At 40.5% G+C, this 223,140-nt stretch overlaps 1 protein-coding gene across 9 annotated transcripts; it reads right to left on the bottom strand.

Annotated features, from left to right (window-relative positions):
- Nucleotides 1-1,563: 1,563 nt before the first annotated feature.
- dab1a (DAB adaptor protein 1a) lies at nucleotides 1,564-222,844 on the bottom strand. Of its 9 annotated transcripts, XM_087835853.1 has the most exons (17): nucleotides 81,993-82,258; nucleotides 53,583-53,866; nucleotides 34,790-34,929; nucleotides 33,026-33,124; nucleotides 24,257-24,388; nucleotides 19,521-19,640; nucleotides 19,028-19,066; nucleotides 18,519-18,581; nucleotides 17,094-17,147; nucleotides 12,698-12,853; nucleotides 10,926-10,988; nucleotides 10,711-10,807; nucleotides 9,446-9,852; nucleotides 8,291-8,486; nucleotides 8,040-8,188; nucleotides 6,556-6,652; nucleotides 1,564-3,546 (listed from the first exon to the last, which is right to left on the bottom strand). In XM_087835853.1, the coding sequence occupies exons 2-16, from the start codon at nucleotides 53,650-53,652 to the stop codon at nucleotides 6,572-6,574; spliced, it is 1,866 nt and encodes a 621-aa protein (XP_087691979.1). In that variant the 5' UTR covers nucleotides 53,653-53,866; nucleotides 81,993-82,258; the 3' UTR covers nucleotides 1,564-3,546; nucleotides 6,556-6,571. The 9 variants fall into 9 exon arrangements, with proteins under 9 accessions (XP_087691979.1, XP_006790207.2, XP_006790209.2 ...); XM_006790144.3 differs by lacking the exons at nucleotides 17,094-17,147; nucleotides 18,519-18,581; nucleotides 81,993-82,258 and adding exons at nucleotides 93,492-93,548; nucleotides 222,494-222,844; XM_006790146.3 differs by lacking the exon at nucleotides 12,698-12,853.
- Nucleotides 222,845-223,140: the final 296 nt, after the last annotated feature.

The following is a 223,140-nucleotide window of genomic DNA, read 5'->3' as shown; positions in this document are numbered from 1 at the left end:
TAGCTTTGTGTGTTAACTATTAGTTGAACAGGTTTAATTAAAGAAGTGGTCAATGAGTGTAGATTTCAAGTTGTTTGGTGTACATAGCATGTCTTCGCTCAATCTAGTGAATAAATAATATTCTTCATTCTATAAATAACAGAATGAAGTCTTTATTTTGCGACCTTGTCCTTTGAAATGTATTATAAGTGGTGCATGTTTAAGCTGATCGTATTTGCATATTTAAATAAAACATTCCAGAAAATTTGCATTACAGAAGAATTGAATGATTGTAGGTGATCTTGTAAACTAAAAACGATTTTTGTTTTTGCAATTTTACATTGGATACCTTTTAACGCCATTTCTTTTTTTCAGGGAAAGAGCTACGTTTTTACCATCTGTATGTGGAAGGTTTTTACCGCATCCTTCATTCAAAAAACTTTGAGTATGTGATTCATGGTGCATTCTATTCCTAGAAGCATGTTGAAAATCTTATCTTATCTGTTGACAAAATTTTCTCAAGTAGAAAAAATGAGCTACTCAAAATCAGATCTGTAAAAACATTTCACACTGATCTCCTGGATGATTGAGAATGCATCAAGACATTTCACACTGATATGCAAACTTTAAACTGGCGTCATCCAGTGTACAAATTTCAAAAAGGCAAATTAGAAGATATTTAGATAGCTGATACATTTGATAGTTAAAGATAAGGCTCAAAACAGTTGTCTTGATGGTGTTCAGTTTTTTGTTTATTATTAACCTGCAGCATCTGCCTTTAAACATGTCTGCAACTTTTTGGTTTCTATGGAGAAGACTATAGCTGTGGTGCTCTCTTGAAAAATACATAAAGATGGTCAAACTGCTGCTCATCTTTCCAGCACAGTCTGCTGCTCATCTTTCCAGCACAGTCTGCTGCTCATCTTGGACAATTTGCAGATGTCAGTTTTGACAGCTTTCACAGGTGAAATGTTCTCAAAAAAGCTGCACACAGTAGGGTTTATAGATTATAGAGTACCCAGGACACTGTTTGAGGGAAGACAAAAGCTGTCAGATATAATTTTTTAATGGTTAAAGAATAACAAGAAAATTCCATTCGCCTGCATTCACAGGTTATAGGTGTCAGAAATCCTACAGATAAGCATCTCAAATACCTGTCACTTCAAATTGAAACTAATCCCACAACCAAATAGCACAGTGAGAGCATGTTTGTGTGTAAAATGGTTCATTTAAAATGTGTAAAGTTGTAGTTCAATTGAATTTACAGAACAGTGCATTAAGGGTGTACTCGTGTCTGAACCCTTTCTGTGGGTAGAAAGTGAGAAACAGAACAAGAGTAGGAAGGTTAGAGTTCTTGTTTTGCGGTTGCTTGCTAATAAAGCTTATGACAGCTTGCAATAGAGTGTAGCAGAATGTGGCAGGTCATTAAAGCAGTGTTAAATTATTGCAAAATGCTGTGGTGTGATGGTGGAGGTGGTGGCGGTGGCGGTGGGGGGGTCACCTCTGCTAGGCACACACCATTAGGCTCACTCTTTCTTGCTCGCACACAAAAGCAGAGGCATAAACACACGTATTAGTCATTTGGGATGTGTTTATTTGTAACAGTAATACATGGTGGAATACGTAAATCAAGATAGAACCAAAAAAATCATCTAAAAACCCACTGTAGAATGTCATATTCATAAAGATAAAAATAATGTGTCAATTTACATTAAGAAACTGTTAGCTGAGGTAAAGTTAAAATAGGTCTAGAAATGTTATGTACTCAAACGGCAACGTTTCCCTTTTTAATTCAACGTCTTTGCTCATCATCTAGTTCTCAAAGTTTTAAAGTTAATCAGCTTCATAGTCCAAAAGAGTTCTCGAATGATATGGGGACTCTGGCCATAAAATAGGGAGTCATTGGCATCACAGTTGATGTAGTTGTAGCAGAGGATGCTGCAGTCCACACTCAGACAGCAGCAGTTTGGCACCTGACCAACAGACAGACAGATGGGCAGAGCATCGCTGTTATCTTTGAGACTAGTCTGGGAGAATGGGATGGAGGAGAGGAGCAGTCTGGGCTACGGTGAGTGAGTGAGACCCTGACTGTTGCCTGCAACATAAAAATGATAGTCTTGTGATACAAAAGCTCAATATAGTGATTTTGGGTGGGAACTCAAGAAGACACAGCAGGGCACGGTGCAGGCTTTAGGGCTGGAACCAGAGTAATTAATGGTTCACAACATCTATGCACAAAAGAGGGGGGTGAGGCGAATGAAACGGACAACAGGAGAAAGAAAACATATGTTGGTATTGCTTGGGTTAACGTCAAGAGTTGCATAACTGAAGCCTTCCTATTTTATGGCACAGAAGTCCAGTGGACAAAATGGTTGTTATCATTATTTACAAAATGAGTTTGGCAAACCAACGATCAGATGCCTTAAAGCCATGTTGACTCTATATCTCCTATAGAGCTGACCCCAGCGGCTTGATTGACTTATAAAATAAAAATTCAAATTTTTCAATTTCTTCTTCTTTTTTTAATCAGTATTGTACAAAAGCTATAGAGAATGAACAGTTCAATCACAGAATCTGTTTAACTTGCAACACTTCCCTCTCAGTGTCTTTTCTTCAGCATGTCTGGTCCTCTGGCCTCTGTATGAGTCTGTCTGCGAGGAGAGACGTTTGGCAAATTACTGCGTGTACGCATGTCAGAGAAGGTGGACTGTGTGTATGTGTTTGCATGTGTGAGAGTATGTAAGCTGATTCCTGTGTGCAAGATGTATGTCGTTGGTGTGTGAGTAGCTCCCAGAGAGTCTGTTTCTGCATAGTGATCCAGCAGACACTCACAAGGATGGGGTTAAACTCCCCGAACCAGCCAAGCAATCAGAAGCAGTGATCCCAGTAACGGGCCATCCCTGATAGGCCCGTTAATAGTCTAGCTCCTCCTATGGGATCTCCTCGCTACAGATGCAGATTCTGTCCATTAAAACAAAAGGTGATCGTTCTAATCCCGATGAGCGTGCGTGTGTGAGGGAGTGTCAGAGACGGGGAGGCACTGCATGATTCAGTCCCTTCTTGGCAGCACAGTCTCTGGCCAGACACAGGAGGCAGAGGAAAGAGAGCAAAGGAGGAGGAAGGGAACGGGGGGGGGCAGAGAGGGGAGGAGCAGGTTCTATCTGTAAGGCTGGGTGTGAGTCGCCACAGGGAGAAGGGAGGAGAGGAGAGGAGAAGACTGCGCAGTGGCGGGAGAACTGGATCCGTCTCAGTGATTGATATCCCTTCCTGCCTGGAGTGAATGACCAAGAGGGCTCTCCCCTCTCAGGAGGAGGAAAGACTGCAGACAGGAGGAGGAGGAGGACTGTGGGAGTGTGGAAGCTCCTCCTGGGAGGTTGTTAGCTGAAGGAGAAGAAGAAGGGCTTGGCCAGGCGGGGATGTGCCAGACATGCACGCACACACGCACTCACACAAACAGAGGTTAAGGGTTCTCCTCCTGTTCTCTCAGTGCTGGTCAGGTCTGTCTTCCTGTGTGTCTCTTTATTTCTTCCCTTTGTTAATCTGGGCATAGAGAGGGTCCTTCCTCTTCTGTCGATGAAAGAAAAAAAAAAATTACCACATTTTTACTTTCCTTTGTTTTTTTTTTAAAGGCTCGCTATATCTGTAATGTCAGTGTCTGGCCTCTGTGTTTCATCTGAGTGTTACATAATAAAAAGGGAGTGCCCGGATTTATGATTCATTCTCTCAACTGACTGAACTGCAAGTATCACCAACCTGCAAGCCCTGACAAGTTAGCTCTAGTTTTGCAGTGGTTTGCAAGTTCCTATAACTAACATCACCACCAGGTGGCAGTAGCACACTGCATTGAAGGAGACCTTCGGTCACTTTTCCTCTTACCTCTTAGGCCGTTCATAGGTCCATCACTCTCAAAGCCATTTGTGTGCGCGTGCCTGCATGCGTGTTTGTGTGTTGTTATCACAGTGTCCATGTAAATGCACATTTTCTCCCACCTCAAACTCCCTCCAGGACCAGCAAGAATGAGAGGTAGTGCCTTGAAAAACCAGTTATGAGTCATCATGTCTGCATTTCTCTCCAGCTGAGCTGGAAGACAACAGTGGATGATGGAACACCCTGCAGTCAAAGCACCAACCCTGCTGCAGTCACTCACAATGGGGTCGTTATTATTGTACACATAATTATAGCCAGCCACTCAATCTGCCATGCAGACAACTTGATTGGAGGCTACTGACTTTCCTATTATATTCTGGGAGACTTCTCCAGAGCAGAGAACTCATTTAGAGTTTGGGGTCTGCCCACAGCTCCCCTATTAGACGAAGGTTTAGTTGAGCAAACTGCTCGTAGTTAGGTGTGTCTCTGTCACAGTATGACTCAACGTTGGGCTGTTCTGTTTTGGAGGCTCAGCTAGATAAAAAGAAGTCATTAAAATATGTTAAACTGGGCTCTGGAAAACCATTATGTTTTTGTTTTTTTTGAATATGCTGTTTGACATTTTATAGATAAGCAACGAATGATTGAACCTCTCACTTCTACTTGTGCTTAAACTTACATAATGCACAATCTGCAACAGCTTTCATCTAAAAAAAAAAAAGAATACTTGGGTTGATGCTGGGAGGGCTGCTTTAGTTAAGGCTTTGGTCTTTGGCATACAAAGCTGTAACTGCAGGGCTGGCCAAGGCCAGACAGTCAGCAGAAAGTAGCTGCCAGCAGCCCTGAGAAAGGTGACAAAGAGGCTGAGACAAGCAGTGACAGCAAGCACATACTGCTCAGCCAATGCACCAGAGCCACAGCCCAGCGGTGTCACCCTGCATCATCTAACAGGCACTGCCATCTGAGGCGGCTTCAGCTCCTTCATCCCCAGCCGAGAGAGCGAGTACAAGTCCTCGGTGGAGGTATGAGTGATTTGCTGGCGTGGCAGCAGCCTCGAGGCCAGAATATCCGACCTGGCTGGTACATGTGTGGACATTTATGTGCATGCGTGTGGTAGGCCCTCGGCAGGGGGAGCAATGTGAGATTGGTCGGTGAACCGTGGAAGCAGGCCATTTCATGGCTGAGACTCGGGAGCGTTCACTGGACATGATGAAATCACCCCAGAAAAAACACTTACACTCCCACTAGCCTGAACACATGTCTGTCGGAGACACGCAGTGGGAGGGGGAGGACAGGACAGGCGGTCGTGGCCAGCAGCAACACGCTCACACAAGCACGCGCAAATTTTTGGCTCCAATATGAGCACAGGTGGCGACAGTATCGATCACAGGTGTGCTTGTCCAGGGAATAGCCGGGACTACTGCACAGGTGTGTGTGTTTGGGAAGATGTCTAAAGCCGATGTGATTGAGCAAGTAAACACCATATGGGAACAGCGTAATTGGACCAGGACCAAAGCAGTCCACCTACTACAGAGGACAGACTCGAAGCTTCTGGCCATAACTGCCAGATCATAACCAGATTTCCTGCTCAGTACTCTAAAATTCGTTCTCGCACTTAAGTGCCACATCCACCTGCTGCCACGCAGCTTTCATAGCGTCTGAATGAGGAGCAAGGCCAACAGGGGAGGGAAGCTGCTTTGCCCCCCTCCTCCTCCCCCGGAGTGGGGAAGGACTTGAAGGCTCCTTGGGTTTTAATTAATGCCAATTATATCGGGGCAGTCATTAATCTTGGCGCTCCAGTATTAGCTGATGAAAACAAAACCATCACATTTTTTTTTCTGGTGTGAGTGCCAGCAGCTATCATTAAGGAGCCACAGTCGGGAATTGTGTGGGAGAGGACACCGGGTAGGGAGGCAGGGATCAAAATGGCTCTTTTTCTTGGAGTGTGTGTGTGTGTGTGTTTGTGTGTCATTGAATAGGCAAACCGCATACTGACATGCTTCTCATAGAACGTTCAAGCTTATGAAAGTTGTGAATTTCACTGTAGAACAAAGTGCAAAAAGTGTGAAAACATGCCCGTCATCACTGACTGCCTGTCTATATCGCTCAACGTTTAACATTGGTGCCTGGTGCTTAAGTGACATTGCACACTGTATATAATGCATAAAATGTGAGCGTACATCCTGATCAAATTAAGCCAAACAACTGAGATCAGCATATTGCACACAAATCCCAAAAGACATCCTGCTCACTGAAGTGCACAGTTTCTGATTGGCTGTCACACGCTATTGAATTTCCAAGTGAGACGTGTGCTATTTAGAGAACTGAGCGTGATTTAGGTGCACATCAGAATGACAGAACACAATGAGAGCACTATGGCCAAAGTGATGTTGCGTGATGAACTTGTCACACACTGTTTCCAAAAGGTCACACATGCACAACACCTTCATCATCAACAGATACTTACAAAACAAAAAAATTCCCACACATGATAAAGCATTAAAACCAAACCACACGTGTGCCATCCTTTGAACTTGTGTCAACGAGGCAATGAAAACAGGTAAAACAGTGAAAATGTAACCACTGATGCAAAAAAACCAGAAAGATGCAACACACTTATGTAAGGGAGGTGCAACAGTAAATGAGAAGAAGAGATACATGCAGAGAGTTGGAGGAGTTAAGAGGGGAAGGAGAGGTATTGATACCTACCTTGCCCTGCTGCTATCTAGCTCCCAGCCTCTGGACTGGCCTGATCTGGGCTGGGCTCTGCTGTCTCGCTGGGGCAGGGCGACCCAGAACCACACGCCTAAAGAGTGGAAGACGGAAAGGAAGGAAGAGGAAAGGGTGGAAAGGAAGGTCCATGGAAGAGTATAAGAAGGAAATAAAGGGAAAACAGACAGAGAAGAATAAATCTGAAGGACAGAAGGCTTGATTGATAAACTACAAGAACAGAGCAAACAGGAAGCAAAGAGTAAAGCTGTTAATGCTCTAAAGGAGAAACACAGACACTTAGAGTAGAAAACCACAGCCCATCACAGCTTTTCTTTTTATAGAAACTTCTTTGCAAATACACACAAACAGTAAACATGCACTCATTTACAGTGGTGTGTTATAAAAACCTTTGTGGAGTTACTTCTATTGATCCACTGCTTTTTTCCCTAAAACACTTCTGCTTTTTGCACCTCAACCCACAAAAGGGTGGCAGGTTGTTTTTCTGCGTTTGCTCCATCTTTCCAGTCCTCTCGCTTTTTTTTTTTGTGTAACCTTTTCGCCGCACTCACTCAGTGCCGCCACCAATGCACATGTCTTTGGGTTGGTCAAAGCTTCTGTGTGTTATTCAGGGCTGGTGACATTTTCAGCAGTGTGAAAGTCCTCTATTTTTTCAATAATAGCTGGATTGGAGGCATAAAACTAATGTTTCACGCCTGGGGAGTGAAGGACGAGAGGGAGGAGAGAAGCAAGCTTGAAAGAAACAAAAAAGAGTAATTGGAAGACAGGAAGAAAATGGCAGGGAAAGAACTGGAAAAGTCTTGCTTCTTAGAAGGTCACAGATTCTACAAGGACTTTGGTCAAAGGCACTCCCTAAGAATCTGACGTTCTATCCTTCCGTTCCCCATTTTCTTTCGTTTTATCTTTCTATTTTCTCTCCATCTTTTCACTCCTCCTTAATTTCACCCATTTTTCTGCCCCAGATTAAGGTGCTACAGGTAAAATAAATATTAATTGCCCCTGGAAGAAGAATTGGGGCACTACGCTTCCTATATCTCACCACAGATGAGTCTGTCCACATAGAAGTAGTGATGTATGGATGCTACCTTGCTGGTATTAATAACAGCTTAATGATGTCTCTGACAATTTCACCAGCTAATTTAACGCTGTGTTGACCATGCACACACTCAACCCAATACTCATGCATGCTACTGCTCATTTTTAACCCACACTGGACGTGCACATTTTCATATGCACTGACACAAACACCAACACACACTCTCACACTAAAGGACACAACAGCGTCGGCCCCCTAATCAGCGAGAGTGATTACCTGGCCCGCCAACACGGCCACAAAGGCTATTTATCAGCAGATCTCAACAAGCTGTGCAGCTTATTGCAGCATAAGAAGTGACTTATTAAAAAGGCGCACACACTTGGCTTACTCCAAAAATTTCTCACACACCAAACCACACCACACTTACAGCATCTTCCTCTCCACTGCGACTGGGACTGCCCTCCGCCTCGCCAAATGAGTCGTCCGTGGGGGGGTCTGTGGCGTCGGTGGGGGGGTCACTGGCGTGAGAAGCTGAGGATTTTGAGGGAGAGCTCTGCCTGGGAGCTGGGGTGGGTGCTGCAGAGGAGGACAGAACAATTAAGGCGTAACTACACGCTGGATGGCGATAAGAGAAAAAGCGTGTTACACAGCACAGGCAGACACGGAGAGAGCACTCACGGGAGTTGGTGGATGGTGTTGTGGAGGTGACCGGTGTCAGATTCATCTGAGAAATGTCAAAGTCGTCACAGTCATCTGTGTCCTGGGCAGTGCCCACACGGTTGAAGTAAGTGCTGAACGCCTCTGAGGTTCCTGTTAAACTGGGCTGATCAGCCTTCTTCGAAGGCATGGCCGGAGGCTTCGCCAGCTGGAAATCCTAAAGGAAGACAGAGACTGGTCAGCAAGGTTAACATTGAAAGTGTGGACAATCAATTAGTGACCTTTGTTTCAGGTTACTGTACAAATCACTGCCTGTTTTGCAGCCTTTTTATTGATGAAAACACCACCAGACTGGGGAAATACGTTCTCATAGACAAGATTTTACAAGTGAAAAATTCTGATATGAATATGTATGTATTTACACTACAGATTAGTTGAATCCTAAACCTAATGAAAAAGAGCATTTTTGATGTGTTTGTATGTGGCCTAACTATGTGAACCAAAATGTATTTCCAAAAATGTAATTTTTTGGAAGCCTTTAAAGCAGCAGTCCCCAACCCCTGGGCCTCGGACCGGTACCGGTCCGTGAGTCGTTTGGTACCGGGCCGCGAGAGTTGAGGCTCAGGTGTGAAATGTATAATTTTCAGGGTTTTTATCGGTTTTCAGCGTTATTTTGTTATCGTTTTGATCGTTAACTCGTTTTTTTCTGGGTCTTTTCACGTGTGTTATGAATAAATCTTCTTTTTTTCGGTACCGGTACTAGTTTTATTTTGTTGTATTTATCCGCGAAATTAAAGGCCGGTCCGTGAAAATATTGTCGGGCATAAACCGGTCCGTGGCGCAAAAAAGGTTGGAGACCGCTGCTTTAAAGGGTTAAATGAGACTAATTTGCTCAACATAGCTAAAATGATCAAATACAACCCAAATATGTATGACTGTCCATTTGTACTTACATGTCCCACTTTTATGACTCTTTGCACCCTAAGGCTTGTTTCAGACTTACCCAAGCAATTAAAAACTGGTCCCAGATATAGTGCAACTCTAACAAAATACTTAAATTAGAAAATTAACTGTGATTAATTATTCAAGGAGCAAAAACTAATATTTAGTTTTTATTTTGAATGGGTCTATGAAGACTATTTGTAAAAATCTTCTCTGTGTTCATCAGTTCCTCACCTTGAACATCTCCTTTCCCATCTTCTTTCCTCTCTCCCCATGCTGTGGACTCGAAGATGCTGAAGGGGAAGGAGCTGAAGCGCTGGCTCCGGTGCTCGAATGGCTCTCGCCGGCTGGAGTCACAGTCGTGACGGGGGTGAGAGTCTGGAACATGGCGGCGGGCAGGGTGCCCACAGGCTGGGCTGGGAGGTAGGCTGTGGGGGGGAAGGCTCCTGCTGCCATGGCTGCCCACTGCTGCTGGGTGGCAGGGAAGATGTTGGCCTGGCCCCAGATGAGAGGCTGGCCACCTGGCAGCACCTGGGCTACCGGGCCTAGAGGAGATTGGACCCCGAAGGCCAGCGGAGTCTGGGCAGCAAAAGCCTGCTGGGACCAGTGGCCAGGAGGTACTGCTCCCATCGTCACATAACCTGGTTGTGAGTGGATTGAGACAAGTTATTTCATTTTTTTTTTCTGCGCCATTTTAAAAGAGTAAGAAAAGAAGACAAAAGAGAAAGTGATTAGAATATCCACAGTGCATAGCCTGCTTTTCCACACACAAACCTGCACATGCATCACCAGAGAGTGCTGCCCTACTTTTGCCCGCGGCTAATGCAGTGTCTCTTAATGGTCATGGTGAACTATTATAATTACCTCCAGAATGAGCCAGAGTCATTATGAAAAGGTAGAACTCAACACACTCATTAAAATCACTCAGACTCATCAGTAAAAGCTGTTTCGTATTTCACACTCACTAGTCTCCTGGTTCTAGTCTCGGCTTGCTAACTACAGCGGGGAAAGTTGACATTTAACCTTGGCCGCTCTGACACATGCACAGAGAACGGAAAAGAGGAGGCAAGCAGAGGTGATGAGGGGAGTGAATAAAGAGATGCAAAACCTTTATACCAATTTCTAAATACACAGTAGCTCTGTGCACAAAGAAGTCTTCACTACAATCATCGCGGCATGTTTTATTACTTCCCCCCGTCTGACGCAGTTGGCTCAGCCACAAGTAAATCAGCAGCATCTGAGGCAGCGGGATAATAATGCTTTTCATATTCAACACACAACCAATGCCCCCTTTTCTCCTCTTTCTCTCGTCTACATTTCGCTTCTACTCCATTGCTCTATATTTATTTCAGCACAACCCCTTTTCTTCTCTTCTTCAGATGCCCCCTGCATCTGAATCTTCTTAGTCTCCAGTTTGCCTTCATGTCTCTCCCGCTGAGCTTGTTACCCACTGGCTTTTGGCAGCCTTGTATTTAAGCAGAACGTAAACAAGGTCTTACCTGAGGGCACAGACGCAGGATTGAAGGGAGCAAACAGTTCCGTGGGAGGCTGCAAGCCCTGTGAGGGGTCCAGGGTGTTGGCTGGAGAGGCGGGAGTCTGTGCGGGTTGTGGTCGGAGGTCAGGCGGACAACGAAAAGGAGACAACTCAGTGGAGATGCCGGTATTATTTTAAAAGATGTAAATCACAGACTGTGTATGTATAACGGCTACTCACAGATGGAGAGGTGATGTCAGGAGGCGTAGACATGTCTCCAAAAATCTCTAATTGGTTGATATTCTGAGAATTAGAGAAAGCGCATAATAGCAGTCAGGCACAATCGCGGGAATATTAGACTACATGCAATTTCTGAATCGCTCTACATTCCAGTGCAACGTGCATCATACACCGCATGCAACGCGACATTAGCTCGGTATGTTAGAGTTACCTACCTGAGGACTTTGGCAGCAACAGAAGAGGTAAAAGAGGGGTGTGGAGAGATGGGATAATGAGATGAAATGATTGATTATGATGGCATACCTACCAGGAGTTATCACAATCTTTGACATCTGCTTCAGATAAAGATTCTTTCCATCAGTGGATCTAAAAGCAGACTACCACACCCTCTAGCATCATTATTGTAGCAGCGTCGTCTTTTGGATATGTCATTAATGTTTCCTTCTTGTGGAAGATATGTGGTATGTCCCAGAGGGAATAACTATCTGAGACAGCAGCCTTTGTATTCAATCCGGATTGGTTCTGTACCGCTCTGTTTCCTTTCACAGTTTCACATGATCCTTCGCTTTAGTATCTGCCTCTTTTTTTTGCACATTATTAATATCTTTAGGCTGGTGGCAAGTGAAGGATAGTCTATTTTTAGTTGATAAAGGAATTTAAGCCTTGAACACATGGTCAGAGATTAGCATAAATCATGGATGCAGATAAATTCTTTAGAGATAATGAATGTTCTTAGAATATCTTCCCCTTTGTTCACTCTCCTGGGTCACGCATAGACCACAAAGTTCTTTTTACACGTATCAGAAAATGGATCTGTGAGCATGGTGTTTTACATTATGAGTCTAGAAGGCTTTTTTTTTTACTAAGAGGGATAGGAAGTTGTAATATACACTACTGCTGCAGCAGAGTTCAGACAAAATGGAATCAACAAGATAAGCCAGATATCCAAGATAGACAAAGTAGTGCATTCACAGGCACTGATAAACGGATTTCCACTCACAGAACACATTTTAAGAGTTTTTCTAACTTTACAATAAATTTCCTCTGGCGTTCATCAATGAATCATTCGTCAATGACAGAGCCCGTGCTGATGTTCTTTAATGTGAAACCACATGCACGGGGAAAATGTGCTGCAGAGAGCGTTCAAACAGCACAAGAAGTTGAATATTTATAGACCTTCTGTCCAGTTTCCATTCGCTCAATATTCTTTACGTGTCCGGCGGCGGGTTGGTGAGGTCAGGTTGCTGTGATTATCATAGTGTTATGAATGCTTTATTAATGTGCTCGGAGCCGCGATGACCGCTGCTGTCGGCTAACCCCGCTGACCCCCACACCAGTTCTCTGACAGACACTCTGACCTTTACGTCTACTCCGCCCTTAAAGGACCTCCGCTCTGAGCTAAGTGAGAGTTTTTCTCTCTATTACATTGGCTTGTCCTCTTTCACACATGGACACCACGGCGGCGTGGATGCATGGGTGCACCCGTGCGGCTCTTGACTTTACTCCTGCCTGAACCTGGTTACTATGGCAACAACAAGGTTGCATGTTTTATTCATAAATGACAGAGGTTAAGAGTTGGGGTCACTTATGACTACAGAAGAACAGAGTTGGAGGTACAGACGAGGATGCGAACACCAAAGATCATCTGAGGACGCGACTAAAGAGTAGTTCACGGCAACTAACGCTCAGGACAGTATGTTCCCCGTTTAGAGCTTTGAACATTGCATTAGTTTGAACTACACAGTGCATGTTAGTATACTGTAACAACTTACCTGAGTCACCATATCCAGGTCTAAGTCTATCATGTGTGCCCCTGACTGCGACTGCTGCTGCTGTTCAGTTTGTTCTCGGTGAAAGGGTTGTTCATGAGAATGATGATGTTGATGATGGTGGTGGTGGTGGTGGCGGGGTTTTCTTTTATGTGCATTCTGCAATCACAACCCCAGAGTTAGATGGCAGGTGGGATGAAAATGTTCTCGCACACAAACATGTTAGTTATCTTTCATACACGCTGAGAGAAAGAGGAGGACAGAGGGAGGTGGAATGAGTCTCTTTAAAGAGAGGAACATGATGGATTGCAGGTGTTCTAGTGATGCACACACACATGCACGCGCGCGCACACACACACGCACACACACAGTCGCAGAACAGTGTTCTTCTTGTCTGACTTAGACCAAGTGAAGATTTAAAGAGGTTTAAAGATCATCCCTACCTTTTGTCTAAACTACAGCACTGAGCTGGGGTTTAAACCCTATTTGTGTTTCTGTAAAGCCTGCTCCCATGCGTCAGGAACCACAGTATGAGACTGACAAGCAGGCAGACATAGAAAACAGAGCTGGTTTAACTAACATGCTTCATGTGAGAGCACAGTGAGGGAGTACATAATTGGAAAAAGCCCATTTGCCATTAAAAACCTATAGCCGGGGAAAAGAAGACATGTGAAAGAGTCATACCAACACACTACTCCCATGTATTTTGCACTCCAATCTGATTGCACAAAACAACTTCCAACACTTTGTAGGCTACAGCACAGTGATGGGCTTTGCGGTTCCTTTCACCAACACTGGCACTAAAAAATGACAGATTGGTCAGACAAAGCTATAGTATTCACTGAATGACAGCAATCGTGAATGTATTATTTTCGTTGCAGGAAAGCACGAGGTATGGCCAGCATTAGTTGACAGTGAAAAGAACAATAACAGATTGCTCAATACTAACCATATTCATTTTTATTAAAAATCTAAATTTTAATCCATCTGATGTTTTTTGGATGGGTGGAGCATATTTTAAATCATGCAGGATCTGCTGTGTTCATCACTTAAAGCTCCACTCTGCTGCTGCCTATTTCTCTCCATCTTTCTTCCTTCACTTTCCCAGTCTGACCAACCCTCTCTCTCTTTTGCCCTGCCAATTATCCCTCTGCGCCCATTATACACTCGCGCCATCCCTTTGCCTGGCCCTTTATCTTTATCAGTACTGCCGCCACCTATCAATTAGCCGTCTCTAGGGAAACAGTAATTACCTGTGCACATGTGTTCTGCATACAATTAACGCATCCCCTTTAATTAACACCACCTTGCTGATCCCCTGCCGTGTGACTGATCACATTGGCACGCACCAAAAAAACACCCTGCTGACCTGCCACACGCAAAGCCACACACATACAACGAAACTCATAACACAACCGGACACACAATGGAGAACAATAACTAATTTTTAGAGCTCTTTTTCTCCCTTTCTGTCACACACACAAACACACACAATGTAATTTATACAGCCCGACCAATATGTATGCCAGTATCAGTTGTTTGGTGATATATAAATAAAGAAGGCAGAGAAGAAACGCCCATCAACCGTGTTATGAGTGTTGCCATTGGATAGTTTTTCCATCATCTTCCCTGTTGGGAATACTTCCAAATGCCACAAAATCAACAACAAGCTAAATATTTGTGATGATGTCACTGATCATGCTACTGAAGCCAACGCAGGAGTGCCAATATCTGCAGTTCTGCAACTTTCCAATTCAGGTTGATACCAAAGTGAGTCAATCTCCTTAAAGTCCATAAAATAAAAATAAAATAAACACATTCACAGCCTTCTACTTCGGGTTTCTATCACTCATTTCCCCCTTCATAATAACTGCAATTACCTCACAAATAATATGCCTTTCTGTGTGCTTAACATAAAAACAGCACAAAGTCTGCACTTCAGTTTTATTAAGGGCAATTTTGTGTTTTACTAATAAGTCACCAAGTAATCACTTGTTCATCTTTTATAAGCAGTCTACAGTCATATTCTATTAAGGTAGTACAGTGTTTGAGTTGGCCATGATGTGTGGTGGAAATACACTGACCTCTGCATGTGAACTCTAAGGTGTTGAGGGCTGCTGTTCATTCAACAGACTCGCTCAGGTCCCAGAGGGTCAACGGCTCAGTAGATTGGAATCGCTCTATGTGTGCGTGTGTGTGTGTGTTTTATTGATTTGCCATCATTTAAGACGGTGACAGATTAAACAAGAGAAGAGACTGCTTTAGACAGGAGGTCACATTTCAGCCGATGAGATCATTTCATCTAGGTGTACTGTGTACATCGATGTCATGTTGCGCTGTTGTCTACTGTCAGTCCCTCTGAGAGGACGGTGAATTTCTATTGTCAATAAAATAAATATTGAATCCACTACAAATAACAAACCTGCTGCTGTGTCTGGTCACTCGGCTACCAACATTTCTGCTATAGACAGCAGAATAGGAAGATTACATCCTAATATCTATGTTTACACATTATTTCAAATTTATTTTAGCAACACTGAAAACCAAGTTGTCACTTCATATAACCATAAATTTTCCCTTAAATTCCTTTCACCATAATAACTCCATATTTACCAAACTGGATCTTTAGATCCACAGGTAGAGCGCTTTTTGTGATTCCACGTACCCGTCTGAAAACTAATGAGAGCTGTAAACCTGTGGAGCAGCTTATTTCTCTCAATTTGCACCCTTAACTCTGTGGTATCCTTTAAAAAAATTATATTCAGACAGGGTCATATTGTGTGTGTTACTTGATTCAGATGTGTTCATTCTGACTGTGTTTTTAACACCTTAATGTCTTAAAAGTGCTGTATAAATAAACCTTACTTGGACATCAGGTGTGTGCATATATTTACAATATGATAAGATGGCTAGAGTTTGACTTCTGGTGTCACACTACTGACTGAAGAGCAACATGCTCGAAACATTTAATCCACAGAGAGATCAGCGCAGCAGCACTTTTTAGCCCTTTGATGCCCGGATTTTATTTTTAATTTAAATGAAAGTATCTGCAAATTACCCTACAAGTTGTCTGCCACAAAGGAAATTTAAAAAAAATTCTCTGGTCCATTTATATTTCTGTGATCTATGCTCACATACCGACTGACTGGGAAGCAGAAAAGACTTGAATCTGCTTTATTTAAGCCACAATGGACTGACTAGCCCAATTGGTTGCACAACAAGAGAGAAATATTGGATTTGTTCACGTTCAGACACCTGCCAACACGAAGGCAATCCAAATAACAGCATGTGTTGTGGGCTGGGTGAGGAGAGAACAGAAAATACTATGGTGCCTGTAAGCTTCTTACTAAATCTGGGGATAATATACAGCCAAAAAAATGCGAGACTGATTTCAAGACTACCAAAATTCAGAGTGAGATCGTCACTGCCAGTAGTGACGTTGAGGAGTCCAGTTTAGCGATCTATTACAGCAGTGGAATACACAAAGAGATTGCAGGCACTGGTGGTGAGCTCTACAAAATAATTAGAGCTAAATGGGAGTGTGTGTTCAAATAATATAAGCTCAAATACTCATAAACCAAAACACACACCAGCAGATCAACAGCTTGATTATTGTGAGTGTGAAGATTTTAGTAGATTAAATCAGGCCGCAATATAACTTCCATCTTTATGGGCAGATAAAGAGCAGCTGAGGTATAGCACAGCCTGACAGTGGTCAAGGTCATCTTTCATTATAACTACTGGCAGTGTGAACAGAGGCTTGCATGTACACACGCAAACAGGAATACAGATTTCCACTGCAAACATTCATTCAAAAGGCACAGACATGGTGAAAAACTGCTCAAGTATATTTTAAATATATGATGTCATGCACATTTACAGTCAGACGTAATAACATAATTTTTCACGAAAATATAACAGTGACAAAATACGTGATCAGTGCAGTCTGGGATAACATCATGCAAGCTTCATGACTGGCCAAACCACAGCCAAGCATGCTTCACTGAGAAAGCTGACATGACACAAACATCCAAACACACAAATTATCCCAGTTGACCATAAGGAGCAGGCACCACGGGGCACGAGGAGAACGGCACCAGCCACCATAACTACAGCACAAGCAGTACAATAGCACAGCACACTGCATGAGGCACTGGATCCCAGCAAACCTCTCAGGGGAAAATTAGACATACTGATCACTGTGTGGGAGATATATTAAAAGGAAGTAGAATAAAATGCGAAATTAGAGCTTCCACATGACCGCATGATGGGAGAGCGCTGAAGCAGAGAGGCTTTCCACGTCGAGTAACACGTGGGACGGCTGAGAGGTTTGTCTGAGAGGGGGAGGCAGGCTGAGGGGGGTGGGAGGTCGGGCACGGGCATACACACGGTCACTCACTGGGTGTCGCTTTGGGACGTCATAGACCCCTTCCTTCTGCTGACTGGTGGGAACCTATACAATCGACCAATAGATTCAGAGAACAGCCAAGAGAGCCTGTTACCTCTGGAGTAATTAAGCAATAAAACTTTACACTTCATCACTGTTCCAGCACTGCGACAAACTGGATGCCAACACAAAACCCTGTGACCTGCCTCTCCTGGAATCATATCAATCACTAGTAAAGTGTTTGTGTGTGTGCAGGGATAATCAGAATTAAAATCTTTTGAGTGAGAACTCATTTACTAGGTTAATCAGCCTGTGGCGACGGTCTCTCTCTCTCTCTAATAAAGAATGGATAAGGCAGCTTATCACATCCACAGACATGTAATAACTCACATTGTCACACACATGGAGACATGTAATATTTCTATGTCACACAGTCAGATAGATCTGAGTCTGTGTGTAATGAGAAGAAACAATGAGCAGCGATAGCAAAATGCCGATATGTATGAATCCTGAGATTCCTATGGTTTGATTTCTCCTGCAGTGGCACGAGGGTTGAAACAAAGTTTTATTCTTCCCCAGCTGGATGTGCTCTAATCAGAGTGGTAAATGAAAAAACATAAAATAGCACAGAGGAAAAATGTGGATATCTATCTAGCACAGCCTGTCCCATTCTTTCTCCTCCTTTCAATGCCTTGTTTACTTCTTTCACATGTTTATTTCCAGAAGCTGCCATCTTTATTCATACATTAGTTCCTCTGTGGCTGGAGGCTGGCTGAGCCGCACGTTTTTTACGCATGATGTGTGTGTGTGTGGGGGGGTTTGTTTGTACGTGTATTTGTTTGCGTACGATTGTGCACGCGCCAGCGCTCCCTCTATTTCAATCCATTTTATTTAAAGATCAAACGAGAGGCTGGTGATTAATCTTTCTTTCCCCCGCTTTCTTTCATCTTCTTGGGAAAAGAGGGAGGGGAGGCGAGAAAAAGAGGAGGGGTCTTCCTTCCACACACACAACAGGAATAACCTCCACATCCCCTCCGCGCGCACCCAACCCTCCCCCTCTTTATCCCTCGGAGGTCTACCCACATCTCTGAGGAGTGCACCCAGAGAAAGCCTCATCTCCAAGGAGTAGCTGGCTTTAGCTATCAGGGCCCTCTGGAGAGTGTTGGCTGGTTGTTTGCCTCAGATTCTTAAAGTCTTTATTTCCTGTATCTACAATTGCTGTTTTCATGTGTAAAAACGGCAATTAATTCTATGAGCAGGCCACAGTATATTTATCCCATTAAAGAGTAATGCAGCTTGTACCGATTGGACAGTAAATAGGTGATTAAATCTCTGTAGCTTAAACGCTTTTAGGAACTCCCTGTCAGCAGATTAACCACAGTAACTGTAGTTTAAAGCTACATAAGACACAAGCAAACAAGATGAGCTTGTGGGTACCTGATAAATGCTCTCTTCTGATTGGTCACGGATGGGCTCGTGTCCCGCCTCAAACACAATGTACTACAACGTCAGCAGCACGGGAAAGAGAGGGGGAAAAAAGAAGCAGGAAGGAAATTGGAAGATAAAGAAACTGAGAGAAAACTGCAGAGGTGATTAGTCAAACAGCATTGTCAATAGGTTCTCATTAAAAAGCAGTTGAAGAAGAGATCCCAGTGACACACGGAGGAGGCTTTAAGCAGTAATAAATACCCAGAGCAACTGAGAAAACAAACACATCTCTCAGCTAATCATGCACGCACAGCTACAAACTCATGAACACACAGATATGAGTGTTTCCTACTGGCTCTTTGTATACATCGGCAAACCCCTAAACAGCGTGTGTTGTGCTTATTACGAAGATCTACCCAAACAGGAGCTGTCTCCCCACAGTGCACACACAGAGGAGCAAGCTGACTGGCTAGAAATGCAGCAGGTGACAGCAGCAATGGCATTGGTCAAGAAGTTACCTGGTAGACAGGGTCCTCCAGATCCTCCTCCAGTATTGTCTGCGGATGAGCGGCGGCAGCAGGAAAGAGAGGGAGAGATCAAACGGGGAGGAGAGAGGAGCAGGGGTGAGAAGACAGAAGAGAGGGAAGAGGCGGAGAGTTAAGCCGGTGAAGTAGAGAGAGTAGGCGGAAAGCACAGCGAGACATAGCGGCTTCCCAGCATTCAGATAATCATTTGGCAATCATCAGAGAGAGCGAGACAGAGAGATAAAGAGAAAATTAAACAGGAGACGTACAGAAGACAGAACAGAGGAAGGTGAAATAAGCACAATGGGCAGATGGTACCACTGATGAAACCTGAAAGTGGTTGCTCCGTATGTTACTCTTTGATGTTTTTTTAAGTCTTACCTGACTCATCTGTCAAGAGTCTCTCACATGAACCTCATCATACTTATGGCAGATGATTAAGGAAATTGTTTAAAAGAAAAAAATACCAGAGAGTTGAGAAGAGTACCTGGTACACCGCCTGCTCACACTGCTTGTCTTTTTGGGCCTTCTTCTCCTTCTCCTCTCTCTGCTTTATGTCATAGATGAGCTGGAACAAGTCCCGCAGGTCCAGAATCACAGGTTCAGCCTAGAACGAGGACACATTATCCAACCATTAACACAGGCACACGCATTAACAGGAGCACAACACCGATCAGAACTCAAGAACTGCATGTTCATTCTGGTTATGTGGTGATTAATTTCCCTGCCCAACTTCACGGCAGGAGTTTAAGGCCATGATCAGACTGACATGAACAGTGCGGAAAAAGATACCACCTCATTCACTTTAATGATGCAGAGGCCTCAGGCCAAAACATTTAATCTGCCCCATCTCACTGTCACTTTATCGCACACCCTGCTTTAAATTCTAACAAGTGCACATTTCTCTTCAACTTTTTTAGTAAATTCTGACTTTTAAGACAAGTAAAGGTGATTCTGATCATTACCCTTGCAAGTTTTTCAGATTTGCATTTGCAATTTGACAAACATGCACAGAGAAGAGGCCTGTTCTGTGTCTCTACTGAGCTTTCTTTTTGAGTTATGAAGCTTTCCGTGAAGATGTGAGTGAGTTTGACATAACCCATTAAGAGAGCTTGATCGCTGACTCTGACCCAAACACAGAACAGCTGTTTCTGGAGTAAAAGGTGGAAGAAAGCACATCAGTCAGGAGTGTGACCAAGAGCAGGTTCTGCTTTTTACCTTCACAGGGTTGTGCACTCTGAAGTAATCCTCCAGAGTGAGGCTCTACTGTAATGTCTTGAACCATGTGAGGGACAACACTCACCGGAAACACCTGAATTGTGGTGCCAACTAATTAGATGTGGTTCCCCAACACTTATCAAAGGGCCACCACTTCTAGACACTAGAGGACATCCAGTATGCATTGCAGGAAAACAAGCACAACTGATTAGAACATGACCATAGAGTGATTTAACTTAAAAGGAGAAGTCATCTAGGATAAAAAAATCAGGTTTCTTTGCATTTTACAGACAGAGTCGTGCAACATTTTAAATGCTCCTTGTAGATTTAACTTGTAATTCTGTAGATACATAGTAGAGATAAAAAAGAAAAAAAAAGAATAGGCATTAGAAACTGCTGTACAGGATCTGACAAGTTTTCATTCTCAAAGATGTATTACACAAAGTGCTCTTCTTTGATTATACTTCAACTTCTGCCTACAGAAAGCTGATCCAGCAGAATACACCCTCATAATTTAAATTGCCCAAATAAAATTGCAACAGAAGAAAGACAAATTCTCTAGCTTTTCAGGAATCTATTCACAGTATAAAAATAAGAAAAAATGTAATGCAATTTTGTTCATCACAACATCAGTCACTAGTGCTGTTTTGTGCAGATTTTAGTATCGACCCGATACCAAGTAAACCAAGTGCTGATACCAGTACCGATACTTTTAACCTGTAAAGGCAGCTTATGTTCGGGAGACATTGTGTGATGACTTAAGAGACGGCTCATCACCACTAACTCACTCGGATTTTTACGTTCTATAATACTTAGCTATCACAACAAAACACATCTTCCAACTTCTCTAAAGCGTTTTGGGTCAAATTCTGTTGTTTGACATGTTTCATAGTGCGCGTTTGAGGTGTATTGTTTAATTCCCCCCAAATCTATAATTTAACACAATTCAGTGGGCTACTTACTGAAACAAAGTATCGATCCTATTTGGCTAGTATCGATCCGATACCAATACCAGAGTTGGTATCGACACTATCGATATTTGGATTGTTCCGCCCACCTCTAACAGTCGCCTCAAGGCGCTTTATATTGTAAGGTGGACCCTACAATAATACAACAGAGGAAACCTCAACAATCATATGAACCGCTATGAGCAAGTGCTTTGGCGACAGTGGGAAGGATGCCAAAAAAAAGTCTTTTTTTCTGTGCCACTTCAAGTAATTAAACACTGACCTTGAGGCGTAAGTGACGTAACTCAGAACACGTAAGTATGTTTAAGACATTGCTGTCTGCACACTTTCATGGAAACGGGCAGTAGGTGAAGTCACAGTCACTGCATGATCTATTGCTTCACGCAGCAAAAATTGTAGCCTTGTGTTACCTTTGTACCTCTTTCCTCGAATGAACAAAAGTGGTGACAACAAACCAGCGAGAGGACTCACAACCTATAACTACTGTCACAGCGCAATAACAAAGAGTCTTATAGCGCAACGGTCTTTCAAAGCCAATCAATTATTGACTGGAGCTATGCGAAGTGCAGCCAGAGTTCATAGACTGAATGTTGTGCAAAATGTAGTTCTATTTTAGTGTTGGCGTTCTGCAAGATATCCTGAGCCGAATAAGGCACATGACATACACGCTGGGGTAAACTTCTCTCCTGCTGAGCCAACACTGAAACGTACTGTCACTCTTTTAAATTCAGATCCGTTTTACATTTGACAATACTTGCTCTGATCCTCACTTTCTCTTGTGATTTCTCTCCCATTCTTTTTTGCTTTTCCTCAATCAAAACCTCAAGGTATGAAAAGAGAGTGAGCAGAGAAAATCACTGAATTCTAAAAGTGCTCATGCAGAAAACTTTGAGGAGGAGTGGCCTGCTCATAGGACCAGAGAGATGAGATAACCTCAGTTCAGCACAGATGACTAATTCATAGCCTACGGCAAACCTGATAAATGATTCCAACAAAAAGTAACGATAAAGACTTTTACTGCAGACACAGTTCTAATAAAATCTGCCCGGATCAGGATTTTAGAGCAGAAGATGAGTCTCCAATTCTACTAAATATTAATGCAAGAGATTCACTCTCATTGCCCAAATTAAATTCTGCTGTTGGTTGTTAGCGGAATATCTTGAGGATATTCCTCAACGTATTTCTTGGTGCACTGATTTTTTTTTTTAAACCTGTCTTGTCTCAGTTCAATTCAATTAGCGATTTCTTACATTTCTGTCGTATGAAATTCAGAAAATCGTTAAATCTGGAAGTCATGTTGAAAACCTTTAGGAGAATTTACATGAGGAAGCATGTGCATTAGAAAAATGATCAGAAAAATAAAAATGAGGATGTGTAAAAGTGGACTACTTGGAGAAAAAGACTCATGTTGTTAACTTTAGTATATAAAGGATTTACTGGCTAAATCTGTTACTGTGTCATAAATAATGTAATACATTAAACTACATTTGAACTCTCTGTAGCCTCTCTACAAATTGAAACCTAGGTTTTGAAACAACAAAGCGAGTCATGCTAATTACAGCTGCAACTTTTTTAGAAAAGTTATAACAATGACTGACAATCCTTTATTCACAATTAGAGTCTTGCTATCTTCACTAAAACTGGCTAAATAAAACATGTCTTTCTTGACCTGAGACTTTGATTTGAGTGGTAAGCCAATTACTTTTGAACGCGACCTTAAATTGGCCTGTTCGGAACATCTTTAAGTCTTAGTCTTCATGACAACAGAGACACTTTGTTAATTCACATCAAAGCAGTTACTTTCCAATTACAGCCTCGGCCATGAGCTCTGTGCCTCCATCCCTCTTATTGTCTGCTCCACAACTAATAGTCTGAGCGTTAGTGATGGCTGGTTCAAATCCTGAAAATGGAAGTAAAATATAATTATGACCTTTCCTCAGGCACACATCAGGCAAAAGGCAGCGTAGCTGACGGATGAGAACTTACCGTTGTGCTTCACTGTTACGCAGGGTAACATTTTCTGAACAACTGTTTTTTAATGGAAATGCGGCTGCTGTATTTGTGAGTGCAGACTGGCGCATATCTGTCTCAGTCAAAGAGCCACGGTTCATGGCCCTAGGAGGATGGATATGCCATTAGAGCTGGTGACACACACTCAAACCCTCATCGACTCACTATGGGAAATCAATATGGCTACAGAGAGAGCCAGCTGAATCCAGACGAAACAAGCCAGGCGCATACAACAACAGCAGCAACAATCATAAAAGGTCTGAAAGAAGTACTCAATATTATATAGAGTATGCCAACGCAGAACTGAAGCTGCGCTGTTCTGGACACACAAAACCTAAAGCTGCAGATCTACTCGGTAAACAGTTTGTTTGATGAACAGCACAAAGCGACATGAGCTGGTATTCAAGGGTCCTTATCTAAATGTCAAGAGGTTCATGTTACTGAGCAAAGAGCCTGATGAATCATAAATTAACCTAAACACAAAGAGAGCTGGGCTACACAACGTGTTTTTGTGTCGTTGGATGAAAAATCCATAAAATACCATATTGTTATTCATGCGGGGTGAGAGGAAACAATACTGAACATCCTCTGGGCTCTGTTTTCAGTTTTAGAAAATCTAAATCATGACGTTAGACGTGACCAACAGTTCAGAAGCGCCAAAGACTTCAAGCTATAACAGTGGAGTAGGACTGTAACATGAGCACTGGCCAGCATCACTTATTTACTATGTTTAGATTAGTGCTGTCAGCGTTAATCTAAAAATGACATTAACGCCATAACTGCATTAACGCGGCAAATCTCTGTTAGCGACTTAGTGCTGATCGCCCCATGCATTAGCGTGGTTAGCTCGCTAACGCGTTAGCGCTGTCCAGCCCCATTCACGTCATTTTAACGAGAGTAACGCTGACAGCACTAGTTTAGATATTTCCAAATGTAAATGTCGGAAGAGCTTGGAAAATGGTGAAGGTAAAAGGTGGGATTTGGGTTCATTTTCCGCTTATTGGACTGAATGTACATAAATACTAACCGACTGCGCGGTTTTGATAGCCACAAAGCGGTGGTTCCCTTCTTTTCCGCAGACATAGCCAAAGGCTCGGTGGTCCGTGATGTCCTTGGCAATGTAAGAGATCTCATGGACAGCATGGTGGTGTTGGAGGACCTGTAGCAGGGAATGACATAATTCAGTTCAGTTCAGTTCAGTTCATTTTTATTTCAAACATTTCAAACATGAGCCTTCACAATCATTACAATATATTATTCCATTATTTGTTTGAAAAGGAGTAGGTAGAAGTATTCACTTATTTGTCCCTACCCCCTCAAGTTTTACCTCTCATTCATAAATTTTCTTAAATTAAAACAAACAACATATGAAACAAAAGCAAAGCAAAACAAAACAAAACATACATAAATCAAAAACAAGAAATTAGCAATCCCCACCAGGGTATAGTTTCTTTCATATGAAAAAAAAAACAGAAGGTTTATATTTGCAGATGCACAAATTATGGAAAAACAAACAACCAAAACAAAACAAAACAAAACAAAAAAAACCCCAAAAAAGAACCACAACACCATTACCAGCAACATTACCGTCCTGGGTTAACCCCGTTTTCTTCATTGTTATACTTATTTAAAATCAGGTTTTTATATTTTACTTTAAACTGTTTTATGTTTTTACTTTCTTTTATTTCTTCTGTTAGACTGTTCCATAATTTAACTCCTGCAATTGAGATAGACATAGTTCTTAAAGTTGTTCTAGCACTTTGTATTTTTAAATTCCATTTCCCTCTTAAGTTATACCCACCTTCTCTTTCTATGAACAATTTACAGATTTCTTTTGGAAGCAATTTATTTCTTACTTTATACATTATTTGCGCTGTTTTAAGCTTCACCAAGTCTTGGAATTTAATAGCTTGCATTTTGACAAAGAGTGCATTTGTATGGTCCCTGTACCCCACATTATTTATTAATCTAATAAATTTATTTAAATTTTAAATTTATAGAATGATTTATAATGCTGATTGAAAATCTAATCTTTTAGCACACAACCTTTTTGTCTTAATGATACAGATGAGCTTTAAACTGTAAAGATGCAAACAAAAAGCCTTGTATTTACATATATATATGTTTCAAAAACACATAAGAAGCAAACTGACTCTACGTCTTTATAAAAAGCAAATTTATTTATTCTTTGTTAATAATTAAACTGTCTGCTCCAAACCAGTAACTTGAAAAAACTTATACCAGAAAGTTAGGATGCACTCATCTATACTTCCAAAAACATGTGGGAAGCATAATCATCTCATGTAAACCCCCTTAAGTATATACTCACAAAAACACACAGTCACACAGAAACCTTGTATCCTACATTAAATTGTTTCTAGCTCCCCTGCCCTCTCTAGTTTAGTCTGGGTGGGGAGTGCCAAGCTGGCATTGCCTGTGCCCCGTGGCAGATGGCACTGTTTTTCCCGAGGACAGAGGGGGGGATCAGTGACAATCACAGCTCGGCAAGCTGTCGACTTGATCGCTTCATCTGTGCCCTCACTCACAACACGCGCAAACACAAACACACGCTCACAATTCACAGCATAATATGCAATAGCCCCTCTGTTAGTCACACTAAATGTCTGCTTTGTTGTTATTGTCTATGCCAGATGCATGCTGGGAGCAGAGACACAGAGTCAACATAATAACCCAGTAGCCCTTGAGTGCATGCTAGGGGTTGGAGCCTTATACATCAGAGGCTAAACACACACATCTGCTCTCTCTGAAGCTACTCCAGAAGTGCAACATGGCAGAGTAGAGTGACACTATTATAACATGGGACCTATGACACACAAACACACACAGAGAGACACCAACCACCTCAGCAGAAACAGATAATCATTCTGTGAGTCATGTCTTCTAAATGTAATAATTGGAGTAATGATTATTATTATCACCTCTGATTGACCTGAAATTGGCAGCTAAGGATGTACATGTGCACACACACGCACGCGCGCACACACACGCACACAGCTCATTTGCAGAGGTTATTGAATTATCTCTGGGTGGGTGGTGAGGTGACAAAGAGGGACTGATTCAAAGAGAGCAGAGAATTAAATGACTGCATAAATTCAATTGCTTCACTTTGTCTTGGTAGCAAGTAGAGCTTAGACAGTAGAAAAATACAAATAATCAATACCAGCTTTTTTAACAAAAAGCTGAAAATGTTCACAGAAGCTTTGGTCTAATTAACGTCACTTTTTTAGCATTAGAAACACATTACTGACCTCCCTTTCTGGTTTTAGGTTCTCGGCATGCTTGACATCTAAGACGAGTACAAAGGTGAAAGTGCCACCTTTCAGAAGAAATTTTAGTGCAATGGGAAGATTCATTCCCATGTCTTTGGACGGCTTCCTCCCACTGTCCAAATGGACGGATGGATGGAAGGGAAGATTCAATAAGTTATGATGAAGTAGCGGACCTCGGTTCTATCTGACATATCTGCCAAACTCTAATTAGAGTAAAAAAATAAAATCAAAAGTCTACTCACAAAGGTAAAACAAGTTAAGATGCTGGTCGTGGAAGGAAATGACAAAAATAAAAGTTGTGGGATTTGTTACAAATTGAACTTTGCACATATAATTTTAAATTTTGTCAAAACACCACTGAAGCTCCAAAACTAGTGATGGAAATATTCAACACTTGACTTCACTTCATGAGACATTTATGCTAACAAGACTGTTACTACCATTTTTATGGTGGTTTGAATGTTTTTGTAGTGTCATGCTAGAGAAAAAGGTAGAAAAAACAATGTGACAATGCTGTTTAAAAGCATTGTTTTCTTATCACAGGTAGTCGTGGATTACTTTGTCCAATCTGCCTGACTCTGCATGGATAAGCTGGATCTGTCCATAACTGTCCTCTGGTGGATAAATTACATAATGTGTGTTTCTCCCATTTCTTTAATTTTTCATTTTTATTTATCGGCTTATATACTGGCTGATGTCATCTGATGTTTTGGACACGGCCTGCTTTAGTTGGATATAGATGCTCAAACACTGCGTAAAAACAGGTGGATTCAAAGAGTTGACACTGGGTCTGAGGTCTGCTTTTCTCTCTGTTGATGTGCTGTACCAGTCTCACAATCTTTCACACACAGCGTCGGTGTCTCTGAGGGACTGTGGACAGCATGCCCTTCAGCAGTTGCTGGCCACTGAACCAAGATATTCCTTGTTATTCTGGGAGTGAAGAGGGGAAACAGCAGGATACCGTCTCTCTAATATCTCCGATCGTCACATCTCTCTCTCCTGGAGGGGAGACATCATCAAAGGGCCTGTGGAGGCCATCCAGCCTTAAGCCAGTAGGAACAACATGATGGGAGATTAGCAGTTAAACTTAAAGATTTAATTAGCTTTTTTTTTTTATCAGATTCAGATCAGGTCTGGTTATTTAACCCAGGTTTCCTTATTTCTTGCTTTTATTCTGTAATATACGTGTATGAAACAATATTTGAACTGAATTAAACATGGAAATAACTCCATTAGCTTGTCTATATAGAATAAAGTAGCACACTTTCTACTTTTTGAGCGTATTTTTTGAGAAAGGCCATTTTTTTTCTTTTGTTAGACATTAATCACGGTGAGCTGACTTAGGTTAGCATGGTCTGAGAGGCACGCATGCTGGGTTAACTGGTTAGTCTTAATGTGCGTGGATCTTTGCGTGTGAGTGATTGTCTCTCTATGCTAGTCCTGTGATGGACAGGAGTTCTACATCTCACCCTGTAACAGCTTGGGATAGACTTCAGCTATTCCACAACCATCAAGTTGGACAAGTAAATAAATTGGATGCATATAAATCATGTAACTTTTATTTATGTATTATTTTGTAAAATTCAAGTACATTCTGAAGATCTGGCGCCATGTTATCTGGCCGTAGCCATGCCCCTGCACAACTCTGTTCATAATAGAATAAAGGCTGAAGCTACAGCAGGAGATTGAAACGATCAGAGCACTTGTGGCCTCTCTGTAGGTGTGTTTAAAAAGTGCTGGCGGCTAATATTAATAAACCACAGCACAGAGTGTAGCAAACTTTCATTCGCAATCACTGGTTTAAGGTCACTACATCAGAAAACTGTATGAATATAGAATCAAAGAAAGAAGCATGATACTAATTTTAATACTATATACGCACAGTTCGTCATGTATTGGCTGAAAATAATGGATCATGTAAGTGAAAATAAAAAGACACAATACTGAGGTGTTTTTTTCCCTCAACTAAAGGCACTAAAGATGTGACTATAACCATATTTTATGAAACAGATTTTGAACTACTGTGGCCAAGCTGGGCATAAAAGTAAAACTAATTTGGTTAAGATATGCTCTGACAGACATAACCCCTCTAATATGCTAAAATCAGGCAAGCTATGAATTAACACTGGTGTGTGATTTGTGATGTGTACCCACCCCTGGTGTCAATCAGATCACATATAATCCTTAATGTGTGTAAGGATTTCCTTTTTTTCTCACCTTTTCCTAAAGTACTTTTTAAGATTAAAGCATAAACCTACGTGTCTTTTTCTATTTTTTGCATTTGATTAGAAAATGAAAAGCAGCGTCCTGTGCCCACCTCTACACTGTGGATCAAGAGAGTCCACTGCTTTAAATAAAAAGAGTTTCCGTCAGATGAAAAATAATTGCATACTTGGAATTTCAGAAATTTTGATTATCACTGGTTGTTTATGTTTCTTTTAAATATTTGTTTTTAATCAGCTACATTTATTATGGAAACTTCATATTAAATATTAAATTGATTTAACATCTGCGGCGATTCTTTAAAGTTTTGGAAAAGCATCTGAACATCAAACATAAAATAAATGTATTTAAATTTTAATTGCAGAAGGAAAAGAGGGATGATGATGATATAACAAATGTGATTTTCTGTCTGAATGCTTGTTTTGAATAGATTCATTGTGACATTTATAAATAGGAGCCCACTCGTAGAATATATTATTATGTAAATGTAGTATATGTTTAGCACAAATGTAGGGTATTTGTGCCAAACACAAAGATAAATCAGTACAGAAGGATGGTGGATGCGTGATATAGCTGGTGGCATATCAATGACAGCTTAAAGCATGAGTCCAGTTTATTTTCAACCCGGCTTATTTTCCATTGTGGCTCCTGCTGAGTCTTGCTAACTTTGCATTTGTGTACAACGAATGCATGAGTGAGGATAACATGCACTCTTGTTTGGCCTCATTCTTAATGGTGAATTAGTTTGTAGTTACGTTTTGACCACCTGGCTTCTCTCCAACAAGAAGTCAAGGACCATTTACGCAGACAATGTTCAACTTCCACGTGAAAGAGTCTGGATGTGAAAAGGCTGAGTTGTGTTTGACAAACAGATGCCAGAGCTGTTGGAAAATAGAGTTCAGGGACACAGAAATTGCTTTATCAGACCTGTTCGCTCTTTAACCACACTGACAAGGTTTTAAGGCAACAGTGAGGAAAGATGGTTGCATACCAAGATGTTCGTGATAAACATCAGAGCAACAGATCTGTTTGATTTCTTAGGCACAGGCTGACCTATAACTTGTTCCAACCCTCTGCCTTCCAATGTAAAATGGGCCAAGTTCGTTTGTGCAGAATTCCAATTGGTGCTCACAACCTTCCTGGTGTTTTGCCTATGGAGCAGTTTTCTTACCGCATGCTTAAAAATGATCGAATACCAGCTTAAGTTTGGTAACATTACAAGGCTATAGGTCTATTTTTGTATTAAAACCTAAAAAGAAGTGACCTGTCAAGGGAGCACCCCACCTCTCACCTCCAGCTTCACCATGACCCTGTTGACGCCATTGCCACTTGGGCTACATCTGAATGAAATAAAACAGTCTTTGTCATATCAAATAAATTATGTGTAAAACTGTTACCACAGTTGCGATGATGGTTGGATTTGTCACACATCAGTCAACACATGTTCATAGATAGTTGGGGTTTAATGCAAATTTTGATAATAATAATAATGGATTGCATTTATATGGCGCTTTTCGGGACCCCTCAAAGCGCTTTACAATTCCACTATTCATTCACTCTCACATTCATACACTGGTGAAGGCAAGCTACAGTTGTAGCCACAGCTGCCCTGGGGCAGACTGACAGAAGCGAGGCTGCCATATTGCGCCATCGGCCCCTCTGGCCAACACCAGTAGGCGGTAGGTGAAGTGTCTTGCCCAAGGAATGTCAAAATCACATTCCTGTATCCCCTATTTGGCACCTTTTCTCATCCTTAGTGTAAAACGATTAATGATGAAACTTGTTCATTGAAAACAAGCACTGCTTAATTCACAGCCACCCCCCACCCCAAGGCTCATCCTATGGCCTTCTCTAATTTCAGCCCCTTTCATTCCTCTAGCCCCACCAACCAAATAATACTATAAATTGGGTAGGTCCTTGTCTGCATTCAGTGACAATATATCTGATAAGGCCCAAATGAAATGTATTGAATTGTCTGGACACCAGTTGTTTATGGTCTTTTCTACTGGCAGAAAAGTTGATCTTTCTGATCTCTCTGAGGAGCAGCGAGCAAACTAACCATTTCAGCAATTCACTCAGGCTAGTTTTTCATCTGCCTTGGTATTGTCCCCTTTCTGAGACTTGGCCAAAGGGGTTGAAGAGGGTAGTAATGCACAAGTGTCTCTATGTATATGCACATGCGTGTGTTTTAAGTGAGAGGCTGACAGGAAGAGAGGCATGCTGGCCTGCCCTCTGTTAGATTAATGTCTCCCCTCTTATTCTCCTCCATCTCAAGCACCACCTCCCTCCATCCTGCACGACCTTCCCTACTCCAAGAGAGAGGCCATCCATCCATTCGTTCACCCATACATCCATCCACCCATCTGGCTGACTGATGCGCAGGAGGGGAATGAGACTGTCAAGATCCCTGAACCTCAGCAGAGTCATTCTCTCTTTCTTCCCCTCTCCCTCTCTCCCTCCCTCCTTTGCCATTAGGAGTGGTTGAAGGGCTGATAGTAAGGACAGCATATCTCTATAGTTAATATTAATGTGCAGAGACAGAGGACAAGGTCTCCCTGTAGAGAGCTTTACTTTGACATATGCTTACTGATTCTCCACCTATCCCTCTAACTCTGTTTCAGTCTGCTTCTGCTCCTCTATCACACGCTTCCTCTATTTATCTTTTTCACATCCTTTTTTTCCCTCCTCCTTCCCCTTGGACTTTTCTTGCTTATTCTCCTCTACAACTCTAGCTCTCTACTTCTGCATCTATCACTCACTTTTCTATTTAGCTCTTGTTATCCTTCAGTGTCTAAATTTTGAGCCATCAAGAAGAGAAATACGATAAGGATTATGAGTGTTATAAGAAGAGGTACAAAGGATTGAATGTGCTTGTATTCAACATGGCTGCCACGTGGGTGGTCGTTGTTTACTGAGTCTTGCCTGTCTAATACAAGGTACTTTTGAATCACTGCTGGGTACACACACATACAGTGTCAGCTCATTCCGTAACAGGGAAGACCGTGGCTCAGGGGGTTGGGAAGCACATCTATAACCGGAAGGTCGCCGGTTCGATCCCTGGGCTCTCTGTCCTGGTCGTTGTTAGGCAAGACGACCCTACTGCCTACTGGTGTTGGCCAGAGGGGCCGATGGCGCGATATGGCAGCCTCGCTTCTGTCAGTCTGCCCCAGGGCAGCTGCCTCCACCAGTGTGTGAATGTGAGAGTGAATGAATAGTGGCATTGTAAAGTGCTTTGGGTGCCTTGAAAAGCTCTATATAAATCCAATCCATTATTATTATTAGACACAGAAAACAGGGGGAAAAGGCCACTTTAGTCACCAGAGGACCCATATTCTTGGAAAGGTAGATATTATAGTTCTTGATTAAGGATACAATGACAGGTACCACAGGTTTGAGCCTAAATAACACCAATCAAATAATCCTAAACAAACCTGGCCATTTTCCCTGATTTACAATCATATTTACTCTGCAATGGCATTTAAAGAACCCTGTGTAGGTTATAGGCATTACCTATTACCATAGATGGAATATGGTAGTCATAATTATAATTTAATTATAACAACCTGCAACTATGTTTTTGTATGCACTTCCAAGGAATCCGTTATGTGCAACGTTAAGTAGATTTGAGCTGGGAAGCAAGAGGAAGGAAGGTCCATTAAATTTGTTCCAATGCAAACCTCCACTAGAAGCCACTAAATCCTACACACTGGCCTTTCTATAACTACATTAATCTTCTTCTCCACTTGCGTCTGCTCCAAATATATCTACGGGTTGTGGGTACTTGCCAGTAAATTCAATATTACACTTCTTGTTTTATTGCTTTTTTGCATGGATTTAAGTAAGTCTTAGATCTTATCAGCCACTGGGAAAAACAGCTAGCAAATTAAGTGATAGAGGGAGAGTCAGGGTCAGTTAACAGACAGTAAACAGAGCTAAAAAATAAACCAGGGGATTGATTGAAAACGGTCGATGAAGTCTGGACAGATCATATCAGTTAGCCAAAAAAGCAGCCATGTAAGATGGAAAATGCCTAATCCTGGGGCATAATATAAAACCAGTGTAGTTGCTGTTTGCACACAGGAAGACAATGGGACGGCCATGTTCTCTCATCTACTGAGGCCTTGTTCTCAGGGTTTCAATTAGGGCCTCCTGATTTCCCCGGGGGCCCCTCCCTCTTATGGAGATGCCTCATTAATAGATGAAACACAAGTGCACGAACACACAAACACACACACAAACACAGACCCACAAGTAAAGAGAATCAAATTTGCTTCAGAACTTACCCCTGACTTCTCATCAAAGATTTTGATCCCTCCAAAGGAAACGGTCAGGAACACCTTCTGTTTGTGTTCTCCTTTAGACCGCGCTGCTGCAGCTATTCCCTGAGGATGCACACACACAGACACACACAGAAACACAATCCATACAACCATGTCAGAAGCAGTATAGAAATGTACATGCAGTTGCCAACGGCTGTCAATAAAGGTAATAACTATGTCTTTAAAAAAAATCAGCAATGAGTTTCATATACTGGCATCAACTTCTAATTAAATTATTTGTGGCAGGTTTCTCATTTATTCTCATCCATATCTATATTGTGTACCAGGACACCATGCATTCTTTCTACAAAAAGACTAGGGATGATGTGAAAGGAGATCGATATCAATTACTAGTTTATTGAGAATGTCAGAAATGTTACGATAGTTTTTCTTTAATAATAAAAAGTTGCTTTGCTTAAAAATAGCTTGCTGCGGAATTGAACAACTTAATTTATATAACTTGTTTAAAAGGTTTGGGAACGTGCTTTTAACACAGTACAACTGCTACGATGCACTCAGCATACAGTCAAACGACATACTGATTATTTATAGCTGTAAGTATATGTAAAGGTTTAAGTTTCTCTCCATTTTCACCTCGTCACCATTTGCATAGGCGAGTCACAAAAAGAAGACAGGAGCGAAGCAGGATCACAAAAACGACAGATTCCGGATAGAAAAGGGAGGAGCAGTATGAAAGAAAAGGTGGAGAGATCAGAGAAAAGGAGTTGATGGATTTTCTGTCTGAATAAATGAGGAGGAGGGAAGCTGTTTGATCAATGAGCTGTCGGTCCTCTTCTCACCCTTACGGGTCTCCGCTGGATAGAGTTTTCACTACACGTAAACAAAGCGTAAATGTAATTTTCTCAATTCAAATATCTCCTGCAATATGATTTAAAGGGAAATTAATAATGAATGAGGCACTCTTCACTCCGACAGCGTTTTCAAACTCTTTCAGCATACATTTGTAGAGACAAGATGCAAAATCTAGGTTTTGTTTAAAGATGCGACTTCTTGGGGGAAAATTTCAACACTTTTTATGTAACAGAATTTCAAAGCCTGTTTTTCATAATTCTGCAATCAATTATTTCAGAAAACAAGGTCGTTCATTAGGCCTGAATAGAAAATGGCCTATTTTTCTTCATCTTCATCCTCACTCATGTCTCTTTTTCACCTATCATCCAAATGATTCCCCTCCTATATGCCATCTCCTCGCTGCTAACTGCCCCATCTGTCTACCCCTCCCTCTAATTGTTTCCGTCCTTGCAAATGAGACATTCATCCCAATCCCCTTCTCATCCATATGGCTAACCTCCTTTACTTCCTCTTGCACTGATCATCGTCATCCCTATAAATGATAACAACCCCATTTTCTACCCTTCCTATTCGACTTCTCGCTTATAGCAATTTGCATAGAAAGACGGCAACAAACTCTATATGCATGCGCACACCGTCAAAAGCGCAGTAATGCTACGATGAACAAAACATGCATATTTAAATGTTGAACTTCAGAATATGCATGAAGCTGGCAACTGATGTCTTTTGTGGGTCACAGAACTTCATGCAGCTGCAGGCTGTAATATAACATTAATTCTGGGTGTTGACGTCTTCTAGTTTTTTTTTTAATTGCTCGCAACTACCGTGGAAAGTTTGTTTTAACGGCGAGTTTAAAATGGTGCAATTAATTTGTAATTTGAGACGGATCAAGAGGAGGAGAAAGACTCTTCTTACCTTGAGCTTCATCATCGAGTCCTGGCAGAGTTTGTCTCCACGGGCGGCGGTAACCTCGTCCAGGCCAATGAGCTTGGCCTTGTAGCGGACGCCATCGCCCTTAAAACGCCTGATGAGAGCTGTCTCGCTGCGATCCTGCCCTGCAGACACACACACACACACTCACTTTGCAGTCTACAGTACATCTTCAAGTCAAGGACCTCAATCTACCTCGGACCAGTGCTATTACCTCAGGATCATCAATCACACAAACCCCAGAATACTTCAACAGTAAAAAAAAAAATAGCCCAACTATGGTATAGTTCAAAGCCACTAATGTCCAAAACTAACTCAGATCACATGCACTGAACTGTGGCATCATATGAATGATAATGGGCAGTACACTCATTGACGCTCAGTGTTTGGCAGGATTAGACGAAACTCTGACTGTTCACATCTTTGGCCATTTTCTCATACAAAATAATGGCGTGACATTTCCTCCTTATCTCCCCAGTCTCCAGCAGTCCCTCGTCTCTTCTCACTTGCTACTGTGTACCAGATTGCCAGCACTGTGCGCATGTATTAGTAAGTGTCAGCGATGGCGTGCATGTGTTGACCTTGCTCTTGTCCAGGAAGTCTCTGTGTTATCTCCTCCAAACCTCTTTACACACAATACAGAGCACAGAGAGAGGGCGAGAGAACAGTTACTCATAAGGACAAACTCTTTTGTGTCATACTCTCTCGTTCTTTCTTCCTCTCAGTTTCTATTTCTCTGACCTGCAGCGTGCACGCACGCACCGAAAGTTGCACAGACAAACGCCAGAGCATCTCTGCATGTCTCCGTGTTCTGTTTTTGAGTGTGTATATGCGAGACTTCGAGAGTGATCGTGAGAGAGAGAGGCATAATGATAATGCAGCATATTCAGATAATATATTGAGGCATTAGTTCTGTACTCTATAAGAGCGTGACTCTTGGAAGGTCACAGCCGGAGTGATGGAGAGGTCCCACTCCTCTTTTTGTCTTTCTTTCACACTCCCTCCATTCACACTGAGTCCCTACAGCATTGCAGCATAAGAGAAATGTGCCCTTTTAAGACCATCACGTTACGTGCAGCTATTGAATCATTTTTGTGCTACGCAAACCTCCCACGACTTCGTTTGTGTGCCCTCACGCGAAAACAAGCAAACACGAGTATTATTTGAAATCTGCATTTGAATCAATAAATCAAATTATTTAACAAGTTGGAAAGTATTTAAGGACAATTCAATATAAGGCCTCGTTGTCACACGATGGTCGGTTAGCCTTTGTATTAATAACCCTGCTTTGTTAAAACCTCAAATAGAAACGTCCAAGGCTGCCACAGATTATTTTGTGAATATTAATTTGTCTAAGAAGCCTCATCCTATGGGAAGAAAACTTGACAAACTACAAGGAAAAAAAAAACACTTACACCCTATTTTCCATTGATAAAAAAATAACATACACATACAGAGAGACACACTCAAAGACTGCAGATGAACTCATACCTCTGAATCATTGAACAGACACACTCAGTCACACTGCTACTTGGAGTAAATCACGACTGTCTGTCTCAAAGTCCTAAGAGACAAAAGAGCCGAAGAATATCAGTCCTTATTTTGGGGAGAGGAAGAGAGAGCAGCTCTCTCTATTGTGTCACGTCTCAGCATATCTGACATCAAAGTAAGTGACTAAACCTCTGCAGGACTGTGTTGTTCAACAAGGAGATGTTCATTTTGAAGACATTCATTAAATATGAAACGATGCTGTAAAATGAGCGCGCGCACACACACACACACACTCATATAAGTATGTTGACAATAATACTCTGGTAGTGTGATGGCAACCCCCAGATTTCCACAACCACTAGTTCCACATCATCTCTTCTCACTGTGACAATGACATGAAACATACTGCATGAGCTGTCTGTCAGGAAACATTCACAAAAAAAAAAATCGCTCCAGATCTCAAAAAGTGTCAAAAACCTTTCTTCACTGTGCAACAAACTAACAACTCTCTGAAGCTGAGGTTTGATTAATACAATTATTTTTTTTAGAGGGGAAAAATAACAAAGAGTGAAATAAAACAAATTCTTTTTACTACAGGACTAATTACTTGATCACAACTGCCCCATGAACAAACAATTTTTACAGACTGACATGCTCTAACAAGGCCCGACACCCTTGTACTTGTTTGTGTCGTGATTCTGGTCACAGTTTCAGATTTGTAACACCTCTAATCCAAACCTTCAATTCCAGTAAGCAAAAGCGTTTACACTGGTAGGAAACCAAGTACACCAGGCTGAATGTGAAATCCGTAAAGCGCAATTTAGAAAACATCCACAATATTCCCACTTCATGGCATGTTCACAAAAATCACTGAATACTAAAAAAATGTAGCATGTGTGTTTCCTGACAGAGAAAGTGGGGTCAAGTTCAAGAAGATAAATCACTTATCAAAGAAAAAGGTGGCACTGCAGCAAAAGCTCGAGTTTAAGTATTCCTCAATGTAATCTCTAAGTAGATTTAATGAAGAGCCGGAACAAGCTCATAGTGAATATTAAGATGATTTAGCCAATTTTAAAGCCCTTAAAGGAAAAATAAAAAGGGATTCAGATGAGTTTTATATCATACAATTAGAGCAACTTTATTCATTTAATTATAAACCAAATAAACTTGATTTTAATGTTTCAGTGAGAGGATTTAGTGAAAAACACAATTTGGTATTTTATCTTAATTTAGACTGTTTTGTCAGATACTGTATAATTTGATTTTACTTTTTATGCCCTTCTGAGGATCCATTTGTTCATTGTTATAGCAGTCCACACTGTGTAGGACTTCATCTGTGTGTATTTATATGTACGAGAGTTAAATAACACTGGTTGTGTCCACATGACTCTCTCACTGGAACAGTGATTTTCATTTGAGTTTGACATTTAAGACATGCTTGCTCCATCTGCATCCATCACCATTACTGCTGCTATACTTAGCTCACAATGAAAGGACGAGTGAGAGAGTGAGATAGACAGAGAGCGAGAGAGAGAGAGAGAGAAGTTGAAATAAAGTCAAGATGGGAAAAAAAGAAAGGAAAAGGTAGAGAGGGTCCAGGGTTACCACTCCTGCTGAGTGGTTTATAATATTACCTTTTGGGAGCATGTTCCGTGAAAGACCTCCCTCTGTGTGTGTGTGCGTGCCTGTCTGTGTGTGTGTGTGTGTGTGTGTCAGTCAGTGGGGGAAGCATTCAGTCTGCTGTAATTAAATGTCCGCTGTTTCTGTGACCCTGCTGAGCTTCAAACACAACTAATGAAAGAATCTTCCATTTCATCTGTCACGGCTGCTCCACAGACACACAAACGCAAACTTGTGTGCCTGCCTCACACTCGCACACAAAGCACTTACAGACTCACGCTCACACACATCCCACCTACCATACCATAACACTAATGAAAGAATCTTTTGGAACATCAATCACGGCTGCTCCACAGGTCAACAAACACACAAAAACATGCAATCTTTTCTCCGATCTGTGCAAACTACGCTGCAGTGCTACGCTGCTATCGCAATATCTGGAATTCAAGTTTTTACGCTACAGTCAAGCCCTGCGTATCGAGTGTACGTGTGCGTTCGCGGTAGCACTTGGTATGCAGGGTTTGTTCATAACTGTCTGTCTGAAGCAACAAGCAGAGAGGGAGGGAAGGACATAAAGCGAAGAGCAAAGGATGGAAAAACGTGATGGATGGATGAATGAGCGAAGCCTCCATTGGATAAATGTCAGTCAGGATTAGAGCGATATGACAGGCAGAACCTCCCTGACTCACACACACACACAAACTTTCACATGTGATAGATGGCAGGTGACTGCTGGTACAGTGCGTCTAGCCCTTCAGGAAAGCCCCTAGCATCGCCCCTGGCAACTGTAACCTTTCGCCTCCTGTGCGCCCGTCCTTCCCCGTCTTCCCCCTTTTCACCTCTTCTCCCAACCCTTCTTAGTCTCTGCGTAATTCCACCTCTTTACATGGGCGACATATTGAAATCTTATTTACTTAAATATTTGCCAACGTCTTTCTTCCTGGCAAATCAGGTTATTACTGATTTTTTTGTAGTTTTGGCTGTCACTCATTTCAATTATGATGACATTTTACTTACCAGAGCGACTGTCTGGATTTAGAAATCATAGCTAGAATGAAGTCTGACAGGTCCAAGACAACACGGATCATCTACTGTAATAACAACACCATATAAACCCAATGCAATGCACCAAAATCATAATACTGAATCCTCATCAGACAAACTGTGTGCAATCAAAGCTTCTTAAGTGCACACGGTCTAAGTGGACCACAGCCAGATTACCTGTGGGTTTGTTTACAAGTTTCCTAACTGTCTGTCTTCTAGGTACTTCTCACTTTATCAAGCTGTATCAAATGTATGTTAGACTTACAGATTGATGCAGATTAGGGCTGCCACGATTAGTCGACTAGTCACGATTACGTCGACTATCAAAATCGTCGACGACTGATTTAAAACGCCTAGTTTGAAGCTTTGTAAGATCCCAAAAGACGCAGGAATAAGTAGTAGGATTTAAGAGTGTAATAACAGACTGAAACAGAAGATGGCAGCACTGCATTTACAAGGATGCCAGCTGCCGTTAAACCCCGAAGAAGAAGAAGTAACTCTGTCTCAGAATTCATAGCGCAACCTTGTCACTACCCGATCCGTACCGGAAACCCGATCGGTACCCCGCATGCGCGAAAGGTGTCTACTTCCGGTCGAAGCGTTTTACGATAGTTACGGGTCAGAGTATCTGTTAAGATGTTAAGAATAATAAGTATATCTTAAAATGTTTGCAATAATGAAGCATTTCAGTACAATGTAGACAAAAACGAAAAATAAAAAGATAGTTACGGATCGGGACTCCCCGATCCTTACTGCGCATGTGCAAAGTCGGACCGTACAAATCGGGTCTACCCGATCCGTACCGCGCATGTGCAGGGGTTTTCTTCTTCTTCTGTTCGTTTAATGGCAGTTTACTCCCCAGTGTACGAGGATACTGCCACCTGCTGACCGAGCGAATGAACCCTATTGTAAACTGAATTGGCGTCATTACAAACGTGTGTTAAATTTGATTTAGTGATAGTCGAGTGTGTTTATGCTTGTCTGTGTGGAGAGGATTGACTGGAATAGTGATGATGATGTCTGCTATCACTGTCAATTGTCAGTAAACACTTAATCGGGTAGTGGCAGTCACTACCCGATCCGTACCGGAAACCCGATCGGTACCCCGCATGCGCAAATCTTACGTCACTTCCTCTATTTGCCAACATTGCGACATTCAATATATTTGAATGATACGGTTAGCGCCCAGTTAGCTCCTAGCATTTCTCACCAGCTCTGCCTCCTTTTCGACTGCCCGGGACATTTAAACAATGGATAATCCGTATACAAACAAAGTCATGCTTTTCTCCTCAACAGAGAGCGTTCCCCGATTGAAAAACAGCGCCGTACAATAAGAAGAATGGTGCCTAATTACAGACTTAATAATATTGATTTAGCAATGTGTCACGTGAAGATTCATCAGCCAGATTAAGTGTTTACTGACAATTGACAGTGATAGCGGACATCATCATCACTATTCCAGTCAATCCTCTCCTCACAGACAAGCATAAACGCACTCGACTATCACTAAATCAAATTTAACACACGTTTGTAATGACGCCATTCATTCATTTTACAATTGGGTTCATTCGCTCGGTCAGCAGGTGGCAGTATCCTCGTACACTGCCATTAAATGAACAGAAGAAGAAGAAAACATCTGCACATGCGCGGTACGGATCGGGTAGATCCGATTTGTACGGTCCGACTTTGCACATGTGCAGTAAGGATCGGGGAGTCCCGATCCGCAACTATCTTTTTATTTTTCGTTTTTGTCTACATTGTACTGAAATGCTTCATTATTGCAAACATTTTAAGATATACTTATTATTCTTAACATCTTAACCGATACTCTGACCCATAACTATCGTAAAACGCTACGACCGGAAGTAGACACCTTTCGCGCATGCGGGGTACCGATCGGGTTTCCGGTACGGATCGGGTAGTGACAACCCTGCTCAGTTTCCAACAATGGCAGCAGCTAGTTTGTTTTAATATTACTCTTATTATTCTTTCTGGGTCACAAAATAAACGTTTAACATATTTTCAGGCGAGAATGTAGCTGTGTAAACCTCAAATATCTGCTCAGTTTATCAAGACACCACATATTTTCAAAAGCGCTCTGACGTTTTCGGAGATGTCTGTTACCCACTAGCTCGATAGCTAGCCAGGGGCAAGGCTCAGTAGAGCCCGTGAGAACACCGGACTCCCGGCAAATCGTTTTCAAACTCACCGCCGTCTTTCGCTACTCGGGTTAACCATATATAAGTCACTTAGATAACTTAAAAATGTTATCGTTTGGCTTTTTTTAGTATTTTATTTGTTCCTGAGTAAATCGGTTTGGCTGAGATTAAAGTTATAGTTTTTACACAGCTGAATAAACGTCAAGCAGACAACTGATTATCAGTGTGAGATGCTCGAGAATGTACTCCGGTGTCCTGTTATATTTTAGATAGCAAGGAGTTTATTAAACTTCACCGAAATAATCTGCAAATTTCATTAAAATTTAATAAACTATCATCTTGTCTTTATTTTTAGTTAGCACATACCTTAAACACTTAGAGCTGTAAGCTAATGATAGTTATATAAGAGCAAATGCATGCTGGTGCAATAAGCTGTACGTTTTATGTCCAATGGATGCATGATCTGATTAGTCGACTAATTGCAAAAATAATCGGTGACTAGTCGACTATCAAAATAATCGTTTGTGGCAGCCCTAATGCAGATACATTCTCATGTATCCAGGCCTGTCACAGATGTATGCAGGGCTCTCCTCAGCAGTGCAGATTTTCATTCAAAAACATTCTGATCATCCAGGCTTAAGACTGACAATGGGTGGAAAGGTTTTAAGTGTAAGGCCAATAAGGCATAACTGTCTAGTTCATTAATTTCATTAGACGTTAGAGACAGAGGCTATTAGTTTGAGACCACTGAGTAAGAATATGGGAGAGATGCAGCACCTCAATAGCAAAGAAAAGTGAACTCAAGACTTTATTTGATTTCTTGCTGTAAGAGGAAGTTTTTTGGGCATCATGTCATCTGATATTGCTCGGAAATTAATTAGCTACACAAATGTTGTTGCCACTATCACCCATTTACTTTTATAAGGCCAGCATTGTTTGCAGTGGCTGGTAAAGTGTGGAGCTTGATTCACTGTGCTCCAGATGAAGAAGCACCCAGAGGCTCTTAACTGCAGCTGGGATGGTTCCCAACAAACACTCAACAGCACATGAGGGAACCCAGCAGTTACTCTCCAATTAATCCTGCTTCTAAACCCTGCCGCTGAATGTCTGTGTGCGTTTGTGTCAACACGTGTGGGGTTTTGTGCTTTCCTTACCTATCAGAGACTTGTTCAGATGAAGCGCTCACTCATACCCAATCTCAGACAGACTCTTTTAAATCCACAAAACAGTATGTGCCAAGAAAACAACAAGTTTCCCCTTCAGCTCCATGCTTAATTTTGGCAGATTGATTTGGCACACAAAAGCTCACACTTGACTGAGTGTGCACATAAGCGCACGCTACAAAAACACAACCATAGTAGCTGAAGTGAAGTAGCAGCTGTAAAATGAGATGATGAAGCACTGCGGCCACTCAATCAAATAAACGAGCGCTGCGCTTTTGCTCATGTACATTTTTCGGTCCTATTTCCAACACGACTGCGACTGTGTCTGCCAAATGAAGTTGCTTCTTTGAACCGTTCGTGTTGCGAATGATCTTGATAAGACTGATTTGTGTAATCAGTGTGACTAACTTAGCATCCATACTTGAAGAGAGCTGCTGCTCACCTGTTGACTATGAACCACAATCATGAAAGGAGATTTCAGAGGGAGCAAATAAGATTAAACAGGTAGAGCGGTGTCTTTCCCCCCCTTTTATCTGAATTCCTTTTTTCAAGGTCTGTTTTGTGCTTCCTTTCCCCCACTCTCACCTCTCTCCCACCCACCTGGATGACAGGGACAGTCAGAGACCTGAGCTCCCTGCGCATGTGTGTTGCTGCACATGTGTCCTGAGGCATCCAGCCATCCTCGCTGGCAGAAAACACAAAACAAATTAGAGCTGAAAAATAAGTTAGGGACAGACGGAGCACATTGCCCATTACCATCTCACAGGCACTCACACAGTCAGACAATCACACCTTCTGTCAAGGTGACTGTTGGAAAAGCAAACAGAAAAAAGTTTTGACTCGATTGTATGGTGACAGTTGGGAAAGACACATGAGACCTTCTTCAGATAAAATCTTATTTTTATGGCACACTTTATAGACACATTTATGGTAGGTTTACTTATTTAATTTTTGAAGATCATTTAAATCTGCTGTATTTACTTCTGTAGGGGTTGGTATAATGAGGTAATCTCATATTTCCCCTATCATCATTTCTATAACATGAAAGCATATTGCTGAATTTATCAAATTTATTAGACCACAAATTGGTTTTTTTTAGAAATCTATCAAAAGCAGCTAAATTGAACTCAATTGAATTTATATTTTATCTATATTTGAACCAAGACACTGGACTTCTCTCAGAAGTCTAGTAGAACATTCAGCCGCATAAGTTTCAGTTTTTCTATTTAAGAATTCAAGTAAATTACTGCAATTTTGCATCTTATTAAAAACAAATAATGATGTGCTTTGCAGTAAATTTGAAATAACATAGATAAAAAACAAAAACTATATTGATGGCAGCTTTGACATAAGCATTTCATTGGTAGTGTCTAATGACTAGTGTCTTTTGACTGCTTGCTGTTGCTATAAATAAAAAAAGGATTATTTATTGACTAGAAAATACTTCTGTAAAATATTATTTGGTAACCATAGTTCTTAATTCTATCACACAGTGTTTGGGTTGTTAAGAAGTGTTTTCTTTTATTTGAACGCACCGTCCTTGGACTAAAATATTACTTCTTTTTTATTTGCTTGCTTTTTAGACCATTGAGCTTTTTATAAAGCCACATTGTAAATGCATCTACCTGACTACAGTTAATTTCACTCAAGATGATATAATCAACATAAGACTGTTACTTCCCACAGAATGAGAGAGACGTGGAAGGAAGAGTTGAGTTGCATACAGGAGTATCAACTATTAGCCGTGATGTCCTTCAAATCTCTTCTAAAAAAATATTTTGCTCTCATGTGATGTCTCTTGTTTTTGTCCTTCTCCATGTTACTCTGTTTTTGTCATCTCTTATTGTTTTCTAATTAACGGTGTATTATTTATTCTCTTTTCTTGAGAAATTCTTTTTGTGACAATTTGTGTTTTCGATTTTTCAGGACAATGTTTTTTGGTTTTTTTTACGTATTAACTTCTTTAACATTACTCAGTTTTAATTCTGTTTATTATCTCTTACTTTCTGTTTGAATGTAGCAATGTGTCAAAGCACTTTGTAAACCCGGTTTCAAAAGGTGTTATATAAATATTTTATTTTACTTTATTAGAAATACTATCTGGACATTATATGATCAGGAAAAATGGACAGGCCCTGACATCACCTCATCTACTGGGACTGTCCCAGCTTGACTTTGTTTCCTACTGGAAACTATGGTATGCTCAGTTTTTACACTCGCTTGCTACTAAAGCAAAAATCCAGGAAAGCAATCTCCTGCAATCTCATCCTAACAATCTTGTCAGGATGATTGCATGCTTACTGACAAACCTGTGTTTTAGGTTCTTTGTAATCCTAAAAAAGCATTCAACTCTATGTACTTACTATGCTGATGAAAAGTTCTCAAAGATCTTCCTTACCGTTCATTTTCACCTCAACCTTCTCTATTTTCTCCCTGTTATGAATTATAATGATACCTAAACTAACATGAGGCTATGAGTCTTTTTCCTTCCCATATCTCAATCTCTTTTCCCAACTATCCAAGCAGTCCTGTGTATATCTAGAAATCTTGGTAGTCAAGCTCTTTTCTCTCTCTGGCAGTAATTAGAAGGTAATTATTCTCGCAAGCAAAGGGGAACATGGGGAACCTGCAAATGTGCATGAGTGTGTGTGTGTATGTAACTGTGTCTGTGAACGTGCATGTGATATCTGATTCTGTGTATCAGGGGTTGGTGTGTGTAAACATGCAGCTAGCATCCTGTCATGTGAGATGTTGAAGCTGTTCCACCCACAGTGTGCTTTAACGAATGCACCTCAGCAGCCGCTAATACACACGCAGTCGATTCCACGAGTGCAGAAATGTTCCCATCCTGCTGCAGAAGAACAGGTAGCTCTCCAAAGTCCTGCACTATGAGCCTCCACAAAATACCTCCTGTTATCAGAAGAAATAGAGAAGGCACCACTTACTTTTTTGTCATTGTTGTTCTCCTTGTCCCTTTCGTGAAAACACACACACAGACACGCACACACAGGTCAGTGAGTTCAAGCACTAAAAGACAAATCTGAGTGAAAACTACTTGTTTCTTAACCCTTTAAGACCATAGAACCAAGTCCGCCAGAGCTTATATTATATTTTTACATGTTGTAGTGCCATTTCTGGGAGCATTTCAAGTTGATATACATCAATACAACCATTATAGCCCAAATTTAAATAATATGTATGCATTAAATTCTGTATTCTGTTTGAACAGGAGGCATGTTTGTAGGAGGATTGTGAACATCTGTGTGTGTGTGTGTGACTGTCGCTACTGCTTTCAAAGCATTAGGAAACACAGGTAACTCCTCAAAACACAGCAGTCTTCCTTTCATGCCAAAACGAGGGTGCTAGAACAAAGCCTTCTCTCCTCCCTGTGATATATCCGCCAAAATATGGAATCACTTGAAGTTGCTGTCCTTCCCCTCTCTACTTTTCTGTGTTGCATCTTGCTTAATGAACCCTCTCCTTTAATTCTCTCAGCCAGGGTCCTGGAAGAGAGGATGGAGTAAAAGAAGACTGGCAAACATTATTCAGCCTGAAAAAGGAGAGGAAGTTCTCCCATCTGTTAGATTGTTTCTATTACCGTGTGTAATCTCCTCACGTTGTCGTCAACTCTTTTAAGTAAAAGAAAATTTCTTCTCTTTTTTTAAAAACTAAATGACATGTTTTTCCAGCTAAAACAGTAGAAACAGTAGAAAATTTAAATTTTCTATTTTTTGTCAGATACATTAACAACATAGAAACATGTAAGGAGAGATCTAAAAAAAAAATGCAGCGACTGTGTAGTTAGAAAGTATGCATCTGCTAGCATTAAACTTCACATGTATCAGATCATCTGATCACACAAATTTCAGTCTCTTCTGTGACAAGATATTAAATTTGCATGCTTCGTGTACACTGGGATTTAAATGTTTCAATTGCACTTCGTATTATCCAGGAGTATATACTTAATGAAATTGCAAACAGTAAGAGACTAGTAGTGATGTGGCACCAGAGAGCATTGAATGTTGAAATCTAGCTACCTGTAGAGACAGGAGTAAAAACTGCTCGTAATATAAAGCTGGTGGGTAACAAAGTATCAAATGCCAACTCTGAGGTGAATATGCAATTAAAGCAATAACCAATGGGAATGTAGGATACAACTAACACACATATAATGGAGCAGGAAATGTATAAACAGGATTACCTGCACAACCACAGCCAGGAAAGTCTACTAGGAAACTGTTGTAGGAAACTACAAAGGAATGTGCTTCAAAAGAAACATTAAAGGAATGAAAAGTGCACAAATTGATAAATTATGTGAAAAAACAATGCATAGTTCCCCCAAGCTATTTAGCTGTAAAAAACTTAAAAACCTACCCAGCTCGACCAGTTTAGATGATATCACTGTAACTAAAACATCTTAACCAGCAGAAGTGAATACACTACCAAACTGGTACACCAGACAACCTGCAATCAAGTTGAGCTGAAGAGAGATTTCAGCCATATCTCCGAGGTTGTTTTGTCTTTCAGTACAAATCAAAATGAAAATAATAAATGTGACAACACTTGTTCTCTTAAATTTCCTTTAGAGACACAAAATGACATACAGTGTTAGCAGAAACACACTGTAAGAGGATTACATGTACATGCACCTTCTTAAAATAAAATTTGCAATGCAGATTTTTCAAACCCATATTCTTTACATCTGCTTGTCTTCAACCCTGTGTTAGCTGCTGATGTGGTGCGTGTCTTGCCGTATACCACCACCAGTTGATCAGTGGAATAATGCGAAATTACTCTCAGGATAGTCAATTATGTAGTTTGATGGAGTGTGCAGAAAGTCAAAGACAAACAACACGGGGACACAAACATGCTGCTGTGCAACAATAAAAGGTCAAAAACTCCATAGCAAACCTTCAGCTCACTTATAACCCCTACAAGAGAATGAAGTGATTGAGTTTTTCAAACAAAGTAATAATTTACAGCATAGATTGTGCTATATTTTACAGCATGTCTCTTAAATGAGCCTTAAACACACTGCGTTATGAAAATGGAAATAGAAAACAGCAGCCTACCAAACCTTTCAGCACACAGTCCTTAAACCAGCACAGCAGGGTGAGACTATCGGCCTCTATTAGAGCCTGTGCGACATTGGGACATTTTCCTTTTGTGCAAATTATGAGCAGGGAGCAAACTGTTGCTATGGAGACAGTAGTTAGTGATGCGGTGAGCAAAGCCACACCAACTTGTGTGGAGGAGAGGACTAAGCTGAACATACTGTGAGGATCACAAGCTCCTGCAGCCACACACACACACACACACACACACAGTCCAAGCAAATAAAAGGCTTTTACCGATATGTAATTTTCTTTCTGAGTCAGGCATTCTGAATGCTAATTTGGTGTGGTCACATCTTAAACCTTGGATGAAGCTTTTTGAACACTCAGGAATAAGGGCAGAAGAGCGTATCATTGAAGCTGCTGCACAGTTAGAGGATGTGGCTTTGCTGAGAGGAATGAGACACCTGCTTGGGGAAAAAACAGATAACATCTCACCACCCTTAGTGCCCCTCTTAAGTTATTATAGGGAAGAAAAAAGTGGATGGATAAATAGAGCACACGTTTTCCAGGGATAAAATGATGAGGGGGGATGACAGGAGAGGAGATAGAAGAGGCAATTACCTCTAAATATAGTTTTAGTGCAAACTGAGAGAAAGGCCATGTTTGCGAAGTGTGTGTCACTATGTGAAAGTGAGTGTTGTTTTATTTGTCTTATATCCCCAAGTATTCACTATTGGCCTCCAATGACAACCACAACAGCAGACAGCCAATTCAATTCAATCTCTGTCTGATTGGAGGGAACAGATCTGATTACCTCTCATAGAAGGCACACACACACACACACACACACTCAAAATGCCGTTGTTTGTGCTCTAAGATTCCCCAGGGAAAGATGTTAGAGTAAATGGCTGCGGTGATTGTGCCAGATAGACTGGATGTGTGCATAATATCCACACGAAGAAGATAATGTGTTTGCTAATCGCACACCAGAGACAAGCAAACACACACCCACACAATCCACACACACTAACACAAAGGCTAACAGCTGCACAGCTATAACCCTTAACCACTCTTTTCATGCCGATGGCTGCCAGCTACACTGTAGAAACACCCTCCCACACATCCAGCCACATCCCATTGTGGGAGAATCGTGATTTTTCAAAGTTGCGATGCCTGCGAGTGTTGACAGCAGCGGAAGTTATTATAACTTGTATTCATATTTGATGTCGCATTAGGAAAGACAGACGTGCACTAGTCGATGTTTTATTTGAGCATTTGATAACGTTATGAATGCAATACCGCAAAGGAAAATGACAAAACTCTGTGTAAGTATAAAAGTCAGTTTTGTAATGTTTACATGTAGCGGTTAGGAAACGAAGCACAATCAAATCATCCAAATGATTGATGGTTACCTGCCAATGCGACTGCTTTTGAAAGAATGACAGTAACAATTTAGCAACATTTTACAAGCCGCAAACGTTCATTCACGAATCCGACAATGACCACACTTGTTGGAACAACAATACGGGCACAACGCCAGCTTCAAAGAAAACCAGAGGGGTTTTTAAGATTTTAAGTTTTTCTTCCATTTACTTTTATCAAAAGGCAGGAGGCAACATGAAAATTTATGCTCCACCAACTGTGAATAAACGATGCAGACAATTTGTTTTTTTCAATGCTATACGAGTGACTCAACCTACTCTTGTTTTGACAAGAAACTTTAGATCCTCTGGTGGGTGAACCAAAAGCATAGCATGCATTCGGTACCCATTTACTAACAGCTTAAATCTATTCAGTAATTATTTTAACTGCACTGCGTTTTTCACAACCGCATCGTTGTTGAAAGGCTACAGCGATGTAATGTCAGAATGATTTGCGGTAAAAGGCGAAAATGCAATTCAAAGATTCTCCAGAGTAAGGCAATGGTACATCACACTTCATTAGCAGGTGGGCGCTGAAATGTAAAAGTTTAAAGTGGAGACAAAACTGTCTGCAGCTGTTGGCTCTTCACAAATGTCAAATTGGCTTGCTGTTCTAATTTGACATTCACATAAAAGTGTTTGTACTGGCAGACTGTCAACTCCATCTTTTATTAATAATGAAGAATATCAAAATGAGTTTCTTTAAAAAAAAAAAAACGTTGGCATACTACTGGAGTCTGCTCATCCCCTTAACGTCAAGGTTGGAATCAGCAGAGAGGGAAATAAACAGCGTGCAAAAATGTGATACAAACAGAAGAGGAGGGAGGCGATAGGAAAAAGAAATCAGAGGGGAATAGCGAGGTGGAAAGATCCAATCTCTCTGGATTTATTAGGGCTTAATAAAGACAATTATGTCTACTTCAGGGATCAAGTCTGACCAATACTGACTAATTTACTGTTAGAGTATCACAACTTGGCAATTATTTCACTACGGTCATGTAAATGCTAAATATCAAAGGTTATCTCTACCCTGTCATAGTAATTCAATAAAACCTTCTGCTAGGGAAGAAAAGAGCTCTTAGAAAAGTGACCCCTGAGCTAACAATGGAAGCACAACTGCATTTGTACAAAAAACACATGCGCACAGACCCACACACCGATCACACAACATCTGTGATAAATGTATGACACATAGCAGTCTCACAGTCTTTTTCATTACATTCTTCTCCGAAGAACTCGGAAACAAAGGCCCGAGATTAAACGGCTCTCATTCGCAATGACTCATTAGTCTCACTCACTCCTCACTCTCTTCATGATCAGTCTCTGCTCTGTGTCTCACTTATACAGGACAAGGTCATTTAGGAGTCTGTGGAGTGGGAGAAAGAACGATGAGAACGGGAGAGGAAGGACATTAGAGGAGTGAGGAACTATCCTTCGGGGATTTTCACTACAACAAAACCACTATTTACACCCTAATGACAACCATCTATTCTGTGGATCTATTTTCATTCAAATTCAGCCACTCCAGAGGGACAGAAACCAGAGGACTGGACAAAAACATGTATAGGTTCTGCATAAACACAGGTCTTACACATGAAGCACATTAAGGTTTCCTATTCCAAAATCACGCCCGTTGCTTGTGTGTGGTATATGATTGCATTTGACTTTCATCACCCTGCTGAGAGTGTGTGTGTGTGTGTGTGTTCATGTCTGTTTGTGTAGATTGGGTGTGCTTGTGTCTGCCTGTTTAGAAGAAAGACCCAGATCAGAAGAGAGATGAATTAACCAATGCATGCGAGCCAATCTCAACAGGTCTGTGGCTGAGCAAATTCTACATCCCATTTGTAAGAGAGACATACGGATAGAGACGAGTTATAAGGTGAGATATATGTACAACTGTGTGTATGTGTGTGCGTGTGTGCGAGAGAGAGGGAGAGAGAGAAAGAAAGTGAAAACCCTTAAGTCTCAATGCTGAAGGCAAACCATTCATCTTCCCTCTCATATGCTCTTCTGGGCTTCAATCCCAGTCCCAGTGTGTGTGTTTTTGTGTGTGTGTGTCCGCATCTTCCAAATATGGAGAGCAGTCTGAATGATGAACATGATCTCCATTGCAGCAGAACAATACTATTTCTAAATAGGACATGAGAGGCATTCAGTGTTCCCTCATACACTGTGTATGGGGGAACCAATGCTTGTTTGCAGGGGCTCAGGCGCACCATGTGCAATGAGGCATCTGCTGCAGGTGATAGCGAGTGTGTGTTTCTGTGCAGTTGCGTGCATCCATTAAGTGTCATTCCCAACGGCCTCCAAAGTTTTTGCTACATCAATCAGATGCTTATTCAGAGAATGCTGGGCGTCACTCTTACAGTCGGGCAGGTGGCACCGAGCAGCTGGGTGATGGCTGCCAGCCTGGCCCCTGGCATCACCTCTGCTCTGAGACCGCCCAGGCTTGCTCTCATACACCTGCTAGCTACCTGCCTCTGGAGCTTTTCACACCTGGATATTTTTGCTTCTCACCAAACACAACATCCCCGCACCTGTTTAGTGGAAGCCTACTGTGCTACACCACCTGTTAATTAACTATGAACGGCAGCAGCCCTGCATTCTGTATCCTAATCCACAAAGACACAATTAATAAAGAGAAAAAAAAGTAGCTCACAAAGCTGTGTTTGCATGTATATGAGTGTGTGTATAACAATCATTTCTAGTCAGGGCCGCAGGTACTACCTTAAAAAGTAGTGACTTATTAAATTCAGAGTAGTCTTGCCTTCATGATCTGATACAGTAATGTGAGATTAAAAGGTCACCTTTTTTCAATTCTAACATTTTACATATCAGGGCATAATAAAATGAATCATCTGTTCCTTCCCAGGTCTTACATTTTTTTTAAATGTAACCTCAGATGAAAAACAGCACATAACAAAATTGCATCATGTCATTATTTATGTCACAGAAATGAATCCAAAATGCAGAAGCCACATGTGGAAAAACTAAGTACACTCTTTACTTTTTCTTGTCTGTTGATTCCTGTGGAAACAGAAAGTACTGCTAACCAACTGCACCTCATTAACTGATAATCAGCAAGTGTGATCCTCTCCATAAAAACAGAGGCTTTGGCAATTTGCTGGTCTGGAGTATTCAGATGTATGTTAACACAACACAAAAAGAAGGAATGACATCAGTAATGACCTTAGTGAAGCAATTTCATCACCACATCAATCTGTGAAGGGTAATAAGGCCATTTCCAAACAATGTGAAGTTCACAATTCTACAGCGAGAAAGATAATTCACAACTGGAAAACATTCAAGACAGCTGCCAGTCTTCCCAGGAGTGGACGTCCCAGCAAATTTATTCCCAGGTCAGACATGCAATGTTCACAGAAACTGCAAAAACCCAAGAGCTACATCTCAGACTAAACATGCCTCAGTGAGCATATTAAATATTAAAGTTCATGAGAGTACAATTAGAAAAAGACTGAATGAGTATGGCTTGTTTGGAAGTGTTGTCAGGAAAAGGCTCTTATCTCTAAAAGAGCATGGCAGCATGGTTTAGATTGGAAAAGCTGCGTCTGAATGGACTCAGGAACAATGTCCTTTGAACTGAGGTAGTGATCTCTTGCCATAATCCACAGCACCACTTTTTATTAAACCTGAAGCATACCAGCACAAATGCCTACTGTCAAGCACTGTGGTGGAGAAGGAAAGATCTGGGCTTGTTTTACAGCCATATGACCCAGGCACCTTAGAGTCAGAGTAAACCATAAACTTCTCTTTATATCAAATTATTCTAAAGTCAAGTGTGACGAAATCTGTCTGGCGGCTCAAATTTGGCAGCAAGACAATGAACACAAGCACACCAGCAAATCTATAACAAAATGGCTAAAAAAAAAAAAAAAAAAATTTAAAATAAAACACCAAAAATCAATGTGTTGTAGTGGCCAAAGTCCAGATCTCAACCCTGTGATGTTACATTTGTTTAAAAAATGGACGGGATGTACTTAACTTTTCACACACTTCTTCTGCATTCTAGCTTAGTTTTTGTTTAAAAAACAAAAAATAAAACTTCAACATATTACAGCTATTAACTGTACATAAATCATGGACCAGTCACCATACTGGGACACATTGAGGTCATACACTGTTTTTTTGTGGATTCCTGTTTTTAAATCTCAAGTTCAGCATTTGAAAACAGACAGGTGGCAGATCTGATCCAAACACTCCGGAACAACAGAATTTTAGCAACAATCAGTCACTAGATAGCCATTCTTTATGCCATACCCAGCTTTACCACATTTTACTTTAAATAGGACCAGAACACATATTATGGTGTATTGGATAAAACTCAAAACTACCAGCTAAGATCAGAAACTCACTAAGTAAATGCCTACTGAGGTATTAAATCAAACCCAAAAGAGAAAAAAACATCCTACACTGTCTGACTTCTTTTTATAACCAGAGAAGTCACCCACTGCTGATGATTAGAGAGAAAGCAGACTGAAAGCACCTCCGCAACGGTCTTACTTTTCAGAACCTCGGGCTATGTCTATTTTTCATATACAGTCTGTGGTTACTTGGCTGCCAGTACTGTGCATGCTGAATCACTTCCATTGTGCTTTTTTGACTTTATTGTCAAAATGCTGCTATGATGAGGGATTTCTCTTGTGATGCGAAACTACTTTCATGTCACAGGAGAAAAAGATTTTTTCTCTCCTTGCAGAGTAATCAGTGAATTAACCAAATTACCCTTTCAGTTACTCATCAGCTAAATGACGAGTAAACAGTAATATCTTGAAAGTTGTTCCTGACTTCGATGCTGCACTAACCTTTCCTCTTGGAGTCCCGTCTTACGCTGCTGGGCCTGACCGCTGGTTGTAGCTCTGTCTCTGTTGACATCCTCAGGCTCCAACTGGTTTAGACTCCGCTCCGCTTGGCTCGGCTGGGATCGGCTGGGCTCCGAGGGTCCAGTTCACAGCGTCAGTGCCGGCTGTGCGTGCGTGGCCGCCGGGTGTGTGCGTGGAGGCGCCAGGTGTGTGTGTGGGCACACAGGCTCATGGGAGAGGGATGGGCTTTAGCCCTGACACAACATCCTACACACACCCACAGAGAGCTGGAGGAGAAAAGACAGGGAGAAAAGAGGTTGACGTCGGTGAGGTTGCGCTTACTCTTGGCAGGTGAGACCTAGAAAGAGTTCTCAGCAGGCATTAGAATGACTTCGTCTCTGATCTGCTTTGAGAAGATGTTGCCAATGGTAACAGACTACAGAGACCTGCACTACACTTTCTGCTTTCTATCAATAATGTGCCTCAGCAAGAAATTTTCTTGAGAAAATGTTCTTCCTCTTGAAGCCAGGTAACCAGGAGTCAGATTTAAAAGTACTAATAATGCATTCAAACGTTTACACATGACATAATCTGTTAGATCATTATTATGTTGGTTTTATCTTCTTATACTCCCCAAATGTTTGGCTATGACATGGGAAGTCACTAACCTAATCTCAGACAGGGTAAGAAACACAAGTGTTTTCAACAAGCAGGTGGAACCAGCAAAGTAGTATCGACAGAATATCTAAACCGCTTTATTTGCAGGTAAAGCCAAGCATGAGTTCTCCTCCAACATGTTGCAACAATCTCTTATTGCACAGGAAAACTGTGTGTGCACAAACTAAAGGTTTCAGGAAGAAAAATTGTTAGACCCGGTGCCTGTGATAGCAACATCTACCTGCCATACCACATGCCGCAAAGATAGAGCAGTAGAGCAGCATTGGCGCTGCTCTCGCTACTTCTATGACAATGACACAATGCTGCTGGTGAGAGGAAAGAAAAAGACTCACTGGGGATTTTATTTCTCACTTTGAGTCTGAACCAAAAGTAACAGGAAATAACAGCAGGGGAACACGGTTAACCTTGTTTACAGCTATGAACGATTTAATGACCATAAGCGGACCCATGCTTGCTGAACAACAAAAGATAAAACAATTATAACCCACAACATTTGCTTTACTTCTTCATAGTTCTGCTAAAGCTTCCAAAGTGTTTTTATTAGCTTGAAATTAATATGCTCGGGTTGAAACATTGCTACAGCACCCTACAGTAATTCAGAGCTGAACCAGGAAGTCGAAACAGTGATAGAGAATTATGACAGACAATTTGCTCACTTTATCTTTTCTAACAGGTCAATTTTTTTTTTAATATTTATGCATTTTGTATCCTGACAGCAATTATCTGATATCTTAGCAATTAACTTGAGGGTTCCAGTGTTGTTATTATGAGCACGAACAGAAGCTTAAACTAACAAGACCAAGGTTGTATTAATTTCTTTTTAATGCTAATTCCAGCTGCCCTTCTTAGGACTGACAGGCCCCTCTGGCCCCAGCATTTTGTATTTTTCCTGCCCATCTGCTGCTACTTATTCCTAAGTGTTGACTGGCAGTGACTACCATAACTTAGCAGCCAAAAACACTCAGATTCACACTTTAATGCTGTTGTGTGAATGCATGAAAGCACGCTCATTTACATGTGCACACAAATCCAGAATAGCTTTTTTTCTTACTTGGAAATGGTAAAGCACAAAGACGGGCAGCTGCAAGCTGACATGCTACATAATGAATCTGACTACCTTCTGAGCTGCTCTTCCAATCTTCTTAGAATATAAGTCTTGACCTCTCTTTCCTTCTCCGTCTCCATCTAACAGTGGCCGAGTGCCGATTTAAACAAAACCAAAAGACTTGTGCTTCTTGGGGAAGAGGGAAATCTCTCTTATTCTATTCCTCCCCCTCTCCACGGTGTTTTTGTGTGAATAGGAGGCCCCTGTAAGCCTTGGGCGAGAACAGATGAATTGAGAGGCTTTTAATTTGCTGCAGACAGAACAGAACAGAGTCCATTTAATTCTGCCAGCAGAGGCCATGTCGGCAAAATGCTGACAATATTCTTTATCTGGTCCAAACACACTGGAAAAGTGTGAGTCACTCCAATTACAGGCATTATCAGCAGCACTGTTCCACCAAATGGATGGAGAGAGAGTGAGTATGAAGAGAGAAGGGTTAGAGGGAAGAGAAACGAACAGAGTGGAAAGAAAGTGAGGGGTGAGGGAACATAGAGCGGGTGAGAAAGACAATGAGCGAGGGGTAAAAGGGGAGAGAAAAAAGCCCAAGGAAGTAAAATCAGAAAAGAAAGGATGGGGTCTGAGCAGCTTCAGCTTCAACCCTGAACATGTCCCCTGTCCGTCTCTTCTCCTTCCTTTTTTTGTTCTCTGAATTTGTTCTCCTCCTTCTAGCTGTGAAGTCTTTCATGAAGCATCTGGAGCTTGTGTTTAAAAAAAAAAGAAGAAGAAGCTGTCTGTTAATCCTCAAACTGGACCAGAGACAGCAGTCCAACAATTCTCACCGCACACGCACAATCTACAACCAAACGCACACACAAATAAGACCTCGTAGTTTCTGTAGTGCAACTTTGATTTCACAAACAAATTTAGACCAACTTTAAACTGTGAAATGGGTTCACAGTTTACATCCTGTCTGCAAAATTACTCCTGTAAGAGAACAACTCACTTATTTAAAGATGTTCTACCCATCCAAGCATTACAAGCAAAACAGCCACTACTTCACTGGTGAAAATGAGCAAGAAACAAGATTGTGAGACTGAAAATGAAAAATCTGCTGCAGCACAGCTCTCCAGACATATGGTTGTTTCTCTAGAGACTCGGCGAAGACTTCTACATCTTAAGCTACCGTCCCTGGAGAGGAGAACAAGCTAATCTCTCAAAACGCAGTCCATGTCTAGCTTCAGCTGTACAAATTCCCTGCCTTGAACGCACGCGCAGATAAAGTGAAGGAAAGAGCGGCACCATCAAAAGCCATCGTGAACGCTGTAGTGGTGGTTTGACCTGGAATCAGCGCGCGAGCTAAATGTAGCAGCAGAGCAGGATGTGAACATGGCTTAGTGTGTCTGGATTTAGACAGCAATCTGAAGCCACGCCAGAGGAGAGGCATAGCGGAGGCAAGGAGGAGAAGGGAATGAGCAGTAAATTGGACGTCCGTAAATGGGGCGCTGCCAACAGGCGCTAGCGGGAGATGTGACGATCTGCATGTGTGTGTGCGCTTCACTGTACTGTATGTGTGTATGACTTCATAAACAGGATGCTGCCAACAGGAGCTTAATGCCCAGAAATCATCTGCAGCTACAGGAAAGTATGCCAAGTGAGTGGAAAGAAAAAAAGAGAGGAAGAGAGAGAGAAAGGGCGTGCTCTCTCTATCCACCTCGCCTTTCTCCCACCTCTCACTCTTACAGGGTAATTGTGTTCCGTCCGTCAGGCTCAGAGTTAGATTGCTGGCTCCACTCATTCGGCTCTCCTGCCATCTCAATAATGAATAATCATAAAGACCCCCTCTACACTACTCGCACACGCTGTTCTCAATACTTGTGCTCTGTCCAGCCTACGCGCACACTCACACTTTACCAGTGCTACCTTTGTGTCCTGACACCATTGCACCGAGTCCTTATCAGCAGCACGCTTCTCCTCTGAGGTGTATTCGTTGATGAATAACAATGTTGGTACTAAAGGTCAATCCAAGTTACATTCTGCTAGGTTTCAGATGTTTTTTATGTTTTATATGGTTTTTTAACCATATAAAACAAACAAAATCACATGTAGTTATAAAGACCCAAACGGCTACATACACCCTTTTAAATGTCAACTGACAGAGCACACCATCAAGCCGAAGAGAGAAATAAATGTCAATAAATTTCTGTTCTGTCCAGAAAAAGAATAAAACTTAAGGATATAAAACCTACCACTTCATGAGCCTTAGCAGATAAAAATATATAGTGTCCACTCAACTTCGGTAGTCCAAAAAGCTCAGGAAGACGAGGTGAGGAACAAAACAGAGGAGCAGAAATGAAGGAAATGAAGAGAAGGAAGGGTAAAAGATCAACTAATAGAGGTTAGAAGAGAAGGCGTGCCTATTGGTGTATGATATAAAAGGTTGTTTGCACTTCTGTAAAAAGACTGGGAGAGTGTGGGATTAAAAAAAAAGAGCAAAAAACATGAGGTCTGGACTAAAGTCCAATGCTATGCAAAGATGCTGCACTTTGTCCAGCATATAACAATAAAAGAAGTGTACTTTCCAGAATCTAATCTCCTTTTTGATGAGGGATTTGTGCAGACAGATATAAAGCAATGATGAAAAGAAATGCAATTTCCTGATAAATTTTGCATCAGGGTAACTTCATAGATGATAATCAATAAATCATTAAATGCTTTGGACATGTAAAAGTTCATTTGGCAATGCAGACGTAATGCCAGTGAAGTGGTTGCAGGGATAGTTGCAGAGGCATACTGCATTGTGAAATCATCTGTGAACTCATCAGTGATCAAATTCTTATCATTAAACAACTTTGGCACTAGGATGTTTTATCAGCATGATGACATTTTTATTGATCTAAAACAAGACTGTAACCTTTAGCTGATTAATCAGTAAAAGCGTTTGCCGTTTTTGTACTTAGTTTTTAAAGCGTTATCCAGTGATGGATTTTCACATCATTAAAATGTTCCTTTTATGTCTCATGTAGTAGAAACCAAAAATATTTTGGACTGTTGGTTTGGCAACATCACCACCTTGATACTTTGAACTATTGAAAATATGGTGAGGATATTCAATATTTTCTGCCATTTTATAGGCCAACCAGAAATTCATAAATATGATGGAAATACTCTTGAGCGACAGCCTCGATCCAAAATTACCCCAATATCATCAAAAGATGTAGATTTTTAATTGCTTTTTTAAAAATTAAAGCTCACTCTAGCTACTTGTGCAGCCACATATTGCACTTGTTAGCATTATCCATCTCAGGTAGAAGACATTAGATCTTAGCAGTAGAATGGCATCATGGGTCAACGCAGTTATCACACGTTGAGAAGCAACTGTCAAAATGCATGTGATCACAGCTCACCATGCCATAACGAAGCTAAAGTATTATATAGCAGCTGCGTGGTAAAAGGGCATTTTTGACATTGATCTAAATAGCCAGTCCACCCACGCTGCACATTAGCCTAGCTGAATTTCTGAGAATTCCTTTTGGGGCTGGGGGAAGAAAAAGAAAAATTGCAATTCCAACAGCGGTTACATGACAAAAAAGAAGGCCTCAAAATTGTTACTGCAGCTGTCTAGTGGCTGAAACACCAGCCTGGAGTCCTATAAGAACAAGTGTGCCTCTAGTTCAGCAGGCAGTAAGCCAGGCCACCATTCAGCACAACAACACATTGCAAGAGACACGGGTTCTGAGCTGCTCTAGGTGCTCCACATGGCTCCCTGCCTGCATGAATGACTAGAAGGAACATTCAGTGGGGGTCTCATCGGGAAAAGGTAAACATACGCACATGCACACAATCACACACACACACTTTCCCACCCACAACCTCTTGCCAAAAATAGAATACCCCACAAGATGACAGGCTCACTTGCACGTGCAGATCACAATTTAACACAAACTATACACATACGGATACAAACACGCACATCATCTTAACCTAACCTATTTACAGACACAGGGCTGTAGATATCAAAGCGTTGGGCTTTCTTTTGGGATTTCCTCCTTTCTCATGTTTTAAGGGGAAATAGATGAAAACGAATCCCGTTCTCCTTGCACCTCCCCTGTGTCTGTGAGTGTGAGTGTCTCCTCTGACTTGTTAATGTGCTAAATGTTAAATTGGTCCTGCTAAGCAATGTGTGTAAGACTGTCTTTTTCATGCAAAGAGGAACCAGCAGCTTTTCTGACAGACTGTGGATATGCCTTTATCACCAAACCTGCACTCTGATTCCACCTCTGTGTCTGCATGTCTGACTGACTGATCCTCTCACTGCCTCCTTCATCTCTACTCCCTTGTTCTACTACAGCAACCCACATCATTCTCGGCTTCTCTATTTACACATGCCCAAACTATTTGCTGATGTGTAAGGTTGGATTTACGGTGTGACATCGTTTAGTAATGCATCCTTTTATTTGGTTGTGCTGTGGCCTTTCTCCTATTCGTCTCTGAAGCGGTATGACTTCGGATGGCCTTCACACAGGCAGACCTGCTGGACGTTATTTCCCATTCCCAACACTAAGCAACATGTGGAAGTGGAATTGTAGCTTCATCCCTCACAGGAATGATTCAGTGACTTATGGTTGTTTGTAGTGAAAAGAAACAGGCAATTGTCAGCAATATGGAAATGGATTTTCACGAATGACGGAGCACAGTGCAAACATACACCATACCCCGTGATTACCATTTCCCTGACCCCTCAGATACAAAAAAATATATAACTTTTATTCATTTTCATGGGGTCTTTACCTATTTAATTTTATGCCTCAGTGGTGGGTGAATGAATAAATAAATTGTGTACACGGAATGACAGAAGGCACCACAAAGAAGTGCATAGGAGGTTTTGCGATGGAGGTAGAGAAATGAACCATGCTTGGCTAAATACTGGCATAATTTAGAGTTTGGCCCGTTGCAGTCAGAATATCCCCAGCAGCTCTAAAGCCAGAGGTCACTCTTTTTTTTCTACAAAACCATCATCGCTGCATTCTGGTGCTGGCCTGGTAAAAGTGTCTACTCAATATGATTTAGATCCCTTACAGCCCCTCTGGACGCCCATCAGCAGAGCCTAAAGTGAGTGATGGATTTGCTACATATGTGGAGTGGAAGAGAAGAGAGGAGGATTCTGGTGCATAAAAATAGAGCCAGAGCCTGCTGGTGCACAAGAGTAAGACTTAATGAGGGATGCAATCATCAATTATTCAAAACACTTAATCATGGTGTCACACGGTGCTGTTGCACAAACACATGTGCACACACACACGCACGCACACGGACATACCACAGGCTTGTCAAACTGTGCCTCTGAAGGCAGACATTGAGAGAGAGAGATTGATGGATGTAAAGGGGAATACAGACATGGGATTACTGCTGCTTTATTGTGTATCTGGACATTTTCTCCTACAAATATTACACAATAAAAAAAATAAGATGAAACCTCTCCCACTGCTTATATACAAGTTTTATTATAATGATAATTATCTCTTTAGATATAATCAATAAATTGGTCTTAGTACTGTAATTGATTCGATATATTAGTTATAATGTATTAGATGAATGAAAGCTACTAAAAATCTGCTGTAGTACCAGTAAGTGCCAGTAGCTGGAGACTCTTACTCTGCCATGAAAAGAAGAAACTTATCTGACTGCACTCCAGTTGAGCTATTTGAAGGAATACGTCTATAATGCTAATAGAAGCCATAGCTGAATATATAAGTTGCAGATGTCTATGGGGGATTATTTTGCAGATGCCCACGCAGAGTCAGTCAGACCAGTTGGACCAGTGGATACCTGCTGATGTGTAAACTGTAACAATCCTGTCAGAAAACTGAGAGCTTATGATGCAAATGTTCACATCAACTTTGCCTTAATTTCACCCATTTCCAACACTTACCATTACCAGCACAATAATGTGATGAACTACCAGAGACATTGGCCCGCTTTGTCTATGAATACATTTCAGTGGAATACTGGAAAAACTGACTGACAAAGGTTGTGCGATATTATTTGTGGACATCTGTTGGATCTGAACAGCTGTCTCCAGCAGCTGTACTGACATTAACTATGATAAACAAAGCACGAGCCCATCTTGCAGATACCGTATGCACATTTTATATTAACAGTTAAAACTATTTGATGTGAAGCCATGAGGAGAATACAACTTGAGCACTTCATCACCAATAATAGATTAAAAATGGTTCTGACTGTAATTGTTAGATATGCCCAACAAATCTAGTGAGATCTAATTTATATCCTCCACTAAAGCCATAAAGTTGTGTAGCCATTTGATTTGATGTCATTTTTTTCTTGTTCAAACTATGGAAATTGTAAACATTTTGCATACTCTGTCCAGAGGCACCTGCCAGCTGGTTGATTTAACATTAACCTAGCTTACCCTTGCTACATGCTGCTCATCTCTCTAGGTATTTCAATCGAGTTGACTGAAGTACAGTAAGAGATTTTTAAGTTTGATTTATGCATCCATAGCCACTTTACAGGTTCCAACAAACCCATCTTTTCAATAACATCAACAACACACAGACTCCTGACAGATTAAACAGTAAGTAAATGATTGCTATTATAGTGTTAGATACTTGAGAAATTAGCACATGTAAAGAAGTAATTTTGATACATTTTCAACAGTGCTCCTGGTTGGCATTGGTCTGATCCATGATGCTACAATATGCAACTTAAAGGAGTAACTAATCTGCTAGTAAGTATCCAAGTATCGATTGTTTTTTAATAACCCAACAGGAAGCTGGAGCTACTGCGATGGCCTGCAAAGAACCAAAAACACATCGGGCATGCTCATAATTAATGTGGATCATTACAGTATTTTCATAAGCCCAGTGGTGGTACTCTTTGTAGCATCTCACGAGGATGTTTTAGTTCTTGTAGATGTAAAATCCCAAAGTTCTGCCTAATCTCTCTACTTGCTTTTGAGTCGGAAAGGAAAGACAGGATACAGAGAAGGGAAAGAACGAGATGTTAGCAGAGCAGAGAAAGTAGAGACTAAAAGAAGCTAAGAATGCTTCAGGCTAGACCTTCAAAAGTGACATCCCAAAACTTCTTCAACTGCAAGCCGCTGGCGAGCCTTAACTCAACAGCTCACTGCCTGCAATTGGTACCAAGACACACATCTGGAGAATTCTACGAATGTCTATGTCAGTCAATCTGTCAGAGCAGAGCAGCAGGAACAGATTCTCCACCTCTGGCCTCTGGGGCCAGTTAGTGCGCTGAGGGAATGCCTAGGTTGAACCGCAGGCAGAAATTCCCAAGGGAGTAGAAACGCATCTCCCACCTAGCACTCCCCTGTGCTACCTTGTACCGCTAATGGCCATCAGTCAGTTACAGCTCCTGCCTGCTGCCCGTGTGTCTAATCGCCCACGCACACTGTCACAGTCGCCTGCCCTTCCAGTTAATACAGACAGCCAAACAAAATCAATCTTAACTGAGCGTCCGTGTTTGATAAGGCCTTGTTGTTTTTTATGGACTCTGACAACATGATCCGCTCCCACCCACTTCACATGGGAGTAACAACTCCAAATCTAGCACAGCAGGTTGGCTATTTAACACTTTCATATCTTACAGTTGTTATGTACTTTCTGGAGATCCATCCATCTTTCTTTCACAAAGACAGACATGCACATGGCACACCAAGCCCAGATAAAGAATACAGCATCCACTGATGTCATCAGCCTGAAAGTGAATCACAGCAGGATTGTCATAGTCAGGACACGATTTGCATAATTTCCTTCTTTGAATTCCCAACTCTTTTGAACTTGTGGGCAACCATTTCCAGCCAAACACACACAAGTACACAAACTATGACAACGTGCAAAAATCTCTGTGTAAGTTTCCTGGAGGTGAAAACTTTCTGCCAGCTCTTGAAATAGCCCCTTTTAGCACCCCGTGGTCTATTGGACTGCTGGGCTGTCTGAACACTCACAGAGCGGAGGGGCTATTGGCATTCACTTCCCCACGGGGCTCGGAGTCGATACAAAGCTCTTAAAACTCAGAAAATGCTGTGTGTGTTTCTGAGAGTGAGTGTTTGTATATGTGTATATGAGATCGAAAACAGAAGAAAGAAGGAAGGGATGTTAACATTCATGTAAAAGTCATGCAAAAGAAGCCGTGCAATAGTTAAAGACAGATGTTCAGCTACACACACACAGACAGTATCGGTGCGAAACATCCATGCTTGCGTCTGTATGTGCAACCATTTTCACACAAACACTTTGATGTCCTTTTTCACTTGAAGCACGCAACAAGAGACAGTCTACTTCTGATGAATTCTCACTATCTACAAGACTCCATTCAGTTTAGATGATGGTGCTACCTGGGTAGCAGGTCGAAGCGAATAGAGGAAGCAGTACACATGACACCCACCGAGTGATTTCACAGCTGTTCTCATACTGGTGGAACTGGGCATAATCTGATATCACACAGGCTTTATACCAATATAGCTGACAGGCTAAGAGACGACTGATGTCCGATCCAAATGCATCGGGCGTTTGCATTCTCACACGTTTCTCTGTCACGTCTTAGGTAAACATCTAGAAAAGTTCAGGTTTGCAAGTGCACGTGTGAAAATGGCTTGTGTGTATGTGGCACAGGTAATGATTGTGTGCTTAAACAGAGCTCCACCCCACTGGGCCTCAGCCTCTTAGTGTCATCCATCATGGTGATGCTGCTAATGATACCAATACATACACCAGCACAGAGGGAAGAGGTGGAAGGAAAGCAAAAGGAGGGACAGGGAGAAAAGAAGAGGGAAAATGGTGATGCAAAAGGTAAAGGAACAACAAGAATTTTAATATTATTATTTTAATGTCAGTTGGGTTACATAAAGATCATTGTCACGCAAATAAAGCGAATTTTAATTTACATTTGCATTTGAGAGGGAAGGCTGAAGAGGAGGAGGAGGAGGAGGGAGAGGAGAGAGACAGTGCTGGTAGAGAAGAGGCAACCAGCATGAAGAGGGAAGGAAATGTGCTGTCACAGGCTGAGAAGTGGAAGATAATCTGTGTGACTGGAATAGGCAATCTGATTCTCCCTTTCCTCCTCCTTGCTCTCTTTCTCTCTGAAACACACACTAAAACACAAACACACACAGTGTATACACAACACTGCCCGCTGCCAAACTCACAGAAAAGCTGAGGCTGACTGTGTGCCCTGCATGAGCTCCATTGCATCTGTGTGGATTAATATCACAGCCGGTAGATTCCACTTCAGGAATATGACACATAAAATTAATTGTAGAATTTGCTTCTATTAAGAGAGAATAAAATTTGAATGGAAACGTGAAGAAGAAATATTCTTATTTTTAGGATGTTTGCAAGAGATTCCAGCTACACCCTGAGAATACTACCAGTGCTAGATTGGACTTTTTTAATGTCTCACTGAATTTATGTGGTTAAACAGGAAAGAACACCTACATTCATAAATGTCTCAAAATGTCACATTTAAGTCTTACAACGGCAAAGCTACTGAACAAGAAATTAATGTTGGAGTAGTGCATTTGAAAGAACAAAAAGATAACAGCTCAAGGATTTCTTTGACTTGCTGGAATACAAATGTGATTATTTGATCAGTTAAAAGGCTTTTTTTTCTTTGTTTAATTCTACTACATTCTCAAAAAGGTCTCTCAAATCATCACAAATGTTTACATATTAAAAATTATATAAGCATGATAATACTAAACATTTGGTTTTACAGTATTTAAATAAATACATTCATCTATTGTGCATGGAAATCCCCTCCATAGCATCATAAAAGTGTATTTTTTAGGTCAGTTTTGATTGAAAATTTGTATTTTCCAACACACCTCGACTACCTCACTCAGAATTCAGCTAGATTAGTCATGAGAGAGGCTGTGAGGAAAAAGGCTGGAGTATTTCTTTCTTCCTTCTCATCTCACTCCCAAGACACGTTGTCCTCTTCACTTCCAGGAGCAGGATGAAGGCCAGCGGGGGTTTTAAATTAGCCTATCAGATGCCTCCACCAGCTAAAGGAGAATTCTGAATATACTAATAGACAGGAGATTAAGATATGTAGCTTGGGGCACAGCCACATCTCCACACACATTTATATTTTACTGACACACACACACACACACACACATTCATATACTCACAGACATAGACTAAAACCGTTTTATTCAATGATTACAGAGGACAAAATGATCATTTCAGATCTCAAGAGCAGAGGCAGCTTTTCAGAATGTTACAGTGTCTTTGATAAGGATATGGGTAATGACGAGGATTATTTCTTATGTGAAGCTGGACGAGAAAAAGAGATAAAAAAGATGCAGATGTGACTATGTATAATGATATACAGAGAGCATAGAGAGAGGCTCACTAGATTACACAGTACTATCTGCTCCAGGCAGAAAGCACAGGTGAGGAAATCCCTTCTTTTCTCGCTCCTTCCTCTTATGTTCTCCATCTTTCCCTCAGCCCTATTCCCGTTATCGCAGCTGTACACAAACAGGTACAGCTCCCCTGACCTGGCAACACCCCCTAAATCTCCCTGTCCTCGATCTGCTTTAACAATCTACCCATGAAAAATACCATTCCTCCCTCTTCTTTGTCTTCTCCTCTGTGTTTCCCTGTGTGTCTGATTGCTCATCTTTCTTCATTGCTCTGCCTGCCTCTCTCCCAGGGCTTGCCATCTGTACAGTAACAGGTGTGCTGTGTATGTGACTGATGTGTTTGTTACCTGTAGCACTGCCTGCAGCCACAGCCTGCATGGAGAATAGCTGCTTCTATCTGACCTACTAGGTAATGCTCTGCTCTCTTTTCACTAATCCTCCTCCCGTGACTCCTTCGGATGGCGACAGAGTACAGAGAAGAGTAGGAGACGAGTGCGTAATGAGTTAAAGAAGCAACGGCAAGCTGTTGTGTATTTGCATACGCATTTCAATGAGGCTTACCAGTTGTGCTGTGGCAGTGTGTTCGCCGTAGTAGAGTTTGGGTAATTAGTCCCACCAGTCTGTGGGTGTGCATGTACATGTGAGCACATATGGGTGTGTTTGTGTGGTGTGGTCTCATTAGTCACACAGGTGAGTGATTAAATGCTCTGCAACACCTGGAATTGTTCCTCGTTTCTTCCTTCCCTCCCTTTTCTGCTGTTGTCTTAATTTACAGCAACACCCTTGAGAATCTTCCTGACTCAGTCACAAAGCACACTTGAGAATGGCTCCACAAACTTAATGACAAACACGTTAATGCTTAAGCCATCCGATGAGGTGTGGCTGTTTCAGTATGAGGTGTTTCAATAATTGCCACAGTCTGAATCGTCCATAAAGAAATCATCCATTTATATAGTCCAGATCACAACTTGAAAAATGGCAAAAAAAAAAAATCATATTTTGAATGTTTGGAACTTAACAAGGTTCCAAGTAGAGCTTCAACATGCAACAAGAAGAAATGGGAGTGAGACAAAACATTTTTTGAGCAGTTTTTTGAGCAGTTTTGCAGTTTATTGAAAATAATACTTAACCTCCTGAACTCTTCCACGGCATGCATTTTTAATTTCTCTTTGATATTTGGGCATATTGGGGCCCGATGAATGTAAAATAGAAAAAAATAAGAGCCACATATGAGGATATTCGTTTAAAATTTTGATAGAACAGTAGCAGTATAATGTTCTCGTAAGTGGATATCAGGCCCTTGTAGAGCAAAATTGAGTATTTTGGTCTAAATAACCCAAAATGTGATGTCCACATATGTGGACGCCAGGTCCTAGGAGGTTAAATTGCCTGTTTTACAGCTGATCAAAAGTTTGGGACCACATGCCTTTAAAAGGCCAAATCTGTGCAAAAATGTGGACACATTGTCATTTCCTGTCATGACGATTTGATGGCAAAGGTAAAAAAGCTTTCTCATTCTAAATGTGGTTGGGTTGTTGAACTGAATAAGCAGGGTGTCTACAGTAAGACAGTTTTTTGGAATTTCTTAAATGATCATAAGGGTTTTGGAACAAAAAAGTCAAGTGGAAGACCCAAAAAAATTTCACTAGCACTGAGCCGGAGGATCCAATTGACTGTCTGTCAAGACACTGGACGATCCTCGACCCAAATTAAGGCTGACTGCAGCCCCATAACAATCAGACGCCATCTGAGACTGAAGGGCTTCCAAAAAAAAAAAAAAAAAAGTCGTCAAAGCCCTCGTCCCTTTGAAAGCCACAGAACTGACGGTTTGGACTTTCTTCCAGCTTTTAATGTCCCATGTTTGGTGCTCTTTTGCAAAGTTTTATTCTCTGATGAGAAAAGAATTTAACATTGATGAACCTGATGGTTTCCAACGTTACTGACATGACAAGGAAATCCCACATGAGATGTTTTCTATGCGCCACAGTGGTCTTTTTCCTTCAGTGGAACAATGGAGCTTCAAGAGGTGCGGAGGCATCAAACAGCCGCTGGCTATGTCCACAGGTTGCAGAGAGCATCCCTCATGACTGAGGGCCCTTGTCTGTGTGGTAATGATTGGTGATCTAAATCCATTTGAGAACGTTTGGGGATGGATGGCAAGGAAAGTTTACAAAAATGGACAACCAGAGAGTAGATGTCCTTTGTGCCGTCTTCACCACTTGTTCCCACTCACCGCATGGAAATGCTTACATCAAGCATGACGCAACAAATTATTGAAGTGATCAACAATAAAGGTGGAGCTACTCATTCGAGCTACTCGTTGTTTTCAATAAATTGCAGGCTCAATGCTCAAAAAAATGTTTTGTCTCACTCCCATTTCTTTTTGTTGCCTGTTGAAGCTCTACTTGGAACCTTGTTAAGATCCAACCATGCAAAATTAATTTTTTGCCTTTTTTTTAAGTTTGGTACTTTAAAATGATACTCTACAGGGACAGTTTTGGAGCCAACTTCATGTGGCCATTTGCAGAAAATTTCACTTTTACATTGGCTTTATAGATTTACATGGATATTCACGCTTGCTTCTTGATGTAAGACAGTGTAAAACGTGGACATAGCTACCGCGATATCACCCGCTGATTTCTGAAGGGTTGAAATAAATGTTTCAACTATTGCTATCTATAAAAGCAGCAGTGATAACGAAGGATGGCTCTGACTGTGAGGTTATCCAACACCGAAGTTGTTTTGTTACTGTTTGTGCTTCTTCACTGCAACATTGTACTCAAATCGCTTTAGTGTTTAGCTCAGTAATTTGCTGAACTTCAGCTGTTTCAACCCCCCCCCCCCAAAAAAAATAAATAAATAAAAAAAGAAGAAGTGCTTTCACTTTTCTTTTAGGCTGCTGGAGTGATGTAATATAAACTTAGTTTGCAGCGGAAGCTTTAATTAATGCCCATGGTGAGCTCAAGGGTTCTCTAATAAATGTTCTCATCACTTCCATAATTTATTAGCTGCCTATTTTATACAGTCCAGCAACGCTCAATAAGTGTGGCTCTGATTCAGTTTCTATTTGCAACACATGTGAACTCTTTTGTAATTTGTATCATAATCAAATGACAAATAACTATGGCAACAGTGTATGATTATTTTTTTTAATGACTGTGTCTGTGAGAACATTTTTACATGTGATATAAGAAGCTCCTCAGAACTTAAAACTGGGTCATCCTAGTTATTTCTTGGTTCATTAGCCCTGTGTTACCACAGCCTTTAAAGTAATGTGATAGTATTTAAGACTTAATCCAAGCTGAAGGTGTTACAGATTACTGTATGCCTTTTATGAAAAACAGGCTTTGGGCTATTCATGCATGAAATCAACATATTAAAATATCACTGCGTTAGATGATCTGTGGAAGGTTTTAAGAAGCAGCATACAGGAAAAATTGGGTAAAAGCAGCTGTGATTGGAGAGAAGGTGAAGGATCAGGAAGGAGTCCTTCAGGATATTGATGGGGTTATGGATACTGGATCATACTGTCAGCCTTATGTCCCGAAATTGTATTGGAGCACCAGAGAGCCAGAGCACACAATCAGTTCTACACCTAAGCTTTATTCTCATATGAACTTTGGAGAATTATGGGATATATTGTTTACGTGACTGAGTTCCCCGAGTAACCGTCAAAATGGAAGGACACATTCACTTCAATTTTATACAGCGCCAAATCACAACAACAGTCGCCCCAAGGTGCTTTATATTGTAAGGTAGACCCTAAAATAATGAACTGATTCTTATATAGCGCTTTTCTACTCTCCCAGAGTACTCAAAGTGCTCTATACAACATGCCACATTCACCCAATCACACAAGCACTGTTTTCTAAAGTTCTTAGTGCTTCTTAACTACCATTCATACACATTCATACTCCGATGGACGCATCAGAGAGCAATTTGGGGTTAGTATCTTGCCCAAGGATACTTGGGATGCAAACTGGAGGAGCCAGGGATCGAATCACTAACCTTCCAATCAGTAGATGACCTGCTCTACCTCCTGAGCTACAGCCACCACCAAGAATACATACAGAGAAAAACCCAACAATCATGTGGCCCTCTATGAGCAAGCACTTTGGCGACAGTGGGAAGGAAAAACTCTCCTTTAACATGAAGAAACCTCCGGCAGAAACAGGCTCAGGGAGGGGTGGCCATCTGCTGCGACCGGTTGGGATGAAAAAAAATGATGCTACTTTACTAGGAGTGAATGTACCAGACCTTTACCTGTCTCTTAGACACTGGCACAAGACCTAACACAGACCTTGTACTGGGGAGCGGGCAGATTACAGACCTGTTCATCTCTGAAGATCTGTGTTTTTGAACCACTGTTGGGTGACGCCTAGAAAAGTTCCGGATTACGCACACGTGTGAATACAGCTTAAGTCGATGTAGGATGAAACATGTTGAACGGAAGATCACAAAAGGAGAAACCACACAGACAGTCATTTAATATACCATGCAGAGATCCACAGCAGCATGAAAAGAAGTCACATGGCCAGTTGTATGTGGCTGCTCTGATATTATTATTGCACAAGTGTCCCTGAGGGCTGAGGTGTGATAGATGTCAGCGGTGTAGGTAATAAATTGCAGGGGTCAATCCACTCTGGTGAAGAGGTCCGCACTCATGGAAGGCCACCTGATAGACAATACAGGTTTCAAATATTCCCTTCAGAATACATTTCCATTCATTCCTCTGGCCTGTGCTCATCAGACAAGGGATCATTAAATTGTTCTCTCAAGAGAGCTGTCATCCAAGGCAATGTGAGGGGATCACAGTAAGAACTCATTTGAAGGGTGATTTACACCAAAGGCCAAGGTAAGCGTCTGTTTTCTCTAGGTGACCACCTAGAGGTGTCTCCAGAGAGAAGGGAAAGAGAAGAGACTGTAGACTAATCACCGACTCTAAAACCCATGTTGTGCTTTATGAAGTATGAAGCAGTAAAATAGCCCTTGCATTCTTGGTCTGCCACCTTACATTTATAACATGGGACAAGAAAGTATAAGAAAGAAAGATAAATGCAGAAATCTGTTTATAAGTACAATCTATTCTACAGTACCAGTGCTATTACCAGCTGGCACAGAAGACTGGGGCAATGTGAAGCTGCCAAGTGCAGGAAAAATCATGTGTGCTTCTGTTAATGACAGAAAACCACACACCAAATATGGTGGCACACTCATTCTCGAACAAATTAACAACTTCCAAATGAGTCGCTGTCAAATATTCCTGTCAGGTCCCACCACGGCTGGCGTGGCTGTGTGATTGAAACCATCACCTTTATGGTGTGAGTTTTATGAGCTCACGTGTGCATACAAATACACACAGTCACACACTGTGAACTTGACCTCACGGCTGAATGGGTGGTCTTTTAACATCCTCATTACCAAAAATTACTTATCATACTCACCAGCCATCAGCTTCTATTGACAGAGAAGTTATTATCTATAAGCATATCCAGCTAATTGAAGGCTTCCTATCTAAATGCTCATACTGAGAATGGATGCAGGGGGGGGAGTATGTGTAAAAATGAGCGGGAGAGTGAGATAGATGGAAAGAAGGGTCATGGCCTAGGGGTAAGGGAGCCATGAAATGCACCATTATATATATATATATATATATATATATATGGGTGTGTCTGTGTGTATGTGTCCACCAGTCCAGTCAAGTGTGTCTCTCTGATAGATGCTCAGTCCAATTCGATCAAGAAGCACAAATGACCTGTGAGCAGGTGATTGAATCCTCCATTCGTCCTTAAAGAGGGTCCCTGACACAGGCGTGCGCACACACACGCGCACACACACACATACACACACACGATTGCAGCATCACTAAATCTGCTAAATTCACTTTCAGTGCATATTTACTGCTAATACTTATTCACTGGATCTTACATCAATCAAGTCCAATGCCTGGTTCGTTTGCCGAAGACACTTTTTAAATTGACAGAGGATATGCTGAGTATCTGTTAGATAAACAGATTGGCAGTCCCACTAATTCCCCTGAAAGTAAACACCTAAATCTGTAGTTCTATACACCTTTAAGCAACTTTTGCTTTACCGATTTGATTTACTGGTCACACACATAAAAACTATGCCAGTTCATATAAAGCACTACCAACCCACTAGTTCACACAAGATGTTCTTTTCCTGAGTTCAGTGTGAAATTGAATAGCCAAAGGACAAATTGCTGGAGAGCAAAGCCAATACCCAGCCAAGGAAATACTTGTTTTTCTCAGCAGACCAGTAAATACTGGACTTAAATTGCACAGGTGGAGAGGAGACTCAAATGGGGTGCCCATAGTGCTCTGTTTCTGTTGGAAAAGAAGGCAACTGTTTGCTGACTGCCAGTGGCTTGGCCATAAGAAGTTGATATAATATCAAAGCTCCTCCCGTCAGACTTTTTTTAGGGTCTCCTGGCTTGCAGTTTTTTAAAAACTGCTTTATGGAGAATTAAATTCTTTTAGCTTTCATAAATTAAGACTGCACCTTTGTTTTCATTTATTGCAAATGCTTGTAATGAATTTGCACACAGTCACTAATACTAAACCACAGCTTATTCAAAAGCACAAAGCCATACTAACTGGCTATAAGCTGATTTGAGCTGTAAATTTCAGCAGTCAAGTGAGGACTGCGTCATTTCATCTCTAATGTGTATTTATGTGTCTGTGGGTCAAATCCTCTTACACGAATGCCTGTAAACAACATTTAAAAGTGGATAAAGTGCAAATTGTGGTATTGGAGGGATAATGTTTAGTCATTAGAAAGGGGGCTGATGTTCCACGTACAAGGGAATTAGCAGCTTTATAGATCATAATAAAAGTAATAAATCTTATGTACAGGATACTTTTTGGGGTACTTAAAGACACAAATAAAGATAAAGGTGTAAACATGCATTACTGCATTGTTTGTGAACTATAAATTATACCTAATGAACATAATATAATAGTGACAATGTGCAACTATAAAAAGTATACTCTACTGAATTTCTTTTTTTGTGTGTGTGTGCCAATACTGTCTGACAATATCACTGTTCGCTCTAGTTAAAGTTTATAGCCGTGCTGTGATTGGGGATATATTTACATGTAAAGTGATCACTCACAGAGATGGAACAAAACATCTCTTACTTATTTCTCTCCTACAGATTACAGTCTGGGTGCTGCTTGCTGGTCTGACCAGTCAACATTAAATCTGCTTTGATACAGTGGTGTAAAGCAAAGGTGATATACTTGAATACAATAACATAGTATGGCTCAGATCCAGACACTGACCAGTCTTTAACATTCTTAGCTTTCTACACTACAGTTTCATAAACTGTGTGTTTTAAATGGTAAATGGCCTGTATTTATATAGTGCTTTACTAGTCCCTAAAGCGCTTTACATATCCAGTCATCCACCCATTCACACACACATTCACACACTGTGACTCCCTCACACTCCCTCAAAATATGTACATGAGGTTCAAATTTGTGCCTTTTTTTCTTGAGCTATTACATTTTTTTTATTACAACAGTACTTAAGATCTGCATACTGTTAAAAGTTCAACTTCCAGTTCAATTTAAATCTTCGTACAGATGAGGATCATCCCCTGAAAAGCTCTTTTTGTTTACTGTTATTGTGGCAAATCGAATCTCTCTTTTATTTATCTGGTTAAAGTACGTTATTCCCAAAGACCCGGTCTTTCATAAATGTTCCACGTCAGTTTGACGACAAGCTGTTCTTTTTAGGACAGCAAGGGCTTTTTTATTGCACGCCAGCCCTGCGGGTCAAATTTTATGTAATTCAATTGCAAATTAGGGGTGAGAAACTGTCAAAAAGACTGTATGAAAATCTTTTGGGATAGAGGACAGATGTAATTGTGTCACAACTACTCAAGCCTTTGCTTAGCGTTTGTTAAGTACGAAAGTTTAGTCTTGTTTACATGAGGCAGGACTGTAAGGTTACCCATCCTTACTGCAAATCCATGTATTTTGATACCAACAACTGTAATATTTACAGTCAGTCAACAAAACTGCACTACTAAATCTGCCAAACTTCCTTACAAGGGAATGGTTTCTTCCAAATATGTTGGAGATCTTTAGATCTTAGCATAATAACACTACACACACCACACATCCTTGACCTCTGATCTGGATTCCTTATGATTTAGATTTGAAGGTGCAAAAACTGCACAGGTGAACTTATTTTTCCAAATGTATGAAATGTCATTTTTAGTTACTTAAATAATTCAAATCAATTCAAAATGTCTATTTTTAAACATCATTTGTTTGATCAGATGAAATGTTTGCTTGTCTATGTATATGATCTGTCTAAAATAAAGATTTCCACTTACTATTTTTACATGACTGCTCAATTTTTTTCCATCTTTCTGGAACATTTGATCTATTTGGATTTACATTTAAACTGAAGAAATTCTGACTGAGCGGCAAAGAAGAACTGATTAATTAGCACCACTGGGTTAGCGTCCGTGGGTGGTGCCAAGTGTGATATCTCAAAAAAATAAAAGATTTCTACATTATCGAGCTCCGCTTTCTTTTTGCAATAAAATATAAACTGCCTTTTACAGCCTCAGTGATATGCATGCTGCAAATCTCCAAAACCTGAAGCCACCAAGACAATCCTAATGACGTGGCAAACCTTAAAGGCCTAAGAGTAGCCACACGCTATGATTCTGTCACATGATGCCCTATTTCAGTTCAAGTCATTATAATGAACTACAGTAGTATGCAAAGATCAACACAAGAAAAAGCAGCATAAAACATGCAGTGATTCTTTGCGATCATTATTGGCACAATATACCCTCTACTGACACCAGTATTGTTTTAAATTTACCCTACTTCTTTAGTTATACTCTGGTTTCGCCCCCACTCTGTATGCGTGTATGCCTGGTTGATGAGCAAAAAGAAAAGCAGCATGCATGGATTAAATTGGGATTTGTAATGGTGAAGTGGGGGCTTAGTGGGTTCAGTTTTGGAACTGGTGCATGCGTGCACAGGAATCAAGGCAAAAATATTTCTAAAAAAAAGAAAGAAGCCGTACATTTAAATCAGATCTAATTAATAGATGTTAAAGAGCAGGCCTCTGATAGAAATCAGCCGCTGCATGGTCTGATCTGCTCTGAATGTGGCAATGAGTATAAGAGACGGCTGATTATAAAATCTTTCTATAAGTTCACTCTCCCGTGAGGCTCCCAGTTAGCTTAATCTAACAGTCTGTCTCAAAATAGGCCACATTTTGTTAAATGTTTATAGCCAATGTTACAAAAATAAGCATTTTACATCTTACAGACAGTTATTAACCCTTTTACTCATAGTGGTCACTACAGTGGACAGCTGTTTTCTTGTATTTGTGTCAGTGTTGATGGTATACTTGCACACAGACCACTACATTGGACACTGATGTGTCACTCCATACCCTGTCACCCACTGGTCAGCCAGTGTTGTCCACTTAAGTAGACATGTAAAAAACTCTTTGAAAAATACATGTTTGAAAAATGAATTTCGTGCATAGAGATGGATAAAAATCCTGATTGAGGTTGTCATAATTCATGCATGAAAGGGTTAAATGCAAACATATTTTTAAGTCACATTCTGACCTACCTTTCCATCCATCCGCTCTGTTCAACTGACACAAAACAGGCAGAACTAGCTTTTAGAGAAACCACCTGAGAGCACGAAGGCAAATCCTGCAAAATATCCCATAACTGCAACATTTTCCCTCTACATTTGCAATTAACCTAAGGTTGTTTGCACAGGACTTCATTTTATTTTTGTACACATTGTCAACACTGCAAACCCCTCAAACAACTTTTTTTCATTACAAAATGAAAAAGTAGCCGATAGCAGTGTATATCCACATTTTCTACCAGTCTGTTCTTAGATGTACAAGTTGTTGATGAGTCAGCACAGAGGATAAACCGTTAAAGCTCTGCAATTAAATGACCACTCACAGCTCTGCAGAATCATTTACACTAGTAAGCTTCACCTTAACCTCCTCTGAGCTTCTTTCCTTTGATGCTTCAGTTAATTTTTTTCCATGAATAAACATTTTGTCTGTTATCATGATTTTTTTTATGAGTTTTCCTATTGAGTAGTATCTACGAACTGAAACGATTTTTGCAAAAGATTGGCTATAAGTACAACACGTAAGTGAGAAAAAGACATAAAAAAAAAACAATGGAGCAGTTTTCCTGCTGTGAAATTAATACTGTATGCAAAATCCAAATCCAATTTTGATCATTTTTATGCCTCCACCTGAAATGAAACTGAACCTGGTTTATGGGTTGAGCAGATTTCATGATCCATGAAACTAGATAAGACTCCATTCAGTGTTTACAAATGTGTTTTTGTGAAGCTGAAGTGCTGAGCTCCATGAGCTGAAGCAGGAGGTGCATGTGTGGCACGCATGAGTATATGCTAGTGTGGCAGCATACTTCAGTTTTAGCTCTGCGGGCTGAACGCAGGAGCATCTGGGCACCCACCCACCCTCTCCTCTAAACCCAGCAAGCACTATATGAGCCAGGCACCAGGTGCTCCAGGGAAGCAGCCAGTGCTACGGTTCCAACCCAGAAACAACTCTTCTGTCCTAGACACAGATGCCAGACTCTACCTCCCATTTCATCTACTTAGAACAGATGTTTAGCACACAAAGCAATCCTAACATGTCCTAAGAGGAATTTAATTAGGTTACCAGCACTTTGTCTTTCAGACAGGGTCAGACAGGATATAGCACCTTTACATGCTACTACACAGCTTCCTGCTTTAGTAAGTAAACATGCTATGAAACATCACTGTGAATTTCATGGAGGAGACGGTGTATGATGATGGATATTGAATTACGCCTAATCTTTACAAACACCAACACTAAGAGAGAGACAAAGGGGAGAATCATGGGACGGTTAAAAATTCATTAGTGAGCAGCAACAGAAAAGCGCAGATGGAGAGAAATCATGAGAAGGGAAAAGAGAGAAAGAAATAGGAGGAGAAATACAAAGAGGCAATCCTCTGAGGAAAACATCTTTCCACTCCTGTCTTTGTCTATTTCTTTCTCTAACTTTGTTGCAGTCTCCCAGTGAGTGTGGAAGTCAGTGGAGCCGATCCACAGGGAAGAGTCAGTTGCAACCCCCCTCAGCAAATCTAAGGGCCCACTCCCATGCTCCCTTCACACCATAGACGCATTCATTATCTATTGTATTATTTGAATAAAGAATATTGTACAAAACGAAGCATCTCTGCTCCTTTGTATATGCCTGAATAAAAGGCAAAGCATCGCAAATTAAAATGTAATTTGCGATACTTTGTTTGTTGTGCTCTCTCCAGCACCTAAAATGTCATAAGGCGCATGTAATACGGCTGGGGTCTGCTGAGGCATAGAGCACCGTACATCACTGCTGTGACTGTGTGTGTGTGTGTGTGTGTGTGTGGTTTGAGGGAAGGGGGTGGTCAGGGATCTTGACTTCTGTGGAAATTAGAATGTAAGGCGCTGAATTAATTGAAGTGTTAATGTGCTGTGACTTCAGTCTGTGTGTGTGCCCGCGCCCCCATGTGTATGTGTGTCTTCACCTCCTGAAAATGCCTCCTATAAAGTGCTTTTGTTTGCTGTTAAAACTCATTAACAACGTGAACACCTTTGTGATTTTACCCCAAAGTGGCACTCGCTGGAAAAAGAAAAGGAGGACCGATGTGTAAATCAAGGATTGGGGGGGGGGGGGGAGATTCAATGTGATAATGATGCTGAGAAATGCTAATGTTGATGTGAATGTGAGCAGGGAAAAAAGAGGAACTGAAGAGCCTTAGTTCCATAATCAGCATCTTATCTGAAACAAGAGGATCCCTGAAGCTATGCTACAGAAAGAGAATGATGGAGGGAGAGAGAGGGAAGGAGAAATAATGAAATACAGACAGAGATAGGGTAGACCCTGAAAAGGGCAGGGATGCAAAATCAAAAACAGATTGAGAAAGGACGAAGTAATAATAAAGAAGGGTTGAAAAGGACTTGATAAGATTCACCAAAAAAGGTTAATAGAATGGTTGTTCAGTTTTTTTTTAAAGCAGAATATGTTTTGTTGGTCTGTAGGAGTGAGTCCTCTGTGGTTCATCCCGGACTACAAACTTTCCTTGTGCACTTTAAAACAGGTCAGTTTTACAAAGAAAATGTGTCTTTATTTCCCCACAGCAAGCTATTGGTGTGAAAAAAATTCTAAGCCTACAGATATGCATTATGCCAACTGACCTGTAACAGGTACAATCCAACCCATACAAGTAAAAAGCAGAAATAACAGACAGCATTCTTTTTTCCTACTGATCCCATTTCAGAGCAAAGCAGAGGATGCTAAACCCATAAAGCAGTCTTTTTGTGGTCAAATATAAGGACAGTGAAAGTGCATTGTTGTCTCTGCAGATGCTAATCCCAGTGCTGTGGACAGATTGCGAGTGTTTTAAGAAGATTACAGACTGCAGAGGCAGATTAGTTGGCAGCTTGATCTGAACCTCTGGATGGACTGCCCTGCTCACTCACAGGCACTCTGTGAGGGTGTGCATGCGTGTAATGTGCTTTAGTGTGGCTGTTTGCGTTCAAAAGGTAGTCATGATTGGTGGTAATGACAGCTTTGTGCACATACGGCTTAAAAATGTGTTTGTCTGGGTGGATATTGATTTGCCAGACACAAACACACTCTCAGTTTTCTTCATAGCTAATAAATGGCAAGAAATAGGGTACATACGTACACATAGAGTCCCAGTGGGCTGTAAAGATATTCTCAATGCTAATTATATGAGACTGCGATCACACACACACACACACATGCAGAAAGTGGATCAATGAGAAGGGCACCCAGCCAAGAGCCACTCAATTCTCCCCCCTCCCTCCATGTGAAACAGTGGGAGCCCTACTGAAAAAATACCCTTACTTAACATGTTGCCACCTGTTTAATATACCACAGAAAAGTAAACATAAGAATGAGCAGGGTTTTATTTTATTTAAGATTATACCTTTGACAGCGGTTTAAATCGAAGAAAAAGGGAGGAGTTCGTCTTAAAGTTCTTTCAAACATAATATTAGAAGCTCATAGTGTAAGGAAATCAAACCTGGCTTTCTGCACTGAGATACTCCGATGGACTTGACTTAATTTACAGTTCTACGGGCGGAAAAGCTCCAGTGACCGTAATGCATTAATTGCAAGGCAGTGGCTTCCTAAGAGAGAGACTGTGGCTTCAAGTCCCATCTGGGGTGTTTTAGAGAGTCTATAAGCTATCAAGGGAAAACTGTTTGCTTTGGCAATAGACAAAAAGACTTGAAGAAGAGCTGTGTGTAAAAGCTGCCATTGCTTTGGGAAAGGTCAAACACAAATTTCATTTCCACAATTTCACCTTTGAACTGAATAATATATTTGTTTTGGGGATATCTGCCTAGGAAGCAGACCAAACTAGTACATGCATATTAATTTTACTTCTACACAATCTTAAATTCTAATGAAACTGTCCCTTTTTAAACATACTGGTTCAAAATAGACCCAAGACTAACTAAACCTGAGTATGAACTAGTCCTAAAGACGATATAGAATTGGGAATTATTTTGTGTTGTGACATAAGATATAAAGCTGGGGGGGAAAAGACACTCCCCTCAAGTTTCCAGGTCAAACAGAAAAAGAAAATAATGAAGGCAGGGAACTTGATGAATGTTAGTTATCTACATGCACAAGTATAATTCCACTGCAGCTGCCATCTCATTGTTTTCGCCACAGCTAATTTAACGAAATGCCACTGAGGCACACACAGCCTCTGTCACATCCAGCAGGTAACTTGAATAGGCTGTCACTTTATTGTGATGTTGAATTGTATCCATAGCAACAAGTGTCACTGGGGTGCCTCGGCAAAAAAGGCAACAATGTGAATTATAAGTCAAACTCTGTTCATTACAAAGAACAAATGGACTAACATGCTGTATGCTATATTACCTTTACTCCTTTCACCTCTCGTGATGGTGCTTCAGTATAATAATGTGAAACATAACTAATTAAAAAATACCTCACTATGTATTATTCTTTGGCCAACACAAAAAGTTTGTGGTCTACACGCCTGCAGCTAAAAGCAAATTAAGTTGTATTTGAACTAAAGCTCAGTGATCAGCAAACAGCCAGGTCTTCACAAAGGCCTCAACATTTCTCTGTGATAGCAGTCATACCATTTAAACTTCACACGATGCACAGTTAAAGCAAAACCTTGAGCTCATTGCAATCCTTTTTAGATGGTGCTTCATTTTCCGACAGTTTGTGATTTTATGCAGGGATTTACATGGTGTCGCTAGAGTTTCTGTAGATCACAAAACAATGGGGTGAAAAGAAGGTTTTCCAACTGAGATACAAAATCAGCTACAAGCCAGCTTTTACAAAGGCAGTGAGACGCTTTAGGAACAGAACAGTAAGCTCCAGCTTCCAAAGATTTCATGACTTCAAGACTACATAAACTTAGAGAACCCTTTTCTCTTTAAGATTTAGTCCAACATTCATTCAGGAGCGTTGTCTACAGTTATCGAGTACACATAAAAACTAAAATTGCAGGAGGCAGCCTGGGTTCTGAAAAGTGACTGAGAATAGGCAAAAGGGAGGCTGTACATGGGACAGACGGAGCTGAGAATTGAAAGAGGAAGAAAGAGAGCCTTCAACAGTGTTTTCTTTGAGTTTCCTCACAATACTCTGAGGGTTTCTATGACAACCTGGAGTCGCCAGCTGGGTCTATACAGGCAGAAGTAGGAGGTCTGTTTGGCAGAAGAGGAAAAAGTATCCAAATACTTTACTCAAATCGAGTAACTCCAGTAAAATAGTCTGTCACTCAAACGTTTAGAGCTAAAAGTAGCATGGCGCAAGTTTTATTTAAAAATTGGCACTGGTCTGGTGTGGGCATTTTATCTGTGAGTACTGTAGAACTAACAACAGGTATCAGGAGTGGCATAATAGGTGAAGTGTTTCCATCTGAAATGCAGTACAACAGAGCACCATAAATTCAAAATACTCAAGTAAACTGACAGCACCTGACAATAAAAGAGCAGTTGTTGGGTAAACACATATACACGGAGATGTGCTTGGGTTGGACCAACCATGACGCACTGATGTTACCATATCCCCAATGACTGTATCGCAAGAAAAATATAATCTGAAACATGGGTATAAAACAAGTATTCACAATGGCATAAACCAGTTACACGAGCTACATCTAAGCAATACACTACGATGTATATAAAGCTGATGCGGCTTGTGCGCCAGACAGGGAGAGAGAAGAGAGTGAGGGTCTGCAGAGCGCCACGGCTTCATGATTAATGCGGCTTTTAGCTGCAGCGGATCCTGGGCCCCCCCAAAGCAACCTGACCGGGTTGGCCATTCAACTCTCCTCCCCTGGATCTGTCGCCCTCTCTCTTACCCTATCAACCAAAACCTAGTGATTGAGGACCATCTGTAGCTCACACACCATTACATAGATTTCTACACTTTCACTTCAACAGAATCTCATCATGTTTTGCGTTTCAGTACATTTTATACCCCTCCTATTGTGAGACAGCCCTGTAAAACCTCGGACAAACGCCAATACATCAGAAACATCAGAAGAGAATTAAAAAGTTTTTTTTTTATATAAACTTGTTTATTTAAAAAAAAAAGAAGAAAAAAAGTCAATCACAGTAAGGTCACAAGAGACACGTAAAAAAGCTATCTTCAAGAAAAATCCCATAAAGTATAATACGGTAACTATAAAGTCAGGGCACTCCTATGTCAAATTTTGCCCCAGTGGGGTAGGAAACACGTGTGTTTCAGAGAGAGAAAGGAATAAAACTTATGGTTTCGACACTTTATAGTCGTTAAGCGCGTAAATCTGTTGCGGAATCTCCGAGTGTGGGGACGCCCCGTAAAACTACACACGCCAAATGCACCAAACCGCTGTCTTCCCTCCCGCCTTACAGCACACACACAGCCTCCCTCTACTATTTCTCTGAGAGGGTCACTCCCCCCACAAGCCTCAATCCACACACACACAAACACACACATACATACATGCGCTAAAATCCCGATGCACCAGCAGCAGCAATAGATAATTCATTGCAGTGTCAGTGGCAGAGCACACAGAATCCACAGGCTTCTGATCACATTCAACTATCACACAGCGATCTAAAAAGTACACGCTGGCAGGACCTTACGCACAGGACGAAATTTGCCACTTGTTCTGTTCATTTCCATTCGGGCTGTTTGCGTTGACGCACTTACCTTTGCACTACTGCGAAAAAGAGCACAGTTAGTTCCCATTTTCAGAAAAGGCTTTAGTCTCCATTCATTCCCGTGAATCCCCTCCTGGTTTATTCAGACATCCACAGTGTGTTTCAGCAGGGAGAGTAATCCAGTTTTCCATGCCGGAGAGAGCGCGTGCGAGCTTCGTTACATCTTTTCCCACAATCCTCACAAAACTATGCCAGGCTTCTTTCAGCGCTTTTTTTTTTCTCCGCTCCTCGGTCCTATGCCCCCCTCTTCTTTCCTCTCCCTCTCTCTCTCTCTGAGGTTGCCTGGTTACCTCTATCTGTAGGCTGGTTCAGACCGCCGGCCTGCAGCCAATCACAAGGCTGGGTTCATCTTAACCCCTCCGCTGCTGAACTGTCCTGATTTCCAGCTTTCAAGGAGTAAGGGGAGATTGGAGGTAGGAGTGAAGAGGAGAAAAGGAGAAGCACTGGGTGATGGTGAAGGATTTAAAAATGCCTATTACAGAACTATAATGACCACAAAAAAAGAAAGAAAAAAGTGGATGAGTGTGGAGGAGGAGCTTACTGGTGGATTTAGGTTTAAAATGAAGACACGTGGAAACAAAGTCCTTGTGAATGGAGAGGCTGCATCGCTGTTGGGACAGACAGCACTGGATGTAGCTTAGAGGCAAGTTTTAAGATGACTGTACTGTCCAAAATTCACCATCATCACACATCAACTCTTTTTCTGCACACCAAGTATTGCTGGCATACAAAACCCACTCACCGAAACATGAATGCACCAGCCAGTCATCACCCAGTCATTCAGCACAGACTATTGATTGGTTAACCACCCACAGTTAAGTCATGCAGCCCAAATCATTTCTGAGTCATGCACTTGGCAGATTCACCATGGTGTCTAACCTTCCTGCTCAGAGAGTGGGACCACACACTTAAAGTTTTCAAGTTCAAGTTCAAAGTTTTGAAGAAATGAAAGAAAAGTGTCCTAAAGACAGAAAATACATCTTCCTTAATGTTGTTGATTAATTAGTATAAGACTGATAAAAAAATGTAATTATAAAAGTGATGCAACTATACTGAGCTGACTGAATCATATTTTTCAGTTGCATGATTTTCCTCCAGTCTCCCATAAGCCTTAATCTTGTGCAGCCTGTCCTCATTTAATCCTTCCCTTTTACTTTTTTATTCCTGCACCTCATCTTCTCTCTTTCTCCCCCAGTCTCTGGCCTTAAATCATCCCCTACTCTCAAATGTGTTGCGCTTCTGTGGGGAGTTTAGGAGCTTCAGCACGGACACGATTCCTCTGATCTCTGCAAACACTGGAAGACACTCGGCACTCCTCCATTTAAAATCTCTTCCGTGTTCAAACAAAGATAGAGGTCTTTATTTTAATGTAAGAGTATGACACAAGCATAGTGTGGATTATGTTAAAAATACTACTTAGGAATAAACAAAAAGGTATAAAAGTATTTTTTCCAGACATCTTAGCATTAGTTTTTGCCACTTCACACGTCATACGTAGCATGATCTTGCCATGTTTCGAAAACATTCTTGCAATACAAATAATGCTAGCTTTTATCAAAGTAACCCAGTTCAGAGAATGATCAGGGGACTGCCAGTTCCATGATACTCAGCATAAATATGAACCTACATCACATAGAAACAAAGCAAATGGCAGAGCATTCAGAATGTAATCCATCCAGTGAAGGTGAATGTTTCCAACAGCATGCTTAGACATGGACACCCATGCGACGAAGCTCACGGTGCCCAATTTCTGTGTTGATGTTAACGCTATAAGAGTTTTGGAACTCAAAAGTCATCAAAGTGTTGGCGACTTTTACGCATCGTGTGCCTCAGCAGTCAGCAGCCCTCCTCTGTAATTTTATATGTTCTATCACTTTGTGGTTGAGATGCTGTGGTTCCTAAACAATTCCACTTTGTTATAATACCACTTACAGCCACTCGAGGAATATCTGGAAGGGAAGACGTGCAGCAGTGACATCCTCTTACAGTACCACATTCAGATTCAATAAGCTCTTTTGAACAACCCAGTCACTATGGTTGTCAGAGCAGACTGCATGGCTAGGTGCTTAATTGTATACATCTGTGGCCATTGGATTGAAAGCCCCTCAACTCAAAGATTAAAAGGTGTGGACCAATATTTTTCCCACATAGTGTATCTTGCAGCATCATTGTTTCTCCTGTTAATCTCTGTAAAGAAAGCCTTCCATTGCTGCACCCTTCTGTTCCAATTCATTAACAAACTTTTCCAATTATCTACTGTCACTAGAACAGTTAAATAGGGTTTGGCCTTTGTTTCACCTCCTGAGAAGGACTTTAGCGACTGCTGCTTATCCCAGGAAATCATTACTGGGTAGTCTTCTCTTTACAGGACTTTCAAATGTGCTTTTCTATCTCTGCAAAAGGCTTATACACATGATATTGTGGGTAACTTCTGGTTTGCTTGACTGTGCTTCGGATAGAACTGGTGCAGTTTTCACAGTGGTTTTTCACCCAGACGCATACCCCTTAGAAAACTTCAGTCAGGCCAGGATCAGATGCAGAAAAAGTCCTTTTTGCTTAGAATAACAATTTAGCTTCAGACTTCTTCACTCTTCTTCCCTTAGTTCTTAATATCACTGTTCCTTTGAAAAGAGATATATACCCCACCAATGCCTACACATAGATTTACACATATACTAACACATATATTTATTCAAGTGCAATAAATTCTATATCCTTTTGGATTATTTCAAAGTTTTCTTCAAAACATGCAAATTAATGGTCTCCTCAAATAAAGAAAAATCTATTCTAATATTTTTGGATCTAACTGCGTGAGAAAGTGAAGAAATAGAGAGGACTGCTTTATCTGTTAGATCAACAAAGAACGATTGGATTACTCTCAAATTATAACTACAGCCATTACTTAAGATGTGTTCAGACTAGTGTGAGACTAGCAGAGACTAGCATTAATAATCTAAATTAGGCCACAACAAAGGTACAGATATGATGGTAACAGAAGAGTCTCCTAAAAGAAGAAAAAAACATGGATATATTAAAATGCATATAATATATATATACACAAATATAAATGTTATCACCGTCCACAGTTGTTTTTTTATAGCCACTGTACAAGTTTTAGCTTCTAAAAGGGATGTCAATCGTATTTCATCATCTCACAGAAACCTCAAGTAACACATCCCCATGAACGCGACGCCCTGTTTTGATTTCGGGGGTTTTTGTCGTTTATTTTTTGTCTCATTACTATCAATCCTTCATGTTCTTTCTATGATTACTGGTTAGATCTTCAAGCCAAGAGATACTGCCATTTGACCAGGAGTGACAATGTGATGCCGAGTGACTCAATATCGTGCAAGCTTTGTGGTTATAAAATGGGTAAAATGTTAGTAGCTCTCGTTCATAAATCTACTCCTGTGCTTCTAAACCTCATTTGAATAATAAATACTCCTTCTCCACCTCACATTTCTCCCTAAACTTTTCACCCCATCATATAACCTCATGCAGTGCCTCACCACTCTCTCCTAACATCATCCTTCCGCTCCCTGTGCTAACCGTAGTCAGCTCTCTCTATCTATGCAGAGCCCTCCTCTCTATCTCCTTCCCACACTTCAGTATCTCTGCCCGTTTTGCCGTATCATCCTCCCTTAGTATCTCTTCTCTCGCTTACCTTTCTCTGCTCTCAGTCTCTGTCCGTCTGTCTCAGCTTGGTTGAACAGATAATTCCTCATGTGGGAAGTGCTGGGAGTGTTACTTTAAAATGTATTTCAGTACATATTACAGAATATATTCATTTAAATGCTATCTTTAATGTATTGAGTCAGATTGCTCAAAGTGAACAACATATTTAACACTTTGAAATGTGTACTACACTGATGCCAAAAAACAGTTTATCTAATGGCGATGTTTTGATTAGCGTTTAGTAGCACCAAGTTCCCATAAAAGCCAGCAGACCAGATAAGAATTAAACTGAATTTATAGTTCCACAGAAAATTTTGTTTTCACTTTGTGTGTGTGTATGTGTTAGTCCCCGTAGGGAAATTGCTCCTCTGCATTTAACCCATTCACCCAGTGAAGCAGTGGGCAGCCACCAATGCAGCACCCCGGGAGCAGCGTGTAGGGACGGTACCTTGCTCAGGGGTACCTCAGGGTAGCTGTTCAGTGGAGTCGAACCCCCGACCTTCCGATCATGGGGCAACCACTCTACCTACTGAGCTATCCCTGCCCAACTTTGCTGCCTTACAAAAATTCATCTTAAAATAAATAAAAAAAATAAAAATATCAAAAGGTTACTGGCCATTGAACAGAATACAGGTTTAAGGTTCCTAATTGGCTTCACCTTTCAAACTCATCACAGCTTATATAGAAGAACAAAAGACAGCCAACACATTTTTTTTTTAAATCTGGTACAGTATATTTTGTCAAACAGTTGGAGAATAGTATTTCTTTCAGCTTGCAAAAGTCCCTGCATGTCACTAGTAGGCAGTATAAGTAGGTGCAGTAGCAATAGATAATTAGACCTGCATTCAACTAAACTATAAGTATTCTTTATGATGACAGCAGACTTTAAAAAGTAATAACTTCATGTACTCTTTTGATTGAAGAATGTAACTGTCTGTTAATTACTAGATATTTAGATTGTAACTTTGACTCATATTTTGTATTCTAAGTTCCTTTGACTTGTAGTGTACCCTGCTACAGCCAAGCACTGGATGTTGCTAAATCAGTAGATAGCTTTCTCACCTTCCACTAACACCTGTCACACACTCACGCACACACACATAACCACTCATTCCCGTGGACACATACAGCTCTTTTAGGACAATCCATGGGAATGTCCAGATGGATATGATCTGACGGTCAGCTCCAGTGTACTGTTCAAAAAGAATATTTATTTCAGAGGATTAGGATTTCTCTAATTCACACATATTCAGCAAGGGGACAAAGAAGGAGATAGGAGAGGAAAAAAGAAAACTAGGGACAGAGAGCAAAAAAAAAAAAAGGGAAAGAAAAAAATGAAGCGCAGAAAGAATGGAAATTTGTGCATATTATCAGCAAAACTGGTCAAACTCGTTAAAGGCAACAAAAGCAGCCCTCTAATTGCCTGAGCATAGTTCTGCAGAGCTGAACTGATGTAAACGCTACACAGTACAGTGGTACTATGGACAGTCAGTTCAGCAAAAGCTTGGGTAGAACCTTGAGGCCTCTAACATGTTGGACCTGCTATAATTCAGATTCAGGGTTAAACATAAGCTGTGACTGGGGAAATTTCTGCATAGAAGGTCAAACCATATCTTATCACAACTCAACAGAGATGTGATGTCAGTGGTGTCAGTTATAGATGCACTACCATCGAGATGGAATAACCCAACCCAACAGAAAAGTCGAGTCATTATTATTTATGTGTCTGCTGAACACAAGTTGTTTCACTTGTTAAAGAGCCAATTGTAGCCATGTGTTCGAAGTCTTGTACCTCTATACTGCAATCAAATATGCCCACTGTGGTCACATGACTATACAATAAAACTGTTACAATCACTTGACACCTACGAATGACACAGTCTCCTCTGACAAAGCATCAATATGTCTGGAGGTGAATTTGAGAGACCCATCTACACAAGATGGGTTTCAACAAGACAAGATTAAGTGATGAGCCAAATGTACACACAAGGATACAATGACCTATCTCATCAACTCTCTCCTGTATTTCGCCACACATCCAGAGTTGTGTGCGCGCGAGTGTGTGTGTCAGAAAGAAGGAACTAAAAAGTGAGAGGGATAGCAGAGGTTGATGGCATGGAGATATGACACTAGACCCCCTTCTGAAGATGAAATATCACAGTTCAACTGCAGCTATCAAAGCATGCCACTCTTCAATAACTCAGATGTATCAGGATATCAAACACCTGACAGATGTGAAGGGAGGAAAAGAGCATGTGGAGATGAGGAGAGATGGCTTTTTGAGATGGAAAATAGATCAGAAAGGAATATATATATTGACTGTTATAGAACTATCCTACTAATGGTTGGTAGGACCGAAAAACAGCGCAGAGGCACTAATCATGGCAGCATAGAAACAAGCTCTGAGCATGAGATCAACAGAGGATGGGGTCTACCACCTGGGGTCCACTGAAGAGACCCCAGGTGCAGGCGGTGCAAAGATACCCTTAAGATAATTCAGCACATAACAGCAAGGTGCACGATGCTAGTAGGCAAGGCATACATGGAACGCTATAATAAAGTGGCTGGTATAGTACACACGAACATCTGTGCAGAGTATCAAAATGGGAAATGCCCCCTAGAGTGGTTGAGAGAGGAGCTTGACAAGAAGTGGAAGGTGAAGTGACCGGTGGTGCCTGTGGTAATCTGAGCACTTGGGGCAGTGACCTCAAAGCTGGGTGAGTGGCTCGTATGTATTCTCATGCACTCTCAACAACAGAACAAGGTTGACTCGAGTAGTTGACTTGGGATGATTTGGTTTGTGTGTGAGCGCGTCTGTGCATGTGCACCAACCCGCAGGGGGTTAAACACAACAACGTGAGGCAGAAATGTCACACATTTATGCTTTTATCAGGATGTGTAACTTTGAGGGCTTCTGCCTCTGAAAGCTTCCATCATGTTTCATCATGTTTCATTAAAACATTTGCATATACAGACATGGGAATCTACACACATAGATGCCCTCTAGCTACCTTGAACGAGGGGGGAAAAAGGGTATCCCATCCTTCTATAATAACAGCTATGAGCCCTACCACCATCCTAAACTCACTTTACTTTCAGTCTAGACACCCTAAACCAGGTTTTCAGATTAGTTTGTTATGTTATGGATTGATACCAATTCACCAGTTTTACTTGTGGTGGTGGTGGTGGGGGGCTTTATCAATAGGAACAGCTGCAAAACATGTGAAAAGACAATTAAAAGTTAAAAATATATGTACTTCATATATTCTAAAGTTGTTAAGTGGGCCAGATTGGAGTCTTTGGCAGGCCGATTTTGGCCCCTGGGCCTTATGTTTGACACCCCTGCATTAAAGTTTTCAAAAAAAATGAGAAAATAAGCATAGAAATACACAAACCAAATGCTTAAATATTATATGAATGTATATATGTATCATAATAGGAACATAATTTGGGCCTGAGAAGTAATTAAAGAAGGTTATTAGCAGGAAAAGATTAACAGGATTTTAAGTGACAGGCGCAGTGGTGATAACATTACCAGCAACATTAGCATGAGCTGATGTGTTTTGTCCATGAATTAAGTTGTCAGTGAAGCTTTAATTTCCATCAGTTTTGTAGACTGTTTTGCAGCTCTGATTTATTTTTCTGTTTATTTGTGTTCACGAAAATTATTCAAGAAAAAGCCTTTTATTTGATTTCTGACTGAATATGGAGCAAACATATTAAGCACCTGCTAGTCAGACATTCTCCTATACCGGCAATGTGTCTACTGCTGTCTGCTATCTCAAATATTTCTAATATACACACAAAAACAAAAGCACATTTATAGATATTGTGTTTTTAATGCAGTTTCTGATAAATATAAAATACTAATTTATGGTTTTTTTTTACATTTTTTGATGCCTTTTTAAATACTGACAATGAGCAAATATATGTAAAAAAAGAGTTAAAATGCTCACTTGTTAGTGAGTATCCTATTATAACAGGTGAAGTTTGGATAGTCAAGCTGACAACAGTTTTAGTGCATGCTCAATATTGTAAATAATGCAGAATAGGCTGAGTCTCATGGATGTCGTCTTCATTCATTTTTACTGGTTCAGTTACACAGTAGTACTCAAGCTTTCTTTGCTTCCCTCTGTGCTTGATAGCTTGTCCAGTATGTCTGGACATGTGCAGATGTAGGCATGCAGGCGTGTATTTAATGTGATAAACACACCTTTTAGTTGAGGTCACAAAAAAAACAACAGGTTAATGGTTTGCTGCTAATTGCTTTTTGATTGCTGGAGTTAATTACTAGACACACACTTCAGAACAGGTTTCCTTTATAGCACTGGTATTAACCTCACAGTGTCTTTCTCACTCTTTTCTGTGTGTCAGATTCAGAAAAAATGTCAAGCGACTTTATAGATTAATATAAAATTTGCTTATACTGTTGAATTAAAAAAAAAAAATACAAATATTGTGCTTTGTGACGGTAATGAAAACACTCTTGATGGCTCTGCCAAGACTGCCTTGTCTCTTTTATTTTTTAGCATTTTCATGTTTACAAACCTAGGCAGGTTTAAAAAATTGCAGAATAGAAAATGGTATTGGTTTTTAGAATGCCTTTTCCTTTTGATGCTGTAAAGCACAATGCTGAAAGCAAGGACACAGCAGGAACTCCAGCCCTCTGTGTTTTCTGAGGCTACACACTATTGCTAACTGCATTACTTTAGTAGATATGGCCAGATACACAGCTGATGAAACTCTGTACCCTCCACCTCAACTTTAACTCAAAACACGTGTATACTTGTGTTTCAGGGAGAAATTGTGTTTCTGTGCCAGTGTGAGTCAACGTGTACTTTGGTTAGTGAGTGAGGGATGCCTGGGGCTCATTGCTCATCTCAGTGGGTATAAATAGAAAAATTGAGAGCCAGGAATATAAGGGCATCATTGTGTGTCTGAGGGGGGTGAGAGGCTGCGAGAAGAGAAAAAAAAACATCTAATCTGATAGCAGGTGGATTCAAAGCTAAAGAATCCACCTAAATCGAACGGCAAGTATAATTTGTCTGATTGAAACTATATTCAAATTGCCACCAGCTAAATAACCTGGGTCAGTATAAAGTGTAATGTGAGCATCCAGAACTAATTTTTCAAAAGCAGGCTCAGATTTTTGCAAAAGGTGCCTTCATGACACTTTTTTTCCCTTCCTCTGGGTTTTCTTGGGTCATTCATTTTTCTTTTTTCTTTTTTTGCAGAGGCAGACCTTTGGGAATTTGCCAACACCAACCCAGAAACAGCTCCTTGAAAAGAGTCCAGACATTTAAACAAAATAAAGATTTGGTTAAAAACATGAAAGGAATTGAGACATTTTTGCAGGACACTGAAAAGATATTTAGAAAAAGACATTCCTATGTGTGAAAACCTAATTTCAAAACTTCTATGCTTTGCTTCTTCTTATTAATTTTTATGCTTCCAAAAATTTTGAAACTTCTAAATTAATATGTAAAAAACAGATGCGATTTATCTATCTTTGATTATTTTTCATGAATTCTTTTCTTGAAGATGTCAAACTGTGTCTGTTCTTTGAATTATCATATTGTAGCACATTCATAAACAATTAAGTATCTGATTAAAAGCTCTATGAAAATCTAGGTTTACAAGAAACCGTCAATGGATCACATTAAACACAGCATCATCGCGTCAGATTAAAAAGCTGTCCGCATTAACATTTTGCTGGCTGACTATCCAGGTCGAACTCCTCTGCATGTGTGGAGTACTGAGGGTAGGGATGGGTATTGATAAGATTTTCACGATTCCGATTCCATTTTCGATTCTGTTTAACAATTCGATTCTTTATCGATTCTCTTATCGATTATTTTTTTTAAAAAAAAAGGAGAACACTAAGGTCAATTAGCTTAGATCTTTGTTTTATATCTTCTCTTTGAACAAGATAGAAATTTAGGAGTAACACGGCCTTACAAACCCAACAGTGAGATCTTAACAGATCCAACCTACGGCTCTTCAATGGGGTGTCACAGGGTCCCCAGGGAAAAAAATTGTGAATGTAAAATAATAAAATAAATATTCTTCTGTAGCAATTACACAAGAATATCCAATAATGTCCCTGCCTACAATTAAACACATTCACTTACCGAAAATCGGGGGCATCTGCTGTGGCAAATGGGTGCAAGCCTTTTACCACAAACTTAGTCACTGCTCGGTGACATTCGTCTATCCTGGCCTGAAAGGAGATGCTACCGGTAGACTGTAGCAAGAACTGCCAGCATCTGAGCCAGACTCTGTCTGTCTCTCTCATCATGGTCACCTAAATGCACAGTAATGGCAGGTTTTGTAATAAGGCAGATCGCGCTAACATAATATGCACTGTTAGTTGATTATTTACCTGCCGCATTAACGGGAGAGGACGTGCAAACGTTACCGCTGCTGCTGGGTTGAGATTCACGAGTCCGGAGCGGAATTAAAAACACGACATTCATTTAAGGTTATCGCGTGTTTTGTGAGCAAATGCTTTTGCATATTCGTAGTGTTTCCTCCCTTAAATGAAATATCTACTTTGCAAGTATTGCAAGTTGCCCTGTTGTCATCCGTTCTCGTAAAGTATAACCAAACTTTTTAGCGTTTGAGCCGCCATGTTTCCTGCCAGGTAAATGACGCTCCGCAACGTGGTGACATCATTCGGGGCGACTGGAATCGATAAGGGAATTCCAAGGAATTGAAACAGTGGGAACCGGTTCTCAACAAGAACCGGTTTTCAATACCCATCCCTAACTGAGGGAGGGGAATGTTTTGGGATAGGGACCACCTTCACTGTGCTGTGTTTATTTGCAGTTTCATGTATCAGAAATTGTTTGATAAACAGCATTTTTTGGTTTTAGGATTGAAAGATATTCCATTGAAGTTGAGATAAAAATGGGAAATGATGGAACGTTGTTCTTAAATACATGATTTCTTCGCCGTGTCTTTGGCTGATTTTTCACCACTGCTCCACCTAAGCATTTGGGAACAATACTTACATGTACTTTTCATATTTGGAAAAAAAGATAAGCTGCCATTAGTAATATTTGTACGTGTACCTGGAGCCGACATTGTGTGGATATCAGATCACAACAATTCACGACCAAACAAAATAAGAAACAACAACTAGTTGTGATCTGTACACATATTAAAATTTCAGTTTTGAAACAATGTTTAACCCATTTCTGAAAGCTTAGTACCATTTAGGAATCTTTCAGACCTATAATCAATGGAAAATTACTGTGTGTAAGCATGAATTTATGGTTAAAATTATAGTTCTGTTTAGGTCTCTGTCTTCACCTTTCCATTTACAGCCACATTTAAAAGCAAAGGGGCATCTTTTTAAAGACTGAGTGGCTGACCACATTTAGTCCAGACAACAACATCCATGGATGTCTGATGCTTTATTGGGGTACTAATTTGTTTATAGCATTTAGTATGAGTTTACTCTACTGTTAGCAGTAAATTGAAAATAGTCATTTTCCATAATCAATAACAAAGGGTAACAAATATAAGCTTTGCAGCAAAATGCAAAACAAAGAACTGTAAACAAGACATGGTATGTGCATCTGACATGCTTTATCATTCACTGAGGATATTTGAGTGCTTCACACAGGGTATTGTATTCACACAGACACTTAAGTGTATTACACAGTACATAGCGTTCTCTCAAAGTGTCACATTTTTGGTCAACTTTCTGAATAAAAGGTAGAACTGAACAAATAAGATGAGAGGGCAGCGCCTCTCATAACGTGTTAAAAGCACACAAGTGTGTGTGCTCTCAGAAGTGAATGCATACCTTAGCGTCACCACACCTGGTGTCCATATCACTGCTCCTCAAAGAGGGAAAATGCACCTGTAGAAGAGAGCGAGGGAGAAAAAAGGAAGGGGGGAGAGAGGGATATAACATTAAGAAAAAGCACTTGTCAGGTAACCCATTAGAGTACCATTACAATACCAATCTCTTTTCCACATCTTTCCCTTTCACAGTGTGTGTGTGTGTGTGTGTATATAATTCTCCTTGTGTGCCTCCAGTCACCAACGGGGATATGAGATCATTACCTGTGACTGCGAGGCTAATGTCATGCACAGCCTCAAAACACACATATACACACATAAGCGTACACACAAGCAGACTAAAGAGAATAATGTGACTCTGCCTCAGTAACAAAACTACGGTGACCGCAGGGCTCGTCTCCATTTGGATAAGGCACGCTGTTTTACAACCTGCTTCCAACACCGGCAGATGAGAGAAACAAGAGGATAGAGAGAAGAGGGAGAAATGATAGAAACATGAATTGAGGGGATTCTAATTGGAGACATGGTGGGAACGAATAGCTCGCTCTTTCTGATGGAGAAAAAAAAAAACAGATGAGCTGCACTAAACCGGGAAAAAGGTACAGCTGCAGACATAATGTATGCCTCAGAATACGCTCATTAGCAGTCGTGGGAATGTGAATGACAGATGCAGATGGAGATGATGGGAGGGGTGGAAATGGGTCAGAAGGTGGAGATGACTGTCCTGGCCTCTAATTAACTTTTCCATCAGCCTATGGCTCTTACTTCCTATTATCGCCGCTTGCTCCTTTACTCCTACTGCAACCATATGACAAGAGTATGTAAAGGAAAAAAGGCAGGAACATGTGTCTTTGTCTACACTAAAGAGACTATTCATTTTCATACAGAAATATGCCTTTTTTAACTCTAATATTCAACATCATTACAGGTGCAGAGCAGGGATTTGAAGCACAGGTTAATGATTCCAGTTCAGATCAAGAGTTTCCATCCAAACTTCCCTCACAAAGAGAGGCTGGGGCAACTGGTCAGCTTTTTTTTGACATGCAGGTCCAAATGCAACATGCTGACTTCATCACCATAAAATATTTCTCTGCATTAATCTGTGCAGACATTTGTATGTACCATATTTTTTGGACTATGAGGCGCACTTATTAAAATCCTTTAATTTTCTCAAAAAATCGACAGTGCGCCTTATGTATGAATTCTGGTTGTGCTTACTGACCTCGAACCGATTTTATGTGGTGCATAAATATGTTTTAGTACGACATTAGTAAGCTACGAAGCCGCATCGTCTGGTGGATTGTCGTAGCATTACAGCTACAGTAGTCAGGAGCCTCGCGGAGTAATCTGGGTCCAAAACTCTGTCCGCTTCAGGTCCCAAAGTCAAACGAACACTGTGGCATCACTGAGAGTTAAAAACTGTCTAAATCCTTTCATCTTTAATAAAATCATCAGCGTTGCTGCTTTACCAGGTGTAACAATTAAGTTTAACATCCAGCCATCCATGAAAACTGAATTTATTAAATTTAACGGAGTTAGAAGTTAGCAGGAAGTTAGCTCGCTAGTGTCCACCTAAACATGATATAGCATGTTCTGACTGAGAGATTTTTGAAAGAATTAAAACATACAGCTCTGCTACCACTTCCAACATAAATGAAGACAAAAAAAACAAACAGCAGTGACTTTTGTAGGGTTACTGAAGTTGGACTAGCTGGTCTATAATGATGTGCTACGTGATCACTAGCGACACAGCTATGTTAGCATAACATAAATAGTGAAGCTGAAGGATGAACGCTAACTTTTTTCCACTCGACAAAAGTTAACGTGAGGCTTCCCGAAGGTTAGGGACAAATGCAATTGCATGGCAGGCTGCTGTAAACGAACCAAACTTCAATCAGGAGAACAACTGAGATAATCTATCCACAAAACACGGTTAGTCATTAATATACTGCAACAACATGGGAATAGAGCAGCTGCGAGAGAATTCAAAATTAATCAATCAATGATACGGGTGAGGAGGAAGCAAGAAGAATGAGTTGAGTAAAGTTTGATTTATCTGACTGTTTTATTTTGCCTAATGCGCCTTATAATCTGGTGCGCCTTATGTATGAAAACAGAGCCCTTCATCGACAGTGCACCTTATGGTCCAAAAAATACGGTATATTCACAGAAATACAATGACTACATACACTTTCAAAGGGAGGCATGCGTGGGACTTCCATCATATAATTTTAATGTAGAATCATGAAGCTTTTTGAGAGTCTTCAATTGCTTTGTGAATCTGGCAAATTATACTATTAATACCCAATGACCTCTCAGCATGCTTATTTTAAGATTTCAATTATGAACAATAACATAATTTCAAGGGTAGTATTATTAATTTATATGAAATCTGTAACTCTCTCTCTTTATCGCTGTGTATGTATGCATTCCTGTTATTGAGGCCAAAAGAGTAATTCACATGATCTACAATACTAAACTATATAGTTTATTTTCTTGCTGATAAACTGAAAAAAATAAAGACAGGTTTATTCTATTTATTCTTGCATTGTTTAGATGCACAAACAAAAAACTGTGTCAGGACCCGTTTCCTCCCCCACACTGAACTACATATGGTAATGCTGTGATTCCCTCTCTCCTCAGAGTCTTCTTCTACTCCAGTCATCTCCTGTTCCCATTTAATTGTCTCTTTCAATCTAATTTTGTTTTCAATTTCAATTACTTAAACGTCACATTAGCAACACTGCACAGACACAAAGAGTATTAACAATGCGATTCACAGAACGTATGATTTCATTCTGTCTCCTTCACACTCTCGCTCCCTCGCCTCCCAAACATGCACACCGACTATGTGTCTCCCTCATAATCATGTTGGAATCATGAGGAAAGACATAGGAATATAAAATATTAACTGCACATTTATTCTAGGCAAGCAGAATATGAAATAAATTAATCATGGCGTACAAGGCTGTCTAGATTCTTATCCTTTATCCTTATCTGTCTTCATGTGCTGTGATGTGCGTCGCAGGAAATTAACAGTGGCCAATGACAGCGACCAGTGTGTGCACCGTATGTATATATGTGTAAGTGTGTGTGTAAAATGATCTAACCATTTCATATCTATTACTAAATGCAGCAGCGCCACTTGTTCTTCTCACATTTTATCTACGTGCAGCGATTTTTCCTGTCCCACAACCGACCCAAGCCAGTTAAATCAGTAATGCAATGCCTTCTGTGGTTTGAGTACCTTTGCAACACCTGAGAAAATTACTCTGATAACGCCATGGTGGTTTCTTCCTGTTAAAAGGAAGTTTTTCCTTCTCATTGTTGCCAAGTGCTTGTTCAAATAGGGTCGTTTGGTTGTTGATGTTGGGGGCACCTGGTTTGCGTCTTCCATGGGGTGGGTTCCATGTGATGGCGAGCTTAGGCAGTCAACATGGGGGTTGACGTAGAACATGGCCTCCAAAGCGCACACGTCGCTCAGTCACAATGTCCTGGAGGGGACGTGTGGCAGTTCGACGGTGTACTTCTTCGTTGGTGACATGGTCGCAGTAGGAGACCCCCAGGATCCGTCTTAGCCATAGCTGCTGGGCCACATTGAGTCTTTTGGCGATTCTGGCTGATGTTTTCAACGTCTCGATGGAGTTGAGCAGGCGAATCTTCGTCGCCAGATCGATATTTGAGGTTGACCAGGTCCGCCAGAGCCACTGAAAAACCGCACCTGCTTTTACAATTCGACACAACGTCATTCTCAGCATCTCCATCACTTGCCAGGATGCTGCCCAGGTAGGTGAATTGATTCACTTCCTCCAATAGCTGCAGTCCTACCGTAATAGGGTCCCTTGTCGTCACGTAACCTATCCTCATGACCTTGGTCTTGTTTCCATTGATCCGTAAGCCCACCTTGGCTGCCTCTTGCTCCAAGCATGATGTCATAGTAGTAATGTTTTTCTGGATGTCGGCCAACAAAGCGATGTCTGCGAAGTCGAGGTCATTCAGGCGTGTTGGTGGATGCCAGGGTATCCCAAAGCCATCTTGGTCCATGGCACTCCGCATAACAAAGTCGATGACAAGAAGGAAGAGGAAGGGAGAGAGGATACACCCTTGCCTCACACCGGTCTCGATGGTGAAGAAATCCGTGTAGCCCTCCTCTGTGCGAATGCAGCAACTGGAATGAAGGTATAGAGTTTGGAATATTTGGCAAGCTGCTTAGGGATGCCATATGACCGGGCAAAATTCCAGAGGGAATCTCGATGGACACTATCAAATGCCTTTGTGAAATCGACGAAAGTAATTGAGAGGCGCTGTTGGTATTCCAAACTCTGTTTGATGATGGTACGCAAGACGAAGATCTGTTCTATGCATGACCAGCCACTGCGAAATCCGGCTTGTTCTTCACAGAGTTTCTGGTCCACCGCCTTATGGAGTCTTCGGAGGAGGACACTTTGCCTGGAACAGAAAGGAGTGTGTTTCCTCGCCAGTTGTTGCAGTCTGACAGGTTGCCTTTTTTGGGGAGCTTTATAATGACTCCTTTTCGCCACTCTTCTGGCACTCGCATCGATGATCAGGATGAATTGAAAAGGTCCGTTATTTCATTGATGAGGCACTGTCCGCCGTGCTTAAGCAGTTCCGCAGACACCATGTCCAGACCTGGCACTTTGCCATTTTTGAGGAATTTGATAGCAGCTGCTGTTTCCTCGGTGGTTATGGCCCTGAATCAGTACCCACTAGCTCATTTGTCTTCAACACTCCCGACCAAGCCAACGACTTAGACATGAGGACAGACGCCATAACCACTGAGGAAACAGCAGTTGTTGTGATTTAGAGCAATATAAATAAAGCTGAATTAAATTGGAAAGAATGCCTGTGTTATTTGGTTTTAAATAAAATATTGTTTTAACTGTTAATTAGTGCAATGTTTATAAAGTTTCTCCATTTTTACAGACTTGAAATTGATCAGACAAATAACTTATTTGTTTGATTCATAGCCAGGTGTCACCTTTCTTTTTCCATTACAGATTGAGTTAAATATGCATTAAGGATCTGTTCACATTAACTCTTAATAAACCATTCCAAAAGTGTTGATGCAAAGAAAGAAGGCTAAAAATAAAGCAGATCTCTTAAAGAACCAGATGAAACTTTATTTATTTTTAAAAAGAATGAATGCACTGGGCACACCAGAAATACCAAAGGATCCTAAAGACAACAAAAGACAAGTAAAGTGAGGACCACAGAATTATGTCCTTGGTGGGGAAAAAGTCATGAACATTCTAAGGGAAGCAGGGCTATTAATAATTTACTACAGGTAACACTCAAGACCGAGAAAGGCTAGATTCCTCGAAACATCTAGAATAAGAGTCTTTGGACAGACATAACTAAGACTAATTTGTACCAGAATGAAGAAGAGAAGGGTGCAGAGAAGCAAAAGATGTGCTCATGATCCAGTGAACCAAATAGTTTGCCAAACCCAGAGGCAATGGGCAAGAAAGGCTGCGAGTGGAACCCAGCTGCTGGTGATTTTTGGCAGGTATACACTCATAAAACTAGAAGGATGAAGTGTACAAGGGGTGGCTGTAGCTCAGGAGATGGAGTAGGTCATCTACTAATCAGAAGGTTGGTTATTTGATACCTGGCTGCTCCACACTTGGGGAAGATACTAACCCTAACTTGCTCTTCGATACATTAATTGTAGTGTTTCATAGAAACTTTGGGCAGCTTCTAGTGACTAAAAGAGTTGCAAGGATTTTTTCAGTAACCCTTTGCGATCATTTTCATTTTCTCAACAACTGCAGTTTTCCCTAGCAACCACTGGTTATCAGGGGGTCCAGGGGGTTGATGACCAGTCTCTAGTGCTGCATGACTGGGGCTTTAGCAATTGATTTCACTGCAAATGCCAGCGACCAATTGCAATACTCATTTTTCCCTCATGACTGTCGTCATCAACTAGTTTGTCTGGCTGGGGTTTTAATTCTTATTTATCCTCATGCCGCAGTCCCCAAGTTTATTCATTGACTAAAAGAAGTCCTTTTAGTTTGTCTTCCTTTAACCCTTTAAAACCGGTCGGAGCGGGCACACTCTGTTTTGCGTAACTATTTTTAAATCTCAGTAACACTGCAACCACGCAAGCTAGCGCAATAATTTTTTTTTGCATATGAAACCGGAGGAGTTGTACTTACATCTTATGTCATCAGCTTGTCCTAGGTCACAGTTTCCTTCCACATATAGCTTTGCAAAAACTGCATAAAAAGCGCTTGCAGCAACAAAAACATAATATTCCAGAAACACGCTTTGCCGATCCGATCAGCTGTTGATAACACTTCCTACGTTGGAATAGACGTCAGCGCGAACTTTTGCACGTCCGCCATGACCTGCCCAAAACCGGAAGTGACGTCATTTTCGCGGGGTTTTTTACCATCAGGGCCTCATGAGCCTAGACTGGTGTTTTTAAAAGTTATCTTTTACTTTATGACTTTCTGTGTCGTTTCTGGAATGCTTAGAACTCAAATTGCACTGCTGGAAATAGTTTATTTTGATGCAAAAAAACAAAAACAATTTTCAGTTTTGTTTTGTAGTTTATTGCACTTTTTTGCAATTTATGTAATTTCTATGCATTTAATGCATACATATTATTAAAATATGGGCTATAATGGTTGTATTGATGTATAGCAACTTGAAATGCTCCCAAAAATGGCACTACAGCATGTCAAAATATAATATAAGCTCTGGCGGACTTGGTTCTATGGTAGGTCTTAAAGGGTTAAAGGCCATTCCCACTTTAATAATTTCTGAATGACTGCTAAGTGTAAACAAAAGACTTAAACAGATGGAGGGTGGGTCTGGTCTGGTCTCAGTGACATCATACAGAGTACAGGGTATCTTGGTCTTCTTTCTTCACTGAAAATAATTGAAAATGTTTGTGTACAGAAGCAAAATTAAAACTGTATCATCCAACTACTTAAGTCCTGACCATAAATCTAACTTTATTCATTGTCTTCCCCAAAACACAGTATTCATACCAACAAAAGTTTGTCCAAAATGACAAAAAGTATCCCAAGGAGCAGGAAGCTACTTCATCGTAGCTAAAGTTCCGTTCCAGCAATAGTTTGCTTTAGAAATTATTCACTTTTAACCATTTTCTCTGTTTTCATTTCTTTGCTGCCTCTATCTCTCTATCTCTCACGCTTGATGGCCCCCCTGCATGCTCCTAATAACCCATGATGAGTCCTCCACACTTGAGCACCCTCCCATCAGACACCCGCTGAGACACACACAGACACACACACTCTACCCCTGTGTGTCGGACTTAGAGGGGTGTGGATGATGACAGCCATCAGCGGGGCAATTAATGGCCCCATTCCCTGGTTACAATACAAACAAAAAAAACAACATTAACCAGTATGGCTTGATCCTAACGGAATAATTATCCAAACATGCTGCTCTCCACTTGGACCTGGAAACTCAAAAGCCCAGCCTGCAGACCAAGACTATGGTGATACAAACAGACAAAGAAGTGTAGAGAGATATAAAACAGTGAGGGAGTAGAAGAAGATACACACAATTTATAAATAAGAAGGTTGAAAATTGCAAAAAAGATGAATACGCAGCAGTTGGGCTAGCTAAAACGATTGATCTGATTGTTTTACACTTAGAGAAGGAGCAACCAGGAACAGAGAGAATACTAGAGCCCAGTTTGCATGGAGAAAGTGGTGCAGGTAAGATGTAAAACCGAGAAGGAGGTGTAAAAGAGAGATGGACGAAGGGAGGGAGAACAGAGAGGTGTAGACACCGGATCATGCCTGTAGCATACTGATGCTGCTTTAAGGCATGCAGTCAGCGTGGCCTTGGCTAAGCAACCAAGCATGTGCTGCAGAGGTCTGAGCTGCCTTATAACTGTGTATGCACTTTTGTGTATTGTTGATTATCGTGTGTGTGAAATAATATAGGAGGAAAATTCACCAGTGCTTCTGACCTTGTATGTACGTGTACATGGGTGTAAATGAGTGTATGTGCACCGTGTGCTGCAGTGGTGGTGGGTTGTTCATTATGCTGTGCATGTCTCCTCCTGCAAAGCCTCTGTTATCACAACAAGGGGCCAAAGCAGCTTTGTTACGATACCAGAGTCCCATAGGAACTGCTATGGCATATTCTGCTCCCCAAGCATTCTGGAGCTCCAACAGAAACACAGACCACCATAAACATCTCACACAGCTTCACGCAGGAGCTCCAGCTGAACAACATACAAAGACATAGAAATTTCTCTGTTATTGTTTGTATTTTTATAAATGTTAATTAGCAAGAATCTTAGGACTGCTTTAATATATTGTTTATTTTACTCAAAGCTTAATAATAACTGACTGCATATACTTAGGAGGAAACAAAACATGGGCAATAGTTTGCAATATATACATTCTGATAACTGGAAATACCCCATAGGGTTTAGGTGAGGAGACATACCTGGGGAGTGTTTGCAGGAGGACTTGGACAATAATCTGCTCTATTCACACATGAGTACAATCACACATTACATCAGTTTTGTGTAAGACAGTTGGTAGGGTATAATATTTGAATATCCTATCTCAGAGTTGCAGTGCATATGTGAATCGAGCAGCAAGACAAAAATGGGTATTGGGATGGGTTGGTTGTGGGGGTGAATCGCATGTATCTATGTCATTCCACGTGCTAACATCAATTTGAATTTGAAATTATCTGTAAAATGGGAGGAACTCATATCATACTGACTGCTCCCCACTGGAAAGCATAGCCAGAAGGCTGTGTGTTTGGCTCTGTCCGGGAGAAAACGGGAGGCCTGTTCCTTTGTGTCTCACTCAATCCCTCAGCTTCACCCATCTCTCAGAAAGTGATCCAGAAATGGATTTAATTCATTAGCCGACACGATAGCAGCTTGCAGGGGGCAAAAAAGTGTATTTTTTCCATTTCTAAAAGTGTGCCACATTTTGGAAAAATAGAAGGAAACTATAAAAGAAAAGAGAAAATGCACAGCAATGTTCTCCTCTATGTTTAATGAAAGAGAATGAGAGGAGCTGTCGCTCTATGGCTCCCACCGCTCCTCCACAACCTGATTACTGTCTGATGATGATGGCACTACTTCCTGACATCTAATTGAAATAATTGTGTGTAATCACTTTAAAAGACTGGCAGGAGACATGCAAGCAATGAGAAGTAGTTAAGAAAGGCAACGGCATTTTAATTGAATCTTCCCAGATGCATCTGATTACATCAAACAAGTGTAAAGCCACCAGGAGAAAGCCAGAGACACAGCAGTGGCACAGTTCAATTGAGAGATGAATAGTGGAGTAATGGGTTTAGAGGCTGAAAGAGAGCAGGGTTTAGGTGGATATGCTTCAGCCATTCTTTGGTACTCGCACACTTTATCCCACATAATCTGTAAGACATCTTCAGAGTACCGCACTGTATCCAGGTTGACTTTCCCGGAAACTGATCTTTAATACAGTATTTCACATAAACACCAACGTGAGGGGGATTCTAAAAAAAGAAAAAGAAAATTCTCTGAGAGCACCCAAAAGCCAGTAGCTTGTGATGACAATTTACAGATGCTTGGGATGCAACTAAAACGCAAAGTCCAGACTTATACGTGGAGTCTTCACTGCTTTGTGGGCATGTGCACCATGGGGCCACTCTGTGGATTTCTCTGGGCCCATAACACACCAAGAGCCCAGGCTGGGGAGAGCCTGTCCACAGCCATTTCCCTACTCTTTAATCTCAGCAGCAGACTGGAGAGAGCAGCGCTGCACATTCCATTAATGTAAAGTGGGGCTTGAAGGCCCGTAATTTATTGGCTCTGCAGACTCGCCTCCCTTCATCTCACTCATACTGGCTCCCAGCCACCAAATACTCCCCCTGATACCCGCCAACATGCAGCACCCTGTGCTCAGCGTTTTACGCTATTTCACTTTCTTTCTCCCCTTACCTCTCTCTCTATAGCCATTTTCCCTTCACCTCTTTATCTGTCTCTTTCACTCTTCTTACACCTTTTGCCTTAGTATTTCTCAATGGCTCTCTTGCTTTACATATCACCATACATTATACATGTACAGTAGAGATTTGCTCTGGAGAACCTTAGTCAAGTTTTAAAACTGTCATTCTACACTTGCTCCAAAAGATTTTTCTGTGAAAGGGAGCCACGGATAAGTCCTTTATCTAGATCTGCATCAGTCATTCAGACGGTTAGTTTAATTACCAACAGTCGAATCACAGAGATATCTGCAGAACAGAAGAACCCTCTACTGTGAGAAATTAAGTGTGAGAAAAAGAAATGTGAAAAAAACCAAAAAGACAAGAATCAAAAAATAAAAATGTTCCCGCTCATTGATTTTCCTCTTATTCAGCCCCACAACCCCGCTCCCTTCCCTATTTGTCACGATCTGTGCTGCTAGAACAAGGATGTCCTCCTGACCATTAAACTTTCAGAATGTAACAGAGCAGCAGACTCTGCCAGCGGAGACAGATAGGTCGAAATCGGGGACAGGCACTTGAGTGAGGGGATAAAGAAGAGTTGAATAGCAGCCTAACTTTCTGAAAATGATGTGACAGGTTTTTCTCAGTGAATTAAGAGCTGAACATGATTTATGCAACTGCTGTGCTGACACTCGCACACAATAAGAGAGAAGGAGACAAAGAAACAGAAGCCATTTTCAGATATTGGTAACATTGCTGGTTTCTTTATTCTTCCTTACAGCTTTATTTAGATATGCCCATCACATCAATATCATGCATTATGGGCAAAATGTGGCAGTACAAGCTTTCTTACCTTGTTCCCAATAGTTTAATAGTTTTTTTTTGATAATTAAACAAGTTAGATTTTATATAGCTATGGCTATGGTGTGTCCACACACACTTTGTACACTTTTGAAAAGAAATCAGGTAAACTGTAACTCCACCCTTCAGCCATCTCATCTGTCCAAAAGAAGGATTGCAGTATTATTTGCAGCTAGAGCCTCTCTTCATTTTGTGGCAAATTCTTTAAAGGTATATAGGTAATTATAATTATAGTTCCTGCTTTATAATTACATATTTACCAAATGGATCTTGCCATTGTCCGATGCAACAGTTAGGTAATTAACTCAGGAGAAAGACTAAACAGCTGGAAGAAACAAACAAAGTTAGATGCCAATAACATTAACGTACGCTAGCGCAATAATGTTTTTTGCATATGAAACCGGAGGAGTTGTACTTACATCTTATGCCATCAGCTTGGTCTAGGTCACAGTTTCCTTCCACATATAGCTTTGCAAAAACTGCATAAAAAGCGCAGCAACAAAAATATAATATTCCAGAAACACACTTTGCCGATCCGATCAGCTGTTCATAACACTTCCTACGTTGGAATAGACGTCAGCGCGAACTTTTGCACGTCCGCCATTACCTGCCCGAAACCGCAAGTGACGTCATTTTCGCAGAAATGTAGTTTTTTTTACCATCAGGGCCTCGTGAGCCTATACTGGTGTTTTTAAAAGTTATCTTTGACTTTATGACTTTCTGTGTCGTTTCTGGGATTCTTAGGACTCATATTGCACTGCTGGAAATAGTTTATTTTGATGCACATGCTGCTTTTTTGCAAATTTGCACTATAATATTTATTTTCGTTTTTCCTACAGTATATAAAAATTGGTGTATCTCAAAAATAAAACTATGAAGACACTCAAAATAAATTTCCTGTGGTAGGAAACTATTTTGTGCAACTTTTTTGTATTTACAGTTTTGAGGAATAAGCCTCTTAAATTTCTCTAACTAGAAATATATGTTAAAAAAGCAAAAACGATTTTCAATTTTTTTGTAGTTTATTGCACTTTTTTTAAATTTATGTAATTACTATGCACTTACTGCATACATATTATTAAAATCTGGGCTATAATGGTTGTATTGATGTATATCAACTTGAAATGCTCCCAAAAATGGCACTACAGCATGTAAAAATATAATATAAGCTCTCACGGACTTGGTTCTACGGTAGGTCTTAAAGGGTTAAAGTAGTATTTTAATTTGTTTATTTAGGTCTGTAATACATTGTGAGTGAGTAAAAACTTATAAAAAAAAATTATATGCAATGTTTTAGTAACAGAGGAAACTACAGTGTTTTTGCTTTTGCTAATTGTGTTTGGTCATTTATCTTTAATTAAAATCAATCTAAAATTTATTATTTCAACATTAAGCAAGCTGGTTCTTTGCTAAACTAAAAGTTGTCATTATCTACAAGTAGTTTAGGGTAGCCCTAAACTGTAGTTTACACATTCTGGGTGCCTTTGTGGTGGTGCTTTTGGCTTCACTGAGCCCTCCATCAGACCTTTGATGAGCTAATCTGTTAATTCTGAAGCTCTGATGAACAGTTTATTTCTAAACAAACAGGGAACACTGCACTATTAAACTTTAACTGCCAACTATCCATCTGCTGATTTCATGCACACACTTCTATGAGATGAAGCAATGGATTATGGAGGTAAATTCATTATGGACTATTTGAATTGATTTCTAAGTTAAACTAATTGTTTTGCATTTTGTGTGTTGAATGTAAAAAGTCTCCGGTGTCTTATTATATCACTTAAAAGTTTAGTGTCAATTTGGGAAATGTACCGTCTAATTAAAAAGCCAACTTTTATGTATGAAGAAAATCAATATGTTGATAGTGAGTTAAAGAACTTTGGCAAGCTATTTAATGAAGGAATTGCAGCAGTGCTGTTTGTAGATGCGTGTTTATTTTACTATAAGAGATTTGTATTTACATCAGCCAATATAACATCACAGTTAGGTTACCTTTTGTCATGTTTGGGGTCATTTTATATATCCTAAAAGTGCAATGCAATAAGTGTGTGCACATAATATTAACTGGTTTTTTTACTCTCTTGTAAGAGTCCAAAGAACAAAATGCTTTCAATCTTTAGTCTTTGTTTTTTGTGAAAACATAGCTGAATTTGTCTAACATTTATATGCTTCTACAATGGGTGATACACACAATAAACATAAAAATGTGTAAACATAAGGTCATTGTGCAAGTAATCCCTGCAAGTCAAAAGACAGCTCTAAACACTACCTTTCTGCCAGTGTTTTCTACTTTTGGCTCTTCAGAATATCAGATGACATATCGGAAGACCATCACAGCTCTGGCTGTAGCTTGTTTCAGACAGTGGATGCACTGAGGTGCTGCATCATGAAAAAAAAGTCCTTTTAAGCAGTGAATCATGCAAACAATCTCATGGAATCCAAGAATAAAAAATGACACTGGAAACAATGAAAATCACTGTGGAAAGCACTGTCCACATATAAAGCAAATCACTTATTGTGTTGTCTCTTCCTCGGAGGAGATACAAATCCCTCGTGGTTGCGTCAGAAAGGGCATCCAACATAAAAATCTGCCAAATCCAATACGCAGAGTTACCTGCTGTGGCGGCCCCTTGAGAATAAGAGAGCAGCCAAAAGTAGCTTTATTTTTTGGCCATTGTAAACTCATATTTGGTTGCTAGTGGCCATTTCAGGCTCTGATTACATAGGTAATCCTCTTGTACATTTCTGTTCTCATCATAGGGTCATCGGTGATGCTCCCAAATGCATTGTATTGCTACCAATTACTTCTAATCATTACAGTTTGCCGGATTTCATTGGCATTCAGCGGTCTCTGGTCGGCACATCGCTGCTAGTCTTCCTAATCTGTCTGCAGCTCCCTTTAAAGTGGACCTCTTGTGTTTTTCCCCATTTCCTTTGATGTTGATATTAAGCATGGAATGTTTACCACAGAATGTGAGCACAGAAGCTCCAGCCACCTGCTGTTCAAACCTATTTGTGAGGTGCAGCCAATCAAAAGAACGTTCAATTAAAGCGAGGGTTAAATAGCTTATTTGAGATAGCGGATGAACTGTGCAGCTGCACCAAAATGAAGTATAATATGTATAAACATTACTCTGAACTCTAAATCATGCAATGCCATTCCTGTCCACGAATGAAAAACTACAGAGCTGGAAATAAGCACTAGCTATTGTTAGAATAAGTCATTCTAAGTCAAAAATTATAAAAGTCAAACTCATGGTGCTTAATTAGAGCTTCAGTGGTTTAAATATATGCATTTTCTGCCATTTCAACTGTTCGAATGCATGTGAAAAAGTATCTCTACTCTCTGTCTTAACACCACACTTTGTGAACTCACTAAGTGGTAGTTAAATGAAAACAAAAATGAATACATGAATGAATTAGTGACACTATCAAGTAAGCAAGCAATGCAATATTTATGAGCTGATTAAACTGTGTACGTGGTCAGAGGGGCTATGAGAGAGGTGCAATAGGCCAGTAGGCTGCCTCTTACTTATTCATGCTAGGGGCTAGACGTCTCTACCCGTAAATTATTTAGACCTTCTCTTTGTGTGTCTGTGCGCGTGTGTGTGTTTGAAAGCAGTGTGTGAGTGAATTACTGAGGTTATGTTTATACAGCCATGGCAGGGATCTTTTAAAAGGGGTCACTGGGCATGCCGTTGAGATAACATTGTTATATTGCCTGTGTGTGTGTGTGTGTGTGTGTGTGTGTGTGTGTGTAATTCCATCAGTGAGGGGTTTTCCATTTAGTGAAAGGATCCTTGGGGACACATTGTGGACAAAGAGGCCGAACTGATACAGAGATAAGGACTACATGATGCTGAAATGGAAGGGCCATAGAGGAAAAAAAGGTAAATGAAACAGGAAGAGAAATGGGAAACTGAATTTCTGTGCAGTTTCTTACATGCTGTGTATTTATGACACACAATTCCCTTTCACATATCCCTGTTCGCTTTACAGTATTTCCACCTCAGAGGGAATGATTGCATGGGTGCATTGTCAGGTCTGACTGTAGGGGTCCTGAGAGAGGTGCTGGATGGGTTAACATGTGAAATAGCTGTGCTAATCGCTATGCTAATTGCATTTCTGAACGCATGTTAGCACACTGTGAGCTATTTCACAGCAAACAGTGATGGGCTAAGCTGTGAATAATGACCACTTCAGCTTCTGCAAGGATATGTAAGCACTGGGCTCCTGATAGAAAATGTAAGTGGGCGGTTTAGAGAGAGAAGGGAATGAACGGTGATAAGGAAAGAGGAGAGGGGGTGGGGAGAAAAAGAGAAGGATGGACGGATGGATAGAAGGTATGACGGCTTTCTTCATAATTTCTCACATCTGTCTCGCCACACTCAAACCCTGAGCAATATTCATCTGACAGAGGAGACAGCTCTTACTCAAAATACATGTCTTGTGGCTGCACATCATGGATGATTTACTCAACTGCCTGCTGAAAAAGCCCTGTCTCTTCAACAACAGATTCCTGTTATGTTTCTTTTAACAGTGGTACAAAATGATGCATCGGAAAAAGCCCACGTTCTTTAATTTTGAAGTACTCGCACATTCAGTAAAGCTGACATGAAACAGTGTTTCTGATAGTTAAAGAGTTTTTCTCCCATTAATCTCCTTTAGCCTTGCTTTAAAGCTGCGGTGGGACTGACAGTAGCATTACATCAATAAAACACCCTCCACATTCATTAAAACAGGCCCCGGTTTTTGGTGCAGGGAACTCCATGTGCTCTAAATGGAGTAACCGTGCAGAAAAGTTAGAATATCATACACTGATATAACATTAAAAAATGCACCACTGTACAGAGTAATGGTTTCTGATTGTGTGGCTATTTTCACTGTTTTAATTCAATAGAGAACATAACTCAAGACCAAAAAGACAACAGCAAAAACGATATACAGAGCTGTCAAGATCTACCAGCCACACGGAAAATAAAAGAAGGTCATAAGTATTGTAGCTGAATGTATGAAAGTATTTTGTGTGACACATTTAATGTGCTTTAATGTGTGAATGTGCTAAGACCTTTTTTAAAATCACATTAATTAAAGCGCTCCTGAATCCATAGGCAAGAGTGCAGCTGGGCATAAATGAAAAGCAGTTGGGTGAAAAATCTACCATGTGTGACTGCATAAAGAAGACTTGTACAAAGGTTTCCAGTAAATCCTCTGAGGTCTTTTGTCATGAGTGGAAAACTATCCTGAACCCTCTTTTGTAGAAAAGTCAATGATAATTTTCTTTCTTGCCTGATTGTCAAGATTGATAACAATTTATTAAAACAAAAATGAAATATTCTGATTGCTCTGGGTTACAGTTGGGATTAGGTACTTAGACCTTAAACAGTTAACTAACAAATATTTGCAGTTATGGATGAGGCTTGCAATAAAACATCAATTTGCTTGAGGGTGAAGAAAGTACACAGAGACTTCAACAGTTTGTATTTGTAGCTAAAAATGAAATCTGCAAGCACAAATCAATCCTACAAATGCAAAGATTTTTTGCATCACTTCCTTCTTTTAGGTTTTTAGCAAACATGCAGTGACAACCGTAGTTTTAGCATCTCATCAAACCCGAATGACACAGCAATGTGTTGTCAAAATTTATATTAAAATTATATTAGCATACTGATTATATTCTTGTAGTGAGAAAAGTAAAAGCTATACTAAACCTATACCTTTTATATTATATATAAAAGCTATACCACTTCATGCATAATGGACCTTCCATGACCTTCCAAGCTATATAGTTTATGTCTTCCATATTTCCAACTATATCCATAATCACATACTGTGTATGCTACCATTGTATATAGTGTATTATCTTACTTTTTTTCATTGATTGTACTTATTTGTATTTTTGTATTTCCTTCATATATCTGTACCTGAGCTGAGGTGACGCAAAAATTTCCCCGTTGTGGGATGAATAAAGTCTTATCTTATCTTATCTTAAACAATTGTTGTTAACCAGAGAATATACAAAAACACCAATATGGGTTTTCAATGGCTGAATTTTATAGTTGTAGTCCTGTTTATTGTTGTTGGGTGGTGACCGATTTATTAGTAGGAGAAGGGGGTAGAAAATGGGTGGAGGAAAGGCTTGGATATTGCTGAACATATCTATTTTTTCATCTTGCTGCTATATGGTCTCCATGGTGATCATTATGGATGGGAGTTGGACCCTTTGCTCCTGCACCACCTTAGCAGAGGTTTCCTCTTGTCACACTCTGGTCTCCTTTATATATCAGTCCCGACTGGCTATACTCTCCCCAGAGAAGACCTCATCTCAATAATGACATATACCCCATCTCTCCCTCTTGCTATTCTCATACATTTTCCATTTTTCTACTTCTTCTGGCCCCACCTCCCCGAAGATCGCCAACCCTACCGGTATTCCTATTTGCTCTTTTTCCTCTCTGCATTCTGGCCAAGGAGTGATATTAAAGACTGCAGAGAGTGTCCTACACCTGGAGGAAACATGTCCAGATGCTGTCTTCATATTAATACCCAAGTCAGGATTCCTCATGGGCACAGACATGTGAATTCACCCAAGGGTGTCTACAGTCTAACATATTCTGAGGAAAGATTTTTCTCCCACAATTTTAAAGCAGAGCAGCTAAAGCAAACACTTACATATGTAGAGGTACTGCTAAAGCGCTATTAAGGAAAGCTGTGTCACTGCACACACAAACAGCCAATGTAAACAGACTAATGTTAATGAAAAGGGGCAAACTCACTTCTTATGGGTACCGTTTAGCCTAGCATTTAGCCTCGTACTGAGGTAACAGCCACTGTCACGGGAATGCTAATGAAGCCAAGGAAAACAAAGCCTGGCTAATGAGAGCTTAGAGATAAGAGAGCAGAGGCTAGGACACACATGTACACAGATACACACACGGCTCATACCCTTCTCCTTCGACACTAATTAGACAGGAAGGACTATATGGCGAGGAAGAGCTAACTAACCGTCCACATCAATACTGCATCCTGCAAGCCTGTCTTGGCCATTGGCCTCAAAGACCAGGAGAGAGGCTGAGACATAGAGGGGGAGGAGAAGAGAGACAAATTAAAGACAGGGCAAGACATGGAGGGCAGAAAGAAATGAATCTGCAGGAATGAAAACAAATTCATGCCAACATCTGTTTAGATGTGAGCTACACACAGTTAATGCTTTTTTAACTACTCAGACATGAGACTGAAAATGTCAGTAATGGCAAGGAAGGAGCACCTATGGTGGAAGTGGGTTACAAAGTGGCTTGCAGTTGTGTAGCAACTGCAATTGGGGTAAAGCAGCTTAAATGGTGAGATTTACCAGTTAGATGTGTAGGAGGGTGTCAGCTGAGCCATCAGCTAATGTGGGGTGGGAATGAGATCAGCTAATCTCCTGAGATTGCACTGAGCTTAACTTCATGGCTTGCCTGAGGCAAGACGATGCTCAATATATCGTTCAGCATTACTGGGGACTTTACAGGTGTCCAAATGATCTATGTCACGTGCAGAGATGTACATTATCACAGATGCTGTCTTTTTAAAGTTGTAATTCTAACAAGCTGAATGGCCCTGCTTCGCTTTACCCTGTAGGACACAGCACCAGTGATTCCCAAAGAATTTTGAGAGTTTGCTTTGTCAATCCACAAAATTTCCACATAGTCTCAATATATCACCAATGAATTTTGGCCCAGCATCACTACACAGCACCGCTGCACTCTGGCCATGTGGCATATGGTCACGTTAGAAATTTAACTTTCATTTGTGTATAGTATTTAGGAGGAGGGACAGCAGTCTCAAAAACAGTGTAGGGATGCGATAGAGGCAGGTATAATTAATATGGTAAGAGAATAGATGGAGGGACATAATTAGGAATCAAGGATTCAGTAAAAAATGAATGGCTACTTTGACCTATTATTCCATTTTCCATTTCTGCATGTATTACTCAGATTTACTATTGCTTTAAGGAATTGCACAAATTTAAAAAATTGCACAAACATGTGCACATATTTAACTGGACCATCTGCATTGTTTTGGATGATCATAGTGGACCGCCTGATCCAAAAAGGCATGGGTCAAATTTTTGTCCCAATCCAGACCTGCCCAAGAGAAATGTTGCTAGTATGGCTAAAAGGTCAGCAATTTTTTGGACCTGACAATATTAAAACCTAAAGTAACAGTTTCTTCTTTACCCGTTGTGGGTACCACAAATACACTGAGCAGGAAGGGTGATTTAAAAAAAGTTGTAAGGCTTTACTGAGATGCACTGTGTTATTTCCTCCAAACAGAGCAACTTGACTTGACACCAAAAATCAAAAAAGTGCGCCCTTAATTTTTTGAGAAGTATACACAGACGTATCCTCCAGACATCCTTTCCCTACCCCCACCAAGCACCCTCTCACCTCCATCTCCTTCCAGACCCTGTGGCTTTAACACTAAGGGAATGCTAACCACTGGGCTTTTTTCCTCCCCAGGCTTGACCTGATATTGCTGCCACTCCTCTTCCATAAGCCTGAGGCAATGGCTGAACTTAAATTAGGTTACAGATGGAAATGGGAAAAGGTGCAGTAACAGTAACACAAGACATACAGAACGTAGAGAAGTGTACACTTAATAACCATCAACCTAAGATCTGGGAAGTGGCTAGCACTCTATCTCCCTCTTGTCTGAATCTTTCTCTCAAGCTATCCATCGATCACATCTCCATCGTCCATTTTCTTCCCCTCTGTTACATTCCCTCCCCCTCTTTTGCAATCTATGTCCCTTTTTTTTTTTTTATCTCTGTCTCCCTCTAATATCTCTACCTATTTTGCACTCTCTTATTCTCCATTTTTCAAGCTCTCTCATACAATCAATCAGTTCTGAATTACTCATTTACTCAGTGCTACATATTCTCTCTGCCACCTAGGACTCCGTTAATTTTCTTCCCTCCTCCTCCCTCTCTCTTCTCTCTACTCTGCTTGATAGAATCAGATGCTATTTGTCTATTAAGGGGCCACGGGGATATTTAATAAAGGGCCTGTAATAACTGTGTGTGGTTTCATATGTGTGTGTGCAGTAGTGTGCATTTTTGACCGGGCAGGCGAATATCCTTCCATTCTACACCTTGATGAGGAAATTAACGTATCCGATATGGGGGCTGATGAAAAGTCATCTCGACGCCAATGGTGAATGTCGCAGTTAATTTTCTATTTAGCTACAGTAACCCTAACCAACTCTAATTGATTAGGTGATCAAAAGTAATTGGAATTAGGCCACAGCTATGGATTCATTTGTCTTTTATGAATACTAATTGACCCCAGACTGCCCCTTTGTCCACACCTCCTCTATTCTCCGGTTGTACTCCTTTCCACTGCGACACTTACAAGTCGTTCTACATTCTTCACATCTTCTGTATGTGCGTGGATACACTGTGTGGCTGCCTCAGCCTGCATGTGTGATTAAGTGTGCCGCAACCTTCTATGTCACTTGATGTGCACCTCCAGAGAAATGTAAATGCACGTCGGGTCCATACCACAACAACTGTCGTGGAAGGTTGCGGTGTGGAGACTGAAGGAGTTTCCAGTTACTGACAGCCATTATGTGTAACTTTGTGTTTCTGTGCTCGCTGTGTCGAGCACTCGTACAAACCAATAAGTCCATTTATGAAGCAAATTGTCCAAGTGAACAATGCATGTCTTTGGAAATTACAGTTAAACATGTAACCACAAGTCAACACACACACACGCACACAGGAACATACACATGCAGGTAAGCAGGGTGGGCTCACTGGGTTAGAGAGCAGTAACACATTAATGAGAGAAGCAACTTCAAAAAAAAAAAAAGCAAATTGCTACTTTAACCTGATCAGAAAGATATATTGATGGTAAATGACTAAATGCTGAACAGGCTAATTTTGCCATTTCTCCACCAATTAGTTATTGATCGAGCTGAGAAAATTTGCAAGAGATTTTTTTAACTTGGCCTTATTACCTGTCACACACGCAGATAAGAACATTAGCACAGGCACACAACTAAACTGGAACCTTATCACTGCTTATTTGGTTTCTCTAGCAATGTGTTTATGGTAGAAACACAGAAATGGAAGTAAGAAAAAATAAACACACAAACCTCTGGCAGCCCTGCAGTGGCTGAGGCTATAAGGCTGTCATGGCAACCATTCTGAAGAGGTGTGACTGGTCAAGGGAACCAAATGCAGAGAAAATACTTGCAGAGAAGTGATACGTAAATTTGCAACATGAACATGACATGAACATGTAGTTCAAACAGGGTGTACACATACGCACACATTTTCTCATAAGAAGGCCAGTAGTACTACAAGTTTTCTCAAGAGACAGAAAAGATCCAGCCATCCGAAATATGGTATTCCACGTGTCCTTTTCCCCAGCACAATTTTCCCATTTTTACTGGGTGATTTGTAGGCAGTTCTAGGCCAGAGCAGATATAGCCTACTATTGAAAATAAACAGATTTTTTAAAAAATGGAAGAATTAATAGTCTTATAGGGATGGAGTAAGAGATGCAAGTGCCAAAGTAACCCAATTTGGGCCTAAATATCTTTGATATCTGGGTTAAACTCCTTTTGCTTGGGGCAGCAACTCTCTCTCAGAAGTGCCAACTCTCCCAGAAACACATGTTCTAAGTAAGTGTACCATAAATAATGAGTAAATGGACAAACACAAACTGACAAGCCAAAGCAAATATTAATTAGTTATAGCCAAGGACTCCAGGAAGTGACAAGCTGGTGTAGATTATCAAAAAATAAATAAACAGAGTAGAAGAAAAACCACACTGAGATATTTAATTAAAAATATGCAAATGTACTCACAGTTTGGAGGTTATCAAATTCAGATTAACAGAAATATCTCTTCTGACTACATTTCAAATACTGTCTCGCTGCACATTTGTCACCAGCTCCACTGAAACAGAGGGGAGGGTTTGAAATTGGAGAGCTAACACAAGGTTCATCTTTGACTAAATGACAATTGCTCTGGCTCTAGTAGTACAAAGACAAGAATTAACATCAACGTTATTAATTATAATTAAATTGATCCAACTTCTTAAGCTGACTAATGAGAAAATGATAACTGACAAATGCTTTTTTTCCTCATAGATCAAAACTGGTGTTTTTTGATATCGTATACTTATTATTGAAAAGAAATACCATACATCATCTGTGTGTGTATTTTTTATAATTGTGTATTATATATGTCCAAGAAGGCACATAGATGTGCTGGATGTTTTGCTGCCACAACACAAGAGCAGTGTGATCATATCACAAGCCCCTTCGAACCCAGCAGGTCCCCTGCGTCCAATTAGAGAGGAGAGAAAATCAAACCGGTCAGAGGTTGGAAAAATGATCCATCACACTGACCCCATGTGTGTAACATACTCTATATGTAACATGTCAGGCTATAAGCTGAGCTAATACATCAGCTAACACATTTGTTGACCCAGAAATTCCTCAACAATCCCACTGTGACTGGAACATTTGAGCTGTGAATTGTTTCGCAGATTAGGAATGACAAACCTGTCAGTGTAAAGTGCACTAATGCTAATTTTTATATTGATGATTTTATTTTATTTCTTTCTTCTGTGGAGACAGTCATTAATTCAAAGTGGACACTGTACTGTTTGGCTTCATTTATACCGGTGAGATGAGGTTAAGATCTATGCAAATCTGCGAAAGTCATTTGGTATCCACAAGGAAAAGGCGGCACTCTGAATCCCCCTGCATTACCCTAATTAATCATTCATTCTTCACATCTGCATATTCTAATTAGCTGAGCCATAGCCACAGCACGTGAGGGAGAAAGTGGAAGTTACTGAAAAGAAGAAATGTTAAAAGAAGTGGGAAAAAAAGAAACTGAAAAACAGCCATCTATGTGACTTCTTAAAGAAAAAACCCAACACACTTTTGTTCCAGAGACTTGAATTCTTCTTTGGTCTCTTGACGCATCCAAATAGCATTGCCGCTAGCAGTTAGCCTGTGACCGTTCAGTGCCATCTGAATTAGCACTTTAGTCTTCTGGTTACTCAGAAGAAGCAGTATGCTGTCAGAGGCACAGCACCCAAGACTTTATGGCCACAGCTGACAGATTCCAACCTCTGCCCTATTAGTGAACTGGGAGTCTCTGTGCTCTCTTCTTTCTGTCTCTGTGTGCCTTATGTGAGAGCCTTGATTAGGGCTTCAGGGAACCAGGAGACAGAGAGCACAGTGACAGACAGAGGGGGAAAAGGACAAAAGGAAAGAAGAGCACAAAATAAGTGGTAATATCAGAGGGAGAAGAATATCAAGATATTCCAACATTTTTTTGCAGTATAAGTAGATATGGGCTTGAGCTTTAGATACATTTATATATATCTTATATACAATGTGGGACTTAAACAGAAACATGAGACAGAATTAAACTTTCAGAATATTGGCAGGGACAGAAGAAATAAAGGGAGATGAAAGCTGACATACAGGTGTAGGTGAAGAAGTACATGAAAAGCATATATTGAGAGGCAATGTAGCACATGGTGAGAGTGGCATTCTGTATGGTTGGTGGTGCAGATCAACCCCTTCTTCTATCATCTGCTGGAATTCCCTGGTGTAAAACCATAGGAGCAGCAGGAAGAGTAAGGGACTAGGGAGTTAGAGGTGGGGTCACTAGACCTGTCAATTCAGTTCCAATGACCAGAAACTGAACTGACTGAAAATCTGAAAACATGCTGTTCATAGCTGTTATCACAGTCACATGACAGTTTGCATTTTCACATTTAAGTATTTCTACTGCAGATATGCAGATATGTATAACACTTCTGAATGTGTGGAAATTCTAAAATATTTCTTGATGTAATTTGTCTTTATTATGTTACAGAATCTATGTGAAACAATTCAGTTACTTTTTTTTCTAGTTAATGGGTAAATTACTTTGGTTATGGAACAGAAAATTATAGAAAAAGGAGTGTATGCCTTTTATTACTTTATTATTGAAATTCACAAAATAATTCATTTACCATTGAAATCGGTGATGTACAAGACCCAAATGCAGGACGTAATAGGCACAATTAAGGACCAAAAAGCATGATTTAATATCTATTTTTAATTCAAATAACAAAATTCAAGGGGTGAAAAAAAAAGACTAAACACAAGGTGTTCTTCTGTGTCTCCACAGAAAACTAAGAGACACAGAAGAACACAAATGCAGCACATCGTTAGGAATAAACAGATAACTTGATAAAGACCCAGGACCATACACAGCATATCCTAGAGGACTAACTGGGAATGACAAACCAGAGGGACATGAGATGCAGATGAAAGTAATTAACAGGTATATCCAGAGGAAGACCAAGACAGGAAGTAAAATCGATGCTTGTTTTATGTTTGAGTGTGGGTAACACGATGGCAGTCCTCGGACAGTGGAGAGTGTTTGTTGTGAGTGGAGGCATTCTACACAATATGTGGTACAACCGGTCTGTTGGCTACTGTTGTTTGTGCTATTTTGGTCTGTCAGCTAGCCGTGGAGAAGAAAGAACAGCTAACATACAAACAGTTAAAGTGGGAACCGAATATTAAAAACAATGAAGAGTGTCAACTGCAGCCAATGTCTGTGCTTTTCATACAATATTTTTAATCTTTCATTTTTTTCATGCTTCTCCTGTTCCTGATTAACTCTGCTTTTGCTCCCCTCCCTATTCTGGCCCACTTGTCAACCAATCAGCATTCAACTAATTCACTGGTCATCTGCATCCAGCAACGTGCAGTTGGGATTTTAAAGGACTGCATGGGAGCATGTTTATGGTACGTGAAAACCCCTTTGTATTCTCTGTCCAAACAAAAATGCATACACAGACCCTAAATTGCACTTAACACAGGACATGAAAGTAAAAAGGAAATTTCCAAGTTAAACAGGAAAAACCAAATGAGACAGCACAAACATGAAACTAAGCTTTTGGGTTGATTATACTGCATGTAGTGCCTATTACATAGTGTATGCAAACAGACTATGTTTTCAGTATTTATATTTTTGCGTTGTGCTACTACATTGTGTTCTTTCTTCAACTTGATCTACTTTCTGTGACTTGATTTAAAAACAGTGGCAGAAATAGTAGTAACCGGAAATGCAAAGGCATATCATACAACGACTGTACTTAACAGGTTACCCCCTGTCATTGTGGGTTCTGTCAATTTGCAGACTTCATTAGTATTTACACTAGTTATTATACTATGGAGTAGTCCTGTTCTATAGACCAGGAAATCTGACAATGAAATCTGCAGCCCAGTGTCGTGGTATTTACTGGCAATTTACTGTATTGTATTGTTTAGGTATAAGGAAGTGATGACAACAACATTTTTAACTGCAGGCTGTGTGTCTGGTCTACAGCCTCTCCCTACACGGTGAGCGACATCCCAAAGATTAACTAGAAACTTGGTGAGGGGACTAGCGGCAGGGAATGTGTTAAGTGGGAGTAGGGGTAGGAGAAGCTGGCTTGGTTGATGACTGGGTGGGCTGGCTGGCTGATGAGCGGAAAGGCTGGCTGTCAGTGTGAGCCTGTAATTGAGGGTGGGTGTGAGGTTCCCCCCATGGATTCCCTATATGGTCTGACAGCTGTAGAACAGTACATGCTGCTCACACGAAGCCCTAGTAATCATCATCTGCTCCTACAGACCTCAGTCCTGTACATCTCTCTATCAGTCCAACTGCAAAGACACAAAGTTGTGCATTTACAGGTAAAACTACAGAACAAGAGAACACGAGATCCAAAACTTCCGTGCATTTTGCTCTATTATGTACAATTCAGAACTGAATGTATCAACAGTGTCTGTCTGTCTGACGTAAGGTGAAGTTGACAGCCAGTTTAACAGACTATTTTCTCTGAGTAGATGTAGATGACCTATACAAGTCACAAAAAAAGACACACAAAGAGCCAAAAAAAAAATCCTTCGCCTTCTATTTCGATCCATAGCTGAGTGGTGTGTTTGGTAAAGTGTAGTTCCCCAGAGAGTCTGGGCCTGTGATCCGGCGGTGCTGCAGGTTGAAAGGAAACTCACATCAGCCAGTGCATCAAATCAACCGCATCCGCATCAATAAACTACACTTAAGTGTATTTCAGTTCGCACCAGCATCAAAAGTCTTTACAGATGTCTCTTGCTTTCTGTCCCCGTTTCTCTACCATCATCTATCATGTTTTCTTTGCTAACAAGGGTGCCAAGGCGAGAAACTTCTATATAACTGTCATTCTCTTTCTTTTATTGTCTTGCGCTTCATGCCCTCTAAAAGTGAAGGGATTTGTGGTTCGCCCTTGATGTATTAGCTTCAGTTTACTTTGGGTGCCACGTTTTGTCTGGTCGATTGAAAAGCCAGGGTGTCCCCTCGCACACAAACACACACACATATCACTGCAGTGGCTTTCCATGTAACTCACTTTGAAAGTCTCAGAACAAATCTTCTGCATGGTGGGTCACCGAAGCCCCGAGGACCCCCTCACACTTGACATAGCTGCCCGCAATTGTGCCTTGCATGTAACCGTACTGTATGGTGGCAATGCAGGCTTTCTGTGGGGAGCACAGGAGTAGCAGCGAGGTCAGGTTTGGACAGAACCCGAGACATGCTCCACTGAACCAGATAGATGAGCTGCTGTCACTCTAATTGGTTGCGGAGCAGAAATGAAAACCCAATACACTACACACATATTAATGCCAGCTTTAAGGACAATAGGGGGCTGAAGGACCACAACAGCAAGTAGACAAGAATTAATGATAGCCATTATGGCTGCCAGCGACCACAAACTGTTAATTTCAAACCAGGTTTTTACAAGATGGGTAATTAATGTACACCAGGCTGCATCTTCTGGCATGTAATATTTCTGCTTTTAGTGTAACACATCTGACTGAGCTTATTTTTTAGATCTCAGCTCCCACCTCTAATCTGTCTTGACTATAGCTTTGGGCTTTTTGGCAAAAACATTTATGTTCTTTTGGTTTAATGCCTTAAATTAGCCCACATCATGCTGCTCTTAGTCTGACCTGTTTAATGCATCTTGACACCGGCAATTCTCTAACAAGCGTCTGAGTGTGCAAAGACACGGACTGTTTGATTCCTCTACGCTTCTCTACTCCAACAGGGGAGTTCAAAGACTCGTATTTTGGTGAGGATATAAAAAGGAGTGAGGGAGCCCGGGAAAGGGAGATAGAGGAGAAAGAGAATGTTTTTATGCTGATAGTGAAAGGATTTTAAGTAGTCTGTGTAAAGAGGTGATGTTAATTGCCACCGATTCCTCTTCTTCTACCTTTCTCTCACTCAGTTTTCCCTTGTATGTTGTCTGGCAAACAAATTTACACCAGCAGCACAAGGAATTTCTATGTGCAATTAGATAATATGCAGCAGAGCCACAAAGACTGAGCTCTGAGTCAAGATAATGGCTAGAAAAAAGGGAAAATTGCATCGGCTGGCTTCTTCTTCTCACCTGCAAGGAAATCAGAAACGCAAACCAGCAGATGAACAACAAAGACAATCATGTATATGTATGTTTGCATATATTTATGAAGAAGAAGAAAAAACACAGGAAGAGGAGACATATTTACAAAGGCAGAAATTTACAAAGGAAAAGAAGAAAAGAAGTCCCGAAGACGTGATTTTGACAAGTGTACGACATTCACCCACTCTGACAGCTGACTTGGTGAGAATGACGTTGGTGATAGAAGAGGAATGAATAAACTCCTTCTGACACAGTGATGAGCCCTGACCTTTCAGGATGAGAGGAGGAGGAGGAGGATGTAGAGAAGGGAATCTCACTGTTGAGGGGGTGGCTGGATGACACAGACACTGGGTGCCCTTGTACACATTTGTGTTTATGCATGTGTGTCTGTGCCTCAATGCACTAGGGTGCACATTCCCACGCTTTCAGGTATAGTATTTAAGTGTTTGTGCCAAAAGCTACAGCTGCTTCAAAAATATGACATGGATATGGTGAGACAGACGGAGAGGAAGAGCAAAGGAATATTTAACCCTGCTCAGGCATTGTTTTTTGTGTTACCAATGCCACATAGTACCCCAACAAAAGTGCTTCAATTTGAAAACAGTAACTAAATACAAGTAAACACGATCAAAACTATGGATCTGCTTAAATGTGTATAAAATAGAGGGAAAAAGTTAAGGGTAAAGAATCTTTTAATGAAAAATTCTGTCTTTTTAGGTAAAATCTGTTCAGCTCCTAGGCTGCCTCTTTGCTTCCATCTCTGTTTCTCACTGTCGCTTTCCTTCTTCTCCTCTGTCTCCTCTTCTGTCCTTCCGGCTGGGAGAGACATAACAGCTAGTGACAGAAGTTAAGTGATTCCCAAACCCGCAGTTTGCACAAAAAACCAGAAGCAAAACACTGTCTTGCACATGGATACTCATCTACACACACACACACACACACACACACACACACACACACACACACACACACAGAAATAGAGGAGGAAGAGAGGAACACACATCAGATTATGAGACTGCTATGCAGTTTAAACTGTTCAGTCCTCCAATGTATGTAGTACATCTACATGTATCTAAATTAATTTAATATGGTTTGTTTTGTTTGCATATGCATCCATTCTCGTTTTCCCAGCAACACATTTAAAAAAAAAAAAACCTTCTATAACCTCTACGTTGAATGTTGATTCTTCCTCTCTCCATCTCTTGCTCTCTTCCAGTCTATTTTAATCTAGATATCAACCTCAAACTTCCACTCACCACAGAGCGAGGTGTAGGAGTAAACGTCTAGACTAGCCAGCCAGAATCCTTATGAGTCAAAGTAAAAACCTCCCTGTCAGCAGTAGATGTCATACTTTTAACATAATCACATGCTTACATGCAAATTCATACATGCACATACACACACCATCCAACTCAGGCTGTCTGCAAATAGGAGGTGAGGAACGATCAGAAATAGCAAAACGGGCATACAGTCTCTTTATAAATGTCAATTTTGTGTTGACTTGGCAACCCTGCTGCCATGATCAAAGACAGGTGAATAACTAGCTGAAAGTACCTGACAGCTCAACTTGTGCACGTCACAGATGGGAGAAACTGCTCAGGGAAATAAAGTACAGATGGAGTAGAACTCTGTTCCTTGAGACATTTTGCAAAAAACGTAGAAATATTTACAAATCAGTTGCCTCATTTTTAAATAACAACCTTCCAGTTTATCACATTACTCATGTTTGGTGAGCCCAGTCGTTTAGCGTCATTTTTCAACATGACATGTAGTCCAACAGAGGTATTACGAGCCCCTCAAGGTAAAGGTGTGCTGCTGCTCACTGTCACAGGACGCACAACTGGGGTAAGCAAGGAAATGGCAGAGAAGCTCAATAGCTGAAAAATTAAGCTAACATCTATGTCCCAGAAACTGCAGTTCTACTGGATATTACAGGGTGCACTTTGCAATAGAAATAATGCTTATAGTCTGATAGCAGACAAATGTGTTGCTACACCTAATAATGCTAATAGCAGAAGTGACACTATTTCACAACTACTAGTTTTCCTGTGAGGTACAGCCTACCCCCCTACCCCCATGGTCATTTTTTATTGCAAAAATGGCAGAAGCCAACATCTTCTACATCCATCTTTTACGTACAGTCTATGGTTTTAATGTCTGTTTAATAACTGAAAACCTTTTCCCCCCCATTAGCCTAAACAGTCAATGCTGCTAATGGTTAACTCAAATCAAAAGACTGACAGAAGTCAAAAACCGAAAAACATATGAAAATGTAATCTTACATATGTGAAAATGTAAGATAAGAGTACACGTGTGCTCACTGAGCAATAAATACGAGGGAATATGACACACAGAATGCTGACAACAAAGCCCAAATACTATAAAGTGTCTGGTTTTATCCACTGACCTCACTATGCATCCACTGTGCTAAGTAATACACAAGTAGGAGCATTTTAAGCAATTAATCAGGCTTTTACAAGCACAGTCCAAGCTTTAAAAAGGTTATTTGCCTAATAGATAAAAGTGTGTAGGGAATTAGTCAATGAGCTGAGGTCTGTACCCCTGTTAAGAGCTTTGCTCCTCCTAGTAAAACCCGTAACATTACTGATCATCAGCTCCCAGCACTTAGCAAAAAAAAAAAAGACCAAAAATCCACAAACAAACAAAAATTAACTACTTTATGACAAGTCAGTGACAGCAGAGTTATATGAGACCAACAGCAGCAATATATGAGAGTCAGAGAGAGAAAAAAAAGAAAAACATTTATTGGTTGCTTTCATGTTTGAAGATGTGGAAGCAAAAGAGAAATGTTCCAATATTAGCTACAGATATATACAAAAATTCTCATATGTTTATCTGTAAACTGTGTGGGAGAAAAAGAAAGATTACTGAGCAAAGATGAAAATGTACTCTTCATTAGCGTTTTATTAAAACACAGCCTTAAAAATTATTGTGCAAGGTTTTTGAATTTTAATGGCCCCTCACTGTGATCTGGATTGCAATCTGGTTGTGAACATTAAACAGAAGAAGAGATGAAACGTAAGAAGCGAGTAGAAAGGCAAACTGAGAAAAGAAAAAAGAGATGGAGGAGGAAAACAAAGAAGAAGAAAAAAGAGAAGGAGAAGGAGGAGAAAAAGGAAGAAAAACAAAATGGCAGATGGTGAAAACAAAGGATTAAAAAAAAAGTTGGACAGGGCATCCCCCAAATTAGTCTTTTAATGATGGGCTGATGTGATGAAAAGGGGAATGATGACATAGCCGCAAAGATCTGAATACACGTTTGAGCAACAGAACCAGACTGGGATGCTTCAGATGAAAGAGGGAAGAAAGAGCATGTCAGGTTAAAAGGAGTAGCCTCTGTATATCTGTCTATTTAAGTGTCTACAGAGTATCTACCCTCTGCACCTCTCCTCCGCCGATTCTTCTGTCTGCATTTCTCTGCCTTCAAGTATGTCAGACAGCAGACTCCCAGTTGCTGCTGTAAAGTGTCACACTGATGTCTGTCACATTCTGATGCCATATCCCTGTTGTGATCTTAATGTCTGAATGACAGCTGCTTGTCTTTGACACACAAACACCTACATATGCACAAACACACATCTGTGGTGTCTACCCTGAGTTGAAGTGCTGGGCAGACTTGGCCCATACTGATAAATACAGCTAACAATCTTTATTATTATTATATATTATTATTATTTTTTATTCACAATAGGGATGCTGAGTAACTCCTCCATAGATAAACAGGGTCACTTCAGAAGTAGGATCCAGTGACTGCCGTGGCCAATAACAAAATTATAATACACATTACTATGTATTGTAATGGCACATGTTAGTGAAAGATGATAACTGCTGATGAACCATATACTGCGTATAAAAGATGGACATAGTCACTTTGATGTAACAACCATGGCGGTGTTTAAAGAAATCTGTAGAAGTCTTGAGGTGAGTGTTTTTGACCCTGCTGTCTTGCCGTTTTGAATCCAGACATGATGTGTGAGAGTAGATGTGACTGAGAACCCGAGGAACACTGCACGCTCTTTGGGTATCAGCTTGTCAGTCTCAGTATGCCAGCGTTAAAGTGTAACCTGCTTTATCCTTCTAGACATAAAAGGGCCAAAACTCACAAAATGAAATTATTTTTGTTAATAAATACTAAAACTATTGATTGAAATCTTAAAACCATCATGAAACTTTTTACTGAGGCCACAAAGGAAAGGCAGTTTTCACATAGACTACAATCAGACTTCTGAAAAGCCCTGCATTTCTATACTGCCTTTATTTTTCAAACCTCATCTGGTGACTGATGACTCTGCTGTAAATATTGTTGTGTGCTTATTGGAGATATAAAAGTTGAAATATATATATAATTGCTGACAGCATTTTCCAGATCCCAAGAGTCCAAAAGGTCACATTGTGCAGCTATAAACATTTTGAGATTCTCAGTTCAGATAACTTTGCTGGTAAATGTCTTTGTAATACACCGTGTAAAGACACCTATATTTTTCTTGTCAACAAATTTTGACAAGAAAAATGTAAGTAGAGAAAACAATTTGTTTGATCTGCTAATTTTACAGGATTTCTTAAACTCTTGAAAAAAAATCCCAAGAGAGAAGCATGAAAATTAAAGGTTTACAACAGTCTTTACTCATTTTATTATAACTCTCAGGGGAAAGACACATAACAAAACCATGTATGCACACGTACAAAGGAAAAATAGTGAATAAATGACAGGAAAACATTTGGCCTCATAAACTCCTGAATGGCAGTAATTGTGTTTTGGAGCAGAGTGACTGACAGGGTTTGAGTGGCAGAAATGAGTACAGTGGAAAGGTCGTTTAGCTCGTTATGAATAGCAGGTAGCGGTGGTCTGGATGCGTCAGTTGTGATTGGACCATTGAGTTGCAGCCTTCTTGATTCCTCTATTGTTTCTAATGTAGGCCTACACTGAGGGATTTTGACAGTTTCACGCACAGAACCACTTGTGTGCGTGTGTGCATGTGTGTGCTGACAACCTCCGGATGTCGTGAGTCAGTGTTTCAGAAGGCTCATTGCCGTTTGACGCCCACATCTCTGGGTAAACGGGTTTGCTTTTCAAATGTCAGATCTTGGTGGGAGAGCGAGGCGGCCCTCTGACGAGACTATGATTGTTTTTCAAGAAAAATGGAATGAAGGGAAAGAAAGAAGGAAGAGTGCAAAGGGAGATGATGACTGCTTTCCATTATTAGCCTGACTCATTCTACTGACAGAGGAAATAGGGAGGCTCTCCCGTTCTGCTGATCGATCCCTCTTTTCTGGGAAGATAGCCAACACAATAGGCTCTCTATCTCTCCATCTATCTATTGCTTTCTCTGTATTTTCTTCCCGTGTTTTTCATCTGTCCATCTGTCATTTGGTTTCTGTTATGTTTTCTCAGATAATTGCTTTTCACTGACAATAATTCTTGAGGTGAATTCCTTCGCCAATGAACAAATTGTCATAAAAAGTTATAAGTTCCTATATTACAGCGCCTTTGGAATGGAATCCAGAGTTCAATTCATGGTATGTGATAAAAGCAAAATACGAGTGGGAGTCGCACAAGTTGAAGGGTGAGGGTGTGTGTCATTTTGATGGTGGTGCATGCCCACCGAAAGCCAGTGGCTGATTATACATACTTTAAGGTCACAGCCGTAAAAGCCAAGAAAGCACTGATGAAATATGATTTGAGTCAAACATATTTATTACTAGATTTGCTGTAACTTACCACGAGCACTGACATTTAATTGAAATTGCTAAGCATGCGCATCTCAACAGCAGTACATCTCTTTGTATTTAATGTGCTTTTGCAGTATAGACAAAAGAAAAAACCTGCAATATATTGGACTGGACAAAAGCCATCATTGCTCACTGATAAAATAAAATAGTTGCACTGCTGAGCTCATAATGGCACTTTTAACTTCACAAGACATTTGAAAAGTAAAAAAAGAATCTTTACAGCAGCAATGCCCTTTTGTATTTTTTTCTGCGTGGTCGTTAAAGGTTTTTTTTTTATAGAGTAATTATGGACATTATTTCCTAGCAGAAAAAAGGTTAGCATTGACTAAATAAATCTCGAGAGGTGCTTAAGTACCCAACCAATCGGCAGCACTGATATTTGTACCATCTCTTAAAATGTCCTCAGCTGCAACAACTTGAAATCGCAATCAAAGTATAGAAAGGTATATAGATTAGATGACATTAGGGCTGTTCGATATAACAATATATATCGGATGACGATATAAAAATGTCTATCGTTTCATTTTACGCTATCGTTTGTTTCGTGGTGTCGCAAAATAAACTGTTTACGACAATATTTTTTCATCGTTCTGATGGTCACTGTAGTGGCTATATTAATTTCTTAAAGTTCTCTCTTTCTCTTATATGTAATATAACCACACTACGGACGGACAAGCGCCTGTTTTTATGCGTTGTCGTTACCAACAGCGACGGTAACACCTTCGCAGTGTCCGCTTGTTTATGTTCCACATAAACCTTTCACAATAAAGCTCAAGATCCTGTTGAGACTTTTCAAAATAAACTGAATCACGTGAAAGAGCAGATTATTTACGGATGAGAAGTAAAAAAGAGCAGCCAGGTGCTAAAAAATAAACCTTAGACTCGTTAGAGTCTAAGGTTAGAACAGGCAACCCGCAGCACGCCTTGTAATAAATACAAAGAAAACGGCGGCCGTTACAACTTATTTTTAAATGCATCGGTTAAAACACTCGACTCCGGGTAAAGGACGCGCAGCTGGAAACACTTCACGCAAATCGAGCTGCCGGAGATTCACAGAATTTACAGAAAATGTTACATTTTTGTAATTTTATCGTTATCGGGATGATAGATGTCTTATATCGGGATTGTGAGATTTTGGTCATATCGCACAGCCCTAGATGACATTATGATATTATGGACAAATAACACTGGTTGATTGAAAACCTCCAAGGGTTCACAGAAAAATTAAATAGACCTTTAAAAGAATAAATTGGTCTTTAAAGACATAAATAAGCTAAAAGTAAGTTTAAAAATAATAATAATGGATTGCATTTATATAGCGCTTTTCGGGACCCCTCAAAGCGCTTTACAATTCCACTATTCATTCACTCTCACATTCATACACTGGTGAAGGCAAGCTACAGTTGTAGCCACAGCTGCCCTGGGGCAGACTGACAGAAGCGAGGCTGCCATATTGTGCCATCGGCCCCTCTGGCCATCACCAGTAGGCAGTAGGTGAAGTGTCTTGCCCAAGGACACAACGACCGAGACTGTCCGAGCCGGGGCTCTAACCGGCAACCTTCCGATTACAAGACAAACACACAACTCTTAAGCCACGATTGCCCCAGTATAATGGAAGTATAGACTTGTCAGCTACCTTATTCGGTCGACCTTGTTGCCCCGCTACTTTCCTTCAGAATGGCTATAATTCTTCCAGCGACAACAAGATGCTGGAAACATTCCTAGGAGATTTTGGTACACATTTTGATACATGCATGATAGCATCACACAGTGCACTGCGTGATGCACATTCATAATGGGAATCTACTGCTTCATTGCATCCCAAAGATGCTCTACTAGATTGAGAGCTGGTGACTGTACAAGCCATTTGATCACAGAGAACTCATTGCTGTGTTCAAGAAACCAGTTTGAGATGATTTGGTCCTTTTTTCTTTTTAAATATATATCTTTTTAGACTTTTATCCATTATTTGATAGAAAAGACAAGAAAGCTGGAAGAAGACATACAGTAAATAGCCTCAAGGCAGATTCAAACCCTGACCTCTCTATTAACCTTGTAGCATTTGGTTTAAGGAGCTTGGAAAGAAAAGCGTCTGGACTTCTTTGAGTTGCTTGAAGACGTTTCACCTCTCATCCGAGAAGCTTCTTCAGTTCTAAGGGTCAAATGGTGGAGAGGCCCAGATTTAAACCCAGGGGGAGTTTCCCCCCAAAGGGGGACAAAGGACCCCCTGATGATCCTCTACCTAATCACATGAGCCACTGATATATGTAGTATATGTACGTAGCCTCGTTCTTGAATTATTGCATTCACAAACTTATAATAATAATAATAATAATGGATTGCATTTATATAGCGCTTTTCGGGGCCCTCAAAGCGCTGTACAATTCCACTATTCATTCACTGTGGAATGTGACTGTTATACGCAAACAGTCACATTGCGACGGGTGCATCTGGGTGCAATTTGGAGGTCAGTATCTTGTCCAAAGACATTTCAACATGCGAACTGAAGTGTCAAGCTGGCAACAGTCTAAGTGGTGAACCACTCTACCTTCTGAGTAAAACCCACTGGCTCTGGAGACAAGAGTTTTGACATTTTCTTTTTGGAACTACAAAGAATTTTTCACAAACAGTAAAAAAGTACCCAGGAAATTACTTTTTTACTCGTTGTTATTCACCACATAGCTGTCTACTTGTGCTCACTAATTACAATAAGCTAAATCATTTATTTCTGTATGAGAATAGGAGATAATGGAGTCACCATGGTGGCAATGGCGTTGGGAATTTTTCTCAGTGCACATGTGGATGTACAGTGTGACATGAATATTGGTCACATACCGCTGTACTTGTATCTAATAGTGACATATTCTATGTGCTGAGGAGACTTTCTAAAGAATTCATGAGACAAAGCTCAGAGCAGAAGGCCCATCCCTCAATGTCAGAGATTCATCATCCAAACAGACATGCACGTGCGTGTGCACACAATCACGCAACGAACTACCTCCAACTTCATAATGCAGACTGACAAAGCCAAATTATGGTCATGCAGACAGTGAAAACTTAGAATGAATCTGAGACCCAAGAGAATCCTCAGAATAACACAAAACCCATCTAAGACACAATCATGTCATCCCACAAATCTGTATAGAAGTGTGTGTGAGTTTGTGTGTGTGACTACAGCCAGCCTTCCCATGTGGTCAGTCCAACATAGACACTATTGTCACTGACTGAGCTCCCTGTGATATGGAGGTGCTGACAGGTAGCACTCCGGTGGGACTTGTGCGACCACAACAAACTAGTGTGGCTTACACACACACCGGCACACACACACACACACACACAGGACGTGACGTGACATACTGAGAATCTTGGCGACAATGTGGGATCCTCAGCACATCAATAATGCAGCCCCTCTGACAACTGGAGGAATCAAACTCCTCGCTCCGTCTCACTCTATCATCCTCTCACTCTCTCTCATTCTTGCATTCTTGTTCCTTGTGTTGCCACTTTTCGACACATCCATCTCTGCTCACTTTGTTACCCACTCCTCTGCTACAGCATGAGAATGGAGCGTGAATTAGAAAGCAGGCAACAGGAACAGCTAAGCTGCTTTTTTTCAGACAACTTTGCTGGATAGTATCAAAAGTGACAGTATCACATTAGGCCTCATGGGATCAAAACAACTGAAATGGATATGAGGGCTTATATGTCACATTTGCGTGTTATTTGTTTGGGGTGTTAGCTGCAGGCATATAGTTTGGTCGTTTAGCTAGCTTGTCATATCAGCCTCAAAAACAGCAATGTACAAGCACACATACACAGGGAAATGTCTGTCATAATCAAAGAGCAGCGTCTCATGGTGGCACAGCAGCCATCTGTAGCCATGACAGATGAGAAGTGCTGGAGACACTGGAGTCTGTACATACAGACACACAGAGAGCAGAGCCGGAGGCCTGCTGAGTTTTGATGTCACTACAATGGCTGTCACCAACTACCATGCCATTGTATTGCCACATAAATCTGTATTGTCTGCTTCCCTGTGTGTGTGTGTCTCTTTTGCCCTCCATGTTTCATGCTTGACTGTCCCTTTTGCGCTGGAGTTTTTGTCAGTTTAAACTAAAAGACAATTCCAGTTCAGAACAGCAATGGTCTTATTTAAGCCATCATTCGTGTAGGTAAGATAACTGTGTAATCAACATAAGAATGCAGCATAAAAACAACACACCAAGCTTCCTATGAAAGTGTTGAACAGGGTGAGAAATGCAAACATTTACTGCAGGAGAAAATGACTGTAAACAAATCAGCAAGTAACATTTTTGAATCAAACACTTTTTTTTACCATGAAATAATCTTAAAAACAGCAAAGTTAATGTTTTCCTTGAGGAAAAACAAGACAAAAAAGACAAACTCCAGTTACATGCAAAGTTCCTAATGAAAAAGGAGTCCCAGACTACAAGCAAATTCTGGCCCAGGACCTTGTTGCTGTGAGGCAACAATATTTTACCGCAGAATGAAGTGTTTTATTAAATTACAATCTCTCCAGTAATGACTATATTGTAATTCTGGGCTAGAATTGTAAGCGTTTCCAAATGGCTAAAACACAGCAAGCTTTGTACAATCAAGCCTAATGTGACATGTTTTTCCCTCATAAATCTGAAACTATAAAAAATTAAATTTTTTTTCTTACAAATTAGAGTTCTAAATCTATTACCCCCCCCCCCCCCCCCCCCTTCAAAATATTAAACCCCACCCCAGAATAATAAGTTTCTAATGCGAGTTTCTGTTCAATTGTGGTACTCTGGTTTTGATTTTTTTGATTTCCTTCATTCCACACTTCCTTGCTAATGGCTGAGGCACAGTCAACCATGCAACTGGTCAAATGATGCATGGCTAACACAAGACTCTGTCCTCCTTTCTCTGAACAGTTCATTTTAAATGCTATACCTGCTATCCAAATGGATCTGACAAGCATGCACACAAACACACACACACACACACACACACACACACATCACAGACATCAACTCATCCATATAATGCTGACAGCCAGTATTGCTCTGCAGAGAGATATTACTTAGCTGTATTGCATTGCTTGCACTTGCAGTAGAGAAAATCATATTACTCACAAATGCCATTTAGGTGTGAGACTGTGTGGCTGCTCCACACATGCTGGGTGCAAAGAGTTTCTCTCTCACCCGTCTTTCTGTGAGCAACTGCTTCAGTGCGCCACGCGCCCCTCAAGAAAGTCAACACTGCTGTTCTGCGTTGGCACTGTAGTTGCAGTGTGGCAAACTCTTTTTTTAAGGTTTCAATTTTGTAAGGTCAACAATTTTTTTAATAAGACTACTACAAATTAGCACAAAACCAGTTGTAGGCAAGTTTTATTTCATTTTTGTTCTTTTCTTTTCTTAAAATTTTTATTTGTAATTTTGTCATGAGCTTGTCTGGGAAATCTGAGGTGGGTAGACGGAAACTGCACACTTCTCCTCGCCTTTAGGAAGGAAGTGTCACACGTGATGCCACAATCTCCTCATAAACCGGGAAACCAGAAAAGAGGATTGGAGCATGGAGAGAGGACAGAGACACCCTATTTTTGCCACTCGCTCCCTCGCTACACCCCCCACCCGCCCCAAGTGTTGGCAGGACTGGGGCGACAGAGGATGAGACTGTTTGCCATCTTCCCGAGAAGCGCCTCTGTCTCTCTCTCCCGGCGTCTTTTGGTGTTCCATCGCACTCTGTATCTCCTCAAGTTGTTGCGTTAACCTTCATCATCCATCTTTTCTGTGTTTTGCTAACCTTCCATTTGCAAGTCTAATGTCAGGCCTACCTGGCTGCCTCCTGCATGGCTCCCGGCTGTATGCTTTCCAGGCACTATGACAATGTTTTCCTCAAGCCCCATTAGTGCCTCCTCACACCACTAACAGCCATGCAGCACACAGAAGGATGAGAGGGGGGAGGAATGAAGAGGAGGATTACAGAGGAGAGCTGAGAGAGGAGGAAGGGGTAGGGGTTGGGGGACTGGGTGAGACTGGGGAAAGCAGCCCGCGCAGAGTGGTCGGCCAAGTAAGAAAAACGGTGTAGAGGGATTAAGGGAGATTGAATGGGGGCAAATGGGAAAATGATAATAAGAGAAGCATAGAGCGATGCTGGCGGGGGAGGGAAGGGTGAGGAGTTTGGATTAGGAAGAAGGTTGAGGGGTGGGTGGGATGTGAGGGGGCTGGGAAATGCGGGCTCTTCCAATATGGCTGTTTAGCAAACATAATTTGCATAGAACTGATGCGGATGGAGTTCTGTGTCACAGTTATTTGCATACATTTGCATAAAATTAATCCCCTTCCCAATCTCTGCAGCGATTGTTTCTGATGCAGAAAATAAGTCAACAAAATGAACTAACGCAGCCAAACAAAGCAAACATATTGACTCAGACGCATGCTGGAAGAGTGCATGGGAGGGCTGCTGTATATGTGAATATTGTGGCAGAGCATCTGTGTGAAGCCATCTGCAATGATTTGAGGTCATTTAGCAGTTCTTTAACAAAACAAATATTCTCTTATGGTAAACTATTCACACTCCACCTCCCACTCAACAAATACTACATGTCTATTTAAGGGCCAGACAGCAAACCTTCTTTTTTTATAGTGATTTCTTTCACCCCCTCATTTACAACTAATAGTTTTGGGTGATCTGCTGTATAGTCTGATCATCCAATTATCGCCTCGTGAGTCTGGCAATATCCTGGTTTGATTGCTGGAGGGGAGATTAGCTACAGTATCTTCCTTATGTTGACTCACATACTGTATTTTTCGCCTGCCCTCCTATGCTCGTGCGTGCGAGGACGGCATGGAGCAGATTTTGTTTCACTCAAGGTGAAACCGAGAGCAGAGCTACCACAACTGGAAATCCACAATTAAGGATCTAATTTATTTTATTTGTTGCAATTTAAATACAAACTAACAGAAAGAATAACCCTCTATCTGCTTTTTGTGATTTTGTGATGGACCAACTCCTGACACAAATGCTTACATTCATTCTGACTACTGTGGACAGTAGTCTTGGTTCTATATAGGAGTTTAATATGAATTTAATAATAATAATAATAAACATCATCATCATTATCATCATCCCTGTATATATATTAGTTGGAAAACAAGTCCAGTATCATCTCAATTGCAGTTCATATTTAACTTTATTAATGCTATTATCATGGATTGGCACCATTCTCACGTCTATAGATTTCCAAAAATTAGGTCCCATCAGATTTCCTGATTAGAGCCAAGTTCAAACTATGCATGGAAGTCCATGCTTGCCATATTAGTTCAACTTGCCATGTTGCAATTTTTTAAGATTAAGGCAAAGTTAAGTTAAATGTTATCTTAATCAAAATTGGTACAGAGTAGTCTTTAAAAGTTTAAAAGAAGAAAAAAATATTTACAATTTCCAAACTGCCTAAATGTTTCCATTGCCCCCAAACTCAAGAAAAAGTGTTATTTAAGGTTTAAGTCACTCTGCAATCTTTTGCTACCCACTGTCCACTGAGAGTGGGTGGAAAGAACTATGTTGAAACTTTATGTATTGATAAAAAGTTTCAAAAATATATATAAGATTCAGTAGAATCTTGTCTTTTTAAAGGGAATACTTAGTACCACAGAGTACGCAATGCTACAAAAAACCACAACAAATCACCATAAAACGCAACTGAAACCTGTGAGCTCCTTCAAGATGTACCTGTTGCGTATCTCAATATCAAACTAAGATCACACAAGCACACATTCAAGGACAAATGCGTATCCTTGCAATCAATGCTGCAAGGCTTGGTGTGAGGGGAAAAGGAAAATAACAACATAAAAGATTCCTTCACTAATCATTTTATCCTGCGATCAATCCAAACTACAGAGCATGAAATAATGCAGATCCTGCTCTCAGGCCAAGTGGGCATTGATCAAACACATTTGAATGGTTTTGCACCTGTGCTGGTTTGTGTGTATACACACACACGCGCGCGCACACACAAACACACAGACAGAACCAGAATGACAAAGTCTGTTTATGGTTGTGTTTCTGGGTGTGTCAGTCCATCTGTGTGTGTGGCCATTGATCAAAGCAGTGCCCTGGTTTGCCTTTGAGGAGAGGAGCCAATTGATCACAAATGGCTGTAATTGGAATCTAAATAAGACCTGCTGCATTGATCCCATGTCAGTTCTCAGCTTCTGTATATGCTTTTATGCTGAAAGCCAGCCAGTCCACCTCCTCTAAGCTTCTTCCACTGGCACGTAGCTTTCTGCATCAATAATTACCAAAGTTAAACTTTCACATCTAAACTGTAAGTAACTTGGACGATTGACTAACATTTTATAATACTATGCCTGCAATTTCCTGTCTTACTGCACCACCTACTCAACAATATGCAGTTATTAGCCAAAGTGGTGAGGAATGATTGCAAATGTCAAATGTTTTTAAGACTCAAACAATAGGGCAAATCAAGGTAGTGGTGAAAAAATAAGTGTGTAAAGTCGCTGCAGCCATTTCTATGCCAGTCTATGTTGGCATAAAAGTGGCTGCTTCAAAGCATACACACTTACACCTACACACAAGCACACATTCTCCTACAAACAACCTCCACCAGCAAGATAAGGGCTAAATTATGGGATCTGCGAGTTGCCTGGTGAGAGGAGCGTTATGAAGACAGAATGCAGCAAGTAGCAAATGGCCTTTACACTGTTTGTTTGTGTTAGTTATTGTGTGTGTGTGTGTATATAAATGGTCATTCATGCATACCCGCAGGCATAGAGAGAATAAGAAGCCACAGTATTATCTCTCTGTCAGGTGTTTAAGATGTATTTGTCTGTCATCCACTGGAACAGATAGAGACGAGAGATTCATTTATATATATTTACACATAATGGAGACATATAAAAATATGTCATTTAGACTGTTTCTGTATTCGAGCACATTATGTCGTTTAAAATTGCATTAGCATTGCAAACAAATCCACATGAACTCGCCTGGAAGCAAACACGGTAGAGTGCTGTCACACAAAACAACTGTATGCAAACATGCTTATGCAATATCACAGTCGAGGTTGTGCTGTGACACCAAATATTATAATAGCTGCGATTACCTGTGGAAACAGAATCACAGCTGTTCCGATACTCACTATAACACCACAATCCCAAATGGGATATTGATTTTTTATTACTGTTTTACAAGCAACATTTTAATCAACATATCATCACAGGCCTGCAGCTTTGTATCATGTATATACAACTATATGTTTCCATTTAATGTGCTGCTGGTGGCTCCTTTGGTGGCATGTGTGACCCCAATGATTTAGCTGATCAAACTGTGTTGCTTCATTGTTTGCTGCTCTCAGTAACCTTTTACAAAACTTTCAGACCTCAAAGCCAAACAGGTTTTGTTCAATGAATTTATTTCACATAGTACTCACTCAGTTAATATGAAGCAACTCAACTTGATTCAAGCATCTTCTTCAATCAAGTCATGTACCAGACAGCTCCTGTATAGCAGTGTTCCTGGAGGTGTAAATGGTAAAATGTGTCCCTGCCTGCATCACTGGACACCCTGGGTAAAAACCTGTGATAGTTTTTGTACTACCAGAGAACTATGGTAAATCAGAAGGTGTATGCTCCCAGGTCTATGCAGGCTGGAGATACGCCTAATTTTGTTTGGCAGTTTTTTGAGAGGCTACCAGGCATTTCTTTCTTTCTTCTCGTTTTAACACCAGTTTTTAACAAGTGGGTCTTTGTAAATGTTTGCTTCTTCGGTTCCTGTCATGGTGAAGTCTTTTGTTCCACCCTCACATTCTAAATGAATAAATGAGTATTAGATTCTAATTCCACACTTTACTCTTGCATCCAAGGTACAACTCTGCAGTTTACCCTGTTCAGTAAACTTTTTGGAAAGTCCATACTTAGTGCTGTTGTCCACTAATTGCACCAAGCCTACAATTAGTGGACAATACACTCACTGTGAACCCCACTCTCCCTTTAGTTTGTCAAATTTTGTTTTGACCTTAGCCTCTCCTACACAAAACCACAGTCAAAACAACAGAATGTGTGAATAACACGAGAAAAGAAAGTAGAAACAGACAGGGGGAGAGGGGCTTGCTGTTATTGTTATTCAAGTGTTTTGTGGAAAATCTGAAATACTGCATTTTGTGTTGGACACACACACACGTAAGATTACAGTTGAATATCACAACATCAAGAGAGCAGGACATGGACCTTTTTGGATATTATGTGAAGTATTTATAGAAATCTGTCTTTGAAGATGGATTTTATTAGGACAGTTGTGCGTTTGCATTAGCAGGTGTTTCTTTGTGTCATACATGCATATTTTGTTTTTCTTAATTTCTGAATTTGTTGAGTCAGATATACATTTCTTTATGCATATGTTGATGAGTGACAACTATGTACGCTAACATTCAGATCTCTGTGTGTGTGTGTGCGTGTGTGTATCAGACTGTCTGGCTTTTCCTCACCCGCAGCAGGAGAGCTGCTTGAGCCTTAATGACTTTGTTAATTACTGTGTTTAGAACGTACATCTAATGAGCTGTGTGTTTTACAGCAGAGGGACACATGCGTGCGCTAACACAAATACATTTGCATACACATACAAGTACCAGGAGGAAAAAAGGCAGATGGATAGGAGCATTTAGATGGTGTACACGTTTCTTTGGCGATAAAAGCGTGTAAATTGGAAAACAGCGTATACTGTAGGCTGCACGTATATCCTGTATCTGACTGTGCTAAAAAGTGTGGACCAGCAGGAATGATGCTGCTGGAGGCATTTCTCAGTGTGATGTGAGCTAGCATTCCGGTACATGAAGAGAGAGATGAGCTGGAAGTGAAGACAGTTCTGAAAAGTCTGCCGTCTCTGCTCCCCACTATCTGTTTACACACACTTCCATTCACTCTCCGAACTGCTGCTGTCAGATTCAAGACTTGTTCTTCTGAAATGTATGTTGTTGTAAGGTACTGATCCATCCAGTCAGATATTCCAATTGATGTCTGGGCATTTTCAAACTACACAACTGGTTTGTAATGGGTCCCTGAGGGCTTTGCGGTCATAAAAAAAAAAAAAAACAAACAAACAAAGAAAAAACATCAGCACTCAGAAAAGCATGATTCAATTCCAGTCAGGAACGATAAAACATCAACACTGGAGGTATGAGGTTTTGTCTGACAGCTGCATCATGATGCAATGTTGCTACACCCACTGCTGTTCTGTAGACAAAGCCAAATCAATCAGATTTCCACAGCTGGTGTTAGATCAAGTAATGCTTCATTTCTCACAGTCACAGAAGCTTGGATCTGCAGCTCAGTCTTAAAGTATTCATAGAGGCAGAAGACCAAACGGGCCTTTATATTTATTTATTTATTATTCTGTGCCACCTGTGTGTTTCATAAAGAGTAAGCCAATCATCAAACACGGAAATGATCGGGAACTGCAATTAATTGTTTTCCCGAACATCTGAATGTGGTCAAAAAAACAGAAATCACACTGGGATCTTCAAAATGAGAGAGGGAAAAACAAATACACAGAACATTCAGAAAAATAATGAGTGTATAAGCAAGACAGATAAAACAAACACAAGAGTTGCACAGCCACAAAAAAGTTCATACTGTGCAACAACAAATTCTCCCCCAAAATGTCTACTCAACACAAAAAGCAGAAGCAACTCCCCGTAATGTTTTAGATACAATCAGTCCCATGCACTGCATTTATTACCCGCAGTGTTCCAGCAGAAGACTCAAGCTGAGACAGTATATTCCAGCTCTCAAATCTCCTGAGTTCAGCACCAAGGACAGCTTCTCTGCTGCTGCCTGCTAAGAACATTTCCTCTTTTTGAGGATTTGTAGAGGCCAGATAGGCTTATTTATAAACTTGAGAGCCTGGACAATATGGGACTTTGTGAAGTGAATTACATTTTCCAGCATGACTAGTTCTGACTTAAAGCCGGTAAATGTGGCATGCAGGGGAGGTTTTTTCCAGTGCAAAAATGAGAAATTTAGAATTACTTTGAGTCTCATGTGATTGTACTGAAAACACACTGTTACCATAAAATCCTGCAAGAAATACTGATGGCCACTCTGGAGCCTATACCACAATTTATTTATTTATTTTAAAAACAGCCCAAAGAGGACATATTAGAGATTTGTGCCATTCACACATACTACCACAAAAAGTGTTTGTTTAGGATCAGTCACAGCGTACAAGAGTGGGAGTGGTAAGAGAAACAGTGATAAGAAGATGCTCACCTGCTCCAGCTGTTCCAGGAGAAGCAGTGAAGAGAAAAGGAAATAGTAGATGAAAAAATAGGCGATGCATCTAGTGTAATTTCGGCTCCAACAGCATTTGTTATTTACTGACTCATTATTTGTACACTACAATTTGTCAGACACAAACATGCATGCACGTGCATCAAAACGGAAGCTGAAACTTGTAAATATTTGGTAGTTTTGTTGGATAAATGACTGCAGTAATTAAAAGATCATGTAAAATATTCTGTCAACCTTATTGTTTGTTGAACTGTTTCAGTACAAGTATGACTGCAAGGTATAGATATACAGTTCATTAGGTACACCTGCTCAACTGCTTGTTAATGCAAATATCTAAACAGCCAGTCACAAGGCAGAGATTTCTTTAGACATGTGGACATGTTGAATTTCAAAGTGAGCATAATAAAGGGAAAGTTACAACCAAGGTAGGCAAAAGAACATCTTTGTACTTGCATTTTAAACAAATCAAATCTTTAAACAGCAGAAATTTACAAAGACTCACCAAAATTGGGCAACAGAAGATTACAAAAGCATCACCTGGACTAATGAGTCTCAATTTCTGATGCTACATTCAGATAATGGGATGATAAGGAGGCATGAACAACATGAAGGCACAGATCCATCCTGGGTTCTACTGACAGTTTAGGCCGCTGCTGGTGGTGATGTGATAATGCGAAGGATATTTTCTTGGCACACTTTGTGCCCTTCAGTACCAACTGAGCATCGTTTAAGCATCACCGACTGAGTATTTTTGCTGACCCTGTCCATCCCTTTTTGACCACAGTTGACCCATCTTCTGATGGCTGATTCCAAGAGGATAACGTGCCATACCACATTCAAAATATCTCAAAGTGGTTTCTTGAACATGACACTGAGTTCAATTTACCCAAATGGCCTCCTCCATTAGCAGATCTCATTTGATATCATAAGATGTGCAGGCGAAAAATCTGCAACAACTGTGTGATGCTGTCATATCAATGTGGACCAAAATCTGAGGAATATTTCCTTTTTAAATCTATGCCACAAATAAATAAGATAACATGGTGCACCTAATAAAATGGCCAATGAAGGTATATGCATTTAATAGCAAAATCATACATAAAAAGCTCATTCACGGGTATTAATGCGGTCACCCACAGAGGAGAGCCTGATAGAAATATTCTCAAAAATGGATGAATGCCAGAACTGCAGCAGAGGTACATTATTCCCTGAATCACCCACTCTTTACACTTATGCACGCATACACACACACACACTTTTTGCCACACGTTCTTCCACATACTCATATGTTCACATTCTCACAAAAGCCTAAACGCATACTCATACATACCCACAATCAGTCATCCACTATTCCACTTTGCTGAAGCCATAAAAGTGTGCCCTTTCTGCGTGGCGCATTGCCAGCCACTAACAGCACATTACCAGTGTGTGACCCCTGCATGTGCTAAAAAAGGAAGTGTTTAACCTACTACCCTTTTCTGCTGATGTTACCTATCTCCTCCTATGTTGAATAAGGACCATGCACAGTCAACGCCTCGCTTTAGTTGTGAGGAAAATGTCGAAAGAATGTGGCAGTGCGTCTATGAAAATTACAGCATTTGAAGCAGCACGTGTGCTCCGTTGACTCCCATGCATCCTGAAAATTCGATATGTTTTTTTTCTAAGTGTGTCTTTCTATTCCCATCTGCAAGATGCAATGGATTCATTCCTGCTGTGGCGTTCTATCAGAGAGAACATCAATCTGCTAGAGTGACATTTAATCCCAAGCCTGGGCAGGTAGAGAGACACACATATATTCACATGGCACACAAAAAATGCACACAAAACAAATAGGCACACACACGTAAACACACTATCAGGAGCTTGAAACTCACACACAAACACAAATCAAAAACCAGAGCCTAAACCTGCGGACTCTGCGTGAACACTGTGGATCCTGCAGTGCGATGAGAGAATGTGAACTCAACTGCTACAGGAAGACAGGCTCTATATTCAAGAAGGAAAAATAAAGCTATGAAAAAAGACAGAGGTAGAAGCTTTGAGGGAAAATGTTTCCCGCATCAATCTATTGGTTTAGACTTTGACAGAATGGCTCAGAGACACAGGTGGTCAAGAAGAACAAGGGGCTGATGTATAGATGTCTGTGGTCTGTTTTTCACTGTCAGCTATCCACTGAACGCTTCAGCCTGCAGCTTTCCCATCACACTGCTGGGCAGCCACACCCAGGTCTCCACATCCCAACATCTGTCAAGACCATTTTCACCTGTTTTTACTTTTCTCATTTTTTCTAGCTCGTCTCCTATATTCCATCTCTATTGTCTTGGTTTTTAAGAGGAAGTCATTGCAATGTCCTCATTAGTTGGTTGCAATTTCTCCAAAAGTACTTAGCGTTTCCCTCCACTGATGATCACTTCTTTTAATGAGGTCATTTTGAGAAATCCTTACATCTAATTATATGTGTGGATGTTTTTGCGCATACTGCAAATCAATGTGCACACTTATTGTATCGCTGGAATAAATGACAATACTCCCTGCAATCATTAGCAGATGCGCTGACAATTTTCTTGTCACAAAGAGAGAAATAAAGGAGTAAAAGAGCAGAGACATGAAAATCTGTTAAAATATGAATGAAAGCACAAATGCAAAGGGAGAGGAGCTCTATCACAGAAGGGCGCAAAACCAGCAGGGCTCTGAAATCAATTTTAATTAGTACTTCGCATCACCTAGAGTCATATGTTTTTGACAGCACTAGAGAAAGGTCTGTCAGAGAGCACGGCCTCTGTTGTCACACGCGGCAACCTCCTCGCTGCTCCCCTCACAGAGCTGCCTCAGTAGCAATCCAGTCGTTGTCATTTTGAAGTCTTTCACCAGCAGAGGTGAAATTAATTAAAACTGTATCACTGTAGCCCTGTCATCAAGATTTCATGTTGATGGGGACCAACAAGTTGCTGTGTAAACTAACATGTCTTTTTAAACTGTCTGAGCAGCATATCCTGAGCAGTCATTGTCAGCTGTGGATGATCAACTTGTATTCAGGTAGCTTCCAACTCTCCCCAAGGATCTCTTCTACTAATCCAGAACTGTCTCAAGGATCTTTCTGCTGCCCTGTTTATGTTCTCGACGCTCTCCTCTCTGCAACTCAAGTGTCACCGTGCTAACTAAAGGTTTTCAAAGTGACAACACTCTACAAATTTGCATCAAACCTCACGGGCTTGTAGCTTCATGTTTCCTTTCCTTCTGAGGTAGTGGGTCAACAGGAAAATACAAGGTGTCGTCTTCTCAAAATGTAACTAATCATCAGGACTACTAAGTCCAAATTTCCTGTAGCGGAAAACGACCTAATGTGCTTCAGTCACAAAGTGTTTTAGTAGGAATATGAAACTTTGAAAAGATTGGATTTTGTAGTTACACAATTTATAAGTTGTCAGACAAATGTCTTGTACATAACATACAATATGCTCTATATATGCCAAAAAGAAAAACAGATTTTTTTTTTTTAAAGCTTTCCTCTGACAGATTAGGGAAAACATCTTTCACAAGCTGGTTGTAAAGGTGGCTTATTTGTGATCTGAAAAATGCTGCTTTGACTTGACACACAAAGCTGCCAATCAGCTTTCCTCTGTATGGAAAGAACACAGGAGGAAAGAAAAAAGATAAGGTGTCAAAATCAGATCATAGTTACCTTGATAAAAGCCCCAACCAAACAGCAAGTTGAGCATCTAGTGCTGACTGTCAAAAGTGCTTATGTAAATCTACCACTTGTTATTGTAAAAAACATATATGGTTTCATTTTTTCCATATTTAGTGAGTTACTTTTGTTTATCTGAGTTGATTTTTTCTATCAAAGATTCGAGATCCGCTATATGTCGTACATCATGTCCAATAAATATCTGCAGATGACTATATCACAGTGTGATTGCAACGCAATTAAAAACACTGACAAGTCAGAGATGTGTGATGTTTCCCCCGTAGAGTGACAGCAATCCGAGTGTGGAATCTGTTCCACTGTGAGGAGTGACACATCACATGATTAGACAGCATGCTTGTGGCAGCTGCCACAGGTAAACACACGCAAGCTCGCACGCACACACACACACGCAATGAGTGAGAGAGCAGGTTTGGGACTAGTTCTCCAGCTGAGTTACAGCGCAGTGTAATAAAGGGAAAGCTGCAGGCGGCTCATTCCAACCCAGCAAACTCCCCTTGAACATACACAATACTAAGTCATTACTAATAAAGTCTCACAACCGAGACACACAGACCTACTACAAAACTCCACAGCAGCTAACATTTCATCAAAGGGCAGGGGTGTGTGTGTGTGTGTGTGTGTGTGTGTGTGTGTGTGTGTGTGTGTGTGTGTGTGTGTGTGTGTGTGTGTGTGTGTGTGTGCGCGCGCGCGCCAGAGAAAGAGAAAGAAATTCTTGCCCTCAGGCTTTTCCTCCGATAAACAGCTGCATTAAAAAGATTTCACCCTCATGGACACTCGTAATGATTAAAAAAAACCTACAGACACACATGTGTAGAGACAATACACATACACACATGAACAGCACAGAGGGTTAACCCAGAAAAGACAGGTCTAAGCACTAGGGGTGGGGGAAAAAATCGATACTGTGTAGTATCGTGATATTTTGTTTGCTAATAATGTATCGATACAGGGACAGCAGAAATCGATATTTTGTTACAAAAAGGTTTTTGTGCTCTGACTTCAGAGCATGTTGATCCTTTTTCTGAGCAAGAATCCTGACATTCCTTCACTGTCCAAATGTGTTTAACTTGTTTTTGGCAGCAATAAACATGACAGTTTACTTATTTTAATTTAAGACATGTTTTATTTAAATTAAGTGTAAAACTTTTTTATTCAATGCAAAATTATATTTTGTTTTAATTTACTTTCAAATTCTTCAGTTGCTGAATGGGCTGCATAGTTTTCATAAATTGCATAGTTCAGAATAGCTATAATTGTACCAGATGGTTGTGTTCAGTTAAGTTGGACTAGACTGTAATGCAAACCGTTCAGTTTGTCAACAATAAAACTGACTGAAATGAGAGAAAGACTGAGTGCGAGACTTTGATATTAGATAAAATGAATATTGATAAAGTTTACCTTTATGTACAGAATCTGAATATCGCAAAATATTTTTAAAAATTGCAATAATATCGTATCGTGCGTTAAGTATTGTGATAATATCGTATCGTGGGATGTATGGTGATTCCCACCTCTACTAAGCACGTGTTCTCATTGGGAGAAACCATTACTGGTGTGCTGTTAGGTATCTCTACAACCTGTGATGTAAATACCAATGCTTGATTGTATTTGTGTAGCATACTTATAAGGAAGGCACCCACACTTTCAGATTAATTAATAAAAATAACATAGATATTTTTTGATAAGAAATAACAAAGCCATTTGTCGCCTCTCCAGTCTAGAGCAGAATAAGAATTAGTGTCTAAAAATACAGAGATTCTCTGGAGAGGACTATAATGGCCTCTAGGACCGCCATAGCAGTGACCTAGTCAGTCTGTCGGTGGGGAAACTCACAGGAAAAGCCTGGCCTGATTAGCATCACTCTGAAATGAGAAGTTCGGTGCAGGGTTTGTGCGTGAATGATAAAAATAAAAATATAAAAAATGCTGAAATACGTGAATGGGAAACGCTAAATACAGATCTGCTGAGGCTGATAAACATAAAGTTTCACTGGCTGCTGCCAGTGGGCGCAGATGACAAGCCGAGATGAACATGCAAACCGGCTGAATACAAACAGCCAGTAATAGCATTTATGACAAGGGGAAAAAAGTCTTTAACGCATTTTCAAACACACTCACGTAAGACTATAGACAATACTATCACAGACGAGCCCTGATAGTATTCATGAACCATCTATTTAGCAGCCATGTATATGTATGAAGTGGGGGCAGAGAGACTTTGGGACAGGGGAGCCACTGAGGAGGACATTTAGTCTCTTTATAGAGACTGTCACCAAGGTCCAATCCCCCACATTAGGGACAAAATAGTCTTTTTTATTGTCAGCGTTTCATTTCAGCTATCTATCGAAGCAGTTCAAGCTTATATGAATCACTGTCATCTTTAATCTCCGTCGCATTTCTGGAAAAAAAAATACGGTAAGTACCAACACATTGTTCCCCCCCTGAATTCTCACACATATTCTTTTTAAGCAATCACACAAGCCCTCTATTAAGGTGTTGTTAACACTCTGTAACACATAAGCACTTTGTCGTGTTGTTTACACACTTTTTAAAGACGAGGTGCAAATTGAAGTGGTGCTGCTTTTTCTCTGCAAGTCTGGCACTTTCTATGAAAACAAAAAGGAAACAGCTAACACATCTGTGATTATTAGCTTTTGTGGGACACAAAACACGGTTAGCCTGAGATGTTCCACTAAGCCTCAAAACGAGGAGATCAGAACACAGAAACATTTCATTAAAAAAAAAAACCCTAACACAACAGAAATGAATCCACACGAATCAAAGCACTCTGTTTCTCTGACTTTTTCTATCGCACACAAATACACACAAGGCATTTGCATATCACCAGTCTATTCAGATTCTATTTCAATATGTTCCTCTGGAAGGGTCCTCTTATTCCAAAGTGGTCCTTGTTGCAGAGCAATTAGTCTATGAGCTTTTAAAACAATGGACCGCATGTCATCCCTGCTATTCATCCTGCGTGTTTAGTTGTATTAAAATACACTTGAGATTAAATTATGCTCTTTATTTCCATTTTTTTCTACACGGACTGACCTTCAAATGTATCATCACAGATCAGAGCCCAAAGCTTGATAACATGCATCCTTTTTGGCTATTTGCAAGGAAATTACAAGCAGCACAATATTAGAGAGAGAAAATGAGATATATAATGAAGCAGTGATCCAAAGTCTGTGACAAATTTGCTAGGGCTATTTCAATCCCTTCAATTTAGTGCTAGAAAATAAATTGCACTTTAAGTTGTATTGGCAACAAAACAGATATCCTCTATTTCAATTTATTTACTATGCTCTGAGAGTAAATAAACATATTAAAAAATAGTCCCTGCCAGCCTTTAGAGGTTGGACTGTCCTTCTCTAAAATAACATTTTTAGGCTGCGTGCTGTAAAAACATGTGTATACAGTCACAATAAAAACCAAAGCACACCATTTATCAATTCTAAGGTTTTACACATCAGGACATACAACAATTATTTTCTGCTTACTACATCTTAAAATCTGCTAATTATCCTATGTTATTATTTATTTAACTAAATCAAAATGCAGAAACAATATGTGATAAACTAAGTATGCCCCATGAGTCATGCTTATAAAACCACCTTTAGCAGTGATAACTTGAAGTAGGTTTCAGTGAGGTTTGCAGGGGTTTATGCACAGCTCCCTTAAGGTCGTGCCACAGGTTGAGGTCTACAGTTTGACTAGACCATTGGTAAGACCTTGACTCTTCTCTTTTGCAGCCATTCTGCTATTTTCTTGATTTTAGGGTGAATTTGCAGGGATGAAAAACTTCAGGAAATTTCTTGAATGCTTACTTGTGAATAATCTTTCTCACTGTAGAATTCAAATTGTTTGAAAATGGCCTCATAACTGCTTCCAGACTGTTGTGTAGCAACAAATGCTCTAAGATTACTGCCGATGTCTCTCCTTCTTGGCATTGTGTTAACACACAACTGAATGTACCAAGCCAGCATTCAGATACTTTTATGGAGGCAATCATATTTTCTCCTGGTTGCTACTACCATCTTAATTCCTATGAAAGCAGTAATGGTGCATTTAGCTTTTTTTCAACAGACAGTTTCTGCATTTTAGCTTATTTGGCTGTTGCAAAGATACTAATATGTAGTTTTGTAGTTTGTCAGAGGTTGTTTTAACCTCATTATAAGACCTGCATAGGACGAGATGATTTTTGTATTCCCTGATATGTAAAACTTCAAAATAAAAAGTGGGTGGAATTTCATTATAATGACTGTTTAGCAGTATACAGCCACCAATAACCTCACCCCTTACTCCTTTTACCCCATCGCTATTCTCTGCTGGATCACAAATCTGCTCCCCATCTCAACAGGCGAATCAATACCCAGAGCAACAATTAAAAATCTGACTCCAGCATTTAGATGAGACCAGTATGTAGCTCTAAGAGTGTGCTGCTCTCACTGCACCCCTGGTTTATAACAGTATGTTTGCACTAAGTACCGCAGCAATTTCCTAATGTTGTAAACCTGCTCAAAATTTGGCAATAAAACACTTTCTGATTCTGACCCCTCAACCCCTGCCCTGTGATCTTAATCCTGATTGGCTGAGTCTGTTAAATATAAAAACCTTCCCGCACAAGAATGCTTACAGAGTCCATGCCAACACTCTTTCACATCCACACTATAGTAGATTCAATTTATTATAAGTTACAGGCCTTACATTTCCCCCAGTTTTCTTTATTTGACTAGTTCACATTTTTTGTCAACACTTTGTGGTCTTTGGGTATTTTCATTCTTATATCATATGTTAACAAAATAAGATAGAGTGTAGCACAACATTATATACCAGGTAGTCCAACTTCAGTAACCCTGCAAACGCCACTGCCGTTTAGTTTTCTGTCATTTATGTTGGAAGTGATTAAAACATACAGCAGAGCTGTATGTTTTAGTTTCAAAAATCTCTCAGTCAGAACATGGTATGTCATGTTTAGGTGGAAACTAGCGAGCTAACTTCCTGTTAACTTCTAACTCCGTTAAATTTAATCAATTCTGTTTTCATGGATGCATGGATGTAAAACTTAATTGTTACACCTGGTAAAGCAGCAACGCTGATGATTTAATTAAAGATGAAAGAATTTAGACCGTTTTTAACTCTTAGTGTTCGTTTGACTTTGGGACCTGAAACGGACGGAGTTTTGGACCCAGATTACTCCGCGAAGCTCCTCACTACGGCAGCCGTAATGCTCTGACAATCCATCAAGCTGTGCGGCTTACCAAAGCTGTACTAAAACATTTTTTAACAGATTTCTGCACGCCCAAATCGGTTCGAGGTCAGTAAGCACAACCAGAATTCATACATAAGGCACACTCTCGATTTTTGAGAAAATTAAAGGATTTTAAGTGTGGAAAATACGTTATACAGAAGAAAAGAATATATCATGATATATATCGTTACCGCACATGCTTCAAATTATATCGCGATATGAATTTTAGGCCATATCGCCCAGCCCTAGGCTATAGGATAATTACTAACTGCAACAACAATACGTCGTTCAAGTGGAACAGCAAAGCATAAGTACAAACGCCAAGGGGGTTGTCACATGATTCGGAAGGCATTGTGGGCATTGTAGGCATTCTGGGCTCAGCCAATCAAAGCCAGCGGATTTTGTTACGCGGGCATTTTGCCGTAACATGTGCAGTAACTTGAATTTTTCGTTAAATGGGATATTCGTAAGTCGGGGTTCCACTGTATTGCCTTTTGTAAGCTAAGCTCTGTGTTCCTTGGTAAGTTTATTCAAATAAATATATTTTGAAAAAGTTAAAAACACAATACACTATGAACAGTATAGGGAAATGCAGCTTTGTCTGCAATAATAAGCTTTTCATTTACAAACCAAAAATAATTTTTGGGACGATGACTTAGAACAAAAGGAGCATGTCCTTCAGCAACTTTGTTCATTTCTCCAAGGTTGCCCACTGCAGTTTTCAAAGATTTACTTTATAAGGCAGTATTACTTTGATTTGCTTCGTTTTCAAGCTCATTACTGCATGTTAGCATTTCACAATTGGAAAACCTAATTATTTGAGGGAGCTGAAACCAGAAACCATGTATACTGTAAAAATGTTTTTAAAAGTAGACATTTGGTATAAAGTAATAATCAATCAAACAATTAAATACCTGATACTTCTATGTCCATATAGCCCATTAGTTTCAGAAAATGTTTTCTACTGTCCCAGCCATAAGCATTTGTAGCGACATTATTAGATTCTACAAAGTTTAGTTAACTTTAACTTTGGCCTCCTTGTCTTTGTTAAGGTGTCTCATTTCATTCTCCTTTCATGTTCTCTCCATCTCTATAATTCCCATCCAATGAAACAATGAAAGGCAAACATAATAGGTCGTATTTACACTAAATTTTACATTTTCTTTGTTCTCTAAAAATGATGTTCGTTTTTAAATACATGAACTCAATCTTCATCTTTGCTTATCACCTTCTTGATGAGAGGGAGGTGATGTGCTGCAACATTATCAGCTGGTAATTGTGTTCCTGAATCAGTTATAAAGAGGAACCACTTTTGAATCATAACATGCTGCTTTTAAGAGTAATTTCCATAGCATGTTAACACATTTTAGGCATTTACGTAATTTCACATTATTATATCCCTGGCCGCAAGGGACATAACTGCAACCAGGGAGGTGGCTTTGCCATTAAGCATTTGTTGTTTTTTTAATTGTAATATGAACAGTTTGACTATCAGGACCTGCATATCCACCGACTTGTTTATTCAGCCTGATTCTTAAAAAAATCCAGCACCTTTGCAGTCACGAGCCCACAATCACATACATCTATATACATGAATGCCTACAGAGATAGTCTTGGCATATTGGTGAATCCTCTCATCTTCTTACACAATTGATCTAACCTATGTGTACCCGCACTCCCCCAAACACACAAAAGCTTCCATGCACACATTAGTAACTGATGACTTGGTTCAGGTGATGCGAGACTGGCTGGGATAATCCCAGTACCTTGTGTAGCCTCATGGGAATCGCAGAGGTAGCTGCAAACAAAGTGACATAGCCCTCGATAGTGCTCACGTAAGATTTTTGTAAACACAGACATAAAAGAAATAGACAAAAGTGTCAAAGGTGAGGATGCAGTACGGCGTTTTCTGTTGGGGAGGATAGAAGAGTGCAGAACCAATAAATCTGTCGGAGGTTTGGCTGTCTCATCCTAAAACAGGCACTAAATACAACACTGGTGCACATACAGTCAGTGAGCCTTTTCTCACTCTCACTCACTTTCTGTCTCTCCAAGGACATGTAACTGAATCCATCTACTACGAGCTTTAGATGTTACAAAACATGCCGTAGCCTTGAAGCTCATTGCTGCATCCTAATAACCAGCTAATCCAATCAGGTCGGGCTAACAACAGACGAGTTTCGGGGCAAAACTTTGATGCTTTGTCTAGCTGATTTCGACTCGTATCGCTTGATGAGTAGGAGAGAAGGCTAATGAACAGCTACTCAAACTAAGATAAATTCTTCTGTCTCTCACACTAACTGATAGTGCATACATTGTAATTTATGTAATATTCTATACCGTTCAAGCAAGGCAGAATCATTAACCGCACCATTACACCTAAAGATAACACGGACAGTTTGGTTCATCCACCAGTCGTTTGCCATCTGTCTCATCGGGCTCTGTGGAACATGTACACACACAAGAATGCAGACATTTGTTTATGCCTGAGTTTGTGTTTATGCGTGTAAACACTTATGCATGTTTAAAAACGGCACGCAGAATTTACCAGATTTTCTTTCTCCGATAGCGTGCGCCTGTGTGTGGTTTGTGTAGAAATTAATAAAACAGAGCAACAAAATTTTATCTTGCTGCTATTTGGGATGCCCATCTGTTAACTGATCCAGTCATAAAACGCTTCCTCTTTGACATGCCAGAACACAACAACAGGAGAACTGAATATGGAAAGGTTGCTCTCCGTCTCACCCTCCCTGCTCATTTTTTCCTCCCTCCTCCTCTCACCTCCCATCATTGACGGACATCCTCTGTTCAGAACTACTCTATCGACCTGTAAGTTGATGAGGCAGTACTGGCTACAGCCCGTGCACAATGAAAGACACACTATAAAATACCACACAATGTAGCAGGGAACCAGCTCCGGTAATAGCTTTGGGGTAGCAAACACTGAGCACGCGCACATACACACACACACACACACACAACAAGTACGCTTCACAGATATTCATAAGGATGCAATGGCAATTAGATTGCTGTCAGTGTCGATGAGAGCGCCTTTCTTGAAGTACAATGTGTGGTGCAAGAGAGGAGATGAGATCTGTCTATAAACCAGTGAGGGGAAGGATTAAGGAGAAGGGAGGGGAGAGGAGAGGCTTAAAAACAGGGGTGTATAGTGAGGGAGGGACCAAAACAACACTAGAGATGTGAAAAAAAAGGAAGTGATAGAAAAGAGTGTCTCTCTGTTGTTCAGACAGGTAAATTTGTCTCCTACGCAGAGCCTTCACAAACCCACTCAAAAGACTTTCTATTGACCTTTATGGTTCCTATAGCAACACAGAGCACAGGCCAGAAGTCTTACTTAAAGTAATAAATACAAAAAACCCACTTCATGTTTTACTGATTGAAATGGAAGATTATATGTAAAGATGAAAATACAAGGCTCTGACACATGATCTGACCTGTTATACTAGCACCTTATACCACTGAAAAAAATTGTGAGAGCCCCAACAAACAGGTATAACTTTATATCAATTATACTATGACTAACGCTCACTGTATTCACTGATTTCTAGCACTGTTTGTGTTTTTTTGTAATAAAAATATTATCCTGTTGCTGCATGCTGGTTGGAAATGCTCAATGCAATTAATACCAGTTTATGGTGGTGTCAAAGACTGTATGTAAAAGATGGACACACCCACTGTAACATTGCCCAACCCTTTGTCAACTCTCGATTGACAGTTGGTGATTTTTTGGTTAACCAAGTTGATGCTGGTCTTTCTGAGAAACAAGATACTTCATATTTGTACACTAGCACTGTAGACACACCCAAAATTATAACCTGCTTCTCGATCTGTTCAACAACACAATTTAAAAAATAGCGCATTATGTGCCAGTTTATTCACTTTCTTAAACGCTTATCTAATTTAGGATTGGGAGGGCGGCTGAAATGGTGAAAAGGAAGGGTACACGTTAGACAATCTCCCGGCAAAATGGGCATCATGTTGGATTAAAACAAGCCACGAAACTCTGAAAATGTTTACTGGAGTTATAAATCAAGTGAAAAGTGGTCATCAGAAACAGGTTCAACTGGTACTTCTACCCCAGCTTCACTTTTCTGACCCAGAAGCTACATCCATGGGAATTTAGTTGCTGGAGAACTGTACCCATTCTTGGAAGCAGTTCTCCAGTAAGCCAACGGTGTAACCTCTGTGAACAATGACAGGAAATTATGTCTACTATTGATTGCTTGAAAGGTTTCTATAACCAAAAAGAGAGCTCGCTATGAAGAGGAAGAACCGCAAAAACAAAAAGCAAAGAAAAGGAGAGGAGAGGACTGGTAACAATAGATATTAAAATTCATTTATACTCATATTGTATGTATTTATGCACTTTGCAGCATCTTCGAGGCTTGTGATGCACATATACTACATCAACATAGTTCATTTGTTAGCATGTTACAAGTCTAAAACTCTAATTTGTGCATATAGTCGAACTTATATAAAGATGACTCTCTTCCATGTCCCTTACATCGATCTCTGATTTTAATATAAAATCTAGTTTCCTGTAGCAGTTTGCTAGTTAACTTTGGTTCTGAGCCTCACTTTGATGCCATGTTCTTTTTAACAGCTGATTTAAACTTCAAACATTGTTTGGGTAAAGTTAATGAGATGCAATAAAGTAAAGCAGCTTAATCCACAATATGACTCTCACTATCAAACTGAAGTGGAGGAAAATACTTTACTATAATTGGTTCATTAGAATTGGCTGAGGCAGTTGGATATTTTGCACACAGCAAATAATCCATCGGGGTATCCATGTGCATGTGTGTGCACATGGATGGACACACTAATGTGCAAGTATGTGCTGTATATAGAACCACACAGAGACACACATTAATACTTCAAAGGGTTTGGATTTTATAATCCAATCTCTTGTTATAAGGAAAGGCAGTTCTTGCTAACGATTATTTTACACACATGCTAACTCTGATACATCTGGTCGCTTTTATCTAAACCATTATGCTTGATGCATATGAGAGATTAAAAGCAGCTTAAATCTTTGCAGCATGTGAAGTGAATATGCATCTGATTTTCAGTAAAATGGGAGAAAATTATAAGGATACGTTTAACGTCTGCACTGTGAGGCGAGACTTCATTTGTATCAGAGTCAAAAGAAGCAAAGACACTCAGGATTCAGCTGTTCCCTCTCATACATGCTCTAGGGGTTATTGTTGACATCCTCCTGTGAATTAATTCGATTTCGAAGACAGCGTTAGCATTGATGAAACTGGGTTAGCATCGACGTTAGCATTCAGCAGAGAACAAACGTCATGATTACCAAAGCACAAGCTGCAATTGCTAACCCCATTTAGATATACAAGGGCAGCGCTAACCTCATTCAGCAGCATTATAGCAGCTAACCTTATTCAAAGTGAACCTCACATCTTTTAAAACCATTTAAGCATCCACACGAAGTTTGCTAATTGTACTCGGGGGCTTTTTAAATGAGAACTTTGTGACAAGGTGGTTTTTTTTAGTTCAAATTGATGCAACAAGATGTTTTTTTTCTGTTTCCAATCCCTCAGATAAATTAATAATAACATTTCCTGTATCTGCATCTGGGTTTTTGGAGTTTTTTTTGTTTTTGTTTTCATATCAAGCCAAACCTACAGAAAAGGACAGACACTGAGAACGTATCATTACATTTAAGTACCACACATACACAGCTTGGTACTTGTCTATTTCATTTCCGACTGCTTCATTTTTTCCCTGTTTTACTTTCCCACTTTTCAAGTCCCTTATCTTTTTATTCTCTTGCACTCTCTTCCCCCCCAGTCTTAGCTTCACATTTTTTTACATTTGAGATGACTTGGCATTTGGCCAAAATGATTGCTTTTCCCATTTAATTCAAGCAGCCTCTGTCTCTTCCTCTCATGCTCCCCATCTCATTCACATTCTTAGAAAGACACGCATGCTGTCCATAGCTATTTCTGTGGTGCCACATTAGGAAGTGACTGTAAAATATTAACAAACAAGCCCACACAAAACACATAATGTGACACCATCCATTAGTCCAGGAAAGGAAATAAATGGAATAGAAGCCAGCAGAAGGCATATAAACGATGAAACCATTTCTTTTTTTGTTTGTTTGATTAATACACAGACGTGTTTATCACGGCATTCTTGTTCTCCTCTGACAAGTGGTTTTGTCATTTGTTCTTTTATTTCCTTCTCTACACTGACTCTTATAAACTCGAGGGGTCTTTGTGTTTTGTAAAATCCCTAAGAGGTATCACAAGACTATGCAAACATATAAAACACCCTTCACATTTATCACAAATAGTACATCTAAATTGTACATTTTGACCTCCCTACTTCAACTGAACTGTTATTGGGATAACTGTGAATTATCCACAGCCACAGGGACCAAAATGGCATCTCATTCAAAGCTTTTATTGTTTTTGGACTTCATCCAAGTAGGTTTGCATGAATCACAGTTGAAAACAATCGTTACTTAATCTGTACATTCATAGTCAAAACATGCTATTTTAGCTCTTCCCTTAAAGCCAGCTTCCTCCTGAATTAGAAACTTTCCTAGTGTTTCTTTTCATTCTGAGAGGCAAAAAACTAGTAGATCATAACTGGTATAGAAGTTCTAAAAGTTAATCGTCAAACTATTAAATTACATATTTTCTCTTTCTTTATGGGAAAAGGTAACCTGCCAAATCCATATCAGACATGTTAGGTCCTCAATCCATTCCTGAATGTAAAAAGATTGTTGCACAAATTACAACACAATTGAACCTCATTACTGTCAATTTTATTCTGTTTTAAAAATGCATTTATACCATCTTCCTGGACCATAAGCAGAATATTTCATGACAGTGTGTAAATAGATTCGTCAAGAAAACTGTATTTCAATTTGTGAGCATGACTTACTGTCTACTGACTGTGCATAAGGTGTCCTCTGGCACGTGACACATCAGCTGTAGCTGATGGAGAGAGAATAATGATGATGATCACCTAAATTTCACCTAAAGATATTAGTTAAAAAGGGTTATTTGCTAAGTTGCCTATCATGTGTAGACACAACACTGCCTCATTCCTTGAGCTAGGTGCCTTTTTAAGCTTGAATGATTCATAGATCAGTGTTAGTTTAACAAAAAATAAGGGAAAAAGTAGCCAATGCCCAATGAAAGACTATAAAAGACATCCAGAAAGCTCTGAGAGCTATTGTTCAAGGGCACTTTATTTAAATTACAACAAAGTCTGGCCCCTTGGAAGCAAAATATAAAGAAATAAAGGGTGGTTTAATACTTTTAGACAGTACTGTATGTCTAAATTATATGACATGGCCAGAATCATAATAGGGATTCTTTAAACTTCCATATTAGATGACTAACATGGCTGGCTTTGTAACCCTGTTTCCAGGCATAGAGCTCGGCTCTGTTGTATAGACACACCCTTTCCTTAGGTTCTCCATATAATTTGATTTAGCAGCCCTGTGATTGGATTAAAAGGCTGACATTGTTGTCCAACCTGTAAAAGTCATGTCCCTTAATTTGCTGCACACACACACACACGCACACACAAAATGAAACATTTTCAAAAATTATATGATGCCAGTGATAATCTTAGCTTCATCTGAATAATCCCCCCTACATGGTTTCATATTAATAATATTATTATTAGTAATAAGAAATATTCCAGTGTGGAACAATACTCGCACGCCCACCTTTAATATTTACCTTGAGCTAAATGCAAATGTATTTAGATCAAGGTAATTTCTATGGTTGCAGGTTGTACAGCATGAGGCCTGGGTGATACACTTTCACTGAGGCTGATGATTCCATGAACTGCTATATAGCATGATGGCACCTTACAATTATTATTATATAAAACTGATGTTTAAATTACTAGCTATTTACTCCATTATAAAAAAAAAATTCTGATAGCACAATAAACCTAAAATTGCTGGAGTCATAGGAATCTAGCTAGCAATGGGTTCATAGGACAGAAAAGCTTTGCCTATAACAGCCTCAGTCTGTTCCTCGACAATCAGTGTCTCACCCATGACATGATGATTAGAGGCAGCTGCATGTAAACAAGTGACTGGTGTCTGACCCAATCATCTCTGCTCACTGTCCTCCTTGCACATAAACATAAACAGTTGAGCATATTGGAACAGCACAGGCTAAACAAGACAGATGCCAGTTGGACAAATGAAACAACAGCTATTTTGAGACAGACAGTATATAACAGTCACATCTATTTCTGCTTCTCTTCTTGCGCTCTCCCTCCGTTTTCTCCTCTGATACAGTCTTGGCAGTTCACCCCACCGCAGTCTCCCCTCCCACTGCTTGACAGAAGAAGAGTGGCAGCCATTTGTATTGCTGTTAATGTGAGTAAAGGCGTGCATACTTGTGTTGGAATACATGTTTGTACGTGGCATACGCACTGCTGTAAGTGCATGCGTGCAAGCGCATACGTTTGCAGTGCCATTAGTGAGAACATCATTCAAGCATTATATCAGCCCCCAGGGCCACATGAATAAGGGTTCTGTAGATTTAATATGGTGCATAGAGAGAAAGACACACATACATAAAGAGCACCTGTCAGACAACTTGATGTGAATTATTTGTATGCCTGTCTGTTTGTCTAGGTATGCAGTGATGTATTTACTCTTTTATAGATTTCTTTTTTTTCCACATTTCACAAAACGTACATGCTTCAATTTTTAAAAACAATATTAGATGAAGATAACACGTTTTCTGGAAAGTTTAGTTCAATTTCAACAACCACACCCTGGCCTGATCACTGCCAGACCTACTGAATCAAGAAATAGAACTTGTATAATCTCAAAAAGCAGCACATTATGCCACAATCTAAAGAAACAACTGACAAACAAAGTTATTGACATCTAACAGTCTGGAAAGGGTTACAAAGCCATTTCTAAGGCTTTGGGCCTTCAGAAAACTGTTAAGCACTGAATAGTGCTTAACCTTCAAACGTGTGGCAGTCATACCGACATTACAACTGACAACTTATCCAGGAAGTCACAAAAGAACAGAGAACTGCAGCCCCCCCACCGCGATTAAGGTCAGAGTACATGATTCAACAATAAGAAAGAGACTAGGCTAAAATGGCATCAATGGGAGATTTCTAAGGTGAAAACTGCTGCTGACCAAAAAGAATATAAAGGCTCATCTTTGTTTCCTGTTACATAAAAAAAAGCATCAAATGAACAGTAAAATAACAGGTGGCAGTAGTGTGATGGATTGGAAGTCTGTTCCTGCTCCGGGACCTGGACAACTTCCAGCAACTGATGGAACCATGAATTCAGCTCTCTACCAGAAAATCCTGTAAGAGGATGCCTGGCCATCAGCTCATGTCCTGAAGCTCATTGACCTAAAAGACACCAGTAGAGGCCTAGTCAAAGCCTGGACTTAAACCCTGTTATCTCTATCTCACTGCAAAGGGTGGCACAACCAGTTATTAGTTTTAGGGGGCAATTACTATTACAAGTGGGGCAAATGTGCAAAAAGAAAAACGAAATCAGGAAGGGGGCAATTACTTTCACAGCACTGTATGTGTGTTTATACAGCAAGAATCCAAGTAGATTCATGACTGGAATCAGTGCCGTGAGTCATCATCAAGGCTCACTGAAGGTTTCCCCATCAATGTTTAGGGCCGCAGGGGGCTGCTGGCCAACCCACACAGAAATAAAAGAACATAGACCCTCAGTGAGACTAGGAAGGAGCTGAGTCACCATACACCCACTGCCTGTCTGCTTATGCGCTGATTAATAGCTCTGATCACAGGACCATCAAATGCGTGTTCAGGTCTCACCGTAGGCAATGTTCACTTCTCTCCTAAAACTTTTGATAAAGCAGTCGCGGAAAGAAACACGCCAATCTCAACCAACTCTGCGTGGTGCACAGTCACATAAATCAACTTCAAGATGAGAAATTACTGGCTGACCAGTTTGCAAAGGTTAAATATGATTATTTTAAAAATTCGAATTTTTCAGCTAAAAGAGAACCATTAAGTTGTCATTAGTTAACTTGTTAACTTTTTTCACAAGTAGCTTAAGATTTCAGCTCTATATGTAACTCTTTAAGGTGCAGTACGAAACACTAAAAGAGACTTGATATTTCCCGTATTATAGCTATGTTACAACAGGGATGTTTTGCATTAGCAACTTCAAATATTTTATACATGTAACTAAATGTATTAACCCTATACAATATATCTACATATAAATATAATATCCTATGAAATTTTAAGTAAATGCTGCTCATCATACTATTAGCAGCTGAAAAATATACATTAGCATACAACGCCACACTGAGTTCACAGTCCATTTATGTTTTTTCAGGATGAATTACAATAACACATTTAAAGTGAACATTTGAACTAATGACCTTTGTCTCAGTTGTACTTTCTGTTTAGTGTTGAGTACCAAATTTTATCATACTAACATGCTCAATTAATGGATGGAACAGTTGCTAAACATTATATTGCATACTTTTTTACTTATACAATATAGACACGCCAGCACTCTTGTCCATAAGGGTAATCTTTGAATTCAGATGTTTTCAGTCCCATCGCCACAGGTGTATAAAATTAAGCACTTACCCATGCAGTGTGCCTTTATAAACAGCATGTAAGCATGATGTTATAATAGCATGCCACCATGGCAGCAAGTCAGCCTGAGAAATTCCACAACAACTGTAATCAGTGTTACTGAAAGTGTTTAGAAATTAAAGAAACTCAGCTACAAAGTGGCAGATGAAATGTAGTTAAGAGTATATCACCGAGTGCAGAGACGCACAGTGCATAAACATTGCCAACACTGTGCTGACTTAGTACCTGCAGAGTTGTATACCTCCTTTGGCATTAACATCAGCACATAAATTGTATACCAGGAGCTTTATGGCGCAGATTTGCATGGCCGAGCCGCTCGTGTAGATGTAATCTGGAGCTTAGACCAGTAATAATACAATAAAGTATTGTCTGAATTGTGACCTTCCTAATCTTGTTTCAATTCTGCACCTTCCTGCAGGGTTCCTCCATTCCATCCTGCAATAATCATGCTAAACACGAAGTTAATTTATTCTGCACATCATATGTACCGAGTCTTGAATGGCTTGCTACATCCCAATCCCACTGCAGCTTTCTAATACAAGGCTTTGTAACCTTAGCTTTACCAAAACCCATTAAAATTTACATAATGTCTAAAGATTTTTGATCAAATAAATGTTTTTTTTTTCATTATTTTATCTCCTATATTGCAGAAAGTGACATTCCAACAGTAACACTACGCCACTATGCCAACCCCTTGCATAATTCACACTTGAGAAGTTTAGACACATGTAAAAACCCTAAAATAAACATGAAATCTCTACCCTCAACATCCATACACTGAAGCGTGAAGTCTGTGTCCCGATACAGAGACAAAGTTAGTCATTTGTAAAGCTGAGGATAGATGCCTCATGGGTTGTCACACTATGAATAATTCAGCTTCACATGCTAATGCCGTTAACCCGGTCACTTCGACTTTATGCACACAGAAACTTGGACACACATGTGCATGAACACCCAACAACAAATCAGTCCCCACTGACATATATCTCAAACACTACGTGTACAAAGCATGCACACAACCACACACATTTCCTTCTATTCCTTCATAAATGCACACAAACTCCAGCTGCTTTATTTGTCTGAGTCAATATTTTCTTGGAAGATGGCCTGAGGTGACCTTTGACCTCGACTTTGGCGAGGTCAGCTGCTTTCACCATGGAACCTAGTGACTCAGGGCTTTTCTGCTTGTTGCTTGGTAACAGAGCACAGCGGCCGAAAAACCCCATCTCAATCCAGACATCCACTTGCTCTCTCTTTTTATCACTTCATTTACACAGTGATTAAAGGATTGGAACAGAGTAAGAGGTAGAAAGAAAGCAGAAATGGGGTTCTTCTCTAATTACCAAGTGGCTTTAAAAAGGAATAATACCACATCAAGTTTGTTGGAAAGATTGTGAGCCATTCATCACTCTCTTTTAGAAATCTTGACATCTTTCCCTCTGCTGCCATCACTCGACTACATTTGGTTTCATCACATTAACTTGTTATCCCTGCTGAGATACATGAGAGGGAAGAAAGAGAAAGAAAAGAAACTAGCACATCCCACTGGGAGTAAGCGAGGAAGTAAAAGAACATGAAAGAAAGATGAAATATGTGAAGAGCGATGCCATAGAGAATAGATGACCCCCTCACCTCTTTTCTGCAATCTTTTTCTCTTACTTCCCCTCGCTACTTCATTCTACTTTGCCTGGAAGACATAGTGAAACTGTGTGTACAAGAACGCAACTATTCATCTTTCTTCTTTGTCCCTCTGCAGGACATACATATTCATTTAAGATCCCAGTGAGCGTGTCTGTATGCATGCGAATGCCCAAATTCATGTGTACGTGCATGTGCAACCACTGCGGCAAGTAGCGGAGTAACAGGATGCATAATCTACATTATTCAACTCAGTTAAACATCATAATGACTTGGTATCAGCATGTAAATTGGGAATATGACAACAATCCCCAAACATGCAAATAAAAGAAGCTAGGGAGTTAATCCTTCACAGCAAGCGACTAAGAGAGAGGAGTACAGCTTGGTCTTGACAACCATACAGTTAAGACCCTAAACAGAATTTTGAGAAGAGTTCCAAGTGCTTATGCAAACAACAGGTAGCTTTCTGCTTGTTTGTCCCTCTTTTTGTGTCTTATGTAAGCAGGTGTGTATACCGTATAATCTTTGTGCTCCTGTGTACAGTGATTCGCTGTGACTGTCATCGCACTGCGGGGGGTACCGTGTAATAATGGGTGTAACACCACCCTCGGCTTCAGTCCAGACTTCTTCCACTCTATCTCAGACTTCCTGTCTGTGGGAATCAGCACTAATCCTGGCAGCTACTGTTCTACACAGGTCTTTCACAGATTTCCTTTATCCAACTTCTTTCCGACATCTGATTGTGGTGGATAAGTGACTGCTGTTCACTTTCTGTTCACAAGCAGAAGCAAACCTCCAGGCCAGCCCCAAAGTGTACAGAATTTTATCAATCCCACATTTTTAGAAATAAAGGAGGGAACATATAATGCACATAGTGTAGATTCCTGAGACTAGAAGATATTGTTACTAAATAAATATGGTGGAACAGAAAAGATTACTGTATCTATCTAAAGAAGAATGAAAAAGAAAACCGTATACATCTGATGCAACAACTATAGCCGGGATATAAAGCATAAGATGTAAGATTTCAGTGTGTTATTTCTGTCAAAAATCAGGAATTCTTCTCAAGTAAGACCTAATATTTGTGTAAACATAAAAACACACACACACACACGAAGAGGAAGCATATAATTTGTTTTTGAGTGGTGCCTGCTCTTAGGGATGTGTATATTGTTGTTCAGAAAAGAGGGCTTGCATAAAGATGCAAATTACAACTTATACATGCAGATGTGGGTGCACAGCTAACAAAATAAAAAGAAGCGTAAAGTCCCAGGGACAGCGACTGGCTGGATGAGTTATAGACAGGAGCCTCAAGCAGAACTACTTTAATATCCCAATGGCACCAAAAAAAAAGGTTCATCTTGATTAGGCACACAGGTAAGCCTGTACAGAAGGAGAGAGACAATCATTTAGATTGACAGGTTCCATTGTAGGTGGGCTGTGACAAATTTGCATGTACTGTCACGGTGATTTCACACAACTTAACCTGTATTCCTCCCTCTGTGATGGTGTAGAGCTGGGAAAGAGGGAGGTCTGATGAGAGGAAACACTTGCAAATGTCTCTTGTTTGAGAAGCAAAAATCTCAAGGGAATCCTCTCTCTCTTGTGTACTTCACTGCGTGTGTGTCTGTGTGTGTGTGTGCGTGTGTTAACCCATGTCGCACACTGAGGAACTGAAAGCTTGCAGGAGTACTTTCATCTTTTCTGTTCTTTGTGGAAAGGTGGCAATTAGAATTTTAGTGGAGGTGACAACACTTTGCAATTGTTCGATGTGTGATCTAAAATAAATGACATTCTTAAAAGCGGCAGTCAGCCGTGGGCCACTTATGAGCCCGTCTTGTCAGGTGGGCATGAGTACGAGTGGATTTTGAGGGGAATGAAGGGTGAGGAGAATAAGAAGAAAATGAGAAGAAACAGGAGTCAGTAAGATGGAGACATGGAGACAGAAGTATTGTTAACACACAAAACTGTGTTAACAATACTAGGCTAAAATAAGAGGATCTAAAAACTGAAAGCAGTGGTAGAAAGACAGAATTCAGGTCTGATCTCTTTCCCACTACTTGAATCAGTAAGCAGCCTCACAGACTTTGCTTCTCACCGACTGTCAGGACAGTTCGGCAATCAGGCAAATGCATTCAGTTTAATCAGATCAGTCATTGTGGAGGAGGTCCTGCCTCCTTTTTGGTTGTGTTGAATAATGACAGAGATTTTCATAATGTATGACTAATCAGTGTTGTGTCATGGATACCAGGCACCGTATTAAGTACTGCACAATGAAGTCTCCATTCCCGCATCCAATAAATTTGAGCAAACAAGCTATCTTATAGCCCATGCAGAGCTAGATGTGCATTACTATTTATTTCACTCACATCATTACTCAAAAATTAAAAAGCAATTATCACATATTACTTGTGACGTTTTTAAGAAATGCATTAGTTACCGAATCACTCCCAGGAGAAAGTAATTTGTTACCTTATAATAAGTATATTGTTAACTAATAATTGTGTGACAGTGCAAGACAGAGTCCCACCACACACCTACACAAATCCCTATCCTAATGAGGACACACGCAGAATATTTCTCTTACTGTTAACTCAACATGTTGAAAAGCTTCTTACATGCTGAAGCTCAGGCTCTGGTTGTTTGGCTGAGGGATACACTCAGTTTTAACATCACTCTGGGGGGGTTTTTGCGACTAGCTTTGTGCTAACATGGTGTTTTCGCAGCACGCAAAGAGTCGATGTCCTGTTAGCAGCATTTGGTTTTTGCTTGCACTTTACCATCATCTTCTTGTTCTTTTGTGCAGTAAAAAAGTAATGTGCTTAACTCCGCTCCACAAAGGTTGTAGACCACTCGGTCATTTTCCTCCTATCAGCACAACAACTGAAATCAGATGATTGTAGCTTAGGTATGCAAGTTGTAACTGTAATATGACTACAGAATTGAGTAAAGTACCACATTACATAGTTACACTACAGAAAAGTGTAATGTGATTACAGTAATTTTATCCTATTGTATATTTTATTCTATTTTATTCTACTATATATAGTATTTTACTTTATTCTATTCTGTACAGTTGTGTACTGTATTTATTCTTATTATATTCTAACTTTTGCTATGTCCACTGTCCACTTCCTGCTGTGACAAAACAAATTTCCCACGTGTGGGGCTAATAAAGGTTATCTTATCTCTCATCTTATTACCACATATTACCGTGCTACATAAACACACCACAAGAAACCTGTCAGCAGTTGGACTACTGGCAGATGGGAATGAGCACCAGGGGATGTTGGGTGAATGTTGTATCCATTAATATAACAAGAATAAGGAATAAGAGTCAGTAAGATGGAGACAGTTTTACTCTTGCCTACTGTTTCATTAACTTGAACATCTCCAAAAGGCGATGAACTTTTAAAAACAACAAAGAGAAGAGAACAGCAGCTATGGATGAGCTAAAATGGGTGAAGCAGCAATGCAATCATTCATAAAATAAGGCTAAAAGAGCAATCACCCACCGCCCAGAACAATCTGATCTTTAAGCTCAACTGAACTGAAGTAGTCTGAATAGATTACAATTACAGACCCTGTTCAACAGTTTTCACAACTTCTATGAGCAACATCAAGTAACAAAACAAAAAAAGTCTGAAGTTCCATGCTGTGACCCCATCATCAACCTCCCACAGTTTCTGCCTTAAACTACCGGCTGACTCAAACACTCTGCTTAAATGCCCTCCTACTCAGCTGTTCCCTTCATCCTTCCTATGACAACATGCATAAACAAATTCAAAGTGAACTAAAGTCCCTCCCTGAGCACTGTCCACCATATGGCCTGAGAAGAGAAAGTTTTAGCATTCAATTTCCATTCCAGCACATTCATTAGTATTCATGAATATGTAAATCCAACTGTCCCAGTTGCCAGTTGCGATGTAGGCTCCCACTGGGAGGTGTCAGCATTGTCAGGGGAGGAAAAAAAGCCAACGCCCTTCCGGTTAGTAGGACAGCGGATGTGTGTGTGTGAACCTCAAACAGATGCTCCTGTATATTTATGACCCATCTGACTGCTGTCTCAGGAGTGCTGGGAATAAAAGCCGCCCCCTAGCATCACCCATACAAAATCATACACAGGCACTTTGACTTACACACACACGGGGGATAGCGGGGTTTTGAAGGACTTGTGAACAACCTTAACAAACCTGAAGCTTACAAGGTAAAATGCAAAATAAATACCGATCTCTCGTGAGTGTGAAGAATAATGAAAGAAATGAAAGGGTGTGACAGTACAACATTCCATAGCTTACCTTTTACTGTGGCGGGAATAGGAGAGAGACACGGAGAAAGACACACAAATACAAACACGCACAGTCAATACATATGCAGAGTTTCTCTGCAGGAAGTTGCTGTGTCAGCAGCTCGAGTGGCTCCCTGCAAAATGAAGGGTAATCTCTAGGTAGAGAGCGCTTAGGCCACGGAAATACACAAACACACACATCCTCACCCATTCCGAGGGAGTGTGGGGAGAAAGCAGCTGATAAATGCTTCAGCACGGAAAAAAGGGGCTCACTGTGGACACAAACTTGACAGGCCTTCTTGCAGAGTCAACACACCATGGAGTCTATTCATGACTACAGTGGATGCTGAAATGGAGAGCCACTTATCCACAATACCGACGAGCAATTTGATGGAGGAGGAGTTTCAACTGGATGTGGCGAAGCCTGGATCTCTACTCCCTAGAAAAGAAAATTCCAGTCGCACACACAGGCAAGATCTGAGGTTTACAGCAGAAAGAAAGCAGTGAAACAGCTCTGGCCAAAGTCTGCAAGCAGGCCTGCTGAATAATCTTTTAACTACCTGACAAGGTCGTGTAATTTGGGATGCAAGTTCACTCCACTGCAGCGTTATTAAATGAACAGAGTCAGTCACATAAAAAAAAAGACCAATTTTCTTTCTATTTAGATTAGTCACATGAAGATAAAAGACAGGTTTTTATAATAATAACTATACTTTTTCATGTAGTATACCCATTTCCTAGATTTTTTTTTTTTTTTTTTAAATCTGCACTATCAAGTAGTCAACAGAAATCCATGTCATTAACCATTTAAATTTTTAATCTTGATTATTTTAGTAGCTCCAGGAAAAAGAATACAGAATAGACGGTGAACGTCTCTAAGGCAGACGGCATGACACTGGGGACATGACATTACTGTGGCAAGGTGTGCCATAACTAGGTTACTGCTACAGTGGTGGATATATGGAGACAAATGACAATGGTAGCGGTAACTTTATTTGTTGCTGTACAGTTAGGTCTTCCTGGATGACTCCCTGCACTGCACACTGAGTGACTGGAGGGGAACATCAATCTACCTGCACACAGACAGCCTCAATGTAATTTGTTATTACACAGTAAAAATGTCATGATATACATGTTTAAATTTAATTTCAGTTCCCTGATGGAGGATGATATAATCCTAATGTGCTAGCAGCTCTGTATGTCACTATGCCATATTGGACAACGGCTGTGACAATGACAAAACCAGCCAATATAAAATTCTATAACACAACTCTAAAATTTTAATACAGAGCCAATTTAAAATTGTTTTCATCATAACATGGACACTGTAATCAAGTGATACAATGATCAATAATTCAAAAAAAAAATTTCATCTCTGAAATAACATTCAGCTTCTAATTACTAATAAATATGCCTAATTTCAGTTACTACTCCCACTTCTGTTCAATATGTGCTTCTGAACGTGTGAAAGCAACAATTCGCTGCACTAAAGCAAAAACTGAATCTGAAACCAGGTAAAATTGAACATAAAATAATTAATTATAGCCTCACCTACTGATTTAAAGCTTTTCTTTCACAAACACCAAACAAATTGTCATTTGCTTAAGTTAAGTCAAATCTGCATATTGGTGTGCAGCCTAGTTAAGCTGGAGCGCATTGATCGTGGCGTAGAGGGAGAAGAAGAACGTTTTCCACTGAGGAGCTTTGATCGAATACAGTGCAAGGTTATTGACAAACACACACACACACACACACCTACAAGCATATGTTATGTACACATACATAACATGCACTCTACTGGTAGCAGTCTCACCTGAAACAACCATACATCATTACTGACTACCAACTATGATCAATACCCAATTAACATGGTCTAAATATGGCCCATGGAGCAGATATCACACACACACACACACACACACACACACACACACCAGGTGCACTTGTGAAGGCCTTCACATGTGCATCTGGTGAGATGGAATAGACATACTCCATCTTACTAGAAGGATTTTCAAGCTGGAAGTCAGTAGGTGTTGGGCTGTGTGTGGAGGTCTGGCATTCCTCACAGGAGAGCAGAAGTAGAATAACACATCTCCGCTTTGTGAAAGCTTGACGGGTGTTACCGGCTAATTATTCCCCCAGCTCCTTCCTGCAGTGTCACGGCTATAGCTTCCCCTTCTCAAACAGCTGCTCTGCTAATTACCTCTGGTGGCAAGTACTGTAGTCTCTCTCTCTTGCTCTGTCTGTCTCAATTACCCACTCTCTTCCTCCTGCTCTACCTCTCCATATTGTCACAGTTAAGACACAGAGACACGAAGCTGAGTCTGAGGAGCAACTAATGAATCTATCCCATAGAGAAGTTGTGTTCTTCTGCCAGCATGTGACAGTAAAAGCAAAGCGCGCTAGCAGGCCCGAACAGCGTGATTCGGAAGCTCATAAAACAAACACGCTTTGTAGAAATAAATTTTAATGATTAATTATCCAGGCTAAGATGAAATGGACTTACTTTTTTGTGGCTTTGTGTATTTGCTCCTGCCTGTGTCAACACTCTGTATCCCGTTTGTGTGAGCTGACTGTGATGACAAGCTAAGGCGACAGGATTAGTGCACGCCTGACTGTCATTCATACGGACTAACACATGCACAAAGAAACACACACCGGCTCTGATGAACCCAAACATGCATGCAAAACTCACAAATTCACCTACTACCTACACACAAGGGAGCGAGCAAAGACGTATCCAGGTTAATTGACTTCTCTTTTAGCTGTGAGACATTCTGATGGAGTCGGCACATTCATAGGAGAAAGCCGAGAGAGATGCAACAAGAATGCCTTTCTCTCTGTCTCTCTTTATGACTCGGAAGGATTATTACATAGGACAAGACCTTTACAGCTGTGGTGTAAATATGATAATGAGGTGTACACGAGAGGATTACACTATCCTAACTCTCCCATTGGTCTAATCCAGGTTCACATATTTGCATAACACACCTGAGTACTGCATGCATCCCACCAGCACAACGCTGATATGGATACAACAAGTAGTATGTGCAGACTGTTTACACTAACATAAGAAAAGAGAATTGAGAATTGCCAGTAGGGGATTTGCAGCAGCGCCTTTGTAGCTGAAATAATGCTGAATCAGAATGTGCAGTTTGCTCTGTGATACACTATCACTTGTGTGCTTGGAGCGTTTCAACAATTTCAAATGAAACTGCACAGAGTCCATGTAATAAGCATAAATAATATTTGAATTTCATGCCGCATATAAGCAGATTACTGCATTTCCAATAATAATAGTGCAGGCTACGCCGTTGTTGATACACTACAAAGTTATATGACATCTTTGCCACACTCTGCTTTCAAAAAGAGCCTATTATGGTCTGCCATGTTGGCATTTGCACTGTAGAGAAGGGAAAGAGCTGCTTCATGGCGGCTTTAAAAAAAAGGGCCCAAACAGCCCAAGAGATGAGGGAGCATTCTGTGGCTAGAAGATTTGTACAGTAAGCTGGTAATTGAGCTCTATATTTTGTTGGGTGTTAAATTCTAAGACCCGCCAGGCACCCTATCCTGCAGCCTTCAGAGTTATGGAGGATGTAAAAATCCATACCTGGAGACTTATCATAAACAGTCCAGCTCTGAGTAAGGTCTAAAACACGACAGAGAGAGCTAGACTCCATCGTCTCTGACAGCGATCCAGCAACAACAACATCGGCACCATTCACCTCTCTCCATTACTTTCATTCCATCCCACATCTATCTATCCATCCATCTATCTTCACCTCATCTCCACCCTGTCAAAGCAGTGGGGCTGTATGTCAGCCCAGCATGTGTGTGTATGTGCGCGTGCATGTGTGACAGAGCAGGAGTTGTAAGTCACGGTTGTCTCCTGCCTGGAGAATCGTGTTATTGATTGGATGCATGTCCTAGTGGACTATAGGTAGCCATGACTGATCACATGCTGCACAGCATCAGGGGCAAGGCCGTCAGAGCACCTGGGATGAAGGACTAAAGAGTGATAAGAAGGGAAAATGGACAAAGATAGCTCAGAAGATTGAACTTGTTAAACCAAATTATGAAAAATCTCCAATCCTCTCAGCGTCACTGTTTATGTGCTGAGGTTTTAGGACATTTACCTCTAAGGCTGGGATTATACTTACTTCTGGACACAAAGGCACTTATCTGCAGACACCACAAACATGTAGTTGTTCTTATTTTACTACTTTGTAGTCTGCTTGGAGTCTACCTGGCTGATAAACACAGAGTAGATCCACTTGAATGTCCTAACACATGAAATTGGAAGATCCATGGACACGTACTCAAAGGCTCGCTCACACCATCTGAAGACAAAATATACATCACATGGACTTTTGTAGGAAGTGGAAAACAAAAGACTTCCACGTCACCCTTAACAGAGTATGCTTTTTTTCAATATATGAATCCAGAATTATTAACAGTGGGGTTTATAAGCTGATAGCTCATATCCTGGTCACATTAAAAATTATTCAAAATATGTTGAATCTATACTTTTGTTACACCAGCCAGACAATTTAAGATGCACCATAGAAGTAGAAAGAGAAGGGCATAAAAAGGCAAAGCTAGTGTGTGAGGGAGTGAGAGTAAAACAGGAGGAGGCATACCGATATGAGGTGGTGCACTCAAACGGAGGCTGATAGGCTTGAAGGTGAACCAATCAATTATTCTCCACTGTCAATAATTCAGAGTAGACCAGGGGCTCTCTGTGTATGTGGACAACCACACTAACACATGGGAAAAAAATACACACACGGCATCCAGCACAGCCCTCTGATTTGATTTAAGATGACCAGTCAATGTGGATTCAAGGCTTCAGAGAGCTGAGATTTTAAATTATTGCTCAGCTTAAAGACAGGGGATGAGCAGTATTTTCTCGGTCTATAGCAAAGCCCTCTTATTCCAGTTCACCCTCTCTTACCCAGCTTTTCTCATCTCGCTCTAGGTCTCTTCCCTCTTGATGAGTCCCAAGCCAGCAATGCAGGAATACAGGCCCCTCTTTGGTGGCACCTTTACTGTTTCACATTTACCTTTTCTCTCAAAAGCTATGCACTCTCTCTATTCTTCCCGCTCTCCCTCTCTTTCCACCTTACTGTGTCTTTGTCTTTCCTTCTGTGCTCTCATACGCACTCGCAGACCCATGCATGCACACTCACATGGACACACACTATCCATTTCTCTGTAATTGAAAAGATGCCCTGGCTGTTTGCCACACTACTAAAGTGGATCAGATGGCAGAATATCCCTGAGGTAGTACATCTCCAACAGAGTGAATTAAAGAGAAAAACCTCTCTCTCTCACACACACGCACTATATCCCTCTATCTTTCCTTCTTTCAGTTCCCCTCGCTTGCCCACGCACACTCACACAGTCAAACACAGTGAGTAAGGCTGACTATGCCATTCCTAATATCCCATCTCTCTCCTTTCTTTGTTCCAGCCCTCTATTACAATATGAATGGGTCTGTTAAAGTGGAATTGGACCATTTGTCTTGTGTGAGTTTCTTCTTCCTGACACAAGGACTAGAAAATGATTCCTCAGCTATTTAATAACAGGCAAGAGTCTGAGGTCTTGGAGATGAAAGAAAACTGGGGAAAAGATTTGCTTTCTCCCCAGCTGAGACAACAGAAAACAAAACTATAACGCAACGTCAGTCCTCAATCAAAATCTCCACCAAGAACAGCAAATAGTCAATGAGGAGTCAACACGACTAAAATCACCCCTCTACATCAGCGGCAACCAACCTTTTTTGCACCACGGACCGGTTTATGCCCGACAATATTTTCACGGACCGGCCTTTAAGGTGTCGCGGAAAAATACAACAAAATAAAACTAGTACCGGTACCGAAAAAAGAAGATTTATTCATAACACACGTGAAAAGACCAAGGAAAACCGAGTAAACGATAAAAACAATAACAAAATAACGCTGAAAACCGATAAAAACCCTGAAAACCATACATTTCACACCTGAGCCTCAACTCTCGCGGCCCGGTACCGGTCCGAGGACCGGGGGTTGGGGACCGCTGCTCTACATCACCAGTGGGGGGTTTTTTCTTCCTAGTATTTGTAGCTTGCGTGAAACCTGGGTGAGATGTGTGTCTGTGTGTATGACAGCTAAGCTTATCACACCAGTGAGCGTTTAAAGCAAAAATAGGCTTTGAGCTGTGAAATAAAAATTACATTAGGTATAAATGAGAATTTTAACAACGTGGACGATTTACTCCTGGTTCTCCACCTGGCATCTCGCATTTTTCCAAATTATTTTAGACATAAGCCAAAGTCAATTAAAAACTGTGTGCTCTCATGCATGATACCCATGACAGGCAGGATGCAAGCTAGCATGCAATTGGTTGATAGAGCTGGCTAATATAGTATGCATGAAATTCATAACACAATATTAAAAATAATATTTTTCTTATGATCTTAAAGGTCCAGGTAAAATCTATTTGTTTATATTATATATGTAAGTTGTTTTTGTTTAGTTTTTTTCCAAAACAAACCATTCGTGAATATTAAAAATGTCTTTAAAAAAAGTTAGATTGCTAGGCAGTCTTGCTACCATGAAGCCAATACGTGACTATATTTGGCTGAGTCTGGCTAGAGGTTTGGGGTTTTTTTTTTACATTGTTTCTAAAGAAATTTCACTAGTAAATCCAGAAGATGACAGCAAAAATAAAATACTGATTCTAATCATCTCTTTAAAAAGCTATATCTTATTTAATAAGTTTAATAATTCTAAAAAACTGCCTGAAAAAAAATCTTTTTGAACTCTGTAATGGATTTAGATAAGGCAGAGTTTGTTCTTGGTCATGCACGTTGTTCAGACTGAAACTGGATATTTTGTTTAACATGGGTGGACAGGTGATGGTCAGTCTTTTTTTTGTGTTATCTCTTTCTTTGATATTGTTTGTGTTCCCTTTCATAATGATACAGCTTGCTGAAGAAAACCAACACAGGTAGTGGTAAAAATTTGGTGGATAATACTGAATCATTTTCTTTTCCTGGGCTTTTTTTTTCCTCCTTTGCATTTTTCAACATCGGGTTTTAAACCAAGCTCTCGCTACAGTTATTGCCAGTAATAATTCAGCTTGTTTCTGGTGGGTGGTGGATTCTGCCGCAGCTGCTGTTATGAATTCTGTTCATAATTTTTATAGATGTGGTTTCTATGTGCAGCCAAGAGGCAGAGCTCTGTCAGATTCGGTTGTCTAAGGACCCTGTGTCTTCTTTTTGGAGAAATGTGGTTCTGCTGTTCGTTGTGGTGAAGAGAGAGCGGACCATGAAGACAAAGCTGTTGATTTACCAGCTGATCTACGGCCAGACCCTTACCGTACAAGTGGTGGGTAGCGAACAAAAGAATGAGATTATAGCTAAAAGAATAAAGCACCCTTCAAAGATTGTCTGGGCTCTAAATTACAGGGGCGGGGTTCAGTCATTCATAATGGGATCAGATTAGAGGTGCTCCTCCCCTAAATCCAAACTAGCCAATTGATGTAGTTCAGAAATCTACTAGAATTCCTCCTGCATGCCTTGTAAGTGAAGTGTTTCGAGCATGTCACACTGGGAGGAGAAGGCCCCAGGCAGATGTTCGAGAGATAACACCTCAGTGTCCTGCTAGAAGACTTTGAGAAGGTGGTTAGAAAAGGGAGGTCTGGGAATCTCTGCTTAGACTGCTTGCCCTGCAAAGCCCCATACAGATAACCAGTAGAGGATGGATGGAAGGATGGAAAATATCCAAAGAACTGACAGTCACAAAAAAAAATAAAAAATCTAAATTATATTTTAGAGCCTAAATCAGTGCAAAGAGGTTTTGTGTGAAAGTGTGCGTTTGTGCATTGTATTCACATTTCTAACAATATCAGGGCAGCTGCCCTCTGTGTCTTGGTTCAGCAGACAACAGGTCTGATTGGATTAAGACACTCTTCAGTGGATTAATCATGTCTGCTGTAATGCTGGACACAGAAAGAGAGAGAGAGCCGTGTCTGCTTCTGTGTGTGATTCAATCTCATAACTGCATCTGTGTGAAAAAAAAAAGAGTTTAATCTCATAACTAATACAAAGAGGGTTTTATCACAACCTGTGTACATGAATGAAATCCCAGGATAAATACTGATGATCTACAGTAATGGAGACTGGCAGCTCATTTTGTTTGTGAATGTACCAAACATCCACTGCTTAGCTGAAAATGCACCCTAATTGCTGTAATAAATAGCTATGAGTATTGTAGGCGCATTGCTGTCCTAATGTGTATTTCTACATTAACTGACAGACATATTCATCAGAACCATCACTGAGATCATCAAACATCATAAAGAAATATGAAATATGTCCCTCTGCGTTCATCAAATGCAGTTTCAGTTGTCACAGTGAAAAATATGTGTATGATGCTGATTTTAATAACTCATAAAACATGATAATTGACTCAGTTTAGGGTGTGTGCCAGGTGGCTGAGTGTATTTCAGCTCAGAGAGAGAAAATCCACTTCATGCACACTGCAGCTCCAGACAAGAAGACAGGATGAGATAATATTTCTAGCAGACTGAAAATTCTCTTCCATTGTTACATTTGTGACAGGAAAGTGTTAGCTATGTGTGTAGTACGCCCGTGTCACTTGTCACACAAAGTATTTTGAGTCAATTTTGGATGGCACGCTGCTGCAGCTGGTTATTAATTGTGACATAAAATGTCCTGAAATAAAACATTTATGAGCCATAACCATTATTGTAAAAGAAAAGAAAATTTTAAAAGAAAATTTGAGTTTTGCCGCCTGCAGAACAGTTACTACACACTAATCTTTTTGTACCATAACTGCAAATCCGCCAAGTTTCTCTATATGTAACATTTTTTATACTGTATTAAATAATATGAATTGCGTGCATGGCTGGGTGTGTGTTTGGCACAGGTAGTGTATGTGTGTGTGTGTGCGGTCAGTGTGTCGTAGTGACTATAACCTGCCCTTCCCTCCAGTCCTCTCCTCCCAGCTGCCACCGTGGAGCAGCCTGCCTTTTAATTACCTGCACCACGATAAAGGGAGCGAGAGAGGGAGCGAGGGAGAGCGAGTGACAGACAGAGAGGCAAGGAGCGAGTGAAGCGTGACATTCCAGTGTGCCTCATAACCTGTAAACTGATATTGTCTCTGAATGCAAACCAAAGCGGAGATGTGAGGAGGGAAGGTGTGATTTGGGAAGGTGGAATTGGAAAGGAGGAGGTTCTGTATGTGTGTGCGGTAAATCAGAGCAAAGCGTGGCTCCCAGTGTGCAGCAGATTGCCTCAGCTCACACCACTGCCTCCGCAAATTAATACCATTGATTTTCCTTTGCCTGGTGTCCAACACACACACATACACACGCACACACGCACACACACCTAAACGCACACAGAAAAGGATCCCAGCTGGTCCGAAGGTAGGCAGAGGATAATGGATCTGTGGATCACACTGCTGGAGGAGTCTTTACCAGCTCCTTTAACACACACGCGCACACACAAACATACACACACTAAATGAATGATGGGATACAAATGAAAGGAAGGAACAAGAAAGTGTCAGTTGTGATACCTCCCTTAACACAGGGACTGGCAGGGATACAGAAGCACGCACACACGCTCACATTTGCACACACACACACACGACAGTGAAAGCATTGGAAGCCTGCCAGACGAACGAAGCCAGAAGCAGAGGGATTGTCAAAGTGTTTTGAATGCTGAGAAATATCCAAACAGATAACAAAACACATATTAATACTAAGCCGGAAAGCTGAGACGACTAGCATGGAGCATATGACACTGACTGACATACAAATCAGCCAGTATGAGATGAAAACAAAAGGGGAATGAGAAGCTAGACAGAAAATAAGACTGGTCCCATCTCTCTCCTTCGTTTCATTGAGCTTCCTGATGAATGCAGCTGATTGCAGTGACTAGAGGGCAGCAGGAAATTATCATTAATAATCCCCAGCCAATGGTTAACCCTGTTTCCCCCTCTATTGCATCTCCAGGCTCATCTATTACTACGGGAGTGCGTGGGTGACCGACCACTTTTTGGCCTCTTCTTCAGATCAATTCGCAACATCGGTGGACACAAATGAGTCAGATGGGGGTGGAGTGTTTAGAGAGAAGAACCAATCAATCAAATTGATCAGTCCTGATGCCCCTTATGGGCAACATAAGTAATACATTGTGTATTACATTGTGATACAATACATTGTGAACTAATTTCTCTGAACACTAACCCTCATTCTGAAAGTTGCCTTTGGCAACTATGTATTTAGAAAATTGCAAGAATTTTTTAATACTGTTACAGTTTTATTTCAACAGTAACTAATAATAACTTTTTGTAAACTGCTGAATGATTTCAACATTACCCTGGTCAGCGTGTCCAAAAAAGATTTACTCTGATTTAACGTTAATCACATTTTGCTTAATTACAAAATATTTCATGCTTTGTACTGTATGAATGAATGAATGTCACTTTCATAAGAAAAATATAGTAAACTTATTTCCTCTAGTATTGTCTAAAATATCTGGTGAGATGATGTCAGAAAGAATTTACTGCAGTGCCATCTGGACAAGCTTTATAGAGGTACTCGTTAATCTCAGAAACAATGAAATATTGCAGTATTGTTTGTTTTTTAGAGGTTCGGTTCGCAAGCGCAAAAATACATTTTATCCCTGCAGTGTGGGGTAATTAAGAAAGCTGTGGCAAAAGCAAACATCTAGATTTATATCAGATACAAACTTACTGATATGAAATGACCCGATTTGTCTTTGTCTTTTACAATGCTCTCAATTATACCATTTATTTGGGCAGTTGTTTTTGAGCATCATCTAAATTCATCTTAATTTTTAATACTTCTAGGATATAAAACTGCATACAATCACCAGTCTGATTACAAAATCTATTTAAAAGGTTTTCCTGTAGAAGTTAGACTTTTACTACCATCAGAGTAGAAACTACACAACGACCTTCTTTAACCTGCTTATAGTGCAATTACAAAATAGTTCTTTTTAGCACTCCTCCACTTGCACACTAGTGAAGAAGTGTGCATCAAAAATGGTAAAGAGTTTTAAAAATGTCAATGTCTCTATTTTTGCCTGGTGCATGAGCTGACTGGTTCATTTGTCATCATGACATGTGTTTTCCAATGATAGTCTGAGGTAAGACTAAAGTTGAGCCAACCAGTGCCATGGTAAGACTAGCATCATTGTCAAACTCATATTAAGTGAACTATGCAAGGTATGCAATGGACCTGTGCATTTTAAACAGCCAATATTAGCTTTACTTTTGGAACCCCTTGACCATTTAGAGACAAATGGATGAACAGTCTAAACTTGGTCCACTCCATGATTTAAGCACAGTGTGTTTGAATCTGAGTCTCTGAAGTTTACATGTTGCATGCTTGTGAGGGTTTCCTTCATCTGCCTTGCCCTTGGACCAAGGTAATGCAGCTTGCAGCTTGAGTTGGATTTCTGCACAGAACCTGTCCACTTCTCCTAATGCTTCTCCTGTATTTTTAGACCATCTCCCTGTGGCATCCCATTCTGCCACTTTTCTCAGGAGACTCCATAATTTGCATGACTCTTAAATATCATTTATAAATTACTGTAATACAACAATCACCAAGTTTTGTATGTTTATCTAGTATTACCCAAGTTCCAAGGCTGTCTATGACACAGTGTAGACACAGTCCACACACTAAATACAATTTCAAACCATCTGTTGAAGCCACTTGGCAGCACATGACCTGATTCAAGCAGTGCATACAGCTAATCTCTGCGCAGACAGATCAGTTGGATTCTGAATGAATTAGCTGCTATCTTAACTTGTTAATTGGACCACTTCAGCTGTCTGCGGTGCGAAGACAGACTCTGAAAACAAACCCAAATAAATAATAGTGAGTTGAGCCATATGTGCGTCTGTGTACCGGAGTTTTTCTCTTTAGTAAAGTTGGAAAGATATTCATAAGAGCCTGGAGCTCGCTCGGGCCACTTTGGGGGTGGGGTGCCCTCGGCCTCTCGGCCTGGGGCTCGGTCACTCTGGCACAGCTGGCTGCTGGCGGAGCTCACGGGCACGTCACTGCAACCCCCCCTGGCTTCTGCTCCGCGGCTGCTGAGTGACCCCTCATCTGGGACTCTCCTCAGCTCTTTCTGGGATAGTGGCGCAGCTGCCCCTCTGTTGGTCTTCCTTGGTCTCTTGTGTTCTGAGGGCCTCTGGATGTCTGGAGTCTTGATGTCCTCCATACCTGCTTCATGCCCTGGAGGACAGGGCTATGGCCCCCCACACCCTCTAGCAGATCATTACATGAAGGAACCTTTAAAAACAAGCGCGTCCATGCTCACAGGTGTACACACGGGTGCTCACACACACAAACGACACCCTTTTTGGCTCCTACCTCTAAGCACACTGTGCGCTGTCGATATTACGTGCTGCACAATAATGTTTAATATTTAGTATTTACTGTTATATTCCCATATATCATTGTGATGTTGTTTATTGTATTGCTCTCGTTTTCTTCTCTTTGTTTTCTTTTTTCTTTCTCAACAGGTGATCCAGGTGATTGATATATGTATTTTTTTTGTCTGCTTATTTAGTTGGTTTTTGTTTTATTGCCCTTTATCCCCGTCTCTCTTCTCTGCTGTTTTTCCCCCCTCTTCCTTTCTCCCCTTTCTTTTCCTCATTCAAGTCTGTCCTGTATCTAGCAAGTGAAAATAAAAAAATAAATAAAATAAACAATAAAAGGTGAATCAAATAGACCATTACGGCAAGGCTGGGATGGTCAATTTGGTAAAGTAAATCCGTTGGGCATCTTTCCTCGCCTTTAGACAATAATTCTGATGGCAAAAGAACCAAACGGGACAGGCGCAAAAAAAAAAAAGAAAAAAGGAAAGATATTCATAAAACATGTTTGAAACATTGCGCAAAACACAAACAAAAATGTGCAAGGACTATCTACAAAGCGCAACACCTGAAAAACTGACATAGAGTACAAGTATACAATTTAGGCAGTGTAGTCAGGGACTTAGTTTAAGAAAAAAGTTTCACCTACAATGAACAGGACAGCAATTTAAAAAGATGTTACTTTTACTTTTAACTTCTGATAAATTGGTGAAAATGGTGGTAAAAAATATTTAATAATTTCCAAAAATTTTGTAGAAATAGTATCAAATAATAAAATGAAATATTAATATAGTACATCAATAATTAAAAAACCCTTGGCACTTGTAGGAAAAGCTTCATCAGAGAATGAATGCAGTAGTGAATTGTTAAGCAGTGCAATAGCAGTTTGACAGCACACAGTAACAGTGTGATAACAGTTTTCACAGCTCAGGTGATCCCTAAATACTCACAAGCTCATAAGGAAAGAAATTAAGTGCTGACATAAAAGATTCTAATTCAGACACATCTGGCATGACTTTAACGTGAATTATATGGTAATTATGGCCCAATCAACATTTCCCGTTGCAGACTTGAAGACACAAACTCAGTGTGCATCTTCTTCTGTTTCTTGAGATCTTGGATGAGAAAATGGCTGCATAGCATAGCCCATGCATTTATGTGTAAGCCACTGGTCCACTGCTGCACAACTGCTCACGCTCAAGCATTGTGCAAGCCATTATATGGAGGTGGAGTAAACACTCTCTCAGCAGAGTTCATCAACCAGTCTCTCATCACTGTGCAAGGTCACCCCCTCCCTGAGACAGTCCACTGTGTGCGCGTGCGTGTCTGTCCCAGGTCTCAGAAACCTTGGAAACCAAGTGGAACAGAGCATTAGAGCTGTAACAATAAGGCAGCCTGTTGAGCATGGAAAGCTACAGTTGCTGCCGTCGGCCTGTCTGAATGAGCATATACAGTTAAATACACACATAAACGTATGCACAACCACACACAAACACACTCCTGCCATCTCTAATGATGATTTATGCCCGGCCTGGAAGGCAGGCATGCATAACTGTAACAGTCACAAACACACACAGATCCACACACACATGCACTCTCAGCTAAATACATAGGGATGCTGCATCTTTCCCTGTTGCTCTCTCACATACGCATCCTAAAGAAGAAAAAAATGACAAGATGGATATGCTCTAACAGCAGTGCGCACAAGGGAAAGTGCAATGGAAAAAAAATTATATTAAAAGATGGAATGAATGAGAGCTGAGGAAAAAAATATGAAACGGCATAGAAGCAACAGAGAGAGTTATCTCCCTGTTGACTACCACAGTCTAAGCTCATTTACCATGTACTATCTCTGATAGTGCTGTAGCTGTCCAATCTCGTTCTAGATATTTCCTTGGAGAAAAACTGCTCATTTTGCTCTCCTCTTAACGCAGACTACACTAAGTTCCTGGTTTTACTGAAAACACATTTTCCACCATAGATTTTCTCTGCAATGTTCAGCTTTGTGTTTGTGTGTCTGCAAAACAGAAATAGTATGCATTTGCTTAAAAATCCTGTTTTGCAATGCTAAAAAACAGCGGCGAAAGAAAAATTAAGGTAATAGGACATCAAAAACAGACATGCACATATTTTATAGACGTCCACATATACACCCTCGCATTTTTTTATGCACACAAGATCCCTGCTGGTGAGGTCTCAGTAAGAATAATTAGAGCGGATTTCAGATGCTTCATTCATGCTGTATTTTCAGTGATATCAAAAGGCCAAGACAGCTCTGAAGCATTTCTGTTTCATCACCAATAAGTCAGCTGAGGTTACAGGGGATCTCTGCCCTGATCACATTATGCAGCCATGCAAACGAAGTTAACCTACAAGGTCATAAAACTGCCTGAACATACTTAGTAAATAGCACAAGGATGAATTTCCTAGTCTACCATTTTCCTTAGAACAATAAAAAGGTACTATATATGTTCACTAGTATAAGCCTGCCACAAGATTTTGGTCTGATCTACAAAGAAGAAATGTTTATAGAGTAATTTACAATTTTAATTGTATCCATCTGACATTTTAAGATAGTCTGGGGCAAACACTTCCTCAGTATTCATTGCATTCATCGCTAAGACTTCATTAGCTGGCGTCAAGTTAAAAGCCTGGGTAACTCACTAGCTTATTTAACAGAAGCACCCATACTGGTGTTTGTTTATGGAGCAGATGTTACAGACAGTAAATGTTTGTCTTCGAATGTACAGAGAAAGATGAAAATAAATGCAAGTGTGGATTGTTGGTGCGGTGGTTGCACTTGCATGACAGCAAGAAGGCTGTGCTTAGCAAGAAGTGTTAAGGAGAAGAACTCCGAAAAATAGATGGAAATGGACATCTTCTACGTTTTTGTTTGAAAACGCATTTTTTTCTCTCCGTTTTGGCCTTCCATCCACACTGAGACAGTGTTTTCAGTGAAGGAAAACGCAGCGTTTTGAAAACGCTCTCCAACGCGGATACATTTGAAAACGCCGTTTTTGCATCACAGTGTGGACAGCGAACCTGGAGCCTTCTCGAAAGCGATGACACATTTTAGTCATGTGACGCAGTCATGTGACCAATTAAACTAAGATTAGGAGGGCCTTACACAGCAGTTCTCATTTGGCTCTCGGCGAAGGCAGTCGCACTTTTCTCCTCTCCTCCTTCCCCTTATCTTCCCTGCTTAGCCCCTTGTGTCCTTGTCTTGTCTCGTGTGTATTATTTCCCTGAACACTCTCTCACAGTCTGTTCTCTAAAACCTAAAAGAAAATTATGGATTTGATCAACTGGTCTCTGAATGCTATTGACACCCTTTTCTCAACGAGAAGTCTGGGCTCGGGAGAGTCCGAGTGCCCTGGAGGGACTTTCCCTGCCGGATACACAATGGACGGGTGGCAGAAATGGAGGATCGTGTGCCTGGCGGGACTGTCGATCGAGGACGCTGAAGATATCTACCTATTCGGAACCATGATAACAGGGTTCTTGCTGATCGGAGCTGGCTTGGCCCTGGCTTATCGGAGAATTAAGAAAGCGGAACCGGCTGTTCAAACCCCCCCAAGGCTGCCCGCTGGGATTGAAACGATGGGACGAGGCACGACTTCTCAGAATGGGCTCACTGAGTGCAGCATGGTTAAGACCTTGGAGAAGCTTACGGCTGCCGTGAATACTCAGAACAACACCTTTGACACCTCGGAGTGTTAAAGAACAGCTTTGAAATTCTCATGAGCTGCTCGCATAAAAGAAAAATCAACAACATCAACATCATAATGCGGATATCCCCTCGGCGCCAGCTGTGGGCTCAAGGCTGGAGCCGAACAAAAACTCCCTGATAACAACTGTGTGTTGACTGTTCTTCCCATTCTATGCAAGGCCACCTGGGTTGGCTGGTAGACTGTTTACTTTGCCTGGTAGGGCGAAGGACACTGTCTCAGCTGAACTATGGACACGCACACACATACACTTACACTGATAAGCACTCACACATCCCCCCTTCCCCTTCCAATGCCTTCGATGCTTGTTGCCTCCTGGGAACACGAGGTGGATCTGGGCCCGCGCTGGAGAGACGGCGCAGTGGCAGGATGGCTGCTGTGTTGCCTGGGATTACTCCTTATCCCCTATAATGTTGTACTGTGGACATTTATGTGCTTTCTGTGCAGAGGAGTTTTTTTGTTTCCTGTTCTCATGCTGTCCTCCTATAGCCCAGCATGAGTAGAGGTCTCTTTTTTTCCTCTTGAACTTTCCCATTGTAGTGTATATTTCAGTGGTTTTTCTGTAATGCAACCGTTCTCTGACTTGTATCCCCATGTGATGTCTGTGTTGTGTGTGTAAGGTCGGGGGGCGGGTTCATTCCACTGCAGGGCAACCTGCCACTGCATGTGGCGAATAAAATTTGAACTTGAACTTGAACTTGAGTTGTTTTGTTTGCGCTCAATTTTGACATCCCTATTAAAGATTAATATCACCACATGCTCCAGATAGCTTTTCTTCAGATTCTTTAATTCTCCCTCGCTTTTGCAACTTTGTACTTTTGTGTTACTCGCAGCAACAAGTCCACCTCATTGTTAGTCCATTTAAAAAACTCAGTGCTTTTTCTCAACATTTTGGCGCGTTGTTTCAAAGTGCCAGAAAGTAAATAAACGGCAGACATAAATGGGGAAGGTCAAATCAAGTACCGGAACGTAAGCGTTTTTGGCAATTTCAATGTGGATGCACAACTCTGTGAAAACGACTGAAAACAATAGCGTGCACGCGGAGCGTTTTCAGATGAAAACTCAGTTTTCAAATTTATCCAGGCTAGGTTGGACGTAGCGTAGAAAACCCAACCTGTCATGGGTTCTCATGTTTTACAATTACACTTGTCCTCTTAGAAGGAAGGGTCACTGCAAATCAATACAAAGTTGTTTTGAGTGATCACTATTATCCTCTTACATTTCCACCCTGATGGGAGTGACAAGGCACAATGGGTGAGTGAATGGTTGCTAAATTTGATGATGACAATGTAAATGTTATAGCAGTCGTTCCCTTCATGTGTATCAGAAATACCTGCTGTCTGCTGGCCTCCATTCCTACGGATTATAGAAATAAATTACCTTACCTGTTAGCACCACCTGTTAGTTGTTGTGTGCCTAAATTTATATTTAGTTCAAAATCAAGACTGTATGTCAGCTCAGAGGTGGCATTCACCCTGCTACAGGCTTGGCATGACATTTTCTAAAGACACATATTCAGGTGCACAACAATAAAAAACATGAATATAGCTCATCCTGCACTGAGATGACAGCAACACTATTCCCATTTAAAAATTGTTCTAAATTTGATTTTGGTGAAATGATGAGAGAACTTTGTAATTAATTTCCATTGCAATGTAGGCTGTAACTGACGCAATTACATAATACTTAAGCACATGCCTGAAATGTGATTCATGTTAAATGGGATTCGCATATAGTCTGAGGTTTCGAGGAAAATTATCACCCTCTCATCGTGGCACATAAAGATACAGATGGTGAACTTTGAATGTGTTCTTTCTTTTATAGATTACAGTGTCAGTTGGGAAATTAGAGAAACTCACTGAAACTGCACCATCTGTATCTTTGCACTTGGTGTCAAGAGAGTTATTAAATTGAGGCAATTAAGCTCATTTCAAACTGGGTGAATACATTTACAAATTAGGCTTTATTCCCTTTTAAATATCACACCTTTGCACTACCATGGTGAGAATAAGTACAGTATAGCTTTTATCTAAACACATATAATATTCATACCTATAATAGGTGTCCTTCCTTATCAGAGAAAAAACTAAAGATCCAACCCAATGTAAATAAATACTTTTTTAAAAATTAAAAACTGTCCCAATTTTAGTCAAATTAAAGGGCTGGCTTCCTCTTAACATATTCCATTATGCAACTGGCATAGTGAAAGATGATTAAATTATGAGACTGCGGGATCAAATGGAACATTAACCTTGTGTACATGGTGTCTTATATTCTATTCGCTTCTTATTCTGGGATGTCGTATTCCTACAAACCTTAACCAGAGTTTTAACTGCTGTTGATGTTGGCCTGTGCAGGAATCTCAGATCTGCGAGTGGGTTCCATATGACATATAGCACTAATTCTGTATATGGTTTACAGAATACAGTTACTAAACTACTGGTCCACTGCAGCACACTGCTCACACAATCTCTCATCACTCTAATCACCAATGTATTCTGCATACTACGCCATTTACAAAAGAAGCTATTAAAAAATCTACACTTCTTTATGCATTAAAAAGCATTTAAAAAATGCTACACATTATGAAGAAAATAGCTCCAGCGACCCTTAAAGACCAGCACTACCGATGCACCACACAGCACCAAAACAATAACCTATAAGGGCATTCGATGAAAACATTTTCCTTCAAGGCCGATGCTAGATGTGTAGCAAAATTTACTACTCCAAGTTTAAGAAAATTCAGTTTGGTATTTTGGAAAGGAAACGTAACAAATGCATTGTTAATTAGGTATGTTGTGTAAAGTAGAAGCAGTAGAATCTCCACTCACAGAAATTTCCCCAAGAATCAAACATATGGTGAATGTTTTCATTTTGTTGTTGTTTTGTTGCTGCATGAGGATTACTGCTTTTTGTAGCCATAACTACTTGTCAGCCTATCCTCTTACCCCCATTCTGCTCACTCCCTGTCCTTCCTATTCCTTTCCATCTGTTTTCCCCTCCTTTCATTATCTCCCCTCTGCTATCCTCCTGCCTCTCTTGGTCTCCTCTGTGCCGAGCAGTAGTGTCCTTGCAACCCCCTCAATCATCCCCACACAGGGAGAGTTGGAGGCAATCCAAGCGCAGTCCCTTGAGTCCCAGCTGGGTGACTTCCAACCCCACTCCCCAGGCTTTACTCTAGGCCTGTGGGCCTGAGAGCTGGCAGCTCAGGGAGGCTATTGTCAGGGAGAGATTAACCACACATGGCAGCTATTGTGCAAAAGTCACACGCACACTTTGACACATACAGAGCCACATATTCTCTCAATATAGCAGCTTTTGTTTAACATCTATGAAGATGTAAATTAGTACAAGGTAGATTACAAAGCCATAGCTCTGTAGATTCTCCAACTAATATTATATAAAGTGAGCAAATGTCGTGTGTGTTATACGAGTGGTGTGCACACAATAGTACACCACTATTGTGTGCACACACTGTGTGTCCAGTGATTAATTCTGCTGAGGGTATTGATTTTCTATTCACAGGTATTCACAAGTGGAAACATATCTTTATCAGGCTCCCCAACACACAAACTCACTTCTAGTGTCAAATTCATGTGAATCTATGTGCTTGTGTGGTTTGATCTGCCTTACTTACACACAGACATAGCATGATACACTGTAAGCAGCTCAAAACAGCTTGTTTTCAGTACAACATGTATGTTTCCATGCAAATATGCAAGCGAGTCCACTGAAGCTGTGACTTGAGCACACATAATACTTACACACATGACACATTCACGATGCTAATTCCCCCCAAATAAACCCAGCAGCCTTGGGACACGGATGGAATGATGGCAGAAGAGATATGGAAACGAGGAAGACGGTAGAGAAAAGGATGAAAACCGCTGTGTCCCACATACATGCGCCACACACCCCCTCCCTCATTTACCACTTTTCTCCTCCCTTTTCTCAGATTATTGCCCCCTCCCCCCCCTTCGCTCCCTTCTTCTCTGCAGTTTCTACACCCCTCAACAGAATCCCAGCAGCAGCTCACAGGAGAGGTGGCACACTTTGAGGATAAATTTAGAAATGAGGTGCGATCCCAAGGCCGGCACAGAAAAGAGAAAAGTAGAGACAACAGACATGTATGTCTGATCACATGCAGACATGTAAGGGTGCTACCACTAAGGGTGAGAAGAGAAGAGAAGAGAAGAGAAGAGAAGAGAAGAGAAGAGAAGAGAAGAGAAGAGAAGAGAAGAGAAGAGAAGAGAAGAGAAGAGAAGAGAAGAGAAGAGAAGAGAAGAGAAGAGAAGAGAAAGGTCTGGCCTAGTCATACTCTCTGTTCGATGGGTGGGAGTTGTGTGACATGGTCTGAATGTTAATGCCCGAGCTAACTGGACCCCCTGAAGAGAGCGATAGAGAGTGTATGGGAAGAGGAGGGAAGGAGAGCTAGTGACTTTGGGCTGATGGGAAGAAAGAGGAGGGAAGGAGGAGGGAAAGTGACTTTGAGGTAGTGAGGGGACTCTGGGCTCCTTGAGTTCTCGGGTTGAAAACTCATCTCATGCAGATGCTTACTTGCAAGCTCACCCATGGACGCACACACAGACACACACATAAACTCACACAACCCAGGCTCAGCGTGCAACAGTTTCTCTGCTTCACTGCTCAACCCTGAACACCTCTATCCTCCCTTATAACACCCATGCTGCCCTCCATCGCTCTCCTCCCTTTTCTTATCCAATCTTATTATTACTATCTCACCTCTCTTTTAAACCATTGCCCCTTCCCACTACTCAGGTTCCTTCCAATCCTGTGAAATCCATTCGAATACGCAACTCACAAATCCATGTATTGTACTAACATTGCCCAGTGAGAAATAAGAATAATAATAAAGCTAAAAAATAAAAATAAAAACAGGTTTGGGATTTTTTCAATGCACCAGTCCTGAGTAATGATACACTACAGTTGGTTTCATTTTTGCTATACCCAAAGGGCTAGCAACAAATCTAGCAACTTTCTGGACAGTCAACCAGTAATACAAGGTGAGCGCCAGGTCTTGATTTGTCACTTTCTCTGTTGTTTTTATCATTTGTAACCATGATGGTGCCCGAGGGAAAAATTAAGAAACAGACGACTTCTAACTTCTGCTTGATAACATTAACGCAAAGATACCTTGTTTTTATAGAAAGCTTTAAAAACAGTATCATCTTTCAAAATTTTGTCACATAAATAGTTACAGTTAGTAAATGTAACATAGACCCTTTGACCCAAGTAAAGTTTAATCCAGAGCAGGATTAATCCCTGTGTTGACGCCCCATATAGCCTATAGTATTCTCTAGATGGCACTGTAACTGTTTGCATTTATACTATTTATACTATTATTGAAATGCAGGAAAGAGGGAAGACTTAACCCTTTAGGATTCAAGTCTTGAATCAGATTCAAGTCCAATACACAGAATATTCCCATAAAGTCTCTTTGTTCCGAAACCATGTGAATTTTGTCCCTTGTGCAAATGATAAAGGAACAGAGATACCATCACTTAAATAGTGCTTGTAAAATGGGCCTTCCACTGGGCTGATGGTTAAAAAAAAGGAGTTAAGAGCCGACGGAGTCTATGCATTGATAGAAAGGGCTATATAAATAAGAAAACATACATTGTAAAGCATTGTTAACAAGCGAGATACAGCTTCCTATCACTCTACTGTGTTTACACAGCATATTAGTGTAAAGTGCTCCAATCACAGTTGTTGTAGTCTCTGTTGCTAAAGCTGCTTATCAGTGAAGGTGCACATCAGGCTACAGCGTAGACTGCGGTGGGTGGTTTACGGCTTTATTGTAGCTATGCTGTAACCACACAATTAATGCAGTAATACAAATAAGCTTAAGTCAATAAAGCCTCCATAAAACACACATTTTGCCCCAGCCACTGACAATTTTTTAAATTGGACTGCTATTGTATCAATCATAAAATATGAAATAGACTCAAATGCAGGGATCACACAGGAGACCGGGTAAAAGTTCAAAACAAGAGTCTTTACTTGAAAGCCGGAGGTCATACACAAGAAGTCACTCAGTATAACAACGACTTCATCTAAAAGATGAAGGCAAAACGCAAACACAGGAAAAAAAGATAGCTCCATCAACACTGGGACTAAATAAGTAAATCATAACATGGAGTTAGTCAAATGTCAAAAATAAGGAACAGGCAAAAAGTTAAAGTTATAAGGAGCTACAAAGCTTAGTTAACATTTAGCACAAAGACAATGTCCTGATCTTTTTTTAATTTAAAGTATATGATGGGTCCTCTATCAAAATACGTTTAATTTTCTTTTTATAAACCTTGAAAATATTTTACGGGCTTAGGACCTGCCTGATGGATGAGACCTGCCAGTTAACACTGACTAGTCATCCAGTTCATGAGGTGACAGACCACTCATATTGGATAACAAAGGTGTTGAGCCAGTTTCCCCACCACAAACAAATTCCAGTTATGGACCTTAGAGATTATTTTGTCACAATACAGTAACGCACAGTTTTATTCTGTAATCAACAGTCCATCTGAGATGCTGGAGTCAGCAAAAATGCTAATGCTGCAGTTACACATACTCCTCCTATCCACTGGACTTAGTACAGGAGACTGAACTTGGCATACTCTCGATTGGGAAAGCCCTCGTATATCTAATACTGCAATGTTTTTTAAACACACCAGTGTTTCAGCATCAGGCCCACATAAAAGAAACTGTTAAACATTAAAGCAAATGAAAGTACTGTCTAAGCACTGGCTGAAATGCGGGTGGCAATTAGGCACTATTAAAGATAGTGTGTATATGCAAGCATGTGTCATTGTGCTTTCATCTGCCATACTGCAGCTCTGACAAACAATTAATGTAATACAGTTGGATTCAGAGTCTGCCTTGTCATGGTAATGTGTTTGAAGGCTGGAAGTCAAAAGCAATTAGAGAGATAGCTTGAGCCCCACAGCTTCAAACACAAACTACTACACACAGCGACACACAGGACTCCACTTGCTGCTAAAAAGACATTTATCTGTGGAATTTTGTTACAGTGCAGCAAGTGTAATTTGATGCTAGAGTATCTCTGTGTTATACAAAGAAATATGGGCTTTGGTGACATCTATCTATCTATCTATCAGCGATTTGTGACAAAGCAAATCAAAGAAAATAAATCAACGAGATTAAAACAGACCAAGTTGACAGAACTTAAATAAAAGCAAGAGAGCAAACTGGAAGAAAAATTGAAAAATATAATTTAAAACTATATTTGAATCTGACTGAGTGAGACAAATTGTACAAGAGGGGTAAAAGCAGAAAATGGGGAAGAACAGAGGAGGGATTACTTACACTTGGCTTTTGACAGACTTGCTGCAGGAATAAACACTATTGGGAGTGGTACAGATCAATAGTCTCACTGCTACAAACACGCACTCAGAGAGCCTAGTGTGGATCAATACACCTGGTGCAACAGCGTTCCAGTAAACAACGTTAATGAACACATCTGTATCTAGCAAATATCTCATGCAACAAATCGCTACATACAGTAAAGTCTCACACGCACTGAGTGTAACAAACAAGCAACAAACTATCACAAAGTCCCATATACCCTGCTCTAAGTGAAGGAGCCTGAAGATATGTGGATGGACAGGTTAGTAGGTGTATGAGGTCACCCTGAATGACAAAGCACACGATACACACATACCCACATGTGCCTGGAGACATAAGTGATTGCAAATACACATATGGACGCTTATATACCCAAGCTGAGGGCCACATAAATCACAGACAATCAGAATATAAATGCGAGCCAGTTGTGCAGGACAGCACGCAAAGCAACAGTAAGCACACCGCAGTGCACACATGCACAGACACATGCGGCATACATGTCAATACACACACAGACTATCGGAAGCCCGGTAGAGAAGAAATACTGAAGCATCATGCAGGGAGGATTGAGTATGGTTGGGAGATCTGCTGAGTGGGAGGGTGAGTAAAGCTTAAATCCATTTACACAGCATCCAGGAAAACACATTTTACAGCACAGATGGCGAAGGACAACCTTACCGACTACATCTATGTGTTGCACACCGCTGAGACACTCCATATTAAAGAGAAAAGCATTTCAATGGCAATTTAAAAAGCACAATATTACACATCTATATAGCTATCATTAATATAACCGCTAAAATAAAAATACAAATCAGGCATTTTTAGCCCGCAAGCAAAAGAAAAAATATGACTTTAGGCTCTCCATTACATAAGATGTTGCAATTTACACCAGACAGAGGCATAAATAAAATCAAAACAGAAATCAGATTAGATCTTGACATTTTCTGCCAATTAAAATTCAATTTCATTACAACTAAGCCTATTTCGTATTTCTCCCCCACACACCTTTAAAACGTTTACAAAAACACACAAATCTTTTTGTGGGTAACTTAGGTGTGTTATGTTTATACAGACAGGTGACAAATTAAAGAAAAAACACCATAAACTGTGACGGGCCTTTACATGCCACCACAACATTTCCACTGTGCACTGGCATTGATTCTCTTGAAGTTTACTGAAGGGTAATATGTAATATCATTATGTAAAAAGTTACGTAAAAAGTCCCTCTGTGTTTTGGCAGTGGCATCATCCAGCATGTCATCCAGAAGTCTCCAAAAGCTGTTGAGATCTAGCATGAGATCCAGTCACCTTCATTATAAAATTTAGTTAACACCCCCATTCATTTTTGATGGGGGGCACTATGAAAAAGAACACTCCCATCATTATCATTATAAGATAAAGGTTTAATCTAAACATGCCAGCTAAGTCCATCGCAGCAAAATACAGCTACTGAATCCCCTCACTACAGGGTTTAAGGTTTTTCCCTTTTAAATTATTAAATGTGTGGGTGGCTGTAGCTCAGGTGGCAGAGCAGGTCAGGTCAGCCACTAATCAGAAGATCGGTGGTTCGATCCCACGCTGCCTCCTGGCTGCATGCCAAATATCCTTGGCCAAGATACTAACCCCATGTTTGCCTACTGGTGGTGGTCAGAGGGCCCGGTGGCGCCAGTGTCCGGCAGCCTCGCCTCTGTCAGTGCGCCCCAGGGCAGCTGTGGCTACAACGTAGCTTGCCATTGCCAGTGTGTGAATGGGTGAATGACTGAATGTAGTGTGAAGCGCTTTGGGGTCCTTAGGGACTGAGTAAAGCGCTATACAAATGCACTTTTTTTTTTACTTTTTTACTTTTAGGGAGTCACACTTTCTTGCATTGTTTTGTAAATGAGCTTTAGCTATAGTTCAACAGGCTATTTGAAGGTCTTCCATTTCTTGACATTGGCTACTTTTTCACCGATTTCAGTCCAGTCCTTGTACCTGACCATTTTCAGAGTAAATTTTGTTTGATAAGCTATTTAACAGTGACCTATGAAGTGACCTATCATTCAAGCATAAAATAGTCACCTAACTGGAGGGACGAACCAAAAGTTATTTATATACATAACAGGCAATTTAGCTAAAGTCACTATATCTACACTAAAGAATTCCCTGTTATGTGTGGGGGGAAAGAAAAACTTGGTTCGTCCCTTGAGTCAGGTGCTTTTGTTATGCTTTAATGATTCATAGGTCACTGATAAGTGCCTTAACAAATGCCTACACATAACAGGTAACCTAGCTAAGATCACTTTGTCTTTAGTCACTTTTTTCTGTCACAAAAACGCATAATAATTCCCAAAGAGTTATTACCAAAAATGTGATAAATCTTGTGCAGGGTATGCAGTGTGTCTTTAAAAAAAAAAATCAGTAAACTAGATGACTGGAGAACATGTAGACCTAAAAAACTATTTACATCAGATGGACAGTATCTGAAAGTCAAGTCCTTAAGACAGTGAAAAATCCAACAAAGACCTGACACAGGACATGAGAGATGGATCTAGCGCTTCAGTTAAACCATTTACTGTTTGCTGAAGTCTAATCAGAAATAGTCTCAGTAGAGCGTTGGGTATAAAGAGGCCAATCTTAAGCAAGGAAAGCGTAGAACAGAACAAACGAAAACCAACATCCAAGAAACAAGACTTCTTAAAGAAAGTAAAAGAGAGCCAGCCTAAGAGTTTAGGCTACGTTGAAGAGTAAAGGTGGTCATACCAAATATTTACTTTCAAGCTTGTGCAAACTCTGTTTTACCTTATTTCCAATTATGTTTGCATGTTTTAATAAATCCATATAGCCATTTCCCATTTTCCAAGCAAAATATAAAACAGTGAAGGACGGCTCAAGACTTTTGCACAGTACTGGATATGCATGTCTGCATCTACCTGTAGTATGTGCATTATGGCCTAATAGGATCTGGAGAGCAGTTCATTTTTTCCAAAACCAATGCTGTTTTTGGCTTTACTGGTTCCATTAGGATCAGCATATGAATATTAATAGGTGCTTTAGCTGGCAAGCTGAAAAGGTGGAGACTAATATATTCTGCTAATGATACAGAGTGGAGGGAATGTGAAGGTGGGGCTTCAGAGAAAATTAAATGTTTGTTGGCTGGTGTTCAAATTAACTCACCTCAATGTATATGCACTCTCTCTCTCTCTCTTAGCAAATCAAGGAACACAGATGTGCACCGGTTTTAGTGAACATGGAATAACCAGGACTGACAAACAAGATCTGGTGACAGGGAGTACAGCAGATGGGATGGTGTGATTCTTATCTCGTCAGCCTCACTTTAGGGCAGGCGAACATATCGAAGGCACACATATTTGTAATATTTCTGCTGGAGAAGACTTTTTAAAGGGGAGATTTTAAGATTTTATATGAGAAGAAACTTTTCCTGTATGCAGCATATTAAAAATTCATTTCTCACGAGGTGCGCTGAGCAAAATCTTTAACAAAAAATGGAGCTGTTTGTTTATGCGGTCCAACAGTTGCACTATCAGCTCATAGCAGATGTATACAACACCGGTCAAATTCACACTGCAACCGCGCTTTCACCAGAGATGGTTCCTGAAATAAAGCTGCCTGCCAGAGACTGAGCAAAAATGAAAACCAATTCCACTGATGCAGACAGAATGATATCTCAGACAAGGCCTCCACAAATAAATCAATACAAAAACCAATGCAACAAAACTCAAAATCACAAATGTTTGTTCTAAAACTGCACTAAGCACCATGTTGTGCTGAGATACAAAAATACTTGCTGTTATTTCTTGCTTCACTTTCAAAGAGCTTCCTTTGAAGGAGTTTGCCTTTGCTAAATCGTCATTACTTTAATAAAACAGCTACAATAGGAATTTCAGTTGAACTTCACAGAATCTGGTTAAACTGAGGTGTTGACTCGTACTGAACAAAACTAAACAGAAATGAATTGAAAGTCGTTTCAGCGATGTAGTGTCAACAATAGCTTATCCTCTGCTGAAGCAACTGTCATACAAAGGGATTGAGTGCCTCTTTCCACCCCCTATTTCTCACTCTGTCTCCACTTTCTTTATTCTTTCTTCTCTGTCCATCTTTCTCTCTCAGACACTCACCACTCAGCTCTTTGAATTAAATGCGATGCTATTAATCAAAACTCTAGAGGAATTATTGTGTGTTCTGCACACTTTAACTGGGACTGTGCTCAAATAGTCCAAGAAATTACCTCCTTTTTTCTTTTTTTTTCCCTTCAGGCACATTTATTTTGACCTTGACAGAAAATATCAGGAGGTCAAGGCCTGCTGCAAAGGACAATTTATCAGGACTTAGAAACAAAAAGAGCCACAGAGTTCAGAGACTCTGACTGCACCTACACAAGCCTCTTTAATAATGTGAAAGCACATTGCTGATGTGGGTCAGCTATGGAAAAACAATGCTTCGAAGAGGGAATGCAAAAAGTGAATATTAGATACATTGTCACAAGTGTTCTTACTGTGTTGTTTTACGCCGGCCATATAAACAAAAAACAACGATGAAAAATCCATTACCAAGGTTGGTATTTGAAAGAAAATGCAATATCTAGGTTATAAAGTAAAATGAAATATGAGACACGCTGACATTAGCTGTTTTTTCTGTCCACTCATATTTTCTCCTCCCGCTAGAGATGATCGAGTAATCGCGTAACGCCTGCTTTTATTAAGAATGTCTGTGACAAGTCAAATTAATTCATGTTAAGATTTAAAAGCTGGCAATACAGCAACTGTAGAAGCCGAGGACATAACTAATGCGAACTGAGTTATGATAAACCTTAAATTCACTTCGGTAATGTTATTATTGCTCGTAATTTTTATTTATACAGATTAAAAAAAAATAAAAGAGGCTACTTCATTTTTCACAGCATCTTTTCTGCCTGTGGGTTTAATATATCCTCCCACTGAAGAGTCAAAACATATCAGCAGGTTATGAAATAGAAAACAGTTTTACATGGTCTGCATCACTCGTGAGTCATGGTGATCATTTGTTTTCATAAAAATCTGGATGTGTCACTGTGAATTGTGGGATAATGGCAGATCCTTTCCCTTCATAAAACAGAGTCCATTTTCCCTGTGGTAAAGTCCTGTAGACCATTTCATAAGCAGATACATGTGGGTCATGTTTCCTAGGCTATTCAATTGGATAATATTTGAGAATTTATTCATTTTTTATTTATTTATTTATTTTATTTATTTATTTTTTTGAATGTGGAAATATCTGCCATTTCAGTTTGGCAGAAAACATTTTTTATGAGACAAAAATACTGGAGAAATCCACTTCAGTGATTCCAGTTAGAGAAGGTGAGGCCTAGCAGACAACAACTAGCTCTGGGCCTCTGTGTAGTGATGCCACATCTGTTAATTAAAGTGACCACATCCCTGATTCTAAACATAATGGCCAACATTTTTATACCAGGCTGTAAGTAACCCTTTTAATGTTGTAAAGTTGGACTTTTTAAAATTTGGAGTATATACAGCTCAACTGCACTTGTCCACTTTATTAAGAGCTTTGGTTGTGGGAGTGAATTTCCTATTCACTTTCTCAATTCAGGTTTCCGAAAATCCTTATAAAAGCAGTTTTAAGCCTTGAACCAACCCAACCAGCTACGAGGTAAATCATGACAAACAATCGATCCAGTAGAAAAACAAAGAGAATACAAAATGTTACAAGTCTGTGTACATAATTTATTACCAGCAAGAGAAGTACTCATACCCATAAACCCAATACAAATTCCAGAATCCACAGGTATCAACCAACCTTCTTTGTGTGTGTAGTAAAGCAGCAGTCCCCAACAATATGTCCGACAACATTTTCACCGACCGGCCTTTAAGCTGTCGCGGATAATTACTACAAAATAAAACCAGTACCGGTACCAAAAAACACATGGAGAGAGAGTTAACCATAAAAACAATTTTAAAAAAATAACGATAAAAAAACAATAAAAACCCTGAAAACCACAAATTTCACACCTGTGCCTCAACTCTCGCAGCCCGGTACCAAACAACTCATGGACCAGTATCACTCCACGGCCCGGAGGTAGCAGACCGCTGTAGTAAAGTACAGCAGAGTTATCGATATGGTACAGTGATTTGTTCCTGTCTGCAAACACAGACTCGGTGGTTTCTGAAACTTAGCTCTCACTAAATGACCTGACCTTCAGGATTAACAAATTTCCATGGCAACAGTGACGAGATAAGTAAATAACAGACATTGCCATTTCAAGAATTGTGGTTAGAGTAGTTCTTCTTCTACAGAAGCGCACACTGTCATTTCACAATGCCACTATATATAGTCTAATTTGCATGGTTGAAATATTATGAATCATGATCAAAGGAAATGGAAAATATCAATAATATTTTAACTTCTGGAACATCACTGTTGAGCACTATTGGGCTTCACCTGTTTCTGGAGCAACTTGTAACTGGACAATACTACTGTCCTTCTTGCTTGAACAGGCCCAGCTGTTTAAAAAAACAAAACCAAAAAAACTACGAGCTAAGTACAGAGACTGTTTGAGAGGATACCAATCACCATACCAGGAAATTTATACTTCATCCAACCCTACTGCAAATGATTAACTGCTTCTACATGAACTGCCAAGGCTCTTTAGCCCCTCACTGTCACAACATGTATGACCAAGCACTTTGGCCTGTGATTTGTGATCTTTGTGATTGCCCTGCTGAAGCTGAGCCACTGATGGAGCATTTCAAATTCTACAAAAAAAGCACACACAGGCATATCTTCTTGCTCACACAGGCAATTCTTCAAAAAAAAAAAAAAAAAAAAATCCCTGTTCTTTTTGATTTAATGAGGGAAGACATGAAACTCTGCTTAAAACATCACAAGAAGCAGCCCCAAGGCTGCACAAACACAAGGACACACATTCTTTCATGCACACACACACACACACTTAAAATCTTTCCCTCTCTGTCCTCATGTTCATGGTGTCACTCATAATGAAGTATATTTTGCATCATGAAAAAAACAACTCCTATATCACTTGAGACTTGCAAATTCCAAAGTCTGTACACACAACCCACATCACACAGTGTGCAAGAGGGGAGTCCTATAAGCAGTCTGTATTTAATAAGAAAAGCAGACAGCAAGATGAGGGAATCTCATGGCTCCTCTTTTCATGCCAGCTCACATATTAAGACTGGCAGCTGGTTAAATCTACCAGCCTCTCCTTGCTTTCACACATATCAAGCAGAGTTTAATCACACATAATACCATATGTGCACAGATTAAATGCAACTACTGGCACATCAAGAACGCTGCTTTGTGTTAACTGTCAAAAATGCTTAAGCATACAAGAGCGTATAAATGTGTGCATATACGTTTTGTATCTGTACTGTATACATTCTCTGCATGCGATCATATGCCAATGTCAGTTTGACATTTTCTGAAGTGCTGTGCTAACATTACTGTCTGATTAAAAAAGTAAGGCAGTCAATGTAGGAGTTACAGAAAAAAATATACAAAAACCTTTCTTTCTTAACCAAACAAAAGTACCAAAAGACAAGAGCAGAAGGTGATGAGTGGCAAATAGGAAGAAGGGAAAAAGACAGAAAAAGAAAAAGATCTGGGGTGCAGGGAGCTATAGGATGAGGCAAAAAAGGCAGAGGGATGGGATAGTAGGATGACTAACGGGAAGGATGCAAAAGAGTTTTATCATTCTCCTGGGTCTCATTAATTCTGCCTAATCAGATAATATATTGCTGAGGAAACACTTGTGCGATATCCTGCACAACACGCGGTATACATCCATATGTGTATATGTGTGAACTACCCACAACCTATCAGTGGCATTTTTTGCAGTTTCCTGTGCTGTGAGATGCCGGATGATGGCCTGAGTTCAATTGTTATTACAAGGTTTTCCTACAGTGAGGCAAAGTGAGTCATGGTTGTTCTGTTTGTGTTTTGCCCGTGGATAGAACAAGACAGTCTGGATGACCCTTCGAACACGGTCCTCTCACTGTCTGGATAATCTGTCTGCAAACATCCTGCCCAATCCTAACCCTAGAGGCAACGTGATCTGAGTAAGAAACATAGGCGAAAGAGACAGAAGCTCAGATATTAGTAGACAGAGACAAAAGAGCCAGAGTTCTGTTTGCAACTCACACTCATCTGGCTTTGTGGCAAAACAGTTTCATCTTCCTGTCTGTGTTTTCCTCCCAGTCGCATACAGATACATGTAAGATTCCTGAAGTGGTCAAGCTAAGCCAAACAAGAGAAAAGTTCAGTACTAAAGATTCTCGTAGATTTCCACCTTATATACACACTATTCATAGGACCTGTGAGAAACGAGCAAGCAGAAAAACCAATGTGCACAAGTGTATAAATCACATGTACACGTGTATATACACACACATGCATGTATGCACACTCAGGCACACAAATCTTTGTTCTTCCGAAGCTGTATCCTTTCATGTCAAAATGGCTGGCCTTATTTGAGGGGAGTCAGACCCCTGCTGAGGTTGCCGCAGACTGAACCAATCCAATCCAGAGCAGGGGGAAGGGAAGAAGAATTATTGATGACAGATGAGAGATGGAAGCTGATACCCATTTGTGGAGAAGGAAAGACTCTGTAGATGGAAAAACTTGGGGTTAATGAGCTGGAGCAGAGAGAGGAACAAGGGAAGGAAGGATGCAGTTGGGGGATGTGGAGCAGAATCTGCTTGTAGTGATCCTGCACCCGAGTGATTCAGTGAATACACTAGGGAATGACCCTTTAATTCTAAGCCAACATTTAGCTTGGTGCGCACACACACTATCACCAGGGGGGTACATATGTGAAAGCCGTGATTGATATTCTGCTTCTGTCTGCAAAAATTCTGATAAGTAAAGAGTGCACAGGGGCGACAAAAAGAAAATACTTTACAAATTAATTCAGAACACTAACATCAAAGTGTCGGGATGTTAAAAGTAATAACAAAAATATCAATTAAAAAACAACAATGCTGTAAATAAAGTAGAAACATATTTCTGAAATAATACATTAAATATTGTAGCCTACAAACCCACATACACTCTAGACTTAGAGGGCATGAAATGGTTGAAAGATGACCCAATTAATAATGACACACACATACACCCACACGCATGCACACAAATGTATGTTTAGCAGGCATGTAAGTGTTCAGAGCAGACCCTATTAATTCAGCTCATTTAGCCCCAGTCCAGCCATTAAATTTAAGCCTACCCCAAAGCTCACAAAGCAACACCATGGCTCAACCCCCACAGCTTCATCTTCATCAGAAATAGTAAATGTCTGAGAGAAAAAAGAGAGGCAAAATAACCTCTCCCCCTTCTCTCACACATACACCATTTCTGTTATTTATGTATTTGTTTATCGACAGTACACCAATTTTTCTGCCTGTTTATAAATGGGTAAAATTCCAGTAAAGGGTGAGAAGGAACAGGGCAGAGATGGTATCGGTTTTATGGCTGACACCAGGCAAAAATATATCTGAGTATACCTCCAGGCTGTACAAAAAAAAATGCCAGAGTATAATGTCTCCAAATACTGTCTAATACCCTGGTCACAATACCGGGGCACGCAGCCAGAATCACAGCTTACTACAGACATCCAGCAAAAGCTGTGTGGAGAATAACTCATTAATATTTCCAAACCACTGGTCCACTAGACAGTAAAAATGTGTATTTCTAGAAAAATGTTGCTCGTATGAGCTTGATTACTGACCAAGTCAAAGAGGAAATGAGAGACACAAAGAAACTAGCAGGATGGGGGAGGCTGGGTGAGGCTGGAGGGCAGCAGCAGACAAAAATTAGGATTAGAGTAATGTTCATCCCCCTTTCATGCTGTTTCATTAACGCACCTCTGAGGTGCTTTTAGAGGCTGTTGGAAATAAGCCGATTTCCCTGCTCAGGAGGGCTCGCCCACTACACATCAGCACCACTCAGTGTGTCACACAAATACAAGCACAATTTACTCTCTCTGTCAATCATGGTTGAAGTAAGCAGTGCAATCTGCATACAGAACCACTGGCTGACTGGTACTGAAATTTAAAAAACAACAGCAAAGAAAGTCAAATATCACAAGGGGTTGAGACTGATTGTGATGCAGCGCAACTGATGTCAATTCAATTAGTGTGAAAGGAGACGAGCATGTCAGACTTATCTATGGCCTTTAGACTATCTGTGGGCTTCAGTAAGATAAAGCTGGTGAACAGGGAGTAAATGGATTAATATGTGGAGGGTTGATAGCGAAAAGCAGTAGAGCTATGAAACCCCAGATAGTCATGGAGATAAACTAATAACTAAGATAAGACCCACACATACAATAAGTCATAAGCTCGAACAGTTCACAGGCTGCTATTGGCAAGCTGGAGTGAGGGCAACACATTCATCTGCCCCACCCCATCAACAGAATTAGAGAGGGGAGAGGAAAAGACAGAGTGGATGTTCAAGCAAGGGGCTAGGGGACATACTAATGTCCTCATCTTTTCATTAAACCTTGGTTAAAAGTAGTCGGCAATAATGAAATCACTTCTTAGAGACACTTATAGTAACCCCAAGGAGAGAGAGAGAAGTAATGAAAGAAATGAAAGTGGAACAAAGGCCATAGGATGAAATATGTGCATTCAGGAAACAGTACAGACAAGAAAGTAAGTAGGTTATAGTAGACATATAGGATACGTGTGAGCAAGTTAGGAATGTTCTCAGCAGGACTGAAATATATATATAATATAAAGCCAAAGTCTGACCTGAAGTCTGCCAGCAGGGGGTAACTTTGGAAGGTGGTGGTTCAAAGTCACACAGAAGATATACAACAGATGATCTACTGAGCCGAAAATATAGAAACACAAAACTGGTTTTACGCTGCATCAACACATCTATGAATATTATCCATTACCACCAAATAACCTGCAGTATTCAGAATAATGCAGCACACAAGTATAGTACAGCCTGAGTGATTCAGCACCAAGGACAGCTCCAGCCTCATGGGGTGACAATCTCAGCGCAGTGTTTCCTAAGTAACTCAAAGTCTCTAATCCAGCTTTACCTTGCCTTAAAGGGACAGTTCACTGAAGGATTTAATTTACATATTTCTTCTACTGGTATATAATGCTATTCATCTATCTAGATTCTTTTGCTGTAGCCTGGTTTTGGAGATATTGGCTTTACAAATGGACGTCAAAGCGGTGCTGTGGTTGGCACTGTCACCTCACAGCAAGGAGGTCCGGGGATCGAATCCAGCACTTGCTGGGGCATCTCAGTGTGGAGTTTCCATGTTCTTCCTGTGCCTGTGTGGGTTATTCTTAAGACGTAAATAACAGCTACCTACCACAGACAAAGACATGCATGTCAGGTTAATTGGTGATTCTAAGTTAGCTGCAGGTGTGAATTCATAAGCAAGAAAAATTGCCTCCATGTTGTCCCTGCGACAGACTGGTGACCTGTCCAGCATGTGCTGTGACTTTGGACCTGTGATAGCTGGAATAGGCGCCACCCATTCTCAGCTCGAATTGACAAGCAGTTAACAAAATGGAGGGATTGTTTTACAGATGTCAGTTGTGCCTTGAATAAGAAACACGAAAAAAAAACTCAGCCTCATTGTCTCTTTCCCAAATCTGGAGAGTTGCCCAAAAGAACATACAGGAACTATCTTTTATACAAACTTTTTACTCTGCCAAAGTGTTCTTCAATCTAACATTCACACCGCAATGAATGCATCGGACAGCAACATGGGCTTCTGCCTGAGAATACTTGGACTGGAGGAGTCAGGGATCAAACTACCAACCTTTTAATTAGTAGATGACCTGCTTTAACTCCTGAGCTACAGCCACCACATGGTGTCCCCCTTAGCAGAGCTATAATGTTAACTAGCTCCATTTCCTTTGGAAGAAGTAGATAGTAGAAAGAAACTCAACAAGATTGATTTTTTTAATGTAAAAGGAAAGTGCTTCAAACTGAAACAGGTGGACAAACAGCGGTACATGCCATGGGAAATAATATGTAAATTTAATTTTGCTGTAAATTCTTCCTTAAAGCTTAATTGCTGGTTGCCCAATGCAGTTAATGGGCATGGTTCTAAATTGCATTTAGTATGCAAGTTTTTAAAAAAAATATATAATAATAATAATTTGCTTGAAAAAGCTACTCAAACTGGGTCAGCACCTAATTTAATTTTATATAACAGCAAGTGAATTTACTTCAGGCAAACACAATCTAGACTGGAAGCTTAAATTAGGAAATATACAGTATATAATATAATTTTATCAAGAAATGCTGAATTCGTTTTCTGCAGATAATCACTGTGATGAGCTGGGGTTATATAAAAACAAAATATACACAGAGTGGCACGAAAACAGCTGCTAAGCCACAGTCATTTGGTGAAAGATCATAAGGGATTGTGATTCTCCCAACTTACAGATGGCAACTGAAAGACACTCACTCATGCTAATTTACAAGCTTATAAGCATTTCTGTGTGTTATGTGAGTTTTTAGTTTAGTTTAGTTGTCTGTGCGTACCATGTGTGCAGTATGCTCCATCAGACATTAGATTTCCATTTATGGAGAGGTTGGGGCTACACTAGATGACTGATGACTGCTCAGACCACCTAAAATAATTAATGTGCAACTCAGTGTTTATATGGGTGTTAGAGTGTGTGTGTGCATGTGTATGCAGAACAGCTTCTTCCCGTGGGCTGTCAGAACTCTTAATGCAAACTAAGAGTGTGTAAAGACTTCCCCAACACATCCACCCTGACACTGCTGTTGATCATCTATGTGCAATATCTCAGTCTTTCCATGTTCTGTGCAATATTTTTGGCTCATGTGCAATTATTTTGGTCCCAGTCTGTTTCAATGTTTCCTACACATACATGTAGGAAACACTGAAATATATAGTTCCACTCACATATTTATACATATACACTGTTTTTTTTATTTTATTCTATTTATTTAATTATTTATTTATTTTCCGCCTTCGTTGTATATTGGTTTCTCTTCTTCTTACTTTAGCACCTTTGTGGTTCAGCTACCCAATTTCGCTGTGCAAGAAACTGCACAATGACAATAAAAAGCTCTAAGTCTAAGTCTGTGTGTATGTATAAATTAAAGAACATATTAAAGAAGCTCAATCTGTAAATTAAGCATGAAAACCTGGACATTTGTGTATGTGTGAAAGTATGTGTCTGTGACAGTAAGTGAGACATTTCTAAACTCTCTAAACGAGAAGTGAAAATGGGCCAGGGTCTCGTTTGTGTCATGAGGACAGTTGATCTATTATACACTCACATTCACCAACAAACACATGCACACGGCTGGAGGTGTTGGCTGCCATCAAGAGGCTCATTTGGATAGCAGGCACTGGCTCGACTTCAGACGTGATCACACTAGATGGGGATCACATTGTTAATTACCTGCAAAACCTTCCAAACACAGATAGAAATGCTTAGGAAGAAACAAACAGGCCCACACAAAGACTGAGAAAAAGGAGCGTGATCAGAGAGGAAGAAATAAAGAAGGAAAATGCTGAGGTATCTTGCCATTTTAAACTCCCCCCACCAAGCTATTCTTTTCCCCAAGCATTATCATAGTTTTACAAAAATAGTCTCTTGTCTTAATAACTGCAGGACAACAATTATCAGTGCTGACAACTTCAAATTAGTACAGCCTCAACTCTGCTTTTTTACTTCATGTTAAGTTCTGGTATAATTTAAGGAGGTTTGTGCATCATAGAGGAGGTTTTCACACCAACAAAAACTGAAATACTCTCATTACAATGTAGAACTTCTACTTTAACAAGTCCAACAGAAAAGTAATAAGACAGGGCTATTAGAAAAACACACAGGGGTGGTGGCAGCTCACCATCAAGGCTTAGAAAAATACCAAAGGAGCACAGTGCCTGATAATGCAAACCCTCACTGGGGTCTTTACTAATCAAACATAATTATCCTTGTCACAGTGTTCTCAAACACACTGATAATCACATTGCCACGCTTGCTCGTGCATGCACACATGCACACACACACACGAGGACAAACCAATCCTCGACGCCTACATGGAGATCTTCCTATTGATTCTGTTGCTCCTCTTTATTAAAATGCACGCCTTTGAGTTCAAGTTGATTTTAGAGTAAATATCCCACTCGCTGCCCTCTACTATCCCAACTGGCCTTTTTGTGCCCTTTAATCCTCCTCATATCTCCCACACCATTTCATTCCTCCTCATGTCTAGTCATAGTGCTTTCTTCTCTTTCTTCCCCCTCAAAATTTTCCATTTACATACATTCTCAACTCCCATTTTTTTCTCCATCGATTACGCTTTCGTCAAGCTCATCTACCTCCCCAATATCCTTCTTTGTCCCCCTATCTCTGTCCTCTTCTCTCCCAAGTCACATTCTCTATTTCCAAATCCATCTTCTTCCCATCAAGCTTGTCTTCCTCCCCCCTCTTTCCATACATTTGGCATTTCACCCCCACTGTAAGTCGACCAGTCAGTCACTAGTGAGTGGAACAGCAAAGTACCTGCTCAAATGTCATCAGCATCAACTCTGAATCTCAATCATCTCAAACTGGATGAAAGAAGGGGCTTGTAGGGGAGGGGGGTATGGGATTGGAGCACTGAGATAAAGCTGACAGCACACTTCATTGGAGAAGGGGGGTGGTGAATTAGGTTACATTTTCTCCATGTCATTTCATTTTCTTTCCCCTCCTCCCCGTCTCCCCACAATCCTATTGTAGATATTAACTAAAAAGTGCCCGGGTGTCTCGCCTGGAGCGCAGCCTGGTCCAGGTGACATTTTGACAGAGTGGCCTCGGGCTTGTTGTGCTAAGGTTTGCTGTAGCTCTGCGACTACACAGATGGGATCTATAATTGTGGTGAGCTAGCCAGTTAGCTCTTGCTTGAGCCTGTCAGGAAGCACGAAAGACACTTCTGAAGACGAGTGTCTGTTCAAAAAGCTATTGTCTGGTATTATAGCTGGAGGTGACAGGGCTATTAAAATGCACAGAGTCTGAGCACCTATATGTGTGCGCGTGTGTGTCGCGCAGTGATGGGTGGAGAGAGGTGTCTTTGGTATAATCCACTCTGTGACACAAACCTGAGTGCTGTCTCTCTCACTCGTCCCTGCTTTCTACCTTACGTCTTCCTCTCTCTATCATCTGGCCCTCCCTACTTCTGTCTCTCCAGAATAAATCTTTAATGGAGGTTTTATTGTCCCTGATCAGCATTCAGCACTGTGCTTGTTTATGCAGGCTCATCTCTCTCTCTCAAACACACACACACACACACACACACACACACACACACACACATCTCACCTGTCCCTCCTTCTGCCTTGATTGTCCTAATTTCGCATTCTTGCTCTTTACGTCTTTCTCGTCTGTTCTTTTCCTCTTTCATCACATTCACAAATCAGTTTAACTTCTCCACAAAGAACTCATTTTTGTTTCTCTATTTCATCGTTTCCTTTTTTGCCATAATTGCAAAAATGAAAACCATTGTAAGCTGTGCTTTTCGCCAAGGGTTGTGTTTTTTTTCCTCCCAAGTGGAAGGGAGCAAAAAGGTGCAATGCTGTGAATGTAAATCCTGATTGGGGTCTTTACTCTGTGGACCACGAGAAGACTGTTTGTATAAAACACAAAAAAAGACAACGACAGGTGAGCCTGGAGCTATGATTGATGTGCATCCAGCTGAAGTGTGTGTGTCTCTACATTGGCATGTGAGTGAGAGTGTGAAAACTACGCATGTATTAAAGACTCAAAAGGTAAAACTGTGGCAGCGTGGCTCCTCTGTTCACAGTGGGACAGCAGGGGAATTACGGTATCGCTGTCCTGCAGTTTACACACACACACACACACATGCACACACACTGACACACGCAGAGTGCCTGAAAATGCAGTGGTTGGATGTACATCAAAGCATTACAAGGACAAAATGTCCCTCTGTGCATCTGTGTATGTGCTATTCAAAATGAATGTTTTGTGTCTTCTATAGTCCTATAAACAGTATGTAACACGGATACGATATATACAAAATAGTGAAAGGTTTTCAGCTTTTAAATGTATAAGGTTGCGTGCTTTTGTGTGTGAACATGAGTGTGTGTCTGTGCAATTCACTGTGAAGGATATATTTCGACCTCTAATAAAAGTCAGCATATCTATACATTACAATCATTGTGTATGTCACCTGGGTAATGGCAAAGTCACAGTCACACGCATCCAAGCATAAAGGCGCATGTATACGTGCATTCGCTATCACCGGTGTGCACTCCACTTTGAGCTTATAACCACTGATGTACCTTCAAAATATTAATTCACGTTGTATGCGCTTCCTGTATGGAAGACGTACATTTTTTACATTAACACTCTGTGGAAATTTGCGACCTATTCTAGCACAAAAAGAAAGTTACTATAATGTAAATTATTAAATATAAATATAAAGACTTGGGCTTGGTCAGTGTAAAAGAACGTTTAGGTTAAGCTCTGGTGAAGGTTAGGATCTGACAAGCAGCAGTTATGGTTCCGGTAACAATCCAGAAAACGGAATATATAATTAAGTAGGGCTGGGCAATATGGCCTAAAATCCATATCGCACGTGCGGTAACGATATATATCACAATATATTATTTTCTTCTGTGTAACGTATTTTCCACACTATAAGGCACACTTAAAATCCTTAAAAAGAATTTTTTTTAAATCGAGACCCTTATGTCTGAATTCTGGTTGTGCTTACTGACCTCGAACCGATTTTGGCGTGCAGAAATCTGTTAAAAAATGTTTTAGTACAACTTTGGTAAGCCACACTGCTTGATGGATTGTCAGAGCATTACGGCTGCCGTAGTGAGGAGCTTCACGGAGTAATCTGGGTCCAAAACTCCGTCCGTTTCAGGTCCCAAAGTCAAACGAACACAGAGTTAAAAACGGTCTAAATTCTTTCATCTTTAATAAAATCATCAGCGTTGCTGCTTTACCAAGTGTAACAATTAAGTTTAACATACAGGCATCCATGAAAACAGAATTGATTAAATTTAACGGAGTTAGAAGTTAACAGGAAGTTAGCTCGCTAGTTTCCACCTAAACATGACATACCATGTTCTGACTGAGAGATTTCTGAAACGAATTAAAACGTACAGCTCTGTTACCACTTCCAACATAAATGAAGACATGAAACTAAACAGCAGTGGCGTTTGCAGGGTTACTGAAGTTGGACTACCTGGTATTGTGCTACGTTCTGCTACGTGATTGCTAGCGACACAGCTATGTTAGCGACACAGCTATGTTAGCATAACATTAGCACAGTGAAGCTGGAGGATGAACGCCAACTTTTTTCCACTCGATAAAAGTTAACGTGAGGGATTCTGGTGGTCAGGGACAAATGCAATCGCATAGCAGGATGCTATACACGGGCCAAACTTCAGTCAGGAGAACAACTGAGATTATTCATCCACAATACAAGGTTAGTTATTAATATACTGCAACAAGATGGGAATAGAACAGCTGCAAGAGAATTCAACATTAATGAATCAATGTTACGGAAGCGGAGGAAGCGCAGTTTTTGGCTTTCCCCATATTTCAACAGTGCTTCATCTCTTTGCTATGACTGTCGCCCGGCATAATTTGCAGTAGTGATGTGCGGATCAATACTGAAATATCGATTCCTCCGATACCAGTCATTTATGTTCCAGAATAGATCCTCATATTAAAATATCGATATTTTAGTAATTCAGGGCAAATTTGTGGTTTATCATTAACAGGAACACAGTGGAAAGAAACTATATCATTCGGATTGTCTACATTGGAAGGAACTACTTCCTCTTCTGCCTGTCATAGTCATGTGCGAAATACAGCTGTATAAATGTGTCACAGCCGCTTGGCGTGTGCACTCACAACAATGGCTGAGCGCATATGGATTCATGTCCAGACGTATTTTACCTCCACAAACGGCCGAGAGATACATGTGGTAATTATGTGAGGTGTTGTGGCAACACCACTAACCTCATCAAGCACCTCAGAGTAAATCATAGCACAGAATATGACGAGCTTATGTTGAGGCGAAGTGAAGAGGAGGAGAGGGACACGTGCTGCTAGGGCGAGACAGACGTCTCTCACGGAGTCCTTTACTGCTGCAGGCAGGCAACATGTTCAAATAGCACACAGCTTCAGTTTTTTTATTTCTATATGATACTTGTGCATTATTAAGCAATAAGAACAAGTAATCTGATGCCCTTTAATCATTATGAAGCTATAATTTGAGATACAATAAAAGATACAATAAATAAAATAAGTTTTTGTACAAAGTATCGGATCAGTATTGTCGATACCACCCTGAATTTTACTTGGTATTGGATCAGAAAGGAAATCAATGGTATCGCACATCACTAATATGCAGACGATAATGGTTGTAGCCGCTGCGATGCTTTCGACCAAAACAGGCGCAGCTTGATGACATCATCAACATGCGCTATCGCGATAGAACGGTATAGTCAAAATCTCTATCGTTGGCCAAATTTATATCGTTTCTATCGTATATCGTTTCTATCACCCACCCCTATAATTAAGTGTGTGTGTGTGTGTGTGTGTGTGTGTGTGTGTGTGTGTGTGTGTGTGTGTGTGTGTGTGTGTGTATCTGTGTGAGAGTGAGTCGCTCAAATGAATACTATGAATGAATGTTTCACAGATATGGACTGACAAACAGTGGTGGAAGGAGGAGAAGAGCAGGGGATAAATGGAGAGAGGGAGGGGAGAGAGGGAAAAGGCAACCTTGCTGCAGGGAAGACTTCTGCACAAAGGCTTTCTGTAGGGTCTCTGTCCAGCACACGTGAATACCCCAAGGCTAAGTACTCACACATATAAGCAGTAATATATACACATGTCGTCACATACAGACCGAAAAACAGATTTCACTGGGGCAGAAAAGAAACAGGAAGCCCAAGGGCAATGTCTTCTTCTCTAACAAAGAGGCATTTTATAACTTTCAAAGAAAAAATATGAGGAATACCTTACTCCAGAAAAGGTCACTGTTGCTTTGCAATAGCATTCAATGTTGCTTCCAGCTCCTAACCTTAGCATTGCTTTCTTTAATTTATGCAGTACACTGACATCAGAATATCTTAACCTGAAGACCTGAAGGCCCTACACAGTCCAAGGCTAAAACCAAATATTTTCCAGTCAACTAATGCTTTAAATTTGCTCTCCAATAGTCACAGTGTCACACTATAAAACAATAACATAACATTAAGCATTGCATTGCAAACACTACTCTGAACACCATACTGTCTCAATAACTCTAACACACAATTGATTTGTCTTTAAAGGGATAATGTAAATATTACTTTATACACTCATCAGTCACTTTATTTGCTACATCTTGCTAATACTGGGTTGGAGGCCCTGTGCTTTCAGAACTGTCTTAAGTCCTTGTAGCACAGTTTCAACAAGGTGCTGGAAAGATTTCTCAAAGAATGTGGTCTGCATTGACATGACAGCATCACATATTCAGCCCTCTTGTATTGCACCACATCCCAAAGGGGGTCTGTTAAATGTAATTTTTTTAGTCTGAATTTTCATCTGGACCTAACTGAATACAATCTGGTGATTGTGGAAGTTATTTAAGTAAAGTGACCTCAAACCAGTTTGAGATGATTTTTGGAGCCCTACACTGGTGTTATAAAAGAATGGATATGGTCAATACTAAAGTAGGCTGTGTTGTAGCAGATGCACTTGTGCTTACCTTGGTTTTAACACTTGGCCATTGTCCTCTGACGTCTTCCACTGACACAGCATTTTCCCAGCAAATTACAGCACACTGGATATTTTGTCTTTTTGTGACAATTCTATGCAAACCCTAGAGATGGTTGTGAGGGAAGATCCCAGCAGATTACTAGTTTCTGAAACACTCAGACCAGCCCATCTGACACAACCAACCAGGCCACATTCAAATAAATCATCCATCTTCCCAATTTTGATCTGAATTGTTCGTCTAATTCAACTAGAGGCATTAAGGCGCTATCATATCAGATATGATTGGTTTATTAGATACTTGTGCTAACGAGCAGCTGAACAGGTGTACCTAATAAAGTGGCTGGTGAGTGTAGCTGGTTGTGTCTCCATTCTTACAGACAGGTTTTGTAATGTCCATGGATTGTCCTCACTGTCAGCTCTGCAAACGCCATAATTCTATATTTCACTTCATTTGTCTGCCTCATTCACAAGGCTCTTCGATTTTCAGCCATGTCTTGTCACAGTGAAAGCTGCAGCTGGGTCGTGTTTGAGTTTTTTATGTATCTTTTGTATTCATTTGTGTTCTAGTTTAGCTCATCTAGTTAATTTCTAGGTTGCAGTTTAGTCCTTTGTTTCTTAGTTGTTTCTGTCATCTCCCTCTGTATTGTCTACCTGTCGTGTTTCATGTCTGTGTGGTCCTTGTTGTCAAGTTCGTGTCATCTCTATGTCTCCATGTTTCTTGTTTTATTTTTGGAAGAGTCTGGTGTTCTTTGTTCATTGTATTTAGTTTCACTGCCCCTGTCCTGTCATTAGGTTCATGTGTGTCAGCTGTTCTTCTTCATGTGTTTCCACTTTCCCCGATTATCCCTGTGGGTATTTAGTCTCTGTTTTTCATTCAGTCTGTGTCGCGTCGTCTGTGTACCTTCCCTCTGGTCAACTTAAGTGTTTTTCAGGATTCTGTGCAGTTCTTGTTAGACATTTGGTTTATGTTGTTTTTCATGCATCTGCACAGCATTCTTTTCACAGTGATCATAGTTATTCCTGTCAGTCATGTTAGTGTTTTTCCAGTTTAGCTTTCTGGTTAGTTACGGTCTCTGGCCCTGTTATATTTTGCCTACTCCCCTCTGTATAAGCCCAAATAAAGGCTCGCTTTCAGTTTAAGTTCACTCCCGTCTCCTCACCTGTGTTCGCACCTGGGCCCACCACACACACCTCCGCACGGTCTGTCTCCACACACCGTGACAGTAGCAAACTGCTGGCACAGCCACTATGCCAGCAGGGAGTGGAAAGAGGGCAGTGCGCACGCACACAATGATTCAACTAATCAGTTACTCAGCTAATTGTTTGAGATGTGGTCTAGACTTCGTTAACATTTTATACTGTGGTGTTTTTGCCTTTACCTCATCCACTACATTAAAATGCAAAATGATCTCACTGGGCATCATTACATGGATCTATAGTAAGTACACCAGAAGAGAAATAATAAACACCATCAACCAGGCAAAGTGGGCAGCAATCCATAGGCCCCAGACCACCAAGGGCTCCAAAAGACCCAAATTTACTTGATGTTTATTAGCTTTGGGTAATTTAGATAACTGCACAAAAATTACCAGTCAATTACATCAATTCAAGTGGCCCATGCAGTGTTGGGTAATTTTATGCCTTTCTCTTTTTAAGGGCCCTGAGTGCACATAGTACACATACCTAATTAAAGTGTCATTTTATGAAATTAACACAATAGGGGACACCAATCAATTTTCACCCAGAGCCACCTCTTAACAAGTTAATCTGGTCCTGTAGGCATGTGGACTGCTGTGTGCACATGTGGGAGAACACACACGCCATAGTAAAGTACACAGATCTATACACCTTGGCACATATACCCTCCTCCTTTCATTCTCACCCTAACTGGGTCAATCCACCATCTATCTACTCTGCTGGGGGAGGGAGGAGGAGACAAGGGTTTGCTGAAATGGAGGAAGCAAACACCAGAAAAAGCTGCCTCACTGGGAATGATTCCACTGCTGGTAAATCTAGGACAGCTGAACAAAGGAAGTGAGGATGGAAGGAGGTAAGGAAGGAAACAAAACAATAATGGGTACCAGAGTGCCATCAGAATGTAAAAGTTAGAAAGTAAAAAGCATAAAAGCACAAGGTGAGGCAATGATGAGAGGGTAGAGGGCAGGATGAGAGAAGAGAGAGAAGAAAGAGGCTGTGGAGAGGACAGTGGTTTCATTAGTGAGATTGATTAGATGAATGGAGAAGCTAACAGCCTCTCTGCTCTTTAGCTAAATGCCATCTCTGGGCCTATCAGCACCGGCTCCAACAACAACACATAAATTAGAGTGAGAGAGGAACAGACAGAAAGAGAGCACAATCATCATCATGAAGCACACACAGCAGATTATGTCTGCGGAGGTCTGAGATCACGAACAACAGCAAACAGCTGATCACCTTATTTCTTTGCAGGAATGCAAGCAACAGTATGGGCATGCTTTCTGTGCATCTCCATCTGTGTTTCCAAATGTGTTTGTGAAAAGGTGGTTGGAAAACTCAAGCCTGCCCCTGATTTTACTCACTTCACTAATCTGCATACTATGATCGCCCACACTTACACACACGGACACACACACACACACACAATTACTAATGACATTCACCCATCCTGAGGGCTTCTTTCTAAAATGTTGCCTTTTACATGGAAACCTAACAAGTGTGAAATTAGAAAGGTTACCAAATAATTTGCGCACACACAATAACAAAGCGTGTGGCAGGAACTGGAGCTCAGATGGGGAGGAATTCCTAATTGAAAAAGCCTCTTCCTTCCAGGAGTCTGCTGCTGAGGAAAAACAGCACAATAAGGTAATTAAAAAAAAGTCTGAGTGATGCGGCAGGGTTTATCTCAGGATTGTCACACGCTGACTGATAGGAATTTACATAAACAAATCATATTTTCTGCCTTATTAACTGCATGTGAAAATGTTTTTGTGAAGTAGAAAACCAAATACTAAGAACTACAATTAGTGTGTAGAAAAGTGTTCTTCTTTTTAATCCTCCCTTCTTGCTCTTTTGTCAGGAAACAGCTATCCCACTGAAGTGTCTAAGCATGGTGCAAGGAAATTCTCTACAGAGATCAATACAGTACAGCTCCTGATATCGTACAAGGCCATGCTCCTAATCTAATGCAACCTCGCATTAACCATTATTTTTGTTGAATTTGTAACTAAAATAAAAGTTGCTGTAGACATTTTAGATTTCTTCCTATATGCAACACAAATGTACACAAGTGCAGATATATTTCCCACAAGTTTATCGGCTTTATCTACTCCTGAAACTACCTCAGCTAAAAGGAATGCACCAATCAATGTAATTCAATAATTCTACCTGTGCTTTTCCTGCTTTAGTCAAACTGTCTGCTGTTTAAAGTTTTTACTCTTTCCAATAAATCCCCCCATGCTCTCTATTCCATCCTCATCTGTTTCACTTCAGAATATTTACAGTGTACGAGCCTCATTGTCTTTTCACACTGCTTGTCATTTGAGTAGTCTCAGTCTGTCAACCAGGTGACGTTGCTTCATTCATCAATTTCTCCGACTTTATGAAGCAAACAAGCACAGGGACTTCAAGCAGAATCTTTACACAACAAGTTTTCTCTTATTTTGTGTGAAAAATCAAGTGTTTAAAGTACATGTGGTTTAATAATGATACCGACAACCTACTGCGGTGTACTGTTGTATAGACACATATTCCCAGCCAAGAATAATCACATTTTAACAGGTACCATGAAATATAGCTTAATTACAGGTACAAACCTATATTTAAAGAGGGATGAAACCACTGTGACACCTCACATTGGCTTCTGAATTGTGAATTTTAAAGCATGCACTTTACTGTCAACATATTAATGCATTCATTTTAGAACTTTATTCACCAAAACAACGAAGCACAAAGTACACATGGTTCGATATTTTTTCGATACAAAAAAATGTTCATGCCTTTTTAATTTGTCATTTATTAAAATTATAAATATATATTTTAACTCAAAAGTACAGTTTTTAAATTTAATGTTGCTGAAACAACATAATAATAATTTTTTTTAAAAAATCTATCTGATCAAGAAATCATTCATCTTTGGAAAAGAGCGTTTATGAAATGGCTCTTTCCAAAATAAAAGCTATACTATACGCTTCTTCTGGGCTATATTCTCAGCAGCATATTAAACATATCAGGTCCCCATAAGGAGAATCATGTGCTAATGTGACTCGGGTAAAGTTTGTAGCATGCGTGCTTGTTGTTTTTGTCTGCTTCCACTTGTCTTTGCACTAGGATGATGTCGGCCTAAATGTGCAGTCATATTCGTTGTGTTCCCACTAGTGCTGTCAGCGTTAATCTCGTTAAAATGACATTAACGCCATAACATGGCAAATCTCCGTTAACGAGTTACCGCGGATCGCCCCGTGCGTGGGGCTGGACGGCGTCAACACGTTAACGAGCTAACTGCGCTAACGCACTAGTTCCCACCAATGTAATTGAGCATTGCGTGGCACATCCGACATACTGTTTTACTTTTGTCCATGACGCGCTTACCTTCAGGGTCATACGTCACATGAAAACCAAAATAGTTCCAAAGGCCAGATCTGAATGAGGGTGGGGGAGGTTCAATTTCGGCTAGCGTTGAGGCAGTTGCCATGTTGCAACGAGCTTAACTTCTGTCTTGCTAGCTTGCGCTGCGCTCAGTGGATCTGCACTCAACAGTGCAGCCTAGGCGGAGTAGTCGAACGCAGATCCAGTGAGCGCCCAACACAGACAGCATCATCAGAAGAAAAGTTGATAAAAGAAATTTAAAATTTTGTATCGTTCGATACATATGCGTACCGAACCGAAAGCACGGTATCGAACGGTTCAATACCGATACGAGTATTGTTGCACCCCTACTATCTATCTATCTATCTATCTAAATATATTTGCTGAACAACATGGAAACCTCTGGATACAACTTCAAGTAGCAGCTTTCAGTACATATGCATTGGCTTCAATTATAATTCATCAGAGGTTTTAACTTTTAATGACTTTTATTAAAAGCTTTTGATCCCAGATTGTCTTTGGCTTACGAGAAAGTGTTTGTGAGAGAATAAATAATTCGATTTTCTTTATTTTTTAAGGATATGGTTAATTGCAGAGCTACATCAGCTGGGTGTCAGACAGGGGATATACAGTAACATCTGCTCGGAGGCACTGACAGTCACCAGTAGGCTGACTCTACCCAGCTATCTTCACCTTTCCACTTCCCCTCTCATCATTTTCACTCAGGAAGGAGCACAGTTTGCTCTATTAAATCTGTAATGAGATGCAAATACGATGCAAATCCCTCCCAGAGGAGTGGACTGCTGCAGGGAGGCTATCTGATGTCAGCGTTCAAGAGAGAACCACCGCCTCAGGAAGAAACACAGAAGAGAAAGAGTGTGGATGTGTGTCTTAAGAGTGTGCACATGTCTGCAAATGTGTCGGAGATGGGGAAAAGGCAAAGCGGTTGAAAAGCGGCTAGGGCATTGATTGCAGCTGTAGAAAAATGTTTTTGATTTATCTTGGACACAGGAGCAGAGTGGGACCTTCAGTATCACTGCATGGCAGAAAAATTCAGTCGCAGAAAAATAATACCCTCAATCTGTCCTCTGTACAGCTCCAGATAGGAGGCTGGAAGAGAGAAAGAGAGAGGGAGGGAGAGAGAAGCGAAGCTAGAAAGAAAAAAACAGAGAAATATAAGGGAAAAGATGGAGATTGGGAGGGGGAGTCAAGGATGCAGCCATGCCTGTTGACAAGAGAAAAATACACCTTTCAGAGAGAAATAAAGCTTCACCTCCCTCACTGCTGCATTCCCTCTGACATAGCAACTCATCTGGCCTCGCCACGCTCACACCGCAGAAAGAGAGGAAGGGACAGCGAGGGAGGGAAGGAGGAGGAGGAGAGACAGGAACCAACACAAAAAAGAGAAAAGGAACGTACATCAATCTGCTTTTCTCACATCAGCGGTGAAACTATGTTTGCCTCTAACACACACTCACATCATTCATCCAATGCGTGCACTGTTGTATTGAATTTTGACCTACTACATCTATGCTTTTCAGAGATATGAACCTTGAGGCAGACTCTTGGCATCAGTCCTGTGCATGTGCTCTGCCTCATCCACCTCACTGTCCAACTGTCCACCATCTTTTTCCTTCCGTACCAGTTAAAGCTAAGCTGTGGCTCAGAGATAAATATATAAAGTTGAAGCTGGACACGAACATACACTTTCCATCTCTCTCCTCACCCTCGCACACTTACTAGAAAAAGGAAAACCCAAAGGGACCAAAGATGGTGATGAACCTGTGCTATTTTTTAGCTGTAAACATAAAAAATAGCATGTTTAAACCCCCAACTCCAACAGGATTGCAACACGGTAGGTTTTACTGACTCAGTATGGCACATTTATGTTTTACAGATGGCAATCATTTAATAGCACCTAAAGTCTGTAAACAGATATCTGCTTATGAATATGCAGAATCTCTAATGTATTTTCAGCAACATAACATAATGACTCAGAATAAGTATGTAAAATAAGGTTATTGGATGGAAAATTTAAAGCTCTGTACATCACGCAGTCATAAAGTTAAGTAATGTTTCTAGTAACTACATATATACTGTTTTGCATATAGTCATGCGGCGAGAGCAGTGACCAGCGAAGTGAGTTTCATTATTTAAGAGGGACATATGTGCATGTCTATAGTTACATTTCTCACAAGTATTTTGTTTTTATGGAATATGTAGTTAATTGTGACTCTATTACACTTACAGGGCTGTTCATTCCAGTATTGGCAAAAATATCAGCCTTGAGAATGGTAAGACACTGCAGTGTTATTTTCAGCATTAGGGCAGAAATAACAGGGCGTAAATGAAAAAGGATTTTGGAGACATTCTGATCATTATACTCCCAACATACCCATTTGGTCTTTTCACCTTCACTGTCAAACCCAGTGGTTATAGTTGTGTATTCAAAGCACACAATCTGCTGCACTACATTGCATTGAATTGCAAAGGACAACTCACACAGCCCGAACGGTGCTGTCAGACATGGCATCGCAGACAGCACGAAATGCAAAGTACAGAACAAGTCTGACTACACATAACTGTGCAAACACATACGCACACATTCATACATGCAAAAACACACTGCTGATGTCTATTCTCGTGTGGATCTGAAATGTAGCTAAAGCTCTGCAACTCTAGCACATACTGGATTTAATGCGACAATGCTCAGTAAACAAGGTGAAAACACAGTAAGATAATGCAGTAACACTGTGAAAACCACCCGAGCGTCACACTTTGAATGACACACCTAATGCTGCCCTGCACCTTCCTCTCTTATATTTCTACTCTTCCTTATAAGCAGTAATGAAAACCCATTAAATTGCTTTGGACTGCAGTCTCTTCCCTTTTCCAGGCTGATAAAGAAGATGCACAACTGTGAGTTAGTTCCTGGGGCCATGGTCGAGTGAGCTGCACTCAGACACCTGCTGCTCATTAACGACAACAGGCAAAGGTGACCACTTCAATCAGGATATTAACACTGGGAATGAAATGGGCAGAGAAGGTACATCGGGGGGGAGGACAAAAAAAAATCCAGGAGACGATTGAGTGTTTTTCTTTGGCTTTGTGCCCAGATGCGGTGTTGTGTCCCTCACCCAAGCTCAGCTGCAAATTTCCTAGCATTCAGGTGTGTGTGTGCGCGCTTGCCCTGTCCACCTGACATCTCTTAACAGTAATAATGTATTCCCTCCTATTAATATGTTATGGATCAGCGAGTGTATTATCGATCGGCCAGCTCAGCTATATAGTTACCCTGGTCCACTGCGCCCTCCACTTTCTCTCTTCACCACTGAGGTATCTCCTGTGTTAAACCTCCTGATAGAATACCCTTCGTTTTACAACCTTTCCTCACTACTTTTCTTCCATTTACTTTTTTGTTTTTTGTTTTTTTAAACAGGAACTCAGAAGTGCACACTCATCGTACTTCTCATCATCTTGCATAAGCACTGATCAATAAACAGGTAAAAACAACATACTCTTGACCTTTGCGCTTGTGGGCATTGCACTAAAAAAGCTACCAACTGATGATTCAAGGAATATAATAATGATGAAATTTACTGGTTCCAGCTCAAACCAGAGGAGGTTGGTGCCTTAAAAAAAAAAAAAATCTATATTTGGATTGAGTACCATTTGTTTACCAATCATTGTTCACTGCTTGGACTGACAACATACAGGCATCATCTTGGGTTCAGATTCCGATTTCATAGACTTAACTGAAAAAAATAATCTACAGGGTGGGCCATTTATATGGATACACCGTAATAACATGGGAATGCTTGGTGATATTAAAGTCCTGTTTGTTGCACATTGGTATATGTGAGGGGGCAAACTCCTCAAGATGGGTGGTGACCATGGTGGCCAATTAGAAGTCGGCCATCTTGGATACAACTTTTGTTTTTTCAATAGGAAGAGGGCCATGTGACACATCAAACTTATTGGTAATGTCACAAGAAAAACAATGATGTGCTTGGTTTCAACGTAACTTTATTCTATCATGAGTTATTTACAAGTTTCTCTTTTGTTCACAGCCATTGACATGTCGAAGACGTTATCACGTGAGGAGCGGATCGAAATCGTGTTGATATCTGGTGAACGCAGTAACCGGGTCATTGCAGCAGATTTCAATGCAAGACACCCTACGAGACCACCCATCTCCCATGCTACAGTTAGCAAACTGCTTGCTAAGTTTTGTGAAACTGGTTCAGTGTTGGATTTGCCAAAATGTGGACGCAAGAAAACTGTCACTAATGAAGAAACATCAGTGGCTGTCCTAGCTTCATTCAGCAAGAGCCCACAGCGTAGCACTTGCCGCATGTCACTGGAGAGTGGCATTAGTCGAACGTTCCTTCGGCGGATATTAGCTACTCACAAATGGCACCCTTACAAACTCCAGCTACTGCAGCATCTCAACAAGGATGACCCAGATCGCCGCACAGAATTTGCAGAATGGGCAAAACAAAAATTGGAGCAGGACCCTCAGTTCACGCAGAAGATTTTGTTCAGGGATGAGGCAAACTTTTATGTGACTGGTGAAGTTAACAAACAAAACCACCGCTATTGGTCTGACACTAACCCACATTGGATCGATCCCTCCAAGACTGTTGGAACAACAAAAGTGATGGTTTGGTGTGGTATATGTGGTACAACGATAGTGGGTCCATTCTTCATTAATGGAAACCTCAAGGCCACTGGATATTTGAAATTGCTACATGTTGATGTGTTCCCCTGTTTATGCACTGAAGCTGGCACGTTCCCTGAGTTTTTCCAGCAAGATGGTGCACCACTATATTATGGGTGCCAGGTCCGAGCATTCCTAGATGAACAGTTTCCTGGAAAGTGGATTGGTCGTCATGGGCCATTTGAATGGCACCCAAGGTCTCCCAATCTGACCCCCTTAGACTTTTATCTTTGTGGTCATCTGAAGGCAATTGTCTGTGGTGTGAAGATACAAGATGTGCAGCACCTGAAACTACGGATACTGGATGCCCGTGCTGGCATTTCTCCTGCGGTGTTGCTATCAGTGTGTGAAGAGTGGGAGAAGAGGGTTTGATTGACAATCCAACACAATGGGCGGCACATTGAACACATTTTATAAGCGGTCAGAAACTTGTAAATAACTCATGAAAGAATAAAGTTACGTTGAAACCAGGCACATCATTGTTTTTCTTGTGACATTACCAATAAGTTTGATGTGTCACATGGGCCTCTTCCTATTGAAAAAACAAAAGTTGTATCCAAGATGGCCGACTTCTAATTGGCCACCATGGTCACCACCCATCTTGAGGAGTTTGCCCCCTCACATATACTAATGTGACACAAACAGGACTTTAATATCACCAACCATTCCCATTTTATCACGGTGTATCCAATGAAATGGCCCACCCTGTACCTTAATCAATATTTGTTTAGCTGGTGAAAAATATCAGTAATTAAGACACAAAAAAAAAAGAGAGCAGCCTTCATCATTTGTATGTGGTGTAAACTCAAAAGAGAGGGAGAGAGTTATAGTTAATAGTTAACAGTACACATTTACTGGTTGTAATATATCAATGAAGCTTTGTTAGACAGTAGGTAAATGAGCAATTTAATGAAACGTATCACAATTACCTGTGTAAAAAGAAGACAAATAATCAAAATGTTAATTAACAGTGAAAATAATGACTAAAAATATCCCTATATTAATTATTATGTAATAATATATAATATATAATATAATAAAGAGAAGTATACTCTGCCAATACTGTAAACATCTCCTCTCCAGAAAGAAGGCAGTATATGTGTTCACTGACGCAACTAACACAACATACTCCAGCACCATAATTGATGTTTACGTTTCTACTGCAATGCATTTCACTTACACACTCCTTTGGATCAGTCTGAAAATTAAAAAAACAACCAAAAACCAATTAGCGTGCATATTTATTGCTGCACCAACATTATTTCTAAACGTCTGTCTCGGAGGGAAGCCAACCTTTTCTGTTTTCTATTAACAGGTTTTGTTATGCTCCAATAGTACTTTTCTAAAAGTCAATGCTGGTTCAAGGAGTCCAGAGCAGAAAGTTCTCAAACTTATAAACAGTTCTCACAAGTAGAAATGTACAAAGCACTCAAGGTTGAACAATTATTGCATTACATTTAGAGAATGGACCAGCCGCAGACTGCAACTGGACAATTTGCAGTATTCTTTTTTTGTACCAATACCAGCACCTCTCAAAATTTATTTCGCGGGCTCGCTGTGTCGCAGATATTCTTTGTGCAATTATGCACAAAAAAGGGCAGAGGAAGATGCTAACCATCTCACAAAAAGTTGGACTTCTGGACATGCTAAAGGAAGGCAGAACTTACCGTATTTTGGGGATTATAAGGCGCATTAAGCGAAGCAAAACAGTCAGATAAGTCATACTTTACTCAACGCATTCTTCTTGCTTCCTCTACTTCCATATCATTGATTCGTTAATGTTGAATACTCTCTCAGCTGCTCTATTCCCATGTTCTGGACCTGAAAACAGGGTTTGATCTTTGTTTCATTCTATAATACTGGACTTATTTTTCTACAAAGGTTTGAACTTTAAGGGTGTTTAAACATGAGAGAAAAGTGTGAAAATGTTCATGCCTGTCTGAGAAAAGTATATAAAGTGTGTAGTGAGGGGTCTTACAGCCTTAAAACATCTATAATAATTGTAAAAAATAAAGCTGGCTACTTCACGGATTTCACCTATCGGGGGTTATTTTTAGAACGTATCTTCCGCTACAAACGAGGGACCACTGTATAGCATCATTTTAAGGTTTTTTTAAATGCAACTTCAATATCTGTAAACTCTTTGCCACCTACCTTGGGACATTACAGTTTTCAAAATACATCCAAAAGAAATCTAAACTCATAACCATAAGCTACTAAACTGCATCACTCCCATACACACACCAACACACTTCACGCACACCAGGACCCATGACATTCATAAGAGGAAATGAAAAAGAGCTTTGTCCTGTCCTGGGCACTGCCATGCAAGACAGTGATTGTGTTGAGTCAATGTGATTACCTGGGAGTCACTCTCTGGAGGGAAATGCTGCTGAGTTATCACAGTCTTATTATTCCCAAACTAATATCATAGCCTGCCAATCACTTGCTTGCCTTTCTTAACCACATGCTGACAGGTGTGGTGTTGCACACATACTGTATGAGAGGCATAAACACACATAGACAGGAGTACTTTTAAACCAAAATGCATCCATATAGATCTGCACATGGTGAGAAGTAACAGAATGCGCAGAGAATGAATGAATGCACCCAGACACACGTACAATCACTCAACCACACAGGCTGCAAGCCAGCAGACATTCACACGCAAACTTCCTCTAAGGGCCCCAGGGTGAGGAGAATCGTCCTCTTCATCTGAAGTAGGGAGGAAGCCCATTGGCCAAATTAGATTGTGCCATTTCCTGACGGAGTTAAGCATCAATCTGCAGCACTGTGCAGTGATTCGCAGTGACCTTGGCCTATCACAGCACAGTGTCTGGGAATGCTCAGAGAGGCTCTTAATCAGACCTGGAAGACATGGGGCCTATGATGACATTACTCAGCCTTTATCTCTCTACACACGTCCCACTGTTTCTGTGTATGTCTGTCTCCCAATCTGCCTATTCCATTCGTTGCCTCTCAGCTCCAGGATGAGGAGGTGGCTCAAATGGACGCTTACTTAACCTGACCTCTGGATGTAATCCTTGTCCATTGATCCAATTCTACGCTGAGCGTTTGCCCTCACAATGCTGACCAAACACAGAAAACGTTTGCCCTTTCGTATCAAATCTGACCTATTTCACTCATTCCACTCAACAGGTACATCAACAGGTCAGTTTCTGCATCCCGTCCAGAATCCATCCTCAGACAACACATGCATAAAGGACCATCCCTTAAGAAATACACACTCATCCTCAATCCAGGGCTACTGCATGCCTTATGTGAATGATGAGACTGTGCTGAGATGGAGATAAATGAGCCTTCATTACAGCCATGATAGCACAAAGCAGCACCAGAGAGAGGGATGGAAGAAGAGAAGCTTTCTTTTTTTCATCTCACCCTTCCCTCATTTACCACGACCGAGGTTCTTAACACATAAAGGACACAAAAGGACACAGTACATTTGATAAATATGTGCATTCATAGAGCCTTCACCTATATATACACAAATACCATAAAAAAATGTGCATTTATATTGCTTATTTATGCGCCTTCACATGTATTTACAGTTCTTTAAAGCAAACTTCATCCATAGAGTCTATATAGCAAACACCTACGTGGTAAATGGAATTCTCTGTCAGGACCTATCAAGGAAAAGCTTTGCCTTCACATGGATAACACACTTCTGCAAACATACACACATTTATGTACGCATAACTTTCTCATTCCCACAGCCATGCTGCATGCCAAATGAATACAGTAAAAGCATACCGTTTTAGGTACATTTGGCCCATTTGATGATTGAAAGAGATTTGTAAAATCAAAGATATAAAAAGCCTGTCTCTTTGTTGGCAGACAGTGTAAGGAGAATGTAATTACATTTTTCCTCTCTTGGTTTAACAAATGATGTTCTGCTGTACGAAGGGTACAAAGTTATGAGAGCTGCACAGCACCTGTACGCACATTCAGACACACTTGTACACAGAAAATGTAGCACAACAAACAATGTGATATTACAGCTGCCAGTACAACACAATAGACCTCTGTTTTTTGTTTTTTTTCACACAAAGTAATATCACCACTCATATCCACTCTACATCAGCGCCAATTTTCACTGTGCCAATTTTGAGCTATAGAAATAGAGGAGCAAGCCAGAATTTTAATAACCTCAAGACTAGCAAAAGCCCATGAGAGCGTACGTATATGTGTAAGTAGATAAGTGTGTGCTGGCTGCTGAGTCACGGATCCGTCTGAGCCAGTTCTCAATAGGTCAAAGTCAAGATGTTACCTAAGAAAGACATGATGGGTTGTCAAAAAGGAAAAAGGAAACGAAATAACAGATACTGAATGAGACCATCCTCAAGGCATGCAGACCAAGCCTTTCATTCTCCCTCATGCACCCACAGTACATGTCCCCTTAGGCCTCAAGTTCAGGCTCTGGCTGTTGAACAAACAAATGCACACACAAAAGAGACACAAAAGAAATTACTGATACACTCGACTGGCTCTAAGCCAACCGAGTGACTTGCATATTCTGTCTTGGATATCCCCACCTAGCTGAGTGTACGATGTAGAAATTTAGTGTTAAAAACGTCCAAAATGAGTGATTTAACTTTTTAAAAATGAGCTTGTAGAAGAGGTTTTCTCAACATAGGCTCTGCAGCACTGATCCTGTACTGCTCAGGTGCCGCTGAGCAAACATGACAAAATGAATAAAAGGAAGGTGTAGCCAGAAAGAGAAAAAGCCGCACCACTTGGCTATCCATCATGCAGCATTGCACCTTATGACTGAGGTACAGTCACTCCGCTCAACTAATCTGATATCGGCTCAAAATATTTTCAGCTAAATAGCTTTGTATCTTCTTATCTGGCAACAAGTCCTGTAGTGAGACAATACTCTAATACATTTAATCTTTTCATAATGAACACTCCTACCTATCAGTACCCCAAAAAATAACTAATACTATGATATTACTATACAGAGGTACTAAATTACATTAATTAAAAGACGCACAGATGCTCCCAAATATCTGTGAGAGCATACTTCTCTAGCCTGCAACCTTGAGGCAGCGCCCAGCCCAAAGTGATGGATATTCTGATACAGACGTTTTTCTTGCCAGCCAAGTCCAAGCCAGCGAGAAAAAACACACACACAAACACGTCTGTCATCCTCGCTGAGCAATGGCTGGCACAACATACATCTCCCTCTCTCTCCTGCTCCATCCATCTCCAGTATTCTCCATTTATATTTCCTCTGCTCTCCTCATATCAGCATCTCTATATCTGACTTCTGTAAGGATGTATTCATCTACAACATGTCACAGAAGAATATCTCCCTCTTAATGCTCATCTACTACTCTTACAACTCCTCTCCTGAGCTTTGCACTTCTTACTTAACTTGAACACTTGCACTGAATTTCAGTATGAAAAGGACATGCTGCTGCAAAGAAATAAAGTCTATTTAACTCATATAAGGTATCCTCTCTACTTAGTCACTCACAGCCTCCGAATACAAATTCAAACACAGAGCAGACTCTCTCTTACTCATCCCTTTAAGTGCTGACACACACCTGATGGATCCTCCGCTTAGTCCCGTTCCTCCTCCTCTGCTTTGCCACCACACCACGAAGGTCACTCCCGGCCCACTGTCGCTCTTCCTTCTCCTGTTTTCCTCTCCTCTTACTATCTGTCCTTCTCCTCCTCTCTCTGCTTTGGTCAGAAAGAGAGAGAAGAAAATCCTTCCAGAGACAGGAAATCCTCAGCTAGAGACAGAGACACTTAAAGATTGTAAAGCCTAGCTGCCGCTGAAATACACAGGAGCTGCTGACTGACTGAGCTGTTAAAGTGCTGGAGGGAGGCTAGCGTGGCTACGATACGGTCTGCACCACAGCAGTGTACAGACACATGAGCAGCCAGAAAGCTCAGAGAGTCGCTAGCTCAAAGCTCACCGCAGCAGAGCTCCGAGTCAGCAACCTAGCCCCCCACCCTCCCCTCCCGCCTGGCTCACTCTCGCTCTGCCGCTGCCCCCCTCCTTTCCTCTTGCACAGTTACCACATTCCACCTAATAGCAGAATCCTCTCTTCCTCACTTTCTTCTTTATTTAACTAAAGTATACATCACTCTCATCCCCAGCTCAGGCATTTCCCTTCAATCAGACAAAAAAATCCTGCAGCTGAGATGTAGGTAAAATCTTATCTTCTCACTAATATATTACTAA

This window comes from Neolamprologus brichardi, chromosome 23 (assembly GCF_056152115.1).
Source record: "Neolamprologus brichardi isolate AB-2024 chromosome 23, ASM5615211v1, whole genome shotgun sequence".
Lineage (NCBI taxonomy): Eukaryota > Metazoa > Chordata > Actinopteri > Cichliformes > Cichlidae > Neolamprologus > Neolamprologus brichardi.
The sequence above is the reverse complement of the archived record's forward strand: the minus strand, read 5'-3'. Positions and strand labels throughout refer to the sequence as shown.

What these genes read in the sequence shown, in the direction of transcription:
- dab1a (XM_087835853.1), bottom strand. Translation starts at nt 53,652, where the DNA reads ATGTCAACAGAGACAGAGCTACAACCAGCGGTCAGGCCCAGCAGCGTA. An exon ending in TCTTTGATGAGAAGTCAGGG is followed by an intron (nt 24,389 to 33,025) that starts GTAAGTTCTGAA and finishes TCCCTGCTACAG; the next exon opens with GTCCTCCAACACCACCATGC. An exon ending in GCAGTGGAGAGGAAGATGCT is followed by an intron (nt 6,653 to 8,039) that starts GTAAGTGTGGTG and finishes TCCACTCTTTAG; the next exon opens with GCGTGTGGTTCTGGGTCGCC.